Source organism: Gymnoscopelus microlampas, assembly GCF_963454915.1.
Source record: "Gymnoscopelus microlampas genome assembly, chromosome: 20".
Classification (NCBI taxonomy): Eukaryota; Metazoa; Chordata; class Actinopteri; order Myctophiformes; family Myctophidae; genus Gymnoscopelus; species Gymnoscopelus microlampas.
In genome coordinates, this window is record NC_139957.1 from 10,198,975 (window position 1) to 10,481,233 (window position 282,259).

General features: G+C 41.6%; 6 protein-coding genes across 12 annotated transcripts; 5 read left to right on the forward strand and 1 right to left on the reverse strand.

Moving 5' to 3' along the window:
- Positions 1–17,083: 17,083 nt before the first annotated feature.
- kif6 (kinesin family member 6) lies at positions 17,084–128,648 on the forward strand. The gene is made up of 22 exons (XM_084045761.1): positions 17,084–17,208; positions 20,423–20,532; positions 21,998–22,072; positions 29,226–29,373; positions 29,975–30,084; positions 35,649–35,778; positions 40,200–40,406; positions 41,180–41,323; positions 42,351–42,437; positions 49,094–49,197; positions 52,070–52,178; positions 57,410–57,548; positions 71,602–71,784; positions 85,644–85,746; positions 87,610–87,665; positions 110,140–110,190; positions 112,032–112,116; positions 112,276–112,414; positions 116,149–116,231; positions 119,514–119,606; positions 124,279–124,394; positions 128,407–128,648. Exons 1-22 carry the CDS (start codon positions 17,143–17,145, stop codon positions 128,421–128,423), a joined length of 2,355 nt encoding a protein of 784 aa, XP_083901887.1. The 5' UTR covers positions 17,084–17,142; the 3' UTR covers positions 128,424–128,648.
- Positions 128,649–134,118: 5,470 nt separating this feature from the next.
- On the forward strand, positions 134,119–138,500 carry LOC311036003 (potassium channel, subfamily K, member 16-like; the record flags this gene model as incomplete). Its single annotated transcript, XM_084044529.1, has 5 exons — positions 134,119–134,331; positions 135,204–135,318; positions 136,031–136,197; positions 137,167–137,335; positions 138,262–138,500. 5 exons carry the CDS (start codon positions 134,119–134,121, stop codon positions 138,498–138,500), a joined length of 903 nt encoding a protein of 300 aa, XP_083900655.1.
- A 5,605-nt stretch (positions 138,501–144,105) lies between these two features.
- Positions 144,106–154,258, forward strand: LOC311035852 (potassium channel subfamily K member 17-like). The gene is made up of 5 exons (XM_084044314.1): positions 144,106–144,398; positions 147,089–147,203; positions 147,801–147,964; positions 149,619–149,791; positions 150,778–154,258. Exons 1-5 carry the CDS (start codon positions 144,186–144,188, stop codon positions 151,031–151,033), a joined length of 921 nt encoding a protein of 306 aa, XP_083900440.1. The 5' UTR covers positions 144,106–144,185; the 3' UTR covers positions 151,034–154,258.
- Positions 154,259–186,009: 31,751 nt separating this feature from the next.
- Positions 186,010–203,866, forward strand: LOC311036452 (potassium channel subfamily K member 5-like). The gene is made up of 5 exons (XM_084045156.1): positions 186,010–186,536; positions 198,973–199,084; positions 199,567–199,733; positions 199,872–200,040; positions 200,367–203,866. The coding sequence occupies exons 1-5, from the start codon at positions 186,351–186,353 to the stop codon at positions 201,302–201,304; spliced, it is 1,572 nt and encodes a 523-aa protein (XP_083901282.1). The 5' UTR covers positions 186,010–186,350; the 3' UTR covers positions 201,305–203,866.
- Positions 203,867–224,161: 20,295 nt separating this feature from the next.
- On the forward strand, positions 224,162–262,788 carry rab3gap2 (RAB3 GTPase activating protein subunit 2 (non-catalytic)). 5 transcript variants are annotated; one of them, XM_084045752.1, is made up of 35 exons: positions 224,162–224,908; positions 226,803–226,894; positions 227,450–227,567; positions 227,685–227,766; positions 228,296–228,343; positions 228,432–228,507; positions 228,950–229,051; positions 229,192–229,291; positions 229,725–229,823; positions 230,615–230,763; positions 232,152–232,231; positions 233,551–233,640; positions 234,075–234,214; positions 235,006–235,201; positions 235,861–236,004; positions 236,655–236,737; positions 236,824–236,888; positions 237,517–237,607; positions 238,149–238,270; positions 238,579–238,792; positions 239,402–239,499; positions 241,088–241,196; positions 242,907–243,067; positions 243,619–243,796; positions 244,392–244,556; positions 245,080–245,186; positions 245,418–245,484; positions 246,014–246,084; positions 246,198–246,233; positions 247,787–247,915; positions 249,357–249,572; positions 250,193–250,282; positions 251,028–251,243; positions 251,927–252,091; positions 262,189–262,788. In XM_084045752.1, exons 1-35 carry the CDS (start codon positions 224,773–224,775, stop codon positions 262,339–262,341), a joined length of 4,188 nt encoding a protein of 1,395 aa, XP_083901878.1. In that variant the 5' UTR covers positions 224,162–224,772; the 3' UTR covers positions 262,342–262,788. The 5 variants fall into 5 exon arrangements, with proteins under 5 accessions (XP_083901878.1, XP_083901881.1, XP_083901879.1 ...); XM_084045755.1 differs by having other exon boundaries at positions 247,787–247,861; XM_084045753.1 differs by having other exon boundaries at positions 224,162–224,887; positions 226,800–226,894.
- Positions 262,789–263,444: 656 nt separating this feature from the next.
- iars2 (isoleucyl-tRNA synthetase 2, mitochondrial) lies at positions 263,445–279,221 on the reverse strand. 3 transcript variants are annotated; one of them, XM_084045758.1, is made up of 24 exons: positions 278,768–279,220; positions 278,136–278,258; positions 277,627–277,780; positions 277,320–277,468; positions 277,154–277,203; positions 276,904–277,013; positions 276,632–276,722; positions 276,143–276,258; positions 275,706–275,875; positions 275,077–275,167; positions 274,610–274,761; positions 273,793–273,953; positions 273,250–273,352; positions 273,015–273,108; positions 271,781–271,882; positions 270,561–270,669; positions 269,827–269,929; positions 268,623–268,745; positions 268,161–268,292; positions 267,950–268,056; positions 266,814–266,959; positions 265,973–266,163; positions 265,506–265,650; positions 263,445–265,347 (listed from the first exon to the last, which is right to left on the reverse strand). In XM_084045758.1, exons 1-24 carry the CDS (start codon positions 279,056–279,058, stop codon positions 265,202–265,204), a joined length of 3,159 nt encoding a protein of 1,052 aa, XP_083901884.1. In that variant the 5' UTR covers positions 279,059–279,220; the 3' UTR covers positions 263,445–265,201. The 3 variants fall into 3 exon arrangements, with proteins under 3 accessions (XP_083901884.1, XP_083901885.1, XP_083901886.1); XM_084045759.1 differs by lacking the exon at positions 271,781–271,882; XM_084045760.1 differs by lacking the exon at positions 265,973–266,163 and having other exon boundaries at positions 265,200–265,347; positions 278,768–279,221.
- Positions 279,222–282,259: the final 3,038 nt, after the last annotated feature.

The window sequence follows — 282,259 nt, forward strand, 5'->3', positions numbered from 1 at the left end:
GATATCGCAATAATGTGATACAGCGTTATCTTTTCCTGTTTTGGTCACTTAAACCCTATATTTCATACTTTCAATATTTTTTGAATGTGTAAAAAATAGCCAATTAGGTTTTTGTCCATATCACCCACCAGCCTTACAGTGCATCGCTTCCCTCTTCAGCCGTGCCTCTTGTCTCTGTGTGAGAACAGAGAGCGTGCTCTGTGGTGATCTGTTCTATTTATACCAGGCGGTTAGGGGTGGTTAGGTCTGGGATCAGAGCTCCAGGCCCAGCGTGGTTGGTGGTGGTGGGCAGTGGTGGAAAAAGTACTCAAATATTTTACTGAAGTAAAAGTACCAATACTGCAATATACTCTGTTATGGGTAAAAGTCCGGAATCCAAAATGTACTTGAGTAAAATTACAAAAGTATTGGCATCAAAATGTACTTACAGTAGAAAAGTAAAAGTACTCATTTTGCAGAATGTCCCATTACCAAGTTTTCTAATGTATCAAAATCTTTTGAAAATAGCACAATATTACAATACAATATTTGCCTCTGAGATGTGAGTGGAAACAAAAGTATTGAAATACTCCAGTAAAGTCAAAATACCTCAAAGTTGTACTTAAGTACAGTACTTAAGTAAATGTACTTAGTTACTTTACACCACCGGTGGTGGGGTGGCAGTCTGCCCACCACCAAGCACCTCCAGGCTGCCATGGAGGACCACCTGGCCCCTTTGCCCTGCCCCATGTCCAAATTGCTGACCACATGCAGCTGGGGTTGAAAAGATGGATGGAGGGGAGTGGGGTCAGGGGGGGGGGGGGTCGGGGTGGAGGGAGGATGGCAGGAGAATGGAAGGCCTGTGGTGTACGTGAGCGTGAGCGGAGATAGATAAGGGACGAGCGGTTAGCTTGATGGGTAGAGGTCGTTCTACGTGTCTGCTCGGCACACTTGCAAAATCCTCCATGTTCTTTATTATCAGACCTGAGGCCGATTCAACAAATGCCTTCTAAATCAGTAGTTCTCAAAGTTTTCCGTGCCAAGGACCCCCAAAATGAAATGTATTTGGCCGTGGACCCCCATCTGATTTTTTTTTTGTGCCAGGGACCCCCAGAATAATTCAAAATTATTTCAAAATTTTTCCAAAAATGTTAAAAAATAGCAGATGTACAAGCTCGCAGCGCGGGCTTGTTACAAATGGATGAATTAGCATTGAGGATTTTTACTGTGTAAATTACATTCAGTTCAAATGTCACTTTTAATAAAGATGTGACCTTAAAAAAACAAAAACAAAACAAACCCCCCCAAAAAAGCTAAACATTCAGTGCATTCCGAGGTTTCGAGATGAGCGACGGGGAAGATTTGCTGATCCGCCATCAATGAGAGCTCTTGACGTAATGTCCATTATGAAATTATGGCCCGAAAATGTGTCCCTTGCCAAGCATGTCGAGAACCTCTTGCATCGCTATAAAAGGAGATGGTATGCTTTCATATTTTCCTGGCAGACAATTTTGACCACACGTCATTGATAGTTTTGGCAGCGTTTTGATGAGCTCTTATCAAAATATTATCAAACTGCTACAGTATAAAGCGGACACCGAGGAATCATGAGGACATGCCAACGTAATAACACAAGGTTTAATGGTAAAGCCAGATGAGATGACTGGAGATAATCCTATTAGATAAAGATAACCACTGTAAGCCTGGAGAGACTTTAACGTGAATGAAACCGTTTGGTAATGCTGTGTAAGTGATGACATGAGTATTTCTATTTTTGGTGTTTCTGCATTACCAAAAATACCTCAGACAGGCATTAATTCATGCTGGCTCTCTATCTGCAGAAGTATCCTTTGGATTTAACTTTTGTTTGAGCCTTAATGATTCAGAAAAGGGGAAAATCAATTGGCCATTGTTGCAGTCAGTTTCATGCAACATTTCATTTTCATATATCAAATTAGCACAATCTTGATTCATCATGTTCCCAAATTATAGTTTGTATTCTGATTGCTCCGTGGAAATAGTACATAGTGTTCTCCTTGCAGTAAAACCGTAGTGATTTGTTGAACTAAAAACAGAACCAAAGCATTCAAACAAATCATTCAAAAGTATACTTTGTACTTCTGCACAGCTCCTTGATCATTCTCCTCTGTGACAGAAGAAACACAAACAAGAGTCAAAGACTCCAAAAGCCTTAAATGTCAATCTCTCCGTGACTGCTTGTTCATCCTAGAATCCATCCCAGAATATTTATACTTTTGTGTCTCGGGGACGAAACAGTATTTCAGGAATGCAGGCAAAGTCCATTGTGCCTGGGCCTTGCTCGCTGGCTGTTTTGGCAGGCTCACCCCCAGCGTCTCGCTAGCATAACAGAGGGCAGAAGCCTCAGAGAGCAAAGCACGTAAACCAAAGGCCTAAAGAATTCCCTTGGACTGAGCTGCTGACCAGAAAACTGTGTGTTAGGGGGAAAAGGAGCGAAGCTGCTGAAACCCTGCACCGTAAATAGCATTGACTCCACCGCTCGTGACCGTCTGAGCAAGACACTTTGCACTTTGTTTTTTATAACTTCTTGCCCATTTTCGATTAAATCATGGATACGGAGATGAATTGTAATATAATGGCATTAATATTATATCAATATTATTCATATCATGTGCTTCATCATCACCACATAGGATCACAAAAGTACATGTACACTTGCAGACACACAGTAGGCTACGACCTATCTACCTAAACACAAGCTAGCTCTCTCTCACTCCCTCTCTCTATCTCACACACACACGCGCACACGCACACACACACACACACACACACACACACACACACACACACACACACACACACACACACACACACACACACACACACACACACACAGCTAAGCAGAACTCCCCAGGCTTAACAAAGTGGGCCGGCATGGGAATGTGCTGACCAGACAGACACAACCTGGTTGACAAAGCTAGCTAAGCAGCTACTTTTAGCCTGTCCCTCTTTCTTTTCTTTTTTTTTGTGTCCTTTTACCAAACCACAACGTCCATCCACCCTGGACATAACTCCACTCACGCTGACTGACTGCTACATGTACCAGTGCCCTGGTATGTGAATGTGTACCATGTTTCCCAGGGGTGACTCAATATAGCAGCTGACATGTGGTGTGTACAGATGCTACTGAGGATCTGTCCCATGCAATGGAGGTAGTGGAAACGTTTACGTGTGTGTGTGTGTGTGTGTGTGTGTGTGTGTGTGTGTGTGTGTGTGTGTGTGTGTGTGTGTGTGTGTGTGTGTGTGTGTGTGTGTGTGTGTGTGTGTGTGTGTGTGTGTGTTCGCAGACTGACAATGTCTCCCTACCAGCAGAAGCTTGTCTCTAATTGTGCCTCTGGTCAAAGGAGCATCTTGGCACTCTACCGCTAAGCCTGGGGCTCACTCACTCACTTTCTCTCTCTCTCTCTCTCTCTCACACACACACACACACGCAATTACGCGTACACACACACACACGCACGCACTCACGCATGCATGCATGCGCACGCTCACACAAATCTATGCAACCTCAACCACCAAGCCACTGAAAGGCAGCTAGTTATCTGAAGCATCATCTTCTCCTAGTCTGTAATATTGGCCTGGCCAAATCCCAACCGCATCCCTCCTTTGAACTCAACGCCAAAGTCTCTTCATAAGGGATTGATTAGGCAGAGCTTAAGAGGGGACGCTGTTAACGGCTTGGTGGACTAGGTGCGTGCACGCACACATGCACACTTATGGATACATACTGTACATACACACACAGAGGCACACGTATACATAGTGTGTATGTAGCCTACACAGTGATTTAACTCACACTCAGAGTCCCAAATGGATACATGAACACTGAGGATTTAAACTGTGTGTATTCATGCTCACTCAGGCAAATACATAAATGTAGTACATGGACACACACACACACACACACACACACACACACACACACACACACACACACACACACACACACACACACACACACACACACACACACAGATTGGATATGGCAAATGTAAAGCTAATTTGATTTTGCAACATGTTTTTCAGTTAAATTATTTTCATTTTCATTATTTTTGGCTAGCGACAAAGTCTAATTACACATACTCGAGGTGTCAGATGTTGCCGTTTGCTGGTTGGTGCTGCTGAACTCCAGCTCCAGACAGTAGCCCAACTGTACAGTAGCCTGAAGGGCTGGATATGATCCTCGTGGTGTCTACAAACCTTTTAGAAAATATGCAAACGAGACCATTCATTCAGCTGCCTTTCTCTTCACAAAAAAAAAGAAAAAGAAGGAATATATCCACTTACTTCAGATAACCACCGTCTTGTTCCTTCAAGTGTGTGGCTTTGCTGGATGATTGGATTAAAAAGGCTGTGCTTGTGAGTATGTTGTTGTTTTTTTCCGTTGGTGTAACCCAGTGATGGGATGATGAAACACTGCACTTGAAAAAAAAAAACACATTACACCAAGTCAACAACTGAACAAATACTGCCGAGGAAGCACGTTTTGTTTAATTCACTTGAACACCAGCATCCCTATTCTGGGGGGAACATTCAGCAAAAATAGCCGATCTACAAGCTCACAACGCGTGCGTTTTGAGCTTGAAGATTTGCTGTGCAGATTTGGTCCAGATGGAAAAGAACGGTTCAAGTACAGTTGCAACCCAGGTCCATTTCACTAAAACTAGAGAGTTTAAGTGGTTAAAGTGTTTTCCTTTTGTTGTTTGATTCATTTTCATTTCAATTTTGTTTGTTCTGTTTATTATATTACGTGTTTGTGTGTTACTGTAAGTCAACGCTGAGAATTTCCCTTTATTGCACAATACGTCATGTCCCTTGCACTTTCTGTTTACGGCGTTTCTGAAAAGTAAAGTACACTGTACTAGACTGTTATTTTCGTAGCAGCCATCTTTTTTAGAGGCTGTGAAAAGCCTATCATAAAACTGAATCATCTTTCAAACAGCCAAATACACCCACAACCACAATACAAACAGCTTCCCAAAGAGAGTGTTACATACAGTGCACTCCCAGCCAAGCTAAAGCCCTACGACACTATAGGCACACCGTTTGATTGATTGCCAGGCCAGTGCCTTTAGACAAAAGTGTTGAATCCTGGCAAAGACGACTGAAAAAACAGGTTTGTTCTTTACTGGTGGATCACAAGTTGTTACAGTATGCCTCTGAGGTTTCACAAGCTCCAGATAGTACCTTTGTGAAAGCGAAAGACGCCGGGCCCTTATCTGTGCATGGCATGAAAACAGCACAGCAAATGTAAATAGTACCTCTAAACTCAACCTTTCAGGTTTTAAAATGTGTGTGTATGTCAATCACGCATTTTTATATAATGACTTTATCCAAAGCGCTTTACAATGTGCATCACATTCACCAGTCGACACAAATATTCGCACACCGACGGCAGAGTAAATGCTCCCACCCTGCTCATCCACTCAATGGGCCCGATTCATGAACCGTACTTACGAACAAATTTGTTCTTAGACCCACTTAAGAAGTTTTTTAAGAGATTTTGGCATTCACAAATGTTTTCTTAGCTGTGATTTGTTCTTAAGTTAAGAAGAAATCTACGCATACTAGAGAGCACTCTTAGGGTGGCCTTTGAGTTCTTAAGTGTGATATGTTTGTGCAAAAATAATTAATTCTCGAAGTTTCTTCAATTCTACAGTTGTATAATATAGGATTTAAATTACAATAATATTTTTATCATATCTTTAGAGCAAAAAAGGTTCTCAAAGGTGTGGTCTGGGGACCCCCAGGGGTCCTTGAAGCTGTTCCAGGGGGTCCACAGCAAACGAGGAACAGTTTAATCACTTTAACCCTATTTTATACTTTGTTTGAAAATAGCTGATCTACAAGCTCACAACGCGTCCCATTACTGGCAATTTTGAACTTGTAGATCGGCTATTTTCGAAACATTTTTAACAGCTAATTTCAGCAAATTTACATTGATATCGAGTGGTGATATGTTGATTAATGTGAGAGAAATAATAAAATACATTCATTAATTAAATAAAATAATTTGCTGTTCACTTCAGAAGTACCTCCACAGAAATATTTATTTATTTTTATGTTTGGAGTCTGGTGTTCCACCATCTTTAGGCTTTAGTTTAGGTATTCTTTACTTCATTCTCTCAACTTTATTTCTCTGTGTGATTTCCTGTGATTTCTGTGTGCAGCAATCACACACAGGTGTGACTGCAGGCAGAGCCTAAGAACATTTCATGAATCTGACTCGACTTCTCTTAGGAATTCACTTTTTTTTTTTTTCACAATTTAAGAAGACAACTTACGAATTTATTGCTGAATGAGGCCCATTGTGAGCATTTGGGGTTCAGTGTCTTGCTCAAGGACACTTCAATTAACTAACCAAATAACTAACTAACTAACTAACTAACTAACTAACTAACTAACTAACTGACACAGGGGGAGCCAAGGATTGAACCTCTACCTCCTGAGCTACTGCCCAGATTAACTGTCTGCCCGGTAATTGTGTGTGCCCGTGTAAGTCTGAGAATTTGTGTATGGTACATACAGATGAATGTCTGTGCGTGCATGTGTGCACGCACATGTGTGTGTGTAATCAGCCATGCCATTATGCTGTCACTCAAAGGGTTCTCACCCGGGCAAAAGTGACACTTGTTATTATCGCAAAAGCACCAAGACGCAAGGAAAGCAATTAAGGGAAAAATATGCCAATTAGTAAATGGACATGGCACATAACTATCACTTCACCATGGGGTGGAATGCAGTCTGCAGGGCAAGGCAGGTTCACCGGAATTCGTCATGCAAAACATTGAACGATTGAAACAAAAGAAAATACTTCTGTCTGTCTGTCAGTCTGTCAGTCTCACGCGGGATTGTAAGTCTGTTTCCGTGCGTCTATTTCATTCAGAATGGTTGGTTGCCTCCTTCAGGGTGAAACCACAGTTATGTCAGTGCTTAGCTAAAGAAAACATGGAGCCCTAAACAGGATATTAAAAAAAAGTTAACAGCTTCAAAACAAACCTTGTCTCAGCTCTAGATGGTGTTTACTGCAGGGACACTTTGGTGCAAGTCAAGGGACCGATTTAAACACACTGTGCAAGTGTGCTCCATAGAATGCAGACCTGGCTGGGTCAACAGCACTTTAAACAGAAGCCTGTTATGTACTGAACAACAACACAAAGCATACAGTACATACAGTAATCTGAAACCTAACATCCACTCATTAAGATTAAAGGCCAAGTCAATTTGCAGTACAGATATGTTTTTATTCTCTAGGTCAGACATCTTCAAACTGTTTCATGTCACAGACTTGGGATCCTGATATAAGAATATGTTGTGGTTTAAATTAAATTGTCCAAATGTCATAATTGCATAAATAGATCCATAGTGGTGATATTGAAACTAAGCTGTTAGAATATATCACTCTTTTGTTTTAATCTTTTACGCCTTTTTTTGTATTCAAATAATTTTAAGTGAATTGAATCACAGTGAGATTAGATTACTTCTCATTTGGCAGGAGAACCCACTGAAGGGCCCCTGGGGACCCCCATGTCTCACTTTGAAAGTGACTGACTGCTTGATAGACACTAGACAACAACTGTATTTGCTGTATTTTGGCTGTATAGGTTTGTTTATGTTTCTAACGTTTGTTTACCTTGCTTACTGTAAATCATTCTGGATTAAGAGCATCTGCTAAATGCCTGAATTGTAAATTGTAAACATTGAGCGTATAGTGAAAGAAAACTGAACTATACTCACAATATTATTGTGATTGATGATGGAGTAAGAAAGTTCCAAATAGCATATTTTCCACCTACAAATCAAACTCTTTGAGAATATGACGTGAATACCAAACTAAATTATGTTCAAAATCCTGAATCTGGAATTGGGTCAGTGCCAAAGCCATTATTAGGAACACAAAATTAAAAGTTCAAGCAAGAGGAAACAATAAAATAAATCCTCCCTCTCATTTCTGCCTCCTAGTGGCTGTCTGTCAACTGCATATCATGTGTGATAAGGCCTCTGTGAAACTAAAGAAACAATCACTAAGGACGTATAGGCTGAAGTCTGATTTATGCTTTGTCTCATGACGGTGTATAAAGTAAGCCTAAATCGAAGCCATGAGATACTGTTTACCACTGGTGAAATACTGCACAACTCCCTCCGAAGTAAAGACTTTTAAAAAATCTAAAGAACGTTACAATATTGATGTATAATTCTTGTCCATGCACTGCGGTGCATCCGGCTTGGCAGGGCGATCCAACAAGCACAACTGCCTGTATTGGTGGAAAGATGGCAGGGGAGGGTGATCTCTGCCGCACAGGGGGCCTGATGTTCAGCAGGAAGAAGAACTATGTTGGATAGTGTGCTGCTCTGCAGCGACTTCATATTGTTGCTGTCGGGCAGAAACCTCCTATCTCCTATACTAACTTTTTGTATTTTCTTTCGTAAATGAACGGCCTACTTCATCATGCTACAGCGTCACACAAAAGCATCAAAAGTAGCAGAGAGGCTAACTCGAAAGGTGGCACAAAGCGACACATTTTCAGCTTGTCGATCTTCTGTTTTTGCTGTTTTGGAATTTGAATCCTGCAAAGTATACAGTTGGAAGTTTCCACCCGACAGAGACGATAATGTATCACGTACGGAGACATGTAGGCTACTGAACTCATCTACACCCTCGCACGTGACTAACTGTAGGTGTTGGCAGTGACGGGGTACTACAATGTATGTAGGGAATACTGGGAACTAAAAACTAGAAGAAAAGAATGGATAAAGAAAAATAAGTGAACACTCATAAAAGGGCAGTGTTATACCAGCACTGTCACAGCATCAATGGTGTAAAGTAACTAAGTACATTTACTCAAGTAATGTACTCAAGTACAATTTTGAGGTACTTTTACTTTACTGGAGTATTTCCAATTGTCTATACTTTTACTTCTACTCCACTACATCTCAGAGGCAAATATTGTACTTTTACTCCACTTCAATTATTAGAACACTTTAGTTACTAGTTACTTTGCAGATATTAATTATTAGACCATAAAACATACATTAACCATTTTAGCCTTATTTTATACCTAGCCTATTAGAAAATAGCCGATCTACATCCTGAAGATTTTCTTGACACAGGACAAATATCTAATCAAAATCTTTCTAGCAGCAAGCAAGAAAGCGATCACGCGTCGCTGGTATCAACAGGATCCCCCAACCAAAGACAATTGGATGGACATAATAAGGGAAATATATTCTATGGAAAAACTAACATTCATACTTAGACTACAAGAGGACAAATCACACAAATACTGGGAAAAGTGGTCTTCACTTTTTCAGCCCATGGACATTGTATAACCAATATGTAACAGAAATAACTAACAATTGTAGAATGCAGCCTTTTTTTGTGTATTTTATTCTTTTTTCATTTTATTGTTATTTTTATTATATTTCTTGTGTTTTAGTACTGTTTTTTTGTTTTGTATTTCAAGTATGTGTATCTGTCTTTTGAAAATCTTTTGTTCCAATAAAAATTGAATTGAGAAAAAAAAGAAAATAGCCGAACTACAAGCTCACAAAGCGTCACATTGCGACGTGTTGTGAGCTTGTAGATCTGCTATTTTCAAACATTTTAGTACTTTTACTTTTGGTAGGCCTACTTTAAGTACATTTTGATGCCAATACTTTTGTACTTTTCTGAAGTAAATTTTAAATTCCGGACTTTCACCTGTAACAGAGTACTTCTACATTGCAGTATTGATACTTTTACTTAAGTAAAACATTTGAGTGCTTTTTCCATCACTGTTACAGCATTCATCTGAACGTGGCCTGATCATGGTACCTGCCTGACTGCTGGCTGGCTGCGCCACATGGCACGGGGCTACACGCTACGCAACCCTAGCCTGTCAGCAGCAGTTCACCAAAGGCCTGCGTTGCATTCTCGTGGAATCCTGCCCCCTCAATTGCAGAACGCCAAGGGTCCTCCAAAAACACCGGCCAAGCCAAAGGAATGCTGGGCCACATTTTTGGCCATTGGGAGTCCATATGAAAGACATCCAAGCCAATTCTGATCCCAGCACGACCTGTCTCCTCATATAAAATGTTCTTCCCTGTGTGTGAGTGAGAGTTAAGGTTGTTCTAATAAGTTATGCGTGGAATTCTCCCCTAATTTGATAAGTAATGAAAATGTTTGCTTTGCAAACAAGGCCTAGTATAGGTATTAAGGGATAGCCGCATAGGTTTTTCCTTTAGGAAGAGTTTTGTTGCTGTTTGGAATTAAGTAAAACATATTTTTTCTATGCTGAGGTCAGAAACACATTGTTATAAAAGTGTTAAAGCATTTTTTTGTTTGTGGACTGCATTCCTGGGCAGATCCATGGACATTGGTGTTCATAGATTATATATATATATATATATATGTCCAAAACTGTTACTTTTCAGGAATCAAATTCAAAATTAGCAAAAGTAGCAGATCTACAAGCTTGAAATGCGGTGCGAGCTTGTAGATCTGCTACTTTTGACGCTGTAGTATGATCAAGAAGGGCATTCATTTACAAAAAAACACAAAAAGTTATAATATGGAGATAACAGGTTTCCACCCGACGGCAACGATATACATGTAGATGTACATGTAGTGCATTGGCCGCTGTTGTTCATTGGAGCGATGCATCAACACAGCCGTCATATTGTCAGGGGAAAGCCCTGAATGCATACATGCCCTACAGTATGTCTATTGAAGCAGGAGGTCTCTCCACAGTTAAAAATGATCATAACTCACTGAATTCTCACCCGATTTTCAAGTGTTTTGGTTTGTTGCAAATGCCAGACATGTAGTTATGTTATGATATAGGATAGTTTGCCAAATAAAACAGCATTTGGGTTTACATAGATAGTAACAGTAATGGTTATAAAACAGGAAAAAGAAATGTAGTCGGTAGGTACTTCATGCACAACTCAGCAAACGGAGTCATATTTCTTGCGGTGGAGTTATGGCAAGCTGCCCTGCATAACATGGGGGCGGCGCTGACATACGTTTTTATGTCTATGGCAGTGACCTCCAATCTCATTTAAATAAGTGATAGGCTGTACTCAGAATGACAAGAGTAAGTTAACTTATTTAATTTCTTCTCCATGTCTTTGCAATAAAGGACAAACGTTTCGGTTAGCCAGCCTTCGTCAGCGTGTGACCTCCAGTGAGCTCCAATCTGACACACCTGAAGCCGCTCGCTGACGAGTAGAATTAAAATCATGGCGTGGGTGAGCCATTATTTGGTGGGTCTGGGTGTTATAAGCCTGAGTTATACATGGTTGTGTGTGGGTGTCGAGCACCAAAAATAGCCGATCTGTGTGAGCTGCATGAGCATGAGTATTAATCTGGCTTTAGATCAGAGAAACTGCTGCTCTGTTCTTTTTGTCTAGAGCAGTGGTTCTCAAAGTGTGGTCCAGGGACCCCAGGGGTCCTTGGGGGGTACCGGGGGGTGCCTAGTGTCACAATTAGTTTAACCACTTTAGCCATATTTCATACTTTGGCTATTCAAAAATAGTAGATGTACAAGCTCATAGCGCCTCACTTCGTGCCACACTATGAGCTTGTAGATCTGCTATTTTTATTGTGGAAATTTCCGCAGCCAAATACATATCAATTTGGGAGTCCTTGCCATGAAAAAGTTTGAGAACCACTGCTCTAGAGCAGAGACAGCACTGGCCTCCTGATGGCACGAGGAGGACATGCCCAGCCAAGCAGAAGCAGTGGTGTGTTCTACCGTGTTACGCTATATACGTAGTATACTGTCCAAGAAATGTATTATTATCATTATTTTTTACTATAATTTTTATCCCCCGATTTTGTAACCCTTTTTTCACCCGGTGCCAATTTGCTAAGTGATCCTGGGCACTACACTCCCCCCACCAGCCTAGGGAGGCCAGGGCCGAGCTCATGCCTCATTCAATGCATGAGAGCCAACTGACCTTCTTGTCACCTGACAGGGGGGAGTTTCCCTGGTTGGATGTAGCACGTGGAAGGAACACGTTATTCCAACCAGTTCCCTTCCCCTCCATCAGGCGCCCCGGCTGACCAGGGGGAGGCAGTCCAAGAAATTTAGAAAAAAAGCATATACCCTATACTAACCATTTCATTCGGTGACCACGCGCGTTTGAGTGTATATACGCGGGCATTTCGTGAGTGTGGGAGGGCATAATATGGTATACCCTCCGAAAAAACCTAGAACACACCACTGAGCAGAGGGCCTTGTTTTTTGTCTCTGTAGTTTGAGAGTTTAGTTTTAATTTATAAAGTTGGCATTGCATGGCAACACCAACAAGAACAACAACAACAACAACAACAACAACAACAACAGAATGTGAAAGTGAGTGTTTAAAAAAAATAATAATATTGAGAACCAATGAAAATTGGTCACAAGAGCTTGTGACTAAATAACTACACTGTGTCGGAAACCACTGGAACAATCCTCCACAGTTTCGGACAAGGATGGATTCCACCCAGCCGACAGCAACGATATACACTGAGCACTTGTTTAAGACGGGTTTTTTCCCCCCTTGCTTCTGACAGCAAACAAAACTGGAACAGGCTGCATACCATGACTGATGTCACAGCGTGACACACTTCCTGGTAGGACGATGTCAAACAGGAGGAGGGGGAAGGCCTCCTGGCACTGCCGCTCTATTTTTGGTAAGCATCTCTAGGGTTCAGGTAACATACCGGAAACAGCATGTCTCACACACTCACACACACCCCCACCCCCACACCCACACTCACACCCACACACACACACACACACACACACACACACACACACACACACACACACACACACACACACACACACACACACAAAGATATTATGTCTGAAATAGATGATTCAGCATAAGGTACTTCACTGTAGAACCCTATACTTAATTGAACGGGGTCCCCCAGGGAACCCCCCAGGGGTTCTTTTTTCTCCTCTACAGTACACCAAATCTCTTCACTGAAAATAGCCGAACTACAGGGTCACACAACACCTTGCAACGTAACGCGGTGTGAGCTTATAAATCGGCTATTTTCACTGAATGTGATGTGTTTTCCCCCTGTATAAGTTGTGCCTTTCCATTATATAACCGCTGATAACAAGTTTACTAGTTTTCTTTACTCTAAACAAGAGTGATAGGGGAATACACACCTCAAATGTTGACCTCTACAGAACTGAATCCCTAAAGCAGTGCTTCTAAAAGTGGGGTCCGGGAACCCACAGGGGTCCAGGGGGTCTCCAGCCAAATTAGTTAATATAGCCTCACAATTATTTTAACCACTTTAACTAAAAATAGCAGATATACACAAGCTATAGCGAGTCACTGTCGCCGTGCTATGAGCTTGTAGATCAAGATTTGTGCAAATCTTTGAACACATATTTCTTTTAAGCAACATTCTTTTTTACTCAAATCTTTGCTTCTGGAGGTGCCTGGCAAAAAATATTTATACAAATACATATAATTTTGGGGGTCCTTGACATGAAAAAGTTTGAGAACCACTGCCCTAGGGAACTGGGGCAAACAAAAGTACAGTGAAGCCACTGTAAGATGTTTGTAAGGGGGTCAGAGGGTAGAGGGGCTGGTAGGTGACCTTACAAGCCCCTGTTGCATTCCACATGGTATAGATATTTGTGCAGACATCCTAGTAGCCCTTTTCCCTAACACGCCGTTCACAAGTAAACATAACAAAGCACACCGTAAAATCTGGAGTGTTCATTTAACTCTGAGAGGTGTGCAAATGTAACCAAATGGTTACATGTGTACATGCTCACATACAAATGGAGAGATTAACGGCCCGCAGTTTGGGAATCGCTGATCTAGAAGCAATAATTAAAGTTGATCAAATGTGTTTAACAGAGATTTAAAAGCTTATTTAAAGCCAACAGGGAAGTCACTTTTTGTGTTTATCAATCTGTAACCGCCAAACATGGCAGTATAGTGGGCCGCGCCCATTTGCTTTATGAGTAAGCGTTATTGACCTAGTGTGTGTTGGCAGTGCCTGCACAGTGAAATCCTCAGTATTCATTTATCCATTTGCAGTGGTGGACAATACTCAAGTAAAGTGAAGAACATTTTCTGTAATTTTGATTTTTTTTTTAAATAGTGAAAATAGCAGTGAAAATATCTCAACGCATCGCAGTGCATTGAAAGTTTTTTTGCATCTGCTATTTTCCACTATATTTGAAATAGCGCTTAAGTGGTTAATACATATGTTTTTGTAAGTTTTGGTCCCTTAAATTCCTAGTGGAGTCAAAAGTACAATATTTCAAAATGTAGCGGAGTTAAAGTCAACACCTTGCAAAAAGAATTTAAAAATAGGCCAACAATAAAAATGTACACAGTACTCAAGTAAATGTACTTAGTTACTGTCAGCCACTGTCCATTTGAAACTCCAAGTGTGTACACTCTCAGAGTTAAATTAACACTCAGGATGTTACTGCGTATATGTGAATATGCACATGGAATGAGTCACTGAACCCAGGGCGACCTTTTGGCCTGAGTATCGAAACACTCAACGCGCAGTTATTTAGATAGTTATATAGATACAGCAACATAGTGAAACTAGAATAGTTAGGAGGCTCTCTCTCTCTCTCTGTGTTATCTAAGAGCAAATAAACACACACGTATTCACACTCACATGCACACAAATCCAGAAAAACCAATCTTACTGAAATGACTCATACTCCCCTAGGGTGGTTGCCGTAAGCAAACATACAATTGTTCTTCGTCACCATCATATTATTATTCCTGCTTTCTTTTTATTTTCTCATAATCCTAGTTCACAGTCAAATCCTTAGTGTTCATTTATCCATTGTAACTCAGAGAGTGCATAAATGGAACCAAATAGACCTGTTCCATTTGTTCACTCTCAATTTATTTGTTCATGCACCTAGAGTTAAATTATCATTTATTTAGTTCATGATGATTGGTTCAAATCTCTCTCTGAAGAACACATAGAGAACACAGTGGTTGCAGGTGGATCATGTGAATCAAAAATGTGCAAATGAGGAAGAGATTCCCAAACAGAATGCAAAACATTAAACATTAAAGGTGTGTCATATCGAATGTCAACACAGACCAATGGAGTGGGAGGTGAGTCTGGAACAAGAAAAACAGCCCAGCAAAGGTGCACATTATTATTATGCACGGTTCCGCTCTCTGATTGGCTAGAACAGCTTTTGAATCATTTAGCTTACTGTAGTAGGTGATACAACTGTAATTGATAACAAACATTCTTGGGTGTTGTTGTTAGCAAGCTAGAGGGAATGGTGTCAATGATATAAGATAGAGATATAAATTCTCAAGTAGGCCTATAAGGGGAGATGTTGGACACATACTGTGTCAAGTGTAGCTCAGTGTTATTGTCATAGTAGCAGAGATCTGGAATACATATGCAGGATCAGTGGTGGACAATGTACTCAACCCCAGTACTTGAGTCAAAGTATGGATACAAATGTTTCTCAACTACAAGTGAAAGTATTCAAAAGTATAACATTATACGTTTTTTTTTCTTTTTAATATCAATGCATTGCTGTATTACAATTGAGACATTTACCCCAGATTTTCCAGAGTAAAAAAAAATAAAAATGAAAATAGCATATTTGCTATTTTGCTATATAAATAGGGCTTAGGTGATTAATTCATAATGTACTTTTTCCCATCCTGGAAATGTAGTGGAGTCAAAAGTGCAATATTTTCTTTGAAATGTAGTGGAAAGTCCAAAAATACAAATAGTATTAAAAGTTTAAAAAAAAAGTAAAGTAGACTACAGATAGGCTACTAGTTTTTTTTTTTTTTACCTAATTACAGAACTCAAGTAAAAATAGTTACTGTCCACCGCTGGTTATTGTCATAGTAGCAGAGATCTGGAATTCATAATATGCAGGTTCAAGTATGACAGCTGTTTAGGTAGCTATCTCTCTGTCCTCCATATCTTTTGGCCTGGTACTACAGAAAGGTCAGTGGATCCAGGACGTTTGAACATTCACTCTGCACAATTTCACTGAGAGCAAGAGAGTGCTGCTTGAAAGATGAGAAATGACAGCTCACTTACGTGCTCATTCATGCCCCCCCCCCCAGGGCTCCTTAAGGGGGTTCCAGGGTGGTTCAAGGGTTATCACATAAAAAACAGTTTAACCACTTTTTGTAGATCTACTATTTTCAAAAAAATATTGAGGGAAAAAGGTGCAAAATGTTAGGTAAAAAAATAGGTAATGGGGGTCAGCTGCCACAAAATATTTTCAGATGGGGGTCCACAGCCAAATGCATTCATTTGGGGGTCCTTGAACCACTGATGTAGGCTACAGTAGATACAGTAGTACAGTATTGTTGTTACAGTGTTAACATAGCAATATATTACTTTGCAGATATACATTATTACATTATAAAACATAGATTAACCACTTAGCCCTATTTTGTACCTAGGCTATTTGAAAATAGCAGATCTACAAGCTCACAACGCGTTGACGCGTTGTGAGCTTGTAGATCTGCTATTTTCAAATATTTTAGTACTTTTACTTTTGGTACTTTATTCGTTTACCTTGGGGAGTGTTCTGGACCGTCCTGGGCAGCATTCCATTTTCGGGTATATGATCCGGTCGGGAGCGGAAGTAAAAAAAAAAAAGTGGCCGGATGGGCAAAACCGGAAAAACGTCTCACCCCAATATAAGTCCGTCCTAATAAAATCCTTGATGCGGCATAGTTTAGCTTATTCTTTAAATGTAAATGTGCGTGCACTATCCGGAGACTATTTAGCGTCTGTATTATCCCACGGGGAAATTCTATTCCATTTAAATAGGGATTGGGGAACCAAAACAAAGCGGCACTGCAAAACCGGATGGGTAGAATCCGGAAAAAGGATTCTTTTTTCTCTTTTTTTCCAGTAGGCGTGGCCTAGACCGGATCATATGGGTCTTCTGTAACGCAGACCAGGCTTTCCTCCGAGGTGGAAAGACTGGTGATGCGAGGTTAGTTATAGACCACGTGACTCATCACCATAGCAACAGGGTGCAACAAATCCGACAGGAGAGCGAGAGTGAGGAGACAAGCTGTAGCATCAAGTTTCCATCGATGCTAATGTTAGCAGCAGGAAAAGCCAACAAGTCAACTAAAGGCTAGAAAATAATGGTGAAACAAAAGATTCGAATATACGCTCGCGTGAAACCCAATGAAAGATCTGACGTCACGTCGGTAAGTTTGACAGACACGTGGTGCTGCTACTGACGTTATACAGTTGTGGCACTGCTGCGGTTATAATGTGCTGTTTACATGCAGTGGTGGAAAGTAACTAAGTACATTTACTCAAGTACTGTACTTAAGTACACTTTTGAGGTGTTTTTTTTCTTTGCTAGAGTATATTTCCCATTTTCAGTACTTCTACTCCACTATCTGAGAGGCAAATATTGTACTTTTTACTCCACTACAATTATGCCCTTTATATACTCTGGCTGTTTGAAAATAGCCGATCTACAAGCTCACAAGGCAATGTGTGAGCGATTTTCAAAAGATTTGTAGGCCTATATATTTTATACATTTGAAAACCTGTGAAATGGGACATTCTGCACAATGAGTACTTTATACTTTTGGTACTTTAATTATATTTTGATGCCAATACTTTCATTCTTTTACTCAAGTCAATTTTGAATACAATACTTTTGACTTGTAACAGAGTATTTCTGTATTGTTGTATTGATACTTTTACTTAACCTCATTAAGTGTCCTTTCCATGGTAGCCTATGGTGATGCTCAGCAGCAGGTGGTGCAAACACCTGCAGGTCATTGTGTTAATTGTATTATTTCCAGAGATGGACAGTTAAACCTTCATTTGCTCTCTCTCTGCAACAGCAATATTATATGCAGTGGTGGAAAGGTACTTTTTCTTTTTTACTTAAGTAAAAGTATCAATAATGCAATGTAGAGACACTCTGTTAGGAGTAAAGTCCAGAATACAAAATTTACTTCAGTAAAAGTACAAAAGTATTGGTTTCAAAATGTACTTAAAGTACGAAAAGTAGAAAGTACTCATTATGCAGAATGTCCACAAGTTTGCTATTTCACAAGTTTGCTATTTTCTATTTTCAAAATCTTTTTTGAAAATAGCAGATCTAGAACCCTAACCCTAACCCTTGTAGATCTGCTATTTTCAAATGGCCGAAATGCATATAGGGCTGAAGTGGTTAATGTATGTTTTGTAATAATTATAATGAATCATGACCATAAAACATTTGATTCTGTGTCCAAAAATATTTGAAATTAAAATGTATTATATACTGTACTATATTTACTTTTCTTTTCTTTCAAATATTTTTTTGGACACAATCAAATATTTCACCAGGAGCCTGGATGGCTTGGTTCCAGGCTTAAAATGATGTATATGAATATTTTCTGAACTCTCTATGGAAAAAGGAATGGGTTTTCTATCTGTGGCACCACAACATGGCCGCCACTGCTATACTGCCCTATCCACCTGTTTCCTAGGCCTTGTGTTTTCCACGTCCTGTCGGATTTCATTGGATATCACACAGTGAAAAGCCTAGGAAACAGGTGGATACACCATAGCACACTGAACGGTGCCTTTGTTACAGTATGTGCTGCTGTGTGCATGTTCTACTACTTCTAAATAGTATAATAGAAAAAAGTAAGGGTTTATGGCATAAGTGCATGGTCTTTATATTATATAGACCAGTGGTTCTCAAAGTCGGGGTCAGAGAACTCTCAGGGTTCTTTGAGGGTTCCAAATGGACCCTTAACACATTGAACCAAATGGACCATTCCGGGTCCGTTTGGTTCCATTTGTACACTCTCGGAGTTATACAGGGGTCCTTGAAATTAAAAAGTTTGAGAACCACTGACATAGAACATGCAATGCCGTATGCCATTTCCTCTTATTGTTTCCTGGGTCCCTGTCCATGTTTCACAGCACAACACCCCCCTGATTTGTAATGTAATTGATTCAGCTGCCAGGAAGACGGCTAATTTGGTCTCACAATCCTAAATGAACAAAGGGGCCCCTGCCAAACTGCTTTCTGTCCACGGTGTGTGTGTGTGTACACAGTCCAATTTATTGTCCGAGCACAGCAGCTGATGGAGGGAATAATCAAATTAAACTGAGGGTTTCAGTGACACTTCAGCATGGGGATGATATTGTCCAGCAAACTGGAATGAGCACAGCTACCCCCTGGGGGCTCTTTGTGGTCCTGCAGGTCTGTGTGTGTGCGTGCGCGTGCGTGCGCGTGCGTGCGCGTGTGTGTGTGTGTGTGTGTGTGTGTGTGTGTGTGTGTGTGTGTGTGTGTGTGTGTGTGTGTGTGTGTGTGGTGTAGACACACCAGACCGGTCAGAAAAGCAATACCGCAGGCACAGTGTCGGTGAAAAACAGTCCAATCACGCAGGCCTTATCTTTGATTCGGCGGGCCCCAGGGGGGCATGTGATTGCATCAGTGTCCATCGGAAACATATGCTGGAACATATGCTGAAGCTCAATAGCAGCGGGTGGGAGTGTTCGAAATTACCCGTCCAGACTTACTTTAAATGTCCTCTGCTGCTAGAGCTGAAAGTATATTAGGGTTACGTGTACTACAGTTTGTCTTGTACCCCCTGAGGCATGCCTTTTTGGGGAATTTGTTGTGCTCGGCTACTCGCCTATACAGTACCGTTATCCTGAATGTTAGCTTAGACTTGCTAGTATATTGTTGCTGTCAGGCAGAAACCTCCTATATTCATATTTTTACTTTTTGTGTTTTTTCGTAAATGAATGCCCTACATGTCACATGCAAGCATCAAACGTCTTTGAGCTTGTAGATCTGCTACTTTTGAATTTGAATGCTGAAAAGTAACAGTTTTGGACATAATGAGGTTTCCACCCGACAGAGACGATATATGCTTTCAGAAATAGGCTACCGTGTTTTTTATGTTGGGGGCTTATATTAGACAAGCCACAAGAAGCCAAAATTGCTCTTTAGGCGTAGGATGATGTATTACACCGCACACATTTAGCTGGGGCTCGTATGCGCGGTACCACATAACAACTATAGGCATGACTGGACATACAGTGAGTACAGTGTACATTACATGCGGTCAAACTGTTATGTAGCTAGTCTCAAATGCTATGCAGAGAGTCCAACTTTGGCCACTCCGCATGGCAGGCCAACTCTTAACGCCTGATTTATATTTGGTTGTGCATCGTGTCCCGCACCAAAAAATTGCCGATATACAAGCTCACAACGTGTTGCAGTGCAACGCCTTGTGAGTCTGCTATATTCGGTGCGAGACAATGCAACTAAGCATAAATCTGCCCTTACCATGATTTTTTCCCTCTATATGATGTTGGACCCTTGCAAATATGTCTCATAGGACTGGCTTGGTTGTGTTGTTAAGCTGGCTCTGCTGTTGTCTTTGCCTCCCACAGGTGTACTCTGTAGACAATGAAGAGCAGACGGGTGCCTCGCTGGAGTTTGTGGTACCCAAGGATCTTGCCGATGGCTTCGTTAACAACAAGAGGGAGAACTACAAGTTCAGGTGAAACGCTATGAAGGTCACCGCTCTCCATTCAGTCAGCTCGTACAGAAACGGAACCTAATTAAAATGGTGCTAATGATGCAACACCACAGCTTGTAATAGGAGCTGTGCTGTTGCATCATTAGCACATTTAATTAGGTTCACTTTCTCCATGAGCTGCTGACTGAATGGAGAGTGGTGAACTTTAGCATACTTAACCCATTAAGGCCTGAGGTTCCGATCCTACAAATGTCTTCTAAATCCTAACAGTTTTTTGAAAAAAACGTATGTTGCTATGTCAGTGGTTCTCAAACTTTTTCATGTCAAGGACCGCAAAATGTATATGTGTTTGGCCACAGACCCCCATCTCAAAATATTTTGTTCCAGGGACCCCCAGAAGCAAAGATTTGAGTTACAAATGTTTGCTTTAAAAATATGTATATTCAAATATGTACACACATTTTCTTGATTTTTCAAAAATAGCAGATCTACAAGCTCGTAGCGCGGCACTCGGTGCCGCACTATGAGCTTGTATATATGCTATTTTTGAATAGCCAAAGTGTAAAATAATGCTTTTTAGCTCAAATCTAAAAATGACACAGATGGGTTAAAAGCTCAAATTTAAATGTGGAACTGTAAAGAGCGCCTATGTTGGTTATGATGAATGCGTCCAACAAAAGAGTCGACAACATAACTGTAAAGGGGGGTGTGCATAGGAAACCTAAATTTAAGCACTCAAGGTTGCATAAGAACTTTGTCTGTGAATAATTCATCCACCAAATCTGTCACTGGAGAGCTGGAACATCTGTTTAAGGCTGGTGGTGAAAGCTGCAGTCTTTTATACCCATTGGGCAGGGCACATGCCACGCTTCCAAGAGCTAAATTCACAGTTTGGGAGTTAGGCAGCAGTGGACACCGAAACCCACAGGCCTCTTAGAATAGCCTGCAGAGGTTCCCTCATGCCCTTATAGAAATACAATTTCCACATTTAGCGATCCTCGTGGGCCGGATTCCTCTCACATCTCTCTCATCTTTCTCTGGGATAAAACATGGAGGGGTGGGGCAGCCTTTGAAGACAGAATGACTAAACTCCCCCACAGTGTCCACTTGGGGGAAAATAAAATAAAATACAGCACTCTGTTGTATCCTTATTCAGCACTGCTGTGGTTAATTGTGTTAAGCCTGGGATGTTTGAGATGAACCAGAAACCTTTTGGTTTTGTTTTAGGCTACGCTAGTTGTAGACTAAATAAAGAGACAGGAGTAAGGTATGTCATCTGTTCTGCTTTGAAACCCACAAGAACATATATTTATCTCTGTGTGGTTTGTTCTGTAACTTCTTACTAATGCCATGGGTTTTAAATTCTGCACCTCCCCATCTGTTTTTAACCCCGTTGATATTGCATGTTGTAGTCCGAATGTGTTTTGTTAGGCAGGTTGAAAATGCCTAACTACTGTAAGTGTGATAATATCTTCTTTATATCTAGGTTCCAAAAGGTGTTTGACCAGAATGTGAAACAAGAGGAGATCTTTGAGACCATTGCCAGACCAGTTGCAGACAGGTACAATTCTTCTATCTCTCAGGGAAAGTCAGTGCTGATTTTATTGTGTGTCGAATTACACTTTTGATATTTACAATGATAAATTGTTTTCAAATAATAACTGTCGACAATGAAACAGTTCAATCAATACATGTTTGACCACAGGTTAAGTAGAAAACAGGCGTGAATCTCTGATCGGTGCAGAAATTGCAGAAAGGTTTTGTGTAAACAGTGAAGTGAAAAGCATATCCATCCAGTGCTAGTCTGTCAGTGTTGTGGTCAGGCCAGGCCACACACCCTGCAGCAGCCACTGTTGATGGGAAGACAGTAAAGCTGAACTTACCCTAAGACGGAAACGGAGGGAGCCTGTGATTTTTGGCCCCGCTCACGACACATAAACCACTAAGTGGACTGAGCTGGCGTACGGGATGGCACACTCTGCCATCTCAAAGCGTGTGTGAAGATCTTCCAGCCACAACAGAGCACTATGCCATGGTTCCTCACTCATTCTGAACGGTTGTTTATTGTGCTAAGCGATAATTACCACATGCAGTAGACGAGCCTGGAGGCCAGTCTCATCTTCAGGCTCCATAGAGAGGGCTAATGGTTACTCCCCAAATCTGTCTTCATGAGTGGAGGTGAAGGAACCAGTAGCACTACCACCAGGTCCAAATTAAAAGAGAGCATTTCACCAAAACAAAGCTCATTTTGAGCAGTGATTCTCAAACATTTTCATGTCAAGGACCCCCAAATTGACATGTATTTGGCCGTGGACCCCCATTTTGTGCCAGGGAGGTACAGGATTTGTGTAGTGAGCATGTAGATCAGTCATTTTTAAATTGCTTTTAATTTACTTACTTTTGCCTCCAGCACCTCACCAAAGTTTATTGGCGGATGAGCCGTGTTTTTTCACTATTTCGTCTGAATTGCTGAAGTATAATATAGAGTCAAAGTGGTTAAACGTTCTTCATTTTGTTATGAACCCCTTGGGGACCCCTGGGGGTTCTCACATTGAGAACCACAGATTTATAGCACTCTCATTCCATGTAGTGTGAAATGCAGGTTAGGGACATTATGAAAAAGAAACAGTAGGCAGCTTGGCCTAAACCTTCACTGAGGGATGTTACTGGGAGAATAAAGTACATAGCCACTTTATATAGGATAGTAGCAGTTACATCAGATCCTGTGTATTGTTAAAAATCTCCTTGCAACGTTGTGTCAGTCTAAAAACAATGTATTCACTGCAATTTGGCTCTCTGTTCCCTCCCATCCCCCAATCAGTACGCTTATACGTCCATAATCTAATTCAGTTGCTTGCTTCTTTAACCTCCAAGCTACCCCTGCACCCAATTTTCACCCTATCCCAACAAAAGGAGCTGTTATGGTGTCTGACGGAGCTTCAACCCTGCTCAGAGGTTAGTCTAAATTAGGGCTGGCTCCCCAAAGGGAAAACAGCCAAGAGGAGAGGGAATTTACTTGGAATTTCCTGTGATCAAATGTTGGTTATGTTGTTGTTATCTGAACTAGGTTCTTCCTCTCCTCCAGTCCTCCGCCTCCCTCACATTCTGTCTTACTGGCTCAGTTTAGCCCAGCCATCTCCTCAGCCCCCCTCTCCAGTCCTGATTCCACTTCTCTTAATCATAATGGGGGTCTATTTGTAGAATCCCACAAGTGCTTTGTATTATCGTTGCCATTATGAGACACAGTAAACAACATGGTGAGCCATCTAGATTGGCCAGCTAAGACTTGGATGTCTTTAACTTGACTCAGAGAGGCTCAGTGGCTTGGGTATTGGGTTCTTGCCCTTCCTAGCTGACCTTTTAATACTTGAGTCCTTTGTTGTGCTAGATGGCTGACATCAGGTTGAAGACTTGCAGTCATCTGTGAGGTATGTGTCATACCGTATCAGTTTGAGCCTGGCGTCCGTCAAGCTTTGATATGACTATGTCAGACACAGCCTGCAGGGCACTAGTCATCACATCTGTTCACGAGCAGCCTGTCCCCATGGTCCAACATTTCTTCAGTTCGTAGTCTGTTGCCAGTACTTCGCACCCCCTGCAGAATGCCCATTTACATAGTGTTGATGGAATGTTATAAATTCCACAGGGTCTTGAACTTTTAAATCCAGTCTCACCACAATGGCTGAAACACAGTGGTGAGTAAGTCTGATGGTTCTAGCTCCCATTTCCTAGTGGAATATGCTCCCTTCTGAGACAATCAAAGGAATAACGGGCTTGGCCTCAGATCCATGCCACAACGGGTATTGAGAGAGATTATGACAGGCATTTCAGTTTAGAATGACTTACTGTCATTCATGAGACCCATGAACGTGGTTAATGCATCCAGTTGGTTTCTTCATGCCATTTCTCTTTTGTTGATATTGAAATTGTCCCACGTACTGTAGCATGCGCGGCCAGAGCAATCAGAAAGTGAAATCAAAACCGAACTGACAGACAATAGTTTACATAAAGCCCTGTTGTCAGGAAGCATTTGTGTTCAGGTCTAGTCAGGATTCACTTTGAATAACGGTATTTTCCCCGTCAGACCAACTGCGCCCACAACTCAAGGCAAGCTGGCGCTTATCTTCTCAACTAGCAATAACTGTCAGGTTGTTGTTTTTATTGGTACTCAGTCATACTGGCAGTCATATCACACCTCTGAAGTTCAGCCCAACGCTCCAACTTGTTCATTTGGACACGATCTCTCCGTCTCCGCTGTGGTGTAACCAAAACTAGGAACTTGAGCCGCAACACAGTAGTTTAAAAACAAACCAACAGTAATGGCTCTAATGGAGAAAGAGCCGACATAATGATGCTGGCCTGGCAAGCCAACTCCTCTTGTTTGCATTGTAACCCCAGTTCGCAAGGCTGCATTTGGACTGATACAGTATTGCTTTGTTTTGAAACCTGTAGCTCATCTTCAGTGAAAACAAGACTATGGGTCTAAAAGACTCACTAGCCACCCGTAGATGTCATGCTGCACCTTACATTTTAGATTTTTTTGATACATTTTGGCCTGAGGGTAGTGCTAAAAAAAAGGTCATAGGGTCTCTCAAATGGTTGGGGTTCATTCACTGAGGAGTGTGAATGCGCTCAGCAGTTTCGTGGCCACGATGGCCAGTTCGATTTTGAGCTATCTTGTATGTAAATGGACATTTTGGTCTAAAGTTGGTGCTATAGGAAAGGACATGGGTTCACACATTTTTTAAGTCACTAGTTTTCATTGAAAACAATGAGGAACTTAACTCAACCTGATTGGGCCCTTTCTACCATTTGGTTGAGGTATGTTATAGCAAAAAACACGTCCACTAGATGTCACTGTTTCCCAGTCACATGGATTCTCAGGTAGCCACCTTTTAGGAAGTGAAAATCAATGAAGTCACTCCTGAAAGGTGGGCTCTTTTTGGTTGAAATGTCAGAGGTAAGATTATGTAACTTGATACAATTAAAAAAAATCTAATAATGGTCTAATCATTTTCTGAAAAAATCTCTTCCAAACGGGTTGTTTGTCACTTTATGGTAAAAGTAGTGAAGCTAAACTAAAGTAGTTAAAATGTACTATTTGCTATGGATAAATAGGGCTTTTGCTAATTCAGTGTTGTTAATATAATACATTTAATGTTCATTATATATATATGCTGAAATAATTGTATTAGTATGATTTTATTCCTATCTAAAAAAACTTATGGTTGGCTCAACCAAATGGTTCAATTGCCATTTAGTGGTAAAGGCAGTGATGCTAAAAAAATAAATGGACCATTTTGATGCTCTGAGTGATGAAGATGACCAAACGGATGATTCTGATCAACTCTCACAAGCAGAAGAGACTGATGAACATATGGGAGACATTGATCTTTCTGACAGTCTAGTACAAGACCCCAGCCAAGTCGAGGCGATGGTACTTTCCCCTGTTTGGATACATCCTTGACCTGTGCATCTCAAATTCCTGGCTGGTCTAGTGAGATTGTGTTCTACTGAACGGGAAACCAATGTCTCTCAAAAGGTTCTGGCTAGCAGTTGCCCACAGTTTGAAGCAAGTCAACAAGCAAGCATTCATAGTTGGTTAGCCATCATCTTCCTCTCCACCACAGATGCCATTTCAAGAGACGCTACTCAAGACCGTCACAACCACAACCACATGTTCACTATGACAACTGTGGACATTGGCCACTTCGCTGTGACAAGCAGGGACAATGCATACTCTGTCCAAAGGGTGTGTCCAGATAAAGTGCCAGAAATGCATGGTTTTCCTGTGTTTGAATCCAAAATGGCAATGCTTCTAGCATATCAACAGACAAGAAAGTGGATCTAATGCTCCAAAACATTTGTGCTGTTGCACGGTTGCACCATACTCAAATCAGGCACCCATCAAGTATGGTTGTGGTGTGTGTGTGATGGCTGGTTTAGGCAGTCACACCTGGAGTACAAACTAATTAGGACTCAGGCCAGGACAGGTGTGATTGCCTAAATCAGCCATCACTCACACACACTGGTTTATTTCTACATAGGCTTGCACTTTGTAAAGGTATTTCGATACATTCGCTATGATAATGTATTATTTTGTTTAGATTATCTAAATTTCCAACTTGTATACATAGTCATGTTCATAGACAGAGATATGTATGAATAGAAATATCTATATTTTTCAGTGAATGCATATAAATCAATGTACGTAAATGCATGAAAACTACTACTACATCCGCGCAGGAGAATGGGGGCACAAATAAAGTTCTGTGGCAATCCTGCCAGTAGTATTTGAGACGTCCTGTTTCAGACCAAAGTGTTGGATGGACAGACAGATCGAGGGACATCGACATCCTTGGTAACCTTCTCCTAGAAGGGCTGTAAAGGCAACTCAAGGCAAGTTTATTTGTATAGCACATTTCGACAACAATTCTCCTTTAAAGATGGTGGGACCATGAAGAGGGAAATAGAAAAGAAAGAACAGATCAGCAAAGTCACTAAACAAGAAGGGAGATGAATAAAAGTAACCAATGCGTATACTCAGAGAAGTGCATTGGCTAAGACCTTTTTCAACTCGACCATACCAATGGTGGCTTAGCACCAACTCCTCCCACAGTCATTCCTCCTGTTCGTCCCCTACTTATATCGTCCTTACCGTCTCAACAAAGGCCCAAAATATTACAGTCTGAAATTGCCCTTTCCCTTAAAAAAGAACCGGGAGAACAGAGGAGTCCAGTATCCTGGCTTAAGGACTGTTGGTCTCCAGGAAGGCTGAGGTGTAAACAGGAACAAGCATTGGGAAACGCCCCGGCCTCGGTGGCAGCGCTCAGGCCGCATCATTAGCGCTGACATTAAACTAAACACTGAGGCTGTGTCCTACCCACTCCTTCACCGCCATGACTCACGCAGGATTAAGTGGCTGCCCACTGCCCGGTGGCCGTCCAAGTCAGAATATATACCGACCGCCGCTCTCGTGAGTCGACGTAATTTTTTATGCCAACTGACACAGAGTTCTTCCTTTTACTCCGTCTCATACAGGGTGTGGAATCGCACAGCTCTGAGGAAGGAAAAAGCCACACTCCGCTCAAATTCAGGGTCGGCCGTTCCATTAGAAATAGCCAGAGGCAAGCCATTCTTTTCTTTTCGAGTTCTTTTTGAAATTTCTAAAGTATCGTCGAAAGAGTTTCCTTTGAACTTGGCAACTGGGAGAGGAGGGACAGAGCCTACGGTATAACTTCACCTTTGATCCAGGCTCTGGTGTCGGGGACTGGTCTGTCATTTTGTAATTTCTCCCTGGTTGCGCTCCAAGGCTGCATAACAGGAGAAGTATCCCTCACCTTCTCCCTGTTCAGCACCATAATTTTAGATGTTCATTTCACTCAAATAGAGGTTTGGTCCCATTAGAGAAAAAAAAGGGTTTCCATGGCCCTCCGCACGCGTGGTGTTCAGTTCAGTGCCAAACCAAAATTTACCAAGCCCCTGCCTAGTTTGACTGGGTTTGGGTCCTTTCCTTCAATCAAGCTCCGAGACATTCCTCCGTCACTGGCAGATGTCTGTCGCCGTTTGCCGCCGCCCTCCACTCGCTGCAGTCTTTCCCTGCGGATTTACAGTGTCAGGTTCGATTCACTCAGACATTTGGTGTCTGGTTTAGGATATTGTTGGCAGCTCCACCGCACTCCACTGCAAATTAAGATGGTGAGGTCAGACTGAGGCACATGATGCACATTAACAGTCTGACATGGCTATACGTTTTGGCTGTAACTATACTAGAGGTTTTCAAAGTGGGGGCCGTGGGCCTGAATTTCAAAAAAGGATTTTCAGTTTTTTTAAATGTATATAACAAAAAATGCAGATCTACAAGCTCACAATTCAACATGACCATCGTACCCTCCAATAATATTGGAAACCCCTGAACTATACAAAGCTGCAGTGCTGTGGATGAACTCATATTCACAGCACTTCTCTCAGGGTGGGATTGTTGATGTACAGTAACAGTATATAAATGGTGCAGTGTTGAATGCCAGTTGATTTCCAAAACAAACAAACTTGGGTCAGTGTTACAGATGTTAGGCTCCTATATAATGTCAATAAATATGTACACTGAATGCTGTGATGCTGTTGCAGCAGGTTAATACCATTAACCGAGATTGGAGGCTGCAACGTCCGTGCAGACAGTGTGTGTGTGTGTGTGTGTGCGTGTGTGTGTGTGTGCGGGCGTGTGCATGGATTAAAGTTCTCAGTCGTCACGACTGATTTCAGTCATTTGCATTCCAATCAGCATGTCTTATATGAAAGCAGTCGCGCACTGAAAATAGCAGATCTACAAGCTCACAATACACCATAGATTATATACTTGTGAGCTTGTAGGTCGGCTGTTTTCAGTTATTAGTTATTCTAAGATGAAAGAGTATTTGATGTGGTCAAACTAGCAATAGAATGTATGTTCAGAAGCATCTTCCATGAAACATGAATGGTCTCGGATATTTCATAAAGGCAAAGGTCAAAGCCTCAATCTTCTCTCTTCAACTGGTTGGTTGTGTGTAGAACAGCAGCAACATAGGTTTAGAATGATAACACATAAGCATCGTCATCTTACATACTGTGTAAAATATTTTAGAGCACTGGCCACAAATCACGGATTGGGACGAAGTGTTTCAGTCATGAGATTTTATTGTGCGTGTGTGTGTGTGTGTGTCTGTCTGTGTGCTCAGTGTGTTGGGAGGGTACAATGGTACCATCTTTGCCTATGGCCAGACCGGCAGCGGGAAGACCTTCACCATCACAGGCGGGGCGGAGCGCTATGCAGACCGCGGCATCATCCCTCGCACCCTCGCCTACATGTACCAGCGCTTCAGCCAGGTCAGCATGTTGTTGCACTCGGCCACTTGTTCCTCTTGCTTTAAGGTTTGGAGTATACTGTAGGCCCAAACATAGTTGAAAGTGATGTGCGTTTACCAACATTAATTGTTAATACACCATAGAACCATTGGCAAGTCTAATATAACCTAAATCTAATGTAAATCGGAATACATATAGTGGACCAAAATATAAAGGTAACAGTAAGTCATCAAACTTCATTGCAAGATATCCCGGGTGTCAAGATATCCCGCTGTCGGGCGGGGGAAACCCCTTATGTCCAAAATGTACTTACTTTTCAGGATTCAAATTCAAAAACGGCAAAAGTAGCAGATCTACAAGCTTGTAATGCGCTGCGTTTCGAGCTTATGGATCTGCTACTTTTGATGCTTTTGTGTGACACTGTAGTATGATTAAGTAGGGCGTTAATTTACGCTATTTTTGAATAGCCCAAAGTATAAAACAATGGTTATAGCAAAAATGACACAGTATGCGTTCCCGGAATGAATGGGTTAAAATATCCTCGGTGCACATTCAACTGAAGTTGAAGTTGACAAACTACAAAGGTTCGGTTCTAATCTGGTATTCATTGTTTTGTACACAGGACAACAGTATGGTGTACACCACCCACGTTTCCTACCTGGAGATCTACAACGAGCAGGGCTTCGATCTGCTGGACCCCAAACACGAAACCTCTCGCCTGGAAGATCTGCCGTCAGTATTTCTTTTGGGTACACTCGTGTAGATCACTGGTTCTCTTTTCCTTGGCAAGGACTCCCAAAATGATATGTATTTGGCCGCAGACCCCCAAAATGATATGTATTTGGCCGCCATCTGAAAACTTTTGTGCCAGGGACCCCCAGAAGACACGATTATTGTAAAATGAAAAAATCTAAATTCAAAATGTTCCAATACTTTAAAGAAAAGAAGTTCAGAAATAGCAGATGTACAAGCTCGCCGCGCAGCACAAAGTGACGCGCTGTGAGCTTGTATATCTTCTATTTTTGAATGGCCGACATATAAATGGATAACGTGGTTAAAATGATTGTGGTGCTCTATTAACTACTTTTGCTGGGGACCCCCTGGAACCCCCTCAAGAACACCTAGGGGGACCCCGGAACCTCACTTTGAGAACCAATGATGTAGATGCATTTAGTGAATCTAGTGCTTGTCACGCTTTCTCTGAGCTTTTAAAACAATTATTCAGCATCGTCCCGACATCCTTCATACACTTTTTCTCTATTTACTGAAATTAATACTTGGGGGAGAAAAAAAAGGGCATTTATATGTCGCCTTTATCCAAAGCCCTTGGGAGCAATTAGGGGTTCAGTGTCTTGCTCCCAAAATGATATGTATTTGGCCGCAGACCCCCAAAATTATATGTATTTGGCCGCCATCTGAAAACGTTTTGTGCCAGGGACCCCCAGAAGACACGATTATTGTAAAATGAAAAAATCTAAATTCAAAATGTTCCAATACTTTAAAGAAAAGAAGTTCAGAAATAGCAGATGTACAAGCTCGCCGCGCAGCACAAAGTGACGCGCTGTGAGCTTGTATATCTTCTATTTTTGAATGGCCGACATATAAATGGATAACGTGGTTAAAATGATTGTGGTGCTCTATTAACTACTTTTGCTGGGGACCCCCTGGAACCCCCTCAAGAACACCTAGGGGGACCCCGGAACCTCACTTTGAGAACCAATGATGTAGATGCATTTAGTGAATCTAGTGCTTGTCACGCTTTCTCTGAGCTTTTAAAACAATTATTCAGCATCGTCCCGACATCCTTCATACACTTTTTCTCTATTTACTGAAATTAATACTTGGGGGAGAAAAAAAAGGGCATTTATATGTCGCCTTTATCCAAAGCCCTTGGGAGCAATTAGGGGTTCAGTGTCTTGCTCAAGGACACCTTAACACTAACCCAGGGGAAGCCGGGGATCGAACCGGGAACCTTCCGTTTAGCAAGCGGCCGCTCTACGTCCTGACCACTGTCTGACCCTTCTGGAGCAAGGGCAAGTGAGGGGAAGAGAGAAGAACATTTTGGTGAATTATATTCCCTTTACATCTGCTGAAAGATAGAGCATTTGCGGTGCCTCCATTGAATTTCCATTGTTCATCATCAATATATATATTGGAGAATGTGATATATTGATTGATTTAATTTGGACAAATTGTTCGTTTAGGCCTATATAATGGTACTTGGCTGCCTCCCATTGGCCAATGGGAGGCACATTGACCAGTGACTCCAGTGTTCTCAAAAAGACTCCTGGGCTTAGTTTAGCCGTAGTCCCCAAAAGCCATTTATCAAGCTGGCCTAGACGCACTGTGTGGTGAAACATGGAGACTCCACTCCCAGTATTTACCGGGCCACTACACATCTGCCAACTGACATAATGAGCCTATATGAGAGAGAGAGAGAGAGAGAGAGAGAGAGTACTCAACCTGATGGCAGACTAAACCACTAGAGTAGAGAGCTGGGTAGTCATGTGGAAAAGTAGTTTTTCATAGTTGGTCACTTTGTTTTCTCATATCTGTCTACGTCCACCACTGTTGTTTAGTTTATTTCTTCTTGTCTCTGTCTCGTTCCCTGTCTGTCTGTCATCCTTCTTGTTCAGCTCATGATTTATCCTACGTTCACTTGCTATAATGTAATGCACCACTTTGGATATCCAGGCACAAGCCATGATCCATCATTTCTACCCCACACAATTTGGTCCTATATTTTCTTCCTGCACGAGTCCTATTTAACTTACGTTTCTATTTTTTTTCTTTTTTAATGTCACTTCTCTCCTTTCACAGGAGATTCGGCTCAAGGTTTAAGTGCCCACAAATCACAGTCTTCTGTAAATAGACGGTGCCCGCTGTTGACCATGCTGTGGTCACACTTGCTGATTCCAGGAGATGTGGCACTGAAAACCTCTTTCTCTATCTGTCTGCTTCTGCCCCCTCTCTCTTTCTCTCTCTCTTTCCCTCTCTTTCTCGCGCTCTCGTCTATTCACATGTTTTTCACTCTTCTTCTCACCGTCTTCCCATCGGTCATCATACTAACAAACAATTGACGGAAATGACTTAAAACCACGTTCACCCTGCCATCCATATTTTGGGATTGTCATTATAGATTATAATATATCATGTCATTTAATGTCATTATTTATCACATTTTCAAAAACTGAGAAAATAGCAGATCTAACAAGCTTGCAACACAGATATTTCTGCTATTTTTGAAAACAATAAAATATGGCTTAAGTGGTTAAAGTAAACCAAAGTCTTAAATTCTGTTTTGCAAAACATCCATGATGTACTATATATTGTCTGTCCAAAACTGTTACTTTTCAGGATTCAAATTCAAAAAGTAGCAGCAAGCTCAAAACGCGACGCGAAGTGACGCGCCTCGAGCTCGCAGATCTGCTACTTTTGATGCTTTTGTGTGACGCTGTAGTATGATCAAGTAGGGCGTTAATTTATGAAAAAAAAAAACACGAAAGTTAAAACATGGAGATAAGAGGTTTCTGCTCGACCGCGACGATATATACATGCAACCGTCTTGATGTTTCCCCCATTGATAAATGTTGTCGTCTAATTTGTGTTGAGTGGATGTTTTTGAAGTAGTTTTCAGTCCCATCCCTGCCCTGTCAACATGCGTGTTTATGCACAGTTGAAGTTGGGAGGTCTGACTTAATGTATTGCCGCATCAAACCGCATAATATGCCATTCTGCTGCTGGTAACTGGCAATTTGGTTTGTGCCGCCACACAAGTTTCCTTTGGCTACCGTCTGTGTGAAGGGTTTTCCATATCATCGGTTAAGATAAGATCTTTAAATGAGCGAAAAGTCACATTAACTTTACATGGTATATTTTACATACTTTTACAAACAAAAATCACTTAATGCGGTGAGGGCTTAGGCTGTGGGGGAATACGACCCTACTATATAACCATGAAACGGGGACGTAATAGTATACTGTATGTCGTCTCTGTCGGGTGGAAACCTCATGTCCAAAACGTACTTTTCAGGATTCAAATATAAGAAATGGCAAAGATAGCAGATCTACATGCTCGAAACGCGTCGCCTCGCGCCGCGTTTCGAGCTTGCAGATCTGCTACTTTTGATACTTTTGTGTGACGCTGTAGTATGATCAAGTAGGGCGTTAATTTACGAAAAAACACAAAAAATAAAAAATATGGAGATAAGAGTTTTTTGCCCGACAGCACAACGTTGTGCTAAACACAATGACCTACATATTCTTTCCATTCATGCCCAGCACCATTCCAGCTAGTTGATTTAACCCTGAAAGTGTACAAATTAACCCTTTGGTTCTATTTTCTATACTTTCATAGTTAAATGAACACACCAAATTTTACTCTGTACGTCACTTGTTGACATAATCCTGTAGCTATACTGTCACTTTGGCATTGCCATTGTTCCAAGGGCATTGTATGACACGACCGTTGGCCACCGATCCCAGCGGTCCCTTCATCCATCTCTGCTTAACATCGTTTGATGTGGCAGTGACTTTTGTTTTGTTTTATTTTCAGAAGTAAGCCCTGTCTATTATCACATTATGATCCCCCAGGGAGATAAAGCACAATGTGTCAAGTCCAAGTCCCCTCCCCCCTCCCCCTGGCTCGCTTGTTTGTTTGAAACTGGAAGTGATCCTGGACAGTCGGCTGCCCTTCAAGGCACACATTGCAACGGGCACTCTACTCCTGTTTGCTTGCACTTAACCCATTCAATCCGGTAACACATTGACCTACTACTGTGTCAGACTCATTTTAGATTTTTAGCTATAACCATTATTTTATACTTTGGGCTATTAAAAAATAGCAGATATGCAAGCTCTTTTCAAGCGAATATTTTTAACAGTTTTTCTGGGGGAAAAACGTATGTTACTATAATATCAGTGGTTCTCAAACTTTTTTCAAAGATTTGAGTTTAAAATGTATCTATATATCCAAAGATTTGCACACATTGTCACGATTTTGAGCTTGTATATCAAAGACATCTAAAATTACACAGATGCGTTCCCAGATTGAATGGATTAACAACATCAAAAAGATCAGACCCTTCCTCAACCAAGGAGTCTGGCCAGCTCCTTTATCCATGCCTCAGTCATTTCCAGGCTTGACTATGCACTGCCACTCCCTCCTTGCTGGTCTGCCAACATGTTCTCTCAAACTGATCCAGAATGCTGCAGCACACCTCTGGTATTCAGCCTCCCTCGTGTGTCTGCTCTGCTGGGCTCACTCCACTGGCTCCTGGTTGCTGCTCGCATCCAATTTAAAATCCTGGTGATGACCTACAGTACAAGGGCATGTCCCCCCCCCTACCTGTAGTGTATGATCCAGCCTTACAGCCCTTGCCGCACACTTTGATCAGCAATCACAGTGACGTCTACTGTACAGTACTTCTGTCCCTGCCGTCCCACATAAACCCTGGCCACCTCTTGGCTCCCAAGCTGTGGGATGACCTCCCCACTCAGTCAGGACCACAAACTCCACTCTCCTTCTGTATGCCGCAGGCTTAAAACTCACCTCTTCAGACGTACCTCACCCCCTTAACCATTTAAGACCGGGAAAGCGTCTGTGTCATTTTAGAGTTCTTTGGCTATTCAAAAATAGCAGATATACAAGCTCAAGAACACTTGTAACTCAAATCTTTGCTTCTGGGGGGGGTCATTGGAACAAAATATTTTGAGATTGGGGTCCGCGGCCAAATACATATCATTTTGGGGGTCCTTGAAAAGGTTTGAGAACCACTGATATTATTATAGCAACATTAGAGTTTTTAAAGGAACGTTAGGATTTAGAAGACATTTGTAGAATCCCCAGAAGCAAAGATTTGAGTTAAAAATGTTCGCTTAAAAAATATAGATATATTCAAAGATTTGCAAACATGTTCATACATGTTCATTTTTTTTAAATAGCAGATCTACAAGCTCATTACCTATACTCAGTGTTGTGCTATGAGCTTGCAGATCTGCTATTTTTGAATAGCCAAAGAAATAAAAAAATTACACAGATGCGTACCTGGTCTTGGGTTAATTATTTGCATCTGTACTTGTTGCCTATTTACATAGAAGCTAGTAAGGCTAGTCAGATGTACTGTATGTTGTTTACGTGTTCACTTTGTAAGTCGCTCTGGATAAGAAATTCTGCAAAATGGTTATTGTTAATTGAATTAACTCAATGTTACTGTATATGTAAGAGTTAATTTATGTCCCTATTTGCTTTAAAATCCTGACATACTATTTTTTTCACTATGATGTCTCTTTTCCAGCAAGGTGACAATTATGGAGGATCCAGACCAGAATATCCACCTCAAGAATCTGTCCCTTCAGCAGTCAGCCAATGAGGAGGAGGCTCTCAACTTACTCTTCCTGGGCGATACCAATCGTATGATTGCAGAAGTAAGGCTACTCCGTGCTTTTCCAGCAATCAAACTCTGAGTTTTAGTTCAACCCATTTAGACCTGAGGCCGATTCTAAAAACACCTTCTAAAAACAGTTTATATATATTGTTGCTGTTGGGCAGAAACCATCTCCATATTATAACCTTTTGTGTTTTTTCGTATTTTGGAATTTGAATCCTGAAAAGTAACAGTTTTGGACATATGAGGTTTCCACCCTAAAGAGACGATATATATCTTTATATAGCAAAATCAAAAATTACACTGATGCTTTCCCGGATTGAATGGATTAAAGAGTTGAATCCCATAACAATCTTCATAGTAGTAATATACACTGTATGATCCTGAATGTTGGGAATGGGAAACGGGTCCATTTGGTTCCATTTATTTGTACACTCTCAGAGTTAAACTATGCACTAATATGCACTGGTATGCTGAATATGTATGACCACCTCTAAAAGTAACTACAGTAACATACTGTTGGGGTTAAGTAAGGGTTTTCTTTGTACCCTACAGTAGAAACCCAGCATGCACTCCAAAGGCTACCTTATGACAGTTCTATAATATTATTTTGGTGCCCCTGTGGTCTCTTTTTTTTTTCACCACACTTTTTCCTCTGTAAAACGCAGCATTCCCTCTGTAATTTCTGTTTATGTTGTGGTGGCTCTTTTCTATGCTCAGACACCCAGACTCCCCAACCCGATGAGACAGCTGTGGTGCGTCAGTCCGGTGCACTCGGTGCAACCTGAGGTTTTGGCACAAAGCGCTGACCTCACCTTGTTTACTTTTGTTGATGATAGTCGGTTTTATTTGTAAGTAAATAACACACGGCAAAAGTGAACGGAGTCATCGGGTTTGAATCAGTGGTAGGCCCCTTTTTCAGTTTTTGGACCGACATTTCAGATTCGTTTTATTTGATGTGGCCAAGTTGATCCCGCATGCAAATAAAGCTGAAATAGATTTGGTGTCCCAGTTGGAGTTTTTACCACTTTAAGAGATGAGGGATTTGTGTGCAGTACCCTTTGTCTAACAAGCAACTAATCTAATAATCGACTTTGCTTAACTCCTTTGTTTAAGACAATGTTATGTTGTCTTTCCAATTTACACACACACACACACACACACACACACACACACACACACACACACACACACACACACACACACACACACACACACACACACACACACACACACACACACACACACACACACACACACACTCACCCAGTGTGCAATGCTTAATAGCCTGGGGGAATATTTCATTGGAAAACACATTCTTGTTTGTTATAGTAGACCGTTGATCAAAATGGTCAGAGGAGGCTGCGCAGTTCTGCAGGGAGCCGATCAACGACCCAAATCGTTTGTCCATAACAGTCCACCCACACAGGGACTGCTGTTGGCGTCCTCCTTGGGACTCACTCCTTCACATGAGGGTCTCCCTTGAGCTTTGAGCAAACAAAGAACCCATCAACATCAGCCGTTTATCAACGCCAGAATATTCCCCAGAACACTTGTACTCACCATAAGGTTCACAGAATCAGTTCCTTTCTTCTCTTTGCTCGCAGCCATGTGGACAAAAGATGACACATACTGTATGTTCACGCCACGCTCCAAACCATGAGCTCATCAGGCGTCGGGGAGACTTTTAGTGGCTTCCCTTGCTGTTTTATGGGACAGGAAATAAGATGCACTTTCTGAAACCTTCTCAACCTTCCCTCAACTTTTCAGCAGGAAACATTTCCTCTCATCTGGATTTCTTTTTCTGTCCGTCTCTTCTTCCTGTCCATTGCTCACCTCTGCTCAGCCCACATGTTAAAGCCTCATTTATGCTCCGTGGTACGACGGTGTCAGGCGTCAAAAATAACAGCTCAAGGTTTTTAGGTCTGGTTTTTCATTATGAATCGGGCTTAAGACCCCCCTCCCCTACACCGGTTCTCTATGCCAGTGGTTCTCAAAGTGGTACTTGAGGGTGTTCCAGGGGTCCCCAGCAAAATGTGTTAACACGGCATCACAATCATTTGAACCACTTTATCCATTAATACGTTGGCTATTCAAAAACAGCAGATATGCAAGCTATTTTTGAGCATTTTGGGAAAATCTTGAAAGAATTTGAATTTTTGAATTCTTTAACACAAATCTGTTCTTCTGGGGGTCCCTGGCACAAAACATCTTCAGATAGCCTATATCAATTTGGGGGTCCTTGACTCGAAAGGCACACACTGCTCTACGTCCACATCTCCCTCCTTAACTCACCCCGAGACTTATTGGAGAACGGGGGAGTGCGCAGCACCGCAGGTGGTCCGAATGCCCCCCCACAGACTTGAATCAACGATCTCTCCGGGTTATGGGGGTTTGTAGACCCATGCAGACCCCTCTGTCAGGACCGTGCTGACTCACTGCGGTCAGTCACTGTGTGTGGTCAGTGCACGGCCGCTGTGGGGTCAGCATGTGTTCCACAGAGGTCAGGAAGCAGCTCCAGTGAGGTCATGTTTTTTGCGGCGATGTCGTAAACCGAGAGGAGAGATGAGGGTTCTCAAAGTGGGGTGCGGGGACCCCTAGGGGTCCTTTTTATGGCAGTGGTTCTCAAAAAAAATCTTGAAAGTGTTTGCGGTCCGTGTGCATCGTCAGAGCATGTTTGTTTTGATGATCAATCAATCGATTGTGTTCTAGCTTTAAGCTTGTATCAATGGAACCAACGTAGTGCAGGCCTACTTTAAAGTTCCCTTTTCACAATGAAAACGAAATTTTCAAGCTTTTAAAGGAAAAATCCCATATCAACTTTTTTCCATAAATTTTTTTTATGTAGTATTTTCAATAACATATTTGGGGATCCACTTGCAATACCTTTGCCCCGGCCCACAGGTTAGGAGCCAGTTCCTTAGAGGGTTCCCGGGGGTCCCCAGCTAAATTATTGATGGTTACGTGCTGCGTACTGAATGGACCCTTACAGGTCTGTAACTCTGAGAGTGTACAAATGGAACCAAAATGGTCCCTTACATGTCCCTTTGGTTGCATTTGTACACTCTGAGAGTTAATATTAAACGTTATAAGTTGTCATACATAATTATAAACATTTATAACGAGTGTTATAATGCCTTATAAGTGCATTATAATGCGTTATAAATGTGATTATAATGCATTATAAACGCAACCTTTAAGTAAAGTGTTACCCAACCATTAATACTATTATATAACTGATCCTTCTAGAGGCCTCCTAAAGACATCTAAAGGCGCCATCGCTCTGCTTTAAGGGATACCCTGAGGAGCAAGGAGTGAAGAAAGATATGACATGGGCCAGTTGAGATATAGCAAAGGATCTGTCGTGGAGTTGGCGTAACCTTGACAAACAAGTGTTGGCATTTTTACCGCGACCATAAGTCAGGGTCAGAGCACCTTTGAAAAGCCATGAGAAGGAATGTGTGTGATCTTCAAATCATGACAGCCGGGACCCAGTGAGTCATGTCTATATCTCAAATCAGTGGTCGTAGACCTTTCTACCAATGAAGGAAAAAAAAATACCTCAAAAGCTAATTAAAGGCAAAGTCTAGTCTATTATCAAGGCCCCAACATTTCTGTACTAATTAAAAGCTGTGAGTATTTATACTCCCAATGTCTTCAACCCAAGTGCATACAGCTGCAGTACTAACGAAAACAAAATTGAGAGATAAACAACGTGCTTCTGACTGTCCATCTCCTGTATGTATCGTCTCTGTCTGGTGGAAACCCCATATGTCCAGGATTCAAATTCTAAAATAGCAAAAGTAGCAGATCTACATGAGCTCAAAACGCGTCGCTTTTGCGCCGCGTTTCGAGCTTGCGTATCTGCTACTTTTGATATGTGTGACGCTGTAGTGTGGTCAAGTAGAGCGTTAATTTACGAAAACACAAAAAGTTAGAATATGGAGATAGGAGGTTTCTGCCAGACAGCGACGATATTATCGCAGCATCGGCAATGCTCTCGCAGTGACCCATCTTCTACCAGTTAATAGAACCCTTTCTGTCTGAGGATGAGTCAAATTCTATTTCTGTCTCCTGCTGGCTTCTCCTGTGTCTGTGAACATCTTGAACATCAACCTCAGCTATTGTCAGGCGGCCACCATATGTATACAACTCGTCGCTCAACACATGCCTTTGATCTTCGTACCCAGTCAGAATAAAGTAATACAAATGAAAAGAAGCATTTTTTTCCTGTCGTTGTTGGGATGCGGAAAGTCCCTGAAGGATAAAAGAAAATGATTCACTTTTACTTTTGGCTGTCCACCATACAGTAAAAAACCTAATTTAACTCGGACGAGTGTACAAAATGGACCATTCTGGGTCCATTTGGTTCCATTTGCACACTCGTCTGAGTTAAATGAACTGTGCAATCTACTTGGTTACTTTACACCCCCCCCCCTTCTCTTCCTCGTATTCCCTCAGACCCCCATGAACCAGGCGTCCACGCGCTCCCACTGTATCTTCACCGTGCACTTGTGCGGCCGTGAGCCGGGCTCTGCCACCGTGCGGCGCTCCAAGCTCCACCTGGTGGACCTGGCCGGCTCGGAGAGGGTCGGCAAGGCTGGCGTGGGCGGGCACCAGTTCACTGAGGGGAAGTACATCAACCTCTCTCTACATTACCTGGAACAGGTTAGACACCACATGGTTCCTCAAACCTTTCATAGCTCGAGACCCCAAGAGAGAAATTTGTTAAGATATCTATCACGTAGGCTTTGGTTTTTATAAGCATTTACCCTGTATTTTATTGTTTTCAAGATATGTAAAATTATACCAAGTAAGTACTGTAATTAAATGAATCAGTCTGATGGGGACAAGCCCTGCGACACAGTTTAGTTAGTGTCTGTAGGTGTATTAATATTGATTAACGGTGTAATAATGATGTTGTAGCGCGTTGCACAGTCTTCCAGACATTTAATTTCTCCAGGTCAGGTATTCCATGCCACCGGTGATGGAAGAAGTACTTGTACTTAGTAAAAGTATCAAAACAGCAATGTACAAACATTACAGTATAGCAATGTAGGAAATAGAAGATCTACAAAGCTCATAAAGGCAATACTTTTCATAATTTTCAAGTAGCCGAAGTATATAAAAAGCCTGAAGTGGTTAATGGTATATTTTGTTATAATAATCTAAATATGCAAAGTAACTAGTAACTAAAGATCTCAAATGATTATAGTGGAGTAAAAAGTACAATATTTGCCTCTGAGATGTAGTGGAGTAGAAGTAAAACTATTGACATTTGGAAATTCTCCAGTAAAGTAAAAATACCCTAAAGTATACTTAAGTACAGTACTTGAGTAAATGTGCTTAGTTACTTTCCACCACTGCCTGGCACCGTGTCTTTTCAGCATCTTTCGTTTACACGTCACCTCTCTTCCATTCTCCCCCTTGTGCTTGGCAAGGTGATTATAGCCTTGTCAGAGAGGAACCGCTCCCATATCCCCTACAGGAACTCCATGATGACCTCTGTGCTGAGGGACAGCTTGGGGGGGAACTGCATGACCACCATGGTCGCGACCGTCTCCGCGGACAAGAGGAACCTCGATGTGAGGATGGGCCACCGTATACAGGCGCCTCATCAGGCCATAATGCTCACAAACAAACACTCACTGAAGCATGGAGAAGCAAGGCTACCCCAAGCACAGTTAACCACTGAGAGCCTTGGTTCAGGGGTCTTCAACAGGGGGGTCCAGGACCCCTAGGGGGCCCTCAGAGTTACTACAGGGGGGCCGCCAAATCTTTGTGCGATATGAACCCTTTTTCTTTATTTTTTTTACATTAACCAGTTGAACCCTAGCATCCCTAGTCTGAGGGGAACATTAGCGTTGTGAGCTTGTAGATCGGCTATTTTCGGCAAAGAGGTTTGGTGTTGGGGGGGGGGGGGGGGGGGGGGGGCGGGGGAAAGCAGACCAAGTACAAGTTTTCCAAGTATTTAGGGTGTAAGTGGTTAATTGTCTGAAAATACACATTAACATGAATCCAACGCAACGCTACACATTGATAGTTGCTGTCAAACACGTCTATTAAATCTATCTATTAAATCTATGAAAAGGTTTAATCTGCAACACAATTTTATACAATATGTAGTGCTTTATCTCTCTCTCAGCTAAGGGGTCCTTGTCCTTGACGTTGAAGACCCCTAGTAGATAGCTATTTTTTTGAAAATAGTAGATAGCTATTTTTGAAAATTAGTTCAAAAAATAGAATTTTCGTCTCAAAATGGGGACGACAGGGTTGAACACAGCTCCATTTTCCCATTAGCAGATTCAGTTTCAGTCACCCATGACCATATAAAATGTAGGAGGGGTTATGTACTTACAGATGCAGAAACGAGGCACATTGAAAGTGCTGCAAACCACGTCCTGAACCTCAGAATATAAAGTTACACTGTGATGAATGAATTAACAGTTAAATGGGGAAATACTGTAATTTTTCTATAGAGCTGCCCAAAATCAACTAATGCTTGCTTTATTAATTAACACGTTAATATAAAAAACACATTTATTAAAGTGGGCGTTAAAGGTCCATTCAGTCTCACCCTAATGATGACATACTGTACTGTCCTACCCTCAGGAATCCATCTCTACGTGTCGTTTTGCCCAGAGAGTAGCTCTCATCAAGAATGAGGCATTACTGAATGAGGAGCTGGATCCTGCACTGGTGAGACGGCCAGACACGCACGCGCACACACACACACACACACACACACATACACACACACACACACACACACACACACACACACACACACACACACACACACACACACACACACACACACACACACACACACACACACACACACACACACACACACACAGCACTTTGCTACCAGTGCCATAGCTTGAACCACACCGTCACACCACAAAGGCATGACTTAATGGGGCCGACACGCTATGGCCAGACCCCTCCACGCAGCTTCCAAACCCTAAAATTGATCAGTGAATAATTTGCAGGGAGGATCCATCTGCTAACTGCAGCCATAAGTGCAATCCACCATGTCCTTGAGTGTCCTCACTGGACTTCCAGGACCAAATCACTTTTTCCAGCGTCAGACAATCATTTGGGGAAGACAGTGTTTTTTTTGGGGTCTTTTTTTTCCACCTCCTGCACGTGGATGGCTTGGTATTTAGATAGCTCGATGGGCCTGTTTGCATTCTCTCTCTCCTCTTGTTTACATACCCCTGCCTCTGTTATGGCATATTTTACCCCAGTATACCTCAGTCAGTGCTTCTCTCTGCGGCGTGTCCAGCTGGATACCGGTGTGTGTGTGTGTGTGTGTGTGTGTGTGTGTGTGTGTATATGTCTAGACACGCATACACGTAAGCTACACGGATAGATGCACACCTCTTCAAACTCACTCCAACGCGGTGACATGAGGACACAAAGCACCTCTTCACTTTACATTCCCTCTTTTGCTCTCTCTCTCCCGCTCTCTCTCTCTCTTGCCTATTTATCATACCTGACGCACCTGCTACTGTTGTCTTTTCATTGGGTATTTTGTTATCTTAGATACCAATGGACCGGGAAAGACAGGAAAAGATAAGGGGACAAAATGACGTGCAACAAAAGGTGTGCGCCAGACGCAAACCGAAACCATAATTTGACAGTAGCGGTCGCGGGCCTTATCCCGCCGACCCAGTGGGATGCCCAATATCTCTCTTTGACTCTTCCTTACTTCCCCTGGGAAAGTATGCTGGGAAACAGAGACCTGGCGGTTGGTGTTTGGGCCCCCTTTGTCCCCTGGGAGATAATACGGTAGTAGTAGTAAGTAAGTCATCACCATTATACCCCTTCCTTCCCCCTCCTGCCAGGATCTGCCTGGGGATCAGCTGTTACTGTATTACTGCACAGGGGTTTGGCTGGCCACTTGCAAACCCTGCAGAGGTATTTTTAAGAGAGTCTGCGGCCGGCCCAGTAATTGTGCCGGTGTCTGGCTGTTCCCAATTGGGTCCGGCCCGGTTACAGCTTCGGGCAAACCCGGCTCCACGGGCAAGCTCCTTGACTCTGTTTATGGCTTTTCGGTAGTGTTTCATTTTTTTTTTCTCCTTATTTTCTCTCTGTCTTTCTCTCCCTCTCTCTCTCTGTCTTGCAAAAAAAACAGAATGAATGCAGCGGTAGAGTTTGCAGAATCAGTTGAGATCATTCATCATGGTCTGAGGGGGGGTGACACTCAAACTCTCGTTTTGGCCCCTCTGTGTAAGAAGGCACGCTGTCTACTGGGATTGACCTGCTCTGTTTTACCTCAACAGTCTGAGGGGAGTTCCTTTTTTGGTACCTATACTGTAGACCAGTGGTTCTCAAAGTCCAGGGTTCCTTGAAGGGCTTCCAAATGGACTCTTACAGGTCTGTAACTGTGAGAGCATACAAACGGAACCAAATGGACCCTTACGGGTCCATTTGGTTCCGTTTGTACACTCTCAGAGTTATGGGGGTCCTTGAAATAAAAACGTTTGAGAACCACTGCTGTAGACTGTATAGGCTAGAATATATGCATGTCCCCCGTGCAAAGTCCTTTAACCATTCAGTTGAAAACGGGGGGAAGAATAAGGTTGTGTAAGATAGCAGAGATTCCTTGCAAGAAGTCAGCGACGGATCACCGAACCATATTAGGTCGGTTACCGTCCTCCAACAGAAGCGAGGCCAATGTTAATCCTCCACAGAGACTGGACTAATCCTGGTTCCCCCGGTCATGGGAGGAGAGAGAGAGAGAGAGTCAGCACTAGTCTTGTCTGCCAAGGCACTTCCACCACCTTCGCCATGCCGTTTATATCTGCCTACGCCTCCGGCCAAGCGGGACTAGGTTGGAAATTGCCTAGACTGTGTTGTTGCGCCAGGGATCGCTTCAGGGTTGTTCGAGTTGAGCTGAGGTGCCCGTCAAAACAGTTTTCCGTAATACCACACACCCACCACAGGGGTTAATGATAGTTGATCTCATGGTGTTGTTGGTGGTGTTGTTGTGCACTTCAGCAGACGGGAACAGCGGGCTGTGTGACCCTGTGCGACCTGTACAACCCCCCCCCCCCCCATGCCAACACACACACACACACACACACACACACACACACACACACACACACACACACACACACACTAACGTTGTCCTGTCTAAAGGAGACAGGCCTGATTAGTGCATACCTGTGAGTCAAACAGAAGCCCGTTTTCTAGCCTGCCAGAGAGACGTGTTTGGGAAGTGGGTGTGAAAATTCCTGCGGTCGGTCGCGCTCCATACGTCCCAGGCCTCTCTCCCTCCCTCCCTCCCTGACTTCCCCTGTCTCGTCAGAGCGGCTCGCTGTGGAAACGGGGCTGAGGTGAGGGGAAGCCGGCACCGCTCGTTACTGTAGCGGCGGGTAGGTCCAGTTACTCACCAAGAGCGCTCGTCGCCCTCGGCTGTCCACAAAATGAATGCCGTGCACAGAACGCACAGCCCATGTGTTCCTGTTTTGTTGTGGGCGAGAAAAAGGGCCTACGTTTTTGGGTGCAGCAGCAGCAAAAAAACATGTCTCCTTCATAAAACAAGGGGCCCCGTAATAGCACCTTGTTTGTGAGTGGTCTGCAATATAATACACGTATTTGAAGTTTCACATGCAGAGTTTGCAGATTACTGTAGTTTGTGTGTGTGTGTGTGTGTGTGTGTGTGTGTGTGTTTTTGTATGTATGTGTGTGGACAATATTTCTGCACGGGGAGGTTATCTGCTCAAAAAACTAAAAAAAAGAAACATACAGACCCATATAGTCTCTGTCGGGTGGAAACCTCATATGTCCAAAACTGTTACTTTTCAGGATACAAATTCAAAAAGTATCAAAAGTAGCAGATCTACAAGCTCAAAACGCGTCGCTTCGCACCACGTTTCGAGCTTGTGGATCTGCTACTTTTGATGCTTTTGTGTGACACTGTAATATGATCAAGTAGGGCGTTGATTTACGAAAGTTAGAATATGGAGAGGAGGTTTCTGCCCGACAGCGACGATTTAGTACACACCTTTTCAAGTTCACAGAGCCAATAGTTGTGCTCTAAAGTCTTCTTTGCTGTCAGCCACAACCGACTGAGAGACATACAGAGTAAACAGAAAAAAAAGAGATAATGAAAGGCAGCGTGAGTGTGAGTTTGCATCTAGAATGTCTTTGCTTGGTCTTTGGCATTATCATTACTGTCTTTAACTTTTTTATCTGCTAGCAAAGGCCACCGTGGCAAACAAACATACTACAGGCCACCGTGATACCATTCAAGCGGCAGTGCGTCCCGCTGACCCCCCCCCCCCCCCCCCCCCCCGACCTGGCATTCCAGAAAATTAGCTGACATCATCAGTCACATGGCCTGAGTCAGGTTTTATTCAGAGCGTTCGGTAGCCAGCTGTGGTGCTGTGGTACCAGCGTGGGCTCGGCGCGCCGAAATAGACTGCGACCGAGTCCGCCGACCAGTGACTGGCGGTCAGCCTTTGAGGACACAGCTGGGTGTATTACATCAGGCCATGGGTGTGTTGGTTCCAAAAAAGAGATACAGGGAGCGGCCATGGTGAGGGATGGTCAAATATGATATTCGGTGTCATAAAATATGATACAGGGTGGATTAGCTTTAGAAATGTGGCTTCTGCCCAAAAACCACACAGCCAGGACTGTTTCTTCTCAAAGCCCTACTGGGTTTATGATGTCTGACTACTGGTGTTTGCCAGAAGTGTCGCGGCATTGCTGAGTTGGTTCACTTGGTCTGACCTTTCACCCGGGTCAAACTTCAGTGACCCTTGCCTCCCTAGCAACTTTGTGTCAGTGACTCTGTCACTTAGTTGTCATGTTCTGTTGTGTTTGTCTAATGTCTACTGCCACTGAGACTGTTCTAGTCTCACAGTCTGCCTTGGGATTGTTTGGGTTCACTTGGGTCTTGTAGAGATGGATAACAGGATATTTTGTCCAAGAGAAAAGTGTCACATGAGAGAAAAATAATATACCGTATGTCATTGTCTGCTCAGCCATATACTGTACAGTACATTAACAGACCGTTTTCCCGCTAGTGGATACATTTTTAGACTTCATGTTTGTTTACATTTGTCCAAAGTTATTAAAATGTTGCCAGACTTACCTGAATAATTGGGTCGGTGTTGGCCAAACATAATTGCACCGTTTGCCAACCATAACTGCACCATTAATAACTCACAGACATTTGAACATTTGTTCAGAAAATCTCTTTTTGAGACTTTTCAAATCAGCATGTGCTTTTAATGCATTAATACGCAACGATAATGTAACTTAGACAAAAATAACCACACAATAAGGTTCACTGTGTTGGGTTAGCTATCGCAAGCAAGTTGTTACTCGCAAATGAATGGAATACAACGGCTTCCTCGAAAGTGTACCTTATATGGTGAGTCATTCTAAATGTGCTTGTAAACATATCCTTTAACCACATGAACACTAACGGCACTATTCAACAAATGGCAAATATACAAACTTGTAGAATGGCTATTTTCTGCGAAGAGATTTGGTGTTGAGGGAAAAAGTACAGTGGAGTACATTAGGTGTATAGGGTTTAAGTGGTTAAATTGTGATATGATATCTTTAGACTGGTTGTTGTCGAGGCTATTTTGCTGTTGATGGTATAATATGATGAAGGATGGCATCATATGATCATATTATCTTACTTACACAGTAAGTGTATCCACTGTTCTGAGAACCTCTCCCACTTAGTCATTTTAGGCGTCTAATTCCTTTTCTAATGCCGTGAATGTCTGCACTGTGAGAGCGGTGGTTTTAAGTTGCTGCGTAAATAATAATACGTCAGACATATTACAGTATTTTATTATTATTCTATACAGCACCAATTTGGTTGGTATGCGACCTCTGTGTCAGTGCTGCACTAACACAATTTCACATTGACAAAAATATACAAATAGCATAATTGTGTCTGCCATGACAGTTCACAGGCCCTCGCTAAGACTGAGCTCTGGGCTGGTGGAATATTATAAAAAAAACAAGGAAAAACTAAATTCCATAATTGATTAGTCCGTGTCCCAACTAGGCCAAACACTGTCGTCGTAGGGATCAACCCGTTGTAGCTACTATTACATAGCATAACTTCAGCCTTGACCTGAACTCACTAATCTTGCATGTGCGAGCCTAGGCAGCTTAGATGACAACAGCTCCCCTCCCCAGGCTGCCATGGAGCCGTTTAGGCATTGACCCCCGGATGAAGAAAGAGGGAGTACCACAGGCTTATCTCTTAAAAGGTCAAAAGGTTACATCTTAGAGACAGGGGGGACAGCCCTGGACACACTTAATGTTTGGTCGACTCTCCTTTCATGCCTCAAATACTTACCGCGATAAAGTCCACCACATACATAAAGCTGCCAGGGTTCCTAGACATTCCATTCCACAATCTGTTTCATCAAAAAATGGCCATCTTGAAGTTACCACCGCTCAGCAGGTAGGGGAATGCGGTATCTGGGGTAGACGGCTTAACAAATGTGCCTCTGTCTGCTCGAAGAAATGGGGAATTGCATTTCAGGCTGTTTATAAAAAAACAAAGGCAAACTTTTTATGATCTGGAGTCATATCGCTTCTCTGTGGATCTTGACTCTGACATTAATGTGCATTCTTTCTATTATTACAGTTTCTATGCAAAGATTACTATCTAAGTAAGTACTCCCCTAAAGACTGCTTTAAGAGGCTGTGTCTGGGATTGGTGAAATATTCTGCTTTTTTAAATATATATATATATACAGTAACTGGACCCGGCCAGTGGTTACCGACGGCAACCGGCCCGTTGGCCGGGCTTGCAAGCCTTAACTAAACACGTGCGGACAGACAGCGGCAGGAGGTTTTATGTGTTGCTATTCGCCACCGTATAGCTGGCGAACGCTATTTTGTGTTTCTGTGCGGTATCGATGGCTTCCTGGGCTGTCTTGTCGGAGCATCCAGTTGTCTGGAACCGCTTAGGTTTGTCCTCAGAATGCATCGCAAAGATAAGCCGCAAAATCATTTTTTGGGAGGATTCTGTCATCAGCTGGCAGTGGCTGAGGCTTTAGAGAGTGTCTGTGTGTGTGTGTGTGTGTGTGTGTGTGTGTGTGTGTGTGTGTGTGTGTGTGTGTGTGTGTGTGTGTGTGTGTGTGTGTGTGTGTGTGTGTGTGTGTGTGTGTGTGTGTGTGTGTGTGTGTGTGTGTGTGTGTGTGTGTGTGTGTGTGTGTGTGAGAGTGATTTATGAGTTGCACTGCAGGGTGCAGTATATATTTAATATAGTCTTATTTGAAAATGTGTTCCCTAACTGTGCTTTGTACTTACATGTGTACGTGTGTGTGTACGTGTCTGTCCATGTGCATTTACAGCTGATAGTGCGTATGAAGAGGGAGATCCAGTCTCTGAAGGAAGAACTCTCCATGGTCACGGGCGAGCTGAGAGAGGAGCAGCTGACTCCTGAGGAGATCCAGAAGTACGTCGTCCTCCTCCTCTGACCACACAGAGCATCGGTCGGACATTATGCCACGCTTATACTTGAGGATGGTTGATGACTGGCGATGATCCGTGTCAAACATCACGTCAATAACACTTAATTACTCAACATATTCACATATGCCTATACATCAGTCGTTCTCAAACTTTCTCGTGCCAAGGACCCCCAAATTGACTTGTATTTGGCCGTGGACCCCCCCCCCCCCCCCCCCCCATCTGAAAATGTTTTGTGCCAGGGACCTGCCACAAGAGTTATGTTTAAGAACCCTAACCCTAATTCAAAATGATTCAACATTTTCCAAACATCCAAAAATCTAAAATAGCAGATGTACAAGCTCGCAGCGTGGCACGAAGTGATACGCTGTGAGCTTGTAGATCTGCTATTTTTGAATAGCTAACGTATACAATATGGATAAAGGGGTGAAAATGATTGTGATGCGACGCTAACCACTTTTGGTCCCCGGACCCCACTTTGAGAACCAATGGCCCACGTGCTACCAGCTAAGTGGCCTTTGTGGTTAGAATGGCAGCCCTAAGACTGGGAGGTCTGGGTTCGATCCCCCGCCGGGTCATACCAAAGACTAGAAATGGCACACGATGCCTCCCTGCTTGGCACTCAGAACCAAGGGTTGGATTGGGGGGTAAGTCCCTGCAACATACTAGCATCATGTCCAGGGGGAGTACTTGTACATCAAGCTGCAGAAACAGGAAATAGGCTCCTGCCCTATGGCAAGGCTTACCTACATGCTTCTGACCGAGAGTGTCGACATAACGGCTCATGAACAAACGCCCGGAATCCAGATTTGAGGATGCCACATGAAGCCAGAACGTAATAAAGACATTTAAAGTCACCATAGTTGTTCTGGACAACCTCGGAAGGTTTTTGTTTTTGGCACGATCGTTGCTTTTGTGTGTGTGTGCGTGTGTGCACAGTAGCCCTCGGCGAGCCAGTCATCTCAGGACAGTGAGGACGGGAATAGGCCTGCGCTGGTCCCTGTCAGCCCTCCAAAATGTTTACAGCTAGAGCTCAGACTCAAAGAGGAGAGGAGGTCCTCCTTTTTTTAGGACACTAATTTGTATTTGTCATGCTTTAAGGCTCGGAGACTCTACCGGGTAAATATGTATTTCTGATTTACTGCTATGTTCGGGGGTTTGGGGTTTGTCGAAAGCGCCCACATGGCTACGCGTCGTTGCTGAGTTGAAGGCTCGGCTCACTGATGCAGAACCGTATGTAATGGCGTTCCCCCCGAGGCTGTAGCTCAGCCAGGACGGCTATTTTATTGTCGTTGCACTCAAAAACGGTACAGAAAGGAGCCCAGTCAGTGAGGGGGCAGAGATCAAGCCAGAGGTTCCATTAAGGACTTGGCACACGCTGCCTCCAGTGCTGATGTCTTTACCGCTCCCTAGTCCTCGCTCAGGCCGTTTTTTTTATTATTATTTCCCCCTCACCCCAGTCGACTACTCGTGCACCCCCCCCCCCTCCCCCCTCCCCGGGTTTGTGGTGGTTAGCCCACGCAGGGGGGGTGTTTAATGATGTCTGTCGTGACCACATTCACTGACATGCCGACTTTTTATTTAATGACCTCCTCTCTTGGATTATGCTTTGACATTGTCCCGAGTGGCAAATTGGCGGTGCATGCGAACGTTTTCCTGCATTGCCGCCGCGTTTGTTGTCGCATTTCCAGAGCTAACATAATATCAACAGCCATACAACGGTTGACTTCCCGCACTCGTGTTCTCCATAGGCAATCGTCCTTGCTGTCTGGTGCAGCCCGAGTATTTTAGTATCAGTTCATTCAATGATGCGCAATAAAATCATCAATGTTAGTGTATCCATTTGTAACTCAGAGTTAAATGAACACTGAGGATTCTGCTATATATACACAGAATGGCCTTACAGTCGGTCAGAGATAAACAGGAGGTTTCTTTTTTCATGTCTTTTATCTAAACATTATATCCAGTCATTTGCTAATCCTCACATCATCTCACACTTAGGAAAAGTCGTTATTTGGAAACGGTTGCATTGTGGCTTTTTGAAGCATGAGGGCTTCTTTCTCTCCTCAAATATTGTACATGGCATTAGTAGGACATTCTCCAGCTCGGGCTTCGTATCGAGAAGCCCCTGATGACTCGCAGGGCCTTGAAATAAGAGCGCAGCGTTTGTTTTAAGTCCTACCCGTCAGTGTAAACGTTGCGTGTCTCAATCCCTGGGTGATGTTCTAGTGGAAAAGTGAAGACCGCACGTTGTTCGTGCCTACATCGGATCCCGTCTGGACCGGTGCCCTCTTCTCTGGTCTTTTCCAGTGGCCGCTTTTCCAGATCTTGGAAGAACCAATGTTTGGACTATCATCTAGTGATAGTTTATCAACAGGGCCAGGCAGTGGTGGAGCTGCAGCACATGTTTAAGTAAATAGTTTTCTTTGACTGGGACCACGTTTTAAACATCAGAGGTTTCAGCTTCAAATATAGATCTTAACTGTTGGAGTGCCTGAGCACTCCGTGGTGATGACTGATGACGTGGGGGGGACCGCAAACTGACATGTTGCCCTGAAATTGATGCCCTACTCGATATATATATATATATATATATATATATAGTATATGCCATACTACAGTGTCACACAAAAGCATCAAAAGTAGCAGATCTGCAAGCTCGAAACGCGCCGCGTTTCGAGCTTGTAGATCAGCTACTTTTGCTATGTTTAAATTTAAATCCTGAAAATAACAGTTTTGGACATGAGGTTTCCACCCGACAGAGACTATATGTGACATTATATGTACAGTTTGTCTTAATTTTGAAGCAATTTCAATTCTTCAAGATACATATTTTGTGTGTGTGTGTGTGTTTTCAGGTTGGAGGAGTTAGTGAAGGTCTATCTGGATGACCCAGATCCTGAGGTGACCCTGCAGGCTTTGGGACCGGACATGAGAAAAATACATCACTGCTTCTATTTGCTCAAGGTACTGTATCCTCTTCTAAAAAAACTTTGCTCTTTTATTTAACCCAAGACCTGAGGACGATTCTACAAATGCCTTCTAAATCAGTAGTTCTCAAACTTTTTCGTGCCAAAGATGTTGCTATACAGTGTATATAGATAAAATCTAAAGTGGCACAGATGCTTTCCTGGTTTACTCAATTAATTAATTAATTTATACATTTTATTGGACGTAAACCCACTTACATAAAGATGAAAAGTACCCTTCTGTCTCTCTGTCTATAATAAGTGTCTCTGTAGCATGTACTGTACCATTATGGATATACAGTGACACCTGTGATTATTAGCACACACAAGCATGAAAGGAGGATTGGTGGCCAGCTGACCACTCACTACTTTTAAATGGCGCCCCCTTCTGACCTGTTTTTTGAGGTGCATTATTCTCTTGGTCCTCCTCAGTCTACCACAGTATCCGTCTACTTACTGTATGATGGCTGTTACAGTACTTTCTGGTCACCGGAACTCACCATAAACTTGACCAAAAGTTTAATATAAACATTAAACTTTTTTTATGTTTGAAAATGTTTGCTTATGACACACCAAAAATAAGGATGGTTAAAAAAGAAGTGGTTAACCTATACACTTTAACCTTGCCTTTTCTGGACAGTTCTTTTTCCAAGTTCTTTTTTCATCAATGGGTTTTTCAAAGACCCAATTTCTTCGTGCTAATTTTCTGACTCTGCGGCTTGGCCAGGAAGTAATAACTCTGTGCCTTTGGCCAGAAAGTGACAACCTGTTGATTTTCCCATGGCCCGGCTGGAGTCTAGACAGTTCAGTGTTTGCCGATTTTCTTTTTGTCAGCTAATTAGACGTAAGGTGTCAAATGTTGACGCGTTCTCTCTGAGGTCCTGAAGTATGTGTATGTGGACCCGCCGGCGCACAATTCTCACCACTGCTAAGAAACTATGCCACTCAGTGTTGCTAGGTTTTGCTGAGAAATAAGCAACCGGGTCTATGAAAATGAGCCCCAAAGAAGCGGCTGTCAGTTTAACCACTTTTAAACCATAAATACATTGGCTATTCGAAAATATCAGATCTACAAGCTCACAACGGGTTGCATCGCAAGCTTGTAGATCTGCTATTTTCAAAAATATAAATGCAAATATTTGGAATATTTTTTAAACATTTTTACTACGCAAATTTTGTATGGGGGTCCCTGGCACAATATATTTTCAGTTGGAGGTCTGCGGACAAATGAACCTACATATTAATTTGAGGGTCCTTGACATAAAAATGTTTCAGAACCGCTGCATTAGGAAGCAAACCATAGACTGTAAAAAAAAAAGTATGGACACAGCGAGCCCCATTGGTTTCTACATACACTTTTTCGGTGAATTGAAATCCGCCATCTTTGAACTTCCTCTCCCGAAATGCTGCCGGAAACGACTGTTTCCGGCTATTGGCTGCAACCACAGCGAGGGCGGGTCTTCACTCGGTAGAACCAGTAGAAACTCTAGAAACATACCCTACTTTATCATTCATTTTAAAATTAATGGGGCTATAATTTACTAAATGCATATCATGATGATTTAAAAAAGACTTTAAACTAGCGATTGAAAACAAGTGTAACTAGACGCGTCGCAATTCCGGGGAAATTGCAGAGTGTGGTTGCGCCGACGCCGGTCGCGGGTCGCGGCCGCCGGGACTCGAGGAATAGGCCGGGAGGAATAACGTCGGAGGCTGCGCCAATTACATTGTCACGTCTCTCATGAGATCGCTTGCGTTTCATTTTGAAAGGATCGATCCACCCCGAAATAATGTTTTTGCATCAAACGGTTACATTTTGCGCATTTGTGGCGCCCCCTATGGGTCAAAGTGGAAATGTTTTTGGGAATTTGTTGAGTAAACCACCCTCGACATGTGATTTGAATTTGGGATTGACCGGACGTTTCGTTCGTGATTTCTGGCATTTTTGGTAAAACGGGCCCCTCCCGCTAACTTTGGAAGCCATTTACGGACGAACGGTAAGGACTATGAAAATGCCGTTTGGATATGTTTACCGCATGGGCTCAGAGATCATGTGTACCGATTTGTGTGAGATTTGGAAAAAAATTGTAGGAAAAGGAGCAAAAAGTGTGTTTTGAAGAAAATTCAAAATGGCGGAAAATCTATCCTGACGCAAATGGGCGTGGCCTATATGGGGAGATGCGTAATGACCCAAGGAATCCAGGGAAAAAGAAATTTTGATTTTGCGACCTACGGTTCAAGAGTTATAGGCCAAAAGGTAAAGTGGGCTGTTATAGCGCCACCATGTGGCCGACTGGTGTGATTATTTTCATAATAATTTCGCAAAAAACTATTAACCTCCCCTCCAAATCTTGTAACTGTAGCCCTTACGGTTTCCGAGAAAAAAATACTTGAATGGGAGTTTTTGCAATTCCCATTAAAGTGGATGGGGAAATTTAATGCAGAAATAAATCAATATCAAAAAATCTATCCTGACGCAAATGGGCGTGGCCTATATGGGGAGATGCGTAGTGACCCAAGGAATCCAGGTGAAAAGAAATTTTGATTTTCGGACCTACGGTTCAAGAGTTACGGGCCAAAACGTAAAGGGGGCTGTTATAGCGCCACCATGAGGCCGAATGGTGTGATCTTTTTTTCAATAATTTCGGACAATATTATGAATTATCCCTCCAAATCTGATAACTCTAGCTCTTACGGTTTTTGAGAAAAAAATACTTGAATTTGAGTTTTTTCACTTTTCCATTAAAGTGGATGGGGACATTTAATGGCACTAATAAATTAATATCAATTAAACTATTCAACCAATCTCCTAGCCCTATACAAGCGCACGATTCCCGTTCAAGACGGTCATTTTGATATATGGCACAACATTAGGGGATAAAAACTGTGGGAGGAGATGCGTCTGAAAAAAAGTTTATCTATAAATAAATAAATAAAGAGTATAGAGTACTATAGTCTGGTTGCCCTGTTGGGCAACCACACTAATAAAATCAAGTGTAAAGGCCGCCCAAAATCTTGTTCACTTCTATTGAGAGTATAGTGTATTTTGACCGGTAGAAGGTGAAATAGCGATATCTGCTGGGCCATTAATAGGAACTGCATGCTGTGTTCCAGCTCCAGGGGTTTGCCCCTTGAAGCAAACCCAAAGAAACAATTACACTTTAGGAACAAGCCCCCAAAACGATTCAACCCGCAACTACCAATATTTACAAGTGACTTCACATAAAATCAAGGGCAAAGTTGCTTATAATAAGCGGACATGGCAACCCTGATGCCATCGTGTTCGTCACTGCTCACATTTCCACTGCAGACGTGCTCTCATTCATCTACAGTACAAGTAATGTATTCAAAGCTGAATATGTTTTTCTTAATACAAAAAAAACCAAGTGATTTTAACAAAATAACTGTGATTGAAATGTAATCAAATGACTGTCATCAAATAAGCGCAGAGAGTTGTAAATTACAGAGAGGAATTTGTTTAGAATACAACTTTTGGTAGACCCATCCATCATGAGAACATAAATAAACAATATTTATATAATACCACATGTAGTTTCTTAAATGGCAGATGTCAGACTTCCTGGTGAGAAAATTACCCTGCTATGTACAATATTACGGTATTATTTGCAGTGAATTGAAGCTGATTCCAAGTTCCGACAGTACCTCGGTAGACAAAGTAAATACTACAATTAAACATGGGTTTTGCTGTGTCCTTTGTGTGACTATATTTTCTCAGGTAGGAGTGGTGGGGATCATTATAACTTGGATATCGTCTTTGTAAATTGAATTGAAAAGTCTCAACAATAGCAGATCGACGAGCTCAAAGCGCATTGCTTGGCGCCGCCTTTCGAGCTTGTAGATCTGCTTGTGATATGTTTGTGTGGCGCTGTGTGGTATGATCAAGGAGGGCGTGAATTTACAAAAAAACACAAAAAGTTAAAATATGGAGATAAGATGTTTCTGCCCGACAGCAAACAACGACACATTTCTTGGTTGGTTTTTAGCATTGATTCTCGTACAGTTTGTCAGCATATTTTCTGTAGTCTCTTTCATGGTGTCAGCAGGATAATGGTAGAAAACTCTTATTACGATTCTGTTTGGGATTATAGCTTCATGGCATAATTATTTGTATAAAAAACGACTATTCAGCCGTTTCTGTCATTGTGGGCGACAGGCCGGCTCACCACTGCTTAAGACCACTTTAACCCCAGCATCCGTATTGTGGGGAAAGCTTTCACAGAAAATATCAGATCGACAAAAAAAATATCAGATCGACACAACGCGTCGCGCTGCGACGCGTTGTGAGCTTGTCGATCTGCTATTTTCTGCAAAAACAATAAAGACACTAGCCCTGAGGGGCTCCCGTCAACCATATGGGGTTTAAGTGGTTAATGAATTGAGGTTGAAACAGTGTGGCGTTGTTGAGCGGAGCCGTTGCGCGGGGCGGGGCTCTCTCTCCTCTGGTTGGGAGTTGGAGCGGACCACCAGAAGCCATTCCCAGATCCCACTCCAGTGCTCTGTTTATCTCTGCTCCGGTTTGTTATGGTCCCAAAAAAATACTCCCATCTCCTTTTCAGTTTACATTCCTCCCTGCATCACCCCAGTCATACTTCGCTGATTCTCGGATCTGGCTTAAATTTCTCTTTTTTTGCATTTGCTTTGTTCTTTTTGTTCTCGTCTCTAAGCTGGCTCCTCTTGTCCATACCGATCTGTCCATCTGGCTGGCTTGTTTGTTTCTGTGTTTTCGCCGTCTATTTATCATTGTGCACGGTGTGCACGTTGTACATGTACATGTATTTTGACCTCAGTTTCTGCCTTGCTCTTGCATCTTCATCCTTTAGGATGACATTTAGTCCCAGAAAGTGTTTGAAATCTTCTTTTATGTATGTTCACATTCGTGTGCCTACAAGGACCACTTTTCAGAAGAGTACGTTCAACGTTCATTAACCCATTAAAAGCATCTGTGTCATTTTAGACTTTAGCTAGCATTTTTTTCTTCTGGGGGTCCCTGGCACAAAACATTTTCAGATTGGTGGGGTCCGCGCTGCCAAATACGTCTAATTTTGGGGGTGCCTCCTTGGCACGAAAAAGTTTGAGAACCACTGATTTAGAAGGCATTTGTAGAAATGGCCTCAAGTCGGCCTCAAGTTTTACTGGGTTAAAGAATGGAAAGGGCTGCGTTGTTTCTTTCATTCTTGACCAATGATACTAATGTCTTTTACTGTGCAGGTGATAATCCGGCAGAAGCTATCTGGTGGGGATGAGCGACAAGATGGGCAAGTCAGGGAATCAGAAAGCCATGACAGCCCAGAGCCAGCACATCTCACCAGGCTGAAGGAGATGCTGACACAACGTGACAACGAGATCAGTATCCTTTGGCCATTGAGGGGAGAATATTGTTTAAACTTACAGTATATTTTTCTGTACAGTATACGACTTAATATCGTTGCTGAAACCTCTTATCTTCATATTCTAACCTTTTGTGTTTTTTTGTAAATGAATGCCCACTTGATCATACTACAGCGTCACACAAAAGCATACAAAAAAACAGATGTACAAGCTCGTCTTTGCGCCACGTTTTGAGCTTGTAGATCTACTACTTTTGCTATTTTTTTATTTGAATCCTGAAAAGTAACAGTTTTGGACGTACTGTATGAGGTTTCCACCCGACAGAGACGATATATTTTAATAGACCCCAGCCAGTGTAACTTTGCCATTGTTTAAGTCATACTGTTTCTGTTTGCTTTGGTTCAAATGTCCTATAATGTCTAACATACTGTGAAAAATGAAGTCTAATATGATATACAATAAGCTTATGACGACAGTATATTTTAGGTTTGAGCCTAAATTCAAATTTTATTGTTTTTTTACGGTCTAGCCAAACTATTTAATCACACTTACTGTTGAAGGCACAGGAACAGTTTAACTTCATTAGCAGAGAGATATTTAATCTGAAGTAGGCCTACGGCTGCTGGTGGAATTACACGCTTGGAGCGCGGTGCTTTCTCAAACACATGAATTATGTAATTTAAGCAGGGCTGAAGTCCTCACCAGCCGCCTCCCCCCCCCAAAAAAAAAAATCCACACGGAATGTTTTTGTAATATGTATCTTCAAATACATCTTCCACCGTTAATGACAGCAATTACCGCTATTAATCATAATTGTTCTTGTCTAAAAGATGATATTTCCAATGGCTTTCGGAGATGATTTTTTTCTCCCCCCCTCTCGTGCCCCCCCCCCACTCCCCACCTCACCGCGGCTTCTCATTAGATCAGGGCACATTAGTCGGAAAATCTAGATGTCCACTTGATTGTTTAGCCGCAAAAAAACTCATCTCTCCAAGACAAATAGGATATTATCATGGAGATATTTCACCGTGGTGTGTCTTGGAGCTAGGCACGTGTAACGATTTGAAAAATCCTTCAAAATGTGACATACAATTAGCCACACCCTTCCCCAACAGTGGTTGCTCTATACATAATGCAGACATCTTGACGAAAATTGCCGCTGTATGGGACAGATTATCTTTGATGCACGTTTCAATAGTACACACACACACACTGTATTTTCGGAATGTATAGCAAGGCCTGTTATACGCTACAGACGGCGTACGTATTATCTCTCTATCACAGTTATTATTGTATTTGTTTTCACGATGAACGTCTTGCAGATGTAAACTCGCCGTTCCTCGCAGTAAGGGTGGTCTGGCGTTATGGGATGTGGTAATCATCCCCTCGTCAGCTCGGCCGGCGTGATGATGACATCACCTCCAGTGTCTATCTCCTAATAGCCACCTAGACCTAGAGCAAGGTTACAACTTAACCCATTAAAACCGGGAACGCATCTGTGCAACCACTTTAACCATTTTTTTATGCTCGGTGCTGCACTATGAGCTTGTAGATCTGCTATTTTTGAAAAATTCATTTTTTGCAAATCTTTGAATATATATTTTTTTTAAAGCGAACATTTGTAACTCAAATCTTTGCTTTTGGGGGGTCCCTGGAACAAAACATTTTGAGATGGGGGGGGGTCCGTGGCCAAATACATATCTAAATCCTAACAGGATGTTGCTATCTCAGTGGTGCTCCAACTTTTCCATGTCAAGGACCCCCAAAATGATATGTAATTTGGCCGCGGACCCCCATCTCAAAATATGTTGTTCCAGGGACCCCCAGAAGATCGGAGTTATTTCTTTTGCTTTAAAACATATATATATATATACCGATCTACAATGAGCTTGTAGATCTGCTATTTTGAATAGCCAAATAAATCATAAAATGACACAGATGCGTTCCATGTCTTAATGGTTTAAAGCCCATATCCGTTTGCTAATCACCATGCTTCCCATGGTGTGCGCTGCCCCACCACCACCACCACCCCATAAGACACTGGGCTGGGAGGCATTAGTTCCCATCCCACAGATCTCTAGCGATGCCAGACTGATGCTGTGTCTCCACAGGGTTCATTATGTGAGAGGTTCCCCTTGTGGAACAAAGCCACAAGTGGAGTCTTGGGCAGTGTTGCCACGTCAGCTTATTACAAGCAGTTTTTTTTTTGGCTTATAAATATGGGTAGTTGCGGGTTGGTTTTTTTTGGGGGGGAGGGGGGGTTACTTATTTGGGCTTGTTTCCTAATGTTTTTTTTTCATGGTAAGGACCCCCAGATTAATATGTATTTGTCCGCAGACCCCCCATCTGAAAATATGTTGTGCCAGGGACACCCCATACAAGATTTGTGTTGTTAAAATGTTTTTTAAAAAAAAATATTTTTTTATCAAGATTTTTAGCCGTAGCCCAGTAGTCCGCTTCTTTCGGGCTCGTTTTCATAGACCCGGTTGCGTATTTCTCTCACAAAATCTGGCAACACTGGTCTCGGGTGTACCCTCTCCACCAGCCCTTGTACAGAGACTCCAGTGGGCACATGGTAATGGTTAGCTAAGCCCTACTGCAGAGATGACACACACATCCACCACAAACATTGGAACATGATGGTAGAGCAACAGGGCTGACTAACAAACAATGGGTGGATGCTCAGTAGAACATGATGCAGCACGGTGGCTCTCAAAACATCTACAATGCTGCAACCAGTGGTGTAAAAAGTACTCACATCTTTTACTTATGTAAAAGTATCAATACTGCTATGTAGATATACTCGGTTACAAGTAAAAGTCAAGAATTCAAAATTGACTTGACTAAAAGTACAAAAGTATCGGTATCAACATGTACTTCAAGTACCAAAACTAGAAAGTACTCATTGTGCAGAATGTTCCATTCCACACGTTTTCAAATGTATAAAAATCTTTAGAAAATCGCAGATCTACAAGCTCACAATGCGTCGCATCGCGGCGCATTGTGAGCTTGTAGATCTGCTATTTTCAAATGGCCGAAATGTATTGGGCTGAAGTGGTTAATGTATGTTTTGTAATAATAATCAAAATCTACAAAGTAACTAGTAACTTAAGTTTTCAAATAATTGTAGTGTAATATAGGCTGTGACCCATAGGCCACCATGCCAGGGTCCACCTGCATGCACCGCAAGCTTCCCTGCGAGCAGGTGACATTTGAGCGTGTTGAAGGCACTGGACAAGTCAAAGAACATGCTCTCGAGTCCTTGCCAGTGTTACCCTGTAGGGCAGTGGGTTTCAACCTTTTTCCCGTCAAGGACCCCCAAATTGACACATATAAGCCCACGGACCCCCATTTGAAAAGATATGCCAGGTACTCAACCATTTAGGTTTATTGGGGGTCCCAATCTACACTGTATCACCATCATCAGTGTTCATTTAACTCTGAGAGTGTACAAATGGAACCAAATGGACCCGTTAGGGTCCATTTGGTTGCTAACTATTAATTTGGCTGGGGACCCCCTGGAACCCCGTCAAGGACCACTGGTGGTCCCCGGACCACTGGTTGAAAACCCCTGCTGTAGGGCACTGGTTCCCCAAACCTTTTAGCTCAAGACCCAAAAGAGAAATTAGATGTTTGCCCCGGGACCCAAACTAGTGAAAATAGCAGATCTACAAGCTCAGATGCTGCAGGACCAGTCGCTCAAAGGTCTTCATGACCTGTGATGTTAAGGCGACTAGCCTGTAGTAATAATAATGTTTCCTTTAGTAGAATACGTACTAGATTGCAGCTTTAATAATGAACTACTGGTTGTTTAGTTTAGTATTGATACTCTTTACGTCTGGGCAAAATGCCACATGGCACATACTGTATGTTACCACTGTTGTAGTAACTTAAGGGTTTTTAGACTACTTTTAGAGAAGTTTATCCTTGATAGAAGGGGAGTTATTCAAACAGTGCACAGCAATATCTTTTTTTCCCACTATCTTCCTACGGCCCCCCCATTACTACGAGGCTTGTGCTGCTGCATGTTTGGGCGACTTATCATAAACTAGCTTGACAATAGTAAGCCACTCACTTATTACCTTCGCAACTGCGAGTGGAGCCGAGGTGTAAATAATGGGAGAAGTTGGATGACAGTGATTCAAGAAATCTCCAAGAGGGTAACTTGTAACTGAGATCTCAGGTGGAAAAATGAATCGGTAGTAATAACAACCAGCAGGTTGTCCTCTTTTATTTTCTCTTGGCTCACATGAACTGTTGATTGTGTCCAAGAATGAGAGTTGGCTTCTGCTGAATCATATTTGCCGGTTTGATATGGCGTGCAAGTAATGTGCAACGCCATGTTTATGTTATTGGCAGCGATCACCCAGATTCCTCCTAACAGTTCTGGCGATTGTGCGATATGCACTCTCACGTCAAGACATTATTACCCCCGATTCCCCTTCCCTCTAAATAATGTCCTGAAATTTATTGCTACGGCTTAAACAGGCCTTACTGTGTTCTCTTCCTGTACTCACAATATCCCCCCCTAGGTTACCAGTCATGTTATCGTTGCTGTCGGACAGAAACCTCTTATCTCCATATTCTGACTTATTGTGTTTTTTCGTAAATTAATGCCCTTCTTGATCACACTACAGCGTCACACAATAGCATCAAAAGTAGCAGATCCACAACCTCAAAACACGGCGCGAAACGACGCGTTTCAAGCTTACAAGTAGATCTGCCACTTTTGCTACTTTTGAATTTGAAACCTGACAAGTAATAGTTTTGGACATCACCCGACAGAGAAGATATACTGTACTGTATTGGAGATATTTATTCATCTAGTACTTTTTTTTCTGCTTCCAGGCTTTCAGGCTATTTTCAGGCTTTCTGTTTTATTGGATGGGTGAAAGTGGAGATGACTGGAGGGTTGGGGGGGATAGGGGAAATCAATTAATTGCACGCAAGCAATCAGCTGAGCTCAACAGAAAAGGCGTTAATTAATTCAAAACCTTTTGCATGCAACAATATATGACCTTATTTTTCTTTTGTATGTTTTTCCTGTAAGCCAATGTTCATTGGGGTAAATCCAATTCAAATTCATTGATTTGGTTGCGCTTTTGGAAGGTTGGCATTGGCATGTTGGTTGTAACCCCACAAAGTAAAATTGGTAATTTGTCCATTTGTACACTCTCAGAGTTGAATTACCACTGAGGATCTTACTGTGCAAGAGGTAAAGCTTTAGCTTTGGGTATACACTAGTGATATCTCTGCACGTAGCGGAAGTAGTTGTATGTAGTTGTCTTTCATTACCTGAACTGAACACCTTTTTCTTTTGTAATCACAGCATCTCTTCCAAACTTGTAGATCTGCTACTTTTGCTGTTTTTGAATTTGAATCCTGAAAAGTAACCGTTTTTTGACATCGCTTTCCACCCGACAGAGATGATTTGTAGAATCGGCCTCTTGGTCTTAAATGGGTTAAATTAACTCCTCGTTTCCTACATTTGCTTCCTTTCCTTGTGTCCTTCCTTGCGTCCCTCCCACCGAGGATGCATTGAGGAAACGAGGCGAGGAGAGAGTAAATGAAGAAATGTTGATTTAGAGAAGTGGTACGTACGGTATATTCCTCTTACGTGTCATGTTAAGCAACGTCCAAAATGTTCACCCCAGAAAACGGATGCTAGGGTTCATGTGGTTAATTTGCTAAGATGGTAAACACTTGGTGTGGTGTTAAAAGTCCTTAAATTGTCACTTTAGAAACATGCAGATACCCTGTATACAGTTAGACAGTATGTTGGTTTGTTTACTGTTGAGTGAGAAAACAATGCTACTGTAATCATGTGGGGACCCCCCAAAATCACTCCTCACTTTGGGAACCATTGGTGTAAGGCACTTTTCCCACTCTGTCCTGAGAGGTTAACACAATTGGAGTTTTATTTGAGACTTGAATCTTTATGGTAAGGTGGATTCTCTTTAGAATGGCTCTAAATTCAAAATAATTGTTTCGGAATGCAATGGGGACTTAATGAAAGCTGTTGGTGATTTAGGAGCGTTACAGACACCAGTGTGGAAAAGGCTACGCGCGTGATTCATCTTCAGAAAACATCTTTTACTTTGAAGTGCATCATGTGAACTCCTGGGCTCATGAAATTGCTGTGATTAACCTCTTGGTATGGTATTATATGCATAAAATCTTCTTCAAAACACATGCATGCACACACGTTTATTTAATCTACATAAGCATTCTGCAACAATACTAGCGATCCTCTCCAATCACCTTCAGTGTGGGACTCGAGGACGCCAGAAGTGTCATGTTTTTCCCACGCGTTAACATCTTTCAAACCACACTATAGCGTCTCTGTCGGGTGGAAACCTCATATGTCCAAAACTGTGACTTTTCAGGATTCAAATTCAAAACTATTCAAAAGTAGCAGTTTACGGGGTTCCCGCTGGCCTAGCGGTCCAGGCGCATACCACATATGCTGGTAATCCAGCTTGACATCGTGTCGCGGGTTTCGACTCCCGATCTCGACGACCTTTGCTGTGTGTCACCCCCCATCTCTCTCCCATTTCCTGTCAACCCACTATCCTATCAATAAAGGCAGAAAAAGCCTTAAAAAAAAAAAAAAAGTAGCAGTCTCCAGTTTGTAGATCTGCAACTTTTGATGCTTTTGTGTGATGCTGTAGTATGATCAAGTAGGGCATTCATTTACGAAAAAACACAAAAAGTAAAAATATGGAGATAAGATGTTTCTGCCTGACAGCAACGATTTGCTATCCCGCCCAACATATCTGGTTGCAATAAAACCTCATGTTCTCTTATTATTACTAGCACTACTTTAGTGTTTATACTATATACTATATATACTATAATATACAGTACTTTGTTGACCAGGGTCCCCCAGGGCTCTGTACTTGGCCCCTCCTTTTTTCCCTCGTCACAGAAAACAGCCGAACTGCAAGCTCACTATGGGCTGCGTGAGCTTTTTGATCTGCTTGTTTTCACCAAATGTTTGCCTACTATGACATGCCCAGAAGAGAGATGCTATGATTCATGAGGTTAATGTACTGTACTACCACAGTGTAGCAGTACATAAAAGTCAAGTCATTGAAGTATTGGAGGTTTTTGTGTATTTCTGGGACTTCTGGGACGTCTATTTGTGTGAGAGACACATATTGTGCCAATATTGTGAGAACACCAGCATCTAACGTGTTTCTCAAACTTTTTTTGTGCCAAGGACCCCAAAAGTGATATATATTTGGCCGCGGACCCCCATCAGAAAATTTCTCCCAGAAGATAATATTGGTGTCAAAATTATTCAAAAAACACATTCAAGATTTTTCTGTTTCAAATCTTTTTTATTGTGAAGCACAGGGTAATATTATACATTTCTGTTCATACATATGGATTGCTTCCTTTTTTCTTTTTTTTTTAACAAAAACCAACAGACATATACACAAAATAGACGAGTAACATGAAAAGAATACACTCAAATTTAAGCAAAAAACAATGGGACCCTCCCGCCTCCCTTCCCCCTCCCCAGAAGTGCTGCCCCAGACTAGATTACTTGCGACACGGGTCATCCACAAGGATTAGCCTATCAACCTTTAAGAAAGGAGACTAAAGGCTTCCAAATCTTTTCAAAATCTTTCAGTTTGTCTTTGAGTATAAATCTGATTCTTTCTAAATGATGATTTTTCAACAATTTTCAAAAATAGCGTGAGCTTGTACATCTGCTATTTTTGAATAGCCAATTTATAAATAGATAAATGGGTTACAATGATTGTGACTCTGTATGAACACATTTTGCCGGGGACCCCCTGGAACCCCCTCAAGGACCCCTGGGGGTCCCCGGACCCCACTTTGATCTAAAGAGCTTTCACTTGTAGGGGAACCGAGTCTGCCAAGCAGCTTGAAGTTGTTTTGTGTCTACTGTTATGAAAATGATTACTGATTGAGTCAAATTGCTGTTCCCTTATCTGTTTACGTTGGTCTTTTCACAGCGTACAGTGCACTTGTCTGTTCTTATAAAATTGTGAATTGTACGTAGTTGAACATAGCTGCAAGTCAAAATTGGGCTTTGAATAGCTCGTGACTATGCAAGACCACCTTTATCTGGTCAGATTGTGTGTGTATGTGCAGTTTGGCATGTGTGTACTGTATGTGTATATATCGTGTCTGTCGGGTGGAAACCTCATATGTCCAAAACTGTTACTTTTCAGCATTCAAATTCAAAAGTAGCAGATCTACAAGCTCACAAGGCATCGCTCGCACCATGTTTCAAGCTTGTAGATCTGCTACTTCTGATGCTTTTGTGTGACGCTGTAGTTTGATAAAATAGGGCGTTAATTTATGAAAAAAACACACAAATTTGCCCGACAGCAATGATAAGCAAAATAGGACAGGGTTAACCACTTCTTATCTACATACTTAATTGACTGGGGTTCCCTTGGGGTCTATACTTGGTCTGCTCCTTTTTCCCGCTCCACCAATTCTCTCTGCCGCAAATAGCACATCTTTGTCAACATGTAAATGAGATATTTTCGCTGCATGTTCACCTATTCTTCGCTGAATGTTTGCCTATTATGATATGCCCAGAATGGGGACAATAGGGTTCATGTCGTTCGAACAACGATTTCAATGATTGTGAATTACAGTTACTAATGAGACTCTCGTGATAAGCTATGTTGGGACAAGCATTAGCGAGAGTGCCAGGATGGCTGATACTGCACAGTTTGTCTTTCTTGGATAAAACATTTCTGGCTTACTGGCTGCTCAATAGGAATGTTTTTTTTTTTAATTCAACAATGCCACAGTTTGACTGATGAACTTGAGGTGCCCTAAGTCCCAGCCAGCTGTGGTAAAATACTTATTCCTTCACGTGAAACATGATTGATTAATGATTACAAATTTGCAAGCATTTTGGCAAACCTTTTTCAGCATAACAGACTGCTTATTTGTCATCTTCTGTTCATTGGCATTGCTAAAGCACTTCTATCATCTATTTCAGGAGCATAGATGAGTGGTTTTCAAACTTTCTGAGTCCAAGGCACACCAGTGGGCAAGTCAATATTTCAAGGCACACCTGTATTGAAGTCTGCATTGAAGAGACACTTGTTCATACAAGCTTTTGGCATATAGTTTGTTTTATTTTTGTTGACCTTACTTTAAGCGTCTTTGGGTTTTTGAAAGGCACTATATAAATTCAATTTATAATTGTATTCATAGCAAAGCAATAATAATAGATAAACATTAACATAATTTGTCACCTATAATGACATGGCCAGAATAGGGATGAAGTGCTTACAATAAATATATTTTTTAGAGCATAGAACTGACCTCTTTATTGGAATTAGTACCCACAAGCCACAAAGTACTCATATAGTAACTTTTTGTGTAGGTGTATATATTGCAATAATGTGTGGTTGTAACAAAACCGGCACACCATTTGAAAACCGCTGTTGTAGATGATCTAATTCCTAGATCAGCTCTGTGGGGAATAAATACTGCTTTCTCATCCGTATCCAGTCACCATGAATGTGTCCTTGAGCAAGGCACTAGAGGTGCAACAGTTAATTGAGCTAATCGATTTAATCTATTATAAAGATAATCGTTTTTTTTAAATAAAGAAAACAGAAGATTACAAGCTCATAATGTAGCATTTTTTGTGTGACACTGTAGTATGACAGAGTATAAAATAGAGCTTAAGTGGTTAATCAACTGATTTAGTCGATTGTAAATCTATTACATCAATCTATAGAATATTCCGTGTTGATTCGTTGATCTATAGAAACTATAACAAACTCGAAAAAGTGCTCCTCGGAGCACAGGTCTCCACCAGGTCAGGTAGGTTATTGTGGCCCAGCAATGTTCGGAATTTGTCAATCAAGATGGAATAGGAAAAATCGAACAGATCCATCTTGATCACATGACCATAAGATAATGTGTACTGATTTGCGTGATGTTTGGACAAAATCTGTAGGAGTCATATAAAAAAATGCGTTTAGCAAAAATCGTCCTCCTGGTGGCACTATAACAGGCCCATGTGAAAAATTTGGGGCAGAGGTTCTGCTCTGGAATCCAGTGTGTGCGCACAGTTTCACATCGGGCCAACGGTGCCGGAGATTAGCTGTTCAGACGGACGGATGGATGAACGGACACACAGATAGACAGGGTGCAAAACATAGTCTCGGCCATGCCTTCGGCCTGGCGGAGACAATTATTAAAAAAAAAAATTGAATGTTGTTTTTGCCAGTAAGGATAGAGAATTAGACTTTGTTTACACTCATTGGACTGTCTGCCTTGTTGGCTCAGCAGTATAATGGAGGGTGACAAGAAAGATGAAAAGGAGAGACTCAACAGACGTCATGCGCTGAGCGCGGAGACCACAGCATTCTGAGCACATGGCATGTCGCCCCAGCCACACAGCCCGGCATACCTCCTCCAGGGAAATTCAGAACATACACTAGCAGCCATTGGTAGTGTTTAATCAGTACAAAATGGAAAATGAAATGAAAATGAAATGTCTGTAATGGAAAAACCCTGCTGAACAACAGCCTACGAAACAATAACATTGGACCCAGGAAAACGGTGACAACCTTTACCTGGCTTTCCAGGCTTGGCACGCAAAGCTCATTTAGAATTGTGCCGGTTGTAAGGTTTTTGCCATTTTTGCAAAGACTGTACGGTTTGGTTTCGTTGGAAACTGTAACTGGAGAATGTTATTGCTTTTTGTGTTATTGTCTCCGCCAGGCCGAAAGGCGAGAGTATGTTTTCCACCCCGTCCGTCCGTGTGTCCGTGTGTCCGTGTGTGTGTCCGTCCGTCCGTCTGTGACCAGCTAATCTCCGGCACCGTTGGCTTGATCGCAGCGAAACTGTGCACACACACTCCCTGGATGCCAATTCAGAACCTCTGCCCCATATTTTTCTCATGGGCCTTTTATAGCGCCACCAGGTGGCCGATTTGTGCAAAACATATTTTTTTGTTGGTGACACTGTCGTCCGCTTCGAATCCACTGAGAGAAACATGAATTGGATTCCCTGGCTTCGCTCAGAAATCGTCTGTCGGGTGGAAACCTCATACAGTATGTCTGAAACTGTTACTTTTTAGGATTCCAATTCAAAAATAGCAGATTGACAAGCTTGTAGATCTGCTTTTTTGGATACTTTTGTGTGACGCTGTAGTATGATGAAGTAGGGCATTAATTTACCAAAAAAAAATACAAGTTAATATGGATATAAGAGGTTTCTGCCCGACATCGACGAAATAATACCCATTTATCATCCAACTGCAGTTTTTTTTCTTCTGACTGCACTCGATTGAAAAGCCTGAATTGTGTGTCGACCAACCCAATTTCAGCCCGGCCACAACTAGATGTCTCCTGAACTCATGAGAAGAACCAGGCTCATGTGATGACGGCTAACGTGTTGACGGCAAATTACCAGTTGTCGTTAGCTCATCAAATACGCTCCACTGTTCAGTGGAACAACGGGAAGATGTGGAATCATCTGTTTTCCTCATGTACTGTAAAGTGGAGTGACCCCTTCCCCCATATCGCTGTTGTCGGACAGAAACCTCTTATCTCCATATTAACTTTTTGTGTTTTTTTCGTAAATGAATGCCCTACTTGATCATACTGCAGCGTCACACAAAAGCATTAAAAGTAGCAGATCTACAAGCTCGAAACGCGGTGCGAAGATCTTGTAGATCTACTACTTGAATCCTGGAAAGTCACAGAGACGATATGAATATCGTCACTGTCAAGCAGAAACCTTGTATCTTCATATTTAGTAATTATGGCAAACATAGCAGATCGACAGGCTCAAAATTTGTCGCTACGCGCCAAGTTTCGAGCTTGTAGATCTGCTATTTTGGATACATTTGTGTGACGCTGTAATATGATCATGTAGTACGCCATTCATTTATGAAGAAAGTAAAAAACACAAGTTAAAATATGGAGGTTTCTGCCTGACAGCGACAATATACAAAAAAAATGTCACATGAAATAAGTCTTCATGGGTCTATATCTGTGCCAGGATAAATTCCCTTCCCGCCTTCACAACAGGACAGAACTGTGTGTTCCTGCTGTGTTTCTCTCGTCATGTAATGGTGTCAGACGACAACCAGAGCTGTCTTGAAATGTCTATTTTTGTGTTCTATGGTATAGGCATTAATGATGGGTACACAGTCAAATCTGTGTTCATTTATCCATTTACACACTACACAGAGTGAAAGTTAACGGTGTGGATTTTTACTGTGTACTAATCAGTGAATCCGGCCTGAAAGCGGTTGATTGAAGCCAGAGTAGCAGTTTGGCAGTTGGAAGGGCACAGCGTGCAGAGAAGGAAACCATTATAGGCAGTTGTCCTAATGCACAGGGACAAGGTGTATGGAGCAGTGAAACGTGTCATGGCATAAGTGTGAATGAGAACCTAGAGGGGCTTATGTCAACTCCTGCAGTGTGAGCCATCCAGTACACAACTAGAGCAGTGGTTCTCAAACTTGTTCGTGCCTAATGGACCCCCAGAAGAGAAGATTTATGTAAAAATATATCTATATATATATATGAAAAATATATTTTTCAAAAATAGCCGATGTACAAGTTTGCGGCACGAAGTGAAGCGCTGTGAGCTTGTAGATCTTCTATTTTTGAATAGCCAACATATTAATGGATAAAGTGATTAAAATTATATTGTGATGTTACATTAACTGCTTTTGCTGGGGACACCCTGGAACCCCCCCAAGGACCCCACTTTGAGAACCACTGTAGAGAAGTGCGCTCCTTGGAGCGCAGATCTCCGCCAGGTCGGGTTGCCTACCCAGGGCTGTGTCAGTCATAGGGTGCAGACGCCAGGATCAGGAGGGAGATTGAGGTTGTACGACCGTGTGTTCCGTTTGTATACGCTAGGTGTTAGAAAACTGATAAATGAACACTTAGGATTTTACTGTGTGCTCATAAACAGACTTACGGTGCACACACACACACACGCTCGCTCGCTCATCAGCAGGAGAAGATTGTGTGGAATCTTGGCAGGCTGTCTGCAGCCTCTCGGGCTCCGCTGATTCATCCCAGACCATGACATCTCCCTGGGCCTGTAAGGTCACATATCTACACTGCAGCACATGGCGGTTAACAAAAAAATAAAATATATATATATATATATATATATACAGTGTGTGCATGCGGATGTTTACCTTTTTATGTTTTTATGGCGTGGCTCTGCAAGAGGCTAGCCATCTATGAGAGGATCTGTGTGTGTACACTACAGTATGCCTACGTGCGTGCGTGCGTGCGTGCGTGTGTGTGTGTGTGCTCGGTCTGTCTGACTGTCCTGAGCTAATCTCGCAAAACGCTAGACCGATCAGCACCAAACGTTGCATGCACACTGGCAGTGGGCCACAGAATTCTTTCACGTTTTGTACTTTTTGAAATATTGTAACTAACATTTTATTATGGAAGCCATTTCACTGAAACAGTCATACTGTATGCCATATATACTTCATACTGTAGATGACTGATGTCACAGGCTGTTCACAGGATGGCTGAGATCCACATGGGAGCCACACCGTTTCTATGTGGATCCCGAGATCCGCACCATTGCCTATTTTTAGCATCTACTGTATCTAGCTCAAGCTTTTTCGTGACACCATTGCTTGCCTCAACTCTGTCAAATCCAGAGTGTTAATTATCTCCTTCAGGTCGGAACGGCCGGGAGAAGAATAGGGAGACCACCTCCATCCACTGCAGATGTACTAGTTATGTTTTATTAACATATAGACTGATTGAAATAAGGTTTTATTCATTAAAATAAGTTATGCATTGCAGCTTTAGAGTGTGAAAATGGACCCACCCTGTAAAAGGTTCCGTTGTCTCTTGCTATGTTTTACTCTCTTAGTCTTTATGTCCTCAACCTGTCTTACTTACGTACGATACACAAACAAAATCCGAGAAGCTTAGGATATGAATTGGTCCTTGAATACTGATGATATCATGGCAAGGGCTGTTGCTATGCATTACCGAGAAGCTTTCTTTTTTCTTCGGAATGCCAAAGAAACAGCTGTTTGTCCTTAAGCTCAAGTCTTGCAGGTATCCTAGTTGGCATGCTGAGGAGGGAGAAGAAGAGAGCCCAGGACGCCGCTGCTCAGCTAGATAACATCACCAACGGCCGCGGTCTGCCCTCTGCGTCTGCACTGTCACTGCCTGGGGCTGGAAGCACTGACAGCCTCTCTACTGGCCATGGGAGGCCGGCTGCACTGTACAGGAAAAGAGGTACGGTATGTATGTTTGGCTATCGTCGCTGTCGGGCAGAAACCTCTTATCTTTTTGTGTTTTTTTCGTAAATGAACGCCCTACTTGATCATACTACAGCGTCCCACAAACGCGTCAAAAGTAGCAGATCCGCAAGCTCAAAACGCGTCGCTTCGTGCCGCGTTTTGAGCTTGTCGATCTGCTACTGCACTTTTGCTATTTTTGAATTTGAATCCTGAAAAGTAACAGTTTCGCACATATGAGGTTTCCACCCGACCGAGACGCTGTGTAATTTGATTTAATTGCCTCTCAGGAGCCTTTGGTATCCATTTTAAGAGACAAGCAAATATTATTTCAGAGTTCCCCAGATACAGCCTCAGGCCTCTGTAGTTTGAGGGCGGTAAACTGGCTCACTCTGCCAATAACTACCCTTCCGCAATAGCTCCACGCTAGGTGCTAACGAAATCTCCTGTCATCACCGAGATGCCCAACTATCCATTGTGAGCTTAAACTGTTGCTGTGGATGTGGCGTTCCCGATGTGGGTGTGTGTGGGTGTGTGTGTGTGGGCAATATTCCGCTGACAAAGTGCAAGTTTGATTAAGCACAGCTATATCTAACTGGGCAAACAAATATTACGTACCCCCTTCCCCTTTATTTTGAGAACCACACATTGTACACTCACTGGAGAGTGTGCACAGACTGATAATGGCAAAATAGAATGCAGTAAAATAGGTCTTGGGGTGGGTTGTCGCTTTTCAGCCACAGCTGTAGCGACTGTGCTGCTGTGTGTCAAACTTCCAAACCCATCAATTGCGCTGCTGATAAACATTAACCCATTAAGAACTGAGGCCGATTCTACAAATGCCTTCTAAATCAGTGGTTCTCAAACTTTTTCGTGCCAAGGACCCCCAAAATGATATGTATTTGGCCGCGGACACCATCTGAAAATGTTTTGTGCCATGGACCCCCAGAAGAGAAGATTTGTGTTAAAAATATATATTTTAATACATTTTTCAAAAATGTTAAAAATTAGCAGATGTACAAGCTCACAGCGTGGCATGCGCTGTGAGCTTGTATATCGTTGCTAGTTTTTGAGAACCACTGTTCTAAATCCTAAGAGTTTTATTGTTGCTATATATAGCTGAAATCTAAAATGACACAGATGCTTTCCCGGTTTTAATGAGATAACTCTACCAATCCTAAAACTAGAGGTTTAAAAAAACTTGTGTTGAAGCAGTGAAAAGCTGAAAATGCCACCGTGCCACGTTCTGAGAAACGGGGTGTACATTACGCTTCTTTCATACTCGCTGAAAATAGGTAATATCTACAAGCTCACAACTGTTCTTGTTGCGAAAGCTTGTAGATTAACTGTTTTCAGTGAGCGACACCGCCGTACAGCAGAGTATAAATGAAGCATTAGACTGGGAGCCATGACTGACTCTGTGGTGTTGGAAATTGCCACTTCATTGCATAGTTGTGCGCCTTTAGACCTTTCCAGAGCAGCCGTGGCGTGGAGTTCAAACCTACCAATTTACACTTGTAAAAACCTGGCCTCCAGGATCAAAACAAACTATTAAAGCAAATTACATTTTCACTGTTTCACGGAACGTGAACTCCGTTCTCTGAGACACCCCCGTGAGAGGTGGGAGAGGAAATGAATAGGAAATACATTTGGGGCTATAGGGCGGGCGCACAGCAGAGGGGGGGGGGGGGGTGGGGTGATCTCTCTCCTTTGGAATGTCGGCCGCTCTTTGCTTGTGGTCATGCCTATTTTCGACGTGCCTGTTGAGGTTGTCTTTGGAGACATTTTTAAATGCATTACAAATCCCTGACTTGGGGATTTTGCTGCATAGTGAGGACCTCGGCCTGCCAGAGGCTCCAGATTTTCTTTTGCCAGGACTGACCTATTTCTAACCGATCTCATCAGCGGGCTCGTATCCATTTAGGAGTATCCTTTTTAGAGGTCACTGAAGTGGCTTCATATACTCGCGTCAGCACAGTAACACCAGGCAGTATATTAAACCTGTAATTTGTTGCTGATTAGGAGCTGAGGACTTCAAAGCCCATAATAGTTAGTGGAACATGAGCTAAAGGCCAAGGGCCAAGGCTATTGCAATGCAAACTTTAGAGTTACTTTTCAGATGTGCTTTAGGGTCCAAGATTTGAGAAAACTAGCTAGCAACAGGGCTCTAAGTATGGTCCGTCCGCAACTTTGATCCCAAAACAACAAATCTTGAAGATTACTCACTGGATTGCCTCAGGAGTTTGAGATTTGTGACTTTGAGATTCTCTCTGAGAACAGGAAGCACAGACTTTAAGGAAAGGTTACTGCCGATCATTCCCACACGTCCCACAGTGTTCCAATTGATCATCATACCACCGTTTCTCTGTGTCGTTGTTGACACGGCACTGTCTTAGAAGGTGAGTCATAATGAAGTCCCTGTGATCTATACTGTATGTAGCACATGAGAGATCAATAAAAGCGAGGAGATAAACCCTGACAGGGTGATGCAGGACCTCAATGCAAAGCACACAGCCGTGTATGGCTGAAAGAATGATGATGATAATAACTTGACTGAAGTATAACCACACTTTTTTTTTTAATTAAGTTTTAAAAATTATGTTTCTGCTATAGAAAATAGTCCATTACATTCTACAGCTGCCACAGGTGTCGCTAATGAGCTGTTTGCGAACAATCCAATTGTTATCCAATAGCAGTGGTCTGCTATTGAGAAATAAGAGACCGCAGAATGCTGTGATTGACCAGAATCGAGCATTCAACCAAGCCGTGTAATAAAGAGACTTAACACTGTTACATTTCTGTACACTGTCACTCATCCGTGTCATTTTAGATTCAATAGCGACTGAAGTAAAGCAAACTGGGTACACTTAAACCCCACATCCGTATTCTGGGGAGAACCTTCGTCGAAAATAGCAGATCGACAGGCAATGCGACACGTTGTGAGCTTGTAGATAGGCTATTTATATTTAATGTAGAGTGAAAACAGAAAAGACACTAGCATAGATAGACTAGAGCCCTGAGGAAAACCAGTCAACCAAGTATATAGGGTTTAAAGGCCAAAAGGATGGAGACGCAGAGAATTAGAAGTGGATGAAAAGTCAAGTCCATCACGACTCTCTTGGAGAGACATCCTCCCTGGCCGGCGGCAAAGCATTTCTTTGGCTTCCTCTGTGTTTTTTGGTTAAGTGGAGACTTAAGTGCGATGATAAACCTGAGTCCCCGTAATGAGCGCGATCATAGCCGTCGGGTAAAAAGGGGCAGGAGCCAGCGACTCATCAAAAACCCAAGCTCGCGCTCCTGTCTTCAGTAAAAACCACAACTCCCTCATCCTCTCTTCGACATTTTTGGCTAATGATGCCCGGTGCGGTGAAAAAGGCCACGCACGGGGGTAATTGCAAACAGGGGTCTCTGAAAGAAGAGCCTATTAACCCTTTAAGACCGGGAAAGCATCATTTGTGTCTTTTAAGATTTATTTGGGCTATTCGAAAATATCAGCTATACAAGCTCATAGTGCGGCACAGAGTGCCATGCTATGAGCTTGTACTGTAGATCTGATATTTTTGAAAAATCGTGACAATTCGTGAAAATGATATATATTTTTAAAGTGAGGTTTTTTAACTCAAATCTTTGCTCATAACATATTTTGAGATAGTGGTCCGTGGCCAAATACAAATCATTTTGGGGGTCCTTGACATGAAAATGTTTTGTTCCAGGGACCCCCAGAAGCAAAGATTTGATTAAAAATGTACTTTAGAAATATATATATTCAAAGATTTGCACAAATGTTCAAGATTTTTCAAAAATGGCAGATCTACAAGCTCATAGTGCGGCACTCGGATAGCCAAAGTATAAAATAATGGTTAAAGTGGTTACACAGATGCGTTCCCGGTCTTAATGGGTTAAAAAACAAACACATGCTTGGACTTAGACCAGACCAAATTAGGGATGGAATCTATCACTCGCAACAGGGACAGTGAGCGGTGCCGTGATGGATGGTGTGTGAAGCAACGGTTTATATAATAAACATTGATAAATGACACGTCTTCCACATCAGTCCTCTCGGAATGGCATGTGATCTAATGTGGAACAAGTTCGAGAGAGAGAGATCGCTGCTTGCCTTTCCCCACGCGCCCCTCGTTCATTACTTCTCTCTCTAGTTCGTTTGACACCATGACCCCTTTGGAATCTATCTCCATCTGGTTGACCTTTTTCTGCATCCCCTGCACTGCGAGCGCACACGCCACAGCATTTGAGAGAACTACATTGTTCCTCGAGTTGAGTTCAACCGAACGCCAGATGGATGGGGAGGATTGAGGACTATTTGATACAGTTGGCTTGTTGCATGTATACACAGATGCCTTCCTGGCAGGTAAAGGCTCATTTAGGAGTTTTCCCCCCCAAAAAAAGGATTTAGCATGAAAAAAAAGGCAATGGGTTTTAAATTATGAATGCTATATACTGTAGTGTTGTAGCCAAAACGTTGGCAATGCTTACATCCTCACTGGGTTTATGTCAGGACTGCAATATATGATCTTTAAAAGCTAGCTCCTCTGTGTGTTCTATGGTTACCGCATGTTTACAGTAGGCAGCCATGAGCAACTGGACTTGCCCCATCATCAAAACATATAAAGCCTGTATGAAAATGACCATAAACTAAACAAGCTGGTCTGCAGACAAGCGCAATTTTTCACTTGAAATTCATGCGCCCGCGTAGCTTCTTGGACCCTGTAATGTACAAAAATTGAAAACCTTATGATAATACTCCAAATGGTTTGTAATCAAAGGAGGGGACGCATATCAATCCTGTCCAACACATATTAAAATGAGTCATTGTAACCGCTGCAGACTCTTCCTGGCTTCAGTGTAACTTGCTGCTCGAGTGTTTGAGGAACCCAAAAGAAAAGTGCACAAGGTTGCTTTTGGCCAGGGCGCACGTAAGGCAACAACTCCCCCTTCAAATGACATTTTCAGAGCTGCTCCCTTGTACTACGTTGAGTGATAGATATTTGCGCGTTGTGGCCTACTGTTTGTGAATGGAAAACTGTGTACCTGGTGGAAGGGGTTAAAAAAGGCCCTTGAATGTGATATTGGCAACATGCTGTGGACTGACAATCCTGTTTTTTATAGGCTTCAGACATGAGTAGGCGTAAACATACAGTATGTATTCATGGAGTTAATTCTTGTAAGGCAATGTGGGGCCCGCGGACCCCTGTGGTCCATGGGGGTGTTTCCAGGGGGTCTCAGGCTAAACGACTGGTAGTAAGGAACCAAATGGACCCTTATGGGTCTGTAACTCCGAGAGTATGAGAGTATACAAATGGAACCAAATGGACACCAAGGGGTCTTTTGTACTCTCAGAGTCTCAGAGTTAAATTAACATTGAGATTTTTACAGTGATTGGGGTCCCGGTGTTAAAAATCTCATGGGGGTCCACGGCCTCATGCGTCTCTGTCGGGTGGAAACCTCATTATGTCCAAAACTGTTACTTTTCAGGACTCAAATTGAAAAGTAGCAAAACTAGCAGATCCGAGCTCAAAACGCGTCGTTTCGCACTGCGTTTTGAGCTTGTGGGTCTGCTACTTTTGCTGCTTTTGTGTGACGCTGTAGTGTGATCAAGTATGGCATTCATTTATGAAAAAACACAAAAAGAATATGGAGATAAGAGGTTTCTGCTCGACAGCAACGATATCAACCTGGGGGTCCTTGAAATTAAAGCGAGAGTCACTGCTGTTGGTGACTTGTGCATAATGTTCTTCTACAAGCGGACCCACTTTGTTCTTGGTAGATCATATGACGATGTTGGATTTATTCCAAATGTATGGTCAGCTACGTGTATTTCTGTATGGGTTGCATATGTATTTCCATGTAGGCCTCTTGGCCACAGCATGTCTAATGGGTTGATTGATTGCACTCTGTGTCTTCAATCAGCCTCATTTTGTCATTTCCATTGGCTACCACTAATGGTGGCTAGTTGCCTATTAAAGCCAACATGGAAACATGGAAGTAATGCTGCCAAAATTACCGCACATTTATTTATTTTTGGCTCGCTTTGTCACTGTGACACAATTTTTTCACTACGTAAATAAATAATGTATTTTTTCATCCAAAAAGCCCCTATATTTTTTTGTCAGTGTCTAGGCTTTTTATGTTTACACTGGACTGTTACGCTGGCCTCTCGCACCTGGTTCACTCGTTGCTTTGATTCAATACTGCAAACGTTTTCATATTTTTGACTAGTACGAGCAGATATACTCACCGGTTACTGGAAGGGGAAAAGTACATTATGAATTTACCACTCAAGCCATATTTCAAAAATAGTGAAAATAACACAGCTCTTCATCTTAATCATCATAGAGCTTTACTTTGGTGCTTTGGTTTATTAAACGCGCTAAACAACGAATGGGGCTTCCTCGAGGAGTTTCATGCAATTCCAGGAATAGGTTGTTATCACTCAACATCATTCAGTATTGTCTAGTTTTATGACTGGAACGTAGTAGTCAATCATTACATTTTCACTTCACCCCACACTATACAGATGAAGTAATATACTGTAAATGATGTGTAGCCTGCAAGCTAGTTCAGGCAGATACACTCGAGAGGTTTACATGCATGCGCACCACTATGTGGGCATGCAGTATGTGATGTGTCAATCAGCTGACCAATTGGCGGTCTATTTAAGCTCGCCATTGTACTTCCTCTTGCTGTCAATGCCACTGAATGTTGTATGCGCTTACGCAGTTTGCTCCCACCACCACCCCAGCACCACCAGTAGGCTCTGCTTTCTCTAAGGGTTCCGTTTTACCCTGGAGGGGGTCGTTATAGATGTATTATATCTCCATGCTCTTACAGTAAATGGTTGTCTGCTAATGTGCTGAGCAGGGACTAATGTGTAGCAGAACCTAAATTTCAAGATCAAATATAATATTCACTCTTGTATTTGCATTTAATAAATAACACGTTTAACTTCAAGCCATTAATGTTCTCAATCTGTTAGTGAGTTATCTGACTGGAATATACTTAAAAGCTGATAGTTGAAAACATATGATTTCACAGTTAAACCATGACTTATAAATGACAACATAACAAAAGGCTATGTTTACAGTTCACACAAACAATGCTGGTTCATTAGTCAACATATAATTTCTGCAGGGGGGAGGGAAAGTGTGCTGTCGCTCCCATGCTTTGTGTGAGTGGGGGCCGTTTTATGAACTCCCAAAGTCACTTGTTGCTGGTTACATGTCCTCTCTGGAATGTTCATCCACCTTTCTCACACTCCATGAGAAGCTTCACTCCCTTTGTGCATTGCGTTACAACAAGCAAAGCTGTGGGTGAAACACACTTCCAAGAGCATCTGTTAACCGAGGGAGAAAATACAGTAGATAATTGTTTTTCACCGTCGGGTTCAGGGACCACCAGTCCAAATGGACCCTTAGGGGTCTATTACTCTTGAGAGTGTGTCCTTTTGGTAACTCAGGGTTACAATAAACGCTGAGGATTTTTACTGTGTGGATTGGGGTCCCAGTGATAAAATATTGTATCGTCTAATGCATATCAAAACTGGGGGTCCTTGAAATGAAAAAGGTTGAGAGTCAGTGCAGTAGATGGAGTCCCGAGATGCACTGTACTTTTGCAACGGAAAGCTTTAAAGAAGGCATACTGAAGAGCAGCTGCAGAGAAGGTCATAGAGAAAGACACTGCCTCACACTTCACTGCTTCTGCTAACATTGACATTGATGCGAAAAGAAAGTTACCTGGGCACTTCAAAACTACCCAAATATAAAACACTGTTTGACTCTGAGGAAGATGCTGGTCAAAACGTCAGCCACCCCTGCAAAAATAATCATGCAGACCAAGTTGAGTGCTCCAGTAATTGATTTGGGTAGTCTATTTTGAAGTACCCAGTTAACTTTATTTTCATATTATTGTCCTACCGCTGAGCAACGAGCCCTTCTACTCACAACTTGGCTGAAGTGCGTTGGCCTTCTCTTATTGACATTAATGTGCCTGTAAGCTATCTGAAGCCTATTACAATCAAATGACTAATGGAATATTGTCTTTACTTGAAAAATATCAATATTTCGATATAATAGTCACAGTGCTAAAGTGCTCATATCCCATGAACCCTCTGCACGTTGGCGACCAACGTATATGGGGACTTGATCATTGTTCTGAACTGGGCCCTAATTCAAAGCAAATGTACATGTACTGTTTTCTGTCCCTGTGCCCAGTGGGTCACTGGATGTTTACGTATGTTTTAATTCTCATTTTAATCAGAGGACTCTGGTCTTCTAGCCAACAGGCTCCCCATGATTACAGTGAGGATAATTGCTGCTCTCTGGTCTTCTGGAGATTAACTATAAATGTAACGACGATGACCTTTCCATGGAAACCATTCGAGCTGAACCTGTGTTCCAGTTTAAAAAAAGAACGGTATATAGTGGACGTTATTCTTTCCGTAATGCATTCTTCTGCGCTGGGACTTATTTTTGGTTCGCCACTACAGAACAGATCCAGGAAGTTAAGCTTGATAAGTCTTTCTGTGTATATTTAATGACCGCGGTGCATGCTGGAGCAAAGTTCTGGTGCGTTTTGTGGGAAGACTTTGATTTCCTCGTGGAATTGCAGTTCCGTGCTCACAGACCTAGAGCCCTCAAACCTGTTCCAAGTTGACATGCAGTGGGTCCGCTGTGCATTCTCCCCCCAGCTTAATTTATTGTCCTTTTTTCCAAAGGTACAACTCTATCTTCTTCCTGCATGGCCCCAGTAGTTTATAATGCATGGAGATAACTGATGGACAAGGCATGGTGTTCCTGCCGTATTTCAAGCTTCTAGTGACTAGTGGTCTCTCCGCTGTCGGAAGATTTGAGAACTAACGTGGAGTGTTGGATCTTTACGTTAAATCCTGTTCGTATGTAATGGAAGGATGATGATTCTAGCAGGCCCCGGGCACTGCTGGGTTCTGTGATCCAAGCTGAAGTCCATATGGATACCTGTGGGGTCAGAGACTGGTATCAGATTAGATGTCGGCGCTTTGGGGACAGCACTTTTGATATGATCGGGAGTCCGCGCCTGTGCTGTTTAAATCCGTAGTTTATTTTTGTTTGTTTCATTTTTAATTGTTGTAAATTACAATTAGCAAAATGGACACCCCAATTACAGGATTAATTACATACCGGTACTTGGCCTGAAAGATTTTTCTTTTTTAGTTACAGTGTACAAACAGGACTTTTTTAGGTTTCTTGTAGTCAAAAAGTATGTACTGTTACTGGTGTATGTATCCAGTTACAGGCATTTGTTCATGGGCAAGAAAACGGCAGAGGATGTTGACTTGCCTGTTGTGTCAGAATGAGATTAATCAGAATATGTTGATGTTCAGTGCGTATGCAAAGACTTCTTATAATAAATAGGTGTAACACTATAATCATACTGTACTTCAGCCCTTTGGTATTGCATGTCTAAAAATGTGTTGAAACAGCAACAATAGTCACAACACATTCCTTCTCTGTAAATGTTCAGTGGTTTGTCAGCACTTGAAGCACGGAAAAGAAGAATTAGGAAAGTTGGACAAAGCCATATGTGATCTCATTACCCCACAAATTTTGTTGGGGCAACATAGTATGATGTCATATCTCTTTTAGGCAGATATTCCTGGAATGTTGCTTTTTACGAGAGGCAAATGGACTGCATTTCCCTCAAGTAGCCCTCAGACAGATTTGTTGAGGTTGGCTGTTGCATGATCTGTCTGTGAGATGCCTCCTGGTTCCAATCAGCGCTTTCCAAAAATAAAGACAACAAAATTCCTGAATGTCCTACAATTAATCTCTCACATGACTTACTCCTCTTGCATATTTCTTCGATTAGGATCAGCGTTGTCACACGGGTTCATGAATCTTTACGAGTTCTTAGCAAGTCACCGAAAATCTAACTTTCCCGAAGAAATCATTGGGAAGTAATGGATTTTCCATGTCATTCAGAGTGCACGCTGCAGAATGATGCTGTTGAGTCACATTAGTGTATTTTATATTTAGTTAATTTATTTGGATTTTTCAGTTTTTTTGTTGCTGTCCTATTTCTCAATTCCCAATGTACTCTAGTCCCTTGTCACTGTTCCTACTGGTCCTAGAAAAAGCACAGACGATCACGTCTCTTCCGATACACGTGACGCCAAGGCGTCAGAAGCCAATGCATGCCGAGGCGTCAAATGCGTCAATTTGCCATGTCGCCATGCAGGGTTGTGGGTGGTACTCGGTAGTGCCGGTTTTCTTGGCTCACTGAAAGGAAACTACCAGCAAAATGGCTGGCAAGTAGAATCAGCCACAGCGCTTCTTTCCTATTGAATGATGATGCATTGAATGCGACGCATCAAAACGCTGCAAGCAGACGCTCCACCCCCTTGCTCCCACGTATAATGGAAGTGACTAAAGTGTAAGCGGTTGTGTCAACTGAGGCCTTTTCTACTGAGTAGGCTTTGAATGGTTTTCAATGGGAGCGCCGCATTTATTTGTGCTCGCACATTCATGGCGGGTTTGGAGGCGTTTTTTAGGCAAGTGCCTTGGTGTTTTCAGCTGGGAAATAATTGATCCGGGGCCCGCCATGGGTCCAAAATGGTGCGACCATTAAGCGCCTGCTACTCTGAGAGGATACAAATGCCACCATTTTTTTATTGGGTACCCCAATCTACAATGTAAATCTCCAATGTACACCCCCAGTGTTAATTTAATTCTGAGAGTGGACAAATGGAACCAAATGGACTCATAAGTGTCCATTTGTAGAGTTACAGAATCTGTAAGGGTCCATGTGGACCCCCTGGTGGTCCCCGGACCCGACATTGAGAACCAGTGCATTGGAATGCTGATTAGGATGTGGAAATGACCGGCGGACATAGGACACAATAGTTTGTTTTCCTCTCTGTGTTACATATATGTTGACTTGTTTTACTTCTGTACCTCCTTTTGTTTCTTCTTATTTTCTTTAATCAAGTGTTGATTAGATCAGCAGCTGCATTTGCGGTACCTGATTTTAAATGCAGGGACATGATAAAATGCACAAGCGAACATCGCACGCATCAGTGCAAACCCCACAAAACCATTTAATGTGCAATTTGAGGTGACATACTTTTTAGTTTTTTTGTCTTTTTTTGGGAACTAGATTGATGAGCGAGAGAGAACCTGGTAGCTTGACAACATCGATTATTTCTCACAAATTCTACATCGTTGCACGTTTGAAGAATTGCCTGTCAACGTGATTCCAAAGTCCTAGGTATAATTTTGGTTTCCTTTTTGGAAATAAATACTTGACTGTCATTACACAGAGCAAACGCATCAGATTTTTAAGTGCTCTCGGGCAGCAGGGAATGTCCTTGTCTCTTGTGTATGTCACTGTCCTTCAGCGTACTGTGGACTGAGGGAGGCACTGACCTCACGGCAGGGGGTCATTTTGGGGTTCCAGGGATCCTGGCAATTGCCACCCCCTAGCTTTCACATTTAATCTCCAAATTGGGATAGTGCAAGTAGTGTAAAGGTAGTGTAAGTAATTTATTTTGTTAAAATAAGTGTTAAATTGCTTAATATTCTGATAGTAATCATTTGTATAGAGTGTTTGTTCAGTAACAGCAGGGGTCTCCCCGTCCCTCAGCTCTTGATTAAACAGAAAATGCATTTTCAGGGCGGGATAGCAATTGTATCCAATCAGGAGAGAGAACTCACACAGGATAAAGGATAAACAAGGGAAATTGGAAGTGATGACACAAAGAAATGAGCAGACAAAATTGGAGCTGATAAATGGGCACTTTCTCCTGATTGGCTGCAGATTGGCCACCTGAATTTTCTGTTCATTAAAGAGCTGGCGAGACAGGGAGACCGCTGTTACTGAACAAACACTCTGTATAGCAAGGATTAGAGAGGCACAAGCATGGAATACCTGTAACAAACTCCTCGGAATCTGACAGTCTGGTATCTCAGCTGCTACCAGGGCCTTCAGGGCCTGTGTCGAAAGCATCCCGTTATATCGTCGCTGTCGGGCAGAAACCTCCTGTCTCCATATTTTAACTTTTTGTGTTTTTTCGTAAATGAATGTACTACTTGATCATTATACTACAGCTTCACACAAAAGTATCAAAAGCAGCCGATCCACCGCGACACGTTTTGAGCTTGTAGATCTGCCACGTTTGCTATTATTTTTATTTGGATCCTGTCAAGTAACAGTTTTGGACATACAGTATGAGGTTTCCACCCGACGGAGACGATATGGTGCTGAGACAAGGACTATGAAGAAGGAGCTACAAGTCCGTCTGGCACATAAACAAGGCTCCTTATGTGTGTTAATATAACATCTCAACCAGAGGAAACAGGCCAAATGTTCCAAGGCCTAGGAGCAGCAATCGCCGACAAGACCCGGTGGGAACAAAAAAGTGACATTTACAGTAAGATGTAGATGTCATCATCCAATCAAATGATAATGATTCTCCTCTCTTTTGGCAACAATGAGAAAGATCATTTCCAAATGCCATCAAATGCATTTCCAAATTCTTGATGTAGCATCAATATAAAGTGTGCATGTGAGCCAACTGTCTTGCATTTTTACTATTTGGAGTGCTGCTATTTCCACCTCATTTTGTGGTTTTTATATTTAGTATTTCCAAATGCATCAGAGCTTCACAGACAAACAAACCCAAGCACTTTGTGCTGACTTAGCCATAGCTGTGGTGCATATCATTTCATTAGAAGATTGAGTCTGAAGAAAATGCATCTAGCCGCAATAAAAATAATACTCTACGAAGCGCGTTTTGACCGTAAACAACTGAACCACCAACAAGCTACTTGCTATTGAAGACACACCTGTAGCATCCAGTTTGCTTACTAGTGGAAAGTTGCCAACTTGGTAATGCTGACCTGTTCAAAAACGGTTGTTTATGATTTCTGTTTATGTCCTCCCTAAACTGTGAACGACCGGGTAATGGTCCTTAAGTTGTGTAATTAGTGATAGGTGGGAGGTCAACTGTATCTTTGGGCCTCTTTAGCACGCATCTGGCTGCCAGATTGGAGGTTAGCGCCTGGGTTGTGGGAAAATGCAACAGTTCTCTTAGCAACTGTACAAATCTGCACAGTAAGACCTGGCGTCGACATTACGTCTGACTTATACTTAGCTGCGTGCAGGTGTCGCGCACGGAAAATTGCAGATCTATACGCTTACGGTGCGTCGCAGCGCAACATGTTGTGTACTTGTAGATCTGCTATTTTCGGTGCGCGACACCAGCATGCAACTACAGTACAAATCAGGCTATATTCCCATGATGGGAACATTATCAAAAGCCAATCAAATATTTTGTATCAGCATTACGATCATGTAATCTTGTCTATAGCAGTTAGTGGGTTAGATTTGATTTGTGACCTCAGCATTGTAATAATTATTATACCTGTTATTAGTGTGCATTTGGTAGTATTTGGCCTCTTGATAGGACATGTTTATGTGTGTCTATGCAAAGCTCTTTTAGCAAAATAAAATAGTAAAATACTCCATGTTAAAAATGGACAAATTAAAGCTACAATCCGTAAGTTCTATTTCCATAACCGATATTCGAAACCACGCAGGACCAAACATCCACTGCTCATCCAAGACGGAATTCCCGCTTGGATACAGTTGCTTTTGCGCTTATGAGCTTGAGGCAGTGTTACTTGTCAACCTGTGGGTGCCTACCCGACACCAGGGTATAAATGCAATTGTGCTAGTTATTTTCTATCATCATACTCTACCACGCAGGTTGGTTAAAACTGTGTTTTATTCATTAAAATAAGTTCTGGATTGTAGCTATAACCCTGAGGATATCATGTGATGATATCACTGTTATTTTCCTGTCAGCTCCAGAGCTGTCCATGGGCAAGCAAGAGGCCTTTGACATCTTCAGACGGGACCAGGAGGACAATCTGACCATTGAAGACAACAAAGCTGTGCTCAAACAAAGGTCAGCGGCAAAGAGGAGATGTTATTGGGCACTTCATTAACTTCTGTTTGCGCCCTACACCAAATATCGTTGCCGAAAATAGGGGATCTACAAGCTCGGGCTGTGTTGTTATCCCCATAATAGGGATCCTTATTATGGGGATGTGTGTGTGTGTGTGTGTGTGTGTGTGTGTGTGTGTGTGTGTGTGTGTGTGTGTGTGTGTGTGTGTGTGTGTGTGTGTGTGTGTGTGTGTGTGTGTGTGTGTGTGTGTGTGTGTGTGTGTGTGTGTGTGTGTGTGTGTGTGTGTGTGTGTGTGTGTCTGTGTGTGTGTGTCTGTGTGTCTGTGTGTGTGTGAGTGAGAGCTACCTAAAACAAGCATTCTCGTGCTGGCATTCAAATTATTATTTTTCTCATGTTTTTGTTCTTCTTTGTTATGGACATGGGATAAATGGGATTCTTGCCATCGTTGCACCTGTTAAAACAGTTTATGGGTCAGAAACTGCACTTTTATTGCAGCAATATGTTCCTTACCATTGAAATTAAAAATATATAGTCATGAAATGAGAAGGTAAAATAACATGACTTGATTTGCCAGTCCTTCACAGAGGCGCTACTTGGGTGGGAATTGTCATTCCAGGTGTGAAGTCGTTGCAGCCAAGCCATGCAGATATTTATTTTGGCCAGAGGGATATTACATTTTCATTAGCCACTTAAGCCCTATATACGTTGTTGTACGACAAATAGTCAAAATCACCTTTCGATAAGTTCGGTTTGCAGATATGCCATTTAAGCTATTTCTGAGAGTTGTGTCACGTGAGAGTTGTGTATAGCAGTGGTTCTCAAACTTTTTCATAAGGGCCCCCAAATTGATTATGTATTTGGCCACGGACCCCCATCTGAAAATGTTTTGTGCCAGTGGCCCCCTTGAAGAGAAGATTTGTTAAAAAAAAAATGTTCCAATACTTTCAAGATTATTAAAAACAAATCTAAATAGCAGATGTACAAGCTTGTAGATCTACTCTTTTTGAATAGACAACATATAAATGGATAAAGTGGTTAACATGATTGTGATGCTATATTAACTGCTTTTGCTGGGGACGCTCCGTAACCACCTCAAGGACCCCTGGGGGTCCCCGAACCATAGGTTCCATAAAGAGGGATTGATCTGTCTGAATCTGAAAACCGATGACAACTTTTGTGTTTTCAGGCAAAAATGCAATGCATACAGATGTGCCACTTCAAAACTTCACACGTTACTGTTCTTTCCCTGAAAGTGCCCTGAAAATGCATTTTTTTCCTCCCTGTTCTGCCCTTAAAAATGCACTGTTTTGCCCCTGAAAAGAAGTTGTCACTACACACCCCCGTTTTTCCCTTCAACAGACATCCATATACATGAGAACAAAAGAATGTGTGTTGAAGAAGGTGTCAGACTCATTATGAGGCGAAAGGTGATTTGAAGAGGTCCTTGACCAGTTGCTCAAATTAATTAGCATCATAAAAGCAGTGATCATCAAAATAATTCAGCATTTTAAATGCCCTTCTTTGTCCCTCTTATTGCCCTGGGAATCCCCTGAAAATGTACTGTCTTGCCGATGGCAGGACATTTGAATTTTTGAAATGGCACATCTGTACTTTCCAATTGAATTGATTGAGCTCTGACTCAATTCAGTAATATGTGAAACAGATCTGCTATTTTCAAACATTTTAGTACTTTTACTTTTGGTACTTTAAGTACATTTTGATGCCAATGCTTTTGTACTTTCACTCAAGTCCATTTATAATTCTGGACTTTTACAGTACCTGTAACAGAGTATTTCTTTATTGCAGTATTGGTACTTTTACGTAAGTAAAGAATTTGAGTACTTTTTCCACCACTGTGCGCAGGTTTTCTGAGGCCAAAGCGCTGGGGGAGCAAGTGAACGAGGCCAGAACCAGAGTCAGTAAGTCACCTCTCCGTCGAACACAGCACCACAAATCTGAGCATCGCTTTCATTGCTACGCCTAGCGTGAGCCACAGCATATGGACTCAATGTAGAAGCATTCTTATTGCATTTTCTTATTTCCCTCTGGGAGCGCCGTTGTTGCATGCAACCTGTAATAATGGCCGTGTTTTTTATATTATTCCCCGTTGTATCCTTAGTTTCTCGCACGTGAACATTCTTAAGCAGAAAACACGGTGCACAGTCTGGTGTCAGGAATGAATGTCCACTCGCTGTGAATTGTTGTGAGAGAGACGTTAAACTCCGGCTGCGAGCGAAAGCGTGTGAACTGTGTATGTGCAAACGCGTCCAGGAGGTTGATGGTCCACAGTGCGTGGTGTAAACTGCATTCCGGAAATCACTCCACACACTTGCGAGGGGCATAAAAACTCGACTATTCATTGTCATCATTACCGCCGGCGTCATTATCCTTAACAGCAAATAACATTCTCCGGTGCAAGTCTTTTGGGAATGCTGTTTTTTATTTATCCTTCTATTAACGCGCATGCAGGCTCTCCGATAGTCTCCAGAGATCACCTGGTATACCTGCCTGGAAAACGTTAGCGAATAGATCACCGTCGGGGTCCCGTTTCCCTGGAGCGCAGAGAAAGTGTCGTTCAGCACATTCCAAAACTTTTCCAGGACTGAGAGGGATTCTGATTTCCTCCCACCCCACTCTTCCGACCTAGGTTTTTTTTCTTTTCTTTTTTTTTTATACAGGACCTGGCTTTGGCTGTTTTTTTTTCTTTTTGTCTTTACGAGCGCTCCGTAAGAACACCCCTGTGTTCTTCTGGGTAATGTCCCTGACAGGTATAAGCCCGGTCTGCCAGATTGAGGCCTGGCATCGTCCCCTTTAGCTTCACTCACTCACTGCTGAACCATTCCAAACGGCTCGGCTCCAGAAGGAATCCACCCCAGCGCTTTGGAACGCAAGGTTCTCTCTGGTGTACTGTAGTCTGCACTACTGTGTGTCAACGCCTCGACACCGCCGCTAGTGCGTCGGCCTGTTCAGTGTTGCGTTGATTATTGTGTCAGCGAGTTGTGAAAGGATCCCGTACGCATGGTGTTAATGAGTCCAAATTTAGACCTATGCACCTGTATTGCCTATACACGTTAGAGTCCTCGGTGTTAAAAGCTGCAATCCGGAACTTATTTTAATGAATGATTATATATTTATATATTTCTAAGTTAAAATAGTGTGGTAGTTTAGTCGCTAAACTATACTGGGACCCCAACTCCACACTGTGAATTCTGTGTTAGTTACTCTGAAAGTGTACAAATGGAACCAGGTCCATTTGGTTCCTTTTGTACACTCTCAGAGTTACAGACCTGTAAGGGTCCATTTGGAACCCTGGTTGGGCCCTGGACCAGAAGTTGAGGGCACAAGTAGATTACCAAGTAGTACGGCCTGAAGCTCATAAGCCCAATTTCTCCCATGGCCAAGTGGGGACTCCGTCATGTTTGCTCTCCCATGCGGGAAGAGCCATGTTGGAATCCCGGTGGGGACACCAAAGTTACAGATTAAAGCTCTATAGTTTAACTCTGTACAAATGAAACCAAATGGACCCTTGTTGTAGGTCCATTTGGTTTCATGTGTACACTTTCAGACTTGCAAATGGATAAATTAACACTGAGGATTTTGTTTTACTGTGTATACAGTACAGAGAGGCCTTCATATGTCTCAAGTTCAGTTTGCTCAACGATCCGTCTTAATCACCGTCACGTTGCGTTCAGTGGACTGTTGAGAAACAAGGCCCTTCCTCCACCAGACTAGCAATAACAAATCATATCTCAGAAATGATTTCAGCGCGTATAATGGGGGGAATTTTCCAGCGTGTCATCACAATTCAAAATATCAGCGTGGTATTATTAGGGTTTGATCTGGTTTGCATCTAATATTGCAAGCTTCAATTCTTTTTTATAAGGTTTTTTTTTTTTTTTTGGTTCCGTTGGAATGTGTGTGTTTGCGGTTCATGTCAGATGCCAGTGAAAGGGATAAGTTCGCCTGTTCACCAGTGCTTTGGCGTCATTACTGCCTCATGTCACGCACACAGTGGTGTAAAGTAACTAAGTACATATTCTCAAGTACTGTATTTAAGTACAATTTTTTGGTATTTTTTACTTTACTGGATTATTTTCATTTTTTTTTAAACTTCTACTCCACTACATCTCAGAGGCAAATATTGTACTTTTACTCCACTACAATTATTAGAAAACTTTAGTCACTAGTTACTTTGCAGATATAAATGATTATATTATAAAACATACTGTACATTAACCACTTCAGCCCTATTTTAGGCTATTTGAAAATAGCCGATCCACAAGGTCACATCGCGTCGAGCTTGTAGATCTGCTATTTTCAAACATTTTAGTACTTTTACTTTTGATACTTGTATATAAGTATATTTTGATGCCAATACTTTTTGTACTTTTACTCAAGTAAATTTTGAACACGGGCCTTTCACTTAACAGTATTTTTATATTGTGATATTGCTACTTTCACTTAAGTAAAATATGTGAGTACTTCTTCCACCACTGCACGCATGGCGGTTGAGTAGCGTTCAGCTGTCACCCGCTCTTAGATGCCAGCGTGCATTTAGCACTGCTGGAATTCTGGATGTATCAGCGTTGAACTGTGGTGAATGCGAAGGCGCTGACACAGACATACATCAGAGGTGGTGTCTTGTCAAACAAAAATAATCTATGACCATTGACTTTTTGGTTTTGAACACATTTAGACTGGGAAAGCATCTTGTGTCATTTTAGATTTCTTTGGATATTAAAAAAATAGCAGATGTACAAGCCGCGCTATGAGCTTGTAGATCTGCATTTTTTTTTAAATCGTGTTTTTTTTAAAGCAAACATTTTTAACTCCGATCTGTGCTTCTGGGGGTCCCTTCCTGGAACAACATATTTTGAAATGGGGGTTCGCGGCCAAATACATATCATTTTGACATCTTTTGACATGGAAAAGTTGGAGCACCACTGATATAGCAATATACTGTTAAGATTTAGAAAACATTTTTAGATATGTATTTGGCCGCGTTCCCGGTCTTAATGGGTTAATAACATTAAATGACTGTAATAGGCTATAGTACAGTACTGCCCCGTACAACCTAACAGACTCCAGCACAGCCCACCAGAGCCCAGCAGTGCGGCACATTCCAGCACACAAAGTCCAGCCCACTGGGAGAATAGCCTAGGGTATGGGGGTAGTTAAATGACTGTAATAGGCTATACAGGGCTGGGTCCAGCTGGAATAGGCTAGACCAGAATGTTCTAGCCTAGGCCTTACTAGACTCTAATAGGCTCTATTAGGCTGTACTAGGCTCTTGTCAGCCCTGTAGCCCCTTTGCACTTGAGATTAACCACTGTGTCCACGGGCAATAGTTTTACATGGGTTTGTGTCCACCGGCAATAGTTTTACATGAAAATGTCTAGGCTATAGTATAGCACTGCCCCGTACAACCTAACAGAGCCCAGCACAGCCCACCAGAGCCCATTATAGCCCACCAGAGCCCAGCAGTCCGGCACATTCCAGCACACTGGGAAAATAGCCTAGGGTGTGGGGGTAGTTAAATGACTGTAATAGGCTATACAGGGCTGGGTCCAGCTGGAATAGGCTAGACTAGAATGTTTTAGGCCTTACTAGACTCTAATAGGCTCTATTAGGCTGTACTAGGAAATGAAAAGTATGCAAAAACGTCCAAAATAACCTCAGGGTTTTTAGGGTTAAAGCTGCAATCCGGAACCTATTTGAATGAATAACATGTTATATTAGTCTATATGGTATGTACTGTATAGTATGTGTTAACACGATATAGTCAGTACATCTGCAGTGGTTGGAGGTTCAAAAAACTCCATTCCATTGAGGCGTTTAGACCCTGCTGTTGGGAGGGTTTTTGATTGACTGAATACTTAATTGACACAGTTATTAACAGTACACTACAGGTAGCACAGTCAAAGGTTATGCTTAAAATGTAAAACAAAATGAATCAGTAATACATATAATCCATACAATACAATGCAATACAAATACAATACAAGACATTGGAATAAAGCTCAGTGGAATCATAAGGTATGTTTACAGAGAAAGGAGGGGTGAGGGCGGGGGGCATAGGATTCTTCTATCATGGCGTTCAAGGAGTTAAGCTTATGTTCACTTGTATTTTTTGAACAGTGAGTTCTTTTAGGTTTGTTTTGAGTTTGGGTGGGGACTGGGGAGTCGAGAACCGTTGTGTCTTTCGGTAGGTCATTCCACGTTTTGGTGGCAGCATAGTAGAATGCATTTTTAACCCATGTTTATACTGAATTTTGGGGGAACGGGGTCGGATGGACAGTATGCCCATGGGCACCACTTAGTCTAGAGCAGGGGTCTTCAACGTTTTCAGGCCAAGGACCCCCTGGCTGAGAGAGAGATGAAGCAGGGACCCCCTCTATATTGTATAAAATTGTGTTTCAGATGAAACCTTTTTTGTTTACTTGGTCTGCTCTTTTTTCCCTCTACACATATACTTGCCAAAAATATTGCTATTTTTGGCTAAAGTTCTCCTCAGAAAAAGGGATGCTAGGGTTCAAGTGGTTAAGGTAAAAAAAAAAAATCGTATCACACAAAGATTTGGCGGACCCCCTGTAGTAACTCTGAGGACCCCCTAGGGGTCCCGGACCCCCGTTGAAGACCCCTGGTCTAGAGAAGTACTTTGACAGGGCATTGATCCTAGTATTTTAAAGACCTCACCCATTGAGATATGTTGCACTCTGTCTTCTACTTGCCAGCCCATGACTAGCAAAGTGAGCTATAGAGAAGGCGAGTCCTGGGGAACACATGCTGGTCGACAAGTAGTACTGCCCAAAGCTCATAAGCACACAATCTCCGCTGGCCAAGCGGGGATTTGGTCTTGTATAAGCGGTATAGATGTTTGTTCGAATCTCGGGGAGGACATCAAACTTAACGTTAATACAATAAAACGAGTAACATCTGCAGTGGTTGCAGGTGGTCTCCCTACTTTTCCCATTGACAAGTAGCCCCACCTGAAGCTCATAAGACCATAATCTCCCCTGGCCAAGGGAGGATTCCCTCTTGCGTGGGCGGCAGATGTTTGGTTTGATTCGAATCCCAGATCTAACCATTGCAATTAGCTCTCTCCATCAGGAGAGGACAGACTACTTACGCATTGCAGCTTTAACTTTTCAGAGCGTAGGCTTTGGACATACGGTATATTGCGTGAATTAATGAGAGAAGACACTTAGACTCGCTGCAGCACAAGCTATTGTGTGGTAGACTGTTTTGTGGGCAAAGATATATAGACATTTTGGTATATGAATTATTCAATGAGCCAGCGGGGAAAACAGACTAGAGCAGAAACATTTGCGATGCTGTCACATGTTATTACAATGTTAACGGCATGGGAGACGCATTTTTCCTAGATGAGAGGCAGTGTTTATAGTGGAAGGTAGTTTGCCTCTCCTGGCTGGAAAAGTCGTGCCATAATATATTTAGCTCAGTGTGTTTCCTCGCCGTTTTTCTGGAAGACCCGCTCGGAAATTTTACACTACCTATGGCCTCATGGTTAATGTAGAACATGGAAAGAGTTAGCATAATATAGGCAAAGGCTTTGTGTTGCTCCGTCTGATGGATGTGCCCAGCGTGAGCGGGTCAGTGGCAGGGGAGAGGCGGGAGGAGAGAGGGCGGTACCCTGTGGAGACCGGCGGGGCCTAAACCGTTCCCTCGTTACCAGTATTGTTCTTGGCCGCCCCATGCAGCATGGCGTTCGGAATCCGGTCCCACCGGAGCAGCATAGTATGATACTGTACTGTATGTTCCAGACCCTTTAGGTCTAGAGAGCATAAGCTGTCGCTGTCGGGTGGAAAGCTCCTATCTCCATATTCTTAACTTTTTGTGGGTTTTTATTTTTCGTAAATTAACAGCCCTACTTCATCATACTACGGCGTCGCACAAAAGCATCAAAAGTAGCAGATCCACAAGCTGGAAATGTGGCGCGAAAGCGACACGTTTTGAGCTTGTCGATCTGCTACGTTTGCTATTTTTGAATTTGAATCCTGAAAAGTAACAGTTTTGGACATATGAGGTTTCCACCCGACAGAGACGATATAGGGATGTGCATTCGTTCATGTAGGGAATCTGTGACGCACAGCACATCTTCTGTGCACAGTCAAATCCTCAGTGTTCCTTTATCCATTTTGTACACCCCTCAGAGTTCAAGACCGGATAAGAAGCGTTACTGTAGGCCCGGTGGAGGGTGGTGGTGGTGACTGGGGTCCCAATTGATCTCTTACCCAGATGTGCGTGGGGATTTATGCGGTGCTGTCCTACTCGCAGCGTCTGCTAACCTCTTTGCTGTCCCACCCTCACACTGTTCCCCCCGCCACTGCTGACCTGAGCTTGTTTTTATTTATTTATTTTCCTTTTTGCAACTCATTTAATTTTTCTCCCAATTTAGTCGTTATGCCAATTGCCAATTTCCTCCCTGCATGTGCAGTAGGTGGCCAGTGACTTTGACCAGTTTCACATCCAAAACCTTTGCATCATGCATGTCACACAAACAGAATGGGATGTGTTTTGTTGATATAACAAGTTTTTTCATATAGAGTCCTATCCACAAATCCACCATTTAACTTCCACAATCCACATTATCAAAACCATTCTGTTTGTGTGACATGCATGATGCAAAGGTTTTGCAAGTGAAACTGGTCAAATTCACTGGCCACCTACTGTAGTCCCAGTCACTGCTGCTGACCACCGCTGTTTGGTTATTGTTTGGTCTCTCCTGCGGAGGAACATGCTATCCTTCCCAGCTCCGCTCCCCGCTGGACATGCGCGCCGACCAGACTGTAGGAGGCGCTATAGTAAAGTGACTGTAACTAAAAAGGAATGGCTGATCTCAAAATACAAGTGAGCATAGTTTAACAACTCCTTGGTAGTAGCATCCTCTGCTACCATACCGCCCCCCCACCCCTCCTTTCTCTGTAAATATACCTGTTGATGCTGCTGAGTATTACTGATGAATTGAGTACAATGGATCGCAGTAGAAACAAGCCGCCCTGGGCCTTTTTGTGTTAATATGCTTTTAGCATTACCTTTAACTGTACTACCTGTATTGTTAACACACATGTTAATAATAAAGTATTCAATCAATCTAAAACAGGGATCATCCTCCTCAACCAGCTTCCCACCGTCAAACATGGCTAACTGCAGTCGTGTAAAGTACATTTATCAAGTACTGTACTTTAGTACAATATTGAGGTCCTTTTACTTTAATAAAGTATTTCCAATTTTCAATACTTTTACTTCTACTCCACTACACCTGAGAGGCAAATATTATACTTTTACTCCACTAACTTTAGTTACTAGTTCATTTGTAGATTTTGATTATTATTACAGCCCTATATACATTTCGGCTATTTGAAAATAGCCAATCTACAAGCTCACAATGCGTCGCGATTGTGAGCTTGTAGATCTGCTATTTTCAAAAGATTTTTAGACATTTTACACATTTAAAAACTTGTGAAATGGGACACTCTGCATAATGAGAACTTTCTACTTTTGGTACTTTAAGTACATTTTGATACCAATACTTTTGTACTTTTACTGAAGTAAATTTCAAATTCCGGACTTTTACTTGTAAAAGAGTACTTCTACATCGCAGTATGATACTTTTACTTAAGTTAATAATGTGAGTACTTTTTCCACCACTGGCTAACTGTGTTTGTTGGAGCGACCGGGCCAAGCCTGGATCCTGGATTGCTACTTTTGAAGTTGAATCCTGTGAGGTTTCCACCGACAGAGACGATATGGCGTCAGTCCAGATTTTAAAACGTTGTATGGGGTGAGCTGTAAACACCTCCGTAAGTTGCAATGTCCCGAGGACTTCTCCCTTGCCTCCACTCTTTATGGGTAGCAGACACTAAAGGCCCGGGTGAATATTCAAAACCACTCTGGGCCATGCTGTACGATGCGATTGTGTCCGTAATTTATTTGCAGGGCTAATGTTGTCAGCTGCTCGTAAGAATGGTTTATGCCGCATGCTTACCTTAACATGTGGTCCCAGACAATGCTATCCTCGCTCAGAGCAAGAGCCATTCCATGAGAACACGATGTAGACAGCAGAACCATTCCCTCCATTTAGCCTTATCCTCATGCTGTGTTTAGTCAAGCGTCCCATCTTAGGTGCTAATAGAATGTCTTATAACATTAGTATATGGTAAGTAGCCTTAGGGAACCAAGGGTTCCAGAGCCATGTGGCCCATAGGGGCATGGGAGCCCATCTCCTGTTTCTGTAGCGCGAGGCGGCTTGACGTTCAAGTACATCCCTCAGCCATGATGTACAATTACGGGATTCCCTCTTTCATTGGTGTTTCGCCCAGGTGGGTGTGGTTTAATGCCTAAACTAAATTACCCTAATCTTAACCTCACAAAAAATATGCCTAAACCTAACCTCAAAACCACGCCCACTGGGGCGAAACACCTGGGTAAGAGAGAGTCCGGTACAATTACACCCCCTGGAAATGGCGCTATAGTGATGTCGCAGGGACTTACCCGCAATCCAGCCCATAATGCTCGAGTGCCAAGCAGGGAGGCTTTGGGCCTAATTTCTATAGCCTTTATGACCCGGCCGGGGAATCGAACCCAACCTCCCCAATCTCACTGACTGAGCTCATAACATATGCTGTACTATGCATTTTTATAATTTGCCACTATTGTCAGATTGCGTTTGTGTACCTTGATAAGCTCATATCCATGACGTTCACATACAGACATTCACTGATGGACTGTATAGCAGTGGTTCTCAAAGTAGAGTCCAGGGACTCTCTCAGGGTTCCGTCAGGGTGTTCTAAATTGACCCGTATAGGTCTGTAACTCTGACGGTATACAAATGGAACCATACAGTACTTTGCCCCTCACAGAGACTTGCAGTATGATATATGGAGGACCAAAAGGTCTATACTGTACATATAGATGGTCTTTGGATGTCTCTGTGGTATCGGTGCGGCGTATCGCGTTTAACCTCCGGCCCACAGGATTCTGCAAATATTTGTCGAGGCTTATAGCATGAAACCGGCCCTTTACGACCGCGGCATGTCTCCTGACAGTTGTGGGGGGGAAACCCTGCGTGGTTTGGAAGACGTCGCGGCGTTTTCATTCTTTCGTCCGCAGCCTCGCTCTGGAAGAGCGAACCGACCGGAGGGGCTGAAGGTAATGAAAGATTGCAGGGAGCGCACCGCACGCCGCTTACCAGACGACACGTATGCAAATCGATCATTTCACGGGAATGTTTCTCATGCCTGTCAAGATCGGAGCGGCCCGTGAGGTTGGAGAGCTGTTTTAGTTTGAGGTAATGACGTTCTTAACCACTTAAAAACACCATGTAATTTGATGTGCGTCAGATAGCGAACATAGCCGATCTACACGCTTGTAGATCTACAAGCTTGTAGATCGGCGAGTAGGGCTATTTTTGAAATAAAAAGAAATACTTGTAAATCCAGGAAATTATGTGGATCTCGGACTTTGGCTCCAAAGTGGATCTCTTCATGTGACCAGCCTGTTACATCACCCATGTATGACATCAGTCGCCTACAGTATGACATATTATCTATGACGTATGGCTCCAAATGTGGGCAAGGTTTCAGCAAAATCACAGCTCCATTGACTTCTGTTAAATATTTATATAATATTATAAAAAGTATAAAACATACTTGAAAATAATCAGTGGAGGTACTTCTGTGGCCTATTGGCGGCGTGCACAAGACATTTGGCGCTGGTCAGTCCAGCAGTTTGTGAGATTAGCTCCAGACAGACAAACAGACAGACAGACAGAGACACATTTTAACAATTTATTCATGTATAAAGGAGAGCATACAAGGACACAAATATTAAAGGTACAGTTAAGGTTACATTCACAAAATCATGGCATTTGTCTTTGTGATACAACAAGCATATCACTCTGTAGGTCACAGCGTCTCCGCCACACACACACACACACACACACACACACACACACACACACACACACACACACACACACACACACACACACACACACACACACACACACACACACACACACACACACACACACACACACACACACACACTGTCACAGATGGCCTACCGTAGAAATTGAAACGTTTTGAACATTTTTAGAACATTGTGACTCTAGGCTTCATGTGGTTGATTTGCTTGACTTTTAATCAATGAGATATCCTCGTGTTGTGTTGAGTGGCGGCACACAGATATCCAACACAGAGAGTCCAGAGTTTTCCCCCTGATATTACTACAATGGAATAGATAACAGAAGACCATGCAGGGTTGTTCAGCTGGACCATCGATCACATGACGTTCCACTTAGCGCCAGGGCCTGATAAATGGTGTGCATGCAAACACTTGAGCTTCTGGAAAGTTCAAACTGAAGTGGCCACAGCAGTGGTTCTTGAAACTTTTTGATTCCAAGACCCCCACAGGTTTTGTATGCGTCAGGCCACGGGCCCCCATTACTCTGAGAGTGTACAACTGGAACCAAATGCACCCTTACAGGTCTATACCTCAGTGTACAAATGGAACCAAATGCACTCTTACAGGTCTATAACTTAGAGAGTGTACAAATGGAACCAAATGGACCCGCAAGGGTCCTAAAGCTACGGAGCTGTAAGCGTCCATTTTGTTCCCAACCATCAATCATTTAGCTGGGGGACCTCCCCGGAAACCTCCTCAAGGACCCCTGGGGGTCCTCGGACCCCACTTTGAGAACCTTTCTAGTGTTTGTTTGCAACATGACAGGCTGGCTGATGCATTTTACAATGTGTGTGCATCTCATACTGTGTACGATGTTCATCACCAGGTTGTGTTGACATCTCCTGTCAGCACAGCTCAGCATTACTGGATAGATGCCATCATTACTGCTTTCATGTTGTCACTATCGCCGGGCAGAAACCTTGTAACTCCAAAACTGGAAAAAATAAAGAATCCAATGGATCCAATGTAGTTATCATTTAGTCACAAGCTCTTGTTAACCCCTTTCAATCCGGGGACACATAAAAAAATTGCTTAAAAAAATGGCAGATATACAAGCAAATCGAGTGCCACGTTATGAGCTTGTAGATCTGCTATTTTTTGAAAAATCGGGAAAATTTGTGCAAATCTTTAAATATATATATTTTTAAAAGCGAACAGTAAATATTTTGTTCTAGGGACCCCCCAGAAGCAAAGATTTGAGTTACAAATGTTAACATTTTCCGGATTTTTCGAAAACAGCAGATCTACAAGCTCATAGCGCGGCAATCTGTGCCGCGCTATGAGCTTGTATGTGTGCTATTTTTTTGAATAGCCAAAGAAACCTGAAAATGACACAGATGCGTTCCCGGTCTTAATGGGTTAATACTTTTCATCTGTTAAATATTTATAAAACCTACAAGCAGATTTAACCACTTTCAACCTGGCAAGCCCTATTTTGGGCATCTTATTATCCTATATTCAAATTGCTTAATGGGTGGGTCGGTCGGGGCGGTTGGTGGACCACCGCAGGCCCTCGGGGGCTCCTGTCCCCCCATCAAATGCACATAATTCATAACCTGGCTCCCACACTAATTTTCTTTGCCCTCCATCATCCACTGAGTGTGTGTGTGTGTGTGTGTGTACATTGGGACATCATGGACCCTGGCCAATGGCAGTTGTGTATAAAAACAACACACAACTGCAGGTCTGGAGGATAGATGCAGAATGGATGCAGGGTTAGGGGGGAGGGGTGCGCCTATAATGACAACCCGTATGTGACCCACAGTGGGTCACATAGTTAAGTAAAAGTATCAATACTGCGATGTAGAAGTAGCCTACTAAGTAAAAGTCCGGAATGCAAAATGTACTTGAGTAAAAGTACAAAAAAAAGTATTGGTATCAAAATGTACTTAAAGTACCAAAAGTAGAAAGTACTCATTATGCAGAATGTCCCATTTCACAACTTTTCAAATGTATAAAATGTATACAAATATAAAAAAAATGGCAGATCTACAAGCTCACAATGCGAAGCATCGCGACGCATTGTGAGCTTGTAGATCGGCTATTTTCAAATGGCCGAAATATATATTTATATATACACACACATACATACATACATACACATATACACACACACACACACACACACACACACACACACACACACACACACACACACACACACACATACATACACACACAGTTAATCACCGACCCCCAGTTTTGGAACCATTGGTGTTGAGGATCTGTGTTTCGATGTGGCAGGTTGAGGGTCCACAGCTCCGGGGTGGGGGTGCAGCACGTGCACCCAGCCACCCTTACTGCATGAGACCTTTGACCCATAGAGCTGGCCTATCAGATCTGTGGAATGGCGGATGGCCATGGTTTCTGCCTGACAGCAACTATATATACTGTAGGAGTAGATCTCTGACGGATTTGCATAAAAAAGAGAATTGTGCCGCCCCTACACATACCAAACGTATGTGAAAAACAGCATGTCTGAAGTTTTCTGTTAACTGTACATGGAGTATCCCCCCAAAAATGAACATAATTGCACTTATTGAACCACCGACATTGACTAGGGTGACAGAATGCAGAGAATTATGGTTGGTAGTTCGATGGCCTTTTGAGCACCCTAAATAATGGTTCTGTGCACATGGCAGCTGTAAGCCACACCGGTAGTCTTTTTGGCCCCATGTGTTTTTCTTTCTGGCTGTAGCCTGCTCCCTGCACTTTCTCACTCTGTCAGCATCGCTAGGTCAGGGTGGGTTCAAACCACTCAGTGGTGCCGCTAAGTGTTTCTTAATCCTGTTATTTTATTAGGAAAGGAAGAGGCCGTACATCAGACGAGGGTTCGGCATCGGATAGGATCGGAGAAGGTTGTTTCTGCCTCTCGGGTGCACTTCGGAAACCGTCTCTGCCAGGTGGAAACCTCATATGTCCAAAACTGTTACTTTTCGGGATTCGAATTCCAGAAATGGCAAAAGTAGCAGATCTGCAAGCTCGAAACGCGCCGCTTCGCGCTGCGTTTCGAGCTTGCAGATCTGCTACTTTTGATGCTTTTGTGTGACGCATGTAGTATGATCAAGTAGGGCGTCAATTTACGAAAAACGCAAAAAGTTAAACTATGGAGTTAAGAGGTTTCTGCCCGACAGCAACGAAATGGCTGTTGAAGACCCTGGCGTCTGTTAGGGAAGACTGGGTCAGACCACCTGACCACACTGTCAAGCCACAGGGAGCCTCGGTTCAAACAGGATCCCGAGCTACCCTATCTCCTCACGCCGTATCCAACGAAAAGTACGACTTTGTGAGGGGGTCTCAAGCTCCACTGGCAAAACACTTACTTACGTCGGTGTCGTTTGCAAGGTCTTGCGCCGTTAATCCTTGTCAGCGCTGTCTGCAATAACCTTCAATTGTGGCCTGCGTTTTGATTCACAGACTTTGTACAGAGTCTTGAAAGATAGATTTACCTCTGTGGTGTTGGGCACAGCAACCAGCGGCTCTAAGGCCAGTCGGTCGGTCGGTCAGTTGGACGGTCCACAACAATTTGGCGTGTGTGTGTGTATGTATGTGTGTGGGGCTCAGGAGGTAAAGCAGCCATCTGGGAACCGATTACATCCCCGGCTCCTCCTGGCTTTGTGTCGAAGTGTCCTTGAGCAAGACGCCAAACCCCTAACAGCTCCCGATGAGCAGGATAGTGCCTTGCATGGTTTCTTTCGCCGTCTGTGTGTGAATGTATGTGTGAATGGATGAATGTACAGTAATGCACTGCAATTTTGACTCTTTTTTTGTGGTCGGACTTTGGTTGTTTTTAAATGTACTTTATAAATAAAATGGACTTGACTTGACATTGTGTAGTACTTTGAAGAAAAGGCGCTATAGGGCATTTACCAAGAATGTGTGGATGCATACGCGTATGTAGTCGTAGCTACAGTATTGCAAATTCATTATTTGAAAAAAAAATACCCGTTCAATTGTAAATTATAAAGTCCAATGCATCTACAAAAGATACAAGCTGAACCTTATTTCCATCATTTTCTTTGGTGTATTATTATTCCGTCTGGATGTCTCATCATGAGACCTTGGACATGGTCGTTTTGATTGGCAACAGGACCGTTATTACAGAAACAACTGCAGTACAGTGAGTTCCTCAACTGTGGGACACCTAAGGGACTGCAGAGAAATCTCTCACCCCCGAAATGCTCTATAGCAGTGGTTCTCAAACCTTTTTACGTCAAGGACCCCCAAAATGATATGTAATTGGCCCCAGAATATTTATGTAAAATTATTATTCAACATTTTTGATATTTTTCGTGACACACTGTGAGCTTGTACATCTGCTATTTCTGAATTGCCAACATGTAAATGGATAAAGTGGTTAAAATGATTGTGATGCAGCACTATTTGATTTGAACCCGGATTCCAGCGCAAGTGCTGACATTTTTACCATTGAGCTAATAGAGCCTGCCTGGTTGCTCAGGGGATGAATTGAATTTTGTAAAAAATCTTGCCATTTTTTGGTGTTCTCTCTCCTGATTGGACGAAATTGGTATCCCAATTGAATATTTAATTACTGTTTATTAAAGAGCTGGAGAGACAGGGAGACTCCTGTCCTGTTACTGAACACTATAGCAATATTTCAATCAGAATATAGAGGTTTCACTTTTTAACCCCCCCAACCATGTTTTATTTAATTTTTTGTCCTGTGACTATGTTGTTGCACAGGCCTGTTTCTGTTGCTACCCTCCATGTACAGCACGTTGGTCAATCTTGATTGTTGTAAATGTGCTACATAAATAAAGTTTTATTTGATTTGATTAAAATCACTTATATTTGACGCAAAAGTGAACTAAATTTATATCCCTGCCTAGTTAGTGTTGACATAGTTTTTCCCCGGGTGACTCAATTGAGTGATTCTACTGGGATAAAATGCTGGGAAGGGAGGCTCTGTACACATTCAAATACACAGTGTTAATGTATCCATTTGTAACTCTGAGGGTGTAACAAATAGAACCAAATGCATTTGGTTCCATTTGTACACCCTCAGAGTTAAAGCTGTACTAGTGACTACAATGTTATGTTTGTCCAATCAACGCTGTATCTTCTATTGAGACATCTAGATTCTGTGTCTGGTTTGACACGACCGGGTGGCAAGATGGTCAGTGGTTAACATTTCAGCACTTTGCACAGGAGGAGACCGTGGGTTCAAATATGGGGTACCAAAAAAAAGAGGGAAAGTTCCAGAGGGTAGCTTTAAATTAGCGCTCAGGATAGTGCTGCCGTGCAGATGACTTACCCATGTGTTGTCCCTGTATATCTGCCACATGAGAGGCAACGGGTCCGTCCTCGTGTGGATCCAAGGTGCCGCCCCCGTGTTCCTTCCTGGAGCATCACCGGAGACACCGACGCTCTTCAAGGAGAAGGCTGTCAAAGTGTTTAATTCTGGAGCACGATGCTGCTGTTGCTGCTGCTTCTGGCCAACACAGACAGACACACACACACACACACACACACACACACACACACACACACACACACACACACACACACACACACACGCACAAATACAGTGGTGGAAAGTACATTTACTGAAGTACTCTACTTAAGTATAATTTTGAGGTATTTGTACTTTACTTGAGTATTTCCAATACTTTTGCTTCTACTCCACTACAGTGGTCACCTGTTCATTCATGCACGATCTTCAAACGGCCACCTATTGGACATCAGAGGTTTTCAAAGGTTTCTTTAGGTACCTTTCAAAGTTGACGCCCACAGATTCTTAGCGCCTCCCATTGAAATAATTAGAAAGTGTAGTGTGGCCGTCCAGCCACGAGGTGGCGCTTGGTATCAAAATGTATTTTAAAAAAGTAAGTAAGGCCTGTGTTCAAAATGTTACTTGAGTAAAAGTACAAAGTATTGGCATCAAAATATACTTAAAGTACCAAAAGTAAAAGTACTGAAATGTTTGAAAGTAGCCGATCTACGAGCTTGTAGATCGTCTATTTTCTAATGGCCATGGTATAATATAGGGCTAAAGTGGTTAATGTATATGTTTTATAATCAGTGTTGGGCTATATTACTTAGGAGAGTAATATGTTACCTATTACTTATTACTCCTTTGAAAAGTAATAATATTATATAACTTATTACTTGGAATCAAGAGTAATATATTACATGTTACTTTATATTACTTTCCCAGGTCCCGACAACATCCCCGCTAAATTTCTAAAAGACTCAGCCGCCTCCATTGCCCCAATCATTACCCACATAATAAACCTCTCCATCATACAGGGACGGGTCCCTAACGACTTCAAAAAAGCAAGAGTGACCCCTCTGTACAAAAAAGGAAACCAATTAGACCCTGGCAACTACCGCCCTATTTCTATTCTTAGCTCCATCTCGAAAGTCATGGAAAAAATAGTCTATGAACAGGTTGATAAGTACCTTGCCGAAAAAAATCTAATTTACGAATTCCAATCTGGTTTCAGAACAAACCACTCCACTGACACATGCCTTCTCTATTTGAACGACTCTATCAAACAAGATGTCGACAAGGGCAAATATTGCGGCATGGTCATGCTGGACCTCCAGAAGGCTTTTGACACCGTTAATCACCCAATTATGATCAATAAGCTCAAAGCAATAGGCTTTGATGACACGTCGGTGAACTGGATGAGATCCTACCTGGAGGGGAGGGAGCAAGTGGTGGAAGTAAACGGCACCCAGTCCCCTCCTCTCCCAGTGACTTGTGGTGTTCCTCAAGGCAGCATACTAGGACCACTACTGTTCCTGATATATGTGAATGATATGTCCTCAGCTTGCGACTGCAAACTGTTCCTGTTCGCAGATGACTCGGCTCTGCTGGTCTCGGACAGGGACAGGCTGCAGGTTGAGAAAACTCTCAGCACTGAACTCAACAAGATCTGCATCTGGCTCTCCGACAACAAACTCTCATTACACCTGGGTAAAACTGAATCCATCCTCTTTGGGTCCAACCCTAACCTTAGAAAGGCTGAGAGTTTCACGATCAAAGTGGGTGAAAATGTTATCACAAGAAAGGAGGAAATTACCTACCTGGGTTCCATCTTGGAGGCAAACCTCTCAGGTGACAAAAACGCTGAAAAGACGATCAAAAAGGTCCACAAAATAACACGGAGGATGTGGAGGCTTGTTCGTAAAGTCAGTAAGAATACTCTGAAGATTCTTATAGGGGCCCTCATACAAGGTCATTATGATTATGCATGCACTTCATGGTATCACAACACCTCCAAGGCCCTAAAAACAAGGCTCCAAACATCCCAAAACAAACTTGTAAGGCTACTTCTTGGCCTCAATTACAAAACCCATCTAACCCCTGATCATTTTGCTAGGCTTGGATGGCTTAGGGTTGAGGACAGAGTACAGCAACTTGCTATGGGCCTGGTCTTCAAGATACACCACAACATTGGGATCCCCCTGTATTTGTCAAAATACTTCCAAAATGTTAATCAAGTCCATGATCATAACACCAGAGGCAGCTCCACAAACCATGTTCAACCCAGATTTGGCACAACAAAGGGAATGAACTCTTTCTCATGCTATTCATCTAAAATGTGGAATGCCCTACCAAAAGGAGTAAAGGAGTGCAAAACCCTACTCACTTTCAAAAATGCCCTAAAGATACACCTTCAGGAGGCTGCAATTCAAAAATGGCCCCTGTCCAAGTCCTAACCTACCCCATGTCCTAACCTAACCCCCCCCCCCCCCCTCTCTTTCTTTTTTGTACATATTTTTCACCCTTCATACCAGTAACCTGTAAACTGATTGTATGACATTCTGTATAGTAGTGTGTATATCTGTCTGTCTCTTATATGTCAACATGATTTGTGTGCATGGGGATCTCATCTTAAACAAGCTACGTGCTTAACTGAGCTATCCAGTTTAGTAGACCTTGTATTGCGAATTTGTACTTCCATGTACTGTTATGTACTGTCATGTACTGTTCTCATGTCTTACTAAATAAAGTACATCAATCAATCAATCAATCCCCGTGCCCCCCCCTAAAAAAAAAAGACGTGTACAGTTTTTAGCCTTTTAGAACTGAATCCAATTTAATTGAACAATAGAAAACAGTTTTTATCTTTTTAAGTATTTTGCTGCTACAGATTCCATATTTGGAATTGGAACAATAATTATCCTTACAGGAACAACATAAATCTGAACTGCACACACTGGCTGCAGCCTCTCAAAAACTGAAACAGTAAACTTTTTGAACATTTCTTAACCTTTTCACTTACAACAGTCAATATTAATTAGCCAAAGTGCAAGGGGGGGGGAGAGAGGAGAGGAGATCAGAGCAGTGGTTCTCAAACTTTTTCATGTGAAGGACCCCCAAATTGACACTTATTAGCCCGCGGATTTCGAGAGAGAGAGAGAGAGAGAGAGAGAGAGAGAGAGAGAGAGAGAGAGAGAGAGAGAGAGAGAGAGAGAGAGAGAGAGAGAGAGAGAGAGAGAGAGAGAGAGAGAGAGAGAGAGAGAGAGAGAGAGAGAGAGAGAGAGAGAGAGAGAGAGAGAGAGAGAGAGAGAGAGAGAGAGAGAGAGAGAGTGTTAAATCAGGGGTCTTCGACAGGAGGTCCGAGACCCCTAGAGGGTCCTCAGAGTTACTGCCGGGGGTCCGGCAGTAACGTGTGGTTCCACGGTGTGCTGGGAACAGAGGTACTGTAGGGGGGAGGGGAACCTGATAGCAGAGTTCCTCAGCTTATTTGGAATACTGTAGTGTAGGCTACACAGTATATCATTAACATAACCGGTTTTGCTACCTGCTACCTACCTCCCCCTACTGTCTGTCTGTCTGTCTGTGCCCACACACTGTCAGACACACACACACACACACACACACACACACACACACACACACACACACACACACACACACACACACACACACACACACACACACGATGTGCAAGTGTTTGAAAACTTTAGTTACTTTGTAGATTTTGATTATTATTACAAAACATACATTAACCATTAACCTTATATAAAGTTGTCTATTTAAAAATAGCAGAACTAAGCTACATGTTGTGAGCTTGTAGATCTGCTATTTTACATTTTGACATAACGTGTGAAAGAGGACTTTCTGCATAACAAGTAGAGAGAAAGAGAGAGAGAGAGGGAAATACTCCAGTAAAGAAAAAAAAATACCTAAAATCTTTACTTATGTACAGTACTTGTGTAATGTAATGTGTTACTTTACACCACAGTAAAATGTTTGAAAATACACTGTTGTGTAAAATGTTTGAAAATATTTTGATGCCAGTACTTTGTAGTTTTACTCAGTAACATTTTTAACACAGGCCTTTTACTTGTAACAGAGTATTTTTATATTGTGGTAACAAAAACTGGACATTCCGCATGGAATTTGCAAGCTCATAGCGTGGGATTTAAACCCGGGCCGCAAAATCACTGGACATCAGCTTTAACCACAAGAGGGACTCTTACTTAAGCATTTAGGGTTGACCTTAAAAGGCAGTTGATACCCAGTTAATACTGAAGACAGAGAGAGAGAGGGGTGCTTGAGCTAATGTGAGCATTTTTTCCACCACTGAGAACATGATTTAAAAAAAAGCTAAATTCTCCCCCAACCCCCTCTCCCTGCTGACTGTAGCCTACCTAACTGTGTGTGAAGGTGGCCAAACTTGTTTTGTGACAACAATGGCCAAGCTTGAAGCCACTGACTGTCTATTAGCATATGTTAACCATGATCCTCTCTCACTGAATGAAAGGAAGGGGTCGCGACCAGCGTTGCCATGTTTGCTTATTATAAGCAACCTGTTTTTCTGTAAAGTTGCTTGTAAATATTGGTAGAAGCTGGCTGCTTTTTATTTGAGAATTTGAGGTGCATATAGGTTTAATGTGCTCATGTGGCCTATAATAATCAATCTCTTTTGGGCTTGTTTTCATAGACCTGTTTGCTTATTTCTCTCGCAAACTCTGGCAACACTGGTCGCAACAGCTGTCTCCTATGACTGAGAGAGAGAAAAAAAAGAATGAGAAAAACACTGGCTTATCCTCTGTTCTTTAATTGTTGTTCTTCAGTGGTGGAAGAAGTACTCAGATATTTTACTTAAAGTAAAAGCCACCACATATACCACATAAAAATACATGTAGAATGTCCCGTTTCACAGGTTATCAAAATATATAAAAATCCTTTGAAAATAGCAGATCTATAAGCTCACAACGCATCACATGGCTATTTTTAAATAGCCAACGTTTATATAAGGCTGAAGTGGTTAATGTATGTTTTGTAATAATCAAAATCTACAAAGTAACAACTAAAGTTTTCAAATAATTGTAGTGGAGTAAAAGAACAATATTTGCCTCTGAGATGTATAGTGGAGTAGAAATAAATGTACTGGAAATTGGAAATAATCTAGTAAAGTAAAAATACCTAAAATCTTTACTTATGTACAGTACTTGAGTAAATGTAATTTGTTACTTTACACCACTGTAAAATGTTTGAAAATACACTGTTGTGTAAAATGTTTCAAAATAGCATTGTGAAAATTGTGAGCTTGTAGATCAGCTATTTTCAAATAGCCTATGTATAAAATAAAGTAAAACTACTGGAAATTGGAAATACTAGTACATAAGTTTGTTTTATTAATTCAATGATAAATTGTCTGCATTCATAAGTTCTCTAATGACTTCTGCTTTTAAGAAATAAACTGCAAGTAGAGTAATTGCTTTCCTCTGCTCTCTTCTGCCACCTACTGTCCACCTAAAATGAAAAACTTAAAACACACCCCCAAGGCATAGCCACACCCCCAACCTTTCACAACCTAAGGTTATGGTGGGTTATGGTGGGTACCTTTCAGAGACTCCGGTGCGTATGTGAATAGGTGACCACTGTACATCTCGGATCCAAATATTGTACTTTTACTCCATTACATTTATTTGAAAACTTCAGTTACAGTTACTCTGTAGATGTAGTTTATTATTACAAAATATACATTAACCACTTCAGCCCTATATATATTTCGGCCATTTGAAAATAGCCGATCTACAAGCTCACAATGCTCACAACCCCAAAAATGAAATTAGTTGATCTACGCTAAGTATAAATCAGGCATAACTCTAAACCTAACCTCTAAATGCTTCTTCCTAACCCTAACCTCAACCTCTTTTTGTAATTGTAAACCTCAACTGTACATTTACCATAAAACAACCGTTTTTCTTGTGAGCATCAGGGAATTGGTCCTCTGTCTATTTTCTCAAATTCTACTATACTTTTGGACATTACTGCTAAACATTTGGGCCTCACAAGTATAGTAATACAATTAGGCCTACACACACACACACACACACACACACACACACACACACACACACACACACACACACACACACACACACACACACACACACACACACACACACACACCCACACGCACACTATGACCCCAATCATAGGTTCATCCCCGCAAAGCTCTGCTGTGTGTCTTCCATGAATTCCTCCCTCTCAGCAGTGTGTTTGTGTAGAGACACTGTGGACGTAATAGATGTGTGTCAGAGGCCCTGGTGAGCTGACAGATCTTGTTGTTGGCTGTATTGTATTGATTGGCTGTATTTTAGAGCCGAGGTCACGCTGCACCGCTGGCCACTTGGACCCCATGCCGTTCACCGGTGCATGGAATGGATCTGATTCACACAGATGGCTCTGTTGAAATCCCTTTTTTAAAGCTGCAATCCACAACTTGTAATGGCAGTAAATAAATAAATAAATAAAACAAAATACATTTTTTAAGAAAATGCGAAGGCGTTCAAAGGGGTCCCCAGCAAGTTAATAGTTAAAATTCAATATTTGAAAAATCTCATAAAAGTTTATTCTTATTTATAAAAAAATATAATTTATTTATAAACTTTAACACAAATCTTTTCAGATGGGCGTCCCCGGCCATATTGGCAAAGGGCTCCCTTTTCTTCCATTGAGAAATGTAGATAGATCCTGGTGTCGGGGAGGATTCTTACTGGTTGACAAGGAACCCTGCCTGAAGCTCATACGCCTAATATCTCCCCTGGCCAAACTGAAGGCGGATTCCCTCTTGGTTGAGGGGGTAGATGTTTGGTTTCCCACGTGGGAGACCTGGCATTCGAATCCCGGCCTGCAACTACCTCTTTCCGTCTGGAGATGACATAAAACTTACGAACTGTAGCTTTATCAAATCCACGTTTTCAAATCATTGTCATTTACATGAGTGGACCTGAAGAGGTTAATGCTCCATATGAACTCATCTGTGATGTATGAATGTCATCTGTAGGAAAATATGAAAAGAGCCAACGGCAGACAGATTGCAATAAATGCAATCACATTTAACGTTTGGAAAATCTAAATGTCTGTCTCTGTTTCACTCCCATTCATTTCCTCTTGTTTCTTCCCCCTCTCAGATGAGTTGAAGAAGCAGTTGGAGGTGCGTAGGATGCAGAGAGCTGCCTGTGGTAAGTTCACCTTGTGGGTGGATTTCTGTGCAGTAAAAACGTTGCCAGACATGACATAACAGCATGACAGGCTAGTCCCTCTGTGCATGACCAACACTTTTGGAAATTAACCACTTAAGGCCTACAGTATATACTGTATATCATTGTACGGCAATATTTGCTATTTTGGAAAATGCTGAAAGTTAGGGTAAGTGATATTTTTGGGTTAAAACAAAACATTTTTCATTAAAAGCCATCTCCAACTCTTTAATAAACAGAAAATACATTTTCAGGTAGGTGACAAAAATCATGAGAGAGTACCCATTTATCAGGCAATTGTTTCAGCTCATTTCTTTGTGTCATCACTTCCAATTTCACTTGTTGTCTCCGTCAGGCCGAAAGACACCCTGTCCGTCCGTCCGTCCGTCCGTCCGTTCGACCGTCCGTCCGACCGTCCGTGTCTGTGTGTGTGGTTCCATCTGTGGACAGCTAATCTCCGGCACCGTTGGCATGATGGCAGCGAAACGGTGCACACACACTCCCTGGATGCCAGAGCAAAACCTCTGCCCCAAATGCCACAACAGGCCCCTCACATGGGCCTGTTGTAGTGCCACCAGGAGGCCGATTTTTGCAAAACACATTTTTTGACAGTACTCCTACAGATTTTGTCCAATCATCACGCAAATCGGTACACAGTATCTCTATAGTCATTAAACGAAATGTGTCCGATTTTTCATATACCATCCTGATTGGCTAAGATTAGCCTCCAAAGTTTGCAGGAGTGCTCCGTTTTGAACAAAATGCCTCAAATCATGAACACAGCGTGCAATGTCCATGAAATTGTGCACACACATTCCCACACGGGCGGCAGTGGCTCAGGGGTAGAGTAGCCGGTAGAGCAGCCGGATGGGAACCGCGAGCTTCCCGGTTTGATCCCGGGCTCCCCAGAGTTAATGTCGAAGTGTCCTTGAGCAGGATGCCGAACCCCTAATTGCTCCCGATGAGCAGGTTGGTGCCTTGCATGGTCAGTGGGTGAATGTGCGTGTAAGTGGGTGAATGTAATGCACAATCTTACACACACACACACACACACACACACACACACACACACACACACACACACACACACACACAGTACTGTACTGTACAGGCATGCTAGTTTTACAATTTGGAACATTGGAACAGCTTCTTTTCTTTTTTCGCCTGTTCAAACTCGCATTCAGAACACTGCTTGCTGCGCCCATTCATCTGAGTCACTGTCGCAGTCGCCTGCCTGCCACAACTGAGAAGTGCTCTTCACCACCGACTGTGTACGCCACCGAGCGCAATTGAAAGTTATAGAAAGCGTTGTACGCAACAGGGGCTTTGCTGTGTGTTCAGTAGCATCCACTTGAAAGCGGCTGCAGTTAAGCCCTCAGTGTGTGGAACAACGGAGAGTGACCAACGTCTGGGTGGCATGTCTCTGTGACTCCTTGATCCCCGCTGGCTGGCTGTTATGACCAGTGACGTACACGCTTTGACAGGGGAATCTGGTTCAGGGTATACAAACATCTCTCTCTGGTTCTGACGCCAAGAAGCCTGTCTTGTTATTTGGATGCCCGCATCAGAGAACACTTCGCAACAGCCTGGTTTCCATTATCCCGGTATTAAAATAGCCCTCTTTAGAGGGAAATGCATAGACATGCACACACAACACAAAGGCGTGTACACCAGATACTCCCCGGAGTCTTTTTCGGGGAACTATTAGGAGCATTTTTTGCAGTGAGTGAGTGTATATTTGCCTGATTGTTTGCCACATATCCCTTCCTCAGACTGTAAAAGAAAGAACTATTTACAGTTTGGTTTCTGCATTGTATGGTTAGGTGTATCAGAGGCCCGTACGCAAGTCGAGGAGGTGGACCCCGTGGAAGAAAACCTGCGCAAAGAAATTGAGGGGGAGAAAAAGACGTGAGTACAGTACGGAGGATGGCAAGCACTCACATTACATACCTTGACAACCAAATGTTTTTCCTATTGTGTCCCAAGACCCTCCTCAGTGTGACTGAGCGCAGCAGAGGCAGGTGAAAAGATGAATTTGGTGTTTCTGCTGTTAATGTCTCCCATCAGTTACAAGAGCGCCTTTGGCCGCCTGAAGGCGATGAAGACGGAGATTGAGCACCTGCAGCTGCTGCTGGAGAGGGCAAAGGTCAAGCTGCAGAAGGACTTCCAGGAGTGGTGGAGTCAGGAGGAGGCGTCAAACGTGCAGGTGACCGACAGTGGTGGAAAAAGTACTCGCATCTTTTACTTAAGTAAAAGTATCAATACTGCAATGTAGAAATACTCGGTTACAAGTAAAAGTCCGGAATTCAACATTTACTCGAGTAAATGTACCAAAGGTATTGGTATCAAAATGTACTTAAAGTACCAAAAGTAAAATTACTCATTATGCAGAATGTCTCATTTCAAGTTTTCAAATCACTTGAAATTAGCAGATCTACAAGCTCACAATGCGTCGCATCACGACGCATTGTGAGCTTGTAGATCGTCTATTTTCAAATGGCCAAAATGTGTATGGCCAAAATGAAGTGTACTTAGTACTTAAATGTACTTAGTTACTTTACACCACTGGTGACCGACCCTTGCATGAAACTGGAGGAAAACAATATTGTCGCTGTCGGGGAGAAACCTTGTGTGTCCAAGACTGTTACTTTTCAGGAAATGGAAAAGAATAACCTGTGTTCCAATGGATTCAATTTTAGTTATTATTTAGACACAAGTTACTTTTTATTGGTTAAATATTTATAAAACCCACAGACCCACGTTCCCTGTCACGTTCCATCTTTTTCGAAAATAGCTAAAATAGCCAATCTATAGGCTCACAATATAAAGCGATGAAGGTTGGGGTAGGCTAGTATTTATTTATTTACGGTACTTTTTTTGGAGGGGGGAGATTAGTACCTGCAAGGATTTCAATCCACTTTCACCCCTGCCTCGTAGTGGGCCTTGTACCAGCCTCCAGTAATTGGATTGACTTTGCTGAAGGCAGTGTCGTCCTTGTGGATTCTCTGCTGAATGACAATACCTTAGAGTCACAGAGAAAGTCAGCCATTACAAGAGAGCATGGAAAATCACAGGTGCATACAACACCAGTCAAAAGGATAGACACAAGAAAGTTCGAAAACGTGTTTCCGTTGTGGTCCAATGGAAATGCTGTAAGTTGTGACTGTTCCCAAGTTGTTCCCATGAACAGCAAGTGTATCTTCTTTGTATGATGTTGCGTCTCATTCGTACCACTTAGCAACTTTATTTGTAACTTAGTAACCACAACTAGCTCAGTTGAATGAAATGTACTTACATTTGGGAAAGGGCATCCGTAGCTAGTACCCATTTTTAAATAGCTCAGCATGTCTATGCCATTTGTTCTCAAAGTGGGAAGTAGGGTCCTCTGCAAAATGTGTTCATACAAGATCATGCCGTGCTGCGAGCTTGAACATCTGCTATTTTGTCATGTTTTGAAAAATCTCAAAAATGTTTGGAAAATGTTGTATAATTTTGAATTATCTTTAACACAAATCTTCTCTTTTTGGGGTTCCAAAACATTTTCACACGGGGGTCCGCTGCCAAATACATCATTTTGGGGGGTCCTTAGCACGACAAAGTTTGAGAACTAGTGATTTGGAAGGCATTTGTAGAATCGGCCTCACGTTTTAATGGGTTAAGACAGAAATCTGCAGACCAGATTATACTGTAGCACTGAGACAGCAGCACGTAGCTTTAGCCGTCGAGGCCTTTAACACAGACAGCATGTTCATCTGAGGCAGGGATTCGCAAACCTTTTCATTTTGAGGACCCCCCAGTTGGATCTTCATTAGGCCACACAGACCCCCATCTGATAAGATTTACATCTCTGAGACTGGGACCTTGATCTACACTGGAAAATTCATGATCATGATCTCTTGATCATGATCATGATCTCTGAGATCATGCACAGTATCTGCTGCTATGCTCAAGCACCTTTATATCTTATCTCAGGTACCATGTGTAAATACATGGAGATAACTTGTTTGTTTTTTTGTTCTCTTGTTTGATCTACTTTCCCCTTCTTTTTCTTCCCTTTCTTTCTTTTCTATGGAAATAACGATACGATGGGAACTATGCACGAAAAACTAATTTCACCCACTTTTTTACTGTAAACCTGTGATGTGACAATGAAGCTGATTCTGTAAATCAATAAATCCTAACTCGGAGGGTGTACAAATGTAACCAAATGGACCCTTACGGGTCCATTTGGTTACATTTGTACACCCTCCGAGTTACAGACCAGTATTGTTCCATTTGGTTCCTAACTTATCAATCATGCTGGGAACCCCCTGGAACTGGGGACCCCCTGGAACTCACTGAAGGACCCCTGGTGGATCCCCGCACCCTACTTTTAGAACCACTATTCTAAGGAACTTCTTCACCCAGCGATGTAGTGTGGAGTGGAAAAGACATGAGCCAGCATGTGTTTCCATCCTGAATGGCATTTTTGTAGCATTAATGTAGAATATATGTTTGCAACAAACTTCACAAGAACGGTGCTATTTATGGACAACAGCCATGGATGTGTTTCCAAAGAAATATTACGAGCAAGTCTCAAACTTCCAGTATGTGAGCTTTCTACCGTAAATCTGACTGGGGAAAAGCCCTGATTTACAGGAACATGTAAACCTGCAAACACGAACACGTGCACGCACACGCACACACACGCACACGCACACGCACACACACGCACACACACACACACACACACACACACACACACACACTCACACTCACACTCTCTCACACACACACACACACACACACACACACACACACACACACACACACACACACACACACACACACACACACACACACACACAGCTACTCTCGCACACGGTAAAATCCCCAGTGTTCTGTTTGTAATTCTGAGAGTATACAAATGGAACCAACCTTTTTGGTTTCATTTTTATATTATAAAGTAACTTTAAATGAGTAAAATTCTGGGTTTTCTTTTTTCACAGTGTGCTCCCTTTATTCAGGACACACACACACACACACACACACACATGTGCGTGCGTCGATATCGTCCTTGATCAGCTGGGGTGCACGTTTCACAGTCTAGCCCTCAGAGAAGACTTGAAACAGAGAAACATCTGACCAGCAGACTCCTCTCTGGGCCTGTACTACACGTTGGGTTTGTGTTTTTGATCTCATGAAAAGAGGAAATCTTATCCCTCTCGCATCCAAAAGCAAAGGTTCAGGGATTTATTTCTGAATCACAAATGGGGGGGGGGGGGGGGGGAATCACGGAAGTCTGACAGACAGACCTTGTGTGTGCAGATTCCGTCCTTTTTTCCTTTTACAAGCAGGAAGCCTGGGCCTTGTTTCTTGCCAGTGTCAGTTGAGTTCCAGCAGTGATGGAAGAAGTATACTCAGATGTTTTACTTAAGTAAAAGTATCAATACTGCAATGAAGAAATTTGTTTGCGTTTGCGTTGTGAGCTTGTAGATCGGCTATTTTCAAATAGCCAAAGTATGTATAGGGCTTAAGAGGTTAATGTTAATGTTTTGTTTTACAAAGTAACTAGTAACTAAAGTTTTCAAATAATTGTCGTGGAGTAAAAAGTACAATAGTTGCCTCTGAAATGTAGTGGAGTAGAAGTAAAAGTATTGAAAATTGGAAATACTTAAGTAAAGTAAAAAATACTTCACAATTGTACACTTGCCAGTGTCCGTTGAGTTCCAGTAGACATGTTCAAGCGCTCGTTGCCCTGGTCGATGGGAAAACAGCGCCACGTGTAATGGATTAAACATGAGTAAGACAGGAACAATTGATGATATTCTAAGTTTTAAGAGGTTATGGAACCGTAAATAGACCACAGATATACCTCGGGGGGCCTTTGGAAAGAGACCATGAGTTTATACGCTGTGGTCTTTCTGTCGTTAAAAATGACAATTCATGACTCCTCGGCAGGTATTTGAGTCAGAAGCCACGGCCAAATGTGAAGGACCTGGACAGCCTGGTCAGGACCTACAGCCGTCTTCACACGTCTTTAGGTAAAGATCCATTTCACTCAGTCATCCTCTGTCTGTCTGTCTGTCTGTCTGTCTGTCTGTCTGTCTGTCTGTCTGTCTGTATGTCTGTCTATATCAGTGGTTCTCAAACTTTTTCGTTTGTGTATTTGGCTGCCAGGGACCCCCCAGAAGAGAATTAACTAAATTACTTTAGCTGCGGACCCCCTGGAACCCCCTCAAGGACCCCTGGGGGTCCCCGGACCCCACTTTGAGAACCAATGGTCTACATTGTTCTGTGTGTCTGTTTCTCTATGTGAGTCTCTATCTTCAGTATCACTCGATCTGTCTGTATATCTATATACACTATATATCTTTCCAACTATCTATCTATCCATCCACCCATCCATATTGATCTATATGTCTGTCTGTCTGTCTGTCTGTGAATGTTGATCTATTGATCGACTACTGTATCTATCAATCTTTTTTTCTACATGTCTATCTGTCTGTCTATCCATCTATCAGTACTGACCTATATATATCTGTCTCTTCCCCTACTGTATGTCCTTGCATATCAATTGATCTGTCTATCAATATTGATTTGGACCGGATGTCTGTCCCACTAGCTGTCTGTCTGTCTGTCTGTCTGTCTGTCTGTCCGACGGAGTCTTCCCAGCCACACATTGGGCAGGTGACTAAAACACTTTCAAACCAAGTGCATACTGTCATCTGGAATAGTAATGTCATCAGACAGCCATTGTTTCATTGTAAGTCCTGCTACTATGGTGAGCAGTGCTGAGTTGTTGCGGTACAAACCCCAGCCAAGTTGCCAGACAAAAAAAAGAAAATCACTTCCAGTCATTAGCTTATTTCCAGCTAATTGATTAATAATGTCTTCACCAGCCGTACACGGATATCACCCTCACAAATGTCCCTTGATTAACGACACTGTCTGCTTCTCAGCCCCTTTTTTCGTTCTTTTTTTCCCTTTTTTTTTTTCTTTATTATTTTTTACAGCTGAACAAAAACGGTGTTGAAAGTTAATGGGCTTTTCTCAACTCCATTCATCAGCTTTCCCATTGCACATTTATTGTTTAATGATAATTTTATCCAACTATTTGGAGGAATAACTTCCTGTGCTGATAAGCGTACGGGCCGCCGGGCCTCAAAGCCTTGTGGAAGTCATGATATGCTGTGTACTTTACTGCTCTGGGGACATTATGCATAGTGTGATTTGTCATTTGATCATGATATGGTGGCACTGGTCTTCCCTCGTCTGCCCCATGTGTAAACATAAAGTGACAGCCATTTTGTATATTTATGACATTGACTAAAGCCAAAATGACATACTTAGTTAATGGTTGTCTCGGAACAAGGATCTGAACATTTCTCCCTGTCAGGCCAACTTGGCCAAGATGTATGCAGGCTGAGGGGGAAGAAAATAAACATTGGCTCGGCAATGCATGCTACTCAGTGTCGTAGCGCCCTCCTGTGGTGTAAAGCAGTTGTAGTGGAAAAAGCTAGAATGACCTCAGGTCGTAATTCCTCACCTTGAATCCCTTTGGTGCAAAACAATCCTGTGCATGGAAATAAAATAAATGCATTCTAGGACGGGGTTCTTCAAAGTTTTTCAGTCCAAGGGACCCCCTAGCTGAGAGAGAAATGAAGCAGGGACCCCCACTACATATTGTATAACATTGTGTTGCAGTTTAAACTTTTTCATAGATTCCATATAGTTTCATTGTTTGACAGCATGATCATCAGTGTATTTTGGATTCATGTTAATTTGTGTTTTTCAGACATTTAACCACTTAAACCGTCAATACTTAGTCAATTTGACCTTTCACTCTCTGTACATGGTCTTCTCTTTTTCCCTCTACACCACACCTCTTTGCCAAAAATAGCCAATCTACAAGCTCACAGAACCTCTCGGTGCGAGGCACTGTGAGCTTGTAGATCTGCTATTTTTGGCTAAAGTTCTCCTCAGAATAGGGATGGTAGGGTTCAAATAGTTAATGTAAAAAAATATCCTATCACATAAAGTTTTGGCGGCCCCCCTGTTGTAACTCTGAGGACTCTCTAGGGGTCCCGGACCCCCTGTTGAAGACCCCTGTTCTAGGTAGTTTATATCGGTGCTTCAGCACACCTTTCAACACGGATGCACTTGGCTGGCTATGAAGTTGTTGTTTGACATGACCATGTCCCAAACATTTTGCAAACTTAAGACTTAAGTTCTCAAAAGAGACCCACACAGCACCGCTCCCTCTGCAGCAGATCTCAGGTCAGTTGGACTACACCAGGGGGTCCTCAGAGTTACTTCAGGGGGGCCGCAAAATCTTTGTGTGAAAGTTTTTTTTTTTTTTTTACATGAAGCCTAGCATCCCTATTCTGAGGAGAACTTTAGCCAAACGTACAGTAGCAGATCTACAAGCTTGTACAGCAGATCTGGTTTGGGGCAGAGAGGAAAACAGCAGACCAAGTACAGAGCCAACGGTCAAGTTTACTTAGTATTGAGGGTTTAAGTGATTAAATGTCTGAAATGAACAAAAAAACATTAGTTTACACAACACTGATGACAGTGCTGTCAAACAAGTCTGTGAAGCCATGAAATCTATGAAAAAGTTTAATCTACAACACAACTTTATACAATATGTAGAAGGGGTCCCTGCTTCATCTCTCTCTCAGCTAAGGGGTCCTTGGCCTGAAAAACGTTGAAGACCCCTGGACTACACTGTAGTCTTGAGTAAAACATTTCATGACAAGGCCATAAGTTTTACAATGCTTTTTGGACTCTACTGTCAAATCAATTACTCAGTGTGATAATGTTGGCAGCGGTCACATTTTTAACTTTGCCTGTAGCCATGATATAATAAAGACCTCGCTATGTTCTGAATTCAGTTTTTTTCAATTGAACAGTGTGGCTTGGACTGCTTTTAAGTTTGCCTGATCTACCTGCTTACATGTTCTCTACAGACATAAAGGAAAGGAACATAAAATCAGTTTTCTATAAGATAATAACCCTCTCCAAACAGCACCTGTTTCCAGTTGAGTGTAATTAAGGGAAGAACCCACGCAGCGCTCCTATATTTATGATGGCTATAATTTTTCAATTGTTCATTTGGACAGGACAATATGTATCAATGGACAAAAATGCACGGTAATTACATAGGGATTTAGTAAGAGATACAGTAACATTCAAAACAAAGCATAGTAGTACATCATTACAACCAACACCATAAATAATGCAAAAAGAATGACAAAATATCTAAAGTTAGTCGGAGACCATGCAGTCTTTGACGTTTGAAACTGTGTTGATATGTATTTTAGGAACTCATCCACCATGATGACGGCTGTACCGCCCTGGAGAGGCAGACCGCAGGAAGGAAGACATACCACATTGACACCTTCGTCAGAGCTGAGGTAGATGAGAGAGCCACAAACAACCAACCTGTGGTGTGTGTGTGTGTGTGTGTGTGTGTGTGTGTGTGTGTGTGTGCTCGTGCTCATGCATGCCCTTGGTGCAGTGCTTCCACAAACTGTGCCCAAGTCCAGGTGTGCCATGACATTCTGTGACAACTGCACATTATTACGGGGCCAGGCTTCCAGCATGGACCCGTATTGTTATTCGCATTATTCCATTTCTTCTTCTTCTTCTTCTGCCGTTTTTGCCAGTTCTGGCTGAACCGTGCATACGCTTTTTATGAAACTCGGCCATATGATAGATGGTCATGAAAAACGATCAAAAAATAAATCTCACAATCTTTCGTCAAAAGGTGGCGCTATAGCACTCAGTTGAAAATGCCAACTTTGAACAGGTACAACTCATGCCCTGTTTTACCTACAGCCATAAAACTTCAATACACACATGCGTCTCCTCATGATGAACAACTTTCACACTCTGACTTTTGACCTCTGACCCTTAGATCTCCCACCATTTCGAATTATATGAAAAACAGTTAAAACCTATCTCCTCCTGGGATTTTTGAGTAATCTGCACGAAACTTTTTACACATGAACTTTGGACCTATACCAAAAAACGTTTGCAAAATATCTTCCATAAGTGAAAAAATGAAGCTTTAATGAGCCAATGAATATTGCAGTTTTATGACAATTATTCATCTGCCCCTAACACATACATGCAGACTTACCATTCTTTGAAACTTTGCAGAAATGTAAAGGGCCATTCCAAGTATCACTGAAACCAATCTTACTCCAATTGGTCAAACGGGGGCGCTATAGCAATTTTTTGAAAATGCAAACTTTAAACAGGCAAAAGTCATGCCTCGTTTGGCCGACAGCCATTAGACCTGCTTACACATGTGCCTTGACTAATGAGGAACACATCTATCACGTTGACCAGTAAGCACCGCCCTTAGATTGTCCGCAATCTTGAGCAGTTTGAAAAACACTTAAACCCAGGATTTTTCAGCTATTTGCGTGAAACTGTATCATCTGTGTGATCTCCTTTCACAGGTTCTTGTCTGTTGGTGGCTTCTCGCTTAAATGTGTGCCCCACAACCTGAAGGTCACCAGTTCAAGCCTCACTTGGTGCAGACTTCATCTAAGTTGCATTTCACACAACATGACTATCAATGAATACATCTGCAATTGTTAAAGATAACATGAAATACTTAATTGAGTGTTTTTTACATACAGCTGATCTACAATCTCACAACTTTTCAGATAGCAATGAGAGTATGTTTTTTCAATGTATAACATACTTCATTGTGAAAATAGCCGATGTACAATCTGACAACTTTTAATGGTTTGTGAGCTTGTAGATCGGCTACTTTCACTAGTTTTGCTTCTGAGGAGATGTACAATTTCTTCATTGGTAAATGGTTTGTGAACGAGTGATCTTAGTGTTAGTGAAACAGGGGCTTGGGTCATGACAGAAGGCAAGCGTTTGTGATCCTCAACAGACAACATCAGCCTGGACAAAGCTATAATAGCACTATAGGTAGTGTTGCAGCTACCTAAGAGTGCCTCACGACCGCAAGGTTGCTGGTTCAAGCCTCACTTGATGCACACTCATTTAAGTTGAATTGCAAAAAACATGACTCAATCTATTCCGTTTCCATGGCTCTCTCTCTCTTCAATCTATTCCGTTTCCATGTCTTTCTCTTCAATCTATTCCGTTTCCATGTCTCTCTCTCTGTCTCTTCAATCTATTCCTATTCCGTTTCCATCTCTCTCTCTCTCTCTCTCTCTCTCTCTCTCTCTCTCTCTCTCTCTCTCTCTCTCTCTCTCTCTCTCTCTCTCTCTCTCTCTCTCTCTCTCTCTCTCTCTCTCTCTCTCTCTCTCTCTCTCTCTCTCTCTCAGGGGCGGCCATAGCTGAGTGGTTAGTGAGCCCGCCTAGGGAGCCAGAGGCTTTGGTTGCCCCAGGTACGATTCCAGGCCAGGTCAGCAAATGTGTCGATGAAATTTGTCATCGACACAAGCAAGACTCTTAACCCCTAATTGCTCACAGGCCCTCATTGGAAACAAGACCGCAAGGACTTTCATGAACTGACCTGTTAAAGGAATTATCATTTCTCTTTCTCTCTCCTGGCCCCGTTTTATCGCTGCTTGCAGCTATATTTGTTATTGCACTCAGTTCCTAACACAGAAGAGAATTATATTATATATCATACAAAACATATCGTTGCTGTCCGGCAGAAACCTCTTATCTCCACATTCTAACTTTTTGTGTTTTTTTTTTACGTAAATTAACACCCTACTTGATCATACTACAGCAGCACACAAAAGTATCAAAAGTAGCAGATCTGCAAGCTCGAAACGCGGCTTGAGCTTGTAGATCTGCTACTTTTGCTATTTTTGAATTTGAATCCTGAAAAGTAACAGTTTTGTACATTTAAACCTCTTTCAACCTGGCGTTCCTCTTTTGGGGGCCAAAATGGCATTATCGTCAAAGATTTGAAAATTTCTGCAAATTGTATACAGGTGTGCCATCACTGCCTTGAAACTTTGACTTGACCAATGGTGGCTTGAAAACCACTGCCCTGCCCTTGTGTATTTGTGTGTCCACACCAGTATGTGTGCGCACGCACGCACGCACGCACGCACAAACACACAAACACACAAACACGCACACAAACACGCACGCACACACACGCACACACACGCACACACACACGCACACACGCACACATGCACGCACTCAATATAACTTACTGGATCATCAAGTTACAGTAGCACACATGTTGACAGCGTCCCATAGATCCACACATTCAGTCCTGGCAACCTATGAACACGGCCGTAAATTTTTACGTCTTCATGAAGTAATGTCTAGAAACTATATTAACAAATCAAAGACGCATGGTCGTGCTTTCACACCAACGCTGAAACTACCTTTGTTTTATGGCCTCACTAAAGCACTCAATGCACAACGTGTGTCTACTGTATGTGTGTCTTTGTTCCTCTCCTGCAGCCACTTACAGCTACAGAGGTGGCATTGTTTCCATGCATACCGGTGTATACGTTCATTGAAGTGAAGCTGGTAAGTTGCGGTTCCCAGCCGGTCGCCTCTGCACTGGCCAATAAACCAACCAAGTAACAGATCCACAAGCTTGAAGCGTGGCTCGAAGCGACGTGTTTTGATGCTTTTGTGTGACGCTGTAGTATGAAGTAGGGCGTTTACGAAAAAACACAAAAAGTTAGAATAGATCAGAGGTTTCTGCGCGACAATAATAGAGAAAAGTTTGCGCTCAGGTTGTGTCCAAAAAAGGGTTTTCCAGTCAGGTGCGTACCAAGCCAAAAGGCATGCTCACACACCAACAAAACAAAGGGAATGTCCACAGAGGTTTGGCGCCCAGGCAGACTGAGGATGTTTTTTAAAAACCAAACCTCTATTGACAGTCGCTTCATTATGTCGGTGTGCGATACAGATATTTGTGATTTTTTGGTTCTCGGAACCGTTGGTCCGTCCGAATTTGTCCGCCATTCGGCTCTGCACACCTAGGGGTTATATGAGACACACACGGCAAGTTTGAAACCGAACGGTCGGACACGAGTTATGCCAGGGAGTCCAGGGACACATCTACACACACACACACACACACACACACACACACACACACACACACACACACACACACACACACACACACACACACACACACAGATTATGTGAATCATAGTATATAGATAAAATGACAAAAATAGGAAAAAGGAATAATCAACAAAGAGAACTGTTTGACCATTATTGCATTACAGTAAGGTGCTTGAAGGTGCTGCTGTGTGCAAGGTTCCTACTCCTAGGTTATAAACATCTATTAGAAACGTATGTGAATGTAAAAGCTGTAAAGTGACCATGGCATTGTTCGACACACATTCTGCTGGCTTATAGGGTTTCTTTTTTTATGACAATGGCACTTGAGCGTGTTTCAAAGTGCTGCTCAACACGAGCTGGACTGGAGGGCTCTCAAATGTACATACTTACCCGGCAACAGTCAGTCTTTTCTTTTTTCTTTTGTTCTTTGATTTCTGACCTTTCCTGAGAAACACTGCAGACCTATATCAAGAAGCCGGCAGGATTTAATATAAACCAGTGTGGTTTTGGAATATATGACATCATTTCCCTCCACCGCCATATGCACAATAGCAGCACTGCTGTAAATTACTGCCGTATAAAGTCCTTATTCAACTTTCAAAGAAACTTCTGTATGCGTGCGTGCGTGCGTGCGTGCGTGCGTGTGTGCGTGCGTGCGTGAGTGCGCGTGCGTCTGTCTGTCTGTCTGTCTGTCTGTCTGTCTGTCTGTCTGTCTGTCTGTCTGTCTGTCTGTCTGTGCAGTGCAGTGGTTCTCAAACTGGGGCCCGTGGACCACCAGGGGCCCTTGAGGGGATTCCAGGGGGTCCCCAGCAAAATGAGTTAAAATAGCATAAAAATCAATTCAACCACTTAACCCTATATACTCAAATAGCCGATCTACACGCCTTGTACATCTATTTAGGGGAAATAATGACAAATCCCTGGCACTAAATATTAATCAATTCAGATGGGCCAAATTCATATTAAATGTGGGGGTCCTTGACATGAAAATGTTTCAGAAGCACTTGTTGGGTATCGGCTCACTGTGGGTATACGTTTCAGGGCCCTCTCCACCACCGATCTGTCATCATCGTCTTTCCCACTGACTGGAGACCAGCAGACGGATAGTGACATCCTGGCCTTCATCAAAGCCAGACAAAACCTCCTCAACAGGACAGGTAACACTACTCTGCCTCTCTGTCTCCTGTCCGAACCGGATCCAACCTTGAGGAACTAGAATCGGTTCCATCGCATTTTGGAACCGTTTCCGGAACTTGTCTCATCACACTGTCAGAGCTGGTATGTGGACTTTTCGTCTGCTGTACAATTACAATACCGGTTGGTTCTCAAATATTTAAATTTCAAGGACCTCCGTAACTCTGAGAGTGCACAAATGGAACCAAATGGACCCATAAGAGTTACAGACCTATAAGTGTCCATTTGGAACCCCCTATATTGTTAAAGGGATATCGATTAGTCACCCCATGGAGACTTGAATTCATGGATATTTTTTTTTATTTTTGTCTCATTCCTAAGCCAATAATTTGATGACCAGCGGACCGGTAGGCAGTAGGAGACACAAAGGAGACTTTTTGTGTCTGATGAACTATCCCTTTAAGGAATCGGACCATTAAGAAAACCCTAGTCTCTCCCCATCTCTATTTCTGCCTCTTTCCATCTCTCTCTCTCTCTCTCTCTCTCTCACACACACACACACACACACACACACACACACACACACACACACACACACACACACACACACACACACACACACACACACACACATCAATCATTCACACGTTTACATCCCTCATTCCACACTGCCTTCTAGTGGTGGTGCGATGTATTACAAAGCAATAAATACCTGTAACAAATGTATCTCCTACAATGCAGTTAAAGTAAAGCAAGTGTAGTTTTTTGAGCGATCACAATGCACATGCGAAGCACACATCAATTGCAAACACTTTGAAAATATGATCTGAAAGTTATGACTGGGCAGCTCCAAGACAAGTCCCCACACAGAATTAATTTCAATGATGTTGACCGTAACTAAGTACATTTACTCAAGTATACTTGTTACTATACTAGTTGAGAGAATGTCCATTTTTCAATATTAACTCCACTACATCTCGGAGGCAAATATTGTACGTTTTACTCCTACAGTTATTTGACAGCTTTACAGTAATTACTTCTCACATTTCGATTACAAAACATACATTAACTACTTAGAGCCCCATTTCCCATTTTATACTTCAGCTATTTGAAAATAACCATGAGCTTGCAGATGACTGAGTTTGTAGATCTGCTAGGACCCAAGGCAGAAAACACTCAGTAGAAGTCAAAAAACAAAACTCTGAAAATCTTTACTTTGAACAAACAACTCAAAGAGGAAATGCAAACAAAGAGGGAATGCAACCAATAAACTAAGGTTCAGAATCAGAATCACTTTATTTGACAACTTCCCTATGTACTTACATACATAAAGAATATGCAATACAGTTCCCCCTCTGTCACCTGTAGTGCAACATAAAACAACAAAAAAACATCTAGAAATCATCATAAATAGACTAAATCTAAAACACAAGACAAACAAAACAACGAGGTTCTTCCTACAAAGAGGGAAAATGTTACATTTATTCACCTTATTCCTGGTCACACCCACCATTTCTGGAAAAAAAGGGGACACATGAACAGAATGTGTAGGTAGCACCGAAAAATAGTCTATCTACAAGCTTACAACACGTCGCGAGTCGCGACGTGTTGTAAGCTTGTAGATAGACTATTTTCGGTTATTCGTTATTTTAAGATTAAAAAGTATTTGAAGTGGTCAAACTAGCAAAAGAATGCATGTTCAATCTTCCAGAAAATCCTAACGATCTCGGATATTTCATAAAAGCAAAGGTTGAATCTGCAATTTCTTCAACTAGTTGGCTATGGCTACCAAAACATAATCCTACATATTATGACACATAGTGCTAGTGTGTGTTGGGCTCCTTTCATGTCGTTTCACAAATCACAGATTAGGCCTAACAAGTATTTTTTCAGTCATGAGATTTTATTTTGCTTTTGCGGTTTGCGTCCTCATGAAAATGCCCATAGTTACGCCAATCTTCCCAGTTAAAGGACTAGCAGGACTAGTGGTGCAGCACTGACGAACATGGCCAAAGGGGGCGTAGGAGCAGCGAACCATGAAACTTAGTTACGGACGCCAGCGCTGTGCGGCCGCTTCACAACCAGACGTTTTAGAACAGCTAATAGCCCCAACTCCACCAAACATCCACAACTGAAGATAGAATACATGCAAAAGTACAGCTGTGAATGGAAAGAATCAAACACTTGTTTTGACTTTTGACAGTGTCAGTCAGTGGGAATGAATGTAAAGCGAACTGCAATGTACAGCACAGCTAATGCTGTGCCTTGGGCACAAAAAAAACATGTTTTAAAACCACTGCTCTACTTGTTCTCTTGGCACGCAAACCCATTTAGACCTGAGGCCGATTCTAAAAACACCTTCTAAATCCTTACCTAAGTTTTCTGGAAAACTTCAAATATTTATTCAAAAATTACAACAAATGTATGTTGCTATATACTGTACATACTGTAGCTACAGGAACCCCAAAAGGGGTTCCCGTCCTGAAAGGTATAGTTACAAATAGGGGTTCCTGCCCAAAATGGGTTAACAACTCAACCACTTGCCCTGTTGTTGTCTCCGCCAGGCCGAAGGCGTGGCGAGAGAGTATGTTTTACCCCCCGTCCGTCCGTCCGTGTGTGTGTGTGTGTGTCCGTCCTTGTGTGTGTCCGTCCGTCCGTCCGTGTGTGTTTGTGTGTGTGTGTGTGTGTGTGTGTGTGTGTCCGTCCGTGTGTGTGTCCGTCCGTCCGTGTGTCCGTCTGTGAACAGCTAATCTCCGACACCGTTGGCCCGCTCGCTATAACATAGCCCTGTTATAGCGCCACCAGGAGGCCGATTTGTGCAAAACCCATTTACTCCTAAAGATTTTATCCAAACGTCATGCAAACCTGTACACATTATCTCTATAGTCATGTGATCAACACGGATCTGTCCGATTTTCCATATTCCATCCTCATTGGCTAAGGTTGGCTTCCAAAGTTTGCAGGATTGGTCCGTTTTCAACAAAATGCCTCAAATCCTGAACGCAGCTTGCTATTTCCGTGAAATTTCACACGCACATTCCCACTAGGCCGAGGAAGAAATGCCACCCTTTCACATTGGCCTGTTATAGCGCCACCAGCAGGTCTAATCTTAGTAAAACACATTTTTGGAACAAAAGCCTCAAATCATGAATGCAGTGTCTGATTGCCGTGAAAAGCCTAAGAAGAAATGACACCCCTTTCACATTGGCCTATTATAGCGCCACCAGGAGGCCACAATAACGTACCTGACCTGGCGGAGACCTGTGCTCCGAGGAGCACTTTTTCTAGTTGTTCATCATGTCACTTTGTATGTCACTCGAGATGAGAGTTTTTGTTTAATGCGTACAGTAAATTGTAATTGTTTCTCTCTTGCTCTCTCCTTTGACCCTTGCTGACTTTGGCACACAGTGAAGTGGAATTGGCTGTCTTTTGCTGCTACTATATGCTGTGGTTTGCCACTACACAGTTGAGATAGCCAGACATACTGAGGTCTGGAGGCCAGACAGGCAGGCAGGCTTTTGATTGATTGAAAACTTTATTGGTCAGAAATGTAAACAGCACGTGGTACAGTCATAACCTGACCCTGCCAGAGGTGGCGGTATTGAGTAACCAGGTTCCTCAAATAAGCTGTGAAACAAATGTGTGGAGCAAGCTTCTTGGATCTGGTAGCGTCAGGTTAGTACAGTCAGACATTAATGCTAAAAGGATAACACAAAAAAGTCCTGGGGACTTCTTTCCATTGTGGTCCTATGTATTCAATTCATCAACATAGCATAAAACATTTACACAATAATAAATGTGATTTAATATGATACAGAGAACAGCGAGTAAAATAGAGTAAAATTTCCACATTAAACATAACAATTACTTTTAAAATGTTATTCTGCTATTGAAGAACAAGAAAACAGTATAAAGACTATTTTTCTATTAAATGTTTAGGTCATCAAATGGGCAAGTAGGGAAACAATTTAAACCCTTTCTTCTCTTATCTTTTTTTGTTGTTTAATTCAAACGTTGCATTTTTTTGTGTTTCAGGTCCGGCTCAACAATGACAAGTTGATATCCTAGCGCACAGTCAAATTCTCAGTGCTAATTTGTCCACCCTTACGGGTCCATTCGGTCACATTTGTACCTCTCTCAGAGGTAAATCAACGCTGTGTCTTACTGCGAACGTCAAGTCCTCGAATCTCGGTCTGGTCGGCAGGCCCGTCCTCAGTGATCAGTGAGACGCCCATGAGGAGAGGATGACTGATGATGCAGCCGTGACGACGAGGGTGGTGCCTCCAATCCGTCAACAAAGGCTCTCTCTCACATACTCTGTAGGTTTCTCTTAAATGAGCTGTGTGTACGTACAGTACACACGAACGCACGCACGCATTTGTATTACTATACTTGTGAGGACATCAGCATTTTAGGACGGTGAATTTAAGGCCATCTTTAACAACATTTGGCCATTTTAATCATAACCCTAAAGCCGAAACTGTGTGAGCTTGTAGATCGGCAATTTTTGGGTGCTTGGCAAATGGTACGGAACTAATAAATCCGTCATAACCCCCCCCCAAACGGAATCTTTTCCTAATTGTAAGCTTAACTCCCCAAATATATATATTTTTCTAACCATAAAACAAGGGAAAATATTACTGTACGTAGGGGGACACTCGGTCCTCACAAGTATAAGTACACTACACACGCACGCACACACGCACGCACGCACGCGCACACACACACACACACGCGTCCGACCAGCCGTGGTGTGATGTAACGGTCAGCAGCATAAATCACAGACACAACCGGCCGTTTGATCTGAGCAAATGTTGTCTCAGGAGATTCACCACGAGACGACCTCCGACCTCAAACACCGCCCGTTTGTGCTTGAAGTGGAAAGACTTTAAAAAAAAAAAAGTTCTTTCACATTTTGACATAAAAACACATGGCAAATTTATTACAAATAATATAAGTTATTATTGTCTTGCAGGAAAATTTGTCTCAATTTGACATACAGTGTCAGCTGTATAAATATATAAATATGATGTACATACTGTACAAACACACGTACACAAACTCAACAATTCACAATCAATCATTCCTTAGATAATGTGTGTTTTTGCCACATTATACTATAATATAATATACTACAGCATATTCATTATTGTGACAAACGCACACATTATTTTGCAGTGTATTGGGACAGTGATGTAAATAATTGTATATTTTTGTGTGTACATTTTCTATACAGTGCCCTTGTTTACACAGTACAGTATTGTCTCTGTGGGAAAGAAATCTTGTATCCAAAACGGTTACTTTTCAGGAAATGGGGGGGGGGGGAATAGTGTAGGTATTATTTAGTCACAAGCTCTTGTGACTAAATCTAATGCTTTTCATTGGTTCAATATTTTTTTTATACCCACAGACACACTTAACCACTTTCACTCTGTCGGGCAGAAACATCATATGTCCAGAATTGTCACTTTTCAGGATTCAAATTCAAAAGTATCAAAAGTAGCAGATCTACAAGCTCAAAACGCGGCGCAAAGCGGCGCGTTTTGAGCTTGTATATCTGCTACTAGTTTGTGCCAGGGACAACTGCTACTAGTTTGTGCCAGGGACCCCATGAGAAAAGATTTGTCTCGAGAGACTTTTGTTTCAAATATTTTTTATTATGAAGCACAGGATAGGATTATACATTTCTGTTCATATACATGGATTGCTTCCTTTTTTTCCCAAAAACAAACAGACATATACACAAAATAGACAGGTAAAATGAAAAGAATACACTCAAACTTAAGCAAAAACAAAAGGACCCCCCCCGCCTCCCTTCCCCCTCCCCAGAAGTGCTGCCCCAATTTACAGTGCGTGCGACACGGGTCATCCACAAGGATTAGCCTTTCAACCTTTAAGAAAGGAGACTAAAGGCTTCCAAATCTTTTCAAAATCGTTCAGTTTGTCTTTGAGTATATCTGCTACTTTAGATGCTTTTGTGTGACGCTGTAGTATGATCAAGTAGGGCATTAATTTACGAAAAAACGCAAAAAGTTAAAATATGGAGATAAGAGGTTTCTGCCTGTCAGGCAGTGACGATATACTGTACAAGGTTTCCACCGGACAGAGACGATATGATAAATAACAAATAGAATGAGGTCAGGGAGTACTATTAAGTCATCTAAAGTGGGTATAGAGCACAAAACCACCCTGATCAATGTCCTATCACATTGTGATCATACAACAGCGTCACACAAAAGCATCTAAAGTAGCAGATCCACGCAGATCCATGCAGTACAGGTGTGTTTGTCTCATCTGTGATAAGGACCAATGATGACTTATGGGATATCATTTCATGTTCTACTATGCCATATACTATGAGTGTTTCTTAGATACTGTAACTGTCATGTGTGGCACCAGCAATAAAAAACCCATGACCTGACCTGTCTGCCAGCAGTGTTGCCAAGTCCGCTTATTATAAGCGACTTTGGGCTTGTTTTTCTGTAAAGTCGCAAAATCTGGCAACATTGTCTCCCAGCTTTAACCTACATTATAGCAAAGTGTAATAACAAAATGGATTTGCCTGTGGGACAATTCCAACTTTGTCAGGATGAGGGTCCAAATAAAATGATCACACTGAAAGCTCATTGTTGATGCTGCTTTCGAAAAAAGAAATGGTGTTATCTGCAATATTATTATTTTCTTTTATATTATATTTCTAACCTTTTTTTTTTTTTTTTTCAACATTTACATTTCAAGGACCCTCAATTGATATGTATTGGGCCACAGACCCTCATCTGAACATAGTTTGTGCCAGGGACCCCATGAGAAAAGATTTGTGTTAAAAGTATTTTCAAAATGATTTCTCAAGATTTTTCAAACTCTTTCAAAAATGGCCGATCTATGTAGTTTCAGTGTAACAGGCTCAGTTACAGGACAGACGACAGCCATGGTTTCAGGTCACAATGCACATTTCATTTTTCCAAGTAGCCAATCAGAAACATACGCTGCTTGCCATGCAAGATGGACTGAACTGCATATAGCTACACCAGAAATGCCCACAGGGGAGGGCAGATGTTCTTCTGTCCGGACAGTGGCTTTCCCTGAATGTTTGTGGAGCACAACAGGTGCCCAGCCACACCCAGCTCTGAGTCCAATTATAGTTGGACTCAGGCCAGGTGTGACTGCTTAAATCAGCCATCCTCATACTGTATATGAATGCAAGTTAAGTGGATTCTAACAAAACATTACAAAACCTGGTTTGGTTTATAAAAATGTCTAACTTCCAGTTGATTTTACTATTTGAAGATCTGGAGAGCAGATACTAATTCATACAGTATATTAAAATGCTTACATTATTACAGTATGTATTTTTTTCATGTAATGAGAATATTTCCAAATACAATATTGCAGGGCCTGAACTTTATTCATTTTTAGTACAAGAAGTAAACAGCTGTTTTTATTCATAGGAATTCTCTCTACAGCAAATGAGATTATTTTACTCTACAGCAAATGAGCATGTTTCACATATTTATGCGTTTGCCACTAAATGTATACATTGCTCTGTTTTAAAATCAGATGGGAGTCATGCAATTAGCCATGGAGCCATCCACATGCAGGTGTAAGTCAGAGCCACTGTGTCCAAACAGGTGACGCCTTGGGGACGTCAAAGAAGCTTCTTTGCATGTCTCTTGAGTGGATTTGTTTGACAGATGAAAAGGATTTGAGAGATTTGCATCCAAGCTTGAGGTCGCCTTGGAGAAACAATGACTTTAGCCCAGATCAAAGCACTGTGATTTCTTTTTGTCACATGTCGTCTAATGATTAGACTCAATCCACAGTGTTTATTTATCCATTTGTAGCGCTGAGAGTGTACAAATGTAACCAAATGGACCCTAGCGGATCCATTTGGTTACATGTGTAAATTCTGAGTTAAATTAACAGTATAGTCATTAATAAATGTTCTACTCTAGATCTCACTCTAGGCACTCACATTAGATCCTGTTTTTTATACATACATAATAGCAATTTCATCAGATGAAATGTATACCTCCTCACAAGGCAGAACCATATTAGTCAAGCAGTTGACTAAGGCATACTCAATTGTGTTGCTATCATAAAAATCAATGTCAAGAATCGTGCCAGATTGAACACCTCTGTGATGGTCCACTGACTGCTGTAGTTGCCTGTAATATGTCTGACATCCTGACAGATAATGTATATTTATATATATATATATTTTTTTTTACTATGACCATGGGTGAATGGGCCAAAGCCACAAAAGTCCATTCAAATTTCTCACAAGACTTTACTTGACAATTTATGGTCGAGCAGTACACTGTACCATCTCCATAATGTCAACTCCTCCTTCCCTGTCCAAATACCATGCCTGGCTGCTGTCACATGCCAGATAAAAGTACTAGAATATTATATAAGATCCCCAGATCACTCAAGAGTAAGACTCGAGAGACATTTAATTGTTTCTTGAAACGGAAATATGTTTTACACCCAGTATTCGAACTCGGGTCTCCCGCGCGGGAGGCCAACATCTATCGTTCGCCAGGGAAAGTATTTAAGCTTCAGGCAGAACTATTTGTCAACTGGTTGGTATAGGTGGCCTACTAGGGTCTAGAGTTCTCAATCAAAGATTAGGGAGACCACTTCCAACCACTGCAGATGTAATGCGTGCTAGTTATAGTTATGTTTTATTAATTAAAATAAGGATTGCAGACAATGAACCATCAACCTGGTGAACCACAACAACTTTTTTTCAGGTGCCAACACGTTAGCTGTCTCTCTAAAAGGATATAGGTTGTGGATTTAGTGAAATTTTGCTGGTTGAATCATGCTTCCCTGCTATTTGAATAGCTTGCTTATTAGTGAACAGGCCACCCCCGAGAGCAGGTTCCATTCCAAAGACATGCTTCAATGAACGCCTGGCGTCAGGTGAAACATTAACTTTTGTTCTGCTGACAAGATGTTGCTTCCTTATTAGTGGACATGGGTGGATAAATGGTGGAAATTGTGTGTGTGTGTGTGTGTGTGTGTGTGTGTGTGTGTGTGTGTGTGTGTGTGTGTGTGTGTGTGTGTGTGTGTGTGTGTGTGTGTGTGTGTGTGTGTGTGTGTGTGTGTGTGTGTGTGTGTGTGTACGTGCATGCGCGTGTGACTGTTTGAATGCATATGTCCACTTAGGGGATGTCACCCTAATGGAAAGGGGGCGGGTGGTGGGGGGGGGAGTTTGATCATTGCCATGGCAACCCATAAATCAAGGACCAACATCTGTGCTCCTCTTCTTGACCAATCAGAGGATGGCGATTACGCCACGGTTCTTTTGCTCTGTTCCACGGAGGTCGGTCTCACCAACTTAACGCACCAATCCATCCATAGACGACTTTCTGCCCAGGCAGCATCATCTTCTCTCTATCGCTTTCATAAAGAAAAACAACAACAGAAAGCTTTGTGGCGGCTGCTTCTGAATTCCCATCGCGCTTTGGCAACTTAGCGTATGTTCTGCTGTACGAGAGCCAAAACCAGCTGCAACGATGGAAGACAGCTTTGAGGAACTAGATGTTAGGTTCTGTTTCATTAGGTCTTAATGAAATCCACGACCAGTTTCTGACGCGGAAGAACAAGAGTTTTTTCTTTGTTTTGTTTTCATCAACCGAGTACCTTGGACCATCTTGGACCTCTGTTTGCTGGCTGTACCCGTCCCGTCCCCCCCATATACTGTAGCCTCCTCTCTGTGTGTCTGGTCCCTGGCTGGGGTTGATGGCGGGGTTGCAGGTGGCTCGGGTCAAAGTGAGCTGGACAGCCCTGCTGGTTCTGGCCCATTTCACCTACCTGCTGGTGGGGGCCACCATCTTCCAGATTCTGGAGGGCGAGGCGGAGAGCAACAACCGCAACCACTTCCAGCTGGAGAAGTTGAACTTCCTGGCTAACTACACCTGCCTGGACAGAGAGGCCTTGGAGAAGTTTGTTCAGGTCTGTCTCTTCCACTTGTTGTTCCTGTGTGTCTTTAGATCTGTCTATTTAAGATGCATTTCGTCTCTGTCGGGTGGAAACCACATTATATCCAAAACTGTTACTTTTCAGGATTCAAATTCAAAAGTAGCAGATCAAGCTCAAAAGTTTTGAGCTTGTGGATCTGCTACTTTTGATGCTTTTGTGTGACACTGTAGTTGTAGTATGATAAAGTGGGGCGTTAATTTATTAAAAAACACAAAGTTGGAATATGGAGATATTTATGTTTCTGCCCGACAGCTATGATTTCTTGTTAATTTTGGTTCTTTTAATCGAGTGTTTATACACCGAATGGTAAAAGCATGGATTATTCTACTGGAAATAACAGGGGAACAGTGAACATGACTAGGCACTGTATTAATATTAGTTTTTGGAAAGAGTTTGAATGAAAACATACTGCAGGCCACTGTATGGCCTGCACTACATTGAATTGGCTTTATCAATATAATCATACTTGCTGTATTTATAAAACACTCTGAAGCGTTGACGTAATGGACCAAGTGTATCCATGATTGATTGTGCTTGTCCTTCATAAATATTTGTTTGAAACACAGATTAGTTCTTTAAATTAGTTAAGCAGAAAATATTTGTCAGATCAATTTTATGAATAGACCTACTGTGTACACAGTAATAAATGGTGGCATCATAACCTGGCTTATTCAATCAATATTTCTTGCCAAAATCATTTCATGCATCAGCAAGATTGCCTTTTTTATTTTCCCTATATATATATATATATATATATATATATATATATATATAGTTCTTGGTGACCTTAATGTTTTACTCACATCTTACAGTTTTTTTTATTTTTTGTATTCTTTATCGTGCAGGTGATTCTGGATGCCTGGGAGAAGGGAGTGAACCCATCTGGCAACTCAACCAACCCCAGCAACTGGGATTTCAGCAGCTCCTTTTTCTTTGCTGGCACAGTGGTTACAACTATAGGTGTGCACAGACTGTATGTGATATAGAAAGAAGAAGTAGTGCCTACACATGTTGTTCCATGCTAAAACAATTTAATAGTGACACAGTTTCAGTCCGACTTGGAACTTTGTCGGTGGGTGCTAGGTGTTAGGCCACTTTTATGCACATTTGTCCCGTTCCTAATAGACTTGCACCTTGCATAATAATCACTCTCAAGTCAAACTAACAAAAAACATCCTTATTGTTGATGAATTTAGACTTCTTCGTATGCTTTTTAAAATTAGTTGATAATCAGTTTGTTTCAGTGAGCAACACTGTCAAATGACAATGTAGGCTTTTACTCCTTATAACTCTTATCTTTATGGTTTTGTTATTCTTGTGGTTAGTTTTAAGTGTTGGTGAGAGTTAGGATTATGTGTGTTTTATTTGTGTGTTTTTTAATACATTTAGAGTAGCCAATTATTTTTTACCCCCTTTTTCTCCCCAATTTAGTCGTTATGCCAATTAATTCCTCCCCACATATTTCTGTGTTGTCACTGCTGTTGTGTCCTACTGACTTACCTGCCAGTGAGGAGCCCCCCCCCCGGGAGGGCGTAGAGCCTTCGTCCCTCCCCCGAACACGGGCCAATTGTGTTCACATAGACAAAAGACGGTTGCACCACGGTGGATTTGAACCCACAATCAATTATATGTGCTGTTGATTTTTGTATGTAAATGTTATTGTGGTTGGCAGGTTATGGAAACCTGTCGCCCAGCACGGTGTCTGGCCAGGTGTTCTGTGTGTTCTACGCACTGTGTGGGATCCCGCTGAACCTGGCCTTCCTCAGCCAGCTGGGCAAGTGTCTCACCCTCCACCTGGGACGACTGGAGAGGGGCATGGTCTCCTTCGTCCCCCACCAGGTACCTGCTACATGGGATGTGCATTGATTCCATATCTGACTGTAAATCCAGCAGTGGATGTAGACATCCATGAACAGACCAAACTTTTTGTGTTATTTTAAATTATTCAAGGTTTTTCAAACACTTTCAAGATTATTATTATTTATTTATTTTCCAAAAATAGCAGATGTACAATCGCTGCTATTTTTGAATAGCCAATCCAAAAATCTAAAATGACACAGATGCTTTCCTGGTTATAATGGTTAATTGTTTGTGAGGGTGATAGGTGCCCTTTTTGCGCCGCTGATACTGACAAAGAAAACGACTTTGACCTACCTACTTAATATTATTATTTCGAATGTGTTAGATATATTGTAACCCTCTTATTGAGGATATTTATGGCGTGATACTGAAGGGGCCAGCCATGTAGAACAGGGTTTGTCTGTATATCTGGGATTCAAGCCATTTAGCCAGGTAATATAGCTGTCCGAAAGCCATTTCAATTGCATAGGCAAGCCACAACGTTATTAGACACTTAGTCTTTTTTTACTTCATATTACCATTGAATTATTATTTTTGTAAAGCACCAATCCTAATGGCAGAGAATGTGTTTAATTGTACAGTAGTAAACATACAGTATAGCCCATTTAGACCTGAGGCTGAGTCTAAAAACACCTTCTAAATCCTGACCTAAGTTTTCTGGGAAAACGGCAGATGTTTTTTCAAAAGAATAATAATAATAATAATGTTCCTACTGTATATACTGTATTATAGCAACAACTGCTGTACACACAGAGGTGTTCCCGGCTTGAAAGGTATAACAACGTATAGGTGTTCCAGGTCTACATGGGATAATCATATAGTGTTTCCTACCCATGCGGCATGCCTCGCTCCTGTCCTGTCCTGACCTGACCTGATCTGACCTGACCTGACCTGACCTGACCTGACCTGACCTGACCTGACCTGTCCTAGTCCTGTCTTGTCCCACAGCAGTCGGTGGAGGTGGTTACCGTGAGCTTGTTCCTCATCACGGGCAGTCTGCTGTTCCTGGTTATTCCTCCACTGGTGTTCAGTTATGTGGAAGACTGGTCTTATGGAGAGGGCTTCTATTATGCCTTCATCACCCTCAGCACCATTGGCTTTGGAGACTACGTTGTGGGTGAGTAATGCATGGATAATAGTGACGTGGCAAACCATGAAATTGTGACTGTGAGCATGTGACAATCGTCACACACCACGAAATTCAATTAGCTTTTAATAGGCTTTGGTAATATTAGATGTTGCAATCTAAGTGTTTTGGATCATTTAAGTATGTAAGAAATCAATAATAATGCATTGTATGCATCATTATGATAATCCTTTAACATAAGATCAGATAAGATCAGATAAGATGAGATAGACTTTATTGTTCTGAGGGAAATCTGTCTTGGACACATACAGTATCTGCTGTAAAAAAAAATACATTGACATTGTGCATACATTCAGTAAATACATAACATACAGCACAATTAATCTTCTTTCATTTTAATCAATGTACCCTATGTTTCTTTACTTCTTTTTTTAATGTTTTGTTTATTCATTTTTTTTTTTTTTTACGTACTCACAGGTAATACAGTCATTACTGAGGCAAATAAACAGAGTGTCTCCAAACAGTCAAGAAAATGATTAAGTAACAGGATAGACAAATATCAAGTAAGAAAAATTGAATAAGGTATAAATGACAGCAAAAAAAAAAACAGAGAACACTCATAAAAGAAAACAACAACAGACAACAAAACAAATACACAACGTAAAATCTCCAATAACATGAATATAGAAAGCAGTCCATGGTCTATAAACGCTACATTGAGTTAAGCACAGGTATGGTCATTGAAAGCAATTATATATGTCAGTGAGGTGATACGCAGGTATACACCAAGGGTTTAACAGATTGGCTACTGCCATATATGCAGGTTACAGACTCATTTAGGTTCCGTTGGGGGCTCAAGCGCAAGATTGTCAACGTGCGATAGAAAAGGCTGCCATGCCTTATAGAATACATGCAATGTGTACTTAATTTTTTCTTCTTCCGCCACTGCTTTTCAGGGACGGACCCGGAGAAGCAGTACATCTCTGTGTACCGCAGCCTGGCCGGGGTCTGGATCATCTTCGCCCTGGCTTGGCTCGCTCTGATCCTCAACATGGGAGCCAGGATCATGGAGCATTTCATCGGCCTGACGCATCCAGGCTTCAGGAAACAGGTGGAGGAGGAGGAGGACGCGTCGTCCAGCAAACTGGAAGATGGAAGGTTAGGCCCCGCTGAGGCCATCCAGTCAAAGATCTAAAGAGTGGTACTCGTCTGGGAATTTGCTTGATAGGGGTTCCAGGGGGTCCCCAGAAACATTTGAACTCCTTTGTCCATATTTTACACGTTGCAGATCTACAAGCTGGCAGCGCGCTACTTTGTGCCGTGCTGCGAGCTTGTACATCTGCTATTTTTTAACATTTATAAAAAAAATCTTGAAATAAAAATGGAATAATTCCTTTTTTTTTTAACACTTCTCATCTGTGGGGTCCCTGGCACAAAACGTTTTCAGATGGGGGTCCGCGGCCTGATATATATCAATTTGGGAGACCTTGGCACAAAACAATTTGAGAACTACTGCATTAGGCCACAGACCCCCATTTGAAACATTTATTTTTTTATTTTTACCCTGGGACCCCAGTCTATAGTGGAACGTTTATTTAACTCTGAGATTGTGCAAATGGAACTAAATGTACCCTTAAGGCCATGGTCCATTTGGTTCCATTTGCAAGGGTGGGGTCCATTTTGGCTCCTGGTGGTCCCCAGACCTTGAGAAACAGTGTGATAAATGAATATGGATAGTGAAGTTAAAGAAAGACTGTGTGTAATATTTGCTATGTACTGTAGATTGTATTGTACATATTGTGATATAAACTGGGACAATACACTCAAATGGAACACCAGTACGGACCACATTAGCAAAATGCCCAGCAATGGGAGTTTTTCTAAGACAAAAACAAAAATAAAATCGAAATAAAACAAAGCCTCAAGACCAAACGGTAAAGGGGTTGGCAGTGACACGGACTGTACACATGGGGAAAGGATAATTTAATATAATAATAATAATAATAATAATAATAATAATAATAATAACAATGATAATAATAATAATAGTTTTAAAAACGTAAAAGATGGTTGATTGATTGAAAACAAATCTTTAAGTTGTCATTTTGTACAGTGTCTTTTGTTAGTATACTGTAATGTGTTGGTTATATTATACTGTGTGTTAATCTTATCCTGGCTGTAATGTAGGCTGCCTTACGGTGGAAATGCAATACATGATTTCATTTTTGTGTGTGATTCTGTAGTGATGTTTTCATTAAGCAGGCTTTTCAGAGGTAGCTGAAAGACTCGAAGCGATATTTTATATTTATTCTTTGCTATTACACAATTGTGTGTGTGTGTGTGTGTGTGTGTGTGTGTGTGTGTGTGTGTGTGTGTGTGTGTGTGTGTGTGTGTGTGTGTGTGTGTGTGTGTGTGTGTGTGTGTGTGTGTGTGTGTGTGCGTGTGTGCGTGTGCGTGCGCGCATGACTCTGCACTCATGTATGTCCACATCTGCGTCTTGTGTACTGACTCCAGTGAAGTGAGGGGTCATTGGCTATCTTAAACAAACACAATCAGGATGTGCGATGCCAGGTCAGACATGTTGGAACCCAAGAGCTCACGTCAGGGTGGGATCTTTGCTGGACATGGAAGATGACCTCTAGGAGAGACAGGGGTCCACAATGTTCATATTAAAGGACCACTTCACCTGTTCTCAACCTATATTTGTATAATTTGTCCTCACTAATGCTCATACTGTATAATATGATATGATACCATTCTTGTCTACTCACTCTGTGTCTGAGGATGAGGAACCTACCTACCAGTGACATTTGGTAGGCAGGTTTCCTAAACATTTTGTATTGTCAACATACTAACCCTCCAGAAAGAGACGGGCAGTGGATTATTTTAGCTTAGAATCCTAATCGATATGTCACTGTTAGGTAGGTTTCTGAACTGTCCAAAGAGACCGTTTAATGCACCCGGGCCTCAATCCCATTTCTCTGTATTCGTTCACTGAAAACTCAGGCCTGTGCTATAATGTTTTGTCCAACTTTTCTCCATAATAGTACAATATGGATTCAGTCTTTTCTGAATCATTTTTAACTTCTTCATTAATGTTGTTCCACATGCCTTAAGAGTTTACATATGCTTTTAGAAAAAACGCGTTTGCCCTTTGTAAAGTTTTGATACCTTCTTAACCTGTAGGTTTTTACAATTTAACAGCTTTAGGTTGCACGAAAGCATCAGCAGTAAATATCCATTTCAACGCAATGATGATGTTCACCACACTGTGTCTTAATTTGACTGTAGATATATAAATGCTGAAGAGACTGCTGTTGCTACATTTGATAATAAAGATTTCCCTTTTGTTTATGGAGAAGCATACACATGAAAACCAAACAACGTATTATTTCTGTTAGATGTGAGTATATTTCTAAAACAATTTTCTACTAACTATTTTCAGGCAAACGTGTCCACAGTAAGATGAACATTTTAAAGTTTGAATGGGGTTTCTAGGTGTACGTATGTAGGACTAGTAGCCTGCCAAAGTGTGTACTTTTTTCCCTTTAAATGTCTATTTCCATCAACAATGCATTGGGCGCTTAAAGTTAAATAGTATAGTTAAATAGTAAGTATGAAAAATACTTGCCAAGTATTAGCCTGCCAAAGTTTGTACTTTTTTCGCTTTAAATTTCCATCGACAATGCAAAAACTTGTCAATCGAAAATTTCAGTTGTACAGAGTTTTTTCAGCCATAACCCCCCACCTTTACCTCTCAGGAAACAAGGGGAGGGACGCGGTCCCCTCCGATGGTCCTCCGTGTACCTTGATGGCATGGGACTTGAACCTGCCAAATGTTTGTAGCAGAGGCAACCGATCAAGCACACCACACCACTGCGCCAAGGCACCTTTGGGCCCTCAGCAGGTGTCTTCTAGTGCTTTTGAGTACTTATTTTGTATTTAAGCCTTGAAAATGTCAAAGTACTCCAGCAATAAACTGCAGGAGGACTGGGATTTAAACTTGGAATCTCTGTGCTTAGAGTCTCATCTTTAGACCACTACACCATCTCTCACTGAAGGTGCAGTATCTTCTGGTGCTTTTGTCTAGTTCTTTTGTATTTTAACTTTGAAAATGTCTAAGTACTCCAGCAATGACCTATTAGGGGACTGGGATTTGAACATGGAATCTCTGTGCTTAGAGTCTGATCTTTAGACCACTAGACCATCTCTCACTGAAGGTGCAGTATCTTCTGGTGCTTTCGTCTAGTTCTTTTGTATTTTAACCTTGAAAATGTCAAAGTACTCCAGCAATGAACTACTGTATTAAAGGAAATGGTATTTGAACACATAACCTCTGTGCTAGGAGTCTGCTATTTAGACCTCTACACCATCTCTGAGTGCCTTTCAGCAGATGTCTCTTAGTACTGTTGAAGGGTGCTTTTGTGTTTTAGTCTTGAAAATGTCATAGCACTCCAGCAATGAACTATAGGAGGACTGGGATGTGAACATTGAATCTCTGTGCTGAGAGTCAGATTGTTTATACCACTACACCATCTCTTAGTGCCTCACGGCAGATGTCTCTTAGCGCTCTTGAATGGTTCTTTTGTATTTTAGCCTTGACAATGTCAACGTACTCCAGCAATGAACTACAATCTCTGAAATGGAACGAACTGGAATCTCTGCGATGAGAGTCTGAGCACTAGACCACTACACCATCTCTCAGTCTCTTCCTTTAGATACTTACTTAGTACTTTTGAAAGAGTTCTATGTTAGCCTTCAGTTAGTAAAATTGAATAACTCCAGCATTTAAAAATGCATTATGTGACTTTCCTGTTCTACCCCAGATTGTCTTTTAGTGCTTTTGAGTTGTTCCTTTGTATTTTAGTGCTTTTGAGTTGTTACTTTGTATTTTAGCCTTGAACATTCTAAGTACTGTAGCAATGAGGACTGGGATTTGAAGATGGACTCTCTGTGGTGAGTCTGATCATTAGACCACCACACTATATCTGAATCACTTGCAGCAGATGTCTGGTGCTACCCTGTCTTTTGTGGTGCTCACTGCTTCCTATGGTGCTTCTCTGTATTCTAGGTACTTCCCTGTCTTATGATATCAGACAGGGAAGCACCATAGGAAGCACCATATTATGGTGCTTCCTATGGTGCTTCCCTGTCTTATGGTGCTTCCTATATAGTGCTTCCCTGTCTTCTGTGGTGCTTCCTATGGTGCTTCCATGTCATATGATGCTTCCTAAGTATGGTGCTTCCATGTCTTCTATGGTTACCCTCTTACCCTACCTTTAATTCAGCTTCATGATCAGTTTAACCAATTTAACTGTATATAATACATCAGATAAGCTTGAGCTTGTAGATCTGGGGTTTTTAATTGTTATAAATGTCTTATATATATTAGAAAGAAAATCAGGGGTCCGTACACGGACAAACGTGTCCGTGGCAAGACTTGTCCATGTCCGTGGCACATTTTGTATTTTGGTTATAATGTGTACATAATCCTCAAACTTAAATATTCATAATATTTTGTTTAAATAATTTGTTTGAATGATTTCGGTGACTCGTAAAGTGTTGGGATGACTTGCTCATTAATATGTTGCAGGAGATTTGTTGATGTGTTGCAGGAGATGATTACATCAGATGATTACATCAGGTGAGAAATCAGGTGAGACAGCTAGAAGTAATGTTTGCTAATAGCTACCTTAATTCTTTCATTGTTCCACTGGCATACCTTACATCATACCACCTACGCATGGTCTAAGACTTGCTCATCAACATTGAATACTTGTTCACCTTACCGGAAACCACAACTCTTGAAACTAATGAGTGGGGCTGTGTGAATTAACACAGGATTGACCCTAACAGCATATCAATGGTACACGTGTGTTACCTGTTTATTAAGCTACTACTATTTTTCAACCACATCAAATGAGACAAGACATCATTTGAATGAGTTTGGGAACTGACAAAAGACATAGTATACAACACATTATTTTTTTTACAGGAAAATGAATCGCAACAACTATGCAGTAATAAGAACTGTAGTAAGAACTGAGAAAAAGGAACTGAAATATCAGCCATATCTATTTGTGTACCATACATGGAACTGATAGAGCTCTCTCATCATTATTCTACTGTTAAGTATTTGTCCCGTCAGCAAGAACTGCTCGAGATGCTGAAGAAAGAGAACTTGGAAAGAAACTTTCCAAGGACATTTCCGCAAGTTTTCCAGCAGAGAGAATACTGAGAAAAATAAATAAACTAAGGAACTGAAAGATCTCATATAGTGGCTCAGTATTTGTGGCACTAGTGTTTATGCAGATGTACCAGTCTATTTGTTTCAAAATGTGTAGAACACTGGCATAGACATTATGGCACATTACGAGTTCATTAGTTTACATTTAGCACTAGTCATTTGGGTTTCTGGTAAAATTATTGACCAGTTATTTTGTATGTCCGTAACAAAAATCTAATATTGATCAAAATGATGACCCCTGCAGAAAATATATATATTATATTTTTGTATTATTATTTTAAAAATATATTTATATTCCATTTTAGCAACACAACTCTTGTATTGTATGAGAGTCCCTGGCATAACATATTTTCACAGCCAAATACATATACATTTGGGGGTCCTTGGCTGCCATGAAGAAATTTGAGAACCACTGAACTAGCCAGCCTCCTCTGGTTCCTCTTTGCGTTCTCATTCTCCTCCACCAGATTTGCATGCTAGTCTATTTGGGAGAGTGACACAGGAGTGCGGGTGGAGATTCATTTGCCTGCAATGCATGGAAAGCAGAGAAAAGCCCAGGGTGAGTCAAACCCTTCACATAATCCGCGTCAGAGGTTTCAGAACCCCACACTCGAGCCCACATCCCAGTGAGCCATGGGCATCGTTGAGATGCTCAAGCGGTCGCGGGTACCATCCATCCTCATACTGGGCCTGGTGTACGTGGCCTACGTGATGATCGGTGGGGTAGTCTTCTGGACGCTGGAAGGGGACCAGCAGGAGGACATCAGTAGCATACTGGAGATGAGAACACAACTGCTGAGGACCTATACCTGTCTCAGCCAGGAGGGCCTGGAGAAAGTGGCAAAGGTGAGTCAACAAAACGTATAGGCCAGAATAAGTCTTTGATTTATTTATTTTTTGTGGGGATGTTATAGGTGTGGTTGAGTGCGTGGTATGGTTGAGTTGTATAGGGTTACATGCAAAGCATCTGTCACCGATGATGCACACTTGATACATCAAAGATCTTTTATAATTGCTCTCAGAGTGGTAAAAACATGGGGCATTTCTATGTGTCTGCGTTTCTAATCCTTTTTTTACTACACCAACAGTCGTGCATTGTGATGCAAAAAAAAACTAAACTGGAGAAATTCTTCTTTAAAATGTAATTAGTATTGAGCTGTTTAAAAACTAAATCAGCTGTATCAAAAAAACAAAGGCAATGCAATTGTAAAGATTCCATCAAAAAGTCAAATAGAGGTTGTAGTGAGGCAACAGGTTTCAGAGTTGAGCCACAATAGCGTGTGCCTTAAAACAAGAAACCATTGTATTGTAGGTAGCCTCCTGGGTAGGTAGCCTCCTGGGATTTAAAAAAAAATCAAAAATACAACAATAGCACTCCATTAACATCTCCACTTAGACACTATACTTAGTTGACTGGAGTCCCCCAGGGCTCTACACTTGGCCCGCTGCTTTTTTCCCTCGACACCAAATCTCTTTGGCAAAAATAGCCGCAGATCGGCTATTTTCACAGAATGTTTTGCCCCAGAATAGGAACACTAGGGTTCATGTGATTAAGGAACGTTGACAAAGAGACATTCATTCAATGCAAATGTCACCTACCTTCCATAAACATGATGACACTATCAAAATGTTTTGCCTATGTGTCTTGCACGATTTAACCTGCTGTAAAGTTCAATCTTTTCTTTTTTTGTTCCCCTGCATGGTGACAACAGTTTAGAAGGCATTTAGAAGGATCATGAAATAAGCTTCATGGAGAACAAAAAAAATAAGAAAGTTAAGAAGAAGAGTAGCCAATTATTTGTTACCCCCTTTTTCACCCCAATTTAGTTGTTATGCCAATTAAAGGAGTAGTTCACCCAAAAAAAAGTACTTATTTTCTATCAATTGCACACCCCATGATGCCTTGAATTCATGGATTTATTTTAGTTTTTGTCGCATTCCTAAACTAATAATTTGATTCCCGTCTCCAACCGGTTAATGTATCGGTAGGAGACTCAAAGTAGACTCTTTGTGTCTCCTACTGGAAATACACACGTTCATCAAATTATTGGCTCAGGAATGCAACAAAAAACAAAAATAAATCCATGAAATAAAAACGTCATTAAATAGAACTAGCGCTAGTTTAAAAAAATTCAAATAAGTCCAGTCATGTGACCAAGGCTCCTTAGATGTGCATGAATAGAGAACTTAATGTTGACACAGTCTTAATCTTTATCTCTTTCATAAAGCTGAAGTTGTCTGTCTGTCTTTCTGTTTGTCTGTCTGTCTTTCTGTTTGTCTGTCTGTCTGTCTGTCTGTCTGTCTCTCTGTCTGTCCTTCATGCACGCCCACACACCCCAGGTCGGATCCGTGGAAGGTCATGGGCAACGTTTTAAAAATGATATATACCTTAATGAATAAAACTTATTTTAAAAACTTTAATTGTACAGTAGGTCAATGAAGGCCATGAAGCTTGTGCTGAATTGATTGATTGAATACTTTATTAACAGTTTGCAAAGACAAGCACAGTACAGTTCAATACAAGGTCTGTTAAGAGGATTTTAAACCCAAGAAAGCACTTGGGCTTGTTTCCATTGGGGTCCTTTGTACTCAATTCATCTAAACATTTAATGACGATATGTAGATGACTGACGTTATACTACTGAGGCCATAGTGGTGACATCACAGTACTGACATCATTGGCTGGCCATCAAGTACATGGCTCCTATTTCACCCGCGCAATGACTTCAGCAACGCTGAGGTTATCGCTGGATACCTAGCTAATGCGCTATAAATAGCTGACTGATTGGAAAAGAGTACAGGAATAATAAAAAATAAAATATATTTAAATAATTTACTTAATTTTGTATCTCTGTTTAGAACGAAAAACACTTTTGGTATCAGGTATTTCAGCACATCATTTGTCACCACTGGAATACAAAATGCAAGGTACTGTATTCAGCACTGACCAGTGCCATAGACTTGAATAATGAGGGCAGCAAGGTGCCAGTCTGGACTGTTCTGTTATTTGTGATGCTTAAGTGTCACATTCAGGATGAGGCCACTGAGGTCTTTTATGTAACACACTGTGTCAACATATCTGCACTGACACAGCACTAAATCATCTTGACAACTATGGTCCATTGACCTAGAAGCCCAGAGTGTGCCTATTAAATAATAATAATGTTGTATAATTCAATGTGTCTTTCGTGTTACATAACTGCCAGTTACAGTATGATGTCATGGTCTGGAAGCCTGGAAGCCTATGTGAAAAAGTCAGTAGATGTTAGTTGTTCATAGTGTTCTCTCCCGATTCGGGCCAAGTTTGAGGGGACCTACATTACGAGGAAATACTGTATGAAGCAAATTGTATGGTCACCTTGTAGTAGTTTTAGCATTCAAACATCAGTGTGGTGAATACAAGATGAGTAACATGTTGTTAAAGGTACAGTTAACCCTGTTTGTGGGACTCTCATACTTAACACTGGTTATTTCAGACAGAACAATACCCTGTGGCTGAATTTCACTCTTACAATAGTGTTGTTTTTTGGTTTTAGGTGATTCAAGATGCATCTAAGGCTGGGCTGAGTCTGAAAGGCAACCAAACCGCAGATGGCTTCTGGAAGTTCCACAGCTCAGCTGTGTTTGCTGCCACTGTGGTCACCACTATAGGTTGGAAGGGCAAAGCGATAATCTATATTTCTATTTGTTGCTACTATTTTGATGTGACATTAATACACCATTTAATTTGCCCTGTTCCATTTTTATAACCAACTGCCACTAATGGGCTTTTAACCACTTAAACCCCATATGGCTCTACATTATAGTGTCTTTTCTGTTTTCTGCTGTTGCTGGGAAAACTTTTGCTGAAAATAGCCGATCGACAAGCTCACAACGTGACACGCTGTGAGCTTGGCGATCAGCTATTTTCTGCAAAAACATTCCCCACAATATGGATGTTGGGGTTTAAGTGGTGGCCTGCAGGATATATATATATATATATATATATATATATATATATATATATATATATATATACACACACACACACACACACACATACACACACACACACACACACACACACACACACACACACACACACACACACACACACACACACACACACACACACACACACACACACACACACACACACACACACACACACACACACACTCATTCATACATACATACATACATACATACAGTACATGATATGATGTTGCAGTTCATTGGAACAGTGTAACCTGTTGTGATGTGTTGCAGGTTATGGGAACATCAGCCCCAGCACCACGACGGGCCAGATCTTCTGTGTGTTCTTCGCTCTGTTCGGCATCCCTCTCAACATGGTGGTGCTCAACAGGGTGGGCAAGTACATGTTGGTTATAGAGAGGAACATCTGTGACTTCCTGCAGGCCAAGACCAAAAGGGTGAGGAGGAGGACATGCTTGGGTTATGACCCAAACAATGGGTTATTATGACCCATTTTTGGGGGTAAATATCCCCTTTCTTTTTGGTTCCTACATTTTCTTTTTAAATTATTTCAAAAGATTTTCAAAAAATTATACAAATTAATTAATAAATACAAACATGACATGAAAATTTTAATAAATCACAAATATTTTTTCAAAATCATTTCTAGAAATGTTCAAACGTTTTAATAAATAGCAATGCGATAAGTTGTGAGCTTGTAGCTATTTTGAAAATATATGAAATAGGGCATCATTTATTTTTGTCAGTTTGGGTGAGACACCAAATGTATGTAAACTTTCATCTCCACATTTGGGCATGTTTGGGCACTGACTGACATACATGGAGATTTGAGGACGTTGCAGATTGGGGATGATGTGATGCAGAGGTGAAGGACCCCTTAGCTGAGAGATGAAACAGGGACCCTCACTACATATGCTACAGTATATTGCAGATTCTCAACCATCTCGCTCAGTTTTAAATGCATTAGGCCACGGACATCCATTTGATACCAGTTTTTATCTCTGGGATCTACACTGTTAAATCCTCAGTGTTAAAGGAGTAGATCACCCAGAAAATTACTTATTTTCTATCAATTACACACCCCACGAAGGCTTGAATTCATGGAGATTCTTTTGTTTTTGTCGCTTTCCTAAGCCAATTATTTGATGACCAGCTGAGACCCAAAGAGTCTCCATTGAGTCTCCTACCAGAGACTCCACAGGTGATCTTAATTATTGGCTCAGGAATGCGAAAAAAAAATCTCCATGAATTCAAGGCTTCATGGGGTGTGTACTTGATATAAGATAAGTAAGGCTTTGGGTGAACTACTCCTTTAATGTTTTTTTATTTGGTGGTATTGCTACTATCTAATTGGTCCTCACTATTTCTCATGATATTACGGTGAAATTTATTTTTTCTACTTGTTCTGTGTCTCAGGGAAGGGCTGTGGACAGAAACCCGTCTACCACTGACATCATCTTTTGGCAGGTTTTTGTTTTTCAAGCAAGATTTACATTTTTTAAATATTTTTTTTAAGAACACGAGAACAATGGATTCCATTATAGCACGCTAACCTTCCAGAAATTTCTATTTGCTTGGATTCCCCGATGATGTCACTGGTAGGCAGGTATATGAAGATAGGTTGAAAATGGGTCCTATAGTTCACCCCAAAAAAACGTTTTTTTTTCTATCGATTAGTCACCCCTGCATGGAGACTTGAATTCATCGATATTTTTTGTTTTTTGTCGCATTCCTAAGCCAATGATTTGATGAGCAGCGGTTCCGGTAGGCAGCGGTTCTGGTAGGCAGCGGTTCTGGTAGGCAGCGGTTCCGATAGGCAGCGGTTCTGGTAGGCAGCGGTTCTGGTAGGCAGCGGTTCTGGTAGGAAGCGGTTCCGGTAGGAGACACAAAGGAGACTCTTTGTGTCTCCTACCCGAAAAGCTGCCGGTCATCAAATCATTGGCTTAGGAATGTGACAAAAACATATATATATATCCATGAATTCAAGTCTCCATGGGGTGACTAACCGATAGAAAAAGAAAAAGAAAAAAAGGGAACTATCCCTTTAAGTAAAAACTAGTACTTGTACCTCCAATGGTCTTCTCTCTACAGTCGTGTGCCCGTTTCCTGGTCCACCTGGTGTCCTACCTGAGCGGCGTGGCTCTCTTCTTCGTGGTGCCCATGGTGGTGTTCACGGAGCAGGAGGGCTGGACCTACGCCCAGGCCATCTACTACTGCTTCATCACCCTGAGCACCATCGGCTTTGGAGACTACGTGGCAGGCAGGTATAGGGGCTGGGATCCTTTAGGACCGGGGGTCCGAGACCCCTAAGGGGGGTCCTCAGAGTTACTACAGGGGAGCCGCCAAATCTTTGTGTGATATGATTTTCTTTTTTTATATTAATCACTTGAACCCTAGCATCCCTTTTCTGAGGAGAACTTTAGCCAAAAATAGCAGATCTACAAGCTCACAACGCCTCGCGCTGCGAGGCGTTGTGAGCTTGTAGGTCGGCTATTTTTGACAAAGAGGTATAGGTGTAGAGGGAAAAAAGAGCAGACCACGTCAAAAAAAGTTTAATATGAAACACAACTTTATACAATATAGAGGGGGTCCCTGCTTCATCTCTCGCTCGGCTAGAGGGTCCTTGACCTGAAAAACGTTGAAGACCCCTGCTTTAGGAGGCTAACGTTTCCGGTTCCTTAACGATTCCCTCTTAAACGGTCCCATTCCTACAGTATAACGGTTAGCAGAGGGCCACAAAGATTTCCACACTCACTCCAGGGGGCCACATTGCGTACCTGCACTCTCACCAGTAGTATACTGTAAACCCCATCACGCAAATAGGCCATAATAGTCACAAAAGTAATGATAAAGGCATATTAACAATTATTAGTCAGCTGGAGCCTGAACCATGCCCGATCTTTTAGTGATTTTTTCTAATCAATAGAAAAACATGATTTGAGAACATTTAACGTATACGTAAACAGATAACTTTTTATTCAAAAAAAAATGGGAACATTTTAAAACTTGGTTCCATTTGTACGCACTCAGAGTTACAAATAGATAAATGGTATAGTATGCTGGAAAACCACCAAATTCAATTTGCAACGGAAGAGATCTTCAGACCGATTGTAAGATCGTTTCGTCTTTGCACCAGTTAACTAATTTCCTTAAGTAGTTTTTCTATTTAACACAAACAAATTCATCATCGTTGGGCTCGTTTATTAACGTGTTTTGTAATCTATATGTGATCGCTGTGTGTAACAGATAGTAACCCGGACAGGGGATACCCCGCGTGGTACAGCTTCATCATGGCATCGTGGATCTTCTTTGGCCTGGCGTGGTTGGCGCTGGTCATCAACCACTCCATGGACATACTAGAGCGGCTCAACACCACCTACTTCAAAGGGGGGTGTTCCACTCCGCGGGGGGAGGCCGGTGGAGCCCCAAACCCAGAGTCTGACAGCCCTGACACCCAGGTGGACGAGGAGGAGGAGGAGGTCAAGGTGCCCCCTGCGACAGGGTGATTGGCTCTGTGCATAACTGTACAGTCCCATCTTTTTTCAGAATTGTGGCACATACCCATTTCCTGTTCCAGTTCATTTTCCCATAGCTGCATTTGTTTGGCTCAGCAGCAGCAGGTTTGAACTGCAAACAGGTATCGCCGCTGTCGGGAAGAAACCTCTCATCTCCATATTCTAACTTTTTGTGTTTTATTATTTTGCAAATTAACGAATGTATAGCAGATCCGCAATGTTTTGAGCTTGTAGATCTGCTACATTTGCTGCTTTTGAATTTGAATCCTGAAAAGTAACAGTTTTGGACATATGAGGTTTCCAGCCGACAGAGACGATACAGTATGACACCTTCACATGCACCTTCACGAGTACAGTACCCCAAAAGGACTTTTCTCCACGATCAATTACTCCCACCATGAAGCCTTGAATTCATGGACGTTTTTTTGGGTCACATTCCCAAATGAAGAATCCAGAAACGAAGGGGAATATTTGATGAAGTGAAGGAAATGGTGGTTAAAGCTTAACAACAGCAAAAACAAAAAACTCTCCATGAATTCAAGTCTTCATGAGGTGAGTAATTACAGCAGCACTATGTAACTTTGAACCCGGTTTCCTGTGCAAGTGCTGACATTTTTACCATTGAGCTAATAGAGCCTGCCTGCTTGCTCAGGGGATAAATTGAATCTTGACCATCAGGTCAAACTTTGTGTCGGATCCTGTGTCTAGGTGAGACATGACCTTTGACACGATCTAAATGTCTCAATAGAAGAGCAGGGAGACTAAATACAACAACCCCAATGGTATAAGTTGTATTGTATTGTATTTTATTCATTAAAAAAGGTTAGTTAGTGCCTCATTAATTAATAAAACATTTGGGGGGAAATAAATAGTCAGTGGTCAGGTTTGCAAATTTCACATTGTGGCGTGGTAGATGTAGCTGGAGCCGTCTCTAATGCTGTGTAGATCACTGATTCTCAGCGTAGTCCGGGGACCACCTGAGGTACAAATGGACCCTTATGGGGTAACTCTGAGAGTGTACAAAATGGATCCATTTGGTTCCATTTGTTTCGAATGGGGGTCCATGGTCTAATGCAGAGCCGTGGTTGAAGACATTGGAGAGAAAGAGAAGCCAAGCAGGGAATCTTCTATCAGCATCCCAATAAAAAAACGTGTATGTACACACAATTCAGAAACCACGCCTCATTTGACTGCAGAGTTCATGAAAAAAAGGATGAAATGAAGAAAATGTGCACTTGAATATATTAAACTGCTTCCAGTGCCCCCCAAACTACTTTGTACGCCCCTTGGGGGGCTGTACCGCCCCCATCGAGAAACACTATTTTAAACGTTCGTCGTCCGTTTTGTTTAGTTTTTGTCTTTCCGTGTGAATAAAACAGACTCTGTGTGCAAGGGACTTTAGCCATGTAAAATAAAATGTGCTCGAGAACAGTTGAAATGTTGAGTTATGTGACGTGGCCCCTCCCCATTAAATGTCACTGAAGTGACAGCTGTTGACTCACTTTTATTGAGTCAGATATATTTTTCTCTAGCAGTGTGCACATGCTAGAGGTACTGTAGAATACAGCAGTGGTTCTCAAAGTGGGATCCGGGGACCCCCAGGGGTCCTTGAGGGGGTTTCAGGGGGTCCCCAGTAAAATGTGCTAATACAGCATCACAATCATTTTAACCCCTTTATCTATATATTATATGTTGGCTATTAAAAAATAGCAAATTTACATACTGTATACATAACAGAACATACAGTACATCTGCTATTTTTGAACATTTTTTAAAAATCTTTCACATATTTGAAAGAACTCCTCTCTTCTGGGGGGTCCCACTCCCTGGCATAAAACATTTTCAGATGGGAGTTCGCGGCCAAATCAATTTGGGGGTCCTTTACATGAAAATGTTTGAGAACTGTAACTGGCTTACAGTATATCGTTGCTGTCAGGCAGACACCTTATATATCCATATTTCAACTTTTGCCCCCTTCTGTTTTTCTTCCCCTTCCTTGGCCACAGAACCAACTGGTTTTCCAACTCTGTCTTCAGTTTCTCAACAAAGTCATAAAACAAGTTACGCTCCAGGCTCTCAGATAATTTTGAGGATTCAATAAAACCTGTCGGTAATTGCAAATGCAAAAATGGGAAATGAAAGTGATGACTGTTATTTTTCAATCTTGTTTTTGATAGATGCCAGTGCAAACATCAAAGAATTTTTTTTTTGTCGCTGTCAGTGGAAACCTGTCCAGAACTGTTACTTTTCAGGAAATGGACTAAGAATCTTATGAAATAGTGAAAATAGCATACAGTACAATCTCACACATGCATCGTGACATGTCGTGAGCTTGTAGATCGGCTATTTTCACAACTTTTGGGTGACACTCTTGTACAACGAAGTAGGGCATTAAGTGACGAAAAAACATAAAAAGTTGAAATATGGAAAAACTTTTTTAAAGGTTTTGTGGAGAAAGCCACAGATGTAAAGCGTCCTTGGGCTCAAGGCCTCATAAATTCAAGCTATTATTATTATTATCATTATTGCATCAAAGTGGCTTACATATTTTTCAGCTTCAGTTGAATATGATTAAGTAGCCTATATCGTTGTTGTCGATCAGAAACTTCTCATCTCCAACTTTTAACTTTAACTATCTTCATAAATGAAAGCCCTACTTTTAAGATTTTCACTATTTTTTAAATCGGGCTTCGATGGTTAATTCATAATGTGTTTTTGTAATGGTGAAAAGTTTGGGAACCACTGTTTTATCTGCTGTGAGAGATAATAAAGACAAATGTAGGATCCACCACAAACTGTTGCTAATATGTTCTTCTTTAAGAATGTTGGCATATGAAATACGGTTTGTCTTTAAAACCATTCATGTTTTCAATTGGTCTGCAGTGAATATTTGCCTATACCTACTGTATATACTTAAAATACATGTATATTATGATTTAGTTTTATTACCATGGGCATGATACCCGTGGTGATAAAAAAATAAGATATACAAATAATTCTATTCTATACAGTATGTTTACCTTGTGACTTAATTTGTTTCTTTGTTTTGTTTGTTCCATGTTCAAGCTAAATTAGGTTTGATCCACTAGGGGGTGGTGTTAGTTCAAATTAGACCATTCAGCCCCGAGGCAAATCATAACACAAATCACAGGTGTCTTTGCTCATATGTAATCTTCCTTGTTCATTTGAACACAACCATGTGTCATGGTTCCTTATGAAACCCACACCACATCAAAGAAGAACGTTTGTATAATCTCGTGCATTGGTCAACAACAAATGAAAATAAATTGCAGTGAAAGACAATATGCATTAATTGGATTGTCCTTTCTTGCACTTTTTGTCGTTTGTAAACCAAGAGCATGAGGTAGTCATGGTCAGTGGTGTAAAGTAACTAAGTACATTTACTCAAGTACTGTACTTAAGTACAATTTTGAGGTATTCTTTACTTTACTGGAGTATTTAAAAATGTCTGTACTTTTACTTCTACACCACTACATCTCAGAGGCAAATTTTACTCCACTACAAGTATTTCAAAACTTTAGTTACTAGTTGCTTTGTAGATTTGTATTATTATTACAAAACATACATTAACCACTTCAGCCCTATATACATTTTGGCCATTTGAAAATAGCAGATCTACAAGCTCACAATGCGTCGTGATGTGACGCATTGTGAGCTTGAAGATCTGCTATTTTCAAAAGATGTTTAAACATTTTATACATTTCACTTAAGTAAAACATGTGAGTACTTTTCCCACCATCATGGTGAGTTGTTGTGAATCTGTACAGTACATACAGTATGATATGTTGTCAGAATGCTGCTCCGCTGCATGTCTGAGGCCATGCTCTGTGCTGTCAAGCTCTCTGAACACACATGATTGATTGATTGATTGATTTATTGTGGAATACCAGTGGTGTAAAGTTACTAAGTACATGTAATACTTAAGTACTGTAATTAAGTTAAGTTTTTATGCCAATACTTTTGTACTTTTACTCAAGTAATTTTTGAATTCTGGACTTTTACTTGAGAGTAAGGAAATAGCCAGCACACAATGAATGTCCTTTTCACATAGTTTTGTTAGTTGCCTGTTGTAAACAATAACAGAAAATACACTAGCATATAGCCCTGAGGGACTCCGCTCAACCACATGGGGCGTAAGTGGTTGAGCACAATACTCAAGTAAATGTTGTTAGCCTACTTTCCCCCACTGCCGCTGGGTCGTACGACAGTGGCCGGGCGGGCACATAAACTATTTTGGGGCGTGCATGCTGCAACACCGTGGTACGACAAAGTCTAAATGCAGGCCTTGTACAGCGCAGAAGGACTGAGTGATATAGACAGATGGCCCGCATCAGGGAAACGAAGGTGTGGACATATACAGAGTGAGAAGGGTGTAATGGCATGAGGGTGTTGGGGTGTTGTCTGCAGCAGGTGATGTAAGTATAGAAGGTTCTGAAGACAGACGAGAATTGCAGAGGAGGAGGTTATAGGAAATAAAAGGGAGACAGGGAATTTCTGTTTAATTTTGTTATGCGCATATAGCGGAGGGGAAGAGGGGGCGAGACATGACAGAGAGAGAGAGAGAGAGAGCAGAGTGACCATTGTGTAACATGAACGGGCACATACCCGTTTGGCCACGGTTCAATGAGGGTTCACTATGTGTGAGAAGAACACCTCTCTCACATGTTTCTTTTGTGTCTGGTCACCTTGGGGTCCGGCCTGCATGTCCCCCGCGAGGGGGACATTATGCCATTCGACCTGGGCTGCGGCCTTTTACAAACCCCCCTACACGTTGCGATATTTGTCGAACCTACCTACCGTATACCATATGGAAGAACAGGGAGAGGCTGAAGCTAATGGTTAGCCTACATCTGTGGTTCTCAAACGTTTTCACGTTAAGGACCCCCAAATTGACATATAATAGTCCGCGGACCCCCAATCGAAAAGACACGCCAGGGACCCCCACAAGAGAAGATTTTTACAGCCATAGCCATAGTAATTCTCAGCCATTTTAATTTCAAGGACCCCCAGTTTGATGTGCATTAGGCCACAGATCCCCATTTGATACCATTTCCATCTCTGGGACCCCAGAGATCAGTCTTAATTTAACTCTGAGAGAGTACAAATGGAACCCCCTCAAGGACCCCTGGGGGTCCCCGGACCCCACTTCGACAACATAAGCCTACATAACCTGGTTGAATAACTCAACAAACTAAAGATGAATTCAGTTACTTTTCTTAGATTTTCTTCTCATACGGTTGTGGTAGTGTTTCATGCAATTAACTGCCGACGGCAAATTACACACAAGAGCCAAATATTGTAACTCAAACCTCTAAATGATTCTCACCAAAGCTAGTTACCAGACTGTGTGACTTTTTTATGGCTGAAAATGGAGCCTTACTTAAAAGTGAATACTTAACCCTGACCTGGTGACTTCTCATCTGTTGGGATAACAGGAGGGAACCGCAGGAATGGAACACACCCAGCAGGGAGGTTAAGGGGAGTGGATACATTTACATGTGCAGAGAATGGGATTAGTCCCAACAGCAAACAACTCCAAAGTAAGTTGACACATCGCAAAGCATCTGCAAAGGGGTCTTCAATGAATAGGGGTTTACCAAAACGTTATTAGGTGACAAACCAGCTGCGCATTTCAAATGTAACACAGACAATGAGCAACCACAACAGTAGGAACATGCAGGCGTGACAGGGCCGTGGTGTGTGTCAGAGAGAGTGTATCTAAAATGGATACTATGGTAAATGTTTTCTTTTTGCATTTGGGGATAGTGTCCACCCTGAAGATGAGAGTGGAATCTCTCGAGCAGAGTTATTCGCCCTGACAGCTACAATAGATTACAGGCTCTCCTTTCAATCCCATAGCTTGTGTCAAACTGAAATACTTTGTGTACACAAAAGATATTGAAGCACAAATATGCATACAGGAGGATTCATACTCCCAAGGGTGCACCATCACACCGACACCTCTGTTGACACAACAATGTGTGCTCGCTCACCCGCTCAAAAGCACACCAAGCGCAAATGTTCTGTGGGCACACGCAAAGAACACACTAGCAGATGCGCGCACGCACGCACGCACGCACACACTGTCTGTCTGTTCAAATGTGTGCACACATTCATCTGACAAAAGCAGACACAACTCATTTGAAGGAGCCTACAGTACAGTGTATCCTATCAGGTGGACTTGCTTCAGAAGTTCCTGGCATGCACAGTATTCACATGCCGGTTCAGAACAGTATACTGTTATGTTTTATAGGCTTCCCTCTGGGACTTCATAAGCTCTGAAACAACAACAACAAGGCACCATCATCTACTGTAACTGTAAACTATAGGCCTCAATCTCATTCACTGGCAAGCACTAAACCAGTGGTTCTCAAAGTGGATTCCAGGGACTCTCTGGGTTCATTTGGCCCCTTTCCCATCAGGGTTGAACCGGTTCCGTTCTTTTTTCCCCCGCCTAGTTTTGACCCAGTTCAGGGTGTTTCCACTGAAACTTAATTGGTTCAGATTCAGAACCTTAAAAGTTGGTTCGAAACAGTTTTTTCTTGCCCTGAATTAACTGGGAACCAAAGTGGGCGTATCACTATTCTACAGGTTGGAAGATGCAGATGCGATATAAACAATGGCTAAAGCAAACGAAGAATCATCATTAAAAACAAGAAAAGAAAAGGAAAACTGGAACCGCCATTGACAATTTAATTTCCCCCCACTTTGACCGGTCAAGTCAGTAACTCTGTAACTCTGACAGTGTACAAATGGAACCAAATGGACCCTGACGGGTCCATTTGGTTCCATTTGTACACTGTCAGAGTTAAGGGGAGACGTTGAAATGTAAAGGTTTGAGAACCATTGCACTAAGCACATCTCCTCACCAGGGGCTTTTGAACACAATGTAATTTTCCAACTGGATAAGCGATAAACCCGCAGTTCATCCCAAAGACTCTGTTAGTGTTACATCATCATGCCAGGCTCAAAACCCCTGCCAGTGAAGTACTTTTACCCTGAAAATATCATCAGTATGTAATCACGTTTCGCTTTACATGAGCCTTCCAAGGCCGGCTGTGCTCTGCCATTACCTTTCCACTCCGAGAAAATACTAACCACTACAACAAAAACAAAACGTAGTCTAATGGCCTTGGCTTCATGTGAGGAACCGTTCAATGGAGTTCACAATGGACAGGTTTTTGCTATTACTTTCAGTGGGGTGACGTCACATTCAAATATTGGGCACATATATATTTAATTTGAGGTTTGGCACTATAGTAATTGATTTAGTATGAAGAATAAGGCATTATAATGACATATACACAAGCTTTGGTCTCCCAAGTCATGCCTCCGAGCAGAGAGTGGCTCTCCCGCAAAATTCACAGACAAAAATAAATACCTACCTAACATAGGAATTTTCGTAAATGCCGGTACGTTCAAAATAGGGGCGTACACTGCTTAATGAACCGGCCCTTTGTGTTTAAAAACATGTTGAAGTTCTGTTGACATCTTCCAGACTGCAGTCAGTTGGAGCAACGTAATTGGGTGTTTCACCTGGTGACCACATCACAACAATGTCATCATCACAACCAGGTCCTTTAAAATGGATCGTCAACTAAACTAATCGTCATTCAGCAACTTTTGCCGACGAATCAAGCTGCTTGTATTAACTTCTCTGGATATTAGTTGTGAACAGAGTGTCCTGTGGGGACTTCCAGAACCTGCCTGGACTGTGATTGTGCCAGTGATCAATTTACCATATTAGGGAGATCAACATTCATCGGCTTCCTTGATAGGCCAACCCAACTCTTCATGCTTTGTGGATTGGTCCAACTTTACAGTAACAGTTTTGGACATATCAGGTTTCCACCCGACAGAGACAATATTCTCCTCTCTGTGACCCATATTAAAGCCTCGCCAGCTGATTAGATAAACATGAACCAGATTTCACCACCCCCAGTTTCTGTGGTTATTAATCATTGACAAGATAGATATTCACCGTGAAGATTAGTATAGAGCTGTGCTGCAAAAAAGAAAAGAAAAAGAGAAATAGTTGCCAAAGATAACTCTCTGTAATAAAAATATATATTAATCTAATAACAGAGCGATGCTGTGGTGATAGGGTCTAAAGTTATGGTTCAATAAAACATTAATCTAGTTAAGCAGAATTATGTGTATGTAATTATCAGTAAACAATTACCCACCCTGATACGTATCAAGGTCCAAACGGCACAAACCATCAATAATCACATACTTAATAGCCCAACAGTGATTGCCCCACTAACAAAGTCCACTTCATTACTGGGCGTGGCTTAACCCCTGATTTATAACTAGCCATGTGCCGGTGTTGCACAGCGAACATAGCCGATCTACAAGTTCACAACGTGTTGTGAGCTTGTGGATCGGTTATTTTCGGCGCGCAACGACGGCAGGCAACTACTGTAATGTATGAGTATGTATCGATCATTAGTTGGGTCCGTGCTGGTCCCCCATTCCTCTCTTTCTCTCTCGGCCCTGGGTTTAGTCAACTGATGTGTTTGCCTGATGCGTGTCCTTCTCCATCCCACTCATTGGACACGGGCAGCCTGTTCTGAGCCAATAGGAGGACCAGAGATGCAGCATGCCTCTGAATGCACCATGTCCATGTGCTTTACTCTCTTGGCCTCCTGCCCTCCATTTCTCTCTCTCTCTCTCTCTCTGTCTCTTTTTATCTATCTTTCTCATTCCGTCTCTCTCTCTCTCTCACGCACAAGCACGCACACACACACACACACACACACACACACACACACACACACACACACACACACACAGCTACTGTACCTGCCAGATGCATTAGCTGCACTTGCTCCCTACCAACCACATGCACACCTAACACATAACAGAGTAGCAGATGGACAGCTGGACAATTGATCAGGCTTTCAGTCATTGAAAAAGCAAAGAAGATGAGAGAGACAGACAAGCTAATAGCCAAACAAACGTCAGTCATTCTCACTGACAGTCAACAACACACAAAAGACACGCGTGTCTGCGTGTGTGTCTCTGTGCGACCAAAAATGTGGCCATATGTGTGTGTGTCTGTGTGACAGATCAAGTGGTCATGCGTACGCAGTGCAAGCACGTGCCCATCACCAGCACACTGTGTTTGTCTACAAATGCTGCACGAGTGCTTCAACGTGTGCTGCACGAGTGCTTCAACGTGTGGTCAGGGGGAAAAAATAAATATTTACCACGTATGACAACAAGCAGAGAGGAGGAACCCCTGAGGTCAAACGTATACTGTGTGGCTGGACAACAGAGATCACCTGCAGTGCCCTGGTGCGTGGTGACCTGACCCAAACTTACAAATTACTTATTAACCACACACACAAATTCTCGCACGACCCGAAGTCAGACACACATGTTCATAGGCGTGCAAGTACACACACGCGCTCACACACACACACACACACACACACACACACACACACACACACACACACACACACACACACACACACTTGCATGCATAAACACACACTTGCATGCATAAACAGAAGTATTTCACAACAGTACAGTGTTGTTTTGCAATACTCCACCCCGATTCACTCTGTTTCTGTGCTGACTGGTACGATAATGGTCTACCATTGGCCAACGGACCGCTCAGCTGGGTCAGTTGTGAGGTTCCGCGAATTGCTCAAGAGCACTTGGACAGCAGTTGCGGAGAGAGAAGTTAGTTGTTAACTTTCCCCGTCTGGCTTTTCTGAGGATTAAATGATGACCGTCCAGTCACAAGGCTGTTAAATCACTGACAAAAATTCCTCATTAGTGAGAATAGTGACCCGAGATTACTCTCATCATTTCAACAGTGACAAACTGAACAGGAAAGGGAGTGCTCATCATGGCCTTCCTCAGAATCTGTGTGTGTGTGTGTGTGTACGTGCGTGCGTGCGTGCTTGTGTGTGTGACTGTGTGTATTTCTAAATGTGTCAAATGTTCTTCAATTGTAATAATGGCAAAGATACTGCATTAGGCTGTAAACTTTAACTATTTCCCAGTAGCTGCAACATGTTTGAACGTTGAAGAAAGAAAAAGAAAGAAAGAAAGTTTACTGCAAGAATTCTACATCTTGAAATCAAATCAGAAAGCATTTTGAGACATTTTGACACACCTCTGTCTTGTGGCCAGACATTCACTTCTCCTTGACCTCTTAAGTAACAACCATAAATGTCAACATTTTGGATTTAATGTGTTGAAACAGTGGTTTGTTTACATACCTGTCGATAAGAGGGACGGCTTCGGAGACATACTATCTCTCAGAGAGCACTACTGACCATGACGCATAGACGTTGTTTAATACCATACACTAGAAGACTTTGAAGAGACTTTGAAGAGACTGACACCCTCTCGTATCTAAAGACCTGAGAGCTCGGCACGCGTTCGTCAAGCTGTTGTCTAACTCTGAATAAAAGTTTAAAATGTTTTCATTGAAGTGTGAGTGCCTCGGATTAATTTGTGTCTGCAGTCTGTACCACCGGGGTCACAAAACAGCAAACAGCATGTCATATAAACCTATACCTGTTCCACCAAAGAGAACCTGTCAACAGAGACACTGATGACTGATCCATGCAGCGCTTCCTTCTTTCGTACTTTTGAACTGAATTTGTCAGTGAAATCGCTTGAAAAGTAATTTGGTGTAAGGCTTGCATTTGCCTATATCTGTTAATCTATCTGTCTGGGTTTGTTTCTGGGTATGAGTGCATCATGTGTGACCATGCTTGTGTGTGTGTTTGTTTCTATATTGTGTTTTTAAACAGATTACGTTTTCAGATGTAGTCTGTTAACATAATCCACAGAGAATGTTTTTTTCCCCCTACTGTACATGTGTAAACATACACTAGTGCTATGCCCATTTGGGGCATGGCCGTTCAGGGCTTGTGCCTGTTCAGAATGGGCAAATTTCTTGGACCCCGGAAGTGCTGCTTGCACCGCTTGTTGACTGCTTGCAGCGTCCTCCAGTACCGCGCATCCGATCGACTTCACACTACAACTTTAAAAAATAGATAATTCTATATCTATAATCTCACAATCTCCCTGGTTCTTTATTTTTTCTAAATGGACTAATCCAGCATGCATGATGTTTTTAAACCAAAGATTACAGCAACAATTTAGTGTCATCATACTGCAGTCCTATCACATATCATGTGTTTCACTCCCACGTCAAGACTCAGCAACACTTTACAATAATCATTTCTACATTAGAGGAAACGTTGTGGGTTGAACTTGAGTATCGCTTTCTTCTAACTTATTTCAACATCAAAGACACTCTGACACATTGTTGACACATTGTGACAATGTTTCAGTATCCCTCGATCTACTTCAATATCGGTTTCACTTCAGTGAAGGTTTCATTCTTAAATACATTGTAACTTTTTGGTATTTTGAAGCTGAAAATGAATACAATCACACCATAATCATCAAGGACTTTTCTTTTCTGTTTTTGAGCAGTGAGACACCTCTTGATAAAACATGCTACAGTAGCAGTGCCACGCCATTATAGTCCGACGGGCCGGCCCATTGTTCCGAAGTACCATTGATCCAACAACGCATTGTATGGAACAAAACATTATTATGAACAATACATTATAACTAAGCCTAACCCTGACGTAAAACTAACTTTTCGTAGTGCAAACATGTTTTTCTAGCTACCTGAGCTTTGGTCAGTGCCTTAAATCAGAGGTGCACAGACTGCAGTGACTCAGCAATATCCTAGGAATAACCCAACCCAATGTAGTATTTATTCATAATTAATTGACAGTTGTTTGACTGCTAAGTGACAACACAACAGCCATGTTTTTTAATAAAAAAGCGCTTAAGAAAGGGATAGTTACTGAGATTAACCACTTAAACCCTTAAACCCTTTGACACAGGCTCTAATTGTCAGCCCTTTCCCCTCTACACCAAAATAGCCAGTATAAGCTCACAACACGTTGCAAAGCACACAATTGTGTGTGAAAAATGCTGAATATATTGGCAAAAGTCTTAGCATTCAAAAATTGCACTCATAAAACCGAAAAGTGACACATTTTTTAATGCTTTCTTCAGTGCGTGCTTGAAAACCAAAAACCAGGTCTTGTTCATTTTTTGTCATATTTGTCATTCATAATTACAAATTACATTGACCTGAACAGTACCAAAATCACCAAATTGCACCACATCACATAACGTCACACGCTCATGCATTATTCTACCAGAGGCCAATGTGAATTAGTTAAATGAATATGAAATACATACAATATCAACTAAAACATAAAACAAGGCCGTTAAAATGGTTGTTCTTCCACAGTTTCTTGATCTCATCCAAGCGATCACATCTTTCATACCACTTCCAAACTGTAAAAAAAATAGACTCAATCACTAACACCCTTGGAGCTACAAAACTGTACAAATCACCAAAAAACACTTGTCCAAGCCAAAAGACAAAGCGGTGGGATTGGCCTGCAGCAGTTCAAAGCTTAGTATAGACCATATTCACACGGCGGCCATGTTTCAATGAAGTCATTGAAAGTAGCCACCCCGGGTGGCGGCACTTTCAATGTTAAATTCCAATATGGCCGCCGTGTGAATATGGTCTATTGGGCGGCTCATCTAAACGCTATATCGTGGTGGTAGAATGGCGATGGCCCAGTTGACCTGCTTGATTGACTGCCCAGAGTGGCTGTGATTAGAATGGATTCCTCCCCATACACATTGGTGTGTTGTCACTGCTGTCGCATCCTACTGACTTTGTCATAAAAGAGAGTATTTTGGATTGAATAAAAGACTAATCCGTCTTTAGGTTATTAGGCCAACAAAACGACCAATGCTGTAACTTCATCACGCACTAATAGGCCAGTCTGTCAGTCGGTCATCGGTCAAAGACATGTTGGCTGGTCACACTGGTCCAGCCAACAATCGGCCACATTGTCAACTTGTATAAAATATTACACTCATCACACATGTTACATAACTGTATGCATTTCATAAGAGCTAATTCCAAACAGTTCCACATATTTGATCAGTCTATGACTCATAAAAAAACTAGGTTAGAGGCTTAGTTATTATAGTAATTGATGATTAGCATAATTTCAACTGTAATTGAGTGTGTGAAACGAGTGCCCTCACAGCCCTTATGCTATAGTATACAGTAACTAAGTATTGTGAGGACTGAGAGAAGTATGTTAGAAACTAGATGAGATGCCTGTATGATGATAGATAGAATCAGAATCATCTTTATTGTCACACCACAAGTTTACAGGTGTCAAAAAAGTGGGTGAAAATGTAAAAGAAAGTGTAGTTTTTTGTGAGAAATGAAAGGATAGAGGTAGGGTAGAGAAGACAAATAAAATAACACAGGATACAAAGAGGTCAAATAATCAAATATAAATAGATACAGATAGCAGGTACATGTTTAGAACATTAGCATCGTATGCAGGTGTGTTGTACAAAAGGCTGCCAGTGAGAGAGTTAAGTGTGTGTGCTCGTTAAGGGTGTGCACAGGTCATCATGACCCTAATCCTGCTTGCATTCACCTGCGGTTAATTAATGAACACACCTGCGGGTAATTTAGAGAACGAGACTTTTCCCTTCATGCCCTCTTGCATCAGTCAGATCAGAAGAGTGTTCAGTTCACATCAGACAAGTTGCTCTGACTGTTCAGATGGAGGTGTGTTGCAGTAACTTGAAGTTTGTGTGCGTTCATGCAAATGTAAGTCCTGTGTTTCCTAGTTAAATGCTGTTCATTTGTGTGAAATGTGCCCTTTGATGTCCTGTTGTAATGTTTGGCATGTTGGTAATGGTGTTTGATTGACAATAGTATGAAGGTAGCAATATTCAAGTGCTTTGATTTCATTGTAACAAAGAGAATGGAAGTTATTTCATTATAAGTGCATCAGTTTCAAGTGACTGTGAATGCTGATGTGTATTCCATAATGTACTGTAGGCCCTATATTGTTTATGTTCTACTGTTTGTGTTGTATGACATCACGTGTATTTGAACAATGGGCATTAGGCCTAATTCAGTTAAGTCTGATAAGTTGTATTCATGCTGCTTATGCCAAGCATTGTCAGAGTGATATGTTTTATGTCATTATGAATATACATTCATAATGACATAAAACATGTCATTATGAATATACAGTAGTTCATGATGTCCAGTATGCAAGCATGATGCTCTTGTCAGATTGATGTGATATTGGCTGCTGTAATTGTAATTATTTACTTTCTGTATGATTGCAGAAAACCACACACCCACAAGTGTTGTACTGTACTGTGCTCATTAACCTCTTCAGTAAAAACCCATAAATGAGAGAAGTTGTCTGTCCTGTGTTCTAATCGACACCCCTGAGTGAAGTGGGGAAGCCGGACCAGCCAGCCAGTAGAATCCAGTCCATATACAGTCCTTTCCTTTAACCCTCACTAACATGTGTGCATGTCCTTTTAGGAACATCGGCATCATAAATAATAGTGCGATGATAGTATCAGATATCATTGACCATCACTGTCACTGTAAGCTTTAAATGCTGTATACAAATTTACATTTTGAGGCATTTTTACTTTACTGGGGTATTTCCAATTTTCTGTACTTTTACTTGTACTCCACTACATCTCGATGCGACGCAAGGTTGTAGATTTGCTATTTTCAAAAGATTTGTATACATTTTAAAACTTTCAATTCTGCATGAGTACTTAATACTTTTGGTATTTTAAGTACATTTTGATACCAATACTTTTGTACTTTTACTCAAGTCAATTCTTAATTTCAGACTTTTACTTGTAACAGAGTATTTCTACATTGCAGTATTGATAGTACATTGCCATCAGGTCTGCCATCAGACCTCTGGAGCTTGTTCAGAAAGCTGCAGCTCGTCCAGTGTTCAACCTTGTTCGGTCAACAGTCAAAGACATGTCCGTCTATTGGCTGGTCACACTGGTTCAGCCAACAATCGGACACATTTTCAACTCGTATAAAATATGACACTCGTCACACATGTTAGAGGTCAGCATCATCAGGTCAGCCATGGAGCACAAAATGTCCCGTTCCCCATTCTGTTTCTAAGAGCTTAGACATAACTGTATGTATTTTATAACAGCTAGTTCCAAACAGTTCCACATATTTTATCAGTCTATGACTCATAAAAAAACTAGGGCAGAGGCTTATTAGTTATTATAGTAATTGATTAGCACAATTTCAACTGTAATTGAGTGTGTGAAACGAGTGCCCTCACAGCAGATATTATGTATTATTGATATGCTAGCTATAATAGGTCTATTATGACATAACTGTGTCTCTTGCATAACTGTTGCGCTTTTCTTTTTTTCCAGTTTTTTTTTACAATCTGAAGGTCAAGACAAGACAAGACAAGGTCCCATGTGGTAAAAATAAAAGAGAAGGAAACTTAACTTTACGCACATCAAGCTTCACTTGTTTTTGACCTGTACTCTTTAAGTGTAAATATAAATAGAGCTGAGTTACAGTATCTGGCCTTTAGCTTGTAAACGTATGACTGTTGTCTTATGAGACTGTAAAAGTGGTCATTGGGTCCAAGGCTCATAATTGTCACAGAGTATAACATCGTTGCTGTCGGACAGAAACCTCTTATCTCCATATTTATTTATTTTTATGCCCCCCCCCCCCCTAAATGATGCCTACTTCGTCATGCTAGTGTCTCACAAAAGTATCAAAAATAAACATTTTGCTATAGGCTCTATGCACAGCAGACATATTGGAAGGAAATTGGGCCTCTTCTTACTTCCTTCACAGGTGTTACCAATGATACTAATGCTCTGTTCCATTCTGGTCAAACGGAGTCAGGGTGCTGATATTGTGCATGTTGGCTCACTGGAGACACTGTTACACCAGTGGTTCTTACAAAAGTGTGGACCAGGTACCCTCAAGGTTCCTTGAGGGGGTTCCAAATGGCCCCTTACGGGTGTGCAACTCTGAGAGTGTACAAATGGACCCCCATTTGTACACTCTCAGAGTTATGGGGGTCCTTGAAATTAAAAGGTTTGAGAACAACTGTGCTACACTAAATGGTACAGAGCCTTAATTATAATCCTTGGTAACACCTGTGAAGGAAGGAAAAGGCCCAATTTCATAGCCTAAAGTAACAGTTTGGGGACATATGAGGTTTCCACAGTAATAACATACAATGCCATTCAAGTCAGACTTGGCTCCGCGGTGCTATCATTTTTTTTTTTGTTGAGGAAACCTAGATTATGGGTAATAGCTTTGATGGGAAACTGAAATCTCCTGACAATGGTGTAGTGAGCGGCCTTTGGACCCTGATCTGACAACATGAGTGTGTTTTGATTTGGAGTTCAGGGGAAGGCATGCAGGGGCGCCTGTGCTGGGAAAAACGTGCTCTTTGTTTTAGGAACAGTTGATCTGCTCTGATGTACCACGGCAGACACAGAGAGTGTTCCTCCAGCCCGCTGGCATGGCTTTGCTCAATCTACACTATAGCACTTCATCGCCGTCGGGCAGAAACCTTGTATCTCCATATCCCCTACTACTTCATCATACAGAGTGTCACACAAAAGCAGTGGTGTAAAGTGCCTAAGTACATTTACTCAAGTACTTTACTTAAGTACAATTTTGAGGTACAGTACCTTTACTTTACTGGAGTATTACCAATTGTCTATACTTTTACTTCTACTGCACTACATCTCGCAAATATTGTACTTACTCCACTACAATTATTTGAAAACTTCAGTTACTAGTTACTTTGCAGATGTAAATTATTACATTATAAAACACCACTTTAGCCCTATTTTACACCTAGGCAATTTGAAAATAGCCGATCTACAAGCTCACAACGCGTAAACGGAGTACTTTTACATTGCAGTATTGATACTTTTACAGTTAAAGCGGTTAAGTGTGTCTGTGGGATTAAAACATATTGAACCAATGAAAAGTAGAGCGTGTGACTATATATTGACTCCATTGGGAACACAGGTGCTTAACAGTCTTGGAGATAGAAGGTTTCCACCCGACAGCGACGATTTCCTCTTTGGCTTAGCGCTGCTGGAGCCCGGACATGCCCGTGCGTGAGCACAGAGCGGCAACATAAACAACCTGTGTTGGCTCACAGTGGTGGGAAGTAACTAAGTACATTTACTCAATTACTGTACTTTAAGTACAGTTTTCTTCTACTCCACTGCACCAGTGGTTCTCCCCCTTAACTCTAATGGAACCAAATGGTTCCATTTGGTTCCATTTGTATACTGTCAGAGTTACAGACTTGTAAGGGTCAATTTTGACCCCCTGGAATCCACTTTGAGAGATTTCACTACACCTTAGAGGAAAATATTATTTTTTTGCATCTAAGGCAATGATTGTCAAAATGGGTCATTCTGCATAATGTATACTATTGCGTTTGGTGCGCTACGTATATTTTGATGTCAATAATTTTGTACTTTTACTCGAGTAACATTTTTAGGTCTTTTACTTGCAACAGAGTGGTATTGATACTTTTACTTAAGTAAAAACAACAAAAAAATAAACATCGGAGAACTTCTTCTTCTTCTACTGATTGTTTTGTATGTTATCAACAACACCTGTGTTTGCCTCTGCTCTGCGGGCACCATCTCCTTTTTTGTGTAAAAACAGGAACTCGGTTTGGCTCCTCCCCTTTCTTAGTCCACTTCCTCCCGGGTGCTGTGTTTATTCAACATTACATGTTTAGGGAAGTGGTGCTGACAGATTCTTGGGAGATGAATAAATCTTAATTAAATGCTCCTTTAGTGCAGTACAGTATATCTGTACTACTTGACCCCAGGAGGGCTAAAAATCCTCTAATGGCTTCCATTGTAAACAGGTTTAACATTTTAGATTTTCTCGTTCAGAAGGTCTTCAAAAGTTCATGGTTGTTTATACAATCTCACGAAAGGTCTGAGTCAATATTTGGGGTTTTACAGCTTTCTGTAACTGCTTGAAAGTGTGTCCACTTTCACTATCTCCACGTCATAGCTTATTTTGTTCATGTCAAATGTTTGCGCTTTTTGAAAACAGCAGCAATCGGTGGTCTTAGGACGCTCCAAAATCATTATCAGCCTATTATTAGTGAGCTTGTAGATCTGCTATTTTCAACAACAAAACATCTTGACAAAAAAATGTATTTTAACAGCACAAATCTTGTATGGAGTCCCTAGTGCAAAATATTTTCAGTTGGGGGTAAAAACCCTTGACATGCAAGAAGACTTTTGCTCTGTAACCCACAGAAAAGTGAGCAGTAGTCTCAACTCAAGTGTCAGCCTTGCCCCAGGATACATTCATTATCCAGTCTTTCCAACGTTTGCCCCACTTCTCACCGACATCTGTTCCACCAGTCAAAAGGACAGAGAGAAAATATTGTTGCTGTCGGGCAGAAACCTCTTATGTCCATATTTGTACTTTTTGTGTTTTTTCGTAAATTAACCCCCTCTTGATCATACTGCAGCATCACACAAAAGTATCAAAAGTAGCTGATTTGTCCAGTCCGCTGTGAGCTTGTAGATCGGCTGTTTTTGAATAGCCAAAGTATAAAATATGGTTAAAGTGGTTAAATTGATTGTGGCGCTATATTAACTAATTTAGCTGGAGACCCCCTGGAACCTCTTCAAGGACCCCTGGGGGTCACCAGACCCCACTTTGAGAATCACTGTGGTAGTGATTTATTTTGTGTTAGTTCTAATTAGATTAGATTTTTGGGTCTACCGATTACCGAAACTTTTTAAAACATTTTGCGCCTATAATGACATGCAAAATATGGACGCGTGGTTTAAGTGGTTAAAAATTGGAACACGTTGGAATTGGAACATGGGCTCCATATTGATGTCGTCAATAAAGTACAATAATGACTGATATATCGGCCAAACAAATAGCGAAATCGGTGTCTAGTTCTAGTACGGGCGGAAACCTCTCATCTCCATTATTCTAACTTTTTGTTTTTCGTAAATCAACGCCCTACTTGATCACACTACAGCATCACACGAAAGCATCAAAAGTAGCAGCTCCACAAGCTCGAAACGCGGGGCGAAGCAACGCGTTTTGACAGTTTTGGACAGTTCAGGTTTCCACCCAGACAAAGACAATATACAACAATAGATTGCTGCTTTCTTAAAAGACTAAGGTTTCCCCATTCATATACTTCGTGTGAAATGGCTATCAAAATGAAACCCAACTCACCACTTCCCAGCTAAAACCCACCACAGCCGTTCTCAACTCTCAATTCAAACCCAACTCTTTGACGTTCCTCTGTGCATGGGACAGGGATTAGGTTGCACTAGCTGAACAATAGCAGAGTACAAAGACCACGGACCAGGTGAATGAGCTGAGCTTTGTTACGGAGGTTGAGGGAGCGCTTTAAGTTATAGTAACCATGCAAAGCATGATAATGGGTTTCAGTATAATCTACGAGCTCACGAAAGCGGCCCATCGTAAATGTGTGTTGTGTCGCTTGTAGATCTGCTATTTCCCGAAACTCTTCACTTATATAATGACATGCCCAAAACAGGTTGAATAATCCAAGCCAAGGTTGAATAATGTTTGCTGAACTCAAAGAACACACTGACTTACTTTTGGTTCACAGTCATTAACATGCATGTAGGCTTGCAAGTTACTACAAGGCATGGCGTTGGAATTGAATTGCGTGATTTAAAGTTTACATAACGAGTTCTGACCTAGATTATGTTGGAGCTTGAGGTTCACACAGCTGGAGGTACTTGTAATCATAACTGTCTAACAGACAGTTTTACGTCTGTATGTCAGTTGTCATTCATCAAGTGTTTCTAGAACAGCAACCTTGTCTGGCCTTCCATTGGAGAGTTACGTCAACTAGGGGGCAGAAACAGTGCCGGTCAAGTGATTCATGTGAACTCGAACTAGTGACAAACGCTCAGTGGTGGAAAGTAACTAAGTACATTTACTCAAGTACTGTACTTAAGTACAATTTTGAGGTACATTTACTTTACTGGAGTATTTCCAATTGTCTATACTTTTACTTCTACTCCACTACCGGTTCAGGGCTTTGTCACTATTCGCCAATAGAAGGCTCTGTAGAAGATGAAGGCGCGATGAAGTGACGCAACTCTCCTTATATGGCTCTGGCTCTGGTCAGAAGGGTGGGCCGCATGCATTTAAATTTATTTCAAATGATTAGTCGATTGTGTTGCATTGTGTTGCAACCAGTGGGCCCCCGGCCCACAGGTTGAGAATCGCTGTTCTATACAACATTGGTTCTCAAACTTTTGCCAAGGACCCCCAAATTGATATGTATTTGGCCATGGACCCCCCATCTGAAAATGTTTTGTGCCAGAGACCCCCAGAAGAGAAGATTCATGTAAAAAAGAATAAAAAAATATATAAAGTTTCTAGGCTATTTGAAAATAGCCGATCTACAAGCTCACAACGCGTTGCATCGCGTCCCGTTGTGAGCTTGTAGATCTGCTATTTTCAAATATTTTAGTACTTTTACTTTTGGTGCTTTAAGTACATTTTGATACCAATACTTTTGTACTTTTACTCAAGTACATTTTGAATTCCGGACTTTTACTTGTAACAGAGTACTTCTACAGTGCAGTATTGATACTTTTACTTAAGTCAAATATTTGAGTACTTTTTCCACCACTGGTCACAGTGCTGTGACTCGACACAATTACGTTTATGAGACGACCTTTGAACGAGCCCATGTTCATGTGTGTCACATAGGTCACGGAAGATGCTTGCACATTATAGGAATGTGTCCTTCTGTTGGATGTCTCTTTCCCTGATCGGGTTTGTTAAATCCACAAGACGACTACAAATCGTTGCTGTTCGTGTCCTTACTAATAACAAAAGAAAGTGGGTCATATGTATCACTGTAGTTCTTAGATCTTTATGATGGCTCACGGTCAAAGAATTGATTTCAAAATGATGCTACTACTGTTGGTTTATAAAGCATTGAATAGCTAGGGAGGTTTCCTGTTAGTAAACATGAGAGGAATATGACCGCGCAGCTGCGGGGGGAAGCCTATGGGTGCGTTTGGAAATTACGCACCGGAGCACACTCGCCTATTAGTTTGTATTGGCCAGTGCCAGTGCGCTCACTGCCGCTCAGGGCTGTATTTTCGAACGCGCCTTTCCCCCACTGACCCCCAGGCATGCGCAGATTGCGCATTCTGCTCTGTGATGACGTCGCGCGGAAATCCGTCTATAGCTTAGGGCCAACATGCATTTCTGAATGTTGTGCTACATCGTGAACCATCCAGATGTCTCAGGTCAGAGGCAGCATTCAGCTTTTATGCACCGCATATTGTGCTGTATACCATTGGTTCTCAAAGTGGGGTCCGGGGACCCCCAGGGGTACTTGAGGGGGTTCCAGGGGGTCCCCAGCTAAATGATGGATAGGAACCAAATGGACCCTTGTGGGTCTGTAACTCTGAGAGTGTACAAATGGAACCATTTGTACACTCTCAGAGTTAAATTAACATTGATTTTACAATATAAATTGGGGTCCCAGAGATAGAAATGTCATTACTTGGGGGTCCGTAGCCCTAATACATGTCAAACTGGGGGTCCTTGAAATTAAAATGGTTGAGCTGCTAGAGCCGTAAAGATCTTCTCTTATGGGGGTCCCTGGCATATCTTTTCAAATGGGGGTCCGCTGGCTAATAAGTGTCAGTTTGGGGGTCCTTGACATGAAAAAGTTTGAGAACCACTGCTGTATACTGTATGTGGAACAAAATCCCAGAAAACTGCAGGTCTGTTAAAACTCTCAGTTCTTTTAAATCAAAGCTAAAGGGCTTTTTGTATGCCGTTGTCGTTTTTTTAAAACCTTTTTTCTGTATTCAAATGTCCTTTTATAATGTGTTTCTTTTGCACTTTCTCAATGCTCTTAATATCTCAGTGCTTAATATTATGTAATTTGTAAAGCTTGCCTTGCAGTATACAAATAAACTTGCCTTGCATTGCCTCGCCTCAAGACATGTGGAAAAAGAAACAAAACACCAGCAGCAAATTAGCTGTCTTGATTGTTGTTGCAGTTTCCTTCCCGCCAAGTAGTGAGAAAAAAAACAACAACCTAAACATAAAACAATGGAACAGGGAAACGATTCTTCTGTCCTTTCACGGGGTCAACGCTCCATACACACCTACACAGGTTATAAATAGCCCATTTGCGAAAGGCAGGTGTGCAATATTACTTACAAAACAGGAAATGGATTGCGTAGATGTTTAACATTTCAGTGAATGAGACAGATAAATTGGACGTCTTTTCTGAATTGTCTCTAAGCTTCACTTACAGGTGTAAGTCTACAATAGCATGTGGTTTTTGCCCTTTGTTGGTACAGATTGACTCACTGAAACACAAGCTTTCTAAATAATAATTGTGAATGAGAGAAGTTTCGAGGCCCATACACATCTTTATCCTTATAACTTATAAAACGATTGTATTAAAGGAAGTCGCAAGGTATAATCACATGTCCAATCTATTAGCAGTGAACCCCTTTGCACTAATTTAACTCTGATTGAATACAAATTTTACTCACTCAAATTTGAATAAACACTGAGGATTTGTATGTGTTTACACAAGAGGTTTGGAGATGCCCCCTGACTATGAGGGCACAAGTTGAATTTGAACTGTTGAATGAAACGCAGCAAAAGCTGCTTTTCCCCCATAAGACAATTAAAATGTTATTTATCAACCCAAATGGATTTAAATACTCAGTTCCTTACTGTTCAATACAGTTCACCAGGGGCAGGAAAGAAAATAATTAAATTCTATCTAAACCCATTAAGACCTGAGGGCGAATCCACAAATGCCTTCTAAATCAGCAGTTCTCACACTTTCAAGATTTTAATTAATTTAATGACACATATGTGTCGATCTTTTCCAGTTTTAATGGGTTAAAGACAAAATGTGACGAGTAGCTGGCCAAAACAACTCCTGAAAAGTAGGTTACTAGTGGCACTTAAGGCGTTCTTGTTCATCCAGAGTTGTTTTGGCAGGTGATAATGAACTTTTGAGTGACTTCTAATGTAGGCCATTAACGCAGCTGTCGGCATGCGAGTGCATTTCTGTCCCATTTACACAGTTATTTGCATCTTTTCCGTTTAGCACTTGCAGGGTATTGAGCTGTACGTGTGAACTAAACAGATTGATCCAGAACAGGTTTTTCCACTGTGCGAAATGGGTCTGTCCGTGAATGTGAAAGTTAAGATGCCTCCACTCTCCTACAATGCTTGAGGACAAGAGAATGTCATGTGCATTATCCTGCTGCAGGAACAAGCTATGCTTGCAGAGATTGCAACATTTTGTACATAGTGTTCAGATTGAATCAAATGCTTAAATAGATTTTAGGCTATTGGAGTTTCATCAAATTTAAACCAAAACACACACTTTGGCTTACTAGTTAATAAGGAAGAAATGCAAAGCATGTTAATTGTGAACATGATGAGCTGTGTGCGTGCTTGTTGTACTTAAGTAAAAGTATCAATACTGCAATGTAGAAGTACTCTGTTACAAGTAAAAGTCCGGAATTCAAAATTTACTTGAAAAATGGTAAAAAAAATACCTAAAAATTGAACTTAAGTACAGTACTTGAGTAAAGGTACTTAGTTACTTTACACCACTGCGTGCGTGCGCGTGCATGAGTGTCTGATGTATTTTGCAGCTGCTCTTTTGAAATACATAAAAAATGATGATGAGAAATACCTCATGTTGTTTTCTGTACATTCTTTCCTTCCCGTAGATGGCGGTCTGGAAAAATGCAGCCACGGTAGCTAGGCTACTAAATGGACTATATCTACCTGCTTGAAGATAAAGTAATCAAATATTATGGCAACAACACCAAGAACACTTTGATAACCACTAATGACTTTCAGAAAGTGATACACCTTTTCTGGGAATTTCAAATCTTGCAATCATTGAGTGATTGTGATGTGTAATTTTACCTCTCTTACAGTAGTTTAAACCACCTGAAAGTAGGGTAAGTGATATATATTTTTGTTAAACGGTTAAAGCACTATATTCTGATAGAAATCATTGCTATAGAGTGTTTGTTCTCCAGCTCTTTAATAAACACAAAATACATTTTCAGGTGGGTTGCAAAAATGTCACCAAATCAGGGGAGAGTACTCCTTTTTTTTAAAACAAATTATTATGACATGCACAAAATAGAGGTTGAAACCGGGTTGACGCTTATATGCTTTCCAGGATGCCTGCACAGAAGCAGGCCCTTTCTGGGAATCTTTACCACCCAATCACCCATGCGTGTTAATGCATCCAAATTGGATATTGCCACTTTGTTATCTGATGCGTCTCTTCCGGCGGTCTTATCGGGCTGGCCCGGACCCTCTGGAAGTCCCCCTATGCCGTCCCTGGGGGCTTTTCCTTTTCAAGAGACCACCGTGGCTGCCTTCACTAGTTCTCTGTGCTTTCTCCCTGAACCTCTGCTGACATTTGACCTCCTGCCGCCTAATCCTGACAGCCTGTATAAATCACTGCGCGCTCTCTCTCTCTCTCTCTCTCTCTCTCTCTCTCTCTCTCTCTCTCTCTCTCTCTCTCTCTCTCTCTCTCTCTCTCTCTCTCTCACTTGTAAATGTGTCAACATCAGTGGCTTGGGTGGGTTACTGTGACAAATCAGAATCAGAACCCACTTTATTGTCACATCAAACGAATACATGTGCAAAACAGTGGGTGATTTTTTGTGTATTGTGCAAGCTCCCAACATTGGAGTTAGAGGAAGAGTCTGAATATGGGAACGAGAGAATAGAGAAGAAAAGAACCCTATACTCTGATGTCCGGAGTCCCAGGGCTCTATTATAGGCCCCCACTGTTTTTGCTATGCGCCGATCTACAAGCTTACAACACTTGTAGATTGGCTATTTTCACCCAAATGCTCACCCCCAGAATAGGGATGCTATAGGGTTCAAGTGGTTAAATTGGTCATACAGTGGATTGAAGGACTGCGTTAAACAATATTCTTATAAGCGAGCTTTTCATGCGTGTACTGTACATGTCCTTGGACTAGCTCAAATCACAGAACCTCCCCTCACCAGCACCATGCGATCAAATATGTTGAATAAGCAATGTCTTATCTTATCTTCTACTTAAAAACTAATCTCATTCAAATGCTGAAACGGGAGCATTTTTAAGTAAGAGTGTGTTTTCCCATGATACCACCCACACATCATTTTCCAGTAATGGTCTGTCTATTTATTTACTTATTTACTGTTACAAGAACAGGTGAGGAAAGTAATAATTGATTACATTTTACTCAAGTACTTTACTACAATTTTGAGGTATTTTTTACTTTACTGGAGTACTTCCAATTTTCAATAATTTTACTTCTACCCCACTTCATCTCAAAGGCAAATATTGTACTTTTACTCCACTATAATTATTTGAAAACTTTAGTTACAGCTACTTTGTAGATTTTTATTATTTTTACAAAACCACTTCAGACCTATATACTTTGGCAATTTGAAAATAGCCGATCTACAAGCTCACAATGTATGGCGACGCGTTGTGAGCTTGTATATATCTGCTATTTTCTGCTAAATTTGTGAAATGAGACATTCTGCATAATGAGTACTTTCACTTTTGGTGCTTTAAGTACATTTTGATGCCAATACTTTTGTACTTTTAGTCAAGTTAATTTTGAATACCGAACTTGTAAAAGAGTATTTCTATAATAGGGTATTGATACTTTAACTTAAGTAAAACATGTGAGTACTTCATCCATCACTGGCTATATGATGGCCCACCCGTTGGAGATCAGTCAGCTACATTTCTAGTCAGCATCCAACTGCAATTGTGGAGTTCGCAGTCAGCTACAGTATAACATCGATACGATACGATATATGGCATTTTTTTATTATTAAAATATATGGGGGTGAAAAAAGCTTATGAAAATATATGGGGGAGAATTAAGCCAAAAACGCCAAAACGATACATATCGTCACGAAAACGTATCGGGATATAGCACGGGACGATATATCGGCACACCCCTAATCCAAATACGTCAAAATATTGTACCTTTAACCCCGCTGTAGTTCTCTTTACATTATAGGATGACCCGGGCCAAGTAATTGCTCAGCCAGACCCATTTGGAATTCCCAAATTCCACAGTGTTCTCATCAAGATCTTGCGTTGCAGCCCACATTATACAGTAACTGCCCGCATTTCACTTCAAAAAGGTCAACTGTTTTTGCGCTGAGAGGGTTTTGTGTGCACTGACACCAAATGGGGGTAATGACTCGGCGCCGTTTGTTATGTAAGAATTATGTCAGGTCCTTATTTGACATGGTTCAGCTGCCTCGTCGTTCCTCTGTGATCACGGACACAGCACAGCAGCACAGCTCAGCCCTGCCTGCCTGTGTCTGTCGCAGGAGTAAAATGGCTGACTCAACTATTTCTCAAAAGCAATAATGCTCAGAGCCTGTTCCAGTTGGAACAGAAATCTGGGGCAAACTGTGACATACTTGGCAACTCTACCTTTAAAAAGAGAAAAACGTTCTTAAATACATTTTAGAGATGCAAGACTGTCTTGTTTTTACTTTACTAGGGAACCATTGTTAGCCCCTCTAGCAGCGCTGCTCTAAGAGTGACTATGGTGATTGGTCGGTCCACTCCGAAATATCTCAAAAACTGCTGGCTGGATTGCCAACGAATTTGCTTTGCAACTTTGTGCTCCCCGGAGGAGGTCCTCTACTGAGTTTGGTGACCCCATGGCCTTTCCTCTAGCGTCACTATTAGGCCAAGATGTCCTCTAATTTTCTGTTTCTGTTTTAAAGACACTTGTAGCTTTTTAATTACGTATGGTACTTTTTTATTTCACTTTAAAGCCACTAACTAACTTTTTTTATACATATATTTATCCCCACTGGTGAGATAGTGGCTCTAAGAACAATATTGGTCTTTGATTGGGGTGTGTAAGTAGAAGCACAGCCTCTTTTAGACTCTTTGTCTTGTTTCTTTTTTTATTATAATTACTTATTATTATTTTATTATTTTCAAACCAGAATCATTTTGATAATCAATTGGATTTCAAGGCACAGAACTCTTAAAATGTTCAATATAATCAATGGATGAAATTCTTCCGTTGTGAAAGTGAAAATAAATCCTGGGTCAAGGTATTATACCTGTTCGTTAGAAGCACCTTTTAATTGATCGTAACTGATGTAACTTGTTTTTCACCGTAGCTATCTGCTCAGATAATGATAAGCTCATGTTACAGTACCTTGCTTATCACCATCACTGAGTCACAATTGAGTTAGAAGTGAACATCATAAAAAAGCTAAGAAAAGCAGTACATTTGCAGATAGCAAAGAGAAGGAGCTAGATTATGATATGAGAAAAACGAATGTTCTATAAAAACACTTTCTCTGGCCATTCATACTGCAAATGCATTACAATCTGCTTATACCTCTGTATAAGTACAGTTATAAGCACTCACAAGTACTCACAATGCTTTATAACAATAATTATAACACATTATAAAGCATTTTATAATGACTTAACTTGTAAAAGTCAGAATCATGTCATGAGTCATAATGAATTATGTCAAGTATAATAACACTTCATAATTGATGAACACTCATTGACTTTGTTTTGTCCACGATAATAGTGTATCATAATTCTCACATTATAATGATTGTGTAATGCAGTATTAGTAGATACAGTAAGTCACTATAAGTGGTCATGGATGCTCAAGTCAAGTGAAAACTATATGTTTTTACCTAAGTAAAAGTATCAATACCACAATGTAGAAATACTAAAAGTCCGGAATTCTAAATGTACTCATTATGCAGAATGTCCCATTCACAAGTTTTCAAATGTATACAAATCTTTTGAAAATACCTGATCTACAAGCTCACAACGTGTCGCATTGTGACACATTGTGAGCTTGTAGATCAGCTATTTTCAAATGGCAGAAATGTATATAGGGCTGAAGTGGTTAATATATGTTTTGTAATAATACAAATCTACAAAGTAACTAGTAACTGAAGGATTTCAAATAATTGTAATTGTTTTTGGATTAAAAGTAAAATATTTGCCTAGTTGAGTAGAAGTAAAAGTACTGAAAAAGTAAAATACTGTAAGTACAGTACTTGAGTAAATGTACTTAGTTGCTTGTCATGTCATGTCATGTCATGTCATGTCATGTATTTATGTTCAGTGCCAGTACAAATAGTGGTGACCTATATTTGACTATATTCGACCTATATTTGACTATATTTCACTTTTTCTTTTACTATATTTGACCTATATTTGTGAAACTGAAAATGACTTACCACTGTTGTCTTTTGTGTGTAGTGAATTATGTTCCATGCACATCAATCTGAAACAAGAATCAGAAGATGTTTTGTTATGGATTTTAGAATGACAGTGTAAAATAATGAATACAAATAAATGTATGTCTGGGGTTGGGACAGTTTAACTTAAGAAAGATTAAAAATAGTATTCACACAGTTTACAAAATTAATAAAACTAAAATAAAATACAAATACTGTACCAAAATGCAAGACTCAGTAGACCATTATTTTAGTTACATTTATGTATAATAAATCTACCATAATCATATCATTAATTCATATTGAATAATAATTGACTTATACAACTCACTTCATTTACTTTTTGTTGACAACAAAACACACACACAAACACACATGCTCACACACCTCACAGGCTCATGCACACACGCTCACTCCAACACACACGTGCGCACGCATGCACGCACGCACGGCACACACCCAGGCACGCACAGTCAGGGAAAGGTTTTGCCCCCAAGAGGAGACCAGAGCACATAGCAACCCAGAGATCATGATGCAATATCCAGCATACCATGAATTGCGCCAATTGAACCCGTTTCTACAGGCAGGGTGTAGAGTGGAAGATTCCGTTTACTAGACGTCTAATCCATGCAGTCCATTACGACTCAGTGTCACACACTGACTTGAAAGAAGCACCAATTCATTCCTTATAGAGGATATTGGCTAGTTTGTTGTTAGGGCCAACTGGCCAGTCAGTCAGTGTAGGTGCAAATGCAGAGGCAGCTCATCATTAGGCCTGTCACAGTTATTACATAATCGTCTAATCGCAATTATTTGAGATAATTGCAATTATTTTTGCATAATCGTCATAATCGTTTCCATGTTGAAAAATGTTCACACATTTAAAAAAAAAAAAAAAAGAAGCAGAAATAGCAGATCTACAAGCTTACAACGCAGCTATTTCTGCTTTTCTTTTACATGTATAAAATCATTAAATATGTCATAAAAGTCTATGTATATTTCTGTTATTTGTGAAATCTGCCCTGTGCAAATTTTGATTACGAAGCCTAAAAGGCTTCATATGTTCCAATGTTCAATGGCCAAACACACAATTAAAGGTAGGGTAAGTGATTTGCTTTGGTTAAAATAAGTGTTAAATAGCTCTATATTCTGATAGTACTCATTGCTATAGAGTGTTTGTTCAGTATTAGAGTGTTTGTTCAGTATTAGGAGTCTCCTTGTCTCTCCACCTCTTTATTAAACAGAAAATGCATTTTCGTTTCAGTTTCAGTTTCATTTCCAATTTTATCCAACCAGGACAGAGAACTCAATCAGGATACAGATTAAACAAGTGAAATTGGAAGTGATGACACAAGAAATGAGCAGACAAAATTGGAACTGGAACACTTTACAAATTAAGCTTAAAAATTGGTACTTTCTCCTGATTGGCTGAGATGTTGACACCTACCGAAAAATGTATTTTCTGTTTATTAAAGAGCTGGAGAGACAGGGAGACATCTGTTACTGAAAAAGCACTCTATAGCAATGATTACTATCAGAATATAGTATTTTAACCTTTTAACAAAATACTTTTTGTTTTAACCAAAAAATATCACCTACCCTACCTTTAAATCATCAATCGCAATTATTTGAATGACAATTAATCGTCAACTTAAATTTGTAATCGTGACTGCCCTATTCATCATTACAGAATTTGGGAGGTTCTGCAAAGCTGCAAACTTGATCTTGGGACAACCAGGGCTAACTGATCAGTGGATATGAGTGACCTTGATGGGATGTGGCTGTAAAAAGTCAGAAAGAGAGGTTAGAGCTAGCCCATTTAATGATTTTTAGGCAAACAATAAAATCTTAAAAAACAATACAATGTACAGGAAGCCAGTGAAGGGAGGTTGTGACTTACTGACGTCAGTATGAGTTTTCCTATTAATGGTAGCATTCTGAACCATGAGAGGGAGGCCTGGCTCACACCAACAGGGCATTACAAAGGGCAAAGGGCATTACAGTAGTCAAGTTGGGTCGAGATAAAAGCATGTATAACCCTTTCAAAATCACTAAATGATAAAAAGAACTTGACCCCAGATAAGAGTTTCAGCTGGAAAAGGTTAGATTTGATCTCTGAGTTTATCTCTTTGTTCATTTTAAAATCACTGTCCATTATCGAACCCAGATTCTTTTTTAGAGTTGGTTTTACATAATTGTTCCAGGGAAGCCATGTCCATATGAGGCATAGGAATAGGCTTTTGTGCATTTTTTATAGGGTGTCTCTGCTGCAGTCACCTACTGTATAAGAGGTCTGTGTGTCTCACTGTCTGTCTGTCCAGAGCTAATCTCGCAAACTTCTGGACTGATCTGCGGCAAGTATGCAAAACTAAAAAGCTACATGACAAAATGTAATAAATGTAACTATTAAAATGCAGGAAGCTACCAGTTGAGCATGAAGTCAACATCAGTTAAACAATATGAATTATCATATGAATGCATAACATTAATGCCACTCATTTTGAGTCCAGAGAGAGAAGACACTTACTTTCATGTAAAGGTTTGCTTCACTGGTAAAGGTGCGCCTTTACCAGTGAAGTGTGTGAAGTGTACCAGTGAACGAGTGCCAAGTTTAACTTTATGCGTGCCAGAGCTCATGAATAGAAACATTTCTATGCTGGCCATGCAGGCCAACTGGAAACCAAAACCGAAAGACTTCCTCGATTCACTATTTGTATGCTGGATTTAGCCAAATTAATATCAATCATACAAAACACCAGGGGCGATTCTAGATCAGACATTTAGGGGGGCTTGAGCCCTCCCAAAAAAGGGTCTAAAGTCACCCCTGCAAAACAAACATATGTGGGCATACCCACAGTTGGGTCCCCTCAGCCCTGTCAGTTCCCTGACTTCCCTCAGCATCAGAGCCAGCCCTTCCCAGCGTCACTATCGTGACGCCAGGGCAGCCTTTTGCAGACACACCGAAGGAATGTGGACCTGTGGACCATGATGACGACTCAATACCCTTTGAGTACCATGATGACGCTGAAGGAATCAATGCAGACCTGCGGACCATGTCAACTCAACCAAAAATATCGGCATTGAAAGTAACTGTGTCCAAGATGCATATTGATACGGTGGGAATCAATTACAATCTATTTGGAAATTGCAATGGCTAGTTGCCACATGGATTCGACGTGGTCCAGATTCCATCATCATGATGATTCTACTTTGAAATGACACCTAAACCATAAGGGAACATAGGGCTGAGGGAGCATAGGGATGAGGGAACATACTGTAGGCTTGAGGGAACATAGGGCTGAGGGAACCAAGGGATGAGGGAACGTAGGGCTGAGGGAACTCCCAAAATTTGATTCAACAACTGAACCGAGACTGCTGTACATAATTATTGGATGTCTAATAGTCTCACAAATCTCTTTAGGCGAGGGGGGGGGGACACACCAAAATATCTGTGGGACAAGCTGAAGATTTCAAATGATCAATAATTTCCTTTAGAAAAGAAAGTGACAGGTCCAAACTGGTTAATGGCCACTGGTTAAAAAGTGACAGTGTGGATGGGTCATAAGATGTGTCCTCTAATGATTGCCATCTCGTCAATAAAAAAAAGTGTAGAAATCTTTCACAGGTTTCTGAGGAAACGTCAAAATATTGGGTTTTAAATACTAAAAAGAATATGAAGTTTGTGGCAATTATTTAAAATAAAATCAGTCATAATTTGTCTTTTCAGCTTTGACAATTTTCTGATATCTGGATTGTCCTTAAAACAGTGGTTCTCAAAGTGGGGTCCGAGGACTCCCAGGGGTCCTTGAGGCGGATCGAGGGGGTCCTGAGCAAAATGAGGAACAGTTAAAGAATGACTATTCAGATTTCATCCTCTTCACTGGCTCTCCGCCTACAGTAGGCGAATATGTAAATGTAATCTAACGTCAAAGATCTGTCGGGGGTCACTGGCATTTTTTTCCCTCAAATGTCTGTGTCTGTGGCCTACAGTATATACATTTTGGGATCCTTGATATGAACATGTTTGAGAACCACTGCATTAAATGCTCAAAATACACAACTTGACTTTTTTTCCACTTGCTAATCCCAATTAAAACAGGCATGTGATCAGACAAAACTTCATTGCATGTTCAAAACTGGTAGACCACACCATTAACCCAGAACTTAGTGTGTGTCCATGCTCTTGTGTAAGACCAACAGACAAGATTGGAGGATCTAGAAAGTGTGTAGGCATCTAGCGGATTACAGCAGACATGAATCTCTGACTATGAATGTGCAGTCCCCGTCATTTCCAGCCAAGATCAGAAAGTTCATTGATAAAGTCCTTGTTATATTTAGATGGTCGGTCAGCACACTAGACTACTGATAGTTCCTCTATCAACATGACTGCTCAAAACAGACATTCTGACGGTAACTAAAAACAAACAAACAAAACAGGCTACCAGGGAAGCCGCTATCAGAGAAGCCAATCAAATGCTGTAGTTATAACAATTAGCCATGTAAACAACAACATCCATGCTGGCAATTCACGGTGGGATCGATCCATCTTGATCATATCACTTTTATTTGAGCCATTGTTACTTGCTCAAATAAAAGTGCACTATACTGCATCAGTGCTGAAGATGTAGAACAGTGGTTCTCAAAATGGGGTCCGGGGACCCCCAGGGGTCCTTGCCCCTCAAGGACTCTACTGATAGTTCCTCTATCAACATACATATGACTACTCCAAACAGACATTCTGAGCGTAACTACAAACAAAACAGGCAGGTTCCAGGGGGTCCTAAGCAAAATGAGTTAACATCGTATCAAAATCAGATTAACCGCTTTAACCCTATATACATTGTATATTTGAAAATAGCTAATCTACAAGCTCACTTGTACGCTATTTTCTAAAAAATCTTGATTTTTTTTTTTAAAAGTGTGAAATATCTTTTTCAAACATTTTAACAACACATCTTGTATGGGGGTCCCTGGCACACATTTGTCAGATGGGGTTCCGCGACCAAATTCATATCAACACCCCACCTGAGCATGTTTGCGTGTGTTTGTATGGGTTTTGGGGCAGGATAAACAACACACATATAGGCCTAAACGTACACATACAAACTGGAAAAACTGGAACACTTCAGATGGTACTTCCACCACATTCCTATTAATCTTTGTGTTTCTTTGCTTGCTTTTTAATCAGAACGTTCATATCTATGACCATTTGAGATAGCATTTCTTGCCACTCGTTGACATTATGATTACATGTTCCTGGGCTTCCTGGCATCAGAGAGATGACAGTAAGCTAGATGTCTGTTGCCAAGTGTCAAAGTGAAAGAAAAAGAACATTAAAATGGAGAAATTGCAATGATGTGTTGCCTAGGCAGTGTGTAGGAGAGGACACTGCAACATGTGATATACAACATATGAATATCTCCCTCAGATACTGCAGATCTTGTCTGTTTGGGATATGAGTACAAGTAGTAAAATCCTGAGTGTCGAATTTTGAATTTATATATATATATATATATTTTTTTTTAAGGATCCATTAAATCAATTAGATTACTAGAACACGCAGGGTTTCAGAAGAGTTAATACAAATACAAAGCCAGTTTCAGTGAGTAACTAAGTAACTAAGTACATTTACTCAAGTACTGTACTTAAGTACAATTTTTAGGTATTTTTTACTTTACTGGAGTATTTCCAGTTTTCTGTACTTTTACTTCTACTCCACTACATCTCAGAGACAAATTATGTACTTTTTACTCCAATACAATTATTTGAAAACTTGAATTACTTTGTAGATTTAGATTATTATAACAAACATACATCACCCACTTCAGCCCTATGTACATTTAGGCCACTTGAAAATAGCCGATCTACAAGCTCACAATGCATCGCGATGCGACGCGTTCTGAGCTTGTATATCTGCTATTTTCTGCTAAATTTGTGAAATGAGACATTCTGCATAATGAGTACTTTCTACTGTTGGTACTTTAAGTACATTTTGATACCAATACTTTTGTACTTTTACTCAAGTAAATTTCGAATTCCGTACTTATACAGAGTATTTAGTAGCCTACTTTTTCCACCTCTGAATAAAAAACAAAGCCAATGTACCTGTGGAAATAGAACTTTGGTTCTCAAAGTGGGGTCCGGGGACCCCCAGGGGTACTTGAGGGGGTTCCAGGGGGTCCCCAGCTAAATGATGGATAGTTAGGAACCAAATGGACCCTTATGGGTCTGTAACTCTGAGAGTGTAGGGTCCATTTGGTTCCATTTGTACACTCTCAGAGTTAAATTAACATTGATTTTACAATATGAATTGGGGTCCCAGAGATAGAGATGCCATTAAATGGGGTCCGTAGCCAAATGCATGTCAAACTGGGGGCCCTTGAAATTAAAATGGTTGAGAATTCACTGCTAGCCGTAAAAAATCTTCTCTTATGGGGGTCCCTGGCTTATCTTTTCAAATGGGGGTCCGCGGGCGAATCAGTGTCAATTTGGGGGTCCTTGACATGAAAAAGTTTGAAAACCACTGCAATATAGAAGAACCACAGCCTGCAGTCAGAGGAGGCCATGGTTAGTGTTTCATGGGCGGATCTTCACACTGTTCTCCACTCCCCTACTATGACTCTGGACTACTTATTGTAGGAGCGCTTCTCCCACTGCCAGTAGCTACGTTTACGCACGTGGAGAGCAAACAACTTACTGGACTTTTTTAACGTCAACACAAGACGGCAAATCCAAGTAGATGATCAGCAGCACTTTCCTTGCATTGACCGCCGGCAGCTCTCCAGCCAATGCCGCTGTGATCAGTGTTAAATCTGACCGTGTCTTCAGAAGACGTTGTGTTGTTGTGCGGAGGAAAAACTTTTGCAAGTCTTTCAAACAGAGACCTGTTGTTGAGCATGAGCGTTAAGGATCTGACCTGGGGGATCTGATTTTTGGATCTGATCTGGGGGATCTGATTTGGATCTGATCCCGGGGCCCCTCGATCTGCTCTGATCGCGTTCTTTTAAAGTTGAGATATTGGGCATAAGTATGGTAGATAAAGGTCCCCTGTTGACCTCTGCGATCATCTTTTATCTGTCCATCGGGGCAGCGATCTTCCAGGTCCTCGAGGAGCCTAATTGGAAGCGTGCTGTAGATAAATACAGTTTCGACAAGAAACAGATCCTTCGCGACTATCCCTGTCTGAAAGAGGATGATCTGGACAGAATATTGGAGGTAAATGGCCCAAATACAAACACACACATTTGCACTTTAATCAGTGGTGGAAAGTAATTAAGTACATTTACTCAAGTACCGCACTTTTTTTTTTAGTATTTCCAGTTTTCAGTACTTTTACTTCTACTCCAATCTCGAGGCAAATATTATACTTTTACTCCACTACAATGATTTGCAAACTTTAGTTACTAGTATATATGTATATATATACATACATAGGCAATTAGAAAATAAAAATGTTTTAATACTATTTTGTTAACATAAAACACATGTAGCCTAAGTCAGAATGTCTCAGAATGACAGTTGATCACTTTTTTTTGTATTGTCAGTAGTGTTTCAGTATTATATTATGTAGCATCACATACATGAACAATAGTGACATTGCATTAGTATAAAAAAAAAGATTTTGAAACCAAAACAAATGAGTTGCAACACAAACTGTGTTTTGAAGTAAACTAGTTAGTTGCTTATCAGTTGCTTTAGACTAATAGCCATAATAAATGATGATGGATTTCATCAAAGGGCTGATCTTCACTGCTGATCTCCTGCAGTAGTCTTAATCAGTTATTGGGAAGCATGCACAATAACTGAATATTGGAGGTAATGGCCAATACAAACACACACATTTGTAAAGTAACTAAGTGCATTTACTCAAATACTGTACTTAAGTAAAACTTTTAGGTATTTTGTTTACTTTACTGGAGTATTTCCAATTTTCAGTACTTTTACTTCTACTCTACTTCCTCTCAGAGGCAAATATTATACTATACCTCCACTATAATTATTTGCAATCTGTTGTTACTATTTTGTAGATTTAGATTATAACAAAACATAAATTTTTCTTTATGTATTCACATTTTGGCCATTTGTAAATAGCCGATCTACAAGCTCACAATGTGTCGCATTGTGAGCTAGCTAGATCTGATAGTTTCAAAATATTTTTCTACATTTTTTATACACTTATTGGGCAGCATGCCCAATAGCAGATACATGGATTTAGGTGCAGACGCCCTGACTTCAAGGAAGGAAGGCCTTATCATTTACATGACAAGATTCCATAACAGGTCCAAACACATCATACAATCCTGTAAGCATGAGGCAGCACTTACTGTAAAGCCCAATCAAATTTGATATGCTGTGTGTGTGTGTGTGTATGTGTGTGTGTGTGTGTGTGTGTGTGTGTGTGTGTGTGTGTGTGTGTGTGGGGGTGGGGGTGTGGGTGTGTGTGTGTGTGTGACTGTGAGACACTGTGTGTGTGTGTGTGTGTGCACAGGTGAATTGCCAGCAGGGATGTTGTTGTTTACATGGCTAATTGTTATAACTACAGCATTTAGATTGGCTTCTCTGATAGCGGCTTCCCTGGGAGCCTGTTTTGTTTGTTTTTTTTATTTACGGTCAGAATGTCTGTTTGGAGCAGTGATATGTTGATAGAGGAACTATCAGTAGGCTAGCCGTAGTCCTTTTATAAAAATGCATTTTGTCAGTGCATTCCAAATACTGTACTTGTAGAGGTAACATTGCACTCTACAGTAGAAGATGGTGTCATTGACCTGGTTGGCAACAAGTGAATGTAACAACAACACTATGGTTACACAGGTGTTCTGACTCGTTAGCAATCACATGACATTATTTATCTTTCAAGTTCCTTTAAAAATGTCTGCGGTTGGATACTCTTTGTTTTTTATTGTTATGTTTAGCCTTGATATGTCTTATAAACAACTGTCAACTTGACTCTTCTACCCTAAAGGCTTCATTCAGTGTTTTGTCTACTAAATGGTAGTTTATCGTCGCTGTTGGGTGGAAACCTTGTATGGCTAAAACCTATCTTTTTTTTACTTTTACTACTTATGTGCGACACTCTTGCATGATGAAGTAGGGCATTAATTTGCGGGAACAAACATACAAAGTAGAAATATGGACATAGGAGGTTTTTACCCGACAGAAACAATATGATACACTTCAAGTTCAGTGCAGCTATTCTTGCAAAGCCCCTGCAGACATAAGAGAACATGCCTCAACCTGTCCACCAAGTTGGGGCCACATCAGTATTAGGGAGATTTATTAGCCCCCCCCCCCCCCCCCTCACACACACACACACACACCCCTGTTTCCCTTTTTTGTGTTTGGTAGTGAAAGGGATACTGTCAATCCACGCAACTCCTGAAACCTATGCTAATGCCCTAATCACTTAATAGCATGTACTAATGAAGGAATGAATGACAAGTGGAGAAATAAGTTCCATCTAGTGGCATTGGCACCGTACAGCAACTGACATGTTCCTAGAGGCATCAGAGAGGTCAAAATTGTGATCTTGGTACAATTTCTAGAGGCCAGTCAAATCTGGGGTCTGACTAAAACTCTTGACGTTTTCTCTCCCATAAACTCTCCAGATTTCATAATGCCTTTTCTACCTTGAAAAGGTTGACTGTTTTCCTTCAGTTTGAGTGAGTGGCTGAGCACCTGTTGCGGAGGCCGTGGACTTGAACATTACACACTCGATACTGGAAAAAATGAAAATATGGGCAGATATTACTCATAGTATGCCCCTTATGTCCTTTAATCTCCCATTTGTACTACGAGTAGAAGCTAAATCTGCAGAACGCCTGTTACATTTCCATTATGGAAACTCGGCTTAGCTCGTTAACAATAAAAACAATATAGCAGAGTTAATGAGGGAACGCGACACTCATGAAAAAGTAGTTTCTTCTCAGCTTTATTACGGGGACTTTATTGCTAACTTGTAAGAGCCTTGAAGTGGTCACAGTTTTACAGATTTTGATTTTATGGCCCATCAATGTTCGCTCTTGAGACTTTTGTAAAAGTTCAACTAGGAAGGTGGTGGCTCCACGTTATCTCTTGTGCAAATAGGAATTTAACAAACTGGTGGGCTGGTCCTGGACAAAAACTCCTTCCTGTGTGTGTGTGTGTGTGTGTGTGTGTGTGTGTGTGTGTGTGTGTGTGTGTGTGTGTGTGTGTGTGTGTGTGTGTGTGTGTGTGTGTGTGTGTGTGTGTGTGTGTGTGTGTGTGTGTGTGTGTGTGTGTGTGTGTGTGTGTGTGTGTTGCCCAGAAGCAGTGTGGACATAAGCAAGGGGACAGCATCATAAACTTAAGAAGCTGCCATCCCAACCTGTTCTTAAAAGATTGAGGTAGATAATGTGTTCATATAGTCTGTGTGTGACTCATAGAGGTACATGTAGGCCCACAGCTTGACTTCATATCTCATCACGATAACCATTCTGGCGGTTCCACTGACTCTGCACATCCTCACAGTCTTTTCTCATAATTTTGCTGTTGTTAGAAATGCCATGGTGCCACGAGTCACAACTTTGTAGCCCTTTAACAACATTAAGCTTGGCGTCCGTCCCTATTTTGGGATACATTGTTTGGCAAACATTTTGCCAAACAATTTCTCAAAAGATCTCCCAAATGTATTTTATTTTATTTTTAATTGTGAAAACAGCAGATCAACAAGCTCTAAACGTGTTGCATTGCGACGTGTTGTGAGCTTGTGGTTCAACTGTTTTAGCTATTCGTCGTACAATGACATATATAGGGCTTGCGTGGTTAAGCCCAGAAGACATTCTAATGTGTGCTGTTTAGTTTTTTCTACTTCTGAACAGATTATAGATTAACCAGTAGTGGTTAAGGGATAATGAAATTACCACTCTGAAGTTCTGTGACTTCAGGTGACCTTTGTGAAGGACCATTCTTAGTTGAATTAGTGACTGCATTTTTATTACATTTTTTATTGTCTATTACTAGTTGTACCATTAGTTGGCTCACTATACATTTGATATTGTTGGCACAAACCACATCCACAGGCAATTGCATTTGCCATTATTTGCTTTGAAACATCCCAAATAGTTCTGATTTCCAGTTATGGGAGAACCATAACTTCTGCATTTTGTCTCCTATACCTTTTGTAGAGTGCTGCAGCTAAATACACAGATGTTTAAAATGCTAATGGTATGCACTTTGATCTCATGCAGAAACATGTGACTTAATTGCACATGCTTATTTAATTGTAGATAGGTAATTAATAATGGTCATTGATTGTGAAGTAAGACATGATTGATTACATTGTGATATAAGACATTTCCTGAGCTGGGATTTCACAAAGGCATGGTTCCGGGAAACCTTTGGTATTGATTTCTTGAAGTTCCCTTTTCCCCCCCAGATGAAGATTCTCAAGTAGCCACACTGCAGCTGAGTCAAGGATGACTAATCATGTTTGCAAGAGGAATAGCAGGGACAGTTTCTGAGCACAAAATGCTGTCGACAAACACTTCCTTATCACACAACTGAAAGTAAACAAAAAAAGTGTCTTCTACCAGGAATGCGTGCACAAGGCGAGAGTAGCACTCTTTGAGTGGCATGTAGTGTTGCCATGTCCGCTTATTATAAGCGACTTTGGGCTTGTCTTTCTGTGAAGTTGCGTGTAAATATTGGGAGTTGCAGGTAGCGTTTTTTGGTCTTGTTTCTAAACTTATTTGGGCCTTCTTCCTAATGTTGTTTAAAACAGTGGTTCTCAAACACAAGGACCCCCAAATGTATTTGTCTGCGGACCCCCACAGGGACCTCCATACAAGATGTATGTATTTAAATGTTTCAAAAAATATTACAAATTTGTAAAAGTCCTTCTAGAGAGGAAAATAGCAGATCTATAAGCTGTATGAGCTTGTAGATAGCTATTTTCGTGTGTGTGTGTGTGTGTGTGTGTGTGTGTGTGTGTGTGTGTGTGTGTGTGTGTGTGTGTGTGTGTGTGTGTGTGTGTGTGTGTGTGTGTGTGTGTTCACTTCTCTTATGGCCCGTAGTTGCTTCTCTTGGGCTGGTTTTCATAGACCTGGTTGCTTGTTTCTCTCACAAAATCTGGCAACACTGGTGGCATGCCCAGTTGCCCACCGGCTGTGTCATGTGCTTGGACTTCTCTGTCTGGACATTGTTGGTTTGAAATAGTCAAGTCTTTCATTTCCCCCGCAGAGAAAAGAAAAGGAACCTTTAACTGTTCATTATGTAATTCTGAGGTCATGGAAGACAGCCAGAGATCTTGGTTGCTGTGAATTTAGATGTAGGCTACTAATTAACCAGGAACAACTTATCGTTATTGGACTGAACCATTTAGGCTGCTGCAAATAGGAGCATTTTAGTGTGTGCATTTACATGTTGATGTAAGAATTGGAGCGTGACCTTTGCTAGATTTTCATGTCTGATCACAATTTTTTTGGGTCCTAGACCATCGATAACCAATGTTTTGACCGATATTTTGACAAAAAAATGCAATCAATTCTAATCTATTTGAAAAACAGATATTTGATTTAAAGATATTTAAAAAAATAAGACAATAAAAAAATCTACAAGCTCACAACACATTGCAGTGTGATGCGTTGTGTTGTGAGCTTGTAGATCGTTTATTTTTTTTAACTCGCCTACATAATGACATGCCCAAATAGGGATTCCAGGTTGTGGAAGTGGTAAAAGAAATCGCGTCACATCGCCTGCATAATTGCCGATGTTCTCAAAAAAGTCCAACGATGGTCGCTGACATCGGCTCTAGTGAGAATGTCACCTTTTTAAAGTTGCGCATGGGTGGCTTGTTCAGGCTGTTCTAATCTCAAGGTTAGTCAAGTCATCAAGTGCGTTCTAAAACAAGTGGTTTCTAATTAATGCTCAATTTATTTCTACTGCAGTTTACTGAGAAAGTTAATGAACACACCATGAGAATAAAAAAAAGAAAAGAAACGCCATGTGTGCACTTGTTGAAAGCAGCCTCTCTCAAATCTCTGTACTGGTATCATATGTGCTGCTTAACAGATGTGAGCTGTAAAAGACGCCCCAAACATAAAGAATCCTTTCACTGTCTGGGAATTTTACTGCGTGGCCCCTTTTATATTTTTGACCAAATCAAGAAGCACTTGTGAAATAGACCTATAAGAATTGACGTACCATGCACTGTTATATGTATATATACTCAACATCAGTTGGTTGAATTGCTGTTCTTGTCTAAGAGCTAATTGGTTGATGCTTGGAAATATCAAAGAGCTCAACAGATTTACACTCTGTCAACCTATCAGTTTTTTTATCATATACCCATATACTGTTATGTGATAATAATTGATCTGTGTAAACAGTAAAACCACAACAGTGTTGCCAGGAGGCATTGTTTTCAGGTCTCCTTCATATCTGTAATCACCATGGTGTGCTGACAGGCAGAGTTTATAAGTGACTTCATTGTTTGCGACGTATTCAATCTGGCCTACGCGCAGCTGTCCGCAAGACTCCAGCACAGCCGTGCGCATTCATACGCCCTAAGAAATGTAGCAAAGAGCGTCCAAGTGGTACCCTGGGACAGCCGCTGTGCAGATAACAGTTGGAGTTTTGTCATTGTGGTTTTGCTATTCTCTGGTTATCAGAGTGCTGCAGTGTCGGGACTCCCAAGTTTGCAGTTTGTCAACGTTTGTCGGGGCAGACGAGCTAAGAAGTCCGTACTTTGAACAGAGTGGCTTTAAGTCAACATAATGATGCATCAAGGTTTTTATTTATTTAATACAAATTAAAAAAGTCTATATGGACAATGACAAATGTACATGTATATTGCAATCTGTGATCTTAGCCATCTGCGCTTGAAGAGCGTGTACCTGACTGTACAGCTGAGGTGAACTCGAGGACAGTTCACCGAACGAACATTACAGTCACTTGGACATTAATCCCACCATTATGACTGTTCATAGTCCAACGGTGGCTATAGAAAATGTGTACATTCTATATGATTATGATGATACCTACAGTTAATACAGTGTAAGCATACAGTATATTGCAGTATGTATTGACAAGGTCTACCAAGAATTCTAAAAGAGTCAAGACCCAGTTCAACATTGCTGCAGTTGATTTTCTTGCTTTCCCTGCTGATAGTATATTATTCATATTTGCTGAAATCAACCATATTTGTTGAAATCAATCATTTTGGGAGTATAAGGAAAGCAGAGGGCGGATTTAGATGTCAGCTGCGGTACTGACCCCAAACCCAAGTTATGAATTACTTGATGCACGGCTTGCGTCAATCAACCACTGATTGTTATACGACTTGCGTCAATCAACCACTGATTGTTATTTATCGTGTGTGCTTTTCTTGACAGATTTTTCCATTTTGCTAAATGAGGCATTCGATGTAATATGCAGGGTTTATGCATCTTGGAACAACTGTGGTAACTTGGAATTTCCATGAGCAAGCTTTTGTTTGTCAAAAACCATGCTCCGATATTTTTACTGAACGCATAACCACCATGGTGTACATTTCTTCATCTTTTGGTTTTGATCATAGTCTTGTTAAGTACACAGCAAAATCCAGAGTGGTAATTTAACTCTTGAGTGCATAAGAATTGACCATTTTTGCACTCGAGTTAAATTAACACTGTGGATTTTGCTATTTATTAATGTTGCCAGATAGCACAGAGTAACGTTGTGTCTCACAAAAGCCAACATTGAGAAATTAAATTCTCCCTCCTTGGTTAAAAACCAAAACAAGTCTAATAGCGGCGTGCCTTCCATGTGGAACTTCATGTGGCCGGTCTATGATGTCAGTCATCTATGACATATCTATATGACGTATGACTCTACATTTGGGCAAGGTTTCAGGCTGTTTCAATCACTGTTGACTTCAGAGTATAACATTTAAATTCAGTATTTTAAAAAAAATATTAAACACAAAAACAAATACAGTTACTTGGCCTACTGGCAGCGGTGCACAGACTAATAGACAGATGAGACGGACCCATTTCTTGACAGCTCGCCTTCTACAGAGCCATGCTGCAAAATAAAAGTGAAATCAAATTTTGTATGCAAGTCTGTGCTGATTACGGAATGGTGAGAAGGGAATGGCTTCAAGGTCATTCACCATGGATCACCAAAGATAATGTGGGGTTCTTGTAATGTTTCTGTCACCTGACATACCATGTCCTCATTGAGTTTCTGTAACTTCCTTGTTTGGTTTGTCATAATGCAATAGATCGAGGGCAGGCCAAATGGTATTTTGACGTCATGTGAAATGAACCCATGAACTTTTGTACACCATAGATGACTGACATCAAGGCTGGCCACATGAAGTCAGAGATCCACACTGGAGCCACGCCGTTCCTATGTGGATCCAGAGATCTAAATACTTTGTTAGAAATAAAGTCTTATTTTATCAAATTCTGACATGTTTGTTTGAATTTGAACTGGACTGTTGTGTGCTCAGCAGGCCATACAATTTGTCTTTTTTTTCTTTCTCTCACATTTCTTATTGCCTCGTTCTCAGGGTCATTTGTGACCTTAGATGACCATGATTTGACCAGTGACTGACCTTTTCAACCCTTTAGGAAGCTCATGGCATTGCAATGCCAGGTTTTCAAGGGTCATTGCCTATTGAACAGCTTGTCATTGGCTTGTACTCTGTGAACTCTTGAAGGCTATACTGACAAGTTTGTCATTAGTTTGTAAATAAAGTCATCTATTCAGTATGTCTGTCATCAGGATGTCCGGAGAATGCTTGTGTTTTTGTGCACAACACATCCTGCTTTGTTTTTAAAAGATCTGTTGTATTGGATTAGTACAGTGCATTTGTACACTCGAGTTGCAAAGGTACACACTCCTGTGATTTAGTTGCTACCACACTCTGCTCTCATCTGATCTCATCTTGTATTTTGGTGACTCAGCATTTTTTAAGTCTCTTAACTTCAGCACATTTTTATCCAGCAAGACAGGGTGCCGTGTGCAAAATCGACCTTGTGACAGTAAGGTGCAGAGAGCTAACCACAGGCATGATACACAAAAACATAACATTTGTAAATTTCACTTCATTCTGACTCCTATAGTTAACAAACCCTTGACAGCATGTGCTAATTGGAGTCATATATAGTGGCCGCACCGCTTTTCGAGCTTGTTGATCTGCTATTTAGTAGTAGTAAATACAGTAGTAGAACAAAAAAACACCAAAAGTTTGAATATGGAGATAAGGGGTTTCTGTCAGCAACAATATATTTCAGTTTGATCTGAATTTTGGGATTGTAAATCCAGTCTGTCGCCTGTCCCCTTCATTCCACAAGACTCCTGCAGCTGTGTTATTATTTCAAACCGATTATCTCTTGCAGGTTTACCAGCCCCAGGCCTCAGAGTGGGTAACTCTGCTGTATGTAGGCGTGCTTTCCTTTGGCAGGGAACAATTTCACATGAAAATCTTTCAATCCTGCAGTAGTAGCATTATTATGTGAGAAAAATTGGTGAGGTAAAATAGTATAAACTATGACGTCAGCTTGGTTTCCTTCCTTGAGTTAACTTCTCATGATGCTTACCACTTTTTTTCCTAGACGGTATCCTGTTTAGAGTGCAATCCCTGCAGCTCAAAATATTTGACTTTTTGTGTTTGTGTATACTTTTCCGTTGGTGTGCGCAGGTGTTTCGTTTCTCACTGGCTGGTCTGGTGACCCAGCAGACACTATCCCCTCCCCCGCTTGCAGAAGAACAACAGAAAAAACTACATTCCATGTCACGGCCTCTCCCCCCCTTCCTGACTGTTGGCCTCGGATAATAATATCACTCAAGATGCAATTAGCTGAGGCAGCAGTCGAACGTAAAATTTTGCCCAATGGTTATTTGTCCACTTGAATTATTTTTTCCCCAAAATTATTAGATTTAGATTAACTTTATTGTCCCCAAAGGAAATGGTTTCTTTGGTCTCCGCAGACAGACAATAAATACATATATTAAGTGGGTAAACACCACAGTAAAAACAGGAGGTAACTATAATTCGAAAAGATACAGGTCTAGATGTATTTATAATTTTTTTACAACTTAAAGGAGTAGTTCACCCAAAAAAATACTTTTTTTCTATATGAATTCAAGGCTTCATGGGGTGTGTAATTGATAGAAAATTTGTATTTTTTTCAGTGAACTCCTTTTAAACCCTATATACGTCATTAACCAGAGTACTCTAGGCCCCCTGCTTTTTTCCCACTACGCCAAATATCTTTGCCAAAAATAGCCGATCTTTGCTCTCACAATACATTGCAACGCAATGCTTGTAGATCTGCCATTTTCTTCAAATGTTTTCTCCAGATCATGTGGTTAAAGGATTTTTTTAAGAAAAGCAATGCCCTCCACACACTGTGACTATGTGTGTGTGTGGGGGTTTGTTAATGAGCCTATGGCATAGGGCAGGAAACTGGCACTGGCATTTTTCTTCTCGAATCAAGGGGCAGCATATCTCCTTGAGTCAAGAAGAACATGGCGATGCCAGTTATGTTTCCAGTCATGGTTGGACAAAATGTGTCCATCACGGACATTATGACAGAGCTCAACAGAGTCAACTGTTGATTCAGCAGACAAAAGAATGGCCTCCCCTTTTGCTGGTTAATTACAGAGCTGAGCTATAAGAAGCCTGTTATTATTAAAGAACTGAACGTCTTCTGGTACTTAAGAGCTCAAGTTTGTTTTGCCAACCCCTGCACATTTTAACTCTCAAAGCACATTTGGAGAAATAGGAACTTTGGTGTGGGGGGAATGCATTGTCCCAGCGCATATTGCAGCGGGTTTGTGAATACCCAAGAGAGGGAGCCCCGTTTCTGCTGTCGCTGTTCAGGCACACACATCCTTGAGGATGATTGATTAACCATATTGTCTCTTGCAAATTATTTTTCTTTCCACTCTGGATTACAGTGGCAGTCTTGCTATTCCAAGGTTGAACTCGTATGCTTCACATTGACCGCCAGAGGTTAATCTCATAGTGTACTCACCAGTGCCAACGTTTTATTGTTGTTTTTTGTTTATTTCACGTCGCCATAGACCTTGTTAAAATCCGTAAGATTGAGCTGTGCACTGTTTGTTTACATCGCGGACATCTGCCTGGTTCGAGCAGTGAAGACCACGTGTCAAACGGTGCCTCCATGTTGTAGTTAGAACGGTTTATGTTAAACAGTGATCACCGAGGAGAAAAAACTACCAAGGAGAAAATAGGGTTTCAGTCGTGTCGAAAATTGAAAAAAGTTTGTTTTTTTTGGAAAAAAAGGAAAAAGCACCACAGCCCGTAGGCTACGGGATCGGCGCTTTACGGTTGGATTTATCGGCCCGTAGGCTACGGGCCCGGCGGTCAGAGTGTTAAGGTGGATAAACAGTATTAAGATTACTTGCAGATTGCTTGGACTACTAAAAGTACAATTTTTTTCTGCTTCCAAGATTTTATAGATTGTGGTGATAGAGAAACCTCTGAGGAAAAGCTGATGTGGAGACTTTTAGTGCTATCGTCTAAATTTGTGTGGGGTGGCTTAATGGCGATTAAAGCACAATAAACTCTTATGACACAGGGTGGAAAACTACTTTGTATGCAAACGAAAACGTTTCATGACATCACATTTTTCTTGTTTGAAAGAGTTCTGCATCGTTTACTGCATTACAGATGACACAATCTGAAGAAACACTGCTGGCAACCCATTGTTTCAGTGTCAACTTTACAGTATCAGAAGACGTAGGGTCAAACCTGATGTGAAGTTTAATTTAAGGTTCCCTGGATATGAAACACTCCAAATACTAAACCCCTTTACAGGACATATCTAGGATTTTGGCAAACATTCTTTGTTTGTTTATCATAGAGTAATTCCAAAATGGTTATTTAGGGATACTTGTACTGGTCGTCCTGTTCAGTCCTCAATCAGTGTAAGCAACAGTGGAAACTGTAAACCCTGCGGGTTAGATTGGATCCTCGGGGGTCCCTGCATGCAGTTGCTGGCAGTAGGCAGTCGTTATCAGGCACATCAGTGTCTGTGTGGAGATACTATCGGAGTCTCTCAGGAAGGATGTGGTGGGGAAACATGGATCTTGGATGCAACAAAGTTCTGTTACTGACATTTTCTTAACTGGATTTAGCTATGATGATTTGGTGTTTTTTATATATCTATCTATATCTATATCTATCTATATATATATTTTTTTTTACAGCACATTAAAATTCTGGAGGGCCCCTCATGAAATGCATAAGCCTTAGACGGTAATCACTTTGTCAGTCTGTCCATCCATCACAAATGTGGTTATTAGTTGAGCCACGGAGGCAGATATTGTGAATCGAATGAGGTTGTGTGTGTCTGTGTTTGTATATATCACGGTCTGCAATAAGTCAGTACACTGTATCATCGTCAAATCACAACCTAAGGCAATACTGTCCGTCGTTGTCAAGAAGCTATTGATACACAGATTGTCATACGTAACTTCATTGCCGATTCAATGAACACTTTGATGTTGATGTCTGGCATTTCATGGCTCATCTATGCACACCTTTATTGCCCTTGTTCTATTTGTGACCTCTATGGTGGGGCCTTTTGTAGTTGTAGCGAGTTGTTCTGGCTTATAGATGTATTATACTCCATACTCATGCTCCATACTCAGTCCTGTTATGTCATCTTTTTGTCTATAGATTGTGTCTGATGCTGGAGGACAAGGAGTCACTATAACTGGCAGCCAGCCCTTCAACAATTGGAACTGGCCCAATGCAGTCATCTTCGCTGCAACTGTAATCACAACTATCGGTATGTATTGTTTGGGAGGCTGCACCACCCGGTCCAATACTAATAATTGCCTTAAGTTAGTTTTTTAATGTCAATAGCAGTAGAAGTATACAGGGGGGGGGGGTCAGGCAAAGTCAAAGTTGATAATCATCGCTTGTTTGACCTGTTTAACTTTGTTCCTTTGGGACAACCTCTCTATCATGGTGGATTGCTTGCCCTTTTGCCTGTGCCTGTATTATCCAAATGTACAGAACAACAACACAGATAAGATAGGATCAGGAAAAGAAAACCTTGACTAGTTGAGTGCTCTTCATTGTTGGCTTAGTTTATGTCCGCAGAGTAATTTTCCAACCATGCCACATCTCCATATCTTAAATGTCTGCAGGCTTTTCCATTGGGTGATGTAACGTTTCTTTTTTTTTCTTTTTTATATGGTGTGGTATTAATGTTGTAAAAAAATACATATTTTACTGTTTTAACCGATGTGACCTTTTTTTTTACAGGATATGGAAACATTGCACCCAAAACCTCAGCAGGTCGTGTGTTTTGCATCTTCTATGGGCTGTTCGGAGTGCCGCTATGTCTCACCTGGATCAGTGAGCTCGGAAAGTTCTTTGGCGGCAGGGCCAAGCACCTGGGTCAATATCTAACCAAGAAAGGGTTTTCGCTGGTAAGCTGACAAGCTTTTTCCATCTCTAACCCTGTAATTTAAAACCTACAGTACCTAACCCTCTGGTATTTGCATCGATATTTATACTGATGTAATTAAATTTGTTTCCATTTCTTTTTGTTTCTTTTTATTTCCCAGAGAAAGGCTCAGTTTACCTGTACGGCCATATTCCTGCTTTGGGGTGTACTAGTGCATCTAGTCCTACCTCCGCTTGTGTTTATGTCCCAAGAGAGCTGGACGTACATTGAAGGCTTGTACTTCTCATTTGTGACTTTGACCACAATTGGCTTTGGAGACCTAGTGGCAGGTAAGAGACATATTTATATACCTCTTGCTTTATCCGTTTGAGCATACAGCAACTTGTACAGTGTGTTTATCCAAATCGTATTTGTTTTTTTACCGCTGACTGGAATGACTGAGTCATCGGGTGTTCTTTTGGTACTAATAATAAGTTAACTGCATTATTATGCACTGATAAAAATGCCATTACGGTTAATCATGGTGCTGTTCAAACAAGTCTGTTTATAGAAGCAAAGTCATTCGGGTGCTCTGGTCTGATTTGATTGAACCGCAACGCCATTGGACATTTGCCAAACTGAATACCTTTTTTTTCTTTTTCTTTTTTTTCTCCAGGTGTTAACCCCGATGTGGATTACCCCACACTGTATCGCTACTTCGTGGAGGTGTGGATTTACCTGGGCTTGGCTTGGCTCTCGCTGTTCTTCAACTGGAAAGTGCGGATGGTGATTGAAGCCCACAAGGCGCTGAAGAAGCGCCGCAAGCGGCGCAAGCTGTCCATCGACGAGCTCCGCCACTATAAGGAGGCCCACAAGGCGGCGCTCCGCCTGCCGCCGACCCCCAACGACGTCAACATCTTCAGCTTCCTGTCCAAGAAGCAGGAGGGCTACAATGACCTCATCAAGCAGATTGGCACCAAGAAGGACGCCAACGGCACCAAAGCGGCCAAGGAGATGGCCCGCTCCAAGAGCTGCAACGACGCCCCTGCGTCACCCAACGGCCACACCATCCTCAGCTTGGACCGCTCGCCGCGCCAGAAGAGACGCTATAGCTTCAGCGACCGCGTCACCGTTGCCTTCTCAAAGTCCAAGAACTACCTCCTTGGCTCCGATAACGGCTTGCTGCTGACGGAGGACAATGGAGACGGCGAGCTGGAAGGGGACCCGGGCAGGATGTATGAGAACCAGCTGGACAAGGAGGTGGACCTTGAAAATGGAGGAGGCCAGGGGGGAGGGGTGGGTTGCGGCCACGGAGGCCGGAGGACGTGGGACTCTAAAGAATACCAGCCGCTCACGTTCCAGAACGCCAACATCACGTTTATCGACGAGGAGAACTTCATGAACACTAACCTCGAGGGAGAGGACGACGACGACACAAAGGCAAAACTGTCCGTCACCACGTGTGATGACAACGTCGAGTCGGAAACGGACTCCAAAGAGGAGCCGGGCTCTGAATCGGAAGGGTCCGTGTTCACCAGCGACGGTTCAGAGCACGGGCATTCCTACGAGAAACTTGTAGAAGAATACGCTAAGGAAGATAACACGGAATCCTGAGGAACCGCTCTCTGTTTTGTTTTAAAACATTTTAGGACAAAACATTAAAAACATGAATGTTCATAGGAATGGTCTGTTCTCACCTGAACAGTAAGAAAGACTACATCACTTGGACTGTCCTTAAGAGTTGTTGGGTTTCATGTTGAAGTCTGAACAAATGGACATGACACAACGTGATATACTGTACACTTAATGAAGACCTGCTCTATTTATTTCATTTATACGGTTTGATGGAGTGAATAGATTCCAAGTGTTTGTTGGAATATGTCCATACCAGACACACACAAGCTTTTCCATTGATTCCTCTTCTTCCTTGCTCAAAGGCTAATAGGAGATGACAAGAAAATGGCAATGTATTTATTCGATTGCCCCTTTATGCATATTCACCATATTGGTGCTTTTATCGTATTTATTAAATGAAGGAAGGAGTGGACTTATATCCATGGTCTACATGTCTTATGTGTCTGTCATTGCACAATTCCACCAGCTGATGACAATGGGCAGGGTTAAAGTCCATTTCAATGCAGATTACCTTTTTAAAACCTGAGCCAGACATTTGTCCATAAAGAGGATGAAGGTGTTAGGGGCCATAGCTTGTGTTCTTTTAATATTCATTCATCTTTGTTTAATCCGTGTGTGCTTGCGTCTGTGATTGCTGTTTTGGTTTGACTGCAAGATTTGGAATGTTGTTATGTCTTCACCAGAGGTGAAGGTCAGTAAACATCTGCAATGTCAAGAGCCAATCAGAGCAAATTTGAAAATTAAAACTATTCAAGTGTTTTTAGAGCAGAGCTACACCCATGGCAGTGACTCTACATTTGGAGAGATTGAAGCTAAAATGTGAATATCCTGTCCAACACTCATGCGTTTCATGTTTCCTGTGTGTTCATTATAGAGGTTTTGTGAATGCTATAAGGTTTTATCATGACATCTCCCTTATTTTATATACATGTACTGGCTTCAAGCCACAACAACTGCTTTTATATCTTTGATAATGTCCCCCAGAGGAATTCTTGTGACGTAGGATCCTCTCTCTCTCAGACACAAACTGGTTTTGTGGACATAATCTTCACCCATTGTGGTTTGTGGCCGACAGCAAGTTGGGTCTCGGTAGACCTGCTTTCTGTTTCTTGGCCTTCTTGACATGGCACTACATAACAAGGTAAACCCCTACTCACTTTCCGTTTCTTCTTAGCACCCTCTCTCTTTGTATTTGCCATGTCAATATTGGCTGAAAACCGTCGGTAGCCACAAACTCGGCTTTGACTCGGAACATGGCCTTGCTGTCTGTGTTTGCGTTTGGGGGCTTGTGCTGGCAAGAATGAATGACTGAAATGCAACATATGTTAGCCAGCCAAGGTCAACTTGTGACCAATCAATTCACCCTTCATATACAGTACGCTGCGGTCATGAAACATGAGGTCAGCCGTATCGGTGTGTTTAATTGATTTGAATGGAATTTTCTTTTTCCCCTCATGTTTGCACGAGAACACAACTCCAGTGATTACTCCATTTGTAAAATGAAGTGACCAACAATATCCTGTCCATTGCTTTTCACTGTTTGACCTCGATAGATTCCTTGTTCCCCCTCTTAACCCGTTGCCTTTTGCACACACAAACTTGCGCACAAAAAGAAACTTGAAACAGTGTTAACTCAGCGGCAGTGCGGTGCAATGTCACGCAGGGCTCCTTTTAAGTTAAAATCCAGTCTCTTCATTTACCTCGAATTTGGTAACTTCCCCAATATTTAATGGTATACTGTAAATAAGCAGCTTAATCTTTTTTTTGTAGTTCCTTTTTCTAGTGATGTTGAAACTTGGACCAAATCTTCAAAGCCCCAAACTCACTGCACCACACATGCCTGCTGATACGTGAAAGTGCCCAAAATTGTCCCACTGCAAAGCAGAGGATACACAATTTAAACACCTTGGAGGGATTCTCCATAACTGACCTTTCATTCTCAGAAATGGTCACGTTAGATGTTTGTTTTTTTGTTTGTTTTTTCTTTTCGTTATATCGTTGATGTCGGGCAGAAACCTCATATTTTAACTTTTCATAAATTAACGCCTTACTTGATCATACTGCAGCGTCACTCAAAAGCATCAAATAGTAGATCTGCAAGCCCGAAACGTGGCACGAAGGGATGCGTTTTGAGCTTGTAGATCTGCTACTCTTGCTGTTTTTGAATTTGAATCCTGAAAAGTAACAGTTTTTGGACATTTGAGATTTCCACCCGACAAACGATATCATCTTTGTTGAAAGACTCTGTGAGACATTCCTCCTCCCTAACAATGGGCTTTTATGGGCCTGTGAGAGCAGCATTGTTATGCCTGATTTATCCTCGATACTCGATAAGTATAAATCAGGCTTTATGCAGCTACTGTATGGTACTTTTCTCCATTCTAACTCGATGAATTTCAAGTGTTCCAACATTATCAACAACAAACAAGTTATGTTTTAAGTTTTACTCCTGACATTGCTCCATTGTGTAAAACTTACTCCAGCATATTGTCTTTTTTATGGATTAAATTATTCACATTTGTAAGAGATTGTACATAAAATCCAAGCAAACTGTATATTATTTCATTGTAAATAAACAATTGTAATAAAATACTTGTGCATTTCTTGCCAGATGCCATATTGAGACATACATTATATGTACATAGTACATACATTATATGTGTATATACATTGTATTTCTGTGGTTCCCTCACCGTTAAGTAGATATACAGTAGACCTTTATTGATCCCCATTGGGAAATTCAATTCAGGTGTCATAGCAGCACCTCAGTAGATAAGAGCAGAATGATACAACTTATGATTAAAATTGGATTAAAAGAAAATAGGTAGACTTAGTTTGACCCAACGATACTTAAACCGACTTTTGCCGTAATGTAACTATTAATATTTAATGTAACTATTAATATTTAAATGTAAGTGTGAGTACAGTATAATTACAATATATCACCAGTAATATGAACTGTCTTCAGTAAATGTATCGATATACAGTATATTCTTTCGAAAATGAATGCCCTCCTTCATACAAGAGTGTATCAATAAAGGCATAAAAGCCCAAAAATAAATCTTAAAATAAAAAAGGAACGATTTTGGACATACAAGGTTTCCACCTGACAGCGGCGATACGTACTGTATGCACATACTGTTGACAGTGGATATGAGTGCTGACATACACTGTCAGCCAGCCTAAAGTGTGTACCTGGATTGTGTATAACAGTCAAACAATGGTGAGTGTAGTGAGCAGTGGTGGGACAAGTACATTTCTTACTTAAGTAAAAGTATCAATACTGCAATGTAGAAAGGTTAATGTATGTTTTGTAATAATAATCAAAATCTACAAAGTAACTATAACAAAAGTTTTCAAATAATTGTAGTGGAGTAAAAGTACAATATTTGCCTCTGAGATGTACAGGAGTACAAGTAAAAGTACTGAATATTGGAAATACTCCAGTAAAGTAAAAATACCTCAAAATTGAACTTAAGTACAGTACTTGAGTAAATGTTCTTAGTTACTTTACACCAATGGTAGTGAGCAATATAATCTATCAACAGTGAAATATTTACCGTAGTAAATGTAATGTTTAGTGTTGCTACACCAAACACTACATTGGAACATTACATGTTCAAATATTACTGTATTTGAACATGTGACCATCCTGTCACACACTTGCACCACTGATACATTAAGCTATGTCCTTTGTAATGTTCTTAAAAAGGACAATTCGCACCCTGAAATATGGGGAAAATACCCTGTTTGTAGTAAAATGACATTTGAAATTAAAGTAACTAAAAACAAAATGTATTTTCACATGGAAGATTGGTAAAGACAAAAAAAGTATTATACAATTATATATAAAAATGATGCTTTTTCTGCTTGCTAAAACAACTAAAATGCTCAATGGACTGACACTTAATTTGAATCAATAGCTGAAGGAATGTGGATCTAATACCCCAATACTACATAATAGAAGAAGGATATTGTAGAATTAAGTCTAGCTATCGACCTATAGTATAATAATACTTCCCATGCTGGTAAAATATGTTTTATCTCCACTTTTCTGGTCTCTGAAACCTGCCACACACAAGCAGAAAATGAACATGAAATTGAATGTCAAGAAAATGATCTGGTAATTAAATGTTGCATTGGTGGTCCATTTAGGTACCAAGCTAATTCCTACATGCCTGTTCAAAGTTACCACAACAGTTTATTGAAGTTTGCTCATTGGTTAATGACTGGAATGCGGGTGAATTTTAAAAAGCGTAGAGTCAATAGGGCTTGCTTGCATGTTTACATTTCACGATCTGCTGAAAAGACACGAGATTAAGGGTATGCATACCAGTAGTTGCTGGCACAGACTGCACATGAACATCAGCATCTGAATGTATTCAGCAGAATAACTTATTCCTAGGTCCTCCCCAAGCTAAAAATACACTTCATAGTCCCGTCGACATTATGTTTTTACATACGTCAAGAGTTGTCTTTTGCCAGGAATGCACATGGATTTGTCTGTGTGCATTACAGTCCTTACTGAAACAACTAACTCTCATAGTAGGGCCGGCTATCCATTATAATCTTTGTTCAAATATCAAATTGTCTATTGGTTTACAACAGATAGACGTGTATTGATTTATTAGTTCAGTTCACAATAGAATAAATCATACTGTGTTTCCTTGTGACAGATTATGCTTCATGTTTTTTCAGTCTAATGTAATTGTTCAGCTGATAATGGTTACTGACACTGAACCAAAGCTGAGAATGTTCACGTTGGCAATGTGCTGAGAGGAATGGAAAACAGAACAGGTGTCAAGTTACTATGGGATTTGCTGCACGACATAAACTAACCCATTTTATGCTTGCACTGCATACAATTCCAAGACTGTTTTAGGTAGGGGTCAATCAGAAACTTCCTGTATACAGTAGGCGAGGATTCCTAAATCCCTCAAAACAAAATAGAAAACAATGCACATCAACTCTGAATCAAAACCCAATAGCGCAAATGTAAATCACAATGACTGATAACACTGAAAGACCTCAAGATAATTGACTCATGGTATTATTGCATAGTTTTACTGTAATTGCACTTTGAACAGGGGATGTTTGAAATTCTCATGAAACGTTGCCAAAGACGTGGTCTATCAACTGCGACAATCGTCTAGGGCGGCTGACTGCTTCATAATAGAAGTTAAATCAAGTCATAAATGTGGGTATTTATATTGCTGCAGCTGCTACATTGTATTCTAACCTTTGAACTAATCAAAAAAATTGCAACACATTTCAGATTTTCTTTTCTACCTTCCCACCAAGGGGATCATGTCATTATTTTTTGGGGGAGGGGAAAGGCAGGGGAAGTCATCAGGATTTTTATAATGATTACAATGGTGTCCAATATAATCTCACAAATATTTCACTCTAAACCCTAATTTATGCTCTGTCGCACCACTGTGTGGCACAGCAAAAATTGCAGACCAACAAGCTCACAACGTGTCGCGGATGCGACTCAATGTGAGCTTATAGGTCGCAGATCCTTGTGAACTTGTAGGTCAGCTATTTTCGACGCGTGACACAGTAGAGCAACCAAGCATAAATTAGGCTGAGCTCATAAGGGACGTTTTGTTTTTCCTTAATTACATGCAAATGTCCTACTTCATAATGTGTGTCTTTTGCACACCTTAATGTCTTAATGGTTGATGTTTTACGTAACGCAGTTTGAATTGCCTTGTTTGAAATGCCATATACAAACAAACATGCCTTGCCTTGCCTTAACATTAGTAACATTAAAGCTACAACAATCTAGAACTTTTGTTTTTTTTATGAATAAAATGTTATCTGTATGGTAGCAGAGTATGTTGACACAATGTAACAAGTACATGTGCAGTGGTTGGAGGTGGGCTCTGTCATATATTGATTACTGATTACCATTATTGACACCTGTGGTGCTGTGATCACCATAATTGATACCTGTGGTTCAAATGCTAGCAAAGGCATCTCAGCCAGTACAGACCTGACCTGAGGTGAATAAAGACCATTACATTGGGAACAACGCTCCGTCTTATTTGTTGTATAGAGTATTGGATGTACTAAGGAGATACAACAGGCTCCCTTCTCTTCCATTGAGAAATGTTTGTAGACCCTGTGGTGCCCGGTACGACACCTGCATGGTTGACAAGTAAGTAGCCCTGCCTGAAGCTCATCATAAGCTCATAAACAATATCTCCTGTGTGCAAGCAGGCATTCCCTCTGTCATGAGTGGTGGATGTTTGGTTTCCCACGAGACCAGGGTTTGAATCCCAGTTGTTGCAGTTGCAGTTACCTCTCTCTGTCGGGAAAGGTGTAGCTTTTAACCTGTACACCTGGTGGACAATCTTCACCAGTTAGAAGGTTTGCAGATGTCAGAATGCAAAACTCTTCTCATGAAGCAGATTAAAAGTAGGTCATGCACCAAATTCAGGTCATCTGCTAGTGCAATTGTGTACTTTTTTTGCTGAGGATATCATGTTTGGAAAATCACTTTAAGACCTTGATTTTTAATAATATTTTATTTCATTTTATATGTAGGCTATATGAGAGAGAGAAAATGGAAATGTTTTATATCCACATTTCCAAATTGCACTGTTGAGTACCTACGTATGTATTATCTCTGTCTTGAAAAAGCCTGTGTATAATATTCCTCTCTCTAATCTGGAAGGAATTGATGAGGGCTTACAGTATAAAAGAATGTTTCTTCTTTCTTGGACCGCAGGATAAATCAATCCCTTTTCATCTAAGGATTCACAAGACGCTACGACCTCCTCCCCTGGGCGTAAAGCGCAGAGCGGAAAAATGAACCCTTGGTGTGATCAGTGACACTGACATGTTGAATGGCATAATGCAGGCCAAGGTCAGTGGCAAAAGCTAACATATTATCTTTGCCATTTGCTGTGAGAAGAGTAAAAAAACCTTGTCGACATTTCTCACTTGCTTCCACGGGTTTGTGGGAAGAGGCCTAATGTGCACCACTAAAGTACAGTCTGAGACTTCTGTGTATTTCCTGTCCGTATAGTGTGCGTGCGTGCGTGCGTGTGTGCGTGTGTTCCTTGCTTAGGCCATATTTGGGGCCAAAATTGTCCCCAGATGTGGCCTTTGTTAGGAATATTGGCAAATTGCGAACACAATTGGTGTTCCCAATTGGATTTTACTTTGGTTTCATAAGGTTACTAGGTTATGGTTGGGGTCAGGGTTAGGGTTGTGTGTGTGCGTGCGTGCGTGAGAGTGTCATATATACTGTACATGGGGAGACCACAGGTTATGTAAGTCCCCGCTGAGTCCAGCCAGCAGACCGGCCTTCCTCTTTCACACCGTAGCACTTCCTCCAGAATGAATGCTTCCCACATGCACAGTCCACTTGTGAAGTGATTATGAGGAGCCTGTGTTGAGCGCTGCACATTAACATCCTCAGTCTTACTTAAACTCAGTTTAAGTACAAATGTTTAAAGTGTACAAATGTGTTTCAATAAAGGAGAGATCAAGTTGATTCAAATAAAATGTATTGAATAAAAGATCAAACATTTCGCCGATTTAGACTACGTACACAATTAATAGTAAGAGCTTTTCAGAGAACCCGGCCTGGAGTCAAGACGCTGGTGGTGGCAGTGCAGATGAACCTCCTTCCATCTCAACAATTCAGACTTTTAGGCGCTGGGGCCGTGTTCTCTCCTCCGCGTCATCAGTGCTCGTACCTTAGGTGGGGTTGGCGAAAGGGCCTCTCTGTGTGGAGTTTGCATGTTCTCCCCGTGTCCCCTGGGGTAGGTACCCTCACAAAAAACATGCAGTAATCCTAGTCTCTATACTGCCTCCCCCTGGTCAGCCGGGGCGCTTGATGGAGGGGAAAGGAACTGGTTGGAATAACATGTTCCTTCCACGTGCTATGTCCTACCGGGGAAACTCCCCTGTCAGGTGATAAGCGGCCTGCTAACTCCTCATGCATTGAAGGAGGCATGAGCTCAGTTCGGGCCTTTCTGGCAGAGGCAGAGTAGCGCCCAGGATTACATGCTTAGGCAATTGGCACTGGGTGAAAAAATGGGTTACAAAATCGTGGGATACAAATTTAAGGAAAATAAAAATAAAAATCAGAGGTGGAGCTGGGGATGGAGGTGGAATGCTCGACACTTGCTGAAAAGAGAATGACAGGATCAGAGGCAGTCATATTTAAAGATAGAGCCCAATCGCCTGATTGGCTGACTGCAGATTCCAATTGGCTATAGAGCTCATGCTTCAAGCAGTGAATGAAAGGATATTTCAGGAGAATTCCCAATAAACTAAAGTGCAAATATTACAGAGTGAGAGAAGAGATCTTCCTTATTGAACATACGCTTAGAGCTACATGAGCTTGTAGAACAGCTATTTTCACTAATTTTGAAGTAGGCCTTAAGTGGACAATAAATCAACTGCCGCATTGTAGAGAAATGATTATACAGTGCCTGTATGCGCAACAGAATTGGTACTGTGGACCTTATAGGTCCATTTGGTTACATTTGTACAAAAGTAACATTAGGGACACTTGATCAGACCATACGGCAGCCAGATCACCACAGTGTACAGTACGTTAAGTCATCAATTTGTCTTGCATCCCACTGCTAAATAAAATAAATACTGATCTATGGAATAAACAATGCACTAGTACATAAAAAGATTATAAAAATGTTAGTATAAACATTCATGAAACAGGCAATGGACTGTGTGCAGACCTGCCACTTGTTATTCTGTGTATTTTATGGCCACTCAACCCAGTTGGCCCCACTCCAAAAATACAAAATGAGTTTAATTAATCAACTGCCACATTATAAAGTCATTATTATACAGTTCCTGTGTGTGCAACATAATTGGAACTGTGGCCATGTTTCTTTTTTTTTTTACAAAGATTTTCAGCAAAAGCAAAAATAGTGTCTTGTAATAAATCAACTGCTGCATTATAAAGCAATTAATACAGTGCCAGTATGTGCAACATGGGGCCGTGGTCCATGTTTTAATTCTATAAACATCCCAAATGCAATCACGTGGGATTTTGCATGTCATTAATTCTCTTTGACGTCTCTGAAGGGATCAAAATAGACCATCTTTGTCTGAAAACAATTCTCAGCATGTCCAAGGTGGGCCAACATTTCCATTGACACACAGCAAGAGTGTGTATTAATAAAGCCATGCGTACACCCTTTGTTTATCGCCAACTCGTCCACCTTGGGGGCAGAGCGATGCCAGCTTACTTCCTTGTGGACAAAGGAAATGGGGGAACCAGATGGAGAGTTGTTCCAAGGGCCCATAAAACACTTTGACACAACAACAGTCCAATATGCAGCGGCTTGGGGAGAGCCAGACCTTTGAGTGGACAGGCCCAAGGCCTTCCCTGACACCCAATTGTTTCCTGAAGTTCTGTGTCTGGCCTTCAGAAACGGAAACTTTTGGACAACCCCAGAGGTGCATGAATTTGTGTGTGTGTGTGTGTGTGTGTGTGTGTGTGTGTGTGTGTGTGTGTGTGTGTGTGTGTGTGTGTGTGTGTGTGTGTGTGTGTGTGTGTGTGTGTGTGTGTGTGTGTGTGTGTGTGTGTGTGTGTGTGTGTGTGTGTGTGTGTGTGTGTGTGTGTGTGTGTGTGTGTGTGTGTGTGTGTGTGTGTGTGTGTGCATGCGCGCACCAGGTATTACTATCCATGAGGGGACTGAATGTTTCCACAAGGCGGGTTGGGTTTGGTTAGAAATGGTGAAAACATTGTAAGAAATAATACAACTTTTACGGAAATTTGCTTTTGAAGTCCACAAAAAGATAGCACACATTGATTGTGTATCAATGCATGTGTGTATGTGTACATACTGTAGCCTGCAGTTTTTGTGGGTGCAGTAGGGGGTCATAGGTGGGATTGTTGGTAAAGCTGAGGGAATTGGACTGGCAGTATGCCAGAGAAGTGTGTAAGAAAACAAAAAGGATGGGAAAGAAGCCTGTGTGAGAAGAGGGTGGGTTAAACAATGCTACGGACAGCTGTTGTTGTTGGGTAGGCGGACAGTGAAGGCAAGTAACTAAGTACATTTACTCAAGTTCTGTACTTATATAAGTACAATTTTGAGTTTTTTTGTTTACTGGAGTATTTCCAATTTTCAATCATTTTACTTCTACACAAATGTTGTACTTTTTATTCCACTACAATTATTTGAAAAATGTAGTTACAAGTTACTTTGTAGAATTAGATTGTTTTACTTTATATTCGAAAATAGCTGATCTACAAGCTCACAAAATGTGATGTTGTACTTTGACTCAAGTCAAATTTTGATACAGAACTTTTACTGTGTAACAGAGTGCTTTTATGTACAGTACTTAGTACTTCTTCCACCACTGTAGGCGGATTGAGCGCATGGAAGGGAGAGCGGGGGCTTGACACACTTGACCTTTGACCTCCCAAAACTCCAAGTGTTTACATCTGTGATGTGAAAGACGTGTCCCCTTACGGGTCCATTTGGTTACATTTGTGCTGGAGTTTATAATGTATTAACACTGATGACTTTAATGTGCACCAAAAAAAGGGAAAAAAAGATGCCGACTACATGACTGGAAGTTCATACCCAGGTTACGTACAACGTAACCTCTCTCTGAAACCACATAGCTAACCTAGGGCAGTGGTTCTCAAACTTTGTGGCCTTTATGTCCAGGACTCCCTTAATTTGGCCGCAGACCCCCATCTGAAAATATTTTGTGCCAGGGACCTCCAACATTTGTGTTGTTAAAATATGTTTTGGAAAATAGCAGCTCTACAAGCTCACAGTGCAACACATTGCGACGCGTTGTGAGCTTGTAGCCGATATATATAGGAGCCGATATATATATATAGGGTTAAAGTGCTTAAATTGATTTTGACACTGTATTCACTAATGTTGCTGCGGAACCCATGGAACCCCCTCAAGGACCCCTGGCGGTCCCCGGACCCCACTTTGAGAACCACTGACCTAGGGTACTTCCCTGCATACTAGGGAAGTTTGACAGGACCCTACTTAAAGGTGCAGAAAGTATTCTTTGTTGTTGTTGCTACTTGCTACGTATTAAAAATGATCAGAGTCAGTTTTATAACCCGCTACAGGATAAACAAGTGAAATTGGAAGTGATGATAAAAAAGGTCTGGAGAGACAGTGAGACCCTTAATTGTTACAGAACAAAGACTATATAGCAATAGATTACTATCAGAATAAAGAGCTTGAACTTTATAACAAAATCAAACCGATTTGTTTTAACCAAGAAAATATCACTTACAGAACAGAACCGTTCATTTTCAGTACACCGCTTAAAAACAGTCCTTGTACTGAATGAGGCAGGGGTAGCTTCAAATGGTTGAATTTTGTATAACTTGATACCCTTCTATATAGCAATAGCCCACCAAGAAACACAAGATTTTTGACATTCCTAATCACCTGTCAAACAAGATGTGGGTTGCATGAGTTTTTTGAGGAAGTGTAACTTTCGCCTCATTTCTGGTAAGAGCACACACACACGCCATCAAGTCTTCCTGCAGGAAACATGTGACAAGATATTTTTATCTAATATGTTGGCAGATTAATGTTTCACGGCGATCCATATCCAGTTATAAGAGTTTCCTAACAAACTGTGTTGTGACCTTTACATTTTGATGTAGGAAATCAAGCTTTTGTGTGCAGTCTAAAGGCAAGCTGCTTGCTGGCAGGTACAATTTAAACAGATCCTACTGTAACTCAATCATTTCTTTACTCTACTGTACTTCTACTGCCTCCTGTGGGCTACAATATGAAAGTACATTTTTATTTAAATTGTCCATGAGAAATAGTCCTCGTGGTGATATTGAAACATATTGTTTGAATAATCACTCATACTTTTTCATTTTGTATTGAATGATTTCAAGTAAATTGAACGGGGACCCTGGAACCTCATCAAGGATCGCTGGGGATCACCAAGTCAATTTATGAGCAGTCTGTATGAATATGCTTGGTGATATGCTTGGTCTGTAAGTCATGAAAATATTTAATGTTCAGACTCAACATGCAGATCTTACATGCAATCTACAGTACATTTCTTTATTCTTGGTTAAAATTGCCTTAATATTAAACATGTGTAGTGATTCGCGCCGAGCTGGGATCGAAGCCCAGTCTCCCACTCGGCAAACCGATGCGCAACGTATAGTACCGTGCCAATAGAGCTGAGCCCGATTGGCAGAGTCGTTGTGGCCGGATCTTGTCTGGGGAGATGGTGTCAACGGCTGAGACTGCTACCAGGGCATCTGGACGTGACCTTGTGGAGTTGGCAAGACCCACCACTTCTTGAAAGACCCTCTGCCTCGGTAGAGGGCCCACCAGGATGTAGAGCTCACTGTTCTCTTCCTCCTCGTCTGCATCCCCCGGACTGTTAGACCTCTCTGGTGGAGAAACGACATTGTCACATGGTACTGACTTCAGCATGGGGCGGTGTACATGGCGTACCTGAGACGAGTCCTCTTGTGGCACACCCGTGTAGATACAGCCTCCTGACTTAGGACATCAGGGGGCCTGATGACCTGATGGAGGGTACGGGCCCTCTACCGAGGCAGAGGGTCTTTCAAGAAGCTACATCGTTGGCACAGCTGGCACCAGCGTTGGATCGTACAGTATGCCCCATGCCTGGCCAGTAACACTTCTGCCGGATCAGTTTAGTGGTTCGCTCGGTACCCTTGCGTCCATGGTTGTGTTGTAGCTGGTGGAAAACCTCCTCCCTCAGACAGTCTGGTAGTAGCAGTTGATAGACTTTACCCCCTCCATCTGGCCTTCTACACACCCTGTGCAGAAGCCATACCTCAGATTGTAGCAGCTACATAGTCTGTCTGTCTGTCTGTCTGTCTGTCTGTCTGTCTGTCTGTCTGTCTGTCTGTCTGTCTGTTACAGACATGCTATACTGACAGTTTGTTCACCCAGTGCATTGAGCTTTTTTCCCCCCTTGCCAATGTCTATCACAATGTTATGCCTTTGGCTGATACAACTTAAAATACGGTCTCATAAAAGGTGTGTGAAGGTGGCGGGTTTCATCCATGCTGATAAATGAATAACTTTGAAAACAGGCTATACTGTATATTTAGTCACATATAAATAACAAACAAGTACCTAATACTGTGAGTTGATACATTTAAATTGATATATTAGTGTATTAAAGGGATATTTCACTTTCAAAAAAACTTTTGGTGATTGTATCGTCTACTCAGGCTTTTGTGAGCCCCCCAGACAGTTTTTAAGTTGCTTGATTCAATATTTAGATATTTGATATTAATTTTATCAGACACGCCCCCTTCCTATACAAACCCATTGTAACTTCAAGCTCTATTTTTAACATGTTAGATTCATCAAAAACACCCGTCCTTGGTTCACCCGTCTCCTACCGCTCCCCTAATACGCGAGGGGGCCGTGTTTTTTCAATTACTTTTTTCATTTATTTTTAATATTTTTTTGGGAAAACGAAAAAAATAAAATACAATTAAAAAAATAAAATAAAATAAATGAAAAAAAATCCCGGAAAAACACGGCCCCCTCACGCATTAGGAGGGCAGGGTGAGTCACCAGAACCAAGGACGGGTGTTTTGATGAATCTAACATGGTTAAAATGGAGTTTGAAGTTACAATGGGTTTGTAGCATGGGGGCGTGTCTGATAAAATGAAAATCAAATATCTAAATACTGAATCGAGCAACTTAAAAACTGTTTGGGGGGTTCACAAAGCTTGAATAGATGATAAAATCAAAAGTTTTTCTGAAAGTGAAATATCCCTTTAATACATTACTAATGTATTCTTATGACATGCATTGCCAGGCCACAGACTTTTTTTTATATCTGAAATCTAGAGTTGTAATACCAATCTTTGACAGCCCATTCATCCAAATAGAAAAGTCCTATCTGATTGTATTAAACAACGTTAATTCACCAAGAGTGCAGCTGTACGGAAAGCTTGAATTATTACTCTTTCTATTTACCAAGTGTTTGTTTCATAAAAGTCCACCATAGACATGTTATGAGTTACTTTCTGTCAATAAATTCCGTGCAGGTGATTATTTTTGTGTTGGCGTTTTGAAGGCTCGTTGGAAATCACTCAACGGTCCTCCGTAGGCCTACTACCACCTGTTTCGAAATTGCACATCATGCAGTTTTTTAAAACAAGCTCTTCCGAACTCCACTTGTGGGATCTATAGATTTAATTTGGTTTCAGGCTAATTCTTTATGTGTTTAAATATGCTGTTGCTGCTGTGATTATTAATATAATTAGAGTACTTTTGTTTTGATAATAGTTTGCATCTTTGATTGAGCCGAACTCAAAATAATGACAATTGCAGTGTTGAATGTAAGCCTGATCCGGACCTGCTCTGACCCGGTGCAGTGGGCGCACGTACTGTGCGCACTATGTCACAATTTTGCACAAGAGCTCACGCTTAAAAAGAACAGATCTATAATGTATAGCTATGTGTCACATTGGAACAAGTTACAGTATCTTGTAGATCTCTTCGTTTTTCACATTTTCACAACGTCATACTAGAAAGTACTAGTGACAGGCATTATTTTCACATAATTTTATTGAAGAAATGTCACAGTTTTACAGGAGGATAAACAATGATAGAGAACTCTTCAGGTTTTTTGTGAAACAAACAAACGCACAAGACAAACACACCCCCCCCCCCCACCCAACCCTCTCAAAATAGTACATTGACAGTGAATTAAAAAGTACAGGAAAGAGGGCAAAAAGTGAGAAAAGAAAAAGGACAAAAATAATAATAAACCTGAGAAAAATAAATAAATAATAATAACTAGTGACAGGCATAGCCAAGCCTATCTAGGTCAAAAACAAAGTCATACTAATACGTACGTTACTGCACAACACTTAAGCTCATAATTATCAATACATCCATAGCTACCTATCAATCAATCAATCAATCATTCAATCAATCAATCAATCAACCCACACACCGACCACCCATCCACCCACCCATCAATCCATCCATCCATATATCCATATTATGGTAAATGACATGTTTAAAAGTGTCAACCAAGGTTTAAGTCTCTATTTACAGACACTGGTGCCATCTAAAGGAGAGGGAAAAGCATTGGTCATCATGTGTCAGTGAAACCCAAAAGGCCTTGACCTGTTCAGTGGACAGATAAGTGGAGATTTAGGATCATAACATATAGAGGAACATCTTAATCTTTGGCTTGAAGAGGAACATTCCTGCTTTCAATCTTTCTATGCATGAAAGTCCCTTATAAGGTATTCTCATTTCTGTGTGTGTGGATGGATGAAAAACTAACAAGAATGACTTGTATACATTAAGCTCTGCTACAGATACATGATATTGTGCTCAGGATGATACAATATGCCATTTGATGTTTTTTTGAAGAAAAAACTATCAACAATCAGCAATCAACATTGCCCATGATCAATGATGAATTTGAGTTTTCTGAATCTGAATTAATAATACATTTAACCAACTTAATAGTAAAACACTTGTCCATGATACCTGAGAGGGTTGCCTGTAAATCTTTGATGTCATTTTACATGATCTATGTTATGCAGAAAAAATATTATTGCCTCTTGCAGGACTTTAATCACTAAAGTAGGTCAACAAGGCTTGTTGAACTAGTCAGCTAAAACTAGTCTGTTTCATTTATCTTCAAAAGCCCTGCTGTTGGGTGGAAGACAACTAGTGAACACTATAAACTAATAGCATTTTATCAACAATAATCACATCAGACATGTTTCAATATTCAATATAGTTGCACAACTAGCACTAATATCATGACGCTTGAATTTAGATACATTTTAGATAAAAAATAATTTTGCGGTGAGCGCCCTCTTGTGGATATAATGGTAACCTGTTTTTGCAATAACAAGTCATTTTCTATGGAGAAAAACATATAATAATAATAATATTAATAATAATATTCAAATAGGCTATATTCAATATTTGGCCAATTTTTAAGACCAATATTCAAATGTAATTCCTGAGTAATGTTAACAGTCCTAATGCTGCTGCATGTCTGTAGATTATATCCCCATAATCCAAAACAGACAGGAACACTGCCTCAACAACTCTCTTCCTGCTAGTAAGAGAGCTGGCTCTATTTCTAAACGCTCTAGACTACTGTTCTAAATGAGAGTGACATAGATCTTCCCTGGTAACACCTTCAGAGATGTATTATTGTCATCATCACCATTAAGAAGGAATGGAAACAGTCTCTCAGTGAAAGTGTGTGCGAAGGTGTATAGGATTGTGTCAAGATCAGGATCAGAGAAGGACAGCTCTCCTCTGTCCCAGTCCAGCTGGACTCTGATCCTCCGAGGTTCCTGGTATACTGGGAGATCAGTGACAAGCCTTGACGAGGAGAATGCTCCAAATTCTCCATTATAGAACTGTATCATCCAGTATTCACCTGCTATGTCTCCCTTCCTCTGGTAAGACTCTGCACACACACCCAGTGCCCAGTATCTAATGTCGCCAACTGCAACATCCCAGCTGTGAAACCCTGAGTTAAAGCCCTCAGACCCTAAGACCCTTGCATAAGTATCAAACCTCTCTGGGTTGTCAGGAAGCTGCTGTTCCTCTCCATACCTCACTCTGGTCAGATCATCAGACAATATGAGGCCTGGATGAGCCGTGTTAGGGTCCAGGATCACAGGAGTGTAGGAGACAATCTCCTTCATCTTGTCCCAGACTCTGAAGGCCAGGTTGCTCAGGTGTTTGGCCTTGTCTATCAGTGCTCCTGAGACTGGCTGTGGGTCCTGCAGGGTGATCTGGACTCTTTCTATCGTGGTCTTGTAGTTCTGCAGGAACGAGACGTGGTCGTCGGCTCTCAGCTGGTCCTCAGTGGCTTGGATTGCATCAGAGAGGGTCGCCATGTCTCCGATCAGCTTCTCAATCCTCTCCTTTATCTCCTGACTCTTCTGTGCCTCTTCAACCCACAGAATGGAAATCATAGCCTCCTCTTCTTCTTGTAGGAACTGATGAAGGTTTTTAAATTGTTCCTTAATCTGCGTCTCTGTGTTCTGGGTCTGAACCTTAATGTGATTTTCTGTCAGGTCATAATTTGTTTTAACTTTATCAAAGACCCCCAGTTTCTCCTTTAAAGGTTTCAGTAATTCCTGGACTTTCTGTTTGCAACACCTCGACGCTTCGCCCACAGGTAAGAACTTGTGTCTGGCGTGTTTTTCTGCATCACGACACACGACACATGCCGGCTGTTCATCATGCAGACAGAAGAGCCTAAGCTTTTCTCCGTGTTCGGCACAGTGGTCCTCTGAGCTCACCAACGAGGCTCTCTGGAGTTTCTCCTCCAAAAAGTTCTCACACAAGTTCTTCAACACCAAGTTTGTAGGAGGATGGTCACTGGAGGATATTGTTCTACAAACAGGACATTCATGTGTTGGTCTTCCTGTCCAGCATCGCTGCAGACAGTCTTTGCAGAAGCTGTGGGTGCATGACAACAGAACAGGATGTTTAAAGATGTCACGGCACACAGGACATGTGAGCTCCTCTTCCTGACGAGCCAGACTTGAAGCCATTGTGTCTGCAGTCACACTCTTCTGATCTGGAATGTTCACTGAGTCTGTTACAGCTGGAAGAGAATTCAACAAAGATAACATTATGAGTAGCAGTAGTAGGCTATACTTCTTTGAGTTATATAGCCCTACTAAGTGATAGTAGTGTAGTCACAACAACAACAACTACTACTAGTATTAGCACTTAGCAGTAGCAATACCACAGCAGTATTTTTTTGGTTGTGGTGATGCCATTATGATTTGGTCTATAGCCTGTGAAAATATTTAACACCTGTTACAGTATGTGAATTATTAAGCATCTGATGGGCAGCTGCATCACCAATCATATTTGTATAATTAGGAAATCATTCAATCATGCTATTTACCACACCAAATTCAGGTATGCAATGAGACTACTTTAATTTCCTATAGTCATCTTGATGAGCTCAAACAGGTTTGGTTGAACTCAAATACTGAAGTTTATAGTGATACAAAACTTGTTTGTTTACTATGTAACTTAAAAAAAACTAAAGTTAAATTGTACATCTTTTGTGCAGGAATAAACAAAAGACCTGCAGAGGTTGCTAAAATCGTTATTTGTGGACCTGCCTTGTATTACTTTAATGTTTAAATCAGGCAATCTCTGCATTTGGCCTATTATGAAACATACAGTAAACATGTCGACGCTGAGTGAACATGTTGAAGATTGCTGGCCTGCTACCGACCCCTCCATCCTTATTAATAGAGTTTAGCATGAATTATTTCTCTAGTAAGTATAGTAAGAATGTTCTCCTGTACAGCTAACTTCATGATGGCACAGAAAAACACACACCCATGATTCATTCTTGAATTTCAAACTTACCTGATGGAATAACTTGATCCCTTCTTAAGTTGAATCCGTTGTCAATGGTGAAAATATTTAGTTCACTTTATATCTAGCAAAACTTACTTAATGTATCTTAACATAAAATCACAAGAGTGAGAGCAAGACGTGATGAGAGCAATCCCTAGAGAAGCACCATTCTTCTAGCATACAAGATTATCTAGTGTCTCGAAGCATCTTGGCACAAGATATTTACAACACAAAAAGGGGAGGTGTTAGAGCTGTGATGTTACGTAAACAATATCCTCTCTATGTTAAAGCACACTGATTGAATCATTTGCAGTCATTTGACAAGGCAGCCATGATCAAAGTCCCTTTTCTAATGATTCAACATACAGTTCTTAAACAAAAAGCTTGAGTAAATGATTTTCAGTCGATTCAATCTGGCTGTTGGTGAAACAGATATATAGGCAGGATGCAGAAATAAGTCTTATTTATTATTTATTTATTATTATTTATAATTGTGTCGCTTTAAAGGCTTGGTGTGCTCAAGTAATTATAAAAGATGAACTGGTCTTTACAATTTACAATTGAATCAGGCATTTAGCAGATGATCTTAATTCAGAGCGATTTACAAGGTAAATACAGTAGGCCTACAAGGTAATACATCAAATGTATAGCGACAGTGTAGTGCCTCAATAATCTAGGATAATAAGGTAAGGCCAAGAACCTATCATCAGTCTAAACATTATAATATCAATAATTATTGATAGATGCTATATGTCAACAAATTAACCTATAGCATCTGTCTAAATAACATGCTATCTTTGACCTTTGTTGGGTGCAGATTCCAAGGGTGACTGGAACAGAGGGCGCCTGATCACTGCACACCTTAGTAAGTGCTAGGACAATAGTCAAAACTGTTCTCCTTTCTTAAATGTTTTATACAGGTAGGCCTATCGTTTACCATTATTATTATTATTATTATTATTATTATTATTACATTAAATACTGCTGCAATCTGAGAAACAAGATTTTTTTCTCATACTGTATGTACCAATACACAAGACGCAACAATAAAGAACACATTGAAACTTGCATTTGTAGTGGTTTTAGTATTCATAGCAGTAACAGTAGTATTTGTACTGATGGTAATGACTTTGATACTGTTGATACCAGTGTCACAACAACTACTAGCAATACTAGTATTTAGTGAGTTGGGGCGTGCAAGTGACAACATAGAGCTGCCAGAGCAGCCAACGACATGCACAATACTGTCAGCACAGCACGTAAGTCACATTTCTTTGGTATAAGACTTTCAGAGGTCTTTTAACTCCAGTTGGTTGCCTAGCTCAATGCAAATTCATTCATATTAATTTGTCTAATAGTTTTGTTTTCAATTTGGCTTTTGTACTTTTGTACGATATCCTAGTTAATTGTATTTGTGAAATAGCCTTATTTAGGCTATATTATTATTAATAAGTAATGGGCTATTTTGGGGCACTTAGTTGAAGCAGTAGCTTTAGAAAATGTACTAAACAGGGTTACACGGACAGCAGCAGGACTATTATTTGCAGTAGATGCATTAGTTTTTCTATTTAGTAGTATAGTAGTAGTAGTAGTAGTAGTAGTAGTAGTAGTAGTAGTAGTAGTAGTAGTAGCTAGTAGTATATCTGTGTTCTTACCTCAGTTATAGGACTATAGGAGTGTTAGACCCAGCCTAGGGGTGACTACACACAGGGTTAACATCCTAAGAGTTCAGGATTTATTTTACAGTTAAGAAAACATATGGACAGTACCTCAGGGTAGGAACCATAACTTCCAAAATACAAAACATAAATCCTATTCTTGACTAACAAAGTAAACCAAAAATACAAATATCTAACTAAACAAAACTAACAAAAACAGAGGACAAACTAAATGACAGAAAGAGAGGTCACCCACCCCTACCTACCCAAGGCCATTGCACAGTGGTGGGAAGTAACTAAGTAGATTTACTTAAGTACTGTGCTTAAGTACAATATTGAGGTATTTGTACTTTACTTTAGTATTTCCAATTTTCAATACTTTTACTTCTACTCCATTATATCTCAGAGGCAAATGTTGTACTTTTACTCTACTACAATTATTTGACAGCTTAGTTACTAGTTACTTTGTAGATTTTGATTATGAATACAAAACATACATTAACCACTTCAGCCCTATACAGTACTTCAGCTATTTGAAAATAGCAGATCTACAAGCTCACAATGCGTCTTGAATGATGTGACACATTGGGGGTCCTTTGTACTCAATTAATCAAAAATGGAAATAATTTAATACATTATTTCATAATAATAATACATTTTTGGGTTATCCTTTAGCACCCTTTTTGATAAATCTGTACCTTTGTGCTTTTTTTTTTTTTGCAAACTGTTAATAAAGTATTCAATCAATAAAATAAAAATAAAAAAGATATGCTTTTATTTCGAAAGAGCCCCGAAAGTTCCTAACCCGGAAACGCTTGATTGTTATGCTAACGATGAGCTCCGTTCCGTGAGCAGAAATTGGACTTCCGGTTTTCAAGCTAGCAGAAATAAGGTTTCCGGTTGCCTTCAAAATAAGATCACGATTCTGTAATGTTTTTTAAAAGACACAAATCTATTTTAAAAATACATTTATGATGTATGCCTTTTAAATGGCTCATACTAAAACACTTCCAAGTGGCAAGTTTGCCAGGTTGTTCCAGATTGAGGCTATTGACCCCCATCAAATGTGCACTTCACACCTAAATATGGGCCATTTGTAACAGGAATGTATTCAAAGGTTTGAAAACCACTGCATTATAGGTTAGAAATACTTTGAAATTCAAGAATGCATGCTTAACCATTCAAAGTTTGAATGTCAGGCTGCATTCTCTAATTAATGTTTGTTCTGCAAGTGTAAAGTGTAACCTGAAAACCATATATTATTTCTTTTGTTTTTCCCTGCTAAATGTCTCAGGAACTTCCTGAGACATTTAGCAGGGAAAAACGGACAGGAAGTGAACCCTCTCCTTCCATTCTGCTGTAGTTAGGTAATAATTATATGTTATCAGTCCAAACCTGATTAAAGCAGACGCCTAGAATTACATAATTACCTTTTATATACCCATATTTATATTCATTGCTTCCTGCAATTATTCAGCATAGATAAGTTAACCCCTTAAGCCTGATTTATACTTATGCTGTTCAGAAATAGCCAATCTACATGCTCACAACTACAAAAACATTGTTTTGTTGTTGCCTACATAATAGGTTTCTTTTACATAGCCATGTTGTTCTTTGCTATTTTACTTCAAGTATGAAGTATCAAGTATGTCAAAATTGTATGAATGTACCTATGTAAACTCAGTTTACACATCATTTGCACTCAAAGGACCACAATGGGAATAACCCCTTGAAGCTTTTTTGTTTTATCCTTTTGACAGATTATGTACAAAATACAAATATATGGTCATGCATTTTCTGACCCCTGACCTCACTGGACGGCCCGCCATTTTTCCAAATACACCTGTCTGGCTTAGCGGAGAGTGTGGCGTTGTAGAGGGGGTCTCCTTGAACGCGTGCGTATGTCACAAGTGCCGCCACAAATAGCTGTCTCGTGTCCAGCGCCCAATTTGTGAAGTCTATGCACTAAAAATGGCTGTTTTCTGACCCCTGACCTCACTGGACGGCCCGCCATTTTTCCAAATACACCTGTCTGGCTTAGCGGAGAGTGTGGCGTTGTAGAGGGGGTCTCCCTGAACGCGTGCGTATGTCACACGTGCCGCCGCAAATAGCTGTCTCGTGTCCAGCGCCCAATTTGTGAAGTCTATGCACTGAAAATGGCTGTTTTCTGACCCCTGACCTCACTGGACGGCCCGCCATTTTTCCAAATACACCTGTCTGGCTTAGCGGAGAGTGTGGCGTTGTAGAGGGGGTCTCCCTGAACGCGTGCGTATGTCACACGTGCCGCCGCAAATAGCTGTCTCGTGTCCAGCGCCCAATTTGTGAAGTCTATGCACTGAAAATGGCTGTTTTCTGACCCCTGACCTCACTGGACGGCCCGCCATTTTTCCAAATACACCTGTCTGGCTTAGCGGAGAGTGTGGCGTTGTAGAGGGGGTCTCCCTGAACGCGTGCGTATGTCACAAGTGCCGCCACAAATAGCTATCTCGTGTCCAGCGCCCAATTTGTGAAGTCTATGCACTCCAGTGAACAGCATTTATCCATTTAGATACATTTTTTATGTTATTAAAACAGTTAAACACTTTTTTTATTACAAATATACATAATATGTGTTTTCTAGCTTCGTTTAAATGCTTAATTTATAGTTTTAATGTGCAAATGAACCGTTTTTCAATGGTTTTCAATGGTTTCTTTTTACTCTAGAGGGTACTCTTATTCTGAAGACATCGTCAACCGGAAGTCTTATTTTTGCTCCGTTATTTCTGCTCACGGAACACAGCTCTAACGATGATGATGAGCTGTCATCAACAAAACAGCAGCACCCTGGTAGGACGAGGCTGGGAAGTGCAGATATCACACAAAATAAGAAGGATAGCCTCTTGCTAATACGTTCCTTTGGCGTCGTCTTGCGAATGGTTTCATAGGGACTTCTGGACGGTGACTGTCATATCGTAACGCCATAACAACCTGCAGCGTCGCATTTAGACTGCTGCTGGTTGTTGTTGTTGTTGGCTAACGGGCTAACAGGCTAATAAGCAGCCGAGCAAGTGAGAGCTGACTCCCCGTCCACTATAGTGTCAGTAGGACGGGATAGAGTCCACTATAGTGTCAGTAGGACGGGATAGAGTCCACTATAGTGCCTGTAGGACGGGATAGAGTCCACTATTGCCTGTAGGACGGGATAGAGTCCACTATAGTGTCAGTAGGACGGGATAGAGTCCACTATAGTGCTTTTAGGACGGGATAGAGTCCACTACAGTGCCTGTAGGACGGGATATAGTCCACTATAGTGTCAGTAGGACGGGATAGAGTCCACTATAGTGCTTTTAGGACGGGCTAGAGTCCACTATAGTGCCTGTAGGACGGGATAGAGTCCACTATAGTATCATTAGGACGGGAGAGAGAGAGGCAGAGATGTCCTGCTGCCTGGTGGACTTCTGTCGGGTCCAAGAACTCCGAACCGTCCGAGAGTTCTTGTTCCAGAATGACAAGACGGAGCCAGCTGAGGAGAATAAGGACCACACGGCAGGTAACGGGATGAGATCACCAGGTAGAGCATGAACTTAGCCTTAGATCAATTATCTACAAGTAAAAGTCAAGACTCGATAAAAGACATCTACGATAGTCTTGATCTAAGGCTAGCATGAACTGATGTCTGCTGTCTAGTCCTCTGGTTTTCAAACTTTTTCATGTCAAGGACCCCCCATAAGAGAAGATTTCAAGGACCTCCCCCCCAGTTTGATATGCATGAGGCCATGGACCCCCATGGGGGAACATGTATCTGTAGGAGCCTACTCTACACTGTAAAATCAGTGTTAATTTAACTCTGAGGGTGTACAAATGGAACCAAATGGACCATTTGGTTCCATTTCTACACCCTCTGAGTTACAGACACATAAGGTTGGTTCACATTGGTTCCTAACTATCCATCATTTAGCTAGGGACCCCCTGGAACCCGCTCAAGGACCCCTGGGGGTCCCCGGATTTTGAGAACCACTTCACAGAACACAGTCTACTTTAACTCGGAGAGGCTTCAAATGTAGTTTGTAGACTCTCAGACTTTACAAAATGCATAGACAGATGCCTTAACACCGGCTGTTACTTGTGTTAACTTGTGAGCGCGGTTAAACCAGTTAAAGTGGGCACTCTGTCAGTGTCAACTGTCAAGCTTCAAGATGAGCACATGCTTGTTATAAACAATAACATGCAGAAATGTTCAACATGTCATGAACCTCCTAGACATCTAAAACGGTGGTACTTGGACATTTTTATTTCAAGGACTCCCAATTTGATATGTATTTGGCCATATTTGAACCAGGGAACCCCACAACAGAAGATTGGTGGTGTTAAACATTTTCAAGATTTGTCTTTTTCACTTTTTTTTTGTTTCTCAAAAATAGCAGATCTACAAGCTCACAACGCATTGCAGTGTGATGCGTTGTGAGCTTCTAGATTGGCTATTTTCAAGTAGCCAAACTATTATAATAGGGTTGAACTGGTTTTGATGCTGTATTAACTAATATTGCCCCCACTTTGAGAACCCACTGATCTAAAGCATTCAGGTTACACCTCAATCAGTTCTACAGCTGCTGCATGACTGTATGAATTGTGTCACTGCATGTCTAAAGGCATGTCAGATGGGGGATTAGATTCACACGGGCAAGGTGAGTCACGCCTCAGCAATACGCTGCATTTAAACAGTAGGGGAGGGGGTCTGGATGGATAGGGAGGGAGGGTTATGGATGGGGAGAGAAAAGAGTAGGCGAGGGGCGGAGTGGGAGGAGAGATTTGATCTTTGTGTGCGGCGTGTGAGTCATCTCACTGGAGGTGACCTGAAGCAGATAGCTGCACCACCATGCTCAACAGAGAACGGACACACTTACAGAAAAATGCACATGCTGCTGTCACACTAGCACACACATACATACACACTGCTGCAACTTATAGTGCATAATACGAAAAAATGGCAAGGCAACATGTAGACTTTCAGTTTGGTCATTTTCTCTTCCGCCAAAATGGTATTTTGTTTATCCTCCATGCCTTTAGTTCAGCGTTCCGCATCACCTGTGCTCTTTTCCTTTGCATTTGGTATGAGGCAGTTTGTTTATATTTTTTGATGGTTTCATCACCTTTCTTTCACCTGTTTGCTATTTGTTTCACATTAGGTTCTTTCTCCCATCATCACTTACTAAAAGGGTAGTAAACAAGTCATTTTGGTCTCAGCTTGGGAGCCAGGTTGAGTGGACCCACTGTAAATGTGGGGCTGGAAAGTGGAAACATATTTTAGATATTTTTAGATATCGACATTGTGTTGAACTGTCACAGGAAATCTTTGGCCGTAGTAAATGCAATGGTGGGATCAATCAACATGACCTTTTAGAGAGTTACCATTATACAATTTGGATTAGATTGCAGTATATTTTCTTCCCTCATTTACCCAGCAGAGAATGAGCTGTCTTGGGACACTTCTGACTGGGAATCATCGTGGGATAATCCCGAAGACAAAGATGACACCACCGCTACCACCAACAGCACGGTCCGTTTTTTTTTATTTGAATTTAATTATTTTATTTTATTAGATTCCTTCTTCATTCAGTATCGTACACTCTTTGCTATATTGCCCCCCAATTAGTCCATATGATGATATCTACTGTAAATTCCATGTTCCTCCAACCATGATTTAACCAAAACGATCCACTCACCTCATGGAATTGGAAAGACACTGTAGCCTACCCCCCCCCCCCCTCTCTCTGTCTCCACCTCCTTATTGATCTGTCCATTTTTCTCTCTCTAGTGATTAAATCATTAAAAAACTTGTGGCGGCAGCAGGGCAAGCAGGAAATTATCTATTTTGTCTGCAGCACCCTCTGCAGCAGATGAACTCTGACATAGCGTCCTCAACCATGTTTTAGTGCATTGCAAAGTGCTGAGTACGCTCTCTGTGTTACAGATCCATGTCCATTTGGTTCTCAAGTATCAATCATTTAGCTGGGTACCCACTGTAACCCCTTCAGGGACCCCTGAGGTTCCCCCAGACCCCATGTTGAGAACTGCTGTCCTAGTTGTCAACCTCTCTGCTCTCTCTCTCCAGGTGGAGGAGGACGGCGCAGGGCAGAGCGCCCCCTGGATGCAAGACTGTGTGGTCTCCCTGTCGCCCTGTTCTGACATGCTGGTGGTGGCGCGAGAACACAGGGCTGTCTTCCTCTCAGGTATGGACACGCACACCCACTCATGTGTAATTAAGACGTTGTATGACTGCGTCAAAATCGCAAAAAAAAACAACACAAATAAATGTGTCATACAGTGCTGTTTATTTTACCTTACAGCCAAGTGGCGCACAGATGACAGTGGCAGAGAGCAGATGACCCTGGCTGTGTCCTGGAGTGGAACGCTCCCCACCGAGGAGGGGTAAGAGAAACCACGAGAAGAGGCAGAGAGGAGAGGAGTGATGCGGGCAAGAGGATGAAAATTAACAAAAAATGATAAAAGAGAAAGGGCCATATTTTCGCCAGTGACTTACCCATTATCCCTAAACTTCTTTGGCATTTTTTTTTTACTATTTTTACAAACATTTTCAAATGGTTCAAAAAGCCAATCTACAAGCTCACAACTTGTCGATGTAGATCGGCTAGTTGGAACTATTTGAAAACGTGTTTTAAAATAGTAAAAAAAAAAGGCAAAGAAGTTTAGGGATAATGGGTAAGGCACAGGCGAAAATAGGGCTCAAAGAATCTTCTCTGGGGTACCAGGGTGGAATGGTTCAGTAAATGAAATATGAGAATGACGGAGAGAGCGGCTGAGGTTTAGTGTCCTTGAGACACCCGATTGAGCTCTGAACTTAACACCAACATCACTTCTTGTTGCGTTTGTGTGTGTGTGTGTGTGTGTGTGTGTGTGTGTGTGTGTGTGTGTGTGTGTGTGTGTGTGTTCTCATCAGAGAGTGTGTGAGCAGTGTCATCTGTATACCTCTGGCGAGCCAGAAGAGGTAAGCTACAGTATTTGTCATTTACTTTTTTTAATTATGTATTCTTATGACATCAGATGTTGACAGATGTGTGTGTGTGTGTGTGTAGGAGTTCAACAGGGCGGCCAGACTGGACATGCGTTGTTGTGGGTTTCTCTTCTGGCTATGTGCGTTTCTATACAGAGGTCAGTTTACAGTACAGTCAATTTCTTAAAACTTTCTGTGGCAAAATGATTTCCTCTGTTCTGTATATTGTTCATGACTAAGGAAAATGTGCCACTTAAACATGAGCAGGTTATACATCCGATTTAAAATTTCAATCAAAATGATGGTTAGTAATTTATTTAAAATAGTCTGAATTGTGAGTGCATATCCTTGACATTTTAAACATGCACATGAAACTGGGATTTATTTTATATACTGCTGATATTTGTTATGCATTTTTATGTGTTCCTTCTCTCTATTCTTTTTCTCTCTTTGCTATATTCCTTTTACGGTAATGTTGAGATCTCACAGACTTCAGATTTCAACCTGCTCTTTTACTTTTGTAACTGTCTGATGTGACAATACACAAAATATGATTTTGATTGATTGGTTGATTGGTTTGTTGCATCTTGTCATCTTTAGAACGGGGTTCTGCTATTGGCCCAGCTGTTGAATGAAGACCCTGTGTTGCGTCTCAAGTGTCGCACGTACGAAATCCCCCGCCATCCTGGAGTCACTGAGCAGGTAAAACGCACAGACATGCACGCACGCACGCACGCACGCGCGCGCGTATGGACACACAGAGAAATGCATTAAGAGGTGCACTACATGCGTTGGTTTCATTATTAGTGTGTTCATTTGTTCTCTTCCTCTTTGTTCTTCAGCATGAGGAGCTGAGTATCCTCTACCCTGCTGCTTTGGTCACCGTCGACGGCTTTAGCCTCTTTCAGTCGCTACGGGCCTGCCGGAACCAGGTGGCGAGAGGTACGACTGCAACTGTGTGTGCAGTCTGTGCACACATCAGCATGTGTTTGCAGATGTGCTATTTTTAGCATTTTTGAAAAATTGTGAAAAGAGAAGAAAATGACCTATTCTTCCAGGAGTTTTCTCTCAGCATTCAGTAATCAGTATTGGACAAACAAATGGGCGAGCGGCATGCTGTGTCAGTCGTTGTTGCAGTTAATTGATCGTGCCGCTGCTTGCCACATGACTTCATGTATTTCATGGCGGTTAGCCAACAATGATCCATTAGTGTGATATAATCTGTGACCTACTTGTGAAAAGGGATAAATATTGTCTCTCTCAATTCCTATTGATCAACACTAACTTTCAATTTCCACCTTCATCTTTCCCTCCCTTCCACCTCTCCCATCTATCCACCTCCTCCTCCTCCTGCCGTTCTCTCTTATCCACCCAGCGGCCGCGGCGGGCAGCGATGTGATCCAACCCCCTCCCCTGGCCTATAAGAAGTGGGGTCTGCAAGACATGGACACCATTGTAGACCACAGCAGCGTGGGTGAGAGGGACACGCATGTCCGCTGGACATTCACTCTACTGTAAACCACATTTTGAAACCAAGACTTTTCAATTATCTTTCAAAGATCGCAGGTCCACAAGCTCACAACCTGTTGCATTGCATTTTGTAACGTGTTGTGAGCCTGTAGAGCAGCTATTTTCCAATATCCAGAGTATAAATTAGGGCTTAAGTGGTTAAACCACAGCAGGGTGTTTAAAGACAGACAGGTAGACAAATGGGGGGATGAATAGATCATTCCACCTTTAGTATGGTAAGAAGTAAGAAAGGTGGGATGTTGTTGAGCAGAGGACATGGGTGGATGTCCTGGTAGTCTGGGTGTAACAAAGTGAAAGACAAAGTAATAAAGCCTTGCCGAGCCATGTGGCCCATGCCGCAGGAGCCTATCTCCTCTTTCTGTAACGTGAGGCGACGTGTACAAGTGCACCCCCCTGCCATGATGTACACCCCCTGGATGTGACGCTAGTATGTTGCAAAAATCCAACCCTTGATGCTGAGGGTAATCGAACCCCGACCTCCCAATCTCAGGGCGGACACTCTAACCTCAAGGCCACTGAGCCATGTTAAAAGAAATGAAGCAATCAGAAGCACAGCTATTGAGCAGTGGTCACTGGTCAGAACAAATCGACTAGGCGTCACTCATGTCTAACTTGTGGTTTCCCGCTTACCTTGCCTCTCTGTAAACCTTCCACTCTTTCTTTTACCCTCCATTCTTCCTGTCTCTCATTTCTCCACCTCCTCCCTCCTCTCTCTTTCCGGCCCCATGCTACTAGGCATCATGACACTGTGTGTATTTGACCAGATGAAGAATGCCTCTATCCTGGGGGGGTTCCACGCCTCGGTCAAGGGCAGCCCCCCCGCCATGAGCCAGTACATCACAGTGGGAGGAGGACCTTACACAGGCTTCTATTACGCCATTGAGGTAGCTACTGTGTGTGTGTGTGTGTGTGTGTGTGTGTGTGTGTGTGTGTGTGTGTGTGTGTGTGTGTGTGTGTGTGTGTGTGTGTGTGTGTGTGTGTGTGTGTGTGTGTGTGTGTGTGTGTGTGTGTGTGTGTGTGTGTGTGTGTGAGAGAGAGATTTTCTGATTACCACATAATGGTATTTATAAGACTTTGACTTGACTGGTGGCATTGTTTTCCCTGTTTACAGTATGTTATCTCACATGGTACATGGGTCACGGTGTGTCAGAGATAGGCTAAGATATGTGAAAATGTTGATCTCTTTAATTATGAGGGAGTTGCACATGTTGTATGTTTATACATGCAACATGTGCCACATGGCCACAGAGAATACTCAGTATTTATTGGCTGGAGGGTGTGCATTATATTTGGTGTAGAGGGAATTACTAGTGGATCTAGTATAGAGCCATGGGAGAACCCGTTCGGCGGAATATATAGGGTTTAAGTGGTTGAGCTGACAGGCATAGCTGCATCAACAAAAAGCTAGCAAAGCAGTTATGTGTTGATAATTGTGATAGAAGACCCGGCTATAGTCAGCTGACTGACTGATTTCTAGGTTGTTGCTATGGCTTCTTCCAGTTACTGGAATAATAAAGTAACGTTTATTCCGAAGTTGATGAAGGTAGATGCCAACACAACGTTTCATTTAAAGGCACATTGCCCCCCATAATGTTAATAAAAATGCCGTATTAAATTGTTGGTAAGTGGACTTGGTATATAAGCAGGATCATCCACTGTTTACATGGGGAAAGTATTCATAATGGAGTGCATTATGTTTTCATAACTGCACGGCTTGTCATTTACATTTATATACATACATGTTAATATAATGTGTATAAATGTTATTTACATTTATATATATATAAATAAGACATTATACAAGATATTGTCTCTGTCCTGTGGAAACCTCATATGTCCAAAAATGTTACTCTTCAGGATTCAAATTCAAAAATAGCAAAAGTAGCAGATCTACAAGCTCAAAACACGTCGCATATTACAGTATATTAGCTGCCTCAACTGTTGCTAAGTAAACAATTATCAAAAACTGGTTTGAACCGACTATTCATTTGAAGATAAACTGGCTTATTTTGTTTACTTGAGCGTTCTACTGCCAGAATGAACGGTGCCAGAGCTGACACTGGATAACTGGTCCAAAGCTTTGGATGTACATGTAGTTCAGTTACTTAATTCATTTTCATTTTTACTAGGTTGTGACCTCCTTCGTAGCGTTAATCTAGGAAAAAACACAAAAACATAGAGAATGGAGATGAGAGTTTTCGCCCAACCGCAACGATATAATGCATTATAATACTAAATCCATTGCATATGTATTATCTCTTTCTCTCCCCAGGGAAGTTCCCAACCCCTGCTGTCCCATGTTGCTCTTGCTGTGGCCAGCAAACTCACGTCAGCCCTGTTTAGTGCTGCCAGGTCTGTATTTGTGTGTCTATGTGCTCTATTCCTGTGAGTTCACAGTACATCGTCGCTGTCGGGCAGAAACCTCTTATCTCCATATTCTGACCTTTTCTGTTTTTCCTTAATTTAATGCTCATACTACAGCGTCACACAAAAGTAACAGATCCACAAGCTCAAAATGTAGATCTGCTACTATTGAATTTGAATCCTGAAAAGTAACAGTTTTGGACATATGAGGTTCCCAACCGACAGAGACAATATACTCAAGTAAATACACAAGTATTCAAAACTACAAATTATGAAGTACATTTTCAGAAATTGAAGTACGCTATGACGTGTTGTGGTCTTTTAGATAGACTATATTTGAAATGGAGTATAAGTGGATAATTCATAATATATTTTTGTAAGGCTGGCTCCCAAGAGAGTCCCTTCCAAGAAATGTAGTGTAGTCAATATTTCTGTTTGAAATGTAGTAGAGTGAAAGTCAGCAGCTTACAAGAAAAGTACAGTATTCAAGTAAATTCTACTTTGTTACTCTCCACCACTGCATTATTGCTGCTACGGCACCAGCCAACAAAACGGTTAAATCAATACTGAATTAGAGCCTCTTGTCCCCTGGCAGTGTCTCCATCCATACCAGTGTATAGTGATTCCTCTCTCCACTGTTTCCTTTTTATATCTCACTTTTCATTTCATTACCACTCTGACATAGTGTATTTTCATTTCTCTGCTTTTTATATTGATGTCTCGCTCTCTGTTTCCCTCTCCCTGTCTCTCAGATTATTTAAAGCTAGATTAATTAAGGGTTTAGCAGCATTAAAGTGATTTCGGCAACAATTTACACATTCGGCAAATGTGTCACCGTTCAACAGAAGGGGGGGGGGGGGGGGGGGTTAGTCTTACTCAAAGTGAAAGTGATGCGTGCCCACAGAGAGTGAATGGGTCATGTCTACTTGGTACCCACAATGAAAGAGCATGAGGATGTGTGCCTTGAGGAGTCTGTCCTCTCTTGGTAGAAGGCAGCTGGCTAGTGGCTACACTGTGTCATTGTGGCATCATAGACTTTCTTCCTGTGCCTATTACTCAAAGTGAAAGAGTGATGCGTGTTTGTATGCACACAAATCGACTGTCAACATTGTGGGTCTATCTTTTCCATGCCTACGCACCATTCTTACCATTTTCACCCCTAACACGCTTGCATCATGGCTGGTATACAGTAAAAGGAAGAAAGGAAAAAGAATAATTCTTCACCCACATGTCAAAAACAGACAATGGTGTATTTTATTTTCCTTTAATTTGCATTGAACTCTCACACTTGTATGTTTGTGTCTCAGTGGGTGGTTAGGTTGGAAGCACAAGAGTGAAGAGGAACCAGCTCAGAAACAGAAGCCCAAAGTGGAGCCAGCTACACCCCTAGGAGTCAGGTAACCAATCACTTTACCTTATAAACATACTTTATGTTGTTCTTAACACATCGGGTGCCAGAGGTTTATTAAAATATTATACGTTCAGTGCCTGCATTTCTTCCATCCACTTACGTTATACGTTTCGTGCTGTAGAAACCCCGACGCGGAAGTGCATGTAAACAGAGCGTGCGTGCGAGACGGCAGAGGGTCCCGACTAACGCCTGGAACAATAATATTTCCAACACGATCCTCCATTGCAGAGTGATCGCCGATCGAAAACGGCTCGCTTCCACCACGTTAAAAAGAAATGGAGCAATGAATAAAGCACCTTTTGGAACATGCTTAGACCTCTATGTCAAAACCCACTTGTTCAGAAAGCAGGACGGTTGGTAATCAAGAGAATGTTGTGGTTTCTTGCGACAAAGTCTTCATTTAACGATTCTCTTCGGCAGGTTTGGTCTCCCGGACTCTCGTCGCCACGGGGAGTCCATCTGTCTGTCCCCCTGCAACACGCTGGCCGGTGTGACAGATGACTTTGGCCGAGTCACACTGCTGGACGTGGCCAGAGGCATCGCCATCCGCATGTGGAAGGGTGAGGGGAAAGGAACATGTTACGATATCCAGTAGGGGAGAAACTATCAGTCAAAATGCACTACTTACAACTTCACCAATATGAGAATGCTTTATTGTTCTATATTATAAAATTAAAAGTTATGTTTTGTTTGCTGGGTAATCATATTAAGCATTTCAAGAGATGTACCATCATTATTTTAATAATGTATTATAATTGTTTACAATTTTACAGTTTGTCATAATTGCAGATTAAAGGTAGGGTAAGTGATATTTTTTGGTTAAAACAAAAAGTATTTTGTTAAAAGGTTAAAGCACTATATTCTGAGTGTTTGTTCAGTAACAGGAGTCAAAATCTCAGCCAATCAGGAGAAAGTACCAATTTTAAGCTTCATTTTTATAGTGTTCCAGTTCCAATTTTGCCTGCTCATTTCTTAGTGTCATCACTTCCAATTTCACTTGTTTAATCTGTATCCTGATTGAGTTCTCTATCCTGATTGGATAAAATTGGAAATGAAACTGAAACTGAAACGAAAATGCATTTTCTGTTTTATAAAGAGCTGGAGAGACAAGGAGACTCCTTTTACCGAACAAACACTCTATAGCAATGAGTACTATCAGAATATAGAGCTATTTAACACTTATTTTAACCAAAGAAAATCACTTACCCTACCTTTAATTGAAAAATGAATCAACAGAATCATCTTTTGAGAACATAATCATTAGTTGCAGCCCTAAATATTCAGTACATGACATTTCTAGTATTTGAGGTGCGTCCAATGAGGAGGTCATAAACATATTTGCCTTCTCTAGGTTACCGTGATGCCCAGCTGGGCTGGGTGCAGGTGTCTGAAAGGCGAGGCGAGCGGGAGTCGTCCCCCTCAGCACCCCTCCCCCGACGCCATGCCCAGTTCCTTGTTATCTACGCGCCCCGCAGGGGGATCCTGGAGGTGTGGGGCACGCAGCAGGGTCCCCGGGTGGGGGCTTTCACCGTGGGCAAACACTGCAGGTGTGCACTCATTCTCAAGTCTCGGGTTCAAACTGAGTTATAGATTTTAATGAGTGATAGGAAAACTGAGTTTCAAGTTTGAAAATATTATTATCAATCATATTATCTTATATTATTAATTCTATTGTTTTATATAGAAAATAATTAACTTCCATCATTATCTTCCATTTCTCTGTTACTTCCCATTTTAAATAAAACATGGAGGTTTTCTAGAGCAGTGGTTCCCAAACCTTTTAGCTCAAGACCCAAAAAAAGATATTAGACGTTTGCCCGGGACACAAACTAGAGAAAATAACAGATCTACAAGCTCACAACGCGTTGCTTCGTGCCGCGTTGTCAGCTTGTAGATCTGCTATTTTCACTACTTCTTAAACTTTTTTATTTTATTTTTTTAATTTGATTTATGCAATACTTTTGAAAAATGTTGAAATTGTTTTCAATTGATGAATTTCTTTGATCTTTAAACTTTTGAAAATCTTTTGAAAACAGTGTTCTAGAGACAAATCAAATTTCAAAAACTGGCCCATAAATATTGAGATAAAACTTTTAGGTCGTATCTCCCAGCTCTGGTTCAAACAACAAAGAACTTCCCGTTTTTTTTCTTCTAGAATGTACACCAAAATAGCAACAGCATATCCTTTATCACTTTGTTCTTCCAGATTGCTGTATGCCGGCTACCGTCTGATGGGGGTGAACAGTGTGACCAGTCAGGGCTGGCAGCTCCATACCCAGCAGGTGTGTCTGCTGGACCCCACCACCGGAGCTCTGAGGACCATCACCGTGCCCTTCCACCTGGCCCTCAGGTTGACACTTCTACTTGTTTAACCACATTAACCCTGGTGTTCCTATTTTGGGAACAATTTTACTTTTTTATTGCAAAAATATCAGATCTACAAGCTCACAAGGCATCGCAATGTGTTGTGAGCTTGTAGATCGTACGACGAGATATATAATATAGTTAACATAAGTGATTAACTAGGGCAGCTGTTTGACATACAGTTATCTGCCTCCTCAGCCTCGTATCTTTTTTTGTCCTGCCTTTGCTGAGCATGTCCTAGCTCTTTCTTTCAAACAGTTACTTACACTGGTACCTTACATTCAGTTGCAACTGAATGTAAGGTACCAATGTAAGTAAGTTGATGAAGAGCCTTGCTCAGTGGCACAATGACAGCATCACATCATTTAACTTCAGTACCCAGATTTTCTCAGCCTATGGATTTGATTTGTGAACCTTTGTCACAAGCCCACTGCACTTGATGAGAACGATGAAACCGCTGGATGGGGGGCGGGGCAATGGGCTCACATAATGCATTCTCTGGCTGCGCATCAATGAGGAATGAGGAAATCTTATAAATTATTTTGTAGGATTTTTTTGTCCCTTTAAATATATGTATGGCATGCATGCATCTATGCACAGAATAGGCAAACCTAATGTTTGACCTATCTGATCTAGTGACAAGAAGAGTGAGCGAGCCAAAGACATGCACCTTCTGAAGAGACTGGCCACCTTACTGAGGAGCAGAGAGGTGGAGCCCGGTAAGACATGGAGTCAGGGATGAGGCTAGATGGAGGTATTAGAAATGTCTCACTGAACTGACTGTCTTTGCTCCTCCTCTCTTCAGACATTTTGGAGAGTGAAGCCAAGAGTGTGCTGCTAGAAATCAAACACCCTGCCATTAAGAAGCAGGTGAGGAGGACACACACACACACACACACACACAGACACAGACACAGACACACACACACACACACACACACACACACACACACACACACACACACACACACACACACACACACACACACACTAGGGCATTCACGAATAGTGATTTTTAGTATTCGAATTATTCGACCTATAAGTATTCGAATATTCGATTAATCGATTTGATTATAAAAAATAAAATAATAAAAAAATAAAAAATAAAAAAAATAAAACGTTTTTTTTAATTTATTTTTTTTAATGACATTGATGACTGGACTCAAGGAATGCGAGTTGACGTCACACCAGAGCTCACAGCTGCGTGTCTGCTGCAGAAAAGCCACTAAAAAAAAAAAAATCTAAAAAAAAACAAAAAAAAAAACGTTTTTTTCTTTTTTTTATCGAATAATCGAATAGTGGTTTGATAGTCGAATAGTCGGTTTGATAGTCGAATATTCGAATATTCGATTATTCTGTTAATGCCCTAACACACACACACACACACACACACACACACACACACACACACACACACACACACACACACACACACACACACACGACCAGGAGAATGACATGTACATGCTTCAATATGTTTCATTTTGTTTACCTTTAGGCATTGGAGTCTCTGCTGTCCAATAAGAATGCTCCCATCTCCTGCCTGACCAGTGTCACGCGCGCCTTAAACAACAGTCTCAAGGAACGAGGTGAAGTGTAGTAGCTCTCTTGTGTGTACACTTTTTGCAACCAGCTCAGTGGCTCTGTGGTTGGAGTGTCCTCTCTGAGATTGGGACAACAGGGGTTCAATCCCCAGCCATATAAAAGACTATAAATTCCTGCGACATATTAGCGTCATGTCCAGGAGATGTAGTTGTACATCAAGCTGCCTCACACTAAGAAAACATGAGCTAGACTCCTGACCTATGGGCCACATGGCTCAGGAACCGTTGGTTCCCGAGCCTGGTCTTATTTACTTAGATGTTTGCAGTGACAGTTACTGAAAGGTGGGGTGAATCATGGATGTATTTCAATACATTGTATGTATTGAGAGGACTTTCTTAGCATCAAGAAAGTATCAAAGTAACAAAGTATAAAGTTGCAATGCTCTCTGCCTTCCCAAGGTTTCAGTCAAATGAAGAGCTCACAATCATGTTTACTACAGTATATCTGTGTACAGCTCTGGTCTGAAATTTTCATATGCTTGCTAATGTTTGTCTGTACTGTGTGTTGGTTTTCTGTCCATTGTAGATCCTGAAGCTGTGGATGAAGCATTGCTTCAACTCTGCTCCTCTCAACTCAAATTGCTTCAGCTTTATTCAGACATCCAACAGCTGCAATCTGCCACAGACAAAGAGCCATGCCCTGACACTGTGAGGCCACACACACACACACACGCGCACACACACACGCACATTTGTGTGACGTGGTTATTCGTTGTACACTGGCTGGAGCACACAGAGGCATCCTCTTCTTTGGTGCAAGGACAGATAGATCGAAAGAGGGAGAGAGAGGGAGTTGTTGTTGATCCTCTTGGATTAAGCTGTTAGTGAAGTCTTCCACACTGTTTAATTCTTATCTAATATCTCTCCTGTTTTTTGGCTTCTTTAAATTATTAGACCTGATCAAGAGCCTTATCATCGTCACATACTGACCATTCTTTGTCTTGGTTCCACGCTAGGTGGAGTCCTTGGAGGGCCTCGAGGTGGAGTTGTCTCGCTTGGCTCCCACCCTGGAGCGCTATGCCCAGCTCACCATGCGGCCCAGTGTCTCCTTTGCTCAGGATTCCCCCGACCTTCCGCTGCCCGCTCGCACCTTCCTCTCTCAGCTGGAGTGCACCGAGGCGGGGGAGGTGAACGTTGTCCGGGGGTCTGACACAGACTGGAACCAGCTAGGTACATACGCACACATACACAGTACGCTAATAGTATTAGTACTTTAAGCTAATTTTGTCAACATGATGCTAATACAAAATGTGCCTTAACTCATTGAGTGCCACAATCCGTCAAATCCGTCACGTGGCCTGACGCCCAGAGCGCCACGATCCGTCAAATCCGTCATAAAAAAAATTTCAAAAAAAAAAAAAAAATCAAAATAAAAGTTTTTTTTTTTTTTTTTTTTTTTTTTGGGAAAAACATGTTCAGAACCCAAGATATGATGATTTGAAGATTTGCTGCTCCATCCACTCCTTGTTTAACCTATAACTTAAAAAGGCTGTATCTCGCTTCCTAAGCACTTTTTTTTTACAATGAATTTTGGCTGTGGCACTCAGAACCAAAATTCCATTAACATGAATAAATAAGTTTGGCACTGAATGAGTTAATAAAAAAAATGTGTTCATATGTGCAACCTATGATTCATGCTTTTTTTCATCCACAAACCCAACTAATTCTGGGAAATATAAATATTTGTATCGCTCTTGACTTTACAATCATACATCCTCCGTCACACTTATACTGTTGAGCGTATACGTGGCTGAGAATGTGTACTTGTGTCCTGTGCAGGGAGCTTCCTTTTATGGGGATGTCTGTGTGGAGAGAGCCCGATCCACAGGGTGTGTGACACACTACAGCAGGCAGGAATCAGTCCACAGCAGCTACTGGTAAGTCAAAGAGAGATGGAAGGGATACATCAGTGGTTCTCAAACTTGTTAATTTCATGGACCTGGTACCATGACCTGGTACCACCCAAATTTAGAACAAACATGGGAAAGTTCTCATTCTGCTGCTATGCCACCTAAATGTGGAATGCCCTGACACCATCCATTAAATGGTGTGTAGTACTGGTTTCTTTCAAAATTGGCCTGAAAAACATCTATCAGGAGACCAAAAGGGGAGGTAAATGTAAATCTCCCATCTCTTTTGTACATATAGTGTTTGTAGTTGTTGATGACGTGTATTATTTATATTTCTGACTAACTTATTCGATCAATCAGAAAAAAAGAAACATGCATGTTTAACTCTTTGAAGGCCGCTGACTCGATAACGCGTCAATTGCTAGTTTGTTCAGTGTGCCGTCGATGCGTTAGACGCGTTGGATGCGCGTTCATTGTTTAATCTCTGATCGCGCTATAATGTTTATTTTTCACCATCATTTTGGCTTCCTGCTTCCTTGAGACTCACCCGGAACCGGATCCAGAACGGAGATTTCACTTCCGGTTCAACTTTTTTTCCCTCGGTCATTTTCGGCCAGAATAGGGAAAAACTAACGGATACCCCCCCATCTATTTTCTTTGGTCCGGGTGACGATCAGTCATCGTATTAGTGTATCACATCGTTTTAACGGCGATCATGGATCGTCGAAGACGTCACATCCGGTTCATGACGTAATGACTGTTTGTGTCATAGAGGGGGGGGCTGTCATCTACTGCTCTCTACTGGTAGAATTGTGCTATGAGTTTGAAATTGCAGTTAGAGAATTTATTTGAATGGAAAATGACAAAATACAAAAATTAAAAAACACGCAAATCGCTGGCACTGGGGGAGTACTTTATGAAAATACTCTGGCAGTCAAAGAGTTAATATGAATTGGGCCATGGACACCAATAACTCTTGAGAGTGCACAATGGGAATTATAGAACCATAATAATAAGGGTCCATTTGGTTCTTAACTATCAGTAAATTAGCTGGGGAGTGGGGACCCCCTGGAACCGCCTCAAGGACCCCTAGATGGATGAATAGATGGAGGGGAGAAGTGATGAGCCTGGGTTGAGAGGAGTGACCGTGATAATGTGGCCAGTACAGAGAGTTGGAGACTGAAGAATAGAATGTATAAATGAAGTGGTTAACCCTGATATTTTATGTGTATAAATTCACCCGTTGTCAAGTCCCGGCTGTGGTCCCGCGGCTCCGCCCCTCTTGCACAACGATTAGTTGCTGTTGCTAGGTTCATTCTCTCTCCATCCACTACCCTTGAAATACTTTTTTTTGTGTCTTTTTTGTGCTTTTGTTTTTTATTTTAGTATTGATATTTTATTTATTCAATTCTTATTTTAAATTTAGAACAAGGAACATCTCGGGTGCAGTATAGTGACTGATCTAAGTATTTTCTCTTATGTTTAGCTCGGAAAGAGCCTGTTGGTTGGTCGGTCCAATCAGAAAGTTGTGACAATGGGTGAATTAATGAATCAGTTGTTCAGTCCAGGACAATAAGAGGCCTCCGTGTTTGTTGTCTTCTCTCCTTGTGTGAAGTCTCTGTTGCTGAGCGTGTGGCTACACAGGGAGAGAGATGTACTAAAGAAGCCAGAGATGGCTGCTAGAAACCTGCATGCTCTGCTCACCGCCCTTAGCAACATGAAAGGTGAGTGTGGAAATGTCTTACAATGCTTGTTTCTGGCTCCCCTCATTGATCCAGTTGAGTGTCGTTTTCCTCTTCTTACAATCTCAGGTGATAACTGTTGGAGAGAATTTGTTTATCCTTTTCTGTTCGTCTCAAAGTTCACTGTCGAAGGCAAGTCAGCATGTCCGCACTTGAAAATGTAACTAATGCATCTGTTCGGGTGAGACATAGATAGATAGATAGATAGATAGATAGGTAGATAGATAGATAGATAGATAGATAGATAGATAGATAGATAGATAGATAGATAGATAGATTGATTGATTTTTATTATGTCCTGCACCACAGGATGCCCAGCCCGCACAGGCTTATAAGACACTCACACAATGTACATACACCAAGATACACCACAAACAGAATACATAAACATTTTGATTGTCCATGCTGTGGGTTACGGGTACATCGTCCTCCACCGCAACTGCCATGAAACTGCCAATAAACTTCCTTATTGAACAGCCAATTTAACATAACATTCAGACATCCAAAACAAATCTGGATTCTTATCCTGCATTTTTTCAAATAAAGAATTTCGTACATCATTGTACAGTGGACAGTGAAAAACAAAATGACCCTCATCCTCCACAACTCCCAGATCACAAAGAACACACAATCACTTGTCCTCAGGAATGCCAGTATATCTACCCACCTCAACTGCCAGAGGTAATGCACCAGATCTTAACTGGGCACAGAGAGACCTCTGCCCTCTCTTTAGATTGAATGCAACATAAGGTTCAGTGATATAATTCTCTTTATATTGAACATAATTTCTTAACTTTGTTTTTTTCCAAATGTCCACCCTCCATTGCTCCTGATGTAACATTGATAATTTATGTTTGACCGTATTTGTGTTACAATGAAGGTTGTTCATAAAATATAAATTTAAATCAGAAAGTGAAAATATTGAAGAGACCTCTCTTATCCATGGATTATTACATCTTCTATTCCAATTGAATATACTTTTCATAAGCCTCTCTTCTGGCAGTTGGGTAAGGCGGTTCCACAGTATAATCATTTCACATCTCTGCCTTGTGAGGCAGCTTTCCCAACCTGTGTCACCTTCAATGGCCAACTTAGTGGTATACTTGTGCACCCCGAGAAAACACCTTAAAGCTCTACTCTGAATATTTTTACATTCGGTGGCCTCCTCAAAGCCCCATACACCTGTTGCATAAAATAAAATGGAAGAAACCATAGAGTCAAAAAGCTTGGTAAATGTAGCAAAACCTAAATCAGGGCACAGTTTCACTTATGTAATATGGCACCTAATGCTCTACCTGCTGAGTCAGCCAATAATTTCCTGAGACCAGAGACAGTAATTGAGCTGAGGTTTTGTCAAAATGTTATGACTCCCACAACATTGAAACCAACTGTTAAACTGTGATCTTATCTATAGTGTCTGTGTTTATTCATTCATCTTAGTAGCTGGAGTGCCAATATGCTTTTATGTTTGTAGTTACAAAGTAACGGTGCTGGTTTTTGATGTTTCTTTGTGCATGGAAAACATACCCCAAACCTTCAATTCAGTGAGCTCTGCATTTCATATCCATATTTCTGTATGGGAAATGGCTAGTTGTCAGAGCACAAAAAAACAACAAGAAAACAAAGTCATTACATTTGAGCCTGTACTGAATCCAAACCTGCCTCTTCCTCTTATTCTTCTGCTGTCCACAGGTGCGGTAGAGGCTTCGTGGGACCCCCAGTCTCTCTCTCCCTGGTGGCAGCAGGTGCGCTGTGCCTGTGTTCAATCCCACAGCGCGGCCGCCGCGTTGCTAGCTGCACTGGTGGCTCACCGCGCTGCTAAAACTAACATCACCAGCCTGGGAGACAGCAAGGTAGACAAGGGGGACACATACACAGTACACACAGTCAAATTATCTTTGTTAATGTATCCGTTAGTAACTCAAAGAACGTACAAATGTAACCAGATGGACCCGTATTTGTACACTCTGAGTTATATTAACACTCAATATTATATTTTTACAGACTGGCATGTTGTGGTCTGTATCATCCCAAGGCACTACATACACCAGACACATATTAGTACGGTCCGCTGTATAATACACTTGACCACCTGTTTCTTTATGGGGGGGTTTCACTGTGTTTGTGTGTGTACTTGTATCACTATAATTTTTGAGGGCCACAACTATAGTAGAATTTGGGAAGTAAACATTGTGAGGAAAATGTTCCTAGTCCCCACAAAAGAATGGTTGTTTTATGGTTAAAAAGAGATTAGGAAAATATTCAGTTTGGGGTTAGGATTAGACATTTAGAGGTTAGGTTTAGGGTTAGAGTTGTCCCTATTTTATACATAAATTGTGCGCCGATGTCCTCATGTCCTCTCAAGAATAGTAATACGTTTGTGCGTGTGTGTGTGTGTGTGCAGCTGCAAGCAGAGTGGGAGGCTGTGTCTCTGGAACTGGAGCAGTGGGCTGTGTGTGTTCGTCAGCTGGAGGACATGCTGGCTCTGCAGACCCTGCTGTGGGTGCCTCCTCCACATGGAACGGCATCGGGCAGCACACCGCCTCAGTACTCTGTGAAAACCCTGCTGGAGGGAGGACGTGGTAACACTTGCTTTGTACTTCATTCAGTCCGTGCAACGTGTTGGGAGCTAGGAAAGCTGCTGTTTTTGGGGAACGACGTTGTTACGACGACACACGCTTTATTTTTCTTTCTTTCTTGTCCTTGGCTTTCCTCTATGATTCCGCCCCCGCCCTTTCCATTTTGCATTTAACCCATTAAGACCTGAGGCCGATTCTACAAATGCTTTCAAAATCAGTAGTTCTCAAACTTTTTCGTGCCATGGACCCCCGAAATGATATGTATTTGGCCCATCTAAAAGTGCATTGTGCCAGGGAACCCCAGAAGAGAAGATTTGAGAAAAATGATTTAAAGATGTATTATTTTAGCACTTTCAAGATAAAAGAATAGCAGATATACAAGCTCGCAGCGCGGCACAACGTTTTTTAATAGCCAACGCTAAAATCTAAAATAACACCGATGCTTGTTAAACTCTTTCAAACATTCTGTCAGGCTTCTGTTCCTCGGAAGACATCGCCCTGTTTTTATAATGTGTCCGTGTGTGTGTGTGTGTGTGTGTGTGTGTGTGTGTGTGTGTGTGTGTGTGTGTGTGTGTGTGTGTGTGTTTGTGTGATGCAGGCGGCATAGCGGACAGCGTGTCAAAGTGGGTGTTCAGGCAGGACTTGGCCCCGGCGCGGCTGGGGGGCATCCTCCAGAGGAGAGGAGAGAAGCAAGGAGACCACAGCTCAGGGCAGACGGAAGGAGGAGAGGAGGCCAAAGACACAGAGTCCAACAGGACAGCAGGTCTGTGCTTGATTAGATCAATCACATACATACAGAACATCACACAGGCTGTTGTGTTTTTTTTAATGTATATGATTCAATGTTTATTACGTTTTCAATTTAACACAAAAAAGTAGAAGATAAACAAAAGGCAGTTGTGTTTTTAATCGCTTAAACCCTATATCGTTGTTGTCGGGCAGAAACCTCCTATCTCCATATTTTAATATATTAATATTTTTCGTAAATGAATACCGCTTGGGATGTTGACTGTATACTGTATGGCTTCTCATTACTTTTAAATGCAATGACACAAGCATTGTACTACCGGTAGGCAGCGGTTCCGGTTGGAGATACAAAGGAGAATCTTTGTGTCTCCTACCAGAACCGCTGCCGGTCATCACATTATTGGCTGTAATGCGACAAAAAAAAACAAATACCCATGAATTCAAGTCTCCATGGGGTGATTCATCGATAGAAAAAATAGTCATTTTGGAGGTAAACTATCCCTTTAAGTCAATTCACACCATCCACGGTTATCTTCCAGAGTTGCTGGTGACCGTGTGCCAGCGCTTCCCAGACTCACTCTCTTCTGACCTCCTGTACGCCCACTGCTGCTGGGAATACGTGGTTCAGTGGAACAAAGACCCCGAGGTACAGTACACACAGAGACGCACATAACATGCCCCCCACTGAGCACACTGTTTTATACACGCACACATGTCACCTAATCACAGGTCAGAGTTCCAGTAGCCTCTGGCACTCTGGTAGGAGTTATCTGTCTTGCTTAATAAGGACACATTTGACTCTTCTGGTGATCAAACCTTCGCTCTCTGTTGTTCATTTGTCCCTAATTTATCTCTCTTCCTGTATTTCTCTTCCCAGGAGGGTCGATATCTGTGTTGGGCTGTAGACCACCTGAAGCTGGTTTCAAGTCCACACATCCAACTAGGTGAGTAGCTAGTTGGTAGCTAGTGTTCAGATACCATTATGAATGCTGCAGCAATTCTGTTACTGTATGTGACCACCTATTCATTGCAACGCAGTGGACTGCAATATTAGATTGTCTGACATGTTGTATGGACATGTACATGTTCAATCACATCAATCACATTGCACTCTAATATATATATTTTTTTTTAAAGATTTTTCTTTTTGGCTTTTATGCCTTTATTTATTGTAGATAGACAGTAGACTGACAGGAAATGGGGAGAGAGATGGGGAGTAACACGCAGCAAAGGTCGTCTCGATCGGGACTCAAACCCGCGACACGCTGTCAGGCTGGCATTGCAGCCTCGGGTGCCTGGACCGCCACATTGCGGCCCAGGCCACATTGCACTCTAATAAGGGGTGTCTTGTTTTTTACAAATACAATCAGTAAATTGTGACAGGGGGGGAAACGATTGACAGCTTGAGTTTATGTCTGTATAATTAATACCATATGGAAGTGACAGAATATTTGTGTGTGATTCTCTTGACAGGTATATCTTCAATGATGTGGAGCACCTTCATTGTCAAACGTTTCTCAGCGGCAGCCTTCCTCATGGAAAAGGTATATTCACACGTATACTCCTGTACTGTAAATATATGTAAAGTATTTTAAAATTTGACGATAAAGTGGGGAACTAGAATCTCTCGTCCTAATCTGAAATATTTCTTTTGTAGGTGGGGAAGGCTCCCAAAGATCGTTTATGTCGAAGGGTAAGGGTCTATTAAAGAAATTTTTGACCTTGAACATTCTGCATACCACCTTGATCAGATGACATAACTAGATGTTGGGTTGTGTATCTATCACAGCAGGAGCTTGAATGCAGACCTTTCTTTCACGATTGACAGTAGATTGTTCCTGTGGTTTTTGACCTTATTACACACACCACCACGACCACATTTCATTGTGGTGTCGTTTACAATGTGATGTTAGGTTACCATGTTTTGTACTTGTTGCACTGAGTGGATTAGGAACGCATCAATGAAACATGGCAAACATTTCCATTCAACTTACATAACGTCTGTCGGGTGGAAACCTCATACTTCCAAAACGGTTAACTTTTCCAGATTCCAATAAAAAAAATAGCAAAAGTCGCAGATCTACAAGCTCAAAACGTGTCGCTTTGCGTCGCATTTTGAACTTGTAGATCTGCTACTTTTGATGCTTTTGTGTGACGTTTTAGTATGATCAAGTAGGGCGTTAATTTACGAAAAAACACGAAAAGTTAAAATATGGAGGTAAAAGGTTTCTGCCCAACAGCAACGATAAGCGTGTGATAACCTTTGACAGCTACTCTACACAGTTGGCTGCAGTTGGCCATCGCAGCAACAGACAACAGATACATTTGTTTTAAGATATATTTGCTGTATTATTTGCTGGCTGTAATAAGTGTGCAGATGTCGGAGTAAAACATACCTATATTTGTCATGTCATGGTGTGATGTAATGCCTAATAGCATATTTTCCATCTACAACTCAAACGCTTTCAGAATATATGTGAATACATATGTATAGGTTCAACATTCCTGAATTGGGCCTTAAATATATTTCCTAAAACATTACGTTTAGCATAGTACATCTTTTCAACTGCAAAAGCCCCTACAGTAAATCACTTAATATATTATAACTAATTTGTCAGATGTTGTCATTTGAAGTGATGTGTTGAATAAAAAGTAAAAACAAAGACGGGCAGTCAGTGCTGCTGTCAATGTGGACCCCAAACGTTGGGTGCTTTTCCCGTAGCCATCCTGTCAAGAGCTGTGTCAATCAACTAGACAGAGCATAAAACCATGTCTCCACTGCAATTTGTTATCTTGGTGTTGAGGCTACCTGCTCTGATAAAATGGGCCACAAGGCATGGTAAATTAATGTTTCAGTTTTTTATAGATAAACGAAAGTGCCAATTGTAAGCTTTCAAATGATGTGTCATACATGGGATATATGAAAATAGTAGACAAAGATAACACATTTGAATATTGTTAAACTTCAAATCAAGAAGCTGAGAAAAAGCCCGTCAGAGTTCTCACACCTCACAGCCACTAACACAGAGCGTAGTTCAAGGAGAAATTATATTGAGAGGATTCTTTAACATTTAAACGTGTGTAATATGAAAACTGAAAAACTCATTAAATGTTTTGCCTACTTGCAGCACATTGTATCAGACCTCGTCACATTTGTTAAAATGTTTATATGCCTGATTGGGCTCTTAAGGAAGAACATAGAAGGCATTGAGTTTTGAGTTTTGTCTTGCCATTCCATCTGTGCAGGACGTGGGAATGGGAGACAAAGCCATGACGTCCTTCTTGGGCTCCTGTGGCCAGCTGCTGCAGATCCTCATGGAGGTGACTGGAGTATTGGTTTACAATCACTGCCCTTTATCTTTTATAAATCACTATGTAAGTAAACAGACCGCAGAGGGAAGCATGGCGAATGAGCAGCGAACAGCATCAGTAGACCACAGCATGAGCCCTGAATGAACCCCGTTGGCTCCAGCACTATCCACACTGAACAGCAATTCTTTATTTCTTTTCATTTTGAATAATAAACCCAACAATCAAAAACTACAGCTGATGGGATTGACCCCTGAAAGATTAAATCGTAGCTGTCGGCCAGAAACCTCTTATCTCCATATTTTAACTTTTTGTGTTTTTTCCCAAATTAACACCCTACATGATCATACTACAGCGTCACACAAAAGCATCACAAGTAGCAGATCTGCAACCGCGTTTCAAGCTTGTCGATCTGCTACTTTAGCTATTTTTTAAATATGAGGTTTCCACCCGACAGAGACGAAATACAATATTATTTATTTTTACACTTGCGAGTTGCGATCCATAAAGTGAACGCTGTTACTTACTAGCCATGGGTTTGGAATGGAAGAGAACAATTTCAACTAGCAGCGTACCACAACACACGGCTCTTGTGGCTTCTGAGAGCTATAGTCAGATATTGCATGTGCTTTTTTTTTCTTTTTGCCGTCGGTCGTTCTGATTGCTGAAAGCCGCCCCAGATCCTTACCATGGCTTCATTTTAGCTACTCCAAACCCATGAGACCTAACCTCATAAACCCAGCCGTTGATAACCTTACTCCTAAAACATAACCATCTGTAACATAATGCCTAAACACAACCATTTTATCCTTAACCATGTGTGTATTTAAAAAATGACCGCCTCTAATCATACCTAGGGTCTCTCTAAACTAGTGGTTCTCAAAGCGGATTCCTGACGGGTCCATTTGGTTTCATTTATATACTGTCAAGTTAAGGGGAGACCTTGAAATTTAACCATTGCTCTAAACCATTGACATTTCAGCTACATTACAGCTACAGCACAAAGCCCATCATTTGACCCAAGTGTAACCACATTTAATTAAAACCTTTTGAGGGTCTAGAGCACCCGACCTGTGATTGGTTCGTAGTGCTTTTACTGACCAACCAGAGCACCTGATGGCTGAATAGCATTTCCTGTACCAATGCTGCCACACTACAGCTGAATACCCACCTCCTTGAATTTCAAATCCCTGAATTAAAAATGAACAGCTTCCCTGCATTTCTTAACCACTTGAACCCCATCGTAACTATTCTGGATGTCATACTAGGCGAACTGTCAGCGAAAATAACAGATCTACAAGCTCACAACACACCGTGTTACGATGCGCCATGAGCATTGTAGATCGGCTATTTTCAGCAAAGAAATTGAATGTAGAGGGGGAAAAAGAGGGGGGGGGTGAATTATGGACCACTGACCCCGGACAACAAAGCCTTTTAGGGTTTAAGTGGTTAAACTCCCATGCCTTTCCCCTCATTACCAACCACTCCTTTTTTGTTTTTCCTCCAGGCGGATTCGGCAGTGGAGGAGGTGCCCCTTCCGGAGCTGTGCGTGGAGGAGGTGTGGGGTGGGGCCGAGGGCCCGGCGTCCATAGCGGAGCTGGCCCTGGAGCAGAAAGGGGTTCACTATCCTCTGGTCCAGCACCACTGTCTGCTGGCCTCACTGCTGCAAGCCACCATGACCTTCAGTCTGAGGCTCAAGCCTCTCAGCCTGTTTGACAGCAAAGTGAGGACTGTGTGTGTGTGTGTGTGTGTGTGTGTGTGTGTGTGTGTGTGTGTGTGTGTGTGGTTCTCAATTTTGTGGGGTCCGGGTTGACGTGGTTTCCAGGGGGTCCCCAGCTAAATGATTGATGTTTGTGAACCAAATAGACCCTTATGGGTCTGTAACTCTGAGAGTGCACACATTTGTACACTCTGAGTCATTATTTTCCCATGCGGAATTTGAGTACATTTGAAATGTTACTTTTGCGATGGATTTCGCAGAGCCCATATGCACCGTGTGTCAGGATTAACAGCAGAAGACGCTATTTCATTCAATTAATTTGCTTGGCCGTTAATAATTCATTTTATTAATATTTTCAGGTTACTTAAATACACCTTACATGAATAAAAATAATTGTTTTGACGCATGTGTAAAATAAATGCATTTCCTTGCATTAAACACTAGAGGGAATATCGTTCCTATTAAACAATTAGGCACATCATACAAAACTGTGGAAACGAGGTGTAAAACAAGCATTATGAGAACCAGAATTGGGAGCTGCTTGTGCTTAAACAGACTATAACATACAAGTACTCTCAAAACAGTTGGATCACACTGTTGGATAACGCTCTATAACATCCTAGGGTAAGAATGCTTTCTTCAGAGACCTGACCTCCATCCAGCTGATGCCCAGTGGTGACATGGACCCTAGCCTCATCTCACTACGTCAGGAGGTGAGAATTCAGAGAGATGAGATCACTTACAGAGAGCAAGAAAGGATCTTATAGAATTTTATGTGACATTAATCACTTAAGCCCTATTCACGTCGTGTCGTTTAGCGAAAATAGCCAATCTACAAGCGACGAGCTTGTAGATCGGCTATTTTTGTGACTTTTTAACACATTGAGTGCCAAAAACGGTCCGGACCGTTTTTCATAATCCAAACGAGGTGTGCCAAAAACGGTTATGGCCGTTTTTTGGCCAAAAATATGAAAAAAAAAGAGGAGATATGGTTTTACGAAGATTTAGACTCCAATCCACTTCCTGGTTAACTTATGACTTCAAAAGCCTGTATCTCGGCTCCTGTGTACTTTTTGTTTTTACGATGTATTTTCGACTATTTTCAACTGGCTGCAACTATGGAACGGATTACCGAATGTTTTTAATCTTTTTCCCCGGATTGTACGAGACCTCTATGTGTGTAATGAGGGTATCACCTTGAGGACGGTGATCACTGAAAATGTTTTGTGACTACTTGAAAAAGGTCCAAAAATGGTTAAAATTCCAGGCACTGGAGGTACCCTGTTTTGAAAAACCCCTGGCACTCAATGTGCTAACATTTTAGACTTCGGGGAATTTGGATTTTGTTTTGTAAATGTTTGCCTGTAATGAGTTGCCCAAAATAGGGACGCCAGTTTGAAAGTTGTCAAATAGAATCTTTCCTCCCCTTCTTCCACCCATCCCTGCCCTCCCTCTCAGTTCCTCCTGCGAGTGCTGACAGCCTGGGTTCAAGCCCTAGACGACGCGGCCACTGCCTCTGCCTCTACGCCTCTCCCTGCCAGCGGGTCCAGGGCCGACTGGTGGCCCTCGCTGTGCCTGGAGCTGGGCTCCCTGCTGCAGGTCAACACCGACATCATCCGGAGGCACCTGGTCTGCGAGCTCTACAACCAGGGACTGGATCCCAGGGCTGAAGAGGTAGGACAGGTCACAATTAAGATAGGCAGTGAGGCGGCACCTGTCAACAGGAAGTGTTGGGCGGGAGGCGCTGCATCGCGTCAAAGGTCATGTCTCATCTAGACACAGAATCTGAAGTTTGACCTGATGTTCAGGATTCAATTTATCCACTGAGCAAGCAGGCAGGCTCTATTAGCTCAATGGTAAATATTTTAGCACTTGCGCAGGAAACCAGGTTAAAAAAATAGAAGAGAAAAGTTACATAATGCAGCTTTAATCCATGTGTATCTTAAATTTTTGTATGAGTGAAAAAAAACTAAACAAGTTTACAAGTCTAATAACGTGATAACCAACGTACTGTACTCATCAGGTAATGTCATAGAACAGGGGTCTTCAACTTTTTACATTAACCACTTAAACCCTAGCATCCCTTTCCTGAGGACAACTTAAGCCAAAAATAGCAGATCTACAAGCTCACAACGCCTTGTAGATTTTTTGGCAAAGAGGTATAGGTGTAGAGGGAAAAAAAGAGTAGACCAAGTAAAAAAAAAAGTTTCATCAGAAACACAATTTTATACAATATAGAGGTATATAGCTTCATCTCTCTCTCAGCTAGGGAGTCCTTGGCCTGAAAAACGTTGAAGACCCCTGTCATAGAATGTTCTGAAACTTTATCTTAAGCCAACTTGTCCTCCTCCTCCCAGGTGATGTTAGAGGTAGAAGATAAGGACGTTCTGGGTTCTCAGCTGCTGGTGCTGACGGGCCAGAGGCTCAGCTACTCGCTGCTCCACAGTCAGACGCAGACCCAGAGTGCCATGGAGCTGCTGGCGCGCCTTCCCCCCACCCTCTGCACCTGGCTGAAGGCTATGGTAAGACACAGCACTTTTAAAAATATATATATCATTTCAAGGACCCAGTTTGATAACCGTTATTATTAGGCCACCACGGACCCCCATTTGATACCATTTTTGTATCCCCAGTTCCCCAATCTCTAAATCTCTGTAAAATCTTCAGTGTCAATGACCCGTCACCGTCAGTGAACCGTAACTAGTGTGAGTGAGTAAGAATAAGTAAGAGTCTGGATAACCTATGCATACATGAAGCCAACAAAGCGCAAGCTGTGTCTCATTTCAGTGATGTGTAATTTGCAAATGGCAAAATGGAGACATGCATGACCTAAATAACACTAATAAATCATGAACGTCACAGGTAGTTCAATAAAATACTGTGGAAGACATTGCTGATGGCCTGCAGTCCCAGGCCTCTGCGTCTTTCTTCCAAGAAGCGCCCAGTGCAGACACTGAATAAATGCCCTCCTCTCTGAACTAGACACAGGGATGCTCCGGATAAAATTGTGTATATTTACCCAAGTGCTGTACTTAATAAAATGTTGAGGTACAATTCAGTTACTAGTTACTTTGCAGATTTAGATTGTTATACAAAACACACAGCAACCAATTAAGCCCTATTTCATACTTAGGACTGTGTGTGTGTGTGTGTGTGTGTGTGTGTGTGTGTGTGTGTGTGTGTGTGTGTGTGTGTGTGTGTGTGTGTGTGTGTGTGTGTGTGTGTGTGTGTGTGTGTGTGTGTGTGTGTGTATAAGGGGGGAGTACTTTTACTTTGGTACTTTTAAGTAAATGTTTGAAAATGTAGTTGACGATTAATTGTCATACAACTAATTGCTATTAACAGTTTAATTTTGTTCTTGGCGTTGAACATTGGAACATATGAATACAATTTTATGAGAAATAACTTAAATATACAAATAAATTATGACACGTTTAAAGGTAGGGTAAGTGATTTTCTTTGGTTAAAGTAAGTGCTAAATAGCTCTATATCCTGATAGTACTATTGATATAGAGTGTTTGTTCAGTAACAGGAGTCTCCATGTCTCTCCAGCTCTTTATTAAACAGAAAATGAATTTTCAAGTCGGGATTCCAATTTTATCCAATCAGGATGGAGAACTCAGTCAGGATACAGATTAAACAAGTGAAATTGGAAGTGATGACACAAATAAATGAGCAGACAAAATTGTCACTGGAACACTAGCTGATAAATGGGCAATCTTTCCTGATTGGCTGACATTTTGCCACCTACCTGAAAATGTGTTTTCTGTTTATTAAAGAGCTGGAGAGACAGGGAGACCCCTGTGACTGAACAAACACTCTATCAATGATTACCATCAGAATATAGAGCTTTAACTTTTTAATAGAACAGTTTTTGTTTTAACCCAAAAATATCACTTACCCTACCTTTAATCATTTTACTTTCAAAACACCTAAAGATGAAAATTGATTATGTGCATCTCCCTAGCCCTAATACTGAGAGAGACATAATGTGCATTTACACACATTGGCAAAGCAGTGCACGATGACATTAGGCTACTGTCCGCATGGAAACATTTACATTTACTAAAGAAGCCTCTCTAATCTTCAAAGAACTTCATTAATTAAAAGACCCATTAATCACAAAGCTTGTACTGTATGACATCATTTAAAAATAATGTATAGCCAAGGGACCAGTAGAGGCCACAAGGATGTCAATTGGCAAGGTATGGCAGCTGCCATACCTTGGCTCCCTGGTCAAAATGAAAGGACATATTCCACCTGTTTGGGTCAGTAGTCTCTCATAGGGTTAAAGATTTAAAGTTGAAACATTTAAAGGAAGCAGAGTAGGCCAGAACAGAAACAAAAAGACAGGGTAGTAAAACAACAATATAAAAATTAGGACACAGTATAATTATTGCATTGATTACGGTAATGCATGACTGCTCTCAGTGGAAACGTTTATTGCATAATATTTTGGGGTGAGATGAGACTGAGAACATTAATATGACATCATTACTGTAGGTCAATTAACATTTAGTAAGGCTGAAATATTTGATCGGAATGTTATATGTTTAGAGTCATTTCAAAATGCAACATTGGGAAAACAATTGTGTGTGGGAGGGGCAGATAATTCCCCAAAGGACTGTATGTAGCCTGTCAGGTCCTTGCAATGCTCCTCAGCCTTTGTCCTGACAATTGGCACGACTTTTCAGATACCTAGAGAGAGAGAAAGAGAGTGGACATAAGACAGGTGAAGCAACCAAGGTAGTAAAGCAATTAAAAAGATGGGTGGACAAAAATGATCTATGTCATACCACAAGAGCTTTTGTATAAACACTGTTATCATAACAACACATAAAAGGTATTTTTTCATTTATATTGTTTTTGGAGAATAAGTATTGTGACATTCAGACATTAAACATTGACATAAAACACCATAAAACAAAATAGAAATAAAATGACATTAAACAATACACACACACACACACACACACACACACACACACACACACACACACACACACACACACACACACACACCCATTTAGGGCGGGAACCCCTATTTGTAACTATACCTTTCAAGACGGGAACCCCTTTTCATTTTTGAATACATATTTGAAGTTTTTCAGAAAACTTAGGTCAGGATTTAGGAGGTGTTTTTAGAATCGGCCTCAGGTCTAAATGGGTTAAACAGCTGCCCAGATTGTCAGGTCCAAATAAAACAATTAAAACCAAAATAGACAAAATAAATAACAAAAGCTCAATTCAAACCTCACCCATCAGGCAATACCCCCACCTTTTCAAGATGTGTCCCAAAATGTTGCCACTGTAACCTGTTTACCGTTTTATAAACAGTGTTTATAAAAAGGGTTAGGGTTAGCCCTTAGGGTCTTGGTCCTTTCTGCGTTTAATACTTGAGTTGCAGCCACATCATAGAAATATCTTTCTATTCTAAAAGTGTTACAATAGAAACACCCATACACCCCACTAACCTGCTTCCAATCCACAAGGACCATCATGGGCATCATCATTTCAGGTCTATGTAGTCAGGGTCGAGGCACCGTTGGCGATATTCTTTGTCATATTTCTCAAGGCAAGATCGGAGTTTCTCGTTGTCAGATTGGAGTTGGGTGTTCTTCTCTTGACAGGCGCTGATTTCCTTTTCCATCATTCTCTTCCACATATAGATTGCTGAGGCTATCCTTGCACCAACAATAACGTATAACATTATAAGGAAAATCATTGTCATGGTTTTGTCTGTTGTAGTCATTCGTGTTGGTAGCCACCAGTCCTTCTCCACCAGTAATCACCAGTCCTTCTAGAGAGAGAGAGAGAGAGAGAGAGAGTCTTAGGTTCACATTTACAACTCCAGACCAAGAGGCAGTCCACTCAGAGAGTGGGAGGGGTCTGTTATGTACTGTCATGTACTGTTCTCATGTCTTACTAAATAAAGTACATCAATCAAGTCTATGGTATGGAACCAGGCTAAGAGTTTGTCAGAATACCTTGTCAGAATGGGAGAACACCAGAGTCAGGGCCGGTGGAGGGCTGATCGCCGCTCTAGGCGAGATTCCTTTGATGCGCCCCCGCACGTGCGTGGGACCCTTGCCAGATTTTTTTTATCTGGCAAGGGTTATGGGTGGATTATGATACCCTAAAACCGAAATTGGTTACTTTATTTCGGTTTTAGGGTTAGGGTTAGGGTTAGGTTAGGGTTGTGTTATTTAATTCTGATTTTACCGATTTATTATTATTATTTTTTCCCGACTTTTTTTGCCGCCTCGCAAACTGCCGCTCTAGGCGGCCGCCTAGGTCGCCTTAATGGGTGCGCCGGCCCTGACCAGAGTTTGTCAAAATCGGAGAACACCAGAGTTTGACAGAGTGGGAGAACACAAGAGTTTGACAGAGTGGGAGAACACCAGAGTTTGACAGAGTGGGAGGACCAGAGTTTGACAGAGAGAGACAGATATACACTACTATGCAGAACATCATACAATCAGCTTACAGGTTACTGGTATGAAAAACAAGAAATATGTACAATAGTAGTTCGAGGAGGGGGGGTTAGGTTTAGACTTTCCTGAAGGTATTTTTTAGGGCAGTTTTGAAAGTGAGTAGGGTTTTACACTCCTTTACTCCGTTTGGTAGGGCATTCCATTTTTGTTGCATAGCATATCATTCCCTTGTTTGTGATGGAATCATACAAGGAAGTAAAATGTATAATAAGCAAGAAAGGAAACACGGCCGCAATAAATATAGATCCAGTGAGAAAGCGTGGCAAAATTAAATGCACAAGTCGTCCAAAAATATACAATGAATTCATATGCAAGTCAATAAATATTTAATTCAGTTAGGCTTAAACATGAGGAGTTTAAGTGAATATTGGAATTATAATTATAAACACTTAGAATAATTTTCTAATTTCTAATTTCTAAAATCGAAGTTCAACAAGTGAAAAGCTTGCCTTTTGGCGGCCGGGGGTCCCCGGTCCACGGGGGTCAACGGGGGTCTGGGGGTACACGTGGGGGCCGGGGGGCAAAGGGGGCCCGGGGTACCCCCGGTGGACCCCCGGCCGCCACGTGGACCCCCGGCCGCCATAAGACAAAACATTTTCGGGCTTGTAGATCTTCGATTTTCGCATAAGAATTGAATAAGTGTGGAAAAACTCATTGGTTTGTGATCACATTGACTGCTTAATGAACAGTAAAGGCAATAGGATATTCTTTGTCATATTTCTCAAGGCAAGATCGGAGTTTCTCGTTGTCAGATTGGAGTTGGGTGTTCTTCTCTTGACAGCCGCTGATTTCCTTTTCCATCTTTCTCTTCCACATATAGATTGCTGAGGCTATCCTTGCACCAACAATAACGTATAACATTATAAGGAAAATCATTGTCATGGTTTTGTCTGTTGTAGTCATTCGTGTTGGTAGCCACCAGTCCTTCTCCACCAGTAATCACCAGTCCTTCTAGAGAGAGAGAGAGAGAGAAAGAGAGAGTCTTAGGTTCACATTTACAACTCCAGACCAAGAGGCAGTCCACTCAGAGAGTGGGAGGGGTCTGTTATGTACTGTCATCTACTGTTCTCATGTCTTACTAAATAAAGTACATCAATCAAGTCTATGGTATGGAACCAGGCTAAGAGTTTGTCAGAATACCTTGTCAGAATGGGAGAACACCAGTCAGGGCCGGTGGAGGGCTGATCGCCGCTCTAGGCGAGATTCCTTTGATGCGCCCCCGCACGTGCGTGGGACCCTTGCCAGATTTTTTTTATCTGGCAAGGGTTATGGGTGGATTATGATACCCTAAAACCGAAATTGGTTACTTTATTTCGGTTTTAGGGTTAGGGTTAGGGTTAGGTTAGGGTTGTGTTATTTAATTCTGATTTTACCGATTTATTATCATTATTATTATTTTTTCCCGACTTTTTTTGCCGCCTCGCAAACTGCCGCTCTAGGCGGCCGCCTAGGTCGCCTTAATGGGTGCGCCGGCCCTGACCAGAGTTTGTCAAAATGGGAGAACACCAGAGTTTGACAGAGTGGGAGAACACAAGAGTTTGACAGAGTGGGAGAACACCAGAGTTTGACAGAGTGGGAGGACCAGAGTTTGACAGAGAGAGACAGATATACACTACTATGCAGAACATCATACAATCAGCTTACAGGTTACTGGTATGAAAAACAAGAAATATGTACAATAGTAGTTCGAGGAGGGGGGGGTTAGGTTTAGACTTTCCTGAAGGTATTTTTTAGGGCAGTTTTGAAAGTGAGTAGGGTTTTACACTCCTTTACTCCGTTTGGTAGGGCATTCCATTTTTGTTGCATAGCATATCATTCCCTTGTTTGTGATGGAATCATACAAGGAAGTAAAATGTATAATAAGCAAGAAAGGAAACACGGCCGCAATAAATATAGATCCAGTGAGAAAGCGTGGCAAAATTAAATGCACAAGTCGTCCAAAAATATACAATGAATTCATATGCAAGTCAATAAATATTTAATTCAGTTAGGCTTAAACATGAGGAGTTTAAGTGAATATTGGAATTATAATTATAAACACTTAGAATCATTTTCTAATTTCTAATTTCTAAAATCGAAGTTCAACAAGTGAAAAGCTTGCCTTTTGGCGGCCGGGGGTCCCCGGTCCACGGGGGTCAACGGGGGTCTGGGGGTACACGTGGGGGCCGGGGGGCAAAGGGGGCCCGGGGTACCCCCGGTGGACCCCCGGCCGCCACGTGGACCCCCGGCCGCCATAAGACAAAACATTTTCGGGCTTGTAGATCTTCGATTTTCGCATAAGAATTGAATAAGTGTGGAAAAACTCATTGGTTTGTGATCATATTGACTGCTTAATGAACAGTAAAGGCAATAGGATATTCTTTGTCATATTTCTCAAGGCAAGATCGGAGTTTCTCGTTGTCAGATTGGAGTTGGGTGTTCTTCTCTTGACAGCCGCTGATTTCCTTTTCCATCTTTCTCTTCCACATATAGATTGCTGAGGCTATCCTTGCACCAACAATAACGTATAACATTATAAGGAAAATCATTGTCATGGTTTTGTCTGTTGTAGTCATTCGTGTTGGTAGCCACCAGTCCTTCTCCACCAGTAATCACCAGTCCTTCTAGAGAGAGAGAGAGAGAGAGAGAGAGAGAGAGAGTGTCTTAGGTTCACATTTACAACTCCAGACCAAGAGGCTGTCCACTCAGAGAGTGGGAGGGGTCTGTTATGTACTGTCATGTACTGTTCTCATGTCTTACTAAATAAAGTATATCAATCAAGTCTATGGTATGGAACCAGGCTAAGAGTTTGTCAGAATACCTTGTCAGAATGGGAGAACACCAGAGTCAGGGCCGGTGGAGGGCTGATCGCCGCTCTAGGCGAGATTCCTTTGATGCGCCCCCCCACGTGCGTGGGACCCTTGCCAGATTTTTTTTATCTGGCAAGGGTTATGGGTGGATTATGATACTTTTTTTTGTGTCTTTGGTTACTTTATTTCGGTTTTAGGGTTAGGGTTAGGTTAGGGTTGTGTTATTTAATTCTGATTTTACCGATTTATTATCATTATTATTATTTGTTCCCGACTTTTTTTGCCGCCTCGCAAACTGCCGCTCTAGGCGGCCGCCTAGGTCGCCTTAATGGGTGCGCCGGCCCTGACCAGAGTTTGTCAAAATGGGAGAACACCAGAGTTTGACAGAGTGGGAGAACACCAGAGTTTGACAGAGTGGGAGGACCAGAGTTTGACAGAGAGACAGATATACACTACTATGCAGAACATCATACAATCAGCTTACAGATTACTGGTATGAAAAACAAGAAATATGTACAATAGTAGTTCGAGGAGGGGGGGGTTAGGTTTAGACTTTCCTGAAGGTATTTTTTTAGGGCAGTTTTGAAAGTGAGTAGGGTTTTACACTCCTTTACTCCGTTTGGTAGGGCATTCCATTTTTGTTGCATAGCATATCATTCCCTTGTTTGTGATGGAATCATACAAGGAAGTAAAATGTATAATAAGCTAGAAAGGAAACACGGCCGCAATAAATATAGATCCAGTGAGAAAGCGTGGCAAAATTAAATGCACAAGTCGTCCAAAAATATACAATGAATTTATATACAAGTCAATAAATATTTAATTCAGTTAGGCTTAAACATGAGGAGTTTAAGTGAATATTGGAATTATAATTATAAACACTTAGAATAATTTTCTAATTTCTAAAATCGAAGTTCAACAAGTGAAAAGCTTGCCTTTTGGCGGCCGGGGTTCCCCGGTCCACGGGGGTCAACGGGGGTCTGGGGGTACACGTGGGGGCCGGGGGGCAAAGGGGGTCCGGGGGTACCCCCGGTGGACCCCCGGCCGCCACGTGGACCCCCGGCCGCCATAAGACAAAACATTTTCGGGCTTGTAGATCTTCGATTTTCGCATAAGAATTGAATAAGTGTGGAAAAACTCATTGGTTTGTGATCACATTGACTGCTTAATGAACAGTAAAGGCAATAGGATTAGTTAAACCCTTCACGTTAGCCTGGTCCAGACCAGGCTAACTTCACAGCTAAATTTCCATGATAACTAAAGTAGGATTGCTTAAATTTTCTTTCGTGAAACCGAGTCATGGATAAACTTATCCAGGGTGAACTGGATAATTCAGCTTTCATGAAACCAATTCTTAAATCCAAGCTTAACCCCTAATTCTGCTTTCGTGAAATAGGCCCCTGGCGGATACTTGTGCTCCGAGGAGCACTTTTTCTAGTTTCCATTGCGTTGAAAGAGAGAGAAGCAAGCACTCATCAGTGTAGTGGAGTAGTTCACAGTACGTGTGTATCGGGTGCACAGTTCAGGCAGAAATAGTTTCTTAGAAAGGAATACCAGCACTCACTTTAATCCATTTGGATATCTTGTTTATTATAGTCTTTTACTCCCAGCAGCAGCTCATATGACAGACGTTTCGGCCCACAGACATATTTTTATTTTTATTGCGAACGCAGCGGAAGGAGGCACGCCGAAGGCGCGCCTCCGGGCAAGTGGAGCTTACTATGAAACTGTGCTCGGGTTGTGTGTGTGTCTGTGTGCAGTATTGTGCGCACTGCCCGTGTGCAGCCGCGCCCCCATGTGACTCACGCTCCCATTGTGGCTGAAATCCGCCTGCCCCTGGGTGAAATATCAGCAGTTACAGTCAAAAATAACACATCTACAAGCATCTACACAAGTTCATCTATTGGGATGTCTAAGAATTCCATGTCATTTGTGCATATTTCAGGCCGGTTGGCAAGTTGAAAACGCCTTAGTTCTACAATTGGTCATTCCTTTCTATTCTTCTTATTGTTATTTTCGAGCTGCGTTCGCTTCCCGCGTTCGTGCGTCTTACTTGTTGTTTTGACCCCCTTGTGGAAAAAGTGTGTGCAATATGATGCAACGATCAGATGTGGTTCTCACCCGGACCGCTTTGTGCGAGGCACCGAGGTCCCCTTTATAAGTGACGTCTGCCAGTTTCCATGTTATGATGCAGTTTGAGCTGAAAGCTAAGATAGAAATATGTTTTATTGATGTTTGTTGAGTCACAGCAGTCTGTGGTGTCCTACTGTAACTGGCCAGCAGAGGGCAGCGCAGCTCCACCTGTGTTCAGATTTTATGTCTATGTTTCATTCATGCTGAGGAAGGCCTGTGGGCTGAAACGTCCGTCATATGAGCTGCTGCTGGGGGTGAAAGACTATAATCTCAAATGTGTTTACCCTGTAGGTGCAGTATGCATACAACCCATTTCAAATAAAGTGCATATGTACCTCCACTGCATAATATACAACAAAGTCCACAGTTTATCATATAAAGTGCTATACGAAACAAAGTTAAAGTGCATAAAAGGCATAGCAGAATCTATCAATTGCCTTGTACAACGGAGTACCTTTCTCTGTGTGTGTGTGTGTGTGTGTGTGTGTGTGTGTGTGTGTGTGTGTGTGTGTGTGTCCTGGGCATGACGTTAAACTGCCCCTTTGTAACTACCACCGTTAATGTAGTAGGTGCACATTTAAGATGCATTCGCAACTTCTGGGGACTGTGTGCTTGATTACGATCGCAAGCTTGCGTACAAGAAGGTGCTGCTGACCGATAGAGTTAGTATACCGACAGCCAACGCCTGGCGTCCCAGGCCCTTCCCTTGAGCAGCTATCCCGGGAAGAGGCGGTGCAACTACCACCCGGCGGCGATCTAGCGGTGTGCCCACTAGCGGCAGAACAACAATGGGTGGACTTTCGGGCGCATGGGAGCAGCTACGGAGAGCACTTTGACACCGGGCGGCAGTGCGGGAGTGGACTGGGAACTTTGTTTCCTCTGGTGGTCCAGCCTGGGATATGCCCGCAGACTGGTTGTTAGAGCGGGTTTCGACAACTTGGGATGCCCAGAAACGAAGCAGGAGGGCTGGCAGAGTGTTGTGCTGTCTCTGCTATGATTGTCATGCAGCCGCCATACGGAGACACTGCTGCTGGTGCCCATGGAGGGCTGGGTCACATGACATGCTTGTTGTATCATGAGGACATTATGCTTTGACTTTGTGGATATAACCGGTAATATTTGTGTCCTTGTATACATTTCCTTTTGTGTGGACATAAATAAATTGTGTGTGTGTGTGTGTGTTTGTGTGTTTGTGTTTTCCAGGACCCCAGTGAGCTGCGGTGCCCTTCGGTACCGTTGGCTCAGAGCAGCAGGCTGGTCAGCCGACTGATCGAGATCCTGCCAGAGAACCACGCCCAGTACAGTCTGGCCTTGCATCTAATGGAGGCCGTGGACGCCCTCACTACCGAGGACTGACCTGGAGGTGGGCAGTATAGTGACAGAGGGACAAAGGAGGAGCAGAGAGGCCATCGAAGCCTTGGCTTTTTGTGGGTACACGGTAAAATCATCAGTGTTCATTTTAAGTCTGACAGGGTACAAATGTATTTGAACGTCTGAGCAAGGATATCGTGGAGCACTCTTCCTAACAAGATATTTCAGAAAACACGTTGAGACAGAGGAGACTGAGATTCCTGTCCAGTTGTGTCCTGGCTGACGAGGAGTTTCTACCCTTCAGAGAAAACAATTTTCTTTACATTTGTACACTCACAGTTACAAATGGATAAGATAGCCCTGACATTTTACTGAGTAGAAGGATGGATGGATGAGGAGGGCAGGGAAGTAAAGGAGGGATAGAGAAAGAGACACTGGTCCACCCCACCACTATTTGGGTCCACTGATATTTGTCCTTTTTTTTGTTAAAGGCCACCTTAAAAATTACGGAGACCAGAACCCCACTCATATCCTTTAACGGCTGAGCTTATAATGCGATAAATGTCTTAACATCGGATTGTCAATGAGGTATTATAGGAAGACTGGATATGACGGGCTTTTAAATGGGTTTTTATTCAATCCAATCACCTTATTTTTGCTGTAACATACATTGTCTAACACTAGTGTTTGTGTTATTGAAAAATATTGTAAAGAGTACATTGCGGGAAGCTACGTATTTGAGATATCATTTGTGAGTGATGGAACTGGGCATGTCTTTTCTTTATCAGCATGTAATTTAATTTCCAACACACCGGCTTGCCCATCTTATTCTGACTTAAAATGACTATAATGATCTTTGTTTTGGGGATGTCCTAACTGTTGTGTGCGCGCCATATCATAATTCTCTCATACTTATATATCCTCTCTTTCTAGAGCGATGTACCATAAAGAAATAGACCCTATTATTTTGTTATTTATATATGCAGACAGTTCTGTACTAGCTGTGCCTGTAGACCTGCTATTCTGTTGTTCAGTGTCCTGCGCTGGGATTGAATTATGCAGAATAAAGAGGTTTGAAGCTTCACAAGCCTGGAATGGGTCTATACAGTGGGTACGTTCATCAGTGTTTTAATCAGATGAACATCAACTCCATACACATTATTTATTTGCTGGAATACACAAATACTTTTTTATGCAGTGAAATTACACCAACAGAGTGGCAATATAATTTCGTTGAATGCTTGCATACAATGACAATAAAAAAAAAGGAATTCTGATAAAGGGTGCAAGGAAATTATTATACAAAGGTCTGCATTTACAAGTCAACAATCACCTACTGTATACCTTCTTAACATTTCTCAACTGACTTGCAGCACTATTTGTTGGTGTCACACAGTGACGCTGAACATAGTGACTTCCATTTCCACACCATTACATGTGAATACAAAAATACAATAAGCTCTCTGAGGACATAGGCTATAAGTGCTGCATTAATATCCTCAACCATATACATACAGTACATAAACCAATGACCATCCTGCATGTCACTGATGCAGGTTCATGCATCATATACCAAATTGAATGTATGCATGCCTCAACTTAATCACCAGGGCAGATTTATTGTTTTCCAATTCAAGTTGTGAATTTTAGCCTTTACACAAAACAAACCAAAATCTTTACTAAATAAATAAAATGTTCTTTGTTATTAAAGGAGTAGTTCACCCAAAAAAACTCATTACACACCCCAAGCCTTGATTTCATGGAGATTTTTTAGTTTGTCGCATTCCTAAGCCTATAATTTGATGACCTGCGGAAAGATGCTGATGTCTCCGGTAGGAGACTCTAAGTTGACACTTTGAGTCTCCTACCGGAGCCACCTCTGGTCATCAAATTATTGTCTTAGGAATGCGACAAAAACATCTCCATGGGGTGAGTAATCGATAGAAAAAAAGTCATTTTGGGGGTGAACTATCCCTTTTATTTCAATTCCAGAATTGGCTTTCAGGCTGTTCTGCATATATGATAATTTTCTTAACGCATAAGATATTTATTACATAAAGCGTGTGTTTTCCGTTAAAACCTGCAAACAAAGCTATGGGAACAGGAAACGGGTATGCCACCTTCTGGAAACCTGGGACTACAGTTATGCGCAAAACCGACCGTTTAATTGCACATTTTCTCTTACAACCATCTCAAGGTCAAAACAACATTTTGGAATATTTTATGAAAACTACCTCTTGCAGATGAACAGCCTCAAAGTAAATTTTGGTAGCATTGCCCTTGGAGCCCATTCCCTTTGTGAACAACAGAGACAGTCAGTCTTGTCTTCCCTCACTCACAGCAAAGCAGCAAGCTTCAGTTAGCCGACCAAAGCTAGACACACTCAGATGGACTCCATCCATTTGACATTTCCCCTCTGATGGTCGATGTTTTGTTTTAAAGAGCCCGTAAACAGGAAATGCCTTGTTTTGGGCATTTCCTCCTGAGAGCAGTTTTTCTGGGCGGGCGAAACAACTCACCTGATGACACTCTCAAGTGAGTAAACCCTCGAGTACATCGCCATCTTTTGGCTAGAATAATTCTTTCACTGCTTTCAATGGACACACCTCACAATACTACAGCTTATTTTTCATGACTTTGATATACTTAACTTTTTTATTTTTTAAATCATTCTAATTTGTCTGGGTGGTTTATGACATATTATTCTGTGGTCTGACAAACTTTGAACAAATAATTCTGCTTATAGGCCTACTCATTCTGGGTTAGGGTACTTCCTGTTTAAGGGCTCTTTAAGACCAGGAAAGCTGAGCCTGTGTTCAGCACGGAAAGATATCTTCCACTTTGGTGTGGTAGCGAGGCCATTGGTTGCAGTTTGTCACAGCAGCAACCTGGGTGACTGTCCATGTCAGTGTGTTCCTGAGAGGATGGACTGGCAGCGCGGGCACAAGCAGTCTGCTGACTCGGCAGTGTAGCGACGGCATCGTGGGCATCGGGCGGCTGAGGTCGGCACCACCGCAATGCTGTATGCGCTGTCCTCACGTATACCAGCACCTAACAACAGAGGAAGTTAACAGTTACCAAGCACCACCAACCAGATGGCAAAAATCTATATTTTGTTGCTGTCGGGCAGAAACCTCTCATCCCCAATCTTTTTTAAATAATCGATTAATTTGATTGGTTGGCATTAAGTGTTGCACCCCTAGACGTACCCTCCAGGTTGATGAGAAAGTTGCCCTTGCTGAGCAGGGTGTCGGGGGGCAAGTCTCTGGGCAGGGAGCTGGTCAGGGTTGTCCTTGCTGCCATCATAAGCTCCGTAAGCTGGGAGGAGGTGGTGGTGGGCTGCTCCTGGAGAGACTGGGGGTGCAGGAAAGAAAAATGTTAAGAGCAGTGGTTCTCAAACTTTTCTTTGTGAGCATGCCTCAATTCGGCCATTTTTTTAATAGTTTACTTTGTTGATAACTTTTGATGCAGTAATGGTGTTATTTATTATTTATCATTTTAGAGGTATTAAAAATGTCTTAAAAGTCCTTAAATTGTCACTTTAGAAATGTGCCGATGCCCTGTATACACTTACACTGTATGTTGGTTTGTTTACCGTTGAGTGAGAAAACAATGTTTCACATTAAGCAAATAATCTGGTGAAAAGTCTGGCTTGCGAGACTACATTAACCCTTACCTCCACGAGTTCAAACAGGAGGCCAGGGTCGATGGCGATGGTGAGGTCGTACTGGGCGGCGTTTTTGCCCGGGATGGAGGACAGGAAGGAGTCCCTGATGGCACACGCCCCTTCCACTGCCTCCTCCAAGCCTGGCCTCCGCCACACTGAGCTGCTTTTGATCCAGCCGCTTTGAAACAGTGTCTCCTCCTCTGCAGAAAACAAGGACCAGGTTTCCTGTGTAAGCATGCTGGCACAGGTCGCCGCTAAACACGTCTCCTTTCACAGAGATAGACCTTCTGCATAAAGACACTGACTAGAGCTGGGCTATTAACCAAAAGTATATCAAAACCAACCCAGTAGTTCTTGAACTTTTTTGTGCCAAGGACCCCCAAATTGATATATTTGCCCGCAGACCCCCATCTGACAATGTTTTGTGCCAGGAACCCCTGAAGAGAAGATTTGTGTTCAAAAATTTGTGTTCAATTTTATAATTGACTAACGAGAGATTAACCCTGTATTATACTTCGCTGTACAATGGTGGCATGCACAAATAGCGATCTAAATTGTTTTTAGAAAATATTGTGTTTAGAAAATATGCGATCTACAAGCTCACATGACGTGACGAGTTGTGAGCTGGTAGGTCTGCCATTCTCTACTTCTTTTTTTATGAATGTTTAATTAATTGTAATCGAAGCAAATGTTTTAGTTTTTTCTCCTTTTCTTTATGTAAAGCGACTTAGGGTACTTAGAAAAGCGCTATATAAATCTGAGCTATTATTATTATTAAGTCATTTCGCCCTGCCCGCCCCTAACTGAAACACGTGGAGCCATGCTCTCACACACACACACACACACATACTGTCATGTCCAGGTGCATGTAGGTAAACGTCTTCAGCCAGATGTGGCAGGATGGGAGCTATGGACCGGGTCACTCCGTCTAGGATCTCTTCTAAGACCGTCTGACACGACCGCCGGCCCAGAGAATCCTCTGCATCACAATACAACCTGACAGATGGAAGGGAGAGAAACAGAGTGAGTGAGTGAGAGACTATACTTGTGAGGGCCGAATGTCCCCAGAAGTATAGTTCAATTTGAGAAAAAGACAATTGTCCTGGTCCTTACAAGAGAAATAGTTGTTTTATGGTTAAAGAAGATTTCTAGAGTTTATAATTAGGAAAAGATTCAGGTTAGGGTTATGATTACGCATTTAGAGGTTAGGTTTAGGTGTTGAGGTTAGAGTTATGCCTGATTCATACCAAGTTTTCATGCCTGTGTTGTGCAATAAACATAGCAGATCTACTGTACAAGCTCACAACGCCTCGCAGGGCAACACTTTGTGGGCTTGTAGATTGGCCTATTTTTGGCTTTAAAGTTGCCATGTTAATGTCCTCACAGGTATAATACAAACGTGTGTGTGTGTGTGTGTGTGCTCGCGTGTGTGTGTGTGGGGAGAATCAGTAAAACTGAGGACTGGCATTAGATTTTACTGCAGTCCCAGTCTATCCAAGGGCAACATAAAAGCAAGCGTGGTGTGGTTTTATTGATCGTAACCATCGTTGCTTTTCATTATTATTTTATTAATCTCATTTCATCTGAATCCCTACACTGACCTATTAAGCACTTGTTAGTTTGATCTTGTTTTAATTGATATAGCCATTTATTCTTCCTTCATTGCTATTTGATTTGAGTGGTGTCTGTATTATGCTATTATTTATTCATTGCACCTCAGCAGCATTGAAAATGAGGGATCTACCTCAACACATTTTATGAGGGTTTACATACATTTCGTCTCTGTTGGGTGGAAACCTCATATGTGCAAAACTGTTCCTTTCAGGATTCAAATTCAGCGAGCTTGCAGATCTTACTTTTGATACTTTTGTGTGACGCTGTAGTGAGACCAAGTAGGGCGTTAATCCATGAAAAAGCAAAGAAAGTTAGAATATGGAGATAAGAGGTTTCTGCCCGACAGCAACGATATACAAAACGATGATTTACCTGTCCTTGATGATACTAAAGTAAAAGCTAGACAGGTCTCTGGAGATGAAAGCTTGCAGGATGCGGATGACTCTGCCTGCGTCACACTCACTGTAGGCGTCTGTCACCTGCCAAACACACACATGCATAGGGTCACTTAAACCCTCTGCTCTTAGTAAACTGTACTTGAGTTGGCTCTGTACTAGTGTCCGCCCCCCAGCCGCACACTCACCTTCATGCCGTATTCACGAAGCACGTGCAGCATGTACTGGTCGATGTAGTGCATTTCTTTGGGGTCCACAGCCTGAGTCCGGGGATCAAAACCACCCAGGTTGCCTAGCAGGAACTTCAGAGTGTTTCTCAGCTGAGAAAGAAAGGAATGAACAGCTGATACGTACAGCAATGTCCCTCTATGTATTCTATGCAGAACGAAATTTATTACACAGGTCCTGGTCATGTCAGGATAAATTAGAAGAATACACCTATACACAACATTAAAACCTCTAAATAATACCTAACACTATAGTGCAAATAATGCAATTGCACTGTGCCCACAAAACAATTCAATAACACGTTTTTAGCCTCATTAAAATGCTTCCATTTGTTCATTTTCATGGGCGTATTATCCATTTAGGAAAGCAGCTCACTTCCTGTGGTTTGAGCACATTTTTCCTACATTACACGTGATCAATACCTTATTAATGCTTTCTCTGGCAGAGTTGAGTGCACTGGGTCCAATCTGGACCTCGGAGAAAACGTTGGACTCTGCCACCCACCAGCGCAATGCATCTGCACCATATGCTGGCGTACTGGGGTCCTGAGAAAGAGGGAGAGACAGATGAAGGAGTGGAGGTAAGTGGAAGGACAGAATAAAGTTTTGATAGAAAAGGGATGACAAGAGGATTTTTGACAAGTCAAATTGCCACTGGTATGTAAGAACAGTTACACGCTCAATTAGTGGAATGCATTTCTAGGCTACATTCTAGGACAGGGCTACTCAACTTAAGATGGCTCAGGGGCCACTCAGCAAAATACCAAAAGTCCAAGGGGCCGCAAGCTAAAAATGACGGTCCTATTTTCGATTTTCAAGGTTAGGGTTGCCAACTCCCAGAGATTGAAATAAGGGACACCTATCCTGGGCGCGCGGCAAAGCCGCGCGGCCGAAAAAAAATGGGGGTCAAACCCCCCCAAAAACCCGAAATGCATAGAAAACTATGCATTATACCTGTAACAATTGATGTTTGTTTTTGAAAAAAAAAATAGCAACCCATATATTTGAACGGAAATGTATATTTTTTATCCTGTGCTTAAAAAAAAATAAATCTTTTTTTTCTTTTTTTTTTTTTTTTTTGGTTTGACCACAAGGGGCCGCCAAGACGCGGGCGGCGGGCCGCATGCGGCCCGCGGGCCGCGGGTTGAGTAGCGCTGTTCTAGGATCACAAAAAACTAAACAAAGATCGCTTAAAATCGTCACTCGTAAACTCTCTTAACCCATTCAATCCGGCAACGCATCATTTTAGACTTCTTTGGCTATTTAAAATTAGCAGATATGCAAGCTATTTACGAGCTTGTAGATTTATTTATTAATTTTGAACAATTGTGAAAATGTGTGCAAATCTTTGAATCTAGAAATGTCTTCTAAATCCTAATGGTTTAAAAAAAAACTAATGTTGCAACATTAGTGTTCCAGGGACCCCCCAGAAGAAAAGATTTGAGTTACAAATGTTCGCTTTAAACATTATATATTCAAAGATTTGCACAATGTTCATGATTTTTTTTTAAATAGCAGATATAGCTCATATATCTGCTATCTTTGAATAGCCAAAGACATCTAAAATGACACAGATGCATTCCCGGATTGAATGGGTTAAACCGTCAACTCTCTCCATCTCTCCTACCTTTCCTCCATTGATGATGGTGTCAGGATCCACCACGTTGCCTACAGACTTTGACATCTTCTCTCCTGTCTCACTGACGGCAAACCCATGGACCACCAGAGACCTAGACAAACACATCATGTACACAAACATGCACAGGTAGCGGTCAGCATCTCAAACCCAGCAACCATTTTATGCACAGGTATCCTCAGATTGAAGGAAGAAAATGGACATTAACTTATACTTAAACCTACTTAAACTTAATGTATACTGTTGTTCTGTATTGATGCCTTATTGTTTTCCTTGCCTTTGTATTGCTGTATACGACTGTAGTAGTTTCCTTCTCTGTACCTGTAACTCTTAACTGCTGTGCTGCCTCTGGACGACTGAAATTCCCCCACGGGATCAATAATAATAATCTATATCTAGCAGACATTTGTAAGGTTTTGTTTTTTTATTAGGGTTATCATTTTGAGGCTTTTGTATGACGCTGTAGTATGATCAAGTGGGGCGTTAATTTAACGAAAAAACACAAAAGGTTAAAATATGGAGATTTTATGGAGTTTCTGCCCAACAGCAACGATATGCTTATAGCTAGAAGTAGGAGGTCATATTGTAGCTATGTGACATTGTGATGGGGTGTCCTCTGCAATGCACACAGAAATGATCAATTTCCCCTGCGGGATCAATAAGGGTATCTACCTATCAGTCTACACACACACTTATTTAATTACTTGACAGAAGTTGATACTGACTTGTAAGGTGCTTTATTTCTCACGGCAACGCTGGTGAGCAGCGAGGACTGAAACCAGCCGCCGAGCTGATCCTTCCCCTCCATGTACACATCCGCCCTGGAGTCAGAGTCTGGAGGCACACAGCCAAGGAACAATAATTGTCATTATTGACATTATATAACCATTTAAGTCAGAAAAAAGAGTGAACTACAAAGGTACATGGCGTGATACAGAGGCACAGCACAAAAGATTAGTGTCAGGAATAACAGAGTAGTTTGTCCACCACAGATGAAAGTCTAGAAAGACAAGAGAGGCCATGACCAGTGTTATTTGGGATGCTGCAACGCGACAGAAGAATTGCTTTTACGGTCTAATGTCCACAAACTCTTTCACCCATGACTTGACAAAATAACCATTGACCAATAGACCTTCTAGCAGGACCAATCTTTTGTACATAGAATAGGGTTAGGTTTCCCAGAGGCACAATGATACCACTGTTCTATATCATTATGTGTTCAAGAGAGCTCTGTGAAACGTATCCACTTTCCACCCTCTTGCCCCTATTTTGGGCAAGTCGATATACTGTAGTGTGGGCTAAATGTTTAAAAAAAGAAATCGAAAATATCAAAAATAGCCTCTACAAGCTCACAACGTGTCGTGACCTGTTATGAGCTTGTAGATCGGCTATTTTTGCTGCGCAACAAAGTATAAAATAGGGCATACTGTAAGTGTTTAAATGCCTTTGAGAAACCGAAAAGGAAGCTCTTTTAACTAGCTGGCAGGTTTGTAGATAGACGGTTACAGATTTATGGTAACAGTCCATTACAGACACTACTGTCCATCACAGGCAAATGTGACAAAGTTTTTTTCAGCCTCGTCAGCTGCCGTGGTGAGACAGCCCACAGACAGGACGCCGGACCACATCAATGCCCAGTGGACGGACGGGAGGGCTGGTCCTGGAAAATAAGACATAAAAATACCACGGTGCTCTCCCAAGCAATGTGCTCTGTCAGGAGGCCTACATGCAAAGGAGAAACAAGTGGTGGTTCAAAAGAAGAGGGTTGAGGTCGTTTTAGCTCCAGGAGGAAAAGAAATAACCAACTGCACCGTGCAAGTTTTACACAGAGCATTTGACCGTGTGAGATAAGAGAAAATATTTAAAGACAAAGAGGGCGCTTGGGGATGCAAGTGTTTCTTTCTCTTTTTTTTGCGACAGGGAGGTAGGTGGTTGGCTGAGTAACCTGTGACCAGGGGTTTGCGTAGGGCAGCAGGGAGCCAGCTGAACCGAGACGGAGGAGAGTCTGCTCCCTCTGGGTCTCCCCCCTCCTCCTCCTCCATCTCCTCTGGAAATGACAACACAACTAGGGCTGTCACGATCACAAACTAAAGTTGACGATTAATTGTCACACGAATAATTACAATTAAGGATTTAATTGTGTTTTTGGCACTGAACATTTGAAAATATGAATAAAAACGTAATTTCTGTTTGCCTTTTAGGCTTCGTAATCAAACATTGCACAGGGCAGATATGACAAATACCTGAAATATACAAAGAAATTACTGACATATTTAATAATTGTATACTTAAAAAAAAACAATACCAGAAATAGCTGATCTACAAGCTTACACATGTAAGCTTGTTGATCGACTATTCCTGCAATTTCTGGAAAATGTTAGAACATTTTTCAACATAGAAATGATGACGATTAAGACGATTATCTTAAATAATTGCGATTGAGGCGATTATGTAATAATTGTGACAGGCCTAAACACAACCGAACCACACTGCACGTTGACTATTCTGCTGACTGAAAAACACTTAGCACAATGACTCGCGGACGCTGAGGTAGCACTGGGCGTTAATCCAAGGTTCTCATCCGTAAAGCCAGTACAGCTTCGGTAGAACCGTGTTGTGTGAGACAATCCAGTTAGCACTCTACAGCGCATTGCGTAAGTTTAAGTAGCTTTCAACACACTATCGCTAATGAACGGCCACTTGATTAAAAGAGTTATTGTAGGCTACTTGTCCTTGGCTTAACAAAGAGGTGAGCGTACTTCTACTGCTTTTAATGCAGGCCTGAATGGCAGTGATGGTATTAACCTTACAGTGTAGAGAACAGGATTTTATTCATTCATTAAAATGTACGTGTCATATGTATATCATGTACATCAACTATAAGCTATTTCCTGTAGTTTCTAAGTAAATTCTATAATAATAAATAAAAGACGGGCTGAAACCTCATTATGTCCAAAACTGTTACTTTTCAGGATTCAAATAAAAAAATAGCTAAAGAAGCAGATCTACAAGCTCAAAATGTGTTGCTTCACGCCGCGTTTCGAACATGTGGATCTGCTACTTTTGATGCTTTTGTGTGACGCTGTAGTATGATCAAGTAGGGCGTTGATTTATGAAATAAAAACACAGAGAGCAACGAAATGTAGTGTCTTGATTGGCCAGATGTGGGACAATGTTACCTTCCAGTACTGCTGCCCATGATGCTCCGCTGTCAAACCAGATGTCCAACACGTCTTCTCCACGAACGTAGTCACTCACTGGGCCTGCAGCACTCTGACACACGCACACGCACACGCACACACACACACACACACACACACACACACACACACACACACACACACATTAGCAACAAGCCAATTGTACAGTAAGTGGGGAAACACAGTCAGTTTGAAACAGAGACTAGCCACTGACCTGCTTAAGCACCGTTGGTGGCAACAGCTCATCCATGGGCAGCTCCCACCAGCAGTCACTGCCTTTCTCTTTAAACAGCTGGGATATATGAGACACTGTGTGTCTACATGAAACACAAACAAGGAGACAGAGTTGTGAATCTGTGTATGCATGACTTGTGCCACAAATACACATTGAAGGGGGTGTTAAGTTTTAAATAGCTCTATATTCCGATTGACGTGTTTGTTCAATAACAGGGGTCTCCCCATCTCTGCAGCTATTTAGTAAACAGAAAATAAATGTTCCGGTCAGGATACAAATTTTATTTATCCAGTGAGGAGATATTAAAAGTAACAAAATAATGAGCAGACAAAATTGGAACTGGAACACTTTCAAATTTAAGCTGATAAATGATCTTTATGGAGTTCTCTCTCCTGATTGTATAAAATTGGTATCCTGGAAATCGATTTTCTGATTAATAAAGAGCTGGGTTCAGAAACCCGCCTACCAGTGACAAGAGCCTGTAAACGTGTTTCATTTGATGTGTGTGGGTGTTGTGTTTACTTGTTGAGCAGTGGCTCTGCAGTGTCTTTGTGGTAGAACACTGGGATGGGGACGCCCCAGCTCCGCTGTCTGGAGATGCACCAATACGTTCTCCTGTCCAGCATGGCCTGCAGACTGGCGCGCGCCGACTCCGGTACCACACGCACCTTCTGCAGAACCTCCTGTTAACACACACACACACAAATTTGTATTTCTATATTTGTGAGGACATCAGCATTTTAGGACGGCAATTTTATGAATGCCATTTTTACAATTTTAAACCCAAAGCTGAAAATAGCAGATCTGCAAGCTCACACCGCGACGTAGCGCGACACATTGTGACATATGTAGATTTGCTATTTTCGGTGCACAACACCGGCATGCGCCTAAGTTTAATCATGCACTAGTTCAACCCCAACCCCATGTAAAATGTTAGATGATATATGTTTAAGGAAACAAAAACAAATTGGTGACATTAGCTGTATGACTTCGGCTAATACAGCTGATATCCTATTATCCTGTTAATTACTAAATAATAGTACAAACATACGACACACCGCTTTTGTAAAGCATCACATTTGGCTACTAATGTGATGATCCTGCTGCATGTAGATTGTTGTTTCAGCACTGAAAGCATGGTAGCATTGAGAGGTGCCTGGTGACTCAGCCAGTTAGTGCACAGACCATATCAGTCTAGTCCAGTGGTTTTCAAGCCTTTTCATGCCAAGGACCCCCAAATACGTTGCAGCGAGCTTGTACATTTGCTATTTTCGCAGTACAACAAGACATACTGGCTTCTAATGGAAGTTTAACTTTAATCCAGTCAGTCAGTCCGTACCTTGGCCTTGTCTTTGAGTGAGGCGGTGTTGATGAACCACTGTTTACTGGGTCTGATGACTACAGGCTGTTTGGTCCTCCAGTCGTACGGGTAGCTGTGGACACATGGCTCCTCCTTTACCAGGGCTCCACATGCCTTCAACATAGAAATCACTGACACACACAGACAGACAGACAACCAGTCAGGCAGATACATATGAAGACAATATCGTTGCTGTCGGGCAGAAACCTCTCCATATTTTTGTGTTTTTAATGTAAGTTAATGCCCTTCTTGATCATACTACAGCGTCACACAAAAGCATCAGACGTAGCAGATCCACAAGCTCGCTTGTAGATCTGCTACTTTTGAATTGAAATCCTGAAAAGTAACGCAGGTTCGCACCCGACAGAGACGATATACAGTATCTACATCAGAAAAACAACAGTAGATACAGGAAGACGCAAACCCACAGTATTAACTGTGTCTACCTTTGTCAGTGCCTTCTCCCATTACTGACAGATTGTGCAGATCAGGGCCAGCCAGCTCAGTGAACTTGCCATCCTCATCCACTATACATTCCTACAGGAGAACACACACACACACACACACACACACACACACACACACACACACACACACACACACACACACACACACACACACACACACACACACACACACACACACACACACACACACACTTAACTGTGTAGTACATTAGCCAGTTTAAATGCATCATGCATGTGGGCCTTAGTTGCTGGTTGTATTGTACAAACATTGGTATAATCCAATGGTCCTCAAATCATATGTCTTTTTTTTATTTTTGGACATACAAAAGCATCAGTAAGCTTTTCAAGGCAGCCATAAATAGTTGTGTAATGTTATGTATTTAGTTCAGTAGGTGTTAATTAAGGCTGTGTTCCATTCAGGTCAAACAGAGTCAGGTTGCTGCCATTATGCATGTTGGCTCACTGGAAAGACTCTGTTTCATGACAATATGGCTGCTGTGAAAAAAGCCTATTGTTAGATAGGTCAAAGACCATTATACAGACAGTTTAAACTGTTAAGCCACAATGTAACCATCCATTCAGTAATAGAAACAGATAATAGAGCATACCACAGACAGTTTAAACTGTGAAGCCACACTGTAATCATCCATTCCGTGAGCCGGTGCTGTGTGGACCAATCCCGTTCCTTTCGCCATAGTCACATGATTGGCTGGCAATAAGGGCACTTCCTTATCGGGAATCGTGGGATGTTTGCAAACCCCACCTTCAAGTTGAGAGCCTTGGGAGAGACCAAGAAGCAGGTTTAACATAGTAAAGTGTGCGTGTGCACTGTGCAGTGTGCACATGAGTTTGTTGGGTTGCTTTGTGTTGCACGAGTGAATATGGCTTATCAAGGGAGATTAACCACTTAAACCCCAGCATCCTCATTGTGGGGAAGGCTTTCACAGAAAATAGCATATAGGGGGTTTAAGTGGTTAAACAAATAGATGCATGGATGACTGCCATGAATGTCCATAATTTAGAAGTGTGTGTCCGAGTGTATTACCTGTGAATGTGCCCAAAGTCTCCAGCTCTGTGCCCAACAGCGCTGCCAAGCTAGCCGTGCGCTCTGTAGCCACTAGCATCAGCTCTGAGCTGTCTGCCCTCTTCAGCACAGAGTACCTTTACACCACAACATTAGCAGAGAGTTACTAAGCATTCACCACAACACTAGAGAGGTTTTGTAATGTTTGATTCATCTCTACTCCTGGTTCTATTAACATTTTCTTTCATTTTTTTAATACACAGAATCAAATGTTTTATGCCATGATCAAATGTTTTATGAGCCACCAGGATGCCTGGATGGTTTGGTTCCAGGCTTAGAATAATGTATATAAATATTAAGGAATGTGGGTGTAGAGTGCATTTTTAACTGCTAGAGTGTACCAATATAACCAAATGGACCCGTAATGATCCATTTGGTTACATTTGTATACTCAGAGTTAACACTTAGGTTTACGGTGTACTGTAGGTGCCAGTTTATGGTACTACTCACTGGGCGTTGGGCATGTAACAGACAGCCTGGTTGGCAGGGATGGTCCATGGCTGTGTGGTCCACACCAACACCGACATACTGCCCAGATCCACTGAGATACATACACAGACAGACCAACAATATGAAATCAATACATTGTCGTCTATATTGTACAAATTAATGCAAAACGTTTAGTGTGTGTGTGTGTGTGTGTGTGTGTGTGTGTGTGTGTGTGTGTGTGTGTGTGTGTGTGTGTGTGTGTGTGTGTGTGTGTGTGTGTGTGTGTGTGTTACCCGTCTCCTCGGCCAGCTTAGGTGGCAGTGTAGCTATAGGGAATGTGGCATAGATGGCCTTGCTGACATGCTGAGGGTTGTACTCCAACTCTGCCTCCGCTAGGGCCGTTCTGCAGACAGGGAGAAAGACGCAGGAGACTGACGAACTGAAAAGAGTCTTCAAGTCCGCCCATGAATCGGTGTAGAAAAGGATCAAAGCGACCATAAATAAAAAGGAACAGCAGGTGTAGCAGTTATGTGTGCTTCCTACCTGGAGGATGGAGACCAGAAGACTGGCTTGTAGTCCTGGTAGATCAGCCCCTGCAGAAGAGCACAGAGTAACCGTAAATGACAAATATACAACTACTGATGTCACCAAGGTTAATGGTAGATAATTGAACAGTTAGTGGCAAAAAGAATAAAGTGCCATCAGGTACCTTGCTATGCATGTCCTGGAAGACCTTTAGCTGCGCCGCCTCGTAAGACCCATCAAACGTGTAGTAGCACTTGTCCCAGTCGGCCATCACTCCCCAGCGCTGGAAAGCTGCCCTTTGTCGGGCTATGGCTCCTTCCGCAAACTCACGCGCTGGGCGAGGAGAGAAATGTATATAACATATGAATGATATAGAAATATAGTACGTACACGTATAGCAAAAGGCGCAGCTGGCCAATAGATGATATGCAAGGTTTAAGTAAAATGAAAGTGTGAAGTGCGTGACCGCAACACATAACATGACCTCTCACCTTTCTGTCTGATCTGCAGAGGGCTGAGGTCACTGGTTCCCAGCTCCCCCAGAGCCTTCAGCTCGATGGGCAGGCCGTGGCAGTCCCAGCCAGGCACATAGTGGACCTGCCTCCCCCTCAGCATCTCAAAACGGTTACGGATGTCTTTCAGGATCTGGAGCAACCAAAATAGTAATACAGTGAAGGCCTAATCGGCAGTCAGAATCAATGTATGTATGATTAGATGCTGGAATTCAAGCTTCTCTGGCTGTGTTTAAGACGTGTAACTATCATTAGATGGACTCATAACCCGTTTTTATCATAAATCTAAGTACAGTTGCCAGCAATCAAGTCTAGGTTGACAATGACCAGATAATGTCAGTCGCTCAGGAGTGGCCGACCGCCTGGGAACCACTTAGGATAAAGATGTGCTATACAAATGCAGACCATTTACCATCATGTCCAGTCACATTCTGGTAGGAAATAGCTGAAAATGCATGACAACATTGACAAGACCAGGCATTGATTACCTTATTTAATGCATGTCCAACGTGGGGGTCGCCGTTTGCATATGGGGGTCCGTCATGAAGGCAGAACTCTTTTTTGGCCTTTCTCTCTCTCTGCCATGAGTACAGCTCTGCAAAAGCACACTCCTGCCCCACACAAAGTCAAGTTGAGGAGGACAATTAATGTCAAACACGATCAAGAACCCAGAGTCTAGCATTCACACATTCTTAGACACATTCTTGTGTGCGCTGTGTGTAACTCTGAGAGTTCTCCGAGATGTGCAGACTCTCAGAGTTAAACTGTTCTACCCCGGATTTGAACCCGGGTCTCCTGCACAAGTGCTGAATATTTTTTTACCACTTAGGTAATAAGAGCCTGCCTGCTTGCTCAGGGCAGAAATTGAATTTTGACCTTCAGGCTTGTCAACCAGTTGTGTCAAACCAGACACAGCATCTAAATGTCTCAATGGAAGAGCAGGGAAACCTAATGAAACCCAATTCGCCAACTGTATAATTTACATTGTATCAACATACTCTATCATACAGATTGGACAAATAACATTGTAATCACACAAAAAAACTGTGACATTAGAGGAGCTTTAAATGTGGATTAGATCCAACTAGACTGTGTCGATGTCTCTCTCTCTCTCTCTTGCCTGCTGGATGTGAAGCTCTCGGTCCAGCAGCTTCTGTCCAGTGAGCTTCATGGGGAAGTCAGTGCGGGGAAGCAGCACACTGTCCCGGTACTGTCCCTCCACCGCAGCCCCGGCGGCTGCTGCGGCTTCTGCGGGCTTACCTTCCCCCGAACTGACGCACCAGCGGCGGCTACAGCTGAAGGAGAGTGCGGGGTGGAGGACACTGACAGCACCGCTCCGCCGCGCAGAGCTGCCTCCTGACCCCCATCTCGCCAGGCTTCGGCTCACTGCCGAAATACGGCACAGCAACATGGGAGAGGCCAAAGTTGCCCTTGTTGTGGGGCTGACGGTTAATGTTTGTTTTTTTGTTTTTGTTTTTTACGCCTTTCTTTCTTTATTTCGGTGCTGTCGCAGTGTTGTCTAATGTCGACCTCCCTGTGCGCCAGTGTTTCTTCTGTTTCTTCTGTTTCTTCCGGAACGCCTGGATGAGCGGACACCTACGGAAAGGAACAAGGGACAAAGTCGGAAGCGTAAATCAAACGTAAGTTTTTTTTGTTATTAATTTGTTTTCTTTTGTTCTCTGTTTTCATACGTCTTATTTTCCAGTGGTGGAAATGGTACTCACATATTTTACTTGAGTAAAAGTATCAATACTGCAATCTAGAAATACTCTGTTACAAGTAAAGGTCTGGAATTCAACATTTACTTTAAATTTAAAAGTACAAAAGTATTGTATGTACTTAAAGTACTAAAAGTAGAAAGTACTCATTATGCAGAATGTCCCATTTCACAAGCTTTCAAGAAATGTATCTTATAATAAAATAGAAGGGCTATCATGTTGTGCCACTGGATGGCGCTGTAACCCACTGTGAGAAACCAGACAGTACTGCACCCACAAAACAATCCTCTCCACTATGATCACACACTTGTCCCCTTTGTTATTTTCTCTATTGTTATGATGACTATATTGTGTATGCAAAACGTTGGGAGATTGTACGGAAATTAATTTCTACCACTCTTTTACACCTGCAAACAAGTTTAACTTATTTGGTAGATTAATAGTGTGATTATCCCGAGTCCCATCTAATGCCAAAAGAATACATAAATAAAGTTGTCTGTGAAAGCATTCCCTATCTATTAAAGTACTGTATCTCTGTCCAGTGGTGTAAAGTAACTACTTCAATTGTAAAGTAAAGTAAGTACATTTACTCAAGTAATGTACTTAAGTGCATTTTTTAGGTACTTTTACTTTACGGGAGTATTTCCAATTGTCTATACTTTTCTCTACTCCACTACATCTCAGAGGCAAATATTGCACTTTTACTCCACTGCAATTATTGGAAAACTTGAGTTACTAGTTACTTTGCAGATATACATTATTACATTATAAAACATACATGAATCACTTTATGATCAATAAGCTCAAAGCAATAGGCTTTGATGACACGTCGGTGAAATGGATGAGATCCTACCTGGAAGGGAGGGAGCAAGTGGTGGAAGTAAACGGCACCCAGTCCCCTCCCCTCCCAGTGACTTGTGGTGTTCCTCAAGGAAGCATACTAGGACCACTACTATTCCTGATATATGTGAATGATATGTCTTCAGCTTGCGACTGCAAACTGTTCCTGTTCGCAGATGACTCGGCTCTGCTGGTCTCGGACAGGGACAGGCTGCAGGTTGAGAAAACTCTCAGCACTGAACTCAACAAGATCTGCATCTGGCTCTCCGACAACAAACTCTCATTACACCTGGGTAAAACTGAATCCATCCTCTTTGGGTCCAACCCTAACCTTAGAAAGGCTGAGAGTTTCACGATCAAAGTGGGTGAAAATGTTATCACAAGAAAGGAGGAAATTACCTACCTGGGTTCCATCTTGGAGGCAAACCTCTCAGGTGACAAAAACGCTGAAAAGACGATCAAAAAGGTCCACAAAATAACACGGAGGATGTGGAGGCTTGTTCGTAAAGTCAGTAAGAATACTCTGAAGATTCTTGTAGGGGCCCTCATACAAGGTCATTATGATTATGCATGCACTTCATGGTATCACAACACCTCCAAGGCCCTAAAAACAAGGCTCCAAACATCCCAAAACAAACTTGTAAGGCTACTTCTTGGCCTCAATTACAAAACCCATCTAACCCCTGATCATTTTGCTAGGATTGGATGGCTTAGGGTTGAGGACAGAGTACAGCAACTTGCTATGGGCCTGGTCTTCAAGATACACCACAACATTGGGATCCCCCTGTATTTGTCAAAATACTTCCAAAATGTTAATCAAGTCCATGATCATAACACCAGAGGCAGCTCCACAAACCATGTTCAACCCAGATTTGGCACAACAAAGGGAATGAACTCTTTCTCATGCTATTCATCTAAAATGTGGAATGCCCTACCAAAAGGAGTAAAGGAGTGTAAAACCCTACTCACTTTCAAAAATGCCCTAAAGATACACCTTCAGGAGGCTGCAATTCAAAAATGGCCCCTGTCCAAGTCCTAAACCACCCCATGTCCTAACCTAACCTACCCCCCCCCCTCTCTCTTTCTTTTTTTGTACATATTTTTCACCCTTCATACCAGTAACCTGTAAACTGATTGTATGACATTCTGTATAGTAGTGTGTATATCTGTCTGTCTCTTATATGTCATCATGATTTGTGTGCGTGGGGATCTCATCTTAAACAAGCTACGTGCTTAACTGAGCTATCCAGTTTAGTAGACCTTGTATTGTGAATTTGTACTTCCATGTACTGTTATGTACTGTCATGTACTGTTCTCATGTCTTACTAAATAAAGTACATCAATCAATCAAAAGCCATATTTTATACCTAGGTTATTTGAAAATAGCCGATCTACAAGCTATAAGCTCACAACGCCGTGTTGTGAGCTTGTAGATCTGCTATTTTCAAACATTTTAGTACTTTTACTTTTGGTACTTTAAGTACATTTTGATACCAAAACTTTTGTACTTTTACAAAAGTGAATTCCGGACTTTTACTTGTAACAGAGTACTATACAATACACAATATCCCTTCAGGGTTTTTAATGGGTGTTACAGTTCTCATGTCTTACTAAATAAAGTACATCAATCAATCAATCAATCAGTAAATGGATACGTCTGGAAACAAGTACAGATTTGGTGCTGTTGAAACATTGATGCAGCTGCTTGGTGTTGGTGCTATTGGAAGAATGTGGGACTTTCGACTTTGTAACAGGGTTGCCATGTCCACTTATTATAAGCGACTTTTGGCTTATTTTTCTGGTAAGTAGCTTGTAAATATTGGTAGTTTGCGGGTTGCGTTTTTTGGGGCTTGTGTCTAAAGTGTAGCTTATTTTGGGCTTGTTTCCTATTGTTGTTTAAACCAGTGTTTCTCAAACATTTTCCTGTCAAGGACCCCCAAATTAAAGTATTTGTCCACGGACCCCCATCTGAAAATCTGTTGTGCCAGTCTGCCAGGGGAATACATGCAATCAAAGGATTTTAGTTGTTAAAATGTTTCAAAAATATTTTTTTA

What these genes read in the sequence shown, in the direction of transcription:
- kif6 (XM_084045761.1), top strand. Translation starts at nt 17,143, where the DNA reads ATGGTGAAACAAAAGATTCGAATATACGCTCGCGTGAAACCCAATGAA. An exon ending in TCTCGCCTGGAAGATCTGCC is followed by an intron (nt 30,085 to 35,648) that starts GTCAGTATTTCT and finishes TCTCTTTTCCAG; the next exon opens with CAAGGTGACAATTATGGAGG. An exon ending in ATTGAGGGGGAGAAAAAGAC is followed by an intron (nt 112,117 to 112,275) that starts GTGAGTACAGTA and finishes GTCTCCCATCAG; the next exon opens with TTACAAGAGCGCCTTTGGCC.
- LOC311035852 (XM_084044314.1), top strand. Translation starts at nt 144,186, where the DNA reads ATGGGCATCGTTGAGATGCTCAAGCGGTCGCGGGTACCATCCATCCTC. An exon ending in CACTGTGGTCACCACTATAG is followed by an intron (nt 147,204 to 147,800) that starts GTTGGAAGGGCA and finishes GATGTGTTGCAG; the next exon opens with GTTATGGGAACATCAGCCCC. An exon ending in TGCAGGCCAAGACCAAAAGG is followed by an intron (nt 147,965 to 149,618) that starts GTGAGGAGGAGG and finishes TTCTCTCTACAG; the next exon opens with TCGTGTGCCCGTTTCCTGGT.
- LOC311036452 (XM_084045156.1), top strand. Translation starts at nt 186,351, where the DNA reads ATGGTAGATAAAGGTCCCCTGTTGACCTCTGCGATCATCTTTTATCTG. An exon ending in AACTGTAATCACAACTATCG is followed by an intron (nt 199,085 to 199,566) that starts GTATGTATTGTT and finishes TTTTTTTTACAG; the next exon opens with GATATGGAAACATTGCACCC. An exon ending in CCAAGAAAGGGTTTTCGCTG is followed by an intron (nt 199,734 to 199,871) that starts GTAAGCTGACAA and finishes TTTATTTCCCAG; the next exon opens with AGAAAGGCTCAGTTTACCTG.
- rab3gap2 (XM_084045752.1), top strand. Translation starts at nt 224,773, where the DNA reads ATGTCCTGCTGCCTGGTGGACTTCTGTCGGGTCCAAGAACTCCGAACC. An exon ending in ACGCTCCCCACCGAGGAGGG is followed by an intron (nt 227,767 to 228,295) that starts GTAAGAGAAACC and finishes TGTTCTCATCAG; the next exon opens with AGAGTGTGTGAGCAGTGTCA. An exon ending in AAGTCCACACATCCAACTAG is followed by an intron (nt 245,485 to 246,013) that starts GTGAGTAGCTAG and finishes TTCTCTTGACAG; the next exon opens with GTATATCTTCAATGATGTGG.
- iars2 (XM_084045758.1), bottom strand. Translation starts at nt 279,058, where the DNA reads ATGTTGCTGTGCCGTATTTCGGCAGTGAGCCGAAGCCTGGCGAGATGG. An exon ending in TCTGCAGATCAGACAGAAAG is followed by an intron (nt 277,469 to 277,626) that starts GTGAGAGGTCAT and finishes CTCCTCGCCCAG; the next exon opens with CGCGTGAGTTTGCGGAAGGA. An exon ending in ATGGGCAGCAGTACTGGAAG is followed by an intron (nt 271,883 to 273,014) that starts GTAACATTGTCC and finishes TGTCATTTCCAG; the next exon opens with AGGAGATGGAGGAGGAGGAG.